This window comes from Sceloporus occidentalis, unplaced genomic scaffold (genome assembly GCF_023333645.1).
Source record: "Sceloporus occidentalis isolate IW3139 unplaced genomic scaffold, rSceOcc1.0.p SCAF_1, whole genome shotgun sequence".
Taxonomy (NCBI): domain Eukaryota; kingdom Metazoa; phylum Chordata; class Lepidosauria; order Squamata; family Phrynosomatidae; genus Sceloporus; species Sceloporus occidentalis.
The window spans coordinates 233,571,876-233,860,233 of NW_028316981.1; the positions used below are offsets into that span (position 1 = coordinate 233,571,876).

The 288,358-nt window shown below is 40.1% G+C and overlaps 1 protein-coding gene across 2 annotated transcripts; it reads left to right on the forward strand.

Moving 5' to 3' along the window:
* The first annotated feature begins 19,085 nt into the window (after positions 1 to 19,085).
* On the forward strand, positions 19,086 to 201,578 carry GLIS3 (GLIS family zinc finger 3). Of its 2 annotated transcripts, none has more exons than XM_089511795.1 (10): positions 19,086 to 19,470; positions 67,449 to 67,656; positions 69,314 to 70,427; positions 134,204 to 134,365; positions 139,037 to 139,147; positions 160,271 to 160,412; positions 174,349 to 174,517; positions 181,617 to 181,801; positions 197,749 to 197,931; positions 200,896 to 201,578. In XM_089511795.1, the coding sequence occupies exons 1-10, from the start codon at positions 19,086 to 19,088 to the stop codon at positions 201,027 to 201,029; spliced, it is 2,793 nt and encodes a 930-aa protein (XP_089367921.1). In that variant the 3' UTR covers positions 201,030 to 201,578. The 2 variants fall into 2 exon arrangements, with proteins under 2 accessions (XP_089367921.1, XP_089367931.1); XM_089511805.1 differs by having other exon boundaries at positions 181,656 to 181,801.
* The last annotated feature ends 86,780 nt before the right edge of the window (positions 201,579 to 288,358 follow it).

Consider the following 288,358-nt stretch of genomic DNA (forward strand, 5'->3'; position numbering starts at 1 on the left):
CCTTGCTCTAATAATAGTGGACCTGACCTCAGTACTAGTCCTTGTACTTTTTATTGCAACCAACTTAGAGATTGTTTTTAGAAGGCTACAGGGCCTGTTGACGAAGGCTTTTTAGCATGGTTTGTCTAAAATTGGTGGTAGTGGTTGGTAACAGGTAGAATCTGTGTACAGTTATTTCATTTGAAAGGTTTTCCTGCTTTTTATCCTGTAGTTCAAGTACTAGCATGCTAATATGGTCTGAGTGGTTTTTTGTTTTGCATTATCAGTGTAAAGTGTGCAAAATGAATAATAGAAGAATGACTTATGTATGAATCAGACCTGCCCCTTTTCCATAGAAAAGACCCTCAATGTCCTATTTCAGAGTGGTTATGATATTTTTCAACAGAAGTCACTCTAGGAACAGTGCTCTTTCAAAAAGAGAGATATGCACAGGACAAATAATCTAGCCTCCACCCGTCCTCTTGATTGGGAGATCAGATGACATGGTGCCCAATCCCTGAGTATGGTGCGAACAGACCAGAACATCTGGGTTGTTCAGTGACAACCTGGAATATACCCATCTTTCCATGAATTTTAAAAAGTCCCCAGTTGCTCCAGATCTTCCCAGAAGATCCCAAGTCCTCCATTATGATACTGAGTGGCTGCTCACATAGGTGTGGCTGTTGCCACCATGGGTTGCTTGACTCTAAGGTCGGAACAAGACACCCGGCCATGTAACCAGTGCTGGATACCTTGTTCTGACCTCAGAAGTGAGTAGCTCTCTGCAGCAGCAGTCGTGCAATGCAGCAGAGGAGGATGTCCATGTGAACAGCCATTTGGTGTCAAAATAGAAGTCAGAATAAAGTTACAGGAGGAAGTCAGGGCAAGGATACCCAGCCAGTGCAGACCGGACCTTAATCATAGATCTTCTAGAGGTTATCAGACAGGGGAAAAAGGCAGGAGTAAAAGGCATACTCCTGGCAAAGTCATGCAATCGTGCTGAAGATTTTCAGACACATCCCTCTTATCTGGGACATAACCCATGAAGATCCAGGAATGCTCCAGCAATAAACAATTCACAGGGAAGTTCCTGGTGGCTTAGTGGTTAAATGCTGTGTTGCAGCCACTCAGTCACAAACCATATGGTTATGAGTTCAATACCAGCCAGGGGCTCAGGGTTGACTCAGCCTTGCATCCTTCTGTAGATCACTAAAATGAGTACCCAGCTTGTTGGGGGCAATTAGTTTACACATTATAAACTGCTTAGGGAGTTTTTAAGTGCACTGAAAAGCAGTATAGAAATGTACTTGCTATTGCTATTACTTTTCCTCCTCTAGACAGAGTGCTACAGTCTAATTTTCACTATACATGCAGACAGTGGAGATAACAGACGGGGTAATGGCAGGAGAAGGACAGGAGTGAAGTGCGATGCTCCCATTTTTGCGTGAAGATTACCAGACGACATCATGATTATCTTGTGATTATCCTGTCACTGAAGAGGAATTGTTCTGTCATTTACCTCCATTTCTTCATAACAGGATAAATTACTGAAGTGACGGGACAATTCCTCTTCATTGATGGAATAATAACAGGATAAGCGCCATGTGCCTATAATCTTTGTGTGATCACACAGTAAGGATGGGAGCATGGCACTTTGCTCCATCCTTCTCCTGTCATTACCCCCCCCCCCCCATTCTGATAATCTCTATAGTCAACAGACATCTGGAATTAGGAGGCTGAGCCTCCAGGCTGTTGTGGTTTCTGTGCTGATCTAACATTAGAGATATAAAAACCAGTCACTTGAGGGTAGGGATTACTGGAATATGGATAGTGGCTTTGTGCTGCATGCAGCTGAAGGTTGTGCCTCAAACCCATTAGGATGCTACCTTAACCAGGTTAAACTGGGGCCAGCCCAACCATTAGGAATGAAGTGGCCACTTCAGGCAGTAACTGTTGTTGTCATTAAACAACCACAAGTTGCTAGTTACTTTGTTATTGCTGCATTTTTACAGCTAGAGATGGGGAGAAGTGCTTGTGTGATTTTAACTTTCATGGGTTGGGGATGCCATTTGTTGTTCTGGCAGCCAAATGCTTTGACACAACCCTGGTTCAAAATGTTTGTCTACATAGCTCAGTACACTAGCCCCTCCCAATTCATGGGGGATCTGTTCCGGACCCCCCTGTAAAAATGGTGACTCGCAAATATTCGAGTCCCATTGAAAATAATGGCCTGTGCACCTGAAGCACGCATGTGGGACTGTGCTGGGGTGCACACTGCCATTTTATCCCTCCCTGCTTGTCCCTCCCGCGAAGAGCGGGACCACTGACTCCAAGTCCATGAAAAGGGAGGGACAAGTGTATTGTCTTTTTCTGACTGGCAGGAGGTTTTTTTTAAAGTCTCAGGCAGAGGGAGGACTTTCTCTTTACCACTACCTATTCCTATTTTAACTGGAAATGACAGCAGTTGAGACTGAGGCCTTCTATGTGCCATGTCTGTGTTCTACCCTGAGGCATTACGAGTTTACCATGGCTAATGCTGGCAACTTGTAGGAATGAGGGTGAAATTAATTCAGTCTGCACTTTATGCAAACGTACCTACTTCAAATTTTTTGAACTAATATGCAAACAGAAATGAAGTTGTCCTTTGGTATTTGACCTTCCCTGAATTAAATATACAGCCAGTTCTCCTTATCCATGGATTTTTTATCCATGAATTCAAGCATCCATGGGTTGAAATATTAAAATAAAGTATACATTCCAAAGAGTAAACCTTGATTTTCCATTTTCTATAATGGATATAATTTTTAATGCCATTGCATTTAATGGAGCTTGAACATCCACAGATTTTGTTATCCACAGGGGGTCCTGAAACCAAACCCCAGTGGATAACAAGGACCTACTCTACTCAGCTTGCCCTACTGTCGCCACATGATCTATAACCACAATAACTGAGAAACTGTAGGCTGCTATTTTTAAAATCTGTAGTCTCCAGATCTGTTTGTGCAACTACTAGTGTACAATTATTAACATTATTAGTCATATTGATTATTAATAGAAATGGCAATTTTAGATGAGGTCAAGTTTCTGTTTTAGTAACTATTCTGATATATAAATGCAAATTTGCTTTCTCATTAATATCGTTCTCCCATGGTAGAAAATTAAAAATGAATGAGCAATAGAAGGCCACTCCTGGCTGAAAGAATCTATGAACTTAAATAGGAAATCTAGTTATCTTGATTCAGTCATGATTTATATACAAGTAGGCCCTGCAGCCAAATGTTGCACATAGAGACTGCTTCTGTTCAGGATTCTAGGATACTCCATTCCAGTCCCGCACAGTGTATTTTTTTGTTTCTCTGTGGCTACTTAGCTCAGTAATCATTGAACTGTTTTGAATTCCCCCCCTTAATCAAGGATTATTCTTCCTTAAGATAATTTTGGATGGTATTTGTGCAAACCTTGGGCTCACCCCAGCTCTGACGATACCTCCTCTTTATGCATGGATGGTGCTGTTTTGGCTACACAAGGACTAACTCTTGCTTCTGAACTTATTATTATTATTATTATTATTATTATTATTATTAATAACCTTTATTTATAAAGCGCTGTAAATTTACACAGCGCTGTACATACAATCTTTTTAATTGGACGGTTCCCTGCCCTCAGGCTTACAATCTTCTGAAATAGATGGAAAGATGTTCTTTCAGCCTTAATTCTTAATTGTCTTAAGTTGTGCCTTAGTCTCAGAAACCATTTCTCCCCAGTTTAGTATTTAGAGCTGATTTGTACAGCGGAGAAAATTTCAGTAGAAATGAATAAATCATTGCTCAATGAAGTTTGATTCAGTCAATCTGATTTTATTTGTTTATTATTCAGTTAAAACCAAGGTTTTGTCCTACTCTGAATGGTAATTTAACCCAATAAAGGGAGGAAAGTTCTATTACAGTATAACCAAATATTGGTTAACAACAACAACAACAACAAATTGCTGTTACATAGTGACTCTCTTTATCTTGTATATCTTCAAGCTTTTCATAGAAATTGCACAGAATGTAACTCTTGCACAGGGACGTAGCCAAGGGAGGGGTTCTTGGGGTCCGGACCCCCCCCCCTTCCATTAGAAAAATGAATGGTGTGTGCTGCTGTGCACTCAAGCCCCATTATAATGGTGGCACTTAGTCTGGACCCCCCCCTTCCCAAAATTCTAGCTACATCCCTGTCTTGCATACCCTTTTGGCCCAATTACAATTTAAAAAATAATATTTATGTACCATGCATACATGTATTTCTTTATATCTGCCAACTGAGGATACATTTCATGCATCTATTGAACTAGCTTTTAGTCTACAAAAGCATAAGCCAAAATATATCCATTATGTTTTAAGATTCCAAACCACTTTCTTTTTGCTGTTAAGTCTTGCATGCTTTTAACTCTGAAATGTGTACTACAGTTGCTGACACATAAAGCCTTCTGAATAAGGATTACTGTGTATCAGGATCTGAGTCAGTTATGTAGCCTGAATCTTTACACGAGTCATTATACTGAGTCAGAGGGGAAAGTATTTGAAGAGAAATTAATTTTATATGTGAGTAAAGGTGGTGAGAATGGAATTTTTGCATACAAACTAAGGTAGACTTAGCGTCATGAAGTACTGCTGTCTGTAAGTGTATAACAACATGATGAGTATCCAAGTAATTGATAAGAAGGAGGAGAAGTAAAGTTGAAGATATCACTTGGCTGCTTTTCTGGCTTAGGCCTTATTGCTTGCTTAAAGAAAAAGAAGAAAAGATACCAATGCTGAGGATTCAGGGAGTTAGGACCCTATTGCATAGGGTTAAAAGAGTGGCTTACCTTTCCCAAATTCAGTGCTAATTCAGAAAGCAGCTGGGTCCTATCACACATAAATGGCTGCCGAATTACCATCCGGGAATTAGCACTGAATTCGGGAAAGGTAAGCCACTCTTTTAACCCCATGCGATAGGGTCCTTAATTGAGTCTGAAAGGTCCTTGCCTGATACCAATAGGTCCAGTATGCATAGCTGTTATGACTTGGCATGAATTTGAATACACCAAAGTATTTTATACAGCAGAGCCAGCGTGGTGTAGTGGTTTGAGTGTTGGACTATGGAGACCAGGGTTCAATTATCTGCTCATCCATGAAACCCACTGGGAGACCTTGGGCACGTCACATGCTCTCAGCTTCAAGGGAAGGCAATGACAAACCTCCTTTGAAAAAATCTTATTAAGAAAACCCCGTGAAAGGTTTGCGATAGGGTTGCCATAAGTCAGAAATGATTTGAAAGCACACAACAACAAATAACACACTTTATACAACAGAGTACATGGCTTTTAGATATGGTTGATGTTCTCCATCATATGCATGCACATGCAGAGAGATAATTGCAGTAGTTTATAGTAACACATTATAGAGCTCATAAGAGCACAATGAACTTCCTTTGCTTCATTTTGCTGACATATGCCTATATGTACATTACTTGAAATAACATATGGCACAATGGTTTGAGAGTTGGACTATGACTCTGTAGACCAGGGCTCAATTCTCATCTCAGCCATGAAACCCACTGGGTGACCTTGGGTAAGTTATATCCTCCCAGAGGAAGGCAAAAACACAACAACAGCAGCAACAACAAATAACTGTGCCAGTGTTATTGGGTACACTTCTTTCCTGCCGGCTTGCTAAAATGTTAAAATAAATGAATATAGAAAAAAACACATGGAGGGAATGCCTCTCTATCCCACCTTTCTGGTTGTAAAATATGAATAACTTATATTCCAAGGCTTGAAATAGTCACTTGCCATGGACACTAGCGTACATAAGAAAGAAACCTTGTTGAACATACAATCTGACTCTATAAATTTAGAGTTACTTAATCTTCACCTGGTGCATTCAAACTGTTGGATAGGACAATTTTATTCTCTCTTATGGATATGTTTGTAGATGAATATTGCTAAAAAATACTAGTTAGATATAAGAGTGTGTGACTTTAACAACAAGATGTGTTCTGTTAGCATATTTTTTGTATAACCCCCCCCCCCCCCCACTTTGGTGTTCAATCTTTAGTCAGAGGTTTAGATTGTAGTATTATTCAAAAAGATAGCTGTGTTATTATGTTTTGGTGTCAAAAGGCATGAAGAATCAAGTAGCACTTTCATCTTCTGAAGATGTGGATTGGTATCTGTGAAAACAGCCACCCTGTTGTTAGAATAAAGTAGTTAAGACTCAAAGGTGCTGCTTGATTTCTTTATTCTCTTTTAGTCTTTAAGAGTGAAAACTGATTGCTTTGATATGCTCTCTTGATATATTGCATATTAACCATCTTTCAATATATAAATGTTCATAATTATGCTGATGTACTGAAATTTAGCAAATAAGGAAGCCTACTGAAGTCAATGAAAATATTGGGACTAATCCTAAATCTTGCTGTGGTAGTTATAAGTAATTGGAAGTAATGCCTTGCATGCGTTTAAAATCACATATCATGTTTCTATATTATTTTGGAAGAGCATAAAAATAATGCCACAACTGCATAATCAATAAAAATGTTTTGAATAGGAGTGCCAGTAAATAATTTTGTATACTGGACAGTTTTTAAACGTTAATATGTAATTAACCAACAAGTAGAGCCAATGTGGCATAGTGCCTTGAGTGTTAGACTGCATCTCTGGGACCAGGGTTCAATTCCTACTCAGCCATGAAACCCACTGTGTGACTTTGGGCAAGTCATATGTTCTCAGCCTCAGGGGAAGGCAATTGCAAAGCTATTCTGATAAAATCTTGCCAAGAAAACTCCATCATAGGTTCACCTTAAGGTTGTCATAAGTTGGAAACAACTTGAAGGCACACAACAAGAATTACATTTTACCATCAGAATTGAGACATACAGACTAGTACATGACTGAGCCCACATCCCTCCAAATAAAGGAAGTTGCACTCCATTTCTAAATATTCTGCATTCCATACATATTGCAATGTGACATTAGTCAGTATGGTGCTGCTGTAGTGAATTTATTGTAGGTCTTTGCATAAGATAATGGCTTAGTTAGAAGTCAGAATTTTAAAGAAATAATTCAGTTACATATTTAAAATAATTTTGCTGCTACTCATTACAGTATTTAAAAAACAATTTTGGTTTACTTTTTCCTTTTGTTACTGAAAAGAACTTTTGCATGGATAGGAAAATGACATCAAATATGAAAAATTCAGCTCAGAATGTCTCTAAAAATGTCCAAGGATGCAGAAACAGTTAGGAAAGTGACTCAAAAATTTTCCTTGTTACACTAGAGACGCTATAAGCGAACAACTCATTCCCACTCACTATAGGCCTGAAACAGATAGGCCAAAAGCACTGACTTCTGGCCATTCTGGGGCATGGTGTTCAGATGATATACACCCCTGGATCGGCACAAACCCAGCCACAGAAGTGTGGGGGGAAAACCCAATGCACATTGCTGGCCATCTGTTGTGGACCATGGTGTCTGGTCGCTATGGTCCCACGTCGCTCAGGATGTGTGGCAGTTGAAATGGCCTGCCTGCTTGAGACCAATGTTAAAGGTTACTTTATTATGCCATTGTTACCATGACCCCATCCAACCCACCAGAATATGATGAATGTACCATACCACACCTGCAGAAATATGACGACTGAATTATTTTGTATTGCTGAAGCCTACCCCCCCACCCACTAGAATCTGTTCTACGTGAGCATCCTTTTAAACAATGAAAATGAAAAGAGTCTTTCTTTTGATAGGCTTCTGAAGTTTGGGAAGGTAGACTGCATTTCTCTATCAGCGCAGTTTCCTAGATTTTGGACTGTCAGTTGTCATGTGAAGGAACTATCCTAATTATAACTCTAATTAAATTTGAAACTTCTGCTTGAATCTAAGGGGAAATCTAACCAGATGAGGATATAAATAGAAACTCTCAAATTTATACTTGCAAAGAGAGGCTGCAGTCCAACATCATGTGAGCACAAGTGTAAACGAGATACATTGTGCAATTCCCATACAGAAGAGCAACACTGTGCAACATATGTAACTGACTGGGTGTCATTGTACGGTGCATAATGCACACCTGCAGTATGCACTGTGCTACAACAACAGTATACAACTGCAATTTACAATGCTCAGAGCATATCCACAATATCCAATGGTGCTGTATGTCAACCCCACTTCCATCACTGTCAGCAATGATGTATGTTATGCTATGGCAAATAAATCTCCCTGCATGCATAGTGCAATTTATGCATGCATATTTCACTAACAGAATGCCAGCCAAAATCTGTTCCATTTTTAGCCTAAATCTAATACAGTTGTAGTGGTTTGAGTAACTCTGAAGGGCAGTGTTTGATTCGCTGCTTGCCCATGGAAACCGACTGGGTGACCTTGGGCAAGTCATATGCTTTCAGCCTCAAGGGAAGGTAATGGCATACCTCCTCTGAACAAATCTTGCCATGGCAGGGGGTTGGACTGGATGGCCCTTGGGGTCTTGTCCAACTCTACAATTCTATGATTCTATGAAATCCAGGTTGCAGATCCTCCCCTGTTGAGATATACTGGGAAATCAAACTCACTATAATCTGCCCCCATACCTGCATAAAATGTAGTGCTGAATCTATTCATTTGTATTGAATTCTGTTCTATCTGATCCGATTGGTGTATGGGTGCCTGACTACAGCAGGCTGCTTCCAGAATACCTTACTTAGCGTGCATGAATAGCAAAACAGTGAGAAAAGAGGAGGACAGGTAACATGCCTTACCAGCTACCCCCAGCATGTTAAAAAGTGATAGATCTAAAAGTCTGGCCACCAAAATGGAAATTCTAAGTGAAATGGAGGCTGGTGAAATAAAAAATCACTTCTGGATGCATTTTGGAGGAAAGCCTTCAAGCAGACCCTAAAATTTATTTAATCAAGACTCATTTTACTTGATTTCTTCACTTATGCATATTGTTAGTTCTGAATAAAAAGTTTTTTGAAGCATGTTCCACTGATCCTTCCTGTGCTATAAGAATATATACTTATTTTCCCATGTTAAAGAAGTAAAGCCCCGAGACACATATGCCTCATTTACTGAGCTATACCTGTAATGATAATGATAATAACTGCTTAATAAGATCAGACATGATGAAGATGGATGATAGGGTACTTTTGCTTTATTCTAAATTGCCTACATGGTAAAATTCAGTGATGCAGCATAGCTGCCTGTGTTGCTTCTGCACTGCACTTAATGGTAGTAACAGGGAGAGAGGTTCAGTACACTGCTTCATAATGCAATAATTCAGGTGCTCAGCCATTGTATGGATTTCTAATATCCCAATCTCAAGAAGAGTGCACAGCAGCCTAATTTTTGCCATTCCAATCTAGAACTTCATAGAACCAATCAGCAGCTGATACAAATCTGTTTAAATTGGCCTAATTTGATTTGGAATTAAGATGAATCCAGTAAACAGCCCTAGTGATCACTATACAGCTTTAATAAAGCAGTCAAGACGGATCTCTTCCGTCAGGCCTTTCCAGATTAACCATCCCGGCCCAGGCTCCCTGATTCCCTCATTCCTCCCGTGGCCCCATCTTAGTGATGGTTGAGGATCAACAGAGGGATATCAGGGGTTTTAGTTTTTAATTGTTGTTTTTATGCTTTGATATTGTGTTTTTAATATATTATACTGTTTAATACTGTCTTAAGGGGGGGAGGGATAAAGTGTTTTTAATTGTTATATTTTATATTTTACTGTTGTCAACCGCCCGGATTGGTTTGCCATAGGGCAGTATACAAATAATAATAATAATAATAATAATAATAATAATAATAATAATAATTATACAACTAATTAGAATGTTATATAGCTTGCATTTCATCTGGTTGTATAATTAAAATATTATAAATCCTATAAACAAGGACCTTTGTATCCACAGAGTGGTAGTATAATATAGTGTTAGATAAAGAAAATTACTTGGATCCTTGATCAATCAAACTGTTTTCTTTTACAGGAAACTGCACATTTGGAAGAACTCTTCAGACATCAGGAGTTCTTGATTTTCACAACTGCTTGTAAGATTTCACTTGATAATGATCTATGAGGTATATATTTTTCATTTTTTTATTTTATAATTTCTGAAACCTCCACATAGATTCAAGACATTTGTATATGTGCCATATGCAAAGTGAGACTCTGGAGCATTCTGGAGTGGACTTTATTTCTAGTAAATGTGTTTATATTTGCAGCCTTAGTTTCCCAGTGTATTGTGTATATATATGGCTGAGCTTGGAAGTAACTGGTTGAATTCAACTAGTTGTATGCTGATTACTGTAGTCATCCTTCCCTCCAGTGAGGCTTAATAAATTAAACTGGTTCATGGCACTCACTGCTGGAACTTGGAGCAACTAGTTAGCTTTAACTAATTATGTGATAACTTGTCCCATCTCCCACAACAATGTGCTACAAGTTATGTCTCCTGGAGCACGTATTGTTCCTGTGGTACCATGTATAAAAAGGTTTACCTAATTATTCATGACTGAGGAGGGTGGTTGTTGGAGAGCTCTGGGATTATTAGAAACTGGAGATGCTATAATATGAATTTGGAGCTTCTGGTCTTTATATTCACAACATGTACATTGATCTTTACAGATGATGCTTCTTGATTTTAAGTGAGTGAGGTGGTAGAGAAATCAGTTATTCCTAATTTTAAAATTCTCCACTCTTCATTTACAACTGATCTGTATAGTCCTTTACTGCTGCACTTCATTATCAGCGTTCCCCACTGGAATGGACACATCACTTCTTATTTATTTTTTCCAAACCAGACAAGCATTTCATGGTATCTGACAGATGATTAAACATGATATACATTGGTAGGAGGAGGTAGGATGGGGATGAAACTAAGAAATACAGAGCAGTAAGAGTGTTTAATAGAACAAGTTGTTAGATACTATGCTTAAAGAACGTGTGTCTCAACCTGTCAGTTTCAACATGCATTTGCTCTACAAACCTTACCATCCCTATCATCAATCAAATTACAGGATTTCTAATCCAAAACATCTGGAAAGTGGCAGACAGGGAAGACAATGTAAAATCTACAAAAGGAGCATTTTTAAAGGAGCCGATAATATAATGTGCAACAAGGGGACAAACATGACCATCAAACATGCCATTCTATGTAAATCACTTTGTTACAAAAAACAAAAGCCTCTAATGGTTTAATTACCAACTACTAATGATTGAATTAAATAACAATAACACATTACTCACAAATGTATTATAGCATTTGCTTTGTACTCCTATCAATCTCACCAGATATAAGAAATGTTCTGAGATGCAAACATATACACCCACATCACATATACTTGGGGGATTGTAAATGTGCCTCAGGGGAAGGGTCATAGTAAAATGAAATGTAGAAAGTACAAACAATGACATATGAGCACTGGCAGTACAAAACAGTTATTGGTGAAAATCTGTGTTCAGTCCTTAAATGTTATTTATAGTCTTCCTTTTTAATGCCCTCCTAAATTTCATTCCCAAGTAAAACTCTTGTATTTCATATTTCTCTTTACATTTACATATGGCTATTACATTTTAAACTGTGCAGACTAATTATGTTTATGTAATTAATTTAATGTATCATTTGGCCTTAACATGAACATTGCAAAGGACTGAAAACAAGGCAATACTGTTTTTCTCTGCTGAATACAAGAGTTTGTCTCTTCAATATGATTTATTAAAATATTAATTTTACTTAGATCGTGTATAGTTTTATTCCAACATTATTTGTTGTTGCCACGATTTGATTTTTGCAATGTGACGTGATAGATCCACTACAAAGTATGCCTGTGCCAATCCCACTGAAATGAGTGAAAACCATGCAACTGATCCTATGCTACTGCCAGTTTCTTGGTAGGGTGTGTTCTAGACAAAGAACTAGGTAGGGAAAGCCATCCTAACTGAATGTGGTGAGTACAGCATACCACACTGAAGTAATGATAGTGTGAGCCTAACAACACAGTCTTGATTCTAAAGTTCCATAGGCTGTAAGGTATTGGCATTAGCCACAAGTTAGCAGACATACTTATCTGGAAGTATATTTGGTCAACAGAGTGATATGCTGGCACAACCACTCTGCTGGCTAATCTGCTATCAGATGAATTTAAAAGTGGGTAGAGGACATGCGAAAGAAGGGAGACTTAAATTATGATAGATGCTAATTTCTTCCAGCCCAGGGAAGTAGCTGCAATGCTGGCTCAAAGGTAGGCCAAGGTAAGGGTAATTTTAAGTGATTCCCAACATCCCTAAACTGTGTTGGGTTTTAGATTCAGCACAGCTGACCTAGTGTTGGCTCAGATGGTCCTGACTATGTTTTGCCAGATGGGAGTATGTTCTGAGATTAGAATCCTATGCTCCTATGGGTAAGTACAGTATTCAATAAAGCAATAACATCAGAGGAGAGATGAAGTCTTAGAGCCTGCACCTTCCCTCTAGGTTTTCACAGTAAATTGCTCTGTGAAGTCAGAGTTCTGGCATGTTTGATGGGCAAAAAGATGTTGATCTGCTGGATCCAGAGCCCTCTCAGACACTCACCCACCACTGAAGGAAATTTAGAGCAGCTCTGAGGCTGATTATTCATTTGTTTCTTTTAAAGACCAGGCAGACAAGGGTGGGGATGGGATGAGAAAAGGATTTTGTTATGTCCACCTGCTAGCAACAGCCTGGTAGTAGTGCTTTGGCTAGATTGGAGGTTCCAGTATTGGAGCCCCCCTTTCACTTAGGATTGTTACCTAAGTAAGAAAAACATTGTGTACATTTTCATTAATATCATGATGTCCCATTCTTTCTCTGGGATACTTCCCTTGACATTCATAGGGTTTTATCCCATGAAGAGCATGGCAAATCTATCCATCTATCCTATTTCTTAGATTATATGCCATGGGCAGGTTTACTTGTATCAATTTTATTGTTTGTATGTACAGCACTGTGCAAATCTACAGCGCTATATAAATAAATCATCATCATCATCATCATCATCCACCAGTAGTGACTGGTGAAGTTTTTGATGGACATCACTGACAGTTACTGTTACCTCCCTCTCTCCCAATCTCCTTCCCAATATTTCTTTTGTAAGCCTCTTAAGAACTGTATTGCTATTTACTGAATTTTGCATCTTAAGGAAAACAAACAAATATAGAGAAGGTGGAATCATCAAACAAATATTGACATAGATCAATGTTAGCACATTGTTTCTGAACAAAGGTTAATGGGTGTGCAACATATATGCTCCTTTTTATTAAGCTTGAATTTTGCTAATGTATTTTAAAGTTACAGACAAAAATTATTTTGATTGGCTATTGATTTATAATGCTGTATGGCACACAGATTTGCCAAGAGCATGAAGTCTCTTTGTTTTCTTGTTCTTTTTTCTTGAGAGCTAGTCACCTGTGTTAGGGCAAGGTACATTCTGCCTTACTAAAACAAGCCCTGGGAACCTAAGAACATTCAGCCCCATCTGTCCCTTGGTGAATTGCAAAATGTGATTTATGTTGCAGCCAGCCATGAAAATAAATGATTTTGCTTTTAATCAATAAATGTTTCTACAATCTACAATTTGAACAATGAAAACGAACAATTTAGCATTTATCTTTTTGAGTTAAGTAAATTGACCTGGGGCTTGTGCATTCCCAGAGTTGTCAGTAGGAATATTGCTATTGTTTTGAACACAGCCAGCACTAGGTCATTCATTATGGTCCTCATTCCAGAAATGGAAGGTGTTTCCACCATTTTAAAGATCACCCATTTCTCCCTATATCACAGTCTAATCCCCTGGTCTTCTGTTACACACATTTAGGGGGCCTGAAGCACTGCTGTGAGGAGGTGTCATGGGAGGAAAAGTCTATTTCTGACAGCCAAATTCCACTGCCCTAAACTCGTACCCAGCTCAGATGATAAAAATGGATATAGCATGGGTGTATCAAGAGACAGAAATAGAAAGAATGTGAATGTGTAGTTTTATGCATATGCTTTCTTGTTTATATATATGCCTTTGACAATATTGTACAGAAGACAGGCTTCATAATCCATTTAGGTATATACATCAAGGATAGACAACGTGTGGTCTGGATAGATCCCTCAAGGCCATTTCAAAGCCTCTGTCATATTGTCCTGTCACTGCTGCTGCCTAAACCACAAAACGTGGCCATAAAATCATGGCACCACAACTGCCCTTTCCCAAATAACACCACTGATTATTGTCTATCCCCATACCATGCCACAACTCCACAAATGACAAAGGCTTATTTTCAGAATTCTTTGAGTCCCTCTAGTTCAAGGTCTAAAAAAGCTCTAAGGTGTGGGAGAATGTTCTGGCTCCCTTCTGCATGCACCATTGATTCACAAACCTTGGTTCCCCGGATGTTTTAGATTTCAACTTCCAGAAGCCCCAGCCAACTTGGTTTATAGCTAGGAATTCTGGTAGCTGAAGTCCAAAACATCTGGAGAACCTGTCTTTGGGAGGCACTGTTCTGCACCATAAATCCTTCACTGTTGCTGCCAATTTTGATGGCAACTATGGCAGTAGTGGTCACAGTGCTGCTAAGGTGAACTTTCAACTGCTTGCCCATCTCTGATATACTTGTAGGATCCTCACTCAGCTCAGTATTTCAAAAACAATTACTTTTTTGTCATGGCAATAGGAACCTTGAAAACAGGAAAAATACTCTTTTGGGTATTGGTCCAGGTTTGCTGTTCTGGAACGAAGTACAATCCTTCAAAACCAAATATTTCTTGTATAATAAATTATATCTAGTGACATTGTATGCATTATTCTCCAGTTAGTCTTGAAATGAACAATTCTCATTGACGTTGGTAGTGAACATGCTGACCTTACTTGCATTGCTTTTTGAAAGTTTTTTTAATAAGAACTATATTGGCAGCATGTCTAGTGAAAATTCCACTCAAATGAATGAGCATTCTCCATAAGCAGAGTACACTTTCCCCTTGTTTCAATAAGGTTTATAACACAGAGGACTGTTTCTGGTAGTTTCAGTTTGTATCAAGGCATTTTTAAAGGAAGAGCTGTTCGTCCAGGCAGAAACCAAGTAGAGACAAATGAACATGTCCAATTTAATCAATGGACCAAGGGGGGGAAAAGGATTAGAAGCCACACTAACTAATGCCAAGATGGTAATGTTTATAAATGTATTTGGAGGTCTGTATTTTTAAAAACTATATTATTATTATTATTATTATTATTATTATTATTATTTAAAAACACTTTGGCTGCATTTACACTGCAGAATTAATATAGTTTGACACCACATTAATTGCCATGGCTCAATGCTGTGGAATTATGGGATTTGTAGTTTTGTATTTTGTATTATGGGATTTGTAGTTCGACTTGTATGCAATAGTTCAACTTGTATATTATAAGAAAAGCATGCTTGGACACAGAAGAGGGAGGAGTGAAAATAGGAGGAAGGAATATCAGCAATCTAAGATATGCAGATGACACCATACTTCTAGCAGAAAACCTCACAGACTGGGAACAACTACTAAAGAAGATCAAAGAAGAAAGGGCAAAGGCAGGCTTAATGCTGAACATAAAGAAAACCAAAATAGTGATCACCAAGGATCTTGACATGTTCAACCTAGATATTGAAGAAATAGAAGTAGTATAAGAATTCTTATACCTGGGATCAAACACTGATAAAAATAGGTACTGCAGTCAGGAAATCAGAAGAAGATTAAGAACGAGGACGGGTGCCATGAAAGAACTAGAAAAGTTTCTAATATGCAAAGATATACAATTGAGCACAAAAGTTAGACTCATACAAGCCATTGTATTCCCTATTACTATGTATGGATGTGAGAGCTGGACAGTTGAGAAAGAAGATAAGAAAAAAATCCATTCATTTGAGATGTGATGCTAGAGAAGAGTGCTGAGGATCCCAAGGACAGCCAAAAGGACAAACAAATGGGTCCTGGAGCAGATCAAGCCAGAAACCTCCCTGGAAGCCAAGATGACCAAACTAAGGCTGTTGTACTTTGGACACATCATGAGAAGGAATGACTCATTGGAAAAGACAATAATGCTGGGAAAGGTGGAGGGAAGTAGGAAGAGAGGAAGGCCACATGCCAGATGGATGGACTCTATTAAGGAGGTCACTGGTATGAGTATATGGGACCTAAGCAGGGCAGTGGAGGACAGAGGATCTTGGAGATATCACATCCATAGGATCGCCATGAGTCAACCTCGACTTGAGGGCAGTTAACAACAACAACAAAAGACATTTAGCCTTCTCTATCAGAGAACTCTGCTGCCACAACAAACTGCAAATCCCGGGATTCCATAGGATGGAGCTGTGGCTAATTGCATTAATTCTGCAGTGTGGCAGCAGCTTCCTACTTGACTCTGAATGCTGTGTAACAAAGAGGCTTCCACTCATGAACCATTTGAATGAGAAAAATGGATACCCAGTACCAATTACTTTAAAAATGCCTTGGTTTGTGTTTATGTCTTTTTGCTTCTGTGGATCAGTCTTGAAAATTCGAGTCTTCAATGTCTATGATGTTCTAGTAACTATATTTGTGGCAGGCAAGAAGACTTTAACACCAAGGAAATTTTCTTTTAAGTCAGCTGTTGACATATGTTTTTAGATTTTATTTTTAATTTATTAATAATATTCATATCCTGCCCTATATCCAAAGATCTGGGGGCAGTTTACAATAAAATCAGTTTAAAACAATACATACTAACAATAACCTTAACATACAAAAATATATTAAATCATTTATCAATTCAAGCCAGACAGCATAAAATCAATGAAAACAACAGGAAACAATTCCAACCAGAGTACACATGCACATTGGATAAAATCAATTAGGCTCTGAAAGCTTTAATTAATGCCTCCCCCCATGTTTTGATTTACACTAAAAAAACACCAGCATTGGTGCTAATCGGATCTCCAAGGGGAGAGTATTCCATAACTGGGGTGCCACCACAGAGAAGACCATCTCTCATGTGCTTTTATTGCCCTACTGGTCAGACACAGAGGAGGGCCTCAGTTCTTGGATAGACACATTTTGGGAGAGGCACTCCTTTGAGTATTGAGTGCCCAAGGTGTTGTGCAAAGCCACGCTAGCGCTGTTCCTGCTGGGACCATGGCAACTGCACATGCCTGGTCCCAATCTGGGCCTGCCACCATGGTTCTGAGCTGGGCTGCTGGCTTCTATCTGCTCCTCCTTGGCCTGGTTCTTTTTCATTGGCGCGGCCTTGGCATAGCTTCAGGCCACTTTCTGGGCATGCATCATGTAAACGGCATGCCCCCAACACAGCCTGAAGCTGCATCATTTTGTCCAGGCCTTACAAAACTGAGACCTCTCCCCGCTGATTTCAGAAACTCTTACTCTTGATCAATTCAGAGTAGTAGAGTTTTGAGTTTTGTTGGTGCACAATGCCAGATTAAACATGCAAAAGGAAGTAGTGGAAGCAGGAAGAAAAAGGCCATGAAGATAGTGACTGTAACAAACCAAATGCTTGGAGCCAGTAGAACTTGTCTATTTTCCTTCACCACTACTGTATAGCTTTGCGAAAATATGCAGCCACTTATATGTACTATCAATCGGGATCTAACCTGAGCCTCACAGTTTTCCAGTGCAATTGGTCTAACGTCGTGGAGGAGCTATCAAAGTGTAACTGATGGTCAACCTCTGTGTTATGCAATGTAAAGAATTATTCACAATGAAGACTGGCTAGTGGTTTCTTTATTTTTTGTGCAAATGTCTCCACATATTCCTTGGAAATCACTTTAATTATAATCCAAAACATGTTCATTGAAAACTGCTCTAGTTATACATTGTACTATCTGCACTAATTCATTCATTTTTCTTTCATTCATACAAAAGATACCTCGTCTTTTAAAGATCCCCTCCCTACTCATGAGAATTGTCTCCTTGTTGCAGGGAAGATAGAAGCACTGGATGGATTGTTCTTGCTCTCTTTCCAGGTGTATGTCTGTATTCATGTGTAAGGGGGAAAGAAACTAGTTTTGCACAGAGACTTCTTATGCAAATTGTTGAGAGCTCGACAGGAGAGAAAAAGTGCTTGTCGTTTTGGTCTTGTGTAGAGATTTTGAGACAAAGTGTCTGGTTGACAATGAGAATTATGGTGCACATTCTTTACATACACATTATAGATCCACATCGCTTGCCCTGTTTATTTATTCCATGACTTTCCCCTGGTGCACACACATTGCTCATTCTTCTGAGACTACACGGAATACCCTTGTGAGCAGAGATTTGGGGACAAACCCTTGTATACTGAGTGCGGTAATCTTTTGTTGAGATACTGCTTTTTGGTCTATGCTAATTGTGAAATTAACACACATGAATGTTTAAATGATGGATACACAAAACCTTTTATTTTAAGATAGTTTGGTCATGTTTTCTTAAATTTCCACTCTTACCAGAAGGTAGAAGTATGTTGTTCTGATCATTCTTTTATTGTGCTCCTAGCCCTCAAAATATAAACTGCCACTGATTTCATACTTGGCCAGTGTCCCAGTGCTGCTTAACTGCTGTGCATGTTTTCTGTTCCCTTCTTTAAATTAGCACAAGGCAGAAATAAAAGAACGGGAGAGGGATGTTCTGCTCAGTGAGAGCTTCCCAACGGCGATTCAGTTTTCTCTCTGAGCTGGCTTCTTTCACTTGCTCAGTGTTCATTCCATTTCATGGCTGGTTAACTAGCACAAAGGTAGCTGACCTCACTGTTAACTTCTGCTTTTGAAAGGGGCATGATTTCCCTGCATTATAGTTCTCAGGAATCATTTATCCTTCTCCCCAGAGCTCTTTCTCTGTAATTGCTTCTACTTTGATGTCCGCACAATCAATATTTCTTCCCCATGCATTTAGACACAAAGCATATGCTCTGACCTCTTGTATTTTATATTAGTGCAAGTTATTTTATTTTTTATTACATTCTCTCCTCCCCCTTCCTTATAACAGGCTCAATGCAATATGGATAACTCACTGAACATGGACTGATGTCTTCACCATCTGGGTCTTTGTACTGCATATCTTTAAGAGGGCAGCTTTTTCACAATGAATGTAAGGTCATGCGATATGAGCCACCGGACAACAAGTACTCCTCACAGGCCTGGGATGGTAAATGGACTGCAGATCCCACCTATCCGAGTTCATGTAGGAACTTCTTGTTCATCAACTAATGCTAGTACCCCAAGCCCAGCTATTGGGAACCTGTCTACCAGCCTCCATTTAAAAACATCTCTTGGAGGAGGCATTGCCCCATCAAGCAACATTGTTGATTCCAATATTCATTTCCCAGCTTTAAGCCCCAGGAGACAAACAGTTACTAGTGGGAAGCCTTCATTCCAAGTCCCACAACCTCCGGGATTGACAGCACCACAGTTTTTGAAGCCAAAGCAGCAAGAATTTGGAAATAGTTTCACTACCAACACAGTTAAAGGTAGGGTTAATTTTTCTAATCATGCTTCATTTTATTTTCTTACACACTCAGTAGTGTAATTACCAGGAAATTCTATGTTGTTTCTGTCCTTTTATACTATGGGGATGCTTCCAAGGATATAAATGTTTCCTACCTTCCCCTGCATATTTCATGTTCCATGTTCAAAAGGATTCTCATTGTATCCCTCTTCAAGCACTGCCTTTTTCCTGGGGATCTCTGTTTGTCACCACCAGTATTCCCATTTTTGTTCTCTTTCACCATTGCTGACCATCATTTCTTTCCAGGGGTGGTCTTACTGATTGGATGAATGGGCCATTGTCCACCTAACTACCAACATCCCTCCTAGCCAGAGGAATACAAAATCTAGACCTTGCAGAAGTTGGTCAGCAAACTAGTTTTAGTGTGGTTCTGACTCTGGATGCCCCACCTTCTGACCCACTATCCCTAGTGGGCATTAGCTGTCGTTCTTTCTCTTCTTCACTTCTCTAGGCGTGGGTTTCAGAGAACTATAGAGTTGTCAGGACTCTTGCTAGCTTTCTAGTCTGACTCACTGCTTAATTTGGGAAACCAGATGATTGTCTACCTTCAGCAAAGAGAGTCCATCTATCCTCAATTGTGTTGTTCTATTTTCAAAAGTTCTTACTATTAAGAACTAAGCTTCTCATAGCAGGCAATTAAAATTCACCCCCTTGTATACTGAAACTCATTAGAGCTAGTTCAGTTCTTTAGGGCAGCAGGAAACACATATTTGCCATTTTCTCTGTTTCAGCTCTCTAGGTGTTTGATTGGAGCCAGTGTATTGTAGTGGTTTGAATGTTGGACTCTGGAGACCAGTGTTCGAATCCCTGCTCAGTCATGGAAACCCTCTGGGTGACCTTGGTCAAGTTACTCTCTCTCAGCCTCAGAGGAAGTCAAAGGCAAATCCCCTCTGAACAATTCATGCCAAAAAATCCCTGTGATAGGTTTGTGTTTGGGTAACCATAAGTTAGAAACAGATTGAAGTTACACAACAACAATAAGGTGTGTGAGTTTTATTATCTCTGTGTCATACTGGGCTGAAGAAACTGTTGCACTACTCATACAACAGTTGGAGTCATGTCTTGCAGAAAGTCTGCCTTTGCCTGTAACAATGAATCACAATTTAGTTAATGTCCATTAACAGAGAGGAGTCTGCACACACAATGTTGAGCTCACAGACTCATATTCCCCTGTCTCCTTTTCACATGAGTGGGAGGACAAATACGCCAGAATTCCATTCTGCTTTAGCAATTTCTTGACTCATCACATGTAAATAGGGATACATTTTTTGCTTATTTCATATGTGAAAAAGACAAAGATTATGAGAGTATATGTGTATATATATATATATATATATATATATATATATATATATATATATTTAAAAAATAATTTTTGCATTTTGGAACTTTTTTGCAAAATTTTTCTTTGCACAATAAATTTTGGCCACAATCTTATGGAAGTTATGTCTTTGTAAGTAGACTTAGGTACATGAGAATTAGAACTGGGTAGTTTCATAGGATTTTATCAGACTGGCAAAAAAGACAGGAGCATGGCGACATGCTCCCATCGACATTGCGCAACAACGCAAAGATTATCACATGACATCATGTGACGTCACAATTATCCTGCAATTATCCTGTGAATAAAGAAGCATTTAGTCTTGTAATGATCTTCACATTATTGAGTGATATTGACAGGAGCATATCACTATGCTCCCCCCCCCTTTTTGGCCATTCTAATAAAGTTCATAATGTAGGGGGGCATACTAGGGGATGTGGGGAGTAGAGGCTACACCAGGCTGCACCTTGAGGGGGTGTGTGAAATGGCTGCTCCCCAAACAACTGCCTTTTGGCAGAAATGGGCTGTGGTGTCTGCATGCATCCCTTTAAAATGCTGAAGAGATTGTGTGAGTGGGATGAGGCTCAGTGGGAGAAGAAAGGAGAGGACCCATTTTTTTAAAATAGTTTTTTTCAAAAAAATATTATTTTTTAATTTTCTTTTAAAACATCACATCTTACCAAATTTTCATTTTAACTACATGAAACTATGTAATGTAAATACATTTAGGTTGTGTAATTTCAAGGTATAATTTTAATTTTGCTTGTTGTTTTGTGTCATAATTATTATCATTACATTATGTGATATACGGGAATTACAATTTATGAGTAACAGTACAAAAACATTATCTTTTTGGTGTGCTCTGGAGGAGGTAACTTGAGGGATGTGTGACACCATGAGTTACTGCACCGGGTGATACCAACCCTAGTGATGCCACTGGTATCCAGTAGAAATATGCTGTTATGTTACTATGTAGTAGAGGTGGCATAGTGACCATGGCACAATAGGACTGATGTACATCAGGACCGATGCACATTGGTTACTAATGCACATTGGCACCATTGTGCATTGGGCACCAGTGCACATCAGGCACTCTTGCTATTATCCTGGTACACATTTGGAATTTATAACACAATTTCTTTGCGCCTCTGATACTTAGTTGTATGTGTGTAAGTGCCTTTCAATCACCTGTTGAATTATGTTGACCCCATGAATTTCATAGAGTTTTCTTAGGCAAGGAATCCTCCGAGGTGATTTTGCCATTTCTTTACTGTGAAATATAGCCCTACAGGAGCTGGTACTCATTGGTGGTCTCCAATTCAAGTACTAACCAGAACTGACCCTGCTTAGCTTGCAAGTTCAGATGGGATATGGTGTCTTTAGGATATCTAGGCCTGGTTGCTACTTAGGCTCTGTACAAATGGGCAGGAAGGGACGGCGAGACATTGCCCCTTTCTGCCTCGGATCAGTGCTGTGGCAAACGCATGCCACGGCACTGATCCGGCTTCCACAGAGCACAAAAAGGAGCCAGTTTTTCCGGCTCCTTTTTGTGCCTGCGAAGTGGCGCCATAGCTGCTACTGGGCGGCTTGATTATGCCCCTTTGGCACAGCGCTGTTCGGGCGCTGCGCCAAAGGGACATCATCATGGCACCCGTCATCTGAATGGGCACACCAAAATGGCACCTGGGCAGCGCAGGGAGGGCTGTGAGCATGGGGATGCTCAGTCCTTACACTGCCTGCAGCACGGTAGGATTCTAGACATCATGTTTTGCACAAAACATATCATTTGTGTGCAAAAATGTATTTGTGCTCTTGAAAGTCATTTTTCTTGATATGAAAAAGACCGTGAAGGGTGGCTGGCATAGGCATCAGTTGTGTTTAAGGCATGTTTTCTTTGAAAAAGCAACCTCATTAAAATTACTGAAGACAGGAACACATACATTCTTTCAACAGATGCGTCTCAACAGCTTGGCAAGTACTGCTTCTCCTTTTTTGCAGTGATGACATACAATAAAAGTGATGTCTGCAAGCTATTTTAAGGGAATATAGTTAATAGTTGAATTGGAGGTCATTTGGGATCTTTTAAAATTAATTACTGCTATGTCAGTAAGGGTGTATGTGGAAAGAATCAGAAAGGGTTTCTGTCATCCAGTACGAGACAACATGTCTTTTGGATAACGCAATTGTACAAATTATATTTTTCAAATGTAAGTCTTGTTGGCTTTGGAATAACAGGGATGGAAGCTAGTTTCTAGCTGAGTTAGTAGATGTGTTTTAGTTTGGATTATGCCATCCAAATGTTCAATGCCACAGAAAAGTTAGAAAAGAAGTATTTGATGAAGCAGTACTTGCCTTCAGTCCCAATGACAACAATGTTTTGTTATATATGCTTCCTGGTAATTTAGAACAGATGGTGTGTTACTGGGTCTCCCCCCCTTTTCACTCTAGATGAGAAAGGCAAGTCTCAACAGGAACAATTTTATGGCTCATACCTAAATTGCTACCGATCTAGGTGGGATGCCGCTGCCAGGATGCATCCCAGGTTGAAGCCTCACTCAACCAACATTTTTTCCAAGTCAGCAAGTTTCCGACTTCAAAAATTGGCTAGCTAAGCGAGGCTTTGACCCAGGATGCATCCTGGCAGCGACATCCCACCTAGATCGGTGGGGATTTAGGTATGATAACATCAAGGGGCACCCCAGATCCAGAATTGAAGCCAAAAGAGGTAAACCAGTTTATATGCCCAAGTGATAAGCTCTGCTGTTTGCACCACCATCAGGATGATGTGCCTGCATGTATATCCTTTGCACACTTCCCCTGGTGTTTTTGTATATTTTCCGATTTTAGCTCAGTTTGTCTATGGATGGAGTGGAAGCCAGAGGGAAGAAAAAATCTCATCTTTACTATTCTATTCCCTTATCAGCTACCATTCCCAGCAGGAAATGAAGGCTTGTCTCTGGTGGCTGGAGCACCAACCTCCTTGTAGGAACAAAGACAAGCCTCCAGCAACAGCTTCCTGCATGGAGTTAAATAATTAACACAGAGAGATAGCCAGATCTGAAACGAGAGTTGAGCTTCTCAGAGAAGGGTTGTGAATTGCCAGCAAAAGATGGTGGATTGCAACGTTCTATGATGCTGAATAGGAAAAGCCATTGACTGGATGGAAAGGGGAGAGCAGAGGAGGAAAAGCCCTTGGCAGGATTGAAAACATGCTATAGGTTGTGGCTGGCCCATAGGACAGTAGTTCCCCATTCTTGTATTGCATGGGAATCCAAATGTCAGCAAACAATGCAAAAGGTGCTAGTTTAAAAAAGAATAAATTCTGCAAATTAATAGCTGACTTGTTACAGTGTATTGCATGGGAATTATTTATCGGGAAAATGAAATAAATCTTTCTATGAAGCAAAGATGCAGAACACTGAATGCTAATTCTTCTTGAGTTGCTCGTTGATCTCACATCTCTAACCTTGCCTAATTCTGTAGATCAGAAATAATAGTGTGTGCATCATAGGGGATATTATTGTATCTCCCTTCCAGTAAAGCTGAGAATAGAAATTAAATTTTGCTAAAGTGAATGCTATTCTGTATTTTGGAAGGGTTAGAAGACTCAAATGGTTAACTAATAAAAAAGCATTGCCATTATCTCTGTAATCAGGATATATGGTGGCTGCTTTTATATGTTGCTGCAACTCATTATCTGTAATACATTGATGACTTACCTGTTTTGCTTCCACATGACCCATTGCCAGAATGCTGGTTTGTGAAAAGCCCAGTTTATCTAATTTCCCAGTCTTGTTCCATCTAGAAAGAAACCCATTGGATAATAGCAAAAGAGCTAATCCTACTGGAGTAAAAAGCATTCTAAGCCAAAAAATTAAACTTAAGTACCCATGCCTGATGTTTTTCTAAAACTAGAACTTTTGGTCACTTTTGGATTTATTCATTTATTTACTTTTTGTGTTTGTGAGCATGCGTGTATTTCTGGAGCTGGTGTGGCTTCTCTAGAGCTTGCCTACTCCCTACTTTAAAGAAATAGTACCAGTGTCTTTTTTTCTGTTGTGATGTTAAACTTGTCTGGATTAGAACGCTAATGTTGAAGATAGGTGGGCTTCAACCATTGTCCTAAGGGATCTTTATTTCATAATTTAAATTACAGGCGCAGAAGCCACTATCCAGATTGGAATGATGGTGTGAGAACATTATGGAAGGTCTTGAACATATATTTGAAGAATAGCATGAATGATTATTTTCTTTCTGGTCTTAGTTTTTGGGTCCAACTCACAATTACTATAATGCATTAACTGTTTAGGGGAATCCATGCAAGTTTTTTCCATCTGCCACTTAATTTACACCAGTTTAGCTCCCCCTACCCTCGGCCAGTTGATCACCTACAGAGGAAAATTTTCCTTTTTTGTTTCTGAGATCCCTCTTTAGCTCCAGCTACTATGAGCAGAAACACAGTTTTGTTTGTGGAAATTTTTGTGGCACAGAAACACACTGAGATGAAGGGTAAGGGGAGGAAATATGGGTTTGTGTGCATGCTTAAATCTATGTTTAAGGGAAGAGGTGGTCCATTCATGTATGTGTGGTCCTTGCCTCTCCCCCCATGGCAGCTGAGGCAGAATGCATCCCTTAGGATTCAAAAGTTTATGCAGTTCTGGTTTAACAGCTTTCTATTTTCTATCTCATATGGAATGCTACTAAGTTGTAACTGTAATGATTCCAACAACTGATTTTATGGAAACAGAGTGGGGTTGCTCTTGTTTCTTGACCTCAAGTCAGTTTCAACTTCTAGTTGAGTTTGTGAATGAGAAACCTCAGAGAGCCCTGGTCATCAACTGTCCTGCTCAGTTTGTGCAAACAAAGGGCAGCCATGGCTTCCCTTCTTGAAGCAATCCACCTGTAATGCAGTCTCCCTCTTTTCTTAATGTCTTCAACTTTATCAAAGGATATGTAACATAAGATGAAAATAATAGTACAGTGCGCCTGCGTCATATGCGACTTCCAGTATATGCTGTAAGCTGCACTGGAAAAAAGCCTCCCGTGCCCCGGAAGGAGTAATGGAGCACACGTCGCGCTGCGCACCTCATGGCATGCCGTGGGCACGAGCCCCATTGATTCTTATGGGGCTTGAGCTTATGCATTTTTTCTTTTACACAGGGCTGTGTGTGTCTGGAATGGATCCCCCGCGTAAGAGAAAGTCCCACTGTAATAATAACAATAATCCGATAACAATAGTGCATAAGGGAAAGGAAAGGTGTGTAGAATTCTCATGCCACTATCTAACGTTTATCTTTCTTCATCTTACCAAAGCTGTTCATAACAAAAATGACAGATGGAATGAATAGTCTCAGTTATTTGCTCCCAAGTCGAAAAATGGTTTACTGAACACTCTTCAGGGAGAATAACAGACCAACAAAAATTCAACATCCCAAAGTGTTGCTCAGGAATTATTCTGTGGAGAAAAACACTCCCCCCCCCCCAACAGAAACCTTTGTTTTCTGCAAAGAAAATGAGTTTGCTGCCCAGAAATCACTGTTTCTTGTGAAGAAAACATAGAGGGCTTTGCTCAAGAAAATTACATGTTTTTCTCTGCAGAATAATTCTTTGTGAAGCACTTGGAGATGTTTGAATACAAGGAGAACACTGGATAAATATTTGTTTTCTCTTCAGTGGGGAGAAAGCTAATTTAATTACTTCTCCTTACATGTAAGGATGAAATAGTCAAGGATTTACATCTTTAACACAAATGTGTGTGTGTGTGTGTGTGTGTGTGTGTGTGTGTTTTACAGTAGAAAAAGTATATATATCTGTTAAAACTATTTAGTTGTGTGAGCACAATCACCATCTGGTCAGCTAGGATAACTCTTGGATAATTGTCAAGAGAGCCTTTAATGTGCATAATAGTGGCATAGATCTCTGTACAGGGTTATGTGCAAAAATGTTAATCAGTAAGCAGCTTCAGCCACACTTGAAATCTCTCTTTTACATAGTTATTATTTTACTCTTTAGGGACATTGTTTTTTCATCTGTCACTTGGCATGGTCTGAAAAAGAGGTTCATCAGTATGCTATGAGACTCCTTGCACAAAAAGCTGGATTCCATCTTCATTTGTTTTTATTCTCACTTGCTGCCTTTAATCAGTTTCCAGTGGCTCAGTAGGCCTGACCATAGACAATGTTTTACACTGAAGTGATTACAAAATAAATGCGTAGATTTGTATCCAACACACAGAACACCTTCTTTTCAGTTCCATGCATTCCAGCAACTTTGAAATGGTTAAACAAAACTCAAGAAACAAAACAAGACTGAAATCACAAGGGGATCACAAATGGAGACTTAGAGCAATTGGCTGAAGGATTCACTTGAAGCCAATAGAAATAGGTCTGGATGAATTCCTCCAGCATTTGTACCTCTTTGCCAAAAGAACAGAATTTAGCACATAATAGTCCCTGGGCTAAATTCCTAGTGTGTGTGTGTGTGTGTGTGTGTGTATTATAAACTTTCTAAAACTACACACAGAAGAGTGTGCTTGGGATTTATTTCCTTAGATTTTCAATTATATTGAAGTGTTTCATGTTATTGTTGTAAGACATTCATTTGGCATAGGTTACTTTAGAGAACTTTTTAAAAGAGCACATTCAGTACATTTCATATGTAACTGCTGAGCTATTGTCAGCCTAAATCCTGCAGAGGACATTCAGTGTTTCACATACCATCCTAGCAAATCCCCCAGGAGTCAACCTGAAAAGTAGTGGTTTCAAAAATGAACTCTTGCCTTTTTCATGCTTAATGGAAACCCAGACAGCTAAAGGACCTACATAGCCAAAAGGTCCTAAGGCATTTGCAGATGTCTCTGAGAAGTACTAGACTTTGTGCCAAAATAGATCTATTTTTATATTAAAAATTATGAAATGCCTTGGAGACTATTTGCTAGCACAGTGCCAACACATAATCACTTTTTGTTAAAACTTATCATGGATCAGAGCAAACTGCAAAAAACCCTCCAAAACAAAATATCCAAACCCAGCCATAACTGGAGAAATGTTGCTAAAAGCTATCTGAAATTATGATATGTTTTTAGAAACCTTTTGTCCTAAACTATGAGAAGATATAGCACTCCATTTTCAAATGAACTGCTTTCATTTTAAATAGGTATTGCAAAAAGAGAAATCTATATGAACACAACAGATTTCTGTGAATAAATTGATTCCTTTGTATTATATTCATATGTCTCAAAGCAATACAACTGGCTTCATGCAGCACTGTTGGTTGTGCTATCTGTGATCTGATTGAAGAATGAACAAAAATACACAGTGAGTGAAAAAGAAAAGAAAAATTAAGGAAGAATCAAATTGTGAAACCATGTGAAATTAATCTATTGTGTGACGTGGAAGTAGTCACAGCTTCTTGTTTCTTCAGAAAAGTTAGCATGCATGCGAAGTAGACAACAGTCTGGAAATAACTAGTTAAAATAACTAGTTCCTTATACCTTATAGTAATAGATATGGTGGAGAGGGCAACTGTAGGAGGCTAGGGGGCTGCATTAGCATCTTAGGAGACCTTGGGGGGCTGCACCTTCACTACACACTCCACTGAAACATACACTAATTTTTTGGTTCCAAATGTTCCACAGTTCTCTATAAGGGCTATGCGTGCATTATTGCCATGTTTTCAGGCCCTTCTGAGCCATTTTAGGTCAGGAGAGGCCTTTAAAAAAAAAAAAAAAAATAGAAAATGACCAGATGTCATTTCTGGTTTACTCCTGGTTTTAAGAAGGTCTTTCCTGGGCCTAAGATGTCCCCAGTGGGCAAAATGTGGCATAGATGTTTCCCCTAGTGTGACATAGTGGTTTGGGTGTTGGTCTGTGACTCTGGAGACCAGGGTTTGATTCCTGCCTCAGCCATAAAACCCACTGGTTAACCTTGGGCAAGACACATGCTTTCAGCTTCAGGGGAAGGCAATGGCAAACCTTCTCTGAACAAATCTTGCCAAGAAAACCCCATGATAGGGTTGTCTTATGGTTGCCATAAGTTGGAAATGACTTGAAGGCAACCAACACACAAACACCTCGTAGAGGGCATTAGGGGACTTTTTATTTTATTTTTACATTCTTTTGACCCCACGAGCCCAAAAAGGGCTCATTGGACTCACTCCTTGAGTAATGCATAACTAAGGGTAACTTGATGATGAATAATGTCATGTTTCTTTTCCTGGAACTATTACATTTAGTAATATATAGTTACAGGAATATGGATTCACTAAATGGTGGAAAAGAAATATCACATTGTTCAAGTGCTAGTTTATGTTGTGCTCATGCTGCTCATGCTGTTGACTCATGCTTTGTTGTGAGTATTGAGGTTATGACAAGGCAGTTAAGGAGACAGTGTGTTTTGTATTACATGCCAGTATTTGCTGCATTCAGATGTTTTATTTGTTATTGTGTGACTTAAAGTTGTTTACTGGTTTATGGCATCCCTATCATGGGGTTTTTCTTGGCAAGTTTCTTTAGAGGAGGTTTGCCATTGCCATCGCTTGAGGCTGGGAGAATGTGATTTACTCAAGGTCACCTAGTGGGCAATCCAAACCCTGGTCTCCAGAGTTATAGTCCAGTGCTCAAATCACTACACCATGCTGGCTCTCAAATACAGTGGACTCTTGTTATACGCTGGGGTTTGGTTCCAAGATCCCCCGTGGATAACAAAATCTGTGGCTGCTCAAGTCCTATTAAATATAATGACATGGCACAATGGTGTCCTTTATAAAAAATAGAAAATCAAGGTTTGATAATTGAAATTTATACTTTTTTTGAACATTTTCAAACCGTGGATGCTTGAATCCGTGTATAAAAAAATCAGTGTATAAGAAGGGCCGACTGTAGTTTATAACAGCAACTAATTAATCTCTCAGGACTTGGAACTATAATTGCAACTAATTACATTTTAAGAGTAAATTCCCAAGCTCAGAAAGAGATGGAGTGTTTTATCAAGGCTTGCATATCTTTAAATACTTTCCATTTGAATGGACTGTAGCTAAAGCTGTGCTCCATACCATCCCTGGTTATAATTAAGCAAGCATCTTTAGCCTCTAAAATTTAATATAGAAAATAATTTGAAAGCAGAAAATTAGAACAATTCAGCTATGGCCTCCTTCTTTTTGGTATGTATTGGACTTTTCCTCTTCTATTTTCTTATCTTTATTGGTTTTCAAGAACCCCGTTGGGTCTTCTTATCCTCTTGTCCCAATTTTATCACCTTCTATCATTTCCCTTGTACACTACAACATTAATATAGAACAGGTAATAATCAACTGAGGTCTTTGTAGGGCAGTAACTGAACAGGACACTAGAACTATACACTTTTGAAATGAGCAAACTCTGAGCATTTCACATGCCAGGGCTGACTGTCTCCAGGTCTAAAGACAGCATATCTTACAACATTTCTCAGATGGAAATGGGGACATATATGACCAAGCAACATCAGAGTGGGGTCAAGATGACAAAATATATTAATAAGGAAGAAGAGACAGGCCAGGAGAGGCTGTTGGAGTTTGCTTTTCCCTTAGTCCTTCAGGAAGAGCAAGATTCTGCCTCTTCTCCCTGTGATTACTTGTGTGTTTCGAACTCATTGTGCGGCAACTGAAGTAAGGCCCTGTCTATGTGCCCCCCTCTCTGGCCTTCACTCCATCTACTTGGTGATGAGTCTGGACGAGCAGATTCATTTAGTTCATTTATTCGATTCAGAGCTGGTTCTTTCCTCCAACAGGAGGAAATTATTAGGAAACTCAAGAAGAAGAATTGGCCCTGGGTGCTTAAGAAGGATTGTCTGCATGGCCTGTGTACCCCCCCCCCCAGCCTTGCATTATCAAGTTCAGACAACGCAGGCCAAAACCCCAGGGGCAGATGGGCCAAAACCCCCAGGGTGGATGCTGCCAGATCTTGGATAAGCAGCCATTACCTCAGGTCACTTTGACCCCTGATTTGCCATGGAGTTTCCTGGAAACTTCATGGCAAACCCCAGTTGTTTACATGCCCTCCCCCCATGCTTCTTACCTTGCTGTGCCATCTCTGGTCTGATGTAGAAACGGAGCCTGTCCATGTGGCAGTGGGGGGCTTCTCAGTACCAGTGGCAGTGATGGTGTGGCAACGTAAGGAGAATGTGCTGGGAGCAGGTCCTGGGTTCATGCAGGAATGTGTGCAGCCTGAGTGAGCACCTGTTCTATTCTGGCCCATCTGTTCAGTCCCAGAAAAATATGAAAGCTGTTAGATACGAAAGATGCAAATTAAAGATTAGATGGTGCACTGGGTAAAAACAGTTAATTGGATCCCAACTGTGAGAATTACCTGGTGGTTTTAGGGGATGGAATCACTCAATGCAAATTCCCTCTTCAAGTGAGGGAAAATCTTACTGGAATGTAAATAATTTTGTAACAGCAGAAAAGGCCAGAGAAAGCTTTGTCCCTCATTTTCAGACATTAACAGTGTGAAATTTATTGTATCAGCAACCTGCTACAAATTGCCCTTTTAAAATATCCTTTTACCCCTTTCAACATAATTGTTCTGTTATCACAGCTCTAAGGACAAGTTCCTAAGGATAATTGAACAGTTGATGCACAGTGTAATTGATCCAGGGTATATTTATTGAAGTTTCTGTTTGAACATGTGTTAGCAAATCTATGGTTGCCTTGAAAGTCACAGATAATCAAATCTCTCATTAAACAGTATCTTCAGAACAAAATGTGCTTCAAGAATAACCAATTTAGCATTGGTGTCTTAATTAATCAGAAAAAAAGTACAATGTAGAGAGCTCTGGTGTAATTTTTTGTGTGAACCTTGTCTGTTCTTGGCAACTCCAAAGAATTCTAGGCAGTTATTTATTTAAAGTGCAGAGCATGAAGAATAGCTGACTTTCTTCCAAAGACAGAGGGAAAAGAGTATTTTAAAACTGTTGTCATTTATTATAAACTATCTGGTGTGTGACTGGATGGGAGGGAGGTAAGAGTCACATTATCATAAGCCATCACACAGTTGCCTTTTTTGTTTGATTGTTTTTTGAGGGGAAAGTTATTATTTTACAATGTATGAACTGCTGTTTGGTGAGGTTCTTCCACCACCCAGGTTCCTTTGACAGTCTTCCCTGTTCAAGTGCCCTCTAGATATTTTAGAATACAACTACTTGCAGCTCATTCCACCATGAACAGTGGTCAGGGATGATGACCTGGAGGACACTGGCTTGAATAGCCAGTTTTATGCTGTGCAAGCAAAGATATTGGCTTGAATCCTGTTGGTTGTTCCTTTTTTGCTCATTGTATAATGGATGTATTCACTTCATGGTTGCCAGAGCAGAGTTCCACAAAGGTAGCCATTTCACAAGGACTTAAATCCCATTGTTAGTCCCAACTAGTATAGAGCCATTGAATCAGTTGGCCTTACCTGTATTGACTCAGCATTCAACAATTGATTGAATGGGTCTATTCTAGTTGGGCCTAACTAATAGTACTGTATTCAGTGGAACTGCAGAGACAGTCACTGTGCATAAACAGGAACATTGGCAGATACATGGTTGTACAGTTCAGCAGAAAAGTAGTACAGTATAGCATAACCGCCATGTAGCCATGTGAATGTATATTTAAAACTATAGAAGCATGATGTAAGACAGGGACTGAGAAAGTTTGGCCTGCAGTCTGGATGCAGCCCACAGTTGCCTACTTCTGTGGTCCCTGAAATCTCCTGCCAGTCTCTCAAAACCTCATGAACTCACCCCCTCCAATTTTTAATGTAATTTTCATCTGATTTTTGTCCAAAACTTGTTCCTAAAACCCCACAATATGCATACAAACAGTTTAAAAAAAGTCCCCCAACTCCCTCTAAAGCATCCTAGAATCTCCACTGTCCTCAAATAACTCTTTCTCTTCCAAAATGGCTACAGGTAGTGATGCCATGTTCTTTAGTTGCCATTTGGGAGGAGAAAAAGAGGGAAACGGGTATTTTGGGGAAGGTGCTGTCCATGGGGATAGAGGCTTTGGGGTGGCCCTCATGTACTTGCCTACTCCTAATGTAGTATCCCTGCTGATAATTTTTGCAGTTGTTTAGAATAAGGCTGAATACATATCTCGAGTAATTCCTAGACCCCCCCTCCCATTCTAGGGATTACTCCAGTTATGTGTTCAGCCTTATTCTAAACAACAGCAAAAAAGTTGTGAGTGTTTGGATCTTCAGATATTGAGTTATGACTCTCATCGTTCCACACCATTGGCTATGCTGGCTAGTGGCAATGGGAGATGCAGTCCAAAAGTACATGTAAAAGTGTATCTTCCACATCCTCCTGCCCTTGGCATCAGATGAATTTCACTGAGAATAGCAATCAATATTCTATAGAATGAAGTGCCACAAAGGTTCTGCTTGACCAGGTTAGATGACGAAAAGAAGGGAGTGTCGAGGCTTGTTGGTTTGAAGAATTTTTGACATCAGTCATTTCGCTTCACTTTCTTACGATCATTAGAAAATCCAAACTGTGTTCTATCTACACTGTACAGGGACATAGCCAAGGGGGGGGGGTTCTTGGGGTCCGGACCCCCCCCTTCCGTTAGATAAAATGAATGGTGTGTGCTGCCGTGCTGCCGCACCCAAGCACCATTATAATGGTGGCACTTAGTCTGCCCCCCCTTCCAAAAATCCTGGCTACGTCCCTGCACTGTAGATATCCCAGTCCTACCATTCTTTGCCTCTCTGACATGTAAAAAGGAGTCATTAAAAGTATTTATGCCAATAAAAGACCAAATACTTTGTACTGTATATTATGGTGTGCCTTCAAACCATTTCTTACATATGGTGACTCAAAGACAAACATATAATGTGGTTTTCTTGGCAAGATTTGTTCAGAGGGGCTTTGTCTTTGCCTTCCTCTGAGGCTGAGAGAGTATGACTTGTCCACAGTCACCTGAAGTAGTAACGAATTAAAGAGCTTATGTAGTCGGGTGGAGGGGGCAAGTTAGGCACAGGGGAAGCTGGATTGGATGATGCGCCTGAGAGGGGAGGGTCAGAAAGTGGAGGCAAGTGGGGAAAACATGGTACTGAACAGCAGGGAGGGGATGGAGTGGAGGATCCTGGGAAAAGAGAGGAACAGGAGGTGGGGCTGAAGAGAAAAGGGATAAGAGGGGAGGGCCAGGTGTGGTCAAGGGAGGGGCGTGGGATGGTGAGGTTGAAGTGAAGCAGCCGGAGAAAGGGCAAGATGAGGAGAGCTAGTGCTGGGGCGGGAGGGCTGGACTGCTGTCCTACAATGAGATTGTGGATGTCCATGGGATGTCCACACCCTCAACTGGGCAATCTGGAAGGGGCCTGGTGGGACATGCAAGAAAAGAGGTGGGAGCATGGGCCTGAACCTTCCATTGTGGAGAATACTGATGTGGAGCTGAAGGATAAGTGCTTGCCCTCCTCCTGGGACTTGAATACTGAGACGCAGCATTAATGCAAAGGTTTTGGAGGGGCAGAATTAGTTAATGGTGAATTAACTGAACTGTTGAGTTGAAGTGTTTCCAGATGTGTTTAGTTTATTATAAAGAGTTGTGTTTGTGGAGCAGAAACTTGCTGTTTGACTCCATTTGTTAAAGCTGCATGGAGCCGATAAGAAGAACCAAGCCACCCATGCCAGGAGATGTGGGGGCGGCCATAGTTTATAATAATGAATGGGAGAAAGTGAAGAGAGAAATAGATTAAGAAGGCTCGGGCAAGAAGTGAGCAGGCACCGTGCTTTCCTTGATCTGTTACTGCAATGTTATGTGTACCTTTAGACAATAGTATTTATGAATGTATATTCATGGTGAGAGCCATGTCAGGTAGTGGTTTAAAATTGGGCTATGACTCTGAAGACCAGTGTTTGATTCCCTGCTTGGCCAAAGAAGCCCACTGGATGACCTTGGGTGAGTCACACAGTTTCAACCCCAGGAAACCCTGCAATAGGTTTGGCTTAGAGTTGCCATCAGTAAGAAACCACTGGAAGGCACACAACAACAACAATTATTTTCAGTACAAATCTGACATACAGGTATTCTGGAAATATTTGTGCAATTCTGCTACATTTCTAGTTTTCCTTATGGAAATTTTCTCCTTTTTGACACACAGTTAATATGTAGGTTAAAGTGTGGAAGTTAAAGTCTGGCAGATCTTGCTATCAGTCAACTCTGAAATTCTAGGCGATCACATTAACCCTTCAGGACACCTTGGAGCGCCACACCCTTCACTGCACCTGCTCCACAAAAAAGAAATGTCAAAATTTCAGCTCCTTCAATGCCCTCTAGCTGAAATGGGGGGATTCATACCATGTTTTGGGGCATTCTTAGCCCCCTAGAGGGAATTTTGGGTCATTTAGAGGTTGTTTTTAATTTAAAAAAATTGAAAACTGTTATTATTATTATTATTATTATTATTTCCCACACTTTTTCCAAAACTGAGACTCAAAACAGTACAAATAAAAACATATAAAATGTTACATCAAAACAGAATTAAATTATTACAATATTAAAACAGATTGTATAAAAATAAAATATAGTTAAAAAGAGAAAGGTGTTTAAAATACTTAAAAAAATACAACATCCATCCCATTTTTAAAAACCTTCTGCTTTAAAAGGCTGTCTGAAGAGGAAGATCTTTGCTGCCGGCAGAAGTCTAACAAGGAAGGGGCCATTCTGGCCTCCCTGGGAAGAGAGTTTTGGAGTCTAGGGGCAGTCTTGCTTGAGATGGTGGTGGGATGGAGAGAAAGGCCTCTCTTGAGGATCTCACAGCCTGGGCTGGCTCATACAGCAAGATACGGTCTGCTAAATAGCCTGGACCTGAGCCATGTAGGGCTATATAGGTCGTAACCAGCCCTTTGAATTGTGCCTGAAAACAAACTGGCAGCCCTTGGAGCTGTGTCGGTAGGGACGTTGTGTGATCTCTATAACCTGCCCCTGTTAACAGCCTGGCTGCAGCTCATTGGAATGGCTCAAGTTTCCAAACACTCTACAAAGACAGCCCCAAGTAGAGTGCATTACAGTAGTCCAAATGGGATGTAACCAAGGCATGTACTATCATGGCCATATCTGATGTCTCAAGGAATGGGTGCAGTTTGCGCACAAGTTTTAAATATGCAAAAGTACTCCTGGTCACTGCAGAGACCTGGGCCTCCAGGTTCAAAGATGAGTCCAAGAGTACCCCCAAACTGTGCACCTACGTCTTCAGGGGGAGTGAACCCCATCTAACACAGGCTGAATCCCTATTCCCTAATCTGCCTTCCATTTGACTAGGAGCACCTCTGTCTTGTCTGGATTGAGTTTCAATTTGTTTGACCTCATCCAGTCCATTACTGATGATAGACACTGGTTTAGGACCAGGACAGCCTCCTTGGATTGAGGTGGAAAGGAGTAGTAGAGTTGAGTGTTATCTGCCCCCCAAAACTCTGCATGATCTCTCCGAGCGGTTTCATGTATATGTTGAATAGCATAGGGGACAGCACAGAACCCTGAGGGACCCCAAAGGCCCATGGCAGGGGGTCAAGCAGGAGTCTGGGTTCACCCCTTCAGGAAGGAATGGAGCCACGGTAAAATAGTGCCTCCAAGTCCCATCCCAGAGAGGGGGCCCAGAAGGATACCGTGGTTGATGGTATCAAAAGCTTCTGAGAGGTCCAGCAGAACTAACAGGGACACACTCTGTCCAATTCACTGCATAGGTCATCCATTAAGGTGACCAAGGCTGTCTCTGTTCCATAGTCAGGCCTGAAACCAGATTGAAATGGAACCAGATAATCTGTTTTGTCCAGAAACCCCTGGTTTGATCTTTGGAAAAAGGAAGAACTTTATATGCTGAAGCTCATGGGTGGGAAAGCTTTGACCTTACAGATGTTTTTGTCCATGAGGTCCATCCAGTTTCACCAAGAATAAGGGATATTGGGAGTTAGTGAGCTGTGGACATTAAAATGTGAAAGTTAAAATATGGGTTCTATGGCAGTCAGCCAGTGAATCCCCTCTGAGTTTGATTCCATTCTGACCTCATCCCTCCACAAAAGGTTCAGAACCCGGGATAGCTCCTTTAAACTCTTGAATGAAAGCCAGAGTGAATTCATCATTTCTATGATATGGGACCCATCACTGAAGTAACAGGCCAGGCTTGTGGTTTTGTGTGCTCAGGTATGACTAGTTGCTAATCCTACAATAGAGAAGCTACTGAACATTAGAAAAAGAAGAACTTTATATGCTGAAGTTCATGGATGGGTAAGCTTTGACCTTCCAGATGTTTTTGCCTGTCAGGCCCACCCAGTTTGGCCAAGAATATGGACTATTGAGATAATGGGAGTTGTAATCCAAAGCAATGGGGAGAACCACAGCTTCCTTACCTCTATTGTAGCTACTAAGCCACTGTCACATGAAGAGTCATAATCCCCAACAGTAATTTCCAGGAGCTCTGATAGTGAAATGATTATTCTTTATACTGTAATTTTGAAAATATGGTCTCAAACATAGCCATATAGTGAATGGCTCTTTACTGGTACAATGAATACACATCATGAGTGTTTGATTCTACACTCATTCAGAAAGGACATCTACTCTACATTTAGAAATGTTTTAAAATGTCAGTGAAATACTCATTGACTAAACATACTAAGAAGCAGGCAGAGGCTTGATTCTTACAAAACAATTTCGTAGAATAGTGACTGCATATTTTATCTTGGCTTCTACATGGGCTAGAGATGTACCTTTTAAAAATAAGAGCTGGGAATCCAGTCCAGCTAATGGTATTAACTTTGTACTCTAGAAGACTTTAAACAGAAGCCATCTCTTGGGGATGCTTTGATTGTGATTTCCTGCATGGCAGGGGGTTGGACTGGATGGCCTTTGTGGTCTGTTCCAACTCTATGATTCTATGATTTCTAAGAATATTGTGTGGCATGCCTGGTATCTGTGTAAAACCCAACCAATCAAGCAGTATGGCATACACATTATTTTGAACAAGGTTAATGGTGAAATACTGTAGCAAACCAAATTTAAGTCAAATATAAGCAACTCACTTCATATAAAATTAATCTAATTGTACATGATGAAGCATGGACACACATGCTTTTTGAATTCTTTCATTGTGGACCAAATTACTAGTTCATGAAAGGTCAGAATGCTTCAGATGGTTTCCACTGAAACCATTAAGGCAAAGCTTCAGAAATAGAATTGCTAAAAATTCCTCAAATGGGTTTTATTTCAAAAGGTTATCTATGATTAAAGCAACCATTTTTTCCTCTTTTTCCTTTTAGGCCATGTGGCATAGCCAGATTGCCAAATATGGAAATGTCATATTTAGGGAATGCATGGGGGGGGGGGGAGCAGTCCAACATTTCTTTTATGTTCATGCACCTCAGGATGAGTTCACAATATTTAGTCTATGGGCATTTCTAGACAATGTGGTTTTCAACTGTGCAGGGAGTGTGTGGTAGTTTTTAATTTTCTTGGCACATTCCAGACAACATTGCCCCAGTATGCATCTGAGATTTGATTTCCATGACTCCAAATCTTCTGCACTCAGTTAATAAATCACAGTCTTTCTTCTTTTCTCCAGTAATGACACCTATTGTGTTGACTAATTCTGTGTGAATTATGATTATGTGCATACATGATACTTATACAGCACTTAATTAATTTATTTTTAGAAATATCTCTGCTGCCCTTCAGTATAGATAGTTCAAAGGCTGTTTAGAAAATAATAAAAAGTTTAGACATTATCTTCTTCCTAGCTCTTCAGCAACCCTATTTATGACTAATACTGCAGATAGAAGAGCTAATGTAGTGTAGTGGTCTGAATGTTGGAAGACCAGAGTTCAAATCCCTGCTCAGCCATGGAAACCCATTGTAGGACCTTGGGCAAGCCATACCCTCACTGCCACTCCATTGCCCCCGCTACCATGGTTGGTGGGGAAAACCATTTTATTCAGGCAGAATCATATTTTTAAAAAATCATAGTTTATAGAAAATACTTTTTTAACTGAGTAAGTGATATAATTTTAATTTTTCTTGTTGATAAGTTTTAAAATGTTCTATTTTTTTCAAATCGTTTTCTGTCTTAATATTATTGGTTTTATTTAATTGCAATTTATATTGAGTTGCATTCTTGGGAGAAAAGAAAGATATAAACTGAATAAAAACAGTAAGGTTTTTCCATGTAAGCTTTTCTGACTACTATACATATTTCTCTGTGATTTCTGTAATGGTAAGCCTACCCTGACATCTTACTGCCATGAATATTATTCATTGGTATGTATTAGGCAGCCATATGGCAAAGTTGTTCAGATTTCTCAGTCCCTGTGGAAATGAGTCATGTGTGTAGATCACAATTAGAAAGCAGATATTTGACATCATTTGCATAACATCTGCAAGAATATTGAACTTGGCATGAATATTGAATGGATGTGTTGTACAACTGTTCAGAACAGGAACTGATTTGGTAACTTCTATGTGTGTCCTAACTAGGATGTTACAACATGGGATGTTACAATACATAGAACATCTGATGTGGTGGGGAAATTGTTGTTATTGCTGCTCATCATCATCATCATCATCATCATTGCTGGGATTTCAGTTTCCATTCTGTAATGACGAATACTGAAATGCTTATGAGTTGGCTTTGTATAGTGCATTAGTATATGGCCAGAATAGAGATTTGCTTTATGTGCATGACACGGCCATGGCGAATATATGAGTCTCTCCACAGACAAGTTTGATTTTAGAAGTTTCTCTAGTTACATTTTGGACTGTCTAGTTAATAAAATTCATCAGTCACTCATGTTTCTTATTTTAGTAAACGAATAAAGAAATTATCAGTTGTTTTCACCAAAAGCATTGGTATTGCTGAAGGTGAAAATCAGTCCTTAAAATAGTAAATTTCCCAAACATCAGTTACAACTTTGGAATGTTCTCTTAATGAATTACATATTTTATGAGTGCTGCCGTATATGAATATTCTCCTAAGGGATCTTTTAAAATCCCCTCTACTCCAGCAACCTCCTATGCCAATTCCCATGCTGGTCTGGAGGGCCATTCAGTGCACTGGAACAGATTTTCAAGGGTGCAAGGAGCTGAAGAAGAAAAGGCATTAACTAAATTCAGTTTCCTCTTTCCTTTTATGTTAACATCCTGTGGTCAGAACTCTGTGTGTAGATATTTGAATCTAACTCACTGATTCTTCTTAGCATCTTTATACTTTAGTTACAGTAAGCATTTTATTCTTCATAGGAAATTGGCATCAATTTAAAGAAAATCTGTTAACTGTATGAGTTTTAGTTGATTAATCAATGCATTTATTAAATCGGCAGACATGTAACAATGATAGTTTGAGGCAAAATATTTATATGAAGCTTCACACATGTTAGAATAGAAGAGATACTCTATACCAGTGGTTCCCAAATTGTGCCCTTTAAGAGATTTTGGACTTCAGCTCCCAGAAGCCTCAGCCATGTTGGCCAATATTGTGGAATTCTGGGAGCTGAAGTCCAAACTCCCTGCTGTATACTCTCGTCAAGAAAAGTTATGTAGCTGTTGGGCATGTTGTTGCATCTGGTTTGAGGGAGGCCATTGCTGCTGGGCATGCCCACTACTTCAGTGCACCACTTGAGCCCCCTGCCAAGTCTGTGATCATGCGAGGGGCTTACCCAATGGCTGGGCCTTTATTCTTTGGACCACTTTGGACCCTTAGACTATCCCACTGCTCTTTGGGCCACCTCCCCCCAGCTTCAGATTATCTACTGTAAAGCTATGCATTGATTAGAGAAGTGTGCCACTTAGTGGTTGAAGGTGAATACTGAATACTTCAAACACATGGATACATATTAATTAATGATCTTTCAGCCTCTGAGGGAGAGAGAAGGCTGGCCCAGTAACATCAAGGGCTGGCCTGAAGAAAGAGGCTCCTCCCTCCCTAACTGTCATCTTTCGGCCTCTGAGGGAGAGAGAAGGCTGGCCCAGTGCCATCGGGCTAGCCTGAAGAAAGAGGCTCCTCCCTCCCTAACTGTCATCTTTTGGCCTCTGAGGGAGAGAGAAGGCTGGCCCAGTACCATCAAGGGCTAGCCTGAAGAAAGAGGCTCCTCCCTCCCTAACTGTCATCTTTCGGCCTCTGAGGGAGAGAGAAGGCTGGCCCAGTGCCATCGGGCTAGCCTGAAGAAAGAGGCTCCTCCCTCCCTAACTGTCATCTTTTGGCCTCTGAGGGAGAGAGAAGGCTGGCCCAGTACCATCAAGGGCTAGCCTGAAGAAAGAGGCTCCTCCCTCCCTAACTGTCATCTTTCGGCCTCTGAGGGAGAGAGAAGGCTGGCCCAGTGCCATCGGGCTAGCCTGAAGAAAGAGGCTCCTCCCTCCCTAACTGTCATCTTTTGGCCTCTGAGGGAGAGAGAAGGCTGGCCCAGTACCATCAGGGGCTAGCCTGAAGAAAGAGGCTCCTCCCTCCCTAACTGTCATCTTTTGGCCTCTGAGGGAGAGAGAAGGCTGGCCCAGTACCATCAAGGGCTAGCCTGAAGAAAGAGGCTCCTCCCTCCCTAACTGTCATCTTTCGGCCTCTGAGGGAGAGAGAAGGCTGGCCCAGTTCCATCAGGGGCTAGCCTGAAGAAAGAGGCTCCTCCCTCCCTAACTGTCATCTTTCGGCCTCTGAGGGAGAGAGAAGGCTGGCCCAGTAACATCAAGGGCTGGCCTGAAGAAAGAGGCTCCTCCCTCCCTAACTGTCATCTTTTGGCCTCTGAGGGAGAGAGAAGGCTGGCCCAGTACCATCAAGGGCTAGCCTGAAGAAAGAGGCTCCTCCCTCCCTAACTGTCATCTTTCGGCCTCTGAGGGAGAGAGAAGGCTGGCCCAGTTCCATCAGGGGCTAGCCTGAAGAAAGAGGCTCCTCCCTCCCTAACTGTCATCTTTCGGCCTCTGAGGGAGAGAGAAGGCTGGCCCAGTAACATCAAGGGCTGGCCTGAAGAAAGAGGCTCCTCCCTCCCTAACTGTCATCTTTCGGCCTCTGAGGGGGAGAGAAGGCTGGCCCAGTACCATCAAGGGCTAGCCTGAAGAAAGAGGCTCCTCCCTCCCTAACTGTCATCTTTCGGCCTCTGAGGAAGAGAGAAGGCTGGCCCAGTTCCATCAAGGGCTGGCCTGAAGAAAGAGGCTCCTCCCTCCCTAACTGTCATCTTTCGGCCTCTGAGGGAGAGAGAAGGCTGGCCCAGTTCCATCAGGGGCTAGCCTGAAGAAAGAGGCTTCTCCCTCCCTAACTGTCATCTTTCGGCCTCTGAGGGAGAGAGAAGGCTGGCCCAGTAACATCAGGGGCTAGCCTGAAGAAAGAGGCTCCTCCCTCCCTAACTGTCATCTTTCGGCCTCTGAGGGAGAGAGAAGGCTGGCCCAGTTCCATCAAGGGCTGGCCTGAAGAAAGAGGCTCCTCCCTCCCTAACTGTCATCTTTCGGCCTCTGAGGGAGAGAGAAGGCTGGCCCAGTAACATCAAGGGCTGGCCTGAAGAAAGAGGCTCCTCCCTCCCTAACTGTCATCTTTCGGCCTCTGAGGGAGAGAGAAGGCTGGCCCAGTTCCATCAGGGGCTAGCCTGAAGAAAGAGGCTCCTCCCTCCCTAACTGTCATCTTTCGGCCTCTGAGGGGGAGAGAAGGCTGGCCCAGTTCCATCAGGGGCTGGCCTGAAGAAAGAGGCTCCTCCCTCCCTAACTGTCACCTTTCGGCCTCTGAGGGAGAGAGAAGGCTGGCCCAGTACCATCAGGGGCTAGCCTGAAGAAAGAGGCCCCTCCCTCCCTGTCATCTTTCGGCTTCTGAGGGAGAGAGAAGGCTGGCCCAGTTCCATCAGGGGCTAGCCTGAAGAAAGAGGCTCCTCCCTCCCTAACTGTCATCTTTCGGCCTCTGAGGGAGAGAGAAGGCTGGCCCAGTTCCATCAGGGGCTAGCCTGAAGAAAGAGGCTCCTCCCTCCCTAACTGTCATCTTTCGGCCTCTGAGGGAGAGAGTAGGCTGGCCCAGTTCCATCAGGGGCTGGCCTGAAGAAAGAGGCTCCTCCCTCCCTAACTGTCATCTTTCGGTCTCTGAGGGAGAGAGTAGACTGGCCCAGTTCCATCAGGGGCTAGCCTGAAGAAGAAGAGCCCTCCCTCCGGTCCATCTGCCTTGGTCCAGGCCTCAGAGGGAGAGAAGAATGCTGGACCTGATTCCCTCCTCCCTCACCATTCCCTTCTCCTTTTGTGTCGTGTCTTTTAGATTGTAAGCCTGTGGGCAGGGAACTGTCTGTTATCCCCTCTATTGTAAACCGCTCGGATTCCCAGTGATTGGGCGGTATATAAATAAAACCTATTATTATTATTAAATAATAGAGTCACCTTGGTACGCATGTCAAATCTTGATATCTAGATTTTATGGCCTTCAGACTCTTGTTTTGACAGGCATTCATCCCTTTTTATTATACATAGTATATACATGTGATAAGCATGTATACAGAAGTGCAGTGGTTAAATGCTGGTACTGCAGCCACTCACTCACAAGCCACAAGGTTGTGAGTTCAATTCCAGCCAGGGTCTCCAGGGCTGACTCAGTCTGACATCCTTCCAAGGTTGCTAAAATGAGTACCCAGATTGCTGGGGGCAGTTAGCTTACATTTTGTAAACTGCTTAGGGAGAGCTTAAGTGCGCTGATAAGCGATATAGAAATGTATTGCTATTGCTATTGCTAAGGTGATTCATTCAGAGGCCATGCGTTTTCTAAGAAGGCATTTGCCTTCTGTAGTTGTTCTGAGTACTAGAATATAAAAGCCCTATATTCTAAAAAACAGTTGCCCAACACTAGATTAGGCCTGCAGCTCAGAGATTTATTTTACATTCTGAACTATGTCAACTCAGTGCTCAATTGGATATCATTTGTACAATTGGCAACTAGATGCATGAGTCCCAAAAAATAAATCATAGGCATGAACATCCCCCAATGTGGGCCAGGATGATGGTAGGGAAGACTGGGGGCTTTAATCCTTTGCCCCACATTATCTTTCTAATCTAGACTGGGAGCCCACACCTTTTTATACAGTAGAGAAAAAACTCTTTTGGAAAAAATGGAAGTTTTCCTACCAGTGAATAATCCCCAGTTCAGACTGGAACTACAGAGTGTTAAAGTCTGTCATTGTTCATGTCATGCTTCTGATCTAGATAAGGGTTCCTATACACCTTTTTCTAGCAAGGCTGAAGGCTGAGCCAAGAAATGAAGTAGTATTTAGTACAGGCTTTGAGATAATTCAAAATGGCCTTAATTCTAGCTCTTGTTCTCTCTGGCTTAATGATAAGGAGAACATGAAGGAATGAGCTGTCCTCTGTGTGTGTGTGTGTGTGTGTGTGTTTATGTGCTCTTCAAGTACAAATTTCTAGGGATTATCAGACATGCTGTAGAGCTAATGAAACAACAGTGTTAAAATAAAAATGCTGATAGGGTGTATGTAACAACAATGAGGGTTTTTAATATTTGGGACATGTTGTCTCTAGATTTCTCCAGTTTCCCCCCCTGAAATGTCAGGGGCCTAGTTTGAAAAGGCGTGTGCAGGACTTTGTGTTTTTTTATAATTTAATAACATTTAGGCTTTTAAGGAGCTAAAAAAGAAACTAGGCACTTTACTTTGTTTATTGATTTTCTGTAAAGTGGTACATCTAAGAAGTGTCAGTATCTCCCATAGGATTAAGTGCAAAGAAAGTTCTGTGTTAAATTGTTATGGATTACTCACAAACTCTTTCTTATGTCTCTCAGCCTTCCAACAGATCTTCGCCTGAAATGCACACTCAAGTGCAGGATGTGTTTAGATCAGTGCAGTGGCATTTCTAGAGTTGGTGTCACCTGGTGCAGTAACACTGTGTCACCCCCCGCATTGACCTCCTCCCATACCACACCATACAGAATCCTTAGTAATTTTTTGTACTAATGCTACTCATAAATTGTCATATCACTGAATGTAAGAGCAATAGTTGTGACACAAACAACTAGCAAAATTAAAATTATACTGTTAAATTACAATATCATGCGTACAGCCTAAATGTATTTAGTTTCATGTGGTTAAAGTGAATAATTGGTAAGATGAGATTTTTAAAAATAATTTTTAAAAATTATGTGTGTGTTCTTTTTAAATTTTTATAATTTAAAATTTAAAAAATAATTTTAATTAAAATAAATTAAAGTTAAAAAAATAATTAAAATTTAAAACCTCCTTCCACTAAGTCTTGCCACACACACACCAGCTCTTCTTCTGAGCTCCAACATTTTAAAGAGAGGCAAGCAAACACCATAGCCCATCTCTGTCCAAAGGCAAACATTTGGGGAGCTCTTCAGTTTGTGTTATATCTACCTTTACTGCTGTATAGGAGATAAAATAAGCTGAAAGCCTCATATGAAATGTGTTTAGAAAATTTGGATAGACTCAGAATTCCTGTGCAAACATAAAACCATGGCCAGTGTTTTGAGGCATGGGCCATGGTAACTCCAAGCTCTTCCCTGAGCAGTTGCCCAGAATTTTGTATCTGCAGTTGTGTGAATAATTGATTTGTGAAACTGCAAGTGTCACACTACTTTCTTGTTAGGGTAGAGGGGGGCTTCACTACCTCCATTGCTGAGACTTGTTATACTGGTTGATCAGGTTCTAAAATTATGCATGTAGTTATACAATTATTCTTCATGAGCTCAGCAGTCAGTAGCACCTAATGGCTACCATGTCAGGGGCATAATGATTTTACTGTGGGTTTCAGTCTCAAAACATATTCTGTTGATTGCATAACTTCTTAAATTTCACACTAAAACCCATTGTGTTTTCACCAGCCCACTAAATATGCACCAACCCACTGACATGGAAGTCACCTGCCATCACTACCGGAAACACAAAGTACATTGTTACATTGCAGGCTGATAAATTTAACAGAACAAATTTTGAGGACCTTGTACTGGGCTATGCATGTTGTTTGCTTAAGCAGAACCTTAGGGCTCAGGAACCTAAAAACAGCAGTGATGATCTAGTATGTTAAGTCTGCTCAATTCTAGGCATCGCATGTGGAAAAACACTTTCTTTTTATTCAGAAAAAGATGCTTAGTCCTTTAACCCTAGAACAACATTTGCATAATGTTTAAGGCTGGAACTGTTATAGAAATTCCATCTTTGATAGTTCCTGGTATGCATGCTTGAAATGTATATATCAGTTAACAAGATTATCACTTCAAGAAACAATTGTATTTTTCCTGTAAAGTTTTTTGAAGGCAATGAAATGTATTGATATTTAATGAAGCATGAAGCTTTTAAATGAACCATGAAAGCAATAGCTAAACTAATTAACAGAACATAAAGGCTTTCAGAATAAATATGTTATATGTGGGCTGTATACTTATTATTTCTGCCTGATTAAATTGACATCCAGGATAAAATTCTCATGTAAGCTTTTCAAAAAGACAATGTTAAATCTCTCTCCCCCTTAATGTTGGGATAGAAGAGAAAATCTCCATTTATAATTCCTGCAAGCTTGGATGGCATATTTAACTCAAGCACATCAGGTTTTAATTTAAGATCCTTTCATAATGCATTTGATTTGGGAAGCAAACCATGACAGGGGTTTTCATGTCACTTCAAATTATTTGCATTTCTATTTACATGGGGCATTCAAGTTGGTTCCTATGGTTCTTTTGATGTTACAGCTTGCAACCTCCCTCTTTCTGTTAGTTACATTTAGTGGGCCATTTTATTTTGCTTGTGAATATTTGCTTTTAAAGGACTGTGGTGCTCAACTAGACCACAGTCTCTGTATTGGATTTTAATGTTTGGATATTTTAATTCTTTGCTTACTCAAGTGTATTTTAGTGGTGAGACTCAGAGTTTATGTAGTTTGCCTGCTGTTGACCAAGTGGTCAAGCCAGACCCAAGATATTTTGCTGCCTGAGGTAAAGCAGAAGTTACTACATTCAGAAAGAAAGGAAGAGGCTGTTGAATCTTAAATTACTATATACAGTTTTTAAACTGTGATTAGTGTCAGGGATGATGGGAGTTGTTGCTCTTCACCTCTGGCTCAAACTCACCACCTTGTTATGCACCGGCGCTGACCAGTTTTGGTCAGTGGTTAAAGCTTTGCTCTAAAGCAGTAGAGTTACAGAGAATAGGCTGAAGACCCTGACAAACTCTCCAAGCCTTTTCACTCTTGCTTCCACAGAAGTCTTTACACTTCTCCAGGATCCAGCTGGCTCTTGTATCTTCACTCCAGACACCAGACAACTCAGTAGTCTTATATAAAAGATCTACTTTATTCTACTATATACAGCTCCAAAACTATCCAACACAACTCCTCACTACTACTACGCACACAATACATTGGGATTCATAGCCATTATTATAGTCCTTGGATAATACCACCCACTCTTGCCAGTTTCCACCCAGTGGGCGTGTACAACCATTCTCATTGGTTCTCTTGTTTCAACCCACAATTAATGATTTCATCATCTCAGCCTTGACCACTTAACAATTCTCAGGTGTGTTCAATTATCCACTTTACATTTCTGTCCTTGGCATTTAGGACTTGTTAATTCCATTACCTTTAACACCTGTGTGGCTTCTAATTGCTTCTGCTGAGTCACCCTGACTCTCACATACAAGTTTTATTTCATTCACTGTATATCCCATGTTGCTTTTTCCTTAACAATTAGATCTGGAAAAAAGGGGGCTTTGGTGATAGTTACCACACAATGTCACCTCTGACCCATAGCCGCTGCATCCCCCAGCCATGGCTAGGGCATCCCTTTTCATTGATGGGCGAAACCTGTCAGTGAGCTCTCAGTAGTGCAAGTGCCCCAGTGTGAAATGTTGCTGCTGGGGCAGTTGTGTTATTGGCAGTCATGTGGTGTCCATCTCCCCTCTTCTCCCTCTCCCCTTTCCCAAGCAGCCTGATTACTTTCTTTTTTCCTTTCTATTTCTTCTCTTTAAAAAACAATCAAACAAACAATCAAATTAACTCTCAGTAGCAGAGCTCCAGAATTGTGCAAAAATAATTGTAAATCTAATTTAAAAAAACATACAATGCATGCTGTGTAGAGCATAGGGCAGAGAGGCAGGATTTAGGGGGAGTCAAGAAGAGAACACTGTGGTGGCAGTTGCATGCTTGTGAAAAGATGCAGTGATTTGGTGAATACAAACAGGTATAATTCCATTTTCACTGATAAGGTGATTGCGATGAGAACAGGACTTGTGTGGTAAAGCCCTTATTTCGCACACTAGTCTTGTCCTCTACAGCATAAGGGAGCAGGCTAGCATTTGAGGTATAGGACAGACTGCATGGCAGGTACAGCTCTGTTCTCTAAAACCTTGCCACTGCCTTGTACCTCCCAGCACCTGATGCCTGTGGCTGCTGCCCCATTCAGCCTGATGGTAAGATCAAGCCTCCAAGGATGCCATTGCTTGTTCAAGTTACCATTCATTGCCTGGACCTGTTAGTGACAGAAAGTAACTGCTATGAATATTTATATGATGATGAGGCAATGTAAGATCTTATCCATTGTGTGAAAGTGTTGGTTATTTACCCTGTTCTTCTATAATGGATCAGCAGTTATTAGAGCTGCATCCACACTGTACAAATAATCCAGTCTGACACCACTTTAACTGCTGTGGCTCAGAGCTATAGAATTCTGAGAACTGCCATTTTATGAAACATTTAGCCTTCTTTGTCAGAGAGCTCTGGTGCTACAACAAACTACAATTCCCAGGATTCCATAGCATTGAGCCATGGCAATTAAAGGCATGTCAAACTGCATTATTTCTACAATGCGGATGCAGTCAGAGAGAGACTGAGAAAGCAAGCCTGTTATGGAACAAGGCCAGGATCCATATAAAGCTTCTGGCTTGAACTACTATATCCATCTATCTCACCCAAAGCTGAGAAGAGTTACCTTTTAAACTACCTCTTCCACAATCCCCCAATTGTAATTTAGGTGTTGCACATCTACGTGCTACTCTGCATACTTGAGTGCACTACTGCATCCACAGTGGTCTCACATGCACAACATTGCTGTCAGCAGTGCACATTGTAAAAAAAACAACCTCTGCCATGCATAGTGTAACATACGTCTTTGTAGGTCACTACTTGGAGACTGGCCCATAATTGAACCACAGATTTTTAATATTTATATTCTCCCAGCATAATGTACCCACTCCTCCTTATCTTAGCTAATTTAAAGCCCTTTAACTCTAAATGTCTTACTCTTACAAACTTTAATGTGTGTTGCATGGAATACACTTCCCCCCAATCCTCAACATATTTTCTAGCATATCTCAGCAACATTTTAAAGGCTAGAAATGTTCTTTTGCAAAAGCAAATGAATGCTGGGATTCTAAGGATGCAAAACACTGACCGGATACATTATGAAGCTGAATAATTGTATAGAATGCAAACACACAACTCACTATAAATTACTGTCTGGACTAAAGCTACTTTTGTTATCTATGGTGCTTTAGTACATTGGAAACTTGGTTGAGCCAGAAATGATTTTTTTTTATTTTTTGCAATGTGGAAATTTTCTTATGACCCACTGGAATGCTGGCACCCATAATTACTTCATTTTAGTATTGTAAGATTAATGACAAAATGGAGGAATTTCATGTGATATGTGAAGAATGCATACCTTATCTTAAGAAGAGCAGAGATGTGCAATTTAAGGTAGATGATATTTCTAGGGAGGTATTGTGGGAGGTGAAATCTTATAACAGGCCAACATGTTCTTTTTGTAGAATATTTATCAGTAATTCATCATTTAGGTTGTTGGTCAAAACTACTAAATAACTTCCCCTCACTTTTAAATAAGTTAGAACATTTACTAAAAATACACACATTCTTGAAACAAGATTTCCCATGCCTTGGCTTTGGTTTGTTTTTGCTTGTTTTCTAATTTGTTTAAAGCTTGGTTGTTTTTGAGTGTCTGTGCCACCCCCTAAGGATTTGAACATACACTATTTTCCTATAAAAATTTCCTCTCCTCCAGTCTCCATTATAATATTGAATTTATATAATTATTAGATGCAAATTTTTAAGTCTATGGCACTGATCCTAGGGGCGAAGTAGATAGGGCTTTGATCACCCCAGGACTGCCATGGAACCGTGGCAACTAGATGCTATGGCCCTGAGGATGCCCATTCCTGTGGTCCCAAACAGGCCACAAAAAGGAGCAGTAAGAAACTGCTCCTTTTGATTCCAGTTTTGGGCTGTGCTTGGCAGTCCCGGCGCACCCTCTGCACAGCCTCAGAGGTATAACAGGCCTCCAGATCAGGCTGATGGTGGGCCTTTTGGGCTATTTGTTTGAGACCTGAGTCACTTTGTTTCTTCTTTTAGTATTAAGCAAAGTCTGCCCTGGTTATTACTTGCTTGGGAGACTGTCAATGAATACTAGGTGTTATAGGCTGTATGTCAGAGGACAGGACTGGCAAAACCACCTATGAGTATTCTTTGCCTAAGAAAACCCTGTAAAATTAACTGTTAAATAGACCCCTCCAGGTTCTCTCTCTTTCTCTGTGTACCTTCAAACGCTTGTTGACTTATGGTGCCCCCTTCGATTTCATAGGGTTTAAAGGCCCCTGGATAATCAGACATTACCCAGCTCTTTCCTCTCTCTATCCACTTATTGCCACATAGCCAACATGCCTTTTCCTTCTCACTGCAGGAATGGAAGTTCCAATCTTGAAAAGTAGCCAAAGTGAAAACATCCACATTAACTGTACAGGGCTTGGAGACCGTATTTCCCCCTCCAAGGTTGAAGACTCAAGAGTCATCCATATCCCTGTGCTTGGGGGAGAGGGCTATCCATTTTATCACTAACAGGACATGTGAGCCCCTTGGAGCTCTACAATCATCTGGAGAGGCCCTTCCTCTGCCCCACTGCTCTCCTTGGCTCATTTAGTGGAAACAAGGGAGAGGGCACAGGAAACTCCCAGGATTTGGAACTCTCTCCCCAGAGAGGCCAGGATGGCCCTGTTGCCTCAGAGGCTCCAGCAAATAACCACACAACAACATATTGGAAGAAAGGCCACAACTTTATTAGCAAGCAATTGGTAAGGGTTGGCACAAAGCATGAGGTCAGGATCTGCGGAATCGAACAACCCGATGTTGTCTGATTCAAAACCTGGCACCCACCAGGCGCATGGGATGACCTAGGGGCTAAGGAACACAACCTTGACCGCAAACCATGTCATGCGTTCACATATTCACTAAGCCCCTAGTCACCGGGAGGCGCTCCCACGTATGGCCCCCGCAATGGCCATAAGCCTGCCCTATTCGCCCCCGGGTACCTTGTGACTCCCAAACCAGAGCTCCCTATCCCTGGTATCACACCGTGCAGATCCTGGCCTATGCTGCCGCCCAAAGTTGTGACAGAAAAAGGAAAACCCACGAGAAAGCGGTGGGTGGGTGGGGAAGATTCCCGGTCTTCCTCCCTTCCTATCTTGGCTCTGCACCGTGCAGAGCCAAGCGCCAACTGAGGGACAGGGCCGACAACGCGGCCTGAAATAGGCCTAAGCCCCGCCCCTCCAACGTGTGGCTACGGAGCTCCTCCTCCAAGGCAACCCGGCCAATGGGTTGCCCTGGAGGACCGGGAGCTCCAACCACAGAGCCCGGCTCCCAGAGCGTCGCGGGGAGGAAGGACTGCCCCTTCCGCCCCGCGCACCAATAGGGAGCCGGGGCAGGCCCCAGAGCACTCTGGGGCCTGTAGTTCTTTGCCGCCGCGTCGGCAAATCGGCTTGCCCGGCGATACGGGCAGCCGTCTTTTGCCTCAGAGGCTCCAGCAAATAACCACACAACAACATATTGGAAGAAAGGCCACAACTTTATTAGCAAGCAATTGGTAAGGGTTGGCACAAAGCATGAGGTCAGGATCTGCGGAATCGAACAACCCGATGTTGTCTGATTCAAAACCTGGCACCCACCAGGCGCATGGGATGACCTAGGGGCTAAGGAACACAACCTTGACCGCAAACCATGTCATGCGTTCACATATTCACTAAGCCCCTAGTCACCGGGAGGCGCTCCCACGTATGGCCCCCGCAATGGCCATAAGCCTGCCCTATTCGCCCCCGGGTACCTTGTGACTCCCAAACCAGAGCTCCCTATCCCTGGTATCACACCGTGCAGATCCTGGCCTATGCTGCCGCCACAAAAGGCCTGCGAGCAGGCCTACCGCCAACCCTGCCAAGAGCGATGCTAACATTCATTGCATAGGTCCAAGTGCAGAAGAACAACCAGCATAGGCCAATTCTTCCCAACGAGAGGCAACGTGCTGTGAAGGCAATCCTGCAGGCAGCAGCAAATCGACAACAGCAACAAATGGGGGGGGGGGGGGGGCCTGGCTGTCCCCAGGTGAGAGCCCAGAACAACAACGGACAAAACAAACAGTGTAATCAAATAGCATATTATTGCAGTAAATAGACATGAACACAAATGAACAACCCCAGGCCAAACCTAACAAATTGGAAAAGCCTGAGCAGCCTAGAAATAATTGAACCACAAAGCAAATGAACCATACTGCCAGACCCAGACCGAAGGTTGCACTTGGACCATAAAGGTAAAGTAACACCATGTTACATGAGCAAATGCCATAGGCACCACAGCCCCCCGGCACATCGCTCTTGGACCCAACCACCAGCTCTCCCCCACAAGAGCCCTCAAAGAAGACCACCGGATGTAGAACAGATTCATAACTGATGCAATAACAACAGGAAAAAAGGGGGGGGATAGACAATGGATGTCAAATAAAACATATAGAACACCTGGCAACCTTGGCCGAAGCCTAAGCTCCAACCATCCCATAGCCCCTTATTTTTCTTAGACAGGAGCACCATGGTCACTAGAACCTTGGCCTGTAAATGAAAGAACATCATCTAATTGACCAAAAATATTAGGAGCAAATATATAGTGTAAAACCAACAAAAGCACAAACCACACCTGTGATTCTCGAGCCAGACACAGCAGCAATGCAGAATTATGAAATAACAAAGAAAATATAAAGCATGATGAATGGCAGGTATCAAGGTGGAAAGGAACTCAGCACATAGCCATAACAACAAACCCCCAAAAGGCTATAAAAGGCAACATAGAAACACCCCTTCTGGACAAACTGAGAGCTGTGAAAGAAATTACCGATAAAACATAACACATAATAGACCATATTCCTAATTCCTTGAATCAAATTTTTGCATGGCTCAAACTACCATAACCAATTGAACAAGGGGGGGGGGGGGGGACGAACCTGTTACTGAGGAACTCAGCCCAAATAGGCTGCTAGAAAGAATGAAACAGCTCCAAATGGACAAAATTTTTTATGAAACTGACCCATAACACCCCTCAAGCCAAATAGAAAACCAAAGGAAGAAGTGAAGAGGAGGAAAAAACAAAATAGGCCAGACACACAGCTGGGCTAGAAATTAACAAAATCTGGGACTAGAGCCTGAATCTGGAAGGGAAACTGAAGCCCAGCTGAGGCAGCTAAAGGTTGGGGAATGCTACAAGCCCCAGGTGAAGGAGCACCAGGAATCAGACCAAAGCCAATATAGTTTTATAAAAGCAGGGAAAATTGGTTAATTACGGCCCCAAGGAACCAGCAACTAGGCCCCCGTCACCAGCACGCTTGCCAATGGTGGCAGGAGCAGTGCGCCCTCCACGAAAAGTCTGATTTGTTTGAGCCGGACGAAAACAGGAAGATCTAGGATGAGCCCCTCTACAGCCAGTGCAACTATGTTCAAAATTACATTGGATACGAGCACAATGACCAGAATTAAAGTCCCAACATGGTAAGAATTTAGAGTCCTTCTTGACAAGTCCCTTCTGTTGTTCCTTGAGGGCAGCAGGTGTGCCAACCTCCAACAACCAAATTTCGTGATGGAGCAAATCCCAACGCTCCCTGGAATTCTGGGATGCATGTTGCCGAAAGGCCGCATCGTAAGCGATGGCAGCTGCATCTCCCGATAAGTCCCTTGCCCGCAAAACATTTAAACAATGGCTGTCCAAATGCCAAGCACGTTCAGGGAAGGCCATAGAAACCACAGCCTTAAAGATGGCAAAACCTTCCAACCAATTGGAAAAAGTGGGCTCAACCGGAACCACCTGTGGCTCACGCTTGCTCTTCTTAGCTGAAGTGACAGCAACCGCATCACTTCCTTTAGGCTGCAGCAGGGTAAAAACATCAACGTAGCAACCCCTTAAGATGTTTTTGCGCACCTTCTTGGATAGATGAGCACCAGGTGGACGCTCACCTGGCGAACAAACAGGAAAATCCGCCGCAAGCGGATCCATCCACACACCTTGAAGGCCCGGGCGCCAAGCCCTTTTCTTGATGGCCCACGTAGGCAGACCTGGAACCAAGGCATGTTCCACCCAAAAACCATCCCTCCCAACAGGCACCCCACGAAGATCTCGACCTCCTGCGGCAGGCTGAAGAACTCCCTCGCGGCGCGCTCTGCGACGTCTCCTCTTGGCCTTGCGTTTTCTTTTCTTCTCCTTTCGACGCTCAGCCGATGAAGTCGACGACGAACTCGAGCCCGACGAGCTGGAGGAACTTAACCCCCACCGATTTCGATGACGAGATGCAGGAGCTGCAGAACTGGAGCCTTGACCACCAGAAGATGTCGAAACTGGAACCGACGATCTGGGGAGTTGTCGATCGGACGCTCGAGGCTCGGGTGCAGCAGATGCTGAAGGACCGGGTTGACCAGATGTAGTAGCTTTCTGGATGAGTTTTGCAATGGATCCGAACAGATCAGCCAAAGAGTCCTCAGTCAGCCCAAAGGCCCCAGCTGGCAATGGCAAGGTACTATCAGACTGACCAGCAGCAAGCGAAAGCCCTTCGTCTATCTCACTGCCAGAACTGGGAGAGATGTCTCTAGGACCTGGAATCTCACTGGGAGCAACCGAAAGTCTGAGCTGCTGTGCAGCTCCAGAGCTCTGGCCCCCACTCTTGTTGGACTTCTTGGGAGGCATGATAAAAGGCAAACTAATGGACAAATATACCAGGTTCATGAAAAGGAGCCCACAATAAAACCTCACATGAGGCTAATAGATGTGACTTGCATACTGGAGGCTTCCCGCCAAAACAAAATGGCGTCTTCCTGCCAAAACAAAATGGCGGGCGCACCAAATTTTCCCGCTCAGGGAAACAGGATGGCGGGCGCACCCCAAAGGCCTCCTAAAAAGGAGGCAAAATGGCTGCCGCGCCCTCTGGCAAGGCCCTAAACAGGGCCGCATGGACCCCCGCGGGTCCGTTGGCTGTGGAGCCGCGGACCGGGGCAGAAAAGCCCCAGTAGAACGGGGATGGGGGGAAGACAACTGCCCCCCACCACACCGCCCCACTTACCCCGGCCCTGGCTGGCTCCAAAGGAAGGGAGGCCAGGCCTGGGAGGAAGATTCCCGGTCTTCCTCCCTTCCTATCTTGGCTCTGCACCGTGCAGAGCCAAGCGCCAACTGAGGGACAGGGCCGACAACGCGGCCTGAAATAGGCCTAAGCCCCGCCCCTCCAACGTGTGGCTACGGAGCTCCTCCTCCAAGGCAACCCGGCCAATGGGTTGCCCTGGAGGACCGGGAGCTCCAACCACAGAGCCCGGCTCCCAGAGCGTCGCGGGGAGGAAGGACTGCCCCTTCCGCCCCGCGCACCAATAGGGAGCCGGGGCAGGCCCCAGAGCACTCTGGGGCCTGTAGTTCTTTGCCGCCGCGTCGGCAAATCGGCTTGCCCGGCGATACGGGCAGCCGTCTTTTGTCCTTGCACTCTTTCCAGCAGCAAGTCCAGCATCAGGATATTAGAAACTGATTAGGATTGGATTTTAATTCTGTGCAGTGATGATTTCAAGGTTTGTATATGGCCTTTTAATGGATTTTTAATGTGTTTAATGTTTAGTGTTTTAACTTTATAAATTGTTTAACTTAAATAAGTTTTTAAAACAACTCTTATATTTATACTTTTATTAATGTAGTTTTCATCTGCATTGTTTTTAAATATATTATTAGGCACCTTGAGTCCCTTTATTGGGAGAAAGGCAGGATATAAATGAATTCAACAGTGATGGTGATGATGATGTTCCTAAGATCACAGGACTGCAGACTTGCTTTTGTTTTGCTTGTGTTTTTTAAAGTCCAATGTATACTTTGTATTAGTTTATAAAGAGGAAGATATCCTTTCAATCTGAATACATATATAACTTGCTTGATTAATTACGTTCTATTCTTAAAAGGTTAGAACTAGAGAAATAAAATCAGTGTTAAAAAAGAGAAAAGCACAACATTCCCACTGCTCATGTTAAATATTAGCTAGTAAGTATAGTTAGCCAATAACTTCTTCCTTATACAAAATAAGACTTAAAACACAAAACAATTTTTGAGGAAACAGGTTCCATTTACTTGCTGAGGCAAGTAAAATGCAGAAAAGGAAATAGATATTCAAGCATATGATGAAGTAAAGTCTGCTTTGAGTTCTAATGTGCAGAGTTTCTTTTTTCCTCCTCTCCAGTTTTTACCTAGATATTTTATTAGGCATTCCTGTTTCAGTCCTTAGAAACCTCAATGTTTTCATTTGCCCATACTCAGCAACTAAATAGTATTTCCATAGAAGGAGGTGATCTCATTGCTGTCTGCTTTAAACCAGCCAAGTTAATTACCTGCGGAGTATTGTTTGCGCTGGTCAGTGCTGGATAATTTCTTACCCTAGTTCCACTTGAAGAGAGACATTGTTCTTTGTACTGCTTTGTCAGTTTCTCGCAGACATTGCTGAGAGCGTATGCTTGATTACCTCATGGCACTGAGTTGCAAGCAGACCATGGAAATTAATACTGGATAATTTACTATGGATGCTTTGGAAAGCAAAATGCAAGGGAAGCCACAGTTGCAAGAGATGATGCACTAAGGAGCATACCATTTCCCATAACAAAAAGTAAATTAATAATATAAGCTCCTTCCTTTCCAAGATCAAACGGGTGATCAAACTCTGTGCCCAATATATGAGTGACCAGAGGAAGTGAATCACAGATTTATATCCCTTAGGAATCTTTATTGGTCATCATAAAAAGTTAATCTGGTTTTAGCTACTGTTTTTGTCTCCTGCTCCTCTTGTTATTAAGTGGGACTCAAAGCTCCTGCCATGAGCCTCTCAGGTTCTGAGAATTGTACTGTAACTGTACCGGTATTTAAAGCTACCAGGCCAGAATTGTCCCAGGTCTTGAGATTTCTGGATGAGAACCTGAATGCTAGGTCCTGTCTGTACTGGGCAGGATAGTCTGTGGGCGGCCTGGAGTATCCTGCCCCTGGAGCTGCTTCAACTTCCCCCTGTTACCTCAGGCCCTCCATTCCAATGCTGAATGGGTCCATCTCTGCTGCCTAGCATAGCAGCAGTGGCAAGTCGCTTACTCCTAAGGTCAGAACAAGATACCCAGCCTCGATCACATGGCTGGGTGCCCCATTCTGATGTCAGTGATTTGCCACCACCACGGTCGCACCAGGTGGCACAATGGGACATTTTAAATAGCCTCCCAGAAGCAGAATAGAAGAATGCAGCCAGAGAGAAACAGAGAAAACAAACATGTCAAGGAAGAAGGCCAGGCTTCATATGAAGCTTTTGGCTTGGACCATTGTGCTCCCCCTAAGTCATGCAAAGCTGAGAAGAGATACTTTTTGTACTACCTCTTCCACAGTCCCCCAGTTGTAATTTAGTAATTTAAAACAGCATTTATAATCCATGCCCAAATCTATCCCAACCTTTCCACTTGATGAGTGACATACTTTATGAGAGTCTTCCTTCACAGGATGCACGAAGGAATGTTTAACATCTTGAGGTTTTGCTCAAAAAGGCAGTTTTAATATTTTTTTTCAAACAAAACCTTAGTGTGAGATATAAAAAGCCATTGAGGGGGAATATATTCGCTGTATAAAACAAATTTTGTAAGCTGCAGCAGTAAAGAAAATACAAATCTCTTTAGAAGCCACATTCTTTGAAGATCGTTGTGGAATTCAGTTGCGTGTCAGAGATGATGGAGGCTTAGATATTAACTAACCAAAGAGTAGAAACAACAAAATAGGCAGGCTGAGGAATGAGGAACTGGGTAGATTAAAACATTTCCGTAAAGTATTTTGCTGTTTGCATTTGTTAATTATTAATGCTTAATTCTTGATGAATACAGTTTTGATTTATGTATAGGGTATCAGTTTGAAATAAAATCCTTATCTTATTTGCAGTGACTCCATTTTGTAGTTTCAGACAGTACCTTCTTGTCAATGTCTTAAGAGTGGCACCTGAACAGCTCTGATATGGTTGAGATAACATAATATTATATAGCAAATTATTTGAAGATCTGTTTGAGGAAAGATTAAAAATGTGATCCATTATTTGAAAAAAGATCAACAAGAAAGATCTTAGCCAACTTAGATTGCAGTCCTGGTAATAAGTATCTGGAAGCTAGTCCCATTAATTTTATGCTGAATACATATATAGAAACACTAAATGAATCCCCAAGATGCCTGCAAAGTTGTATGAGAAAATAATATTTAATTTGACATGCACATTTTGTGTGTTGATGACATCTACATCGCTATTTCCACATCTAGAATAAATCTAATTATAGCACAGAAATCCTAGATTCCACTAAGGTGATGTAATAATTTCAAAATGTTATGTCCCACCTTGGAAAAGCTGCTTTATAAAATTTCTACCATCCTCCAGCCAGCATGACCTCATCTTCTCTAAGCTTGTTTATGACAGGGCAACAAGGCTGAAAGGAAGTGTCACAACCTTGCAATTTACAAGGCTACATCTCTAAAATGTACTTCTACTCCTTTTGCTGCTTGTCTGAGTTGAATGGGTACTTTGCTGGTCCCGGACTCTAGTTCGGCCTATTCAACTAGCTGGACCCTGGTTCAGTTTGGAACAGCTGTGGTGTGTTTGTGGTAAAACACAGAGGGGATTTGTCTCCTCCATAGCAGTGGCTCAGCTATTCACTATTTACCACTCACAACACCTCATGAATACAGCTCTGAAACAGCTCTGTGCCACAATCTGCTCCTGGTCTTGTTTTTGCATAGACAGCAGGGCTTTTCTGTTTTCTGATTCCAATTACGGCGTGCCCACTCCATATGTGAGCACGCTATATGCAGCTTCCGGTTAATGCGGAAGCCACACTGCAATACTCTCAATGGTGCATGTGACCGCTGCATGCATGCACCATGCCGCCGCGTGCACGAGCCCATTCACTATAATGGGGCTTGAGCATAGATGGAATTCACCTTACGTGGGGTGCGTGTGTTTCGGAACAGATCCCCCTCGTAAGGCAAGGTTCCACTGTATGTAATTTATCTGATTTATGTATTAGTTGTCAGGTGATGCCCTTGTGTGCAGCTACCTCTTTAGTTGTCTGAAAAATGTGTTTTCAATAGACAAATAGATTGTTTCATAAAATTCAGTCAGTCACTCTTCGGTTTCATTTTTTGATCCTAGGCCATTTTTGCCTACAATCTTTGATTCTGCTCTACTTTTAGATACTCTAATAATTTCTTCCCAAGTGTTGTGAAAGTGCGGGGTACATTGTGTAGGGAGAGGCGTTTCTTCAAGTAACTCGGGCCCAAGCCATGTACGGCTTTGAAGGTAATAACCAACAGTTTATACTGCACCCGGAAGCTGATCAGCAGCCAGTGAAGAGATTTCAACACAGGTGTTATGTGGTCTGATCTAGATGTTCCAGTGACCAGTCTGGCTGCCGCATTTTCAACCACTTGAAGCTTCCAAACATGGTACAGAGGTAGCCCCATGTAGAGCGCATTACAGAAATCTAGACGAGACATTACCAGTGCATGTACCACTGTTTCAAAATCTTTTTGTCCAGGTGGGGGCACAGTTGGCGTATCAACATTAGGTTCCCCTGATCCATCCTTCTCACATTCCATGTTCCTATAATATGTACTGTGTAGCTTTGGACTTTCATCTCCTTTCTTGAGTATGTCAATAGCTGAACATCCTTTTGACCTTAGTCCAGTTGTGTCATTAGTACAGTGCTACTTGTACTTGTCCTCTGCTTGTCTCCAGTAGCTTGTTGAGTGCCTACTGACCTAGGAGTCTCATCTTCAGAGACTATCCCTTCTTTCAGTTTTGATGGTGTTATCATAAGGTCTTCAAGGTAGAAGGCTTCAGGATTGCCTTACCATTGTCTTGTTATGTGCAATACTAACAAGTGTTAGCTATGATGCCACTGCTTTGTCTTCAAGAGATCTTTCACCACTGCTGCTGTCCAGCAGCTATTTGGTATATTTAGGCCCTTTACAGAAAGGCCTGAAAGTCCGGCCTGAGGGCAGAGTCAGGGTGTCGCATTCAGGTGACACATGACCTGACTCCACCCTAGGATGCCATGATGCCACACGCCGCAGCACATGGTGTGCAGCGACATGGCACATCTCTGGTACTGCATCCAGATGACACAGCACCAAAGGAGCACCATATAGCTGTGCTGCGGCAGCTATGCCACTCTTTTGAGTGTGCAGAAAGGAGCCACTTTTTGCGGCTCCTTTTTGCACCCTCGAAAGGCTGGATCAGGGCCATGCCGTGAGATTGCTGCGGCTCCAGTCTGGCTAGGAATTCATGGCAGACTGTAGAGCTCCTTAGTCTGTTTCCTCAGCATAAGCATGTCTGACATGGGAGAACCTACCAGCAGGTGTTGGGCCCATAAATGCAAGTTTATATTACATAGGGGTCAGAACAGGTTAGCAAAAGGAGAGACAATCTGAGTCACTCCAAATATTTAACTTTATTATTACTACCACTCTGTCTAAACATGCTTGATTATGTAGTGCTAAGTGTTTTTACACTTTTGCCACACAAACTTTCAGTATCCTGCCAGCCCTCCAATGACAAGACTCCAGCTGGTGTGTTGTTCTGATAAGGAAGCCGTTGCCAGGGTGAGGCACTATCCCTGCCCTTTACCCTTCATTGTCACAAAGACCAGTGATTGGAAGTAATTGTTAACTACTTATACATAACTATTCACTCATAATTAATTCCTTTCCTCCCAGTACCAGAGATATAACTACATCATAGTACAAGTAAAGCTGAATGAGGAATAACTATTCTCTTTGCAATGTAATTATCACTTTTTAGTTATACCCACATTTCAGGCAGCAGAAACTGAGGGAACAGTAGAAGCCACTTAACTATTCCTCCTGTGATCCCTGGCCTTTTTCCTGGCCTGTACTTCCTAAATTAGCCTGCTACCCTCAGTTGCAGTAGGGGATCTTATCCCATTTCCAGTGCTGAGGTAAGGTACAACTGCCAGTCCAGTCAGTTTCTGTACATGGGACCAGTGAGGAGGGGACACCATTTTGTAATTAGGATAAAAAATGACCTTGGATGGCTTTGTGGCCCGTTACAAACAGGCATAAAGTACGGACTGGGTCCGTATTAGGATTGGAAAGGGGCGTCACTTCCGGATGCCCCTAACCCTAATACGGACCGAGTCCGTACAAAATGGCGGTGACCATTCCACACGGGGGGCGCCATGTTTACGTAGCAGACGTGCTGCATCTGCACGTCGCACGCGCATATGATGCTGTGAGTGTGCCATTGGTGCCTCGCGGCATCATATCCATGCCGCAAAGAGAAGCGCCTTTTTGGCGCTTCTTATTTGCAGTGCGGAGGAGCCTCGCAGTTTGGACGCTGGGGCTCCTCCGCGCTGCAAATGAAGGCGGCGGCAGACTGCCCCTTTTGGGCGGTCTGTAATGCGCCTATGATTTACGTTCCCCCAGAGTGCATCTACACTGTAGAAATAATGCAGTTAGACACCACTTTAACTGCCATGACTTCTACAGAACGCTGGGATTTGTAGTTTTCTTAGGCACCAGCAGTCTTTGGCAGAGAAGGCTAGAGGCCTTGTAAAACTACAAATCCCAGGTTTTCATAGGGAGCTACAGCACTTAAAGTGGTGTCAAACTGCATTATTGCTACGGTGTAGATGCATCTCCAGACAGCCTTCATCCATTTACCATACTGGTTGCGGTTGAGAAGTGTTGTAGCCCAAACCCTCTAATGGGCACCAGCCTGGGAAAGCATAACAGTACATTATTCCAATATTAGCCTTGACCATTGATGTACTGCTGGGGTTATTGGACTGCAGCTCCCACCATTCCTCATTCCTAATTCCTTGCAGTCCAACAACATCTGGAGGGCATCATGATTCTCACTCCTGATGTAGTATGACTTTACCCTAGTTTTAAATCTGATACAGTATACTGTGGACCCTCGGTATCCACGGATTTGCTTTCCATGGATTTCAGCATCTGTGGATTAAAATGAAGAAAGATTTTTTTAAAATGCCTGAGATTAAGGCAGCCAGACTGAGAAGCAGTCTCATGGCAGGAAGGGAGGCTGGGGCAGGAAGGCCCAGTCATTATGAACACATTCTTTCTGCTTCTTCTGCAGTTTGGCTTGGAACAACTGGCGTGCTCCCAGGAAGCAGGAAGAATCCAGGCATAGTGTTCCTGCAGCATTGCAAACCAAAGCCCCAGTGCCCAGGATAGATTTAAAAGAGACATGCAGCATTGCAAACCAAGCTGCAGCTCCTGAGACATGCAGCATTTCAAACCAAGGCCCCACTTCCTGGGATAGGTTCAAATCAGACACCACAAACCAAAGCCCCCCTTCCTGGGATAGGTTCACTTTTCTCTCTTATAATCATTCCAGGATAGGTTCAAATCAGCCAAGTGGGACAGGGAGGCAAGCAGGAACACCATGCCTACATTCTTCCTGCTTCCTGGGAGCACACCAGCTGCCCCTTCTGAGCCAAACTGCAGCAGAAGCAAAAAGAATGTGTGCTTGGTGCCCAGAGCTCCCTGACCAAGCCTGAGACTGCTTCTCTGCCTGGCTGCCTAACCTCATTTAAAATTGAATTTTAAAGAGTGACTTGACCATCCACAGTTTTTGGTGTCCCTTGATACGGTTGCATTCCATATAGCCATTTAAGTTTAAAAGGCTCTTAACTCATGTATGACCCTGTATATTCATAACATTGAAATTCTAGCACTAAATTGATCTATAATGTTAGGTTCTTGCCTCTTACATAGTTGTGTTTGTAAAATATGTGTAAGATAACGTGAGACTGGTGTTTTTTAAATGGATGAAACAATTGTATAGAAGCGGATTAGTTCTCAAATGGTTCCACTTCTACAAATACATAGTTCTTCTTTAATTCTTTCTGAATATATGACTGTTTATATATTACGTATTTTAAATACCCTGGGCTGGAGGGGTTGCTAGATTGCGTATGAAAAGTGAAGGTATTATGTGTCTGTATTAAAGGTTCCCTGACTGCTAATATGTCTGACATTTTGGCATTTAACTCCTGATGAGCTCATGTTTAATCAGGTACAAGCTGTCTAATTACATGGTTTCAAATGTTCTGTTTGAACAGTTAGACAGTGTGATGTTGTCACCACCCTGAAAAGAAACCTGATAACCTCACTGTCATTTGCTAAATGTTTGAAATTCAGGTTAAATGAATGTTGCTTTTATTTAACAGTGATAGATAACATGTAAGTGGCACTGTTTTGTTATGCAGGAAACAGGAAAGCCTCTATGTGTATTTGCCAAGATTCTGAGATATTTCACCAGACAAAGTGACTGTTCTTTTCAAGGCTATTTGCTTTTTGTTTTAAAACTCCCAACAAGTTTTGATAGCTAAACTATACGTTTCTTTCTTTTAAAAAGCCTTGGAGTCTTATTTTAAAGTTTTCAAAACTGAGATACAATATCCAACAGGAATGTGCTTCTGTTGACAGTAAATGTCCTTTGTTAATTTGTTTCATCATCTGACTGATGAATGATTTAATTGGTTTGGAGCATGCCTTTTGGGGGGTTCTAAAATGTAAAGGCTTTATTATTTAGCTTTAATAGTGCAGCTTGCTTAAAAATACACAGCCACCTTCTGATTTTCCTGGCATATTTCAGTTTTGAGCTACTGGGGCCTGTGTACATGGGCCTTAAAGGCTGGCTTGGGGGCAGAGTTGAGGGTAGCGTCTACACGACGCACACCCTGGAACCATCCCAAGCGTGGCGTGATGCTGTGCACCGCACTGCATGGGACATAGCATCACAGTGCTCCTCTGGCACTGCGTCAGTACGACGCAGTGCCAAAGGAGCGCCGTAAAGCTGCGGCGCCATGGTTATCGCACCCTTTCTGCAGCTCCTTTTCGCACCCTGGAAAGGCCAGATTGGGTCTGCGGTGTGCGGTTGCCACGGTCCCAATCTGGCTGTAAAAAGAGTGGTTGGAGGCCGCCCCTTTGGGGCTGTCTCTACAGCCCCTGGGTATACTTTCTGTCTTGCATTGTTCTAGGTACAAGAGAGATGGTTAAAGGGGGAAAACGTTTCTTTATTATCTCACTTTTCTCTCTTATAATCATTCAGATTCTCTCATGTTTTTACAACCAGTTTGTTGCACAGTTTATGCATTATGTTTGTTGAGAAACAATAACAATATATAGGCTTTATTCCCACTATGATTTAAAGTGAATTGCTGATCAGGTTATATGACCATCGTTCCCATTTGAAACCAGTTCCCATGCCACTGTGATCGGTTTCAATCGCGATGAAGCAATTGAGGCAAACGCAAAAAACCTGCTCTTTCCCGACACTAGTTCTTTGGTGATTATTTTGAAAAGAATTGATTCTGAAGTGTGTTTAACAAGTGGGAACGACGTATCTGAATCGCATCACTCTGGAGGAGAGGGACTAATGGCAGAGGAGTATTTATCATCCCTCCTCAGGTTTTGGTAGATCCTCCATTCCCCCCCCCCCCCCCCAGCGCTGCCTTTGTGCTTCTCATGTGACCTATGGGTGTATGATTTTTTCTAAAAAAAATAAAACTGATAGAAGATTTGATTCATCGCTTTACGCAGACTTGAGTGTACGTGCTCAAGCCGCAGGGAGCGTGCGGGGTGGCGTGTCCCATTCAAATGAATGGGGCACACGCCCGTGGTGCCCCGTGCGCTCCTGCGCATACGTGTAATTAGCCTTACGCGGGGGGGTCTGGAACGGATCCCCGCATAAGGCAAGGACCCACTGTACTTAAAATCAGTGAGGCAAGTAGTTGTAAAAATAATGGATCGAATAGTCTATCCATTATATATATAGTTCCCAAGTCGGGCTGCGCGGATTGCTACTTACATCACTGATGACTGACATGCATTTTAAAGCAGCACAAACTTGTGGGGATGGCAATCATGCCAAAAATGAAGCAATTACAAGGGGACAATTAAAAGATCCACTTTCATAGTGGGAGCAATGGACCTTTTGGAATCAATTTACCAACATGGAGTGAAGGCCAATCGCAAATTGGTTTAAATGTAAGTTGAAATGAGCCCATACTACAGTTTTTTGTGGGTTTTCCGGGCTATGTGGCCATGTTCTAGAAGAGTTTATTCCTGACATTTCGCCAGCATCTGTGGCTGGCATCTTCAGAGAATTTCTGAAGATGGCAGCCATAGATGCTGGCGAAACATCAGGAATAAACACTTCTAGAACATGGCCACATAGTCTAAAAAACCCACAAAAATCTATGGATGCCGGCCATGAAAGCCTTCGACTTCACAGCCCATACTACCCTTCTGATTTGTTAGTTCCCTATTACCTATTCAGTATACAGTAAAAGAGAAGATAAATATTAAGATTGGCCTCATTAATAAGGATTAAAGGCACCATGGCATTCAAAGTGAAAACAGCAGCATAAAAACTACCATTGTAAATCAGCAAAAAATCTCCACTTGTACTAAGGTTGACTGTGTGCTGCAAAAATAATGCAGTTTGACACTGATTTAAACTGCTGTGGCTACATGCTGTGGAATCCTGGGATTTGATATTGTTGTGGCACTGGCACTTTCTGACAGAGAAGACTAAATATCTCACAAAGCTACAGATCCCAGAATACCACAGCATTGAGCCATGGCAGTTAAAGCTGTGTCAAACTGCATTAATTCTGCAGTACAGATTTAGCCTAAGGGTCTAAAGGAAATTATCTTGATGAATTTCTTCAAGGAGGCGATTCCATCAAAGAGGCAGTGAGAACTACATCGGAAACTAGGGCAGGGCTCTGGTGGATCATTTTAGCTGTCAAAGTGGGTTTTAAGAGAAGGGGGTGCTTCCTCTGACTTCTGATACTGGTTCTCAGTCTCTGATTCTGGACTCTCAGAAGCCTCAGACACCATGAGACATAATGGTCAGGTACCCTGGGAGACGAAACATCGTAAGGGCCAAAGACTGAGAATCACTGCCCCAAAATATTCTGGGTTATGTCCAGATGTTTCCTGCAGTAGAAAAGTATGGTGGCTACACACATGTGCCTTGATATTGTTCAGACACGGTAGTACTGGGGGAGTATTTTCATGGATGATGTTTATATTTAGTATTGTGTTATCAAATTAGTTTTCCATAAATGCACAATCTCTACAAAGACTAATTTTAATGGTCCATTGGTGTCACCATAGTATTTCAGAATTGTTGTCCACTAAGAGGGGTTTTAAAGTATTTGCCTAGAATCTTTACCTGTCAGAAAATTATAAAGTATTAAACCAGTTTACTAGGGAAATAATTGCTATTCTCTAGTTTTGTACTGCATTACATTTTGCACTTTGATAAATTATTTCCCACAAATTACTGCAATAAAACTACACTGATAGACTGTAATGCTTTTAGTGTGAGTACAGAGGATGGGATACCTTTTGCTTTGTAATTTAACATTAAACACCCGTATTGAAATTGTAATGGTCTGTTTTTCTTATGATCAAAAACATCAAGTCTTCCATGCTTGTGTGTGTTTGTCATGCATATATGCAAGCTTTATAGCATGACTTGTGTGTTTCATCCATGATATCTGAAATTACTGTTTTGTCCACTGTTGAATTTCTTGTTGAATTCATGAATTTCCTGTAGTTTATGGGCAAATATGACATTAAAAGAGCATATAGCAATTGTTTCTATAACTGCAAAATATCTGTTTAAAATATATAGAACTTACATTGTTCTCAGAACCATAAACTGGAGGGGGACATTTTTAGTCTTTATATTGTTACTCATATTGTAAATATTCATTTCATTAATTTTTAAGTTACATGAATGTTAAACTCATGAACTCTGTATAAATAAATCATTTAAAATTTCAGTATTTGGATTTGTAACTCCAAGCCTTTCTCAAAAGCAAATCCTTTTAGGTAGAATGAAAGTAGAAATGAGATCTGCAAAACTGATCAAAAAGTATTATTTAATTAATGTATTGTTAAAGTATTGAACTTGCTAAATCAAATAGGTATTCCAATTCATTCTGCATTGTTCTCCATTTTAAAATCAACCTCTTCGCTTTCTATTTTTGATTCACAGTTCCTTTCACATGTTTTCTCTTTTTCTCTCATTCTCTCCCTCTCCCTCTCTCTCAGAGTACAGTAACTATAATGAAACAAGGTGTAAATAACTTCAAAGTTTTTTCTCAACGTACCAAGAAATGGTGTGGGTTAACTAGTTCATAAACTGTCCCGAGAACTTTGATAAAGTAATAAATAATTCTGTGAAACTATGTGCACATATGAAAAACATGACTGAAAGATTTAACAGATTCCTCTGTTTTTAGGGGCTGTTGCCTGTGGTCCTCGGTGCAAGTCCATTGGAAAAAGCAGCTGCAAGAACTTAATAGTCACCAGCAGTCCAATGATGGTTCAGAGACTGGGACCGCTGTCTCCTGATGTGCAACAGGTCTCTTCAGCATGCAACCAAATCAGTCCTAGCTTACAGAGAGCTATGAATGCTGCAAACCTAAATATACCTCCATCTGATACAAGGTCTTGAATTACATTTCTTCTGTTTAGTTTGCATGCTAGAGCAGACTTTTGCATCATTCACTTTAGAAAGAAGTGGGAATCCATCAGGGATTGGAGAACCATGTTTGGATCTTCTGGATCTTTGGCAGGCCACACTGGACATGCCTGGTGGTGACAGGAAATGATATTTTGGGCACACAAAAGTCATTTTCAATCACATTTAGATTCTTTTTCTTTCTGCTTTTGGGTAGGGGAGAAACAAAATCACGTTCATAAGCAAAATGGCCTTCTGGAGGTTTGTTTTTTGCTGGAAAAGAGTGTGTGTGTATATATATTTAAATTCAGAGTTTGATACAGGGCTGGAAGGGACAAAAGTCCTTGGGACCTTCAGGGGCTACTATTTGCTCTTAAGCTGTGTGATTTCTACCCTTTTAAAATGGTCCATCATCCTATAGGTAGTTTAGAGTAGAAACCATAGTTCAGAACTCAACGAAAATCCAAATACTGTCATTGAGACATCTTTCTTAGTTCCATAGGGATGTGGTGGCTTAGTGGTTAAGGCGTCTGTTCTGACGATCAAAAGATTGGAAAGTTGGCACTTTGAGGCCGGAGTGCTGCACGATGGGGTGAGCTCCTGTCACTCGTCCCAGCTTCTCTCAACCTAGCAGTTCAAAAGCATGTAAAAATGCAAGTAGATAAATAGGTACCACTTCAGTGGGAAGTTAACAGCGTTCAGTGCAGTCATCCTGGCCACATGATGACTGGAGTTGTCTTCAGACAATGCTGGCTCTTTGGCTTAGTAATGGAGATGGGCACCGCACCCTACAGTTGGTTATGACGAGACATTCATGTCAAGGGGAAACCTTTACCTTTGTAGGACATGCATGATTTATAAATGCTGATATTCAACATGTCTCCTTTAAGATTACTCCAGTATGCAGGAGTTATTAATGGTAATAACATTACAGTTGGCCCTTCTTATACACGGATTTTTTATACACGGATTCAAGCATACACAGTTTGAAAATGTTCCAAAAAAGTATAAATTTACCTTGATTTTCCATTTTTATAAGGGACACCATTTTGCTATGTCATTATATGTAGTGGGACTTGAGCATACACGGATTTTGTTATACACGGGGGATCTTGGAACCAAACCCCAGCGTATAACAAGGGCCCACTGTAATATGTTATGAAAACTTTTAAGTGAACGTTGATATACATTGACTATCTTATTAATGGATTGTGTCTTATAGTGAGTGGGTAGCTATCCAGATTGAAAACAAGCTTCCTGGTTTCTTATAATTATCCATTGCTGCTTCAGATGCCTGCCCCACATTCTTGCCTTTTTCTGTGGGTTTTGTAATTGCCAGAAGAGGCTCAAGGTGTATATACTGGGAGCTGCAGTGAAATTAAAGGGCAGTTTTCCTTCTGTGGGTGTTCTTACACTAGTGGAGTGCTGGATTCCACCCAATAATATTTGCGTCCATGTATATAATAACTCAGCGCATAAAATTTAAATATTAAAAGCCAAATGCTAACATTTAGAAAGTAGATTTTAATTATCAAGTGTTGGTGGCCGAGATCTGAGTGTGTCAGTAAGCCAGATGCTTAATATACTTACCAAGAGCTAGACTTTAAGGTGCTAAAACTGCATTCTTGCTTGTCTTTACTGCAGATCCCTGATGTCACGGGAATCTTTGGCATCCACAACCTTAAGCCTTTCAGAAAGCCAATCAATACAAAGTGTCAAACAAGAGTGGTTTCATGGTTACAGGATTTTCCCTTCCCTTCCTTCCAACCCAGGCTCCCAAAACAGCAGTGAGTTGGGTGATGTAACAAGCATCACATCCGGGATGTCCACGTCCAACAACATTTCTAGCTCATTACCAGCTTACTTGTTTGGTGTGGAGAACAATCACTCACCTTATTCTAGCCCTCACCATTCTTCAGTGAGGTCTCATTCAGCCAAAAAGAGGGCCCTCTCCCTGTCCCCTTTGTCTGATGGCATTGGGATTGACTTCAATACAATTATCCGTACATCTCCTACTTCTCTTGTTGCTTATATAAACAGTTCAAGGACCTCTCCATCAACCCTCTCCCCTCAACCTGAGGTCTATGGGCATTTCTTGGGAATAAGAGGAAGTTGTATTCCCCAGACGTGTTCTGTTCCAAATCCTCAAAAAAGACTTCTAGTGGCTAATGGCAGTGTCAACCTCCCAGGGTACAGTGAAAATGGAAGTACTGAATTCCAGCGCATGCAACAGTTGGAACAAAACATCTTGCAGCCAGCAGTCACAAACAACATGGTGGTTCAACAAGGTATGTCTCTTCTAGACAGCCAGTCTGTGAGTATATTAAAGAGTGGACATATTGATGGTTTTTCTGGAAATACCAATGACATGTCCTCTGCTTCTCCATTGGTTACTCCTGTTCTTCCTCTGCCACATGGTCCACCACCTCCATACCATGCACATCAGCATGATCTCATAAACAATTCCCACCAGCTTTCCTTGCCACCATCCATCCAAGGTTCTCTCTTAGATGAGGATGGTGAACTGGATGATTTTAATGGGAAACACTGTTGTCGCTGGATAGACTGCAGTGCTACCTATGATCAGCAAGAGGAACTTGTACGGCATATAGAGAAAATTCATATAGACCAGAGGAAAGGAGAAGATTTCACTTGTTTCTGGGCTGGGTGCATTCGAAGATACAAGCCATTTAATGCTCGTTACAAACTTCTGATTCACATGAGAGTGCATTCGGGAGAGAAGCCAAACAAATGCACGGTAAGTGTGACTGTTATTCTATACAAAAGATCAAGGGAAGTAACATATAACACTGTGCTAACCTTTTGTTTGGGGAGGGAGGATGGAAAATTTGTATATATTAATAAATGAAAATGAGCAAATTAATGGTCTTTCCATATGTGCGGAAGGGTATGTAATAACTGTACTTACTTCAGGAAAGTTAGAATAAAAGATTTCATCTGCTGCTTATCTTAGTTGCTTTGGCTCAGTCCCCAAATCACACAGTAAATGCAGTGTTTTTGCTTTTGTTTTTGTTTGAAATGTTCCTGTTTTACTTATATTTAATACAAGGCCCCGAGGCTACAATCTCTAAATATGTTACTCCACAAATATTAACTAATCTTGCCCAGGAAAAGGTATTAGGTTACACTAGACAGAAACATGTGTTGTGAGCCAGCACTTCTTTAGAGTTGCTGTTAGAAACCAAGTGGAAGCTTTGTTAACTATGGTCCAAAACACACTGCAGAAGTAATCCAGTTTGAGATTGCTTTAACTGCCAGGGCTCAGTGCTAGGGAATTCTGGGGACTGTAATTTTGTGAGACATTGAGCCTTCTCTGAAGAAAGCTCTGGGGCCACAATAAACTATAATTCCCAGGATTCCCTAGCACTGAGCCAGGGCAGTTAAAGTGATCTCAAACTGGATTATTTCTGCAGTGTGTTTTGGACCTTACTCTATACCCCACTTCCCCCTTTGTGGTCCAAAAAATCTAGAGGACAAAGGTTTGGGAACCACTGCTCCAGAGCATCACTGCTGCAACTCCTTCTCGTCTCTCCCCTCTTGCCACAGTTCACTTGTACAGATTGATGTATCTGGCCTCAACTGTATTGTGTCAGTTCCACTGTAGTTATTTCACCTGCCTACCAGGGGTTCCCCCTACGGATCTGGGTTATACTTCACTCCAGCTATGCATTTCATGTTCTGCTAGCATAGTGTAACTTCTGCCAGTTTCCATCCTGGCAGAACTCAAGTACAGGATTGCTCTTTCATTTACTTTGGGGTGTGGAGGGAGAAGAGCATGTCACAGCCTACTGATGAAGTGTGTTTGCTATGCTGTGTTTAAAAAACAGAAGATAACCCTAAGGAAGAGAAACCCTTCTGTATGCACATAAATACATAAATACTGTAGCTGGCAAACCTTCAACAAAAAGTGAAACATAAGGCAGCACACACAAAGCGTATCTATTAAATGAAGGGAAAGTATTTAAAATACTTAAAGGCTTTTGTGTATTAGCAGAGATTAAGTTTTAAATGAACACTTCTGGTTCATGGCCCTTATATATATAATGCCATGCTTCTCAGCCAGGGTCTTTAAGCTCTGAATCAATGACCCAGACAGCTGAAATAAAGCAATGAAATATGCTAATATATAATTGCAGGCATGTTGATTTACATTTAGCAGTAGCTTGTACATTGGCTCCAATCCAGCTGACGTTGTTTCTCAGCTCTGTTGAAAGGAAGGGTTACGTTAGTCAAGGTTAACGTGATCCATTGAGTTCAGCAGAACAAAAGCCCTCTTCAGGTATTCAAAATAATTCATGTGGAAGGAGGGTAGCGTCATGGCAGTAATTTCTGCTCCCAACCTGCACACTTCCATGAGAATATTTATAGGGAACCTGGCTATGTGCATGTTGGTGTGCTGGATGTACAAAACACATGGATGGGAGACATGGTTGTTGTTTTTTGCAGGTGCCCTAAACATCTGGGGAGGGGAGCAAACTGTCCTACCACCTGAAATGGGAAGTAAAGTGCTGCCCTCGTTGTGCTGTTGCTACTCCTGACACCAAAGATTTAAAAGATTTTTGTGTTGAATGGTGTTGTTCAGAAGAAACATACCTTCCATCTGCCCCAATTTGACAAGGACAACCTTGATTAATCCACTTTCATATTTTTCAGCTGCTTTTAAAATGCCGCAGTTGCTATCCCTCCTCCCACCATCCCTGTTTATCCTCAGCTTACTTCAGTTGCTGCAAACTGAGTTCAAAGTTCAAAATTAATTCACACTTAGATAACTCAGCACAGGGGCAAGGAGAAGAGGGAGCAGAATCTTGACCTTTTCAGTAGATTACTACTACTACTACTACTTAAAAGGTAAAAGGTAAAGGTTTCCCCTTGACATGAATGTCTAGTCATACTACTATTGCTTTTATTTACTTACATCCCATCTTTCTCCCAATATAGGGACTCAAGATGGTGAACAGCAAGTTTAAAACAATACAATGTAAAAACAATACAAAAGCATTAACAATGTATAAATATAAAATTTAAGAAACAGTTAAACAATTTTAAAAGTTAAAATAATTATGCAATAAAAGTTAAAGTGTATTAAAAAGTCTATACAAACCTTAAAATCTGACTTAGGCAAGAGCAAACTGTAGCACCCTCTCCTACTATATATATCCTTCCTCACTAATAAATTTTGCCATCTTGATCACATTCTGATGTTGCTTGGCCAAATGTGTCCCAGGTTTTATTTTTGAAATGTTGGAGAATATGCGACAAATAGCAAGTGTGATTCTTCATATAGCCAGCTACTTCCTAAAAGTTTGGCTCTGAGATATCTTCAGACCTTGTATGCAGAGTAATGTAAAAAATTGCCTAATGCGTATACTACAGAGTAGATTATTTTTCAGACCAATCTGTCTACAGTGCCTAATTCTGAGTACATCTCAGAGGCAGCCATTTAGAGATAGCTTGGTTTAGAAAGTTTTGTAGAGGAGGAGCAGTTCTATCTCACAAGGAGGGCACTAAATTTGGTGTTGGGTCACTAAGGCAGGATACAGGCTGCGCAAAAAGGGTGGTCTCCCGCTGCCCTGGTTTGCTCCATGAGGGAGCCGCAGCAGACAAACTGCGCTGCTCCATCGCGGAACAAAAAGAACCCACAAAAAGCGGGTTCTTCTTGTGGTGACTTTGTGACACCACAAGGCGCCAATGGCGCACTTGCGGCATCACAAAGGTGCCGGGCGTGCAGGTGCTATGCGTCCATTGCATCAAAATGGCGGCGCCCGTGTGTACAGGGCGCCGCCATTTTGACGCTCCCGTCACGTGCTAGGGGTGAGGCCAGTATGGGCGCTACATCCTCGGCCAACCCCTAGCAGTGACGGGGCGGTGCAAAGGCCCATTTAAGTCGGGCCAAGACAGCCATCTCATTACACATAATTGGAAGGCCAATCCTACTATTGTGTAGAGAACCTCTAAAAGTACATGTGGAAATTTTATTTAGGTAAGTGTTTCCCAATCAGGTGCCTTCCGGATATTTTAGATATCTCCTGCCATCAGCCCCAGCTACTATGGCCATCAGTCTGGAGTGCTATGACATGTCTTAAGCTACTGCAGTGAGAAGGCTGCTTCAGATGTTCTTCTAAAAAATGTTTGTAGGTGGAGAGAAGGAACTTGATTTCTCCTTTTGCCTCCTCTATTCATTATCCCTAGTTCTGGATGGTTGAAAAGGGCTTATGGCACAACCTACTTTAGCTGAATTAGTATCATAACCTGGACTCTAACTGGTCTAGATTAAGGAAAGAGGAATGGTATCTATTATATGGAAAGAAATTTTAATTATTTTTCATTAATCTGCCTTATTCTACATAATGCTTCATGCATAATGTTGACTTTCATTTTTAACAAAATGGAATGCTTATGTCAGTTCCTAGGAAATCAGAAAAGAAGCATTGTGATCATTTGTTTACTTCAGGAGGAACCTTTGTATATGAAAACACTTTAGGAATTACTTCTTATTTAGAAGTTCTTGTTGATACACAAAGGCAATTTTTCTTCAAAGAATTGACTATTTTTGACATAGAGGAAATGCTAAGGGTGCAATATATAATTTGCCAAGGCAGCATCTTTGGGCTAAAACAGATGTTACTTTAGCCATGTAGTTAGTAAACGTAGGGGTTTGACTGTTTGCTGTTTTTAAAAAAGTTAATAGGCAGTAAGGGTGCTGCAAGTTCCACTGATGTGGTGCTTCATTATTAGCCCCCCCCCCCCCCCCATCATGTCAGGAAGAATTGACTCTCCTCTCTTTGCCTCCTTACTCCTTTCTGCAGCACCAGTGAAAATGGTAACATGAATGAGTGGAAACACATTGTACATAAATTATAGTAAACATCATTGCTGACCACAAGAACTAAAGTTAGATCTACTTGGGCCCTTAAAAAGTACCCAGATGAAAAAAAAATCAAGCTATTTTTAGGCTTCTGTACCTGTGTAATTAAGCTACAGCTTAAATAGCCGAAACAGTCACTATTTAATTATTTGTGTCTAACTGATATGTGCTATAGAAGTCCTTGTATCTGTGTAGTATCTGGATGGATAGACAGATAGATAGATTTAATGAACCTTGTGTAAAATTTTGTACTGAGGCTGCCAGAGTTCTAAAGATTTCCCACTTCCTAATACTTGGCGAGCTGCTCCCGCAAACTTGAGATACCCGTGGAAGAAAACTTCAGTGAAGTGTGATTAGCTTTAAACAGGGAAACCACAAATTTTGTAATAGAACTAGAAGCATCTTTCTATTCTAGCTGTACTTCTGACTGAATTTGATCAATAAGTTTTGAAATAAATTGCTTTCTGGATATATTTTGATATCAGTGCCTTCAGCACTGTCCATGGTAGAAAGAAACCATAATGTAATTAAACTAAAAGCAGAGCTTGGATGCAATTAATTAAAAATTAATTTGTTGCCCTTAATTTGGTAGACTTAACAGCAATTTCTGGATAATAATTGATTGTTATAATGACACCAGTATTAATGGGATGAGCAAGGATTAACATTTTATGTTGTTTGTATCTGTTACTTATGAAGAGTTGTTTTCCTTGTGTGTGGCTTGTCCTTTTTTTAAAAAAGTGATTTTAATAGCCTTTTCCAAAAACAAACAAACAAACAAACAAAAACCCTGGAACTGACCAGCAGGCTACTTTCTGTTACTAAAAGAGGCTGATCGGGGTAGAGAATGAGGCTGAAGTAGTTTTTAAATGGCCAGTGACATGATTTCAGATTGCAATTTACCATTTTCATGTTGAAAATGTTTTCACAAAAACTCACAGTTAAAATACAACACTATAAAATCATTAAAATAACTCATAAGAGTTCATATACAGATTATAAAGTCATGATTTAAAGTTGACTGGATATGCCTGCCAGAAGAGATAATGCCTTTAGTGCTGTTTTAAACACACTCAGCATTTTCAGCTGTCGTATTTCTTCTGGCAGGTCATTCCACAGTTTGGGGGCAACAGATGAAAAAGTCATCAGGGAAACTGTTGCCCGTCTAGTCCTGGCTGGTTGGAGTAAACACTTCCCAAAGGACCTACATGTGAGAACTGACATATAATATCCCCCCTCTGTTTGGGGATATGGAACCACTGCCTCATGCCCAATGAGTTTTTCGGTTCTTATTACAGTGCGCCCATGTCATACGCGGGTGCGGCTTACACGGCTTCCAGCATACGCTCGAAGCCATGCAAGAAGAAGCAGCGCTGTGCGCTGGAAACAGTGATGGCACATGGGCTACCATGGGCACAAGTCCCATTGGCTTTAATGGGGCTTGAGCATACGCAGAATTTCCCTTAAGGAGGGGGGGGGGGTCCGGAACAAATCCTCTGCATAAGGGAAGGGACCACTGTACTTCGTAATAAGTGAGAGGAGATAAGGGGGCATTTAAACTGTAAATACCATGCATGGAACTGAGCTGAGGTTTGTGGACTGGGGACCTGATGCATGGAACTGAGCAGTGCTTTGAAGCTGTGGGTTCTTCTGATCTGGGAGTGGGGCTAAGATGCAGTCAGAGAGGTATTAACACTTTTCCTCACATCTTCCAAACAAACAAACGAACAAACAAACAAAAAATCACATAAGCTATACACCTCGGTACTTCACAGATGAAAACTGGAACGCAGGGGGACAGACAACATCAGCATGTGATCAGGCTAGGAGAAATTGCAGCGGTTTGCTTTTGCCTGAGTCCACAGGGAAGGACAAAATTTGGCCTGCTTCTCTTCCCTATCACATCTTGAGGTGACATTAAATTACTTTTTTGCTTTGAATTAAGTTTGCAGCAATTGATGTAAGCAGAGGACAAAGTGGGAAGAGGAGAGAAAGACTGGAACATTTTAAAACCAGTTGAAAAGTGGGATGATAGAAGATTCCTGCTCTTCTTTTTTCTGTTATGGAAAGGAACAGTAGTAGAGGGCAGAGAACAACTGAGGTTGTGATTTTGAGCAGGAGGGGATCATAGGGCAAAGAGCTGAATTCATTCCTCACAACTGCTTTTTTTAAAGAAATGGATGTGGCCATATACCTAAACATGCTATGTTCTATCTAGACGTTGCTAATGTAATGTGCAGTTTGGACTTTAGCTCTTGTCACATTTCTGTTGGTAGTTTTCCTCAACCTCCATCCCCTTCTTTTATTCTGGATCTTACATTTTGTTTCTGAGCCAGTGGTTTTAATTAACTCACCTAACTTAGAATGATGCAACTTTTGGGGAGTGGAGGGGGTTATTTTGTATCCATCCTTTCCTCCTTTTTTTCAAAGCCACATTTCTCTATGGCCTTTCCACCAATAATTCAATCCAGTAGAAGAAAGATACTGTTTTTATCTAATCTGCCTCTCATTATGTGGGACCAGGATGATCTTATATTTTCCTAGTTACATTTAAGACCTCATTAAGAACTTGCAACTATGCAAACAAGCCAATCTGAACCAACAATGAATATCATTGCTTCTAATTAGGATTCATGACATAATGGAAAAACAAAGCTTACTTTTGTTTGGAGGATGGCTGGCTTGCCTGCTTCCTGCAATGCATGATTTCCTTACACACACCCCACTCCCCAGCAAAGACTGCCCCGTGATTTTGAGTAAATGGTGTGACAAAGTTCTAGTCTTGTGACAAGCTCTCATTCAGTAACAGCCATACATGTTGAAACTTGTTTTATACAAATGTTTGATTGCATCCTGAGACTGCAACCTGAGCTGTTTGTGTATTTATGGAGTTCCATAACTCTTTTGAAAAGCTAATTTACATTTAACAAAAAGGCTAGGGTTATTTGCTCTGGGTGTAATTCAGCTAGGCTGTTTTGTTGAGCAGCAACCTCCTTTTTGATGATGCATTCAGAGGAATTTCACTGAAAAGGATATAGCTGCCTGCCTGCCTGCTTGCTCGCTCCCTCCCTCGCTCCTTCCCTCCCTCCCTCCTTCCTTCCCTCCCTCCCTCCCTCCTTCCTTCCTTCCTTCCTTCCTGTGAACTTGCCATTTGTAGATTCGACCATCTGCAGACAGCAAGGCCGCGTTGTCCCCAATGGCAGCATGTGCATGTGGCTGCGCTGCCATTAGGGACAACCCCCATTGTCCCCAGTAGTAGCACGTGCACATGGCTGCACTTCCATTAGGGATGAGTCTTGTTGTCTCTAATGAGGTACAGCCGCATGCGTGTGCTGCTACTGGGCACAATGGGGGCTGTCCCTAATAGTGGCCCGCCCATGTGCACTCGCTGCAATTCAAGTTCCATTGTTCCTAATGGCAGCACAGCGCAATGCATGTCCCCATTGGAACTAAAGCAGCCATGAATTTTGGTATTTGGAGGGGCGGGCGGAATGGATTCCCCCATGGATACTGAAGGCCAACTGTGTCACTGAATGTAATGGCAGTAGCTATGACATAACAAATAGCAAAATTAAAATTGTATGTTTATATTACAATATTATACACACAGCCTAAATATATGTGTAAAATGTGATGCTTTTAAAGAAAATGTAAAAATAATGTACTTTTTTTTAAATTTAAAATTTAATTTTTTTAAAAAATCCGAGGCTTCTCCTTTTTTCACCAACTGAGCCTCACCTCACTCACACCATCTCTAGTGTTTTAAAGGGATGCAGGCAAACACCATACCCCGTATCATCCAAAAGGCAAATGTTTGAGGAGCAGTGATATCACCCCCTGTTAGGGTGTCTCCTGGTGAGGCTCACATGCCTGCACCACTCTATTTATGCTTCTGAATGTAAGGGGACTTTTAACACTTTGCTCCCTGCTGTGGTCCCAGTCCAGTTTGGGCTCTATGTACTTCTGCTTTTTATTGCCAAAAAGTCTTCCATTTCTATTAAGAGGTTACTTTTTAAGCAATACAATTGCAAGGGCCCAGAACCTGTAAGGGGACCATAGAAGAGAACAAAGGATTAAAGCTCCCTACAACTGCTACATGTTGTAGTTTGAGTCTAGTCCACCTGGGCTTACACTAGCTACACCTAGCCACAACTGTGACACTGTTGTCTCAATAATAACTCCTCTCCAAACCTACTTTATGGGAATCAGCTGTATGAGGAGAAGAAAATCCATTTTGCTGGCAATTAAAATGTGGCTGAAACATTTTCTGTCAGGTATAGGAGAGAGAGGTTAGGCCAGGAAAAGTTACTTATTTAAGTACACTTTAACTAAATATCTGATACAGAATGCAGGTCATATTTTAAAATATAAAAACGTTGAGGCTGGAATTGTGTAATCTGTTGCAGCCAAAGCAACAGGATTTTGTGGCACCTAAAAGACTAATACAACATATATGCTTTTGTGGGCTTCAACCCTACTCTGTGAAATGCTTCTGACATTCAGTTTTGCAGCTGATGACGGACTTAAAGCCCTCATTCCTAGTTTCAGTTAAGAAGACCTGATCCAGGTTTGAGGGGATCCTGGGCAAAGTGTCCTACTTACCTCAGCTCCATAAGCCTGTATTGCTGGATAGCCAGAACTGTCATTGTCTCCCCACAGATAGTGGTTCTTCCAAGCCTTCCCACCAGTCAGATCCAAACACCTCAGTGTGGAATCCCACACATAATGAAAATAGAAGGGCCTCTTTTGTAGTTGGGGGAGGCAAGAGACAGTTTTGTTCCTGTTATGTGAGAAATTCTACATGGTGATGTTTGCCTCCTCTGGTTGGTGAGAAGATTTAGAAATATACAGGACTTTGGCCACTGGTGAAGACAGCCTTTTTGCAATGTGACTGGCCTTTCTTCTAAGGCTAACTTGTTTACAGCCATGGCCATTCATCTTCTACCAGTGAAAAGATTCATTCCCACATCTGTTGGATCGTCACATCTATTGTGCCTTTAGTAGTTCCTGAGTGGTTGGGAATGGTGGAAGTGCCAGTAGCTGGTCAGCAGTGGAAGAGAAGCAATGGAAGAGAAGCAGACATATTATTTTGTCCTGGATATTTTTGTCCATGATAGTCTGAAGGAAGGAAGGAAGGGAGGGAGAGAGGGAGCGAGGGAGACAGACAGACAGACAGACAGACAGACAGACAATTTTATTGAAGCAACTGTCTACTGCTGCTCCTCCTTGTGCCAAATAACTCTCAAGCTTTTCCCTCTAATATTTGGTTTCACTGAACAGTAGGTAAATAGAGATCTCTTCAGCTATAAGAATAGCCAAATCAATCCTTTTATTTTAACAGTGATTAATTACTTTTTAAAATTGCATGGCAGCTTTTGTTGAGCAAACAGTTTAGGCTAGCTGTCAAAAAGAAGCTATTGTGACTGTCCAAATCTAGTTGAGCATGGAACAAAGCATGCCAGTGCTTTAAAATAGAAGAATTTGCTAATTGTTATAACTTTAGCCATTCTCTTCCATACAAGCACTAAGTGCCAGTGACTGAAAGCAGGCGTGTGTCAAAGGGAACTATAGAAGCAGTACATGAGTACACAGGTGGCACACAAGGCTATATCTGACTGTGAATTTGAGGCCATTGCTTTCTCCACCATCAACAGTTAACTATATCATTCTGACTTCAGAATACAGTAAGACCACAATAGTACATAACAATAATCCAAAATTCCATATAATCTTAAGGTTAGCTTTCATGGCATGGTCATGTCCATGTGTGCTCATCATACATGCCACCCGATTGCTTGAACTTGGTTGCCTCTACTAATGGAAATGGCTAAAGTAGCTGGAAATAATCTGGAAGCAAAACTTTAGCATTTAATCTAATTATGATCTGAATTTTAGCATTATCTTCTGTCACAGGCTTTAAGACCTCAATGACTACAATATTTCACTATGTATTTCACTATGTATGTACAATATTCTACATTACTTTAGGTGATTTGCTGACAAGAGGAGCCAGTCAGGAAGAATCAGTGGTGGCTGGTGGGTTAAATGTCAGTAGGATGGTGAATCAGTTCTAGATTCTAGTCTGAGCTTTAAATAGAGTAGTCATACAGAACTTGTTTTGTTTTTAAAAAAATTAAGGTTCAGCACCTTGGATAGTTCCTTTAAAATTAAAACTGGTGTGACTATTTACCATCACTAGGAGCAACTGGGCAGCATGTACAAGGGTGTTTTTTATTGAACAATAAGCTGGGATGCTCCACAATACCATCCAAAACAAATCAGAATTGGAAAGCAATTGATTGTTTAAGGAAATGACAGGAGTCCCAGTTTAGACATAATTTAAGCCATATTGTTCAGTATAAATAGCAAGCAGCTCTCCAGGACCTCAAGTAAAACTTGACCATCACCTGCTAACTGATCCTATTAATTAGATATTGCATCTCCCATTTTTCTTTCTCACTGGAACTGTTTGAAATTGTGCCTTCAGTATCTCCCTTTTGAGAAAGTCCCATCTGTCCTGAACTCCCTTCTCTTTTAGTATTGCTGACCATGGAATCACCCCCAGTATTTTTTTTTTAAGTTTACTAAAATCGGCTTTCCTAAAGTCTAGAATGCGTGTCTGACTCTGCCTGGCTTCTCCTTTCCACTGTATAACAAACTCCAGGAGAACATGGTCACTTCCACCTAAGGATCCTACCACTTGCACTCCATTAACTAGGTCATCCCTGTTGGTTAGGATCAGATCCAAAATAGCTGACCCCCTTGTTGTCTCTTCCACCTTTTGGACAAAGAAATTGTCTCCAAGGCAAGTGAGGAATTTACTAGACCTTGAGGATTTGGCTGAGTTTGACTTCCAGCAAATATCACGATAGTTAAAGTCACCCATCACTACTACATCTCTCTTTTCTGAATGTGTGGTCATCTGTTCTAGAAAGGCATCATCCAATTCCTCCATCTGACTTGGGATCTGTAGTAGACTCCCACAATAACATCCTTGTTGTTTCCCTCCCCTTTAATTTTTATCCAGATGCTCTCCACCTGGCTTCCAATATTGATGTCCTGGATCTCTTCACTGGTGTAAAAGTCCCTGACATATAAGGCTATTCCTCCTCCTTTCCTGTTTGGCCTGTTTCTCTTGAAAAGGTTATACCCCTCTATTTCTACATTCCAATCATGAGACTCGTCCCACCAGGTTTCAGTGAGGCCTATTATATCATATTTGCTTTGTTGTACTAGGAGTTGAAGTTCATCTTGCTTATTCCCCATGCTCTGTGCATTAGTGTAGAGACATTAAGACCATGTGTTCCCTTTACTTGCTGCCTGTGCAAGTTCTTTTGCCTCCCACTTTTGGGTCCTTGTACTGTTTGCCTTGTTCCCTCTGTATCAGTTTGACTATTTTCTCCAGCCCTTTTGCCTTCCAAAATACTGTCTCCCTTCCCCACATTGCCAACTGGCATGAGATGCCACCCATCCCTTGCCAGAAGTCCCTCCTCATGGAACCACAACCCATGGTCCAAGAATCCAAACCGTTCTTGGCGGAACCATCTACGGAGCCAGTTATTCACCTCTGCTATTTTCTTCTCCCTTACTGGACCATGCCCTTTGACTGGGAGAAGAGATGAGATGACAACCTGTGCATCCATCTCTTTCAACTTCTTACCCAAAGCCTCATAATCCCTTATGATATTCTGAAGGCTGTGTATCATTGGTTCCCACATGAACCAAAAGAAAGGGGTAATGGTCAGTAGGCTTGACAAGTCTTGTCAGCCTCTCCGTCACATCACGGATCTTTGCCCCAGGGAAACAGCACACCTCCCAAGACATCTTGTCAGGCCCACAAACCACTGGTTCAGTGCCTCTCAGCAAAGAGTCCCCCACAACCACTACATGCCTCTTCTGAGGCTTAGAAGCAGCTGTTCCCTTTGGTGGAGCTCTCTAGGTCCCCTACTCTGTCCCTGAAGTCTGTCCCTGTTGCTGTTCCTCATCATGGTTGATAGTAGAGAGAGATTGAAATCTATTCTGTATCTGCAAGCTCACAGAATGTTCCTTGGTTTCCCTACTTCTGTGTGTGATACTCCTCCAACTATCTACTTCTGTTGTATGTGAAGTGACCTCCTCCCGCCCAGCAACTTCCTCTGTGTGTTTCCCATCCAAGACTGTCTGGTCCGTTCTGGTCAGGAAAACCTCTTGCTCCCTATGATGCTGAAGTGTAGATACCTGGGCCTCCAGCTGCTGTACTTTCTCTTCTAAGAGGGCTACCAACTTGCACTTAGTGCAGGTGAAGTTCCCCACATCTCTAGGCAAGAATACAAACATCCCACAAGTGTTGCAGGTGACTGCAGCAGGGCCATCAGTGTCCATACGGAGATGTTTTAAGGAGACACTGAAACAAGATTATGGGCTTCCCCTGTTAAACTTGGCCTTTGTTCCCAAGCTCTGTCACTGAGTTCAAGTCACTGGGCCAATAGCTTCTTCCAGAGGCAAGTCTCTGACTCACTTCCTCTGAGGAAAAGACCCCACAAGCCCCTTAAGGAAAAAAGGGAAAAGAAAAATGAAAAATTTAAAAGAGCCCCCCTCCAACAGTGTTTTCAGGTCAGCTTCTCCTCTAGTCTCCAAAACCTTCTAGAATTAAAATTCGTGCACCATTAGGCACACGCCTCTGCCAGCCTTCTGTAGAATTTAGGGTTCAGACTCCTCCCAGCAGTGACTCCCAGAATGCAGTAGCTCAAAGTCTAAGGTTAGATCTCACCAAAAGCACACGGAGAAGAAAACCAGCCTTTTCCTCCTTGGAGGAAATGAACTAGGATCCCTCTGCCAGCCTTCTGTAAAATTTAGGGTTCAGACTCCTCCCAGCAGTGACTCCCAGAATGCAATAACTCAAAGTCTAAGGTTACATCTCACTAAAAGCACATGGAGAAGAAAACCAGCCTTTTCCTCCTTGAAGTTCAGGAGCACTAGTATGCATCAAAGCCTTCCCACACCAAATGTGCAAGAAACTACTGTATCACTCTTTTGGTGAAAAGGATCAGTTCTCATAATATTTCCTTTTATCCATTTGCTTGCACTAAGTGTGTGGAATACAACTCTCAAAATTCCTTTGGAAATGGGTCTCAGGGCCAGTGGCTAAATCATTTGAAGATCAACAGTTCCTCAGTGCTGTTACATTGACATGTATCTCCTGTCCCCTGTTTTCTAATCTCCTAGATTAGGGGTGGAAAAAGTGTAGTCCCTGGGCTATTCTAATGGTTCCCAGAACTCAAAAGTTTTTGCTTCCCAATGTCCACAAACACCCTATAGGACTTTAGGGGCCATTTTGACATTCCCCTCCCATGGCGATTTTTGGGCCTAGGAAAGTCCTTTTTTAAAAAAACCCTAATAGTAATCTAGGAGTTGACTTCCAGTTCACTTCCAGTTATAAAAACAGATAATTTCTGATTCTGGAATGGCCTGGGGAATAACAGAGAGCATTGTAAGCAAAATATTGATCGTGTGTGTGCAGGTGTGTGAGTGTGACTGTGAGCATGTTTTTCTAATGCTTCCAAAAATTACTAAACATGTCTGGCCATGGATGATAAAGAAATAAAAGAAATATGTGTATTCACTATTGGGATTTATGATGATTCTATCACACCCTCAAATCTCTTTAAATGTATTGACCCATAACCTGTATCACCTGTTTAGGAGATCATTGCATTGACTAATAATCCGACTGCTCCCCAATGGGATATAGTCAGGTTGCAGGTTGCTGGCAGGTATTATCACTTGTAATTTGCTGCCGATTCTGCTGAGTGTTTGCAACCTGGCTGCATCCCAGGTCCCAGGCATGCCTTGGAGGCCACTTTTCCGAAACGGCAAGCTCCAATCTTGGAAAAAATGGTCTCTAAAGTGCACCTGGGATACAGGATGCAGCTAGGTTACAACCGCCCAGCAGAATCAACAGAAAATTATGAGTGATAATACCCACCAGCAACCTACAACCTGACTATCCCTTTGGAGAGCAGTCAGATTATTAGTCAATGGGATAATCACCTTAGTTACGCTGTGTAACTAAGTAATGTCTCCTGGACTGATCTGCCAAGCCTACTTCAACAGCCAGCAGCAGCACTGGACAATGAAGGTCTATTCTGCTGATGATTGGGGCACAACAAGATGATGTTTCCAGCCTTTTTCTACCAGCAAGTGAGGCTGTGACAATCAGAAGTAGTACTCCTGAAGCAATTCCCCATCGTAGCCTTACTTGCTGGTGGAAAAGAGATAGAGATATCATGCTGCACCCTGATCACTGGCAGAGCAGACCTCCATCACTCAGTGCAATTGTTGGCTAGTTAGTTAGGTTTGAGTAACATTGACAACTGTGGCAATAGTGCCACAATTGTGAATATGTAATGTCAGTGAATACAAAACAGTTATGGATCTGAAACTGGATTACGAACTTGTAACTGCAAAACAGGATACCAGACATCATCTGTTTCTTTTTTTTTGTCTCTAACTGCAACAGCAGTTAACCTGTATCTGCAGTACAGAATGACAGCCATTGTCTTTTTTCAACAACAAAGAAAGAAAGAAAGAATTAAAGGTAGGTAGGTAGGTAGAAAGATAGGTTAGGCATTCTGTTTAGATAAGCTGCATTGATCTGTATGAGGAGAACAACAGTAGCTGAGAGTAGAGTGCATTAAATTTTTCTGCTTCTGTTTTGGATTGTCAGTATGTCTGATTGTCTTCCGTGACATGCTTTCAAGGCTATCAAACAATGAAGACACATATATTTCATAGTCCAAAGCAAGCTATTAAGTTATTTCTGCTACATAGCAGGAGACAGTATGTCAAGTCTGAGCAAGATACAAATACCAAACAGAACAAGGTCTGTGTGTGTGCATGCACACAAATGTAAGTGTCTCCATAATTTCTGTGTCTTATCATATGTCTTTGTGTGTGTTAGAAGAGTGAATTTGGTGGGGATTATCTGAACCAAGGGTGGACTTTGTTCCTCCAGATGGTTGTTGTTGTTAACAGTCCTCGAGTTGACCCTGACTCATGGCAATCCTATGGATGAGACATCTCCAAGACTCCCTGTTCACTGCTTTGCTTAGGTCCTGCAAACTCAGGCCTGTGACTTCCTTAATTGAGCCCGTCCATCTGGTATGCAGTCTTCCTCTCTTTTAACTACCTCCTACCTTTCCTAGCATTATTGTATTTTCTAATGAGTCATGCCTTGCCATGATGTGGCCAAAGTATGACAGCCTCAGTTTCATCATCTTGGCTTCCAGGGAGGGTTCTGGCTTGGTCTGTTCTAGGACCCATTTATATGTCTTTTCAGCCATCTATGGTATCATCAACACTCTTCGCCAATACTACAACTCAAATGACTTGATATTCTTTCTGTCAGCTTTCTTTATTGTCAAGTTTTCATATCTGTTTGTGGTCATGACGAGTACAATGGCTTGGACGATTCTAACCCTACTGCTCAGTTGCATATCTTTACACTTTAGGATCTTGTCTAGTTCTTTAAAAGCTGCCCTTCCCATTTCTAGTCTTCTTCTGATTTTTTTTACTGTAGTCTCTGTTCCAGTAAATAATTGATCCAAGGTATGGGAAATCTTTGATTTTTCCCCCCTCATTACCTAGACTCAATTTATGTAGATCTCCCATGGTCATTATTTTTGTTTTCTTTATCTTCAACAGTAAGCCTGCCTTTGAACGCTCTTCCTTAATTTTTCCTACTAATTGTTCTGAGTCTAGTATGGTGTCGTCTGCATATTTTACATTGTTGATTATCCTTCCTCCTATTGTCCCTTCTCCTCCTTTTGAGTATAAACCTGCTCTTGTATGAGATTTTCTGTGTACAAGTTGAACAAATAGGGAGATAAAATCAAGCCTTGTCTTACCCCTTTGTCAATTGGGAAACATTCTGTTTCTCCATACTCTATTCTAACAGAGCCTCTTGTCCTAAGTACATATTTCTCCTCAGGATTATCAAATGTAATGGAACTCACATTTCTTTAAGAGCATTTCATAGCTTTTTATGACCTGTGCAGTCAAAGGCTTTGCTACAATCTATAAAGCAGATGCTGATTTTATTCTAAAATTCTTTGGTACATTCCACTAACAATTGTATGTCTGCAGGTTGGTCTATAGTATGCCTTCTTTCACTGAACCCTGCTGCTCTTCTAGGATTTCTTTCTTCATATATGATTTTGATTCTGTGCTGCAGAATTTTGACCATGATTTTACTTAAGTGGGAAATTAATGCTATGGTCCTATTGGTGCTGCAGGTTTTTTTGTGTCTTCTTTTTGGTGGATGGGGATATACAGCGGGCACATTATATGCCGCTTCTTCTGGCGCCACACGCCGGAAGAAACAATGGCGCACACACCCATGGCGTACACTGCCGCCATGCACCGCCATGAGCACATGTCCCATTATTTGTAATGGGGCTCGAGCATACGCATTTTTGTTTTATGTGGGGGGGGGAACAGATCCCCGCATAAAATAAGGGCACACTGTATATTGATTGTTTCCAGTCTGTTAGCCATTGTTTTGTTTTCCATGTACGGAGCCCTGGTGGCTCAGTCGTTAAATGTGTGTACTGCAACCACTCACTCACAAACCACAAAGTTGTGATTTCAATACTGGCCAGGGGCTCCGGGTCGACTCGGCCTGGCATCCTTGTGTAGGTTGCTAAAACGAATACCCAGGTTTTTGGGAGCAATTAGCTTACATTTTGTAAACTGCTTAGTACATTGGTAAGTGGTATAGAAATGTACTTGCTATTGCTGCTATATTTTAATTAACAGTAGAATTGATTCTGTCTGTGTGGACTTTAGCAGTTCAACTGGGATATCAACTGAAATTTCATCCCTCCTACCCAAAACCAGCATACCAAACCTCAAAAATAAAATGTGAAAATGATGTAGAATTTTTAAGTTTGTAAGTGAGTGCATCCCTGAGCAGAATTCCACTCAGAATACCTATGGCCTTTGGTCCTAGCAGATTCTTCTCATCCTGACATTGGGCCTCTACTCCAGAAGTCCCTCACTATATGTTATAGCAACATATCAATAGATTTAATACAACTTTAAATTTTTGTAGTGAATGAGAATCATGTGATGGTCAAAGGAATCAAAGGCAGAAGCCTAATTTGTGTATGTAGGTAGGGAGAATTGCATACGTTTGCACTGTCATATAGAATTACCTGTCTGCACATCTATCTCTGTGATGCACCTGGTTGTGAGCTATGAGAACAATTAACTTAAATACTGTAATTCCTTACCCATATTGGCTTTTCCTATTCTCTGAAGGATTTATCTATCTGTAAATATCTGTCTTTCTGTCATCTGTCTGTCTGTCTATCCATAATCTATTTATCATTTATTCCAGAGCTTGGAAAGACTACCTTCTGGGGCTACAATTCTATTGACATGTACAATCAGCCCTTTATATTGATGGGCTAGCTACCTACAGTTTGGAGAGTACATGACTAGCCCTGTCCCATATAAATCAATGGAAATTATCACACTCAGACGGGATAGGGACAGGGCTGCTGTTCCATCCTTATTCTGTCCATGGGGGGGGGGGGAATCGTGCGAAAGCCTTTCATATCGTAGTGCTGATCGTGTCATTATCCTGTCATTGAAGTGGCATTGCATTAATGTGAACTCCCATTAATGTAAAATGCTGGGGCAGTGCCACTTCAGTGATGAGAGAATGACAAAATCAGCATGACATCATTTGAAAGGCTTTTGTGCGATCACTGTCACTCATGCTTTGGATGAGACAAATGTCCAGATAAGCGTGATGTCATATGAAAATCTTTCTCATGGGAAGGACGGGACAGAGACAAGACAATAACATCCCGTTCCCCATGTGATAATCTCCAATGGCAGTGCGTGCATGCAGCCATCCATAGACCTGTATGTACTTAAGATCCCGCAATATTCCATATCTGCGGGTAGGGACCGACACAAAAACCCTATGAATACAGAGGGTTGACTATATAATTACACTACTACTGGCATGGTAACAGGGATAAATTGGATACAGATGCTGCAGCAACAGGGCTGAATGGTAAAAGCTTCTTGTCTCAGGTTTCTTTGATGATGGAGAGCTCTAACATGGCTTACAGAAGTGCCTAGTGGACAATTACACTGGAGCAAGGTATAATGTAAATCCAGCCTAGGATTATAATTTGTAGAATCCCTCAAACAGCAAGAGATGTTGTTCTTTTCTTTTCTTTCTAAATTAAGTCACTGTTTACAAATAACAACAACACAGCCAGCATTATGAAGCATCTTAATTTTGTTCATAGAAACATAAGATTGAAAAGATTAGATAAAAAGTGTTATTAGTATTTATTCATTATCTGCCCCTTGCCAACAGTGTTGTTTATTTGTTGTTTGTTGTGTGCCTTCATGTTGCTTCAGACTTCTGGCATCCCTAAGGGGGTATTACAGGGGTTTCTTGGCAAGATTGGTTCAACAGGGATTTGAACCAGTGGGCTTCCTGGTCTCCAGAGTCATAGTCCAACACTCAAGCCACTACGCCATGCTGGATCTTTTGATAACCATGGCCTGAAACAGATGGGCCAAAGGTAGCAGCTTCTGGCCGCTTCAGGGGCATGATGTGCAGATGATGCATGGCCCTGATGTGGCTGAAAGCCTGATAAGGAATGGCAAAAAGCCACTTCTTGCTGGCTGCCTGTTCAGGACCGTGGCATCTGGTTGCTGTGATCCCAGGTCAGTCAGGGACTGCTTGTGGCTGGAACACCAGAGGCTGCTCTAAGCCACTCGTCTGTTTCACCCTCATCTTCTTAGTTCTTCATTTCTAAATAAAATATTGCTGAGATCAAACCTATCTGGAAATTGTATTCTTGGACTGGGAAACCCTACCACTAAATCCCAGATGTGTGATGCTGAAAACACTGTTGTCCATTTTATTGGTTCATGTCAACCTTCATAATCCAGGGAGAATTACAATGTTCCTGGAGTCCTATTAAGATCTGGCCAATACTAAATGTCAATTGATATGATTCTGAAATCAAGGGAATGGCTATTTTGAAAACAGAAACTAAAACCAGTAGGAGTCCACAGCATAGGTGCAAGTACAGGGACAGTCACCCTTGTACCTATAACGCCGACAAAAAATAACATCAGCAAACAAAACTGGGGGAAAGTGAGTTCATACACTTTCACATCCTTCCCATGGCAAGCATCAAGCACTTGAGTAAATATTAGATAATATAAGGCAAATACAGAAATTATTTGGTGTAAATCATAATTTTGCAGGATTTGCTATTTCATTTGGAAACAATGGCCAAATGCAGTTACTTGGGAGTGTTTTAATTCCTGGGAAGTGTAACAGCACAATTGTTTTATGTGTCAGTGTATCTGAAAGTGGTAGTGTAACTAGAATAAAAGGATGCTATTAAGTTCAATGGCTGTTTATATTGTCCAACAACACAGTATTATAAGCAGCCCTTGAACCTGCAAATATGTCCACTGTTGTTCAGAAATCAGACAAGACTTAACATGAAATTGATCTACTGGCCACGTTAATTTGCTGTTCATGTCAACAGAGCCAATTACTCTGAAATACTAGTGGACATACTTTCAAATGTATACAATTATGACACTTCAAGCATCAGAGGAAATAGGCTATTGCAATAACATAGCCCTGTTTGCTTCTGTGATCTAATGGACTAGAAGAACATCTAAAGCCCACCTACCCCCAAAAAACTCATACCCCCCCTCTCTGTCTGAGAATGTACCATTTAGAATGGAGGGGGTGGCTGCAAATTTGAGTTCTTCTTGATATACAAAACTGAACACTAGTGGGACAGTGTGACTTCTATACTAATCTCTTTCCTTCTGACATGCTTATTTTCCAAAGGACAATTTGAGAATGGACATTTAATCATGTGTCTTGCCCTCCACCCTATGTCTAAATACCCAGAAGGCACCAGATCCTGTTGTGATCTTGGAACCTATTGTTAATGCTTATATGGGTGACCACCAACAAATACCAGGTGCTTGTAGGCTATATTTCAGAAGAAGGAATGGGCAAAACCACCTTTGAGTATTCACTGCCTAAGAAAACACTATGAAATCCATGGGGTCACCATAAGCTGAGAGATGTCTTAAAGGTATATGTACTCATACACATGTACACACACACACATACTGAACAGGATCTTAGACTAACCATGCAGAATAATGTTTCTAAGGATGATAAAAGTTGATAAAATTCTAGTGCTGTTTTTCTTGACCCAGATACCTCATAGTTTTACAAACGAGCTTTTTTTTTCTGCTTTGGTCAGTCTTTTCTTCCCCTTCTTGTTTTGAAGTCATTGAAATCCTGAATTAGGTATTCAATCATAGGATTTATTAAAAGGGCCTGAACAGACAGGCCAAAATAAAGCTGCTTCAGGTCACTTTGGAGGTATGCTGTTTAAATGACACATGCATCTTATGAAGCCAGAAGTTGCACCAAAGCTGGACTTCAGTCATTAGGACTGGAGCATGGATTTGGTGTGGCTTCCGGCCTCTTCGGCCGCATGCATCATTTAAATAGCATACCTCCAAAGTGACTCGAAGCAGCTTTATTTTCACCTGTCTGTTCTGGCCCTAAAGTCATTTATAATTTTTATCCTTCAGTTTTGTTACCCAGTAAAACCATTTAGAAGCATATTTCATTGAACATTCCAAGACAAAGCTGTTTCCTACAATATAATACTTGATATAGTAATATTCTGGGGTATACACAGTTTTAGGGCAGTCAGTGAAAGAGTTTAAAATAAAATTAATAGTGTAGCATTAAAAACAACCTTTAGTTTAAAAACCCCCTATGGTATTGTTGCAGAAGGGCTTTCTTTACTGACATTCCTTTCTCTAAATAGCTTACTTGCCTTGCTTCCTTATTTCCTTGAGAGTGTTTGAATATCCTTAGTTATAAATAAAACTTCACACAAACACACACACACACACACACACACACACACACACACATATCATACAACTGCTTGTTGGGAAGTGTAAGTAGTAGATCTCTCTAGCAGACAACCAAATTGGCAAGGCAGAAGCTGAACAATAACTGGACCCAGAGCTACCCAGAACACACATGGTGAAGCAGAGAACCTAAATAAACTTAGCCTTTGTACAGCACATAGAAGTAGCTTTACTTACAAATTACTTTTTTCATAATCAAATGCATGATCTTATGAGGGAGAAGAAGAAAATGACTACAGGCTAGAGTCATGCAGGAAGATGGCATGGTGAAAGCAAACAAACAGAAAGTTACCAAAGTATATGCTGTGTCTAAACATCTGTAAAGCAAAGTTCAAACCAGCAATCAGTAAGTATAGGCATACAAAGATTGCAAATAATACTACTTTCCTGAAAGAATATTGTCCATTTGGTCTGTAGTGTCTAACCTGGTGATTAAAAGCAATTATTATAGTTAATTAGCAACACTGATTCCAGTTTTTCACTTCAGTAGAAGTAGCATAGGATGTGGCACATGGGGTGGAGGCTGTAGAAAGCATCAAGAGAAATGACAGGTTCTGCCTGGCTCAGGCATACTGACCACTTTGGATCTAACCCTTTGGTCAGCCTATCATATAACAGTAAGCCAGATTGTAGTTTGTAGAATTCTGGCTTCTTCCTGTGTCCAGACCCATATTCATGACTTGTTGACCAGCTGCAAACTACAAGTATGAATTATGACAATTCATAGTTATGAATTCAAATGACACAAAAAGGGATTCCAGCGAAACATTAGGAAAACCTTTATTTTTTTACTGTAACAACAGTTTGACAGCAGAATAAATTTTCTCTGAGGCTGACGAACTCTCCAGCCTTGGAAGTCTTTAAACTGAGGTTAGATGGACATGTTACAAGAGTGCTTTAGATGTCTATTCCAGAATAACGGGATTGAACAAGATGGCCCTTGAGGTCTCTTCCAACTCAAAGCTTGTATAATTATATGATTATATGAACTCTGAATTGTTTTAACAATGGATTATTGCTACATCTGAATGTAGACATAGATCAGTGTCTTCACTTGTTCCTTCCTTATGCTCCAAGGCACCCACCTTGAAACAGTTGACAAAAGGGCTAGAGGAAAACAATCTAGAAATAATAAAAGCAGTTTGTGGTTTGTTTGGTTCTCTGCAGAACAATGCATGTCTATTAGTAATGTGAAGAAAACTCATTAATTATCCATTCTTATCAAGACAGCCCATCAAGAATTTGCTGATCCTACATGAGATTTCTCATATCCAGCATGAGAAAATGAGCAACCACTATTATTATTATTATTATTATTATTATTAATTTATTTCTATAGCGCTGTGAATGTACACAACACTGTACATACAAATAATCAAATCAATAAAATGATCAAATCTCCCGTTTTCAGTATTTTGTGCAAATTATCTCTGCACAAAACTAATGTTTCAGTGTAAAACTAAGTAAATAAACAAACATGCAATGACTTGTCTGATTGACCAAAAAGATGCAAAGTGCTTCCTTTTAAAAAAAAACCTATGAAACAAGTACTGTAGTTTTGCTCCTTTGTGCAATCTGCACAAAAAAGATCCTCATCAAGTTGTAAAACCTGGCTGACACCACCAAAAAACAAAATTGCCATCTTTCAGGTAAAGGAAATAATTTTGATCCATTTCATTCTCACATGTAAGTACTGTATGAGATAGGGAGAAAATGGCACCCCAATATCTAAAGCAACAAAGGCAACTGAACTGTGATTTTTTTAAGTTAAAAAAATTTAGAACTATGATTGACATTGAAGTGTGAATACAGCCTTTGCTTTTTTGTCAATAAGCCTTCTTGATCCCACACAATGGGAACGCCATTCTAAAGGATGCCAAGGTGATCTCGCCTTCTTGTCATTTTGCCAATGGGCAAAAACCTTTTAGGTGGACTTTAAGTAATTGACTAACCTCTGAAGAAGAGACTTTTATCTGATGCATTCTGTACTTTTTATTGAAGTGTTCTAGGATTGCTTTTAATGCAGTTGTATTTTAATATACTGTATTAACATTTTGCATTTTTATTTATGTCCATTTCCCCCATCTTTTTTCCTGCACTGCTTTGAGTTTTAGGAGTTTCTGGAAAAAGACAGTATATCAATCCATCCATCCATCAATAAGATAAAATCAGTAGCTTTTGTAAAATAGTAAATTCTGTGGTTTTTAGGAGTCATTGTGAACCACTTTGTTGCAAAAATTATTTGGTGAAAAACCAAACAGGACTTTGAAAGAACAGTATTGTGGAATAAGTATTGCAGCACCATAATCACAAACTTGAATGCAATATGCATTACAAGTTTATAATATTTTTGTAATATATGTATGCAGAAACACACACACATACTGTACACATTTTCCCCAAATCAAGAAAATGCCATTCTTATCAATCAAATATTAGTAAGCCTTCAAAATAATTGTTGCAATCACACAGTTCAGTTTATAGCAAGACAGAGGAAGAGTTTTTCAAAATGGGTTTACCTACATAATCCCTTTTTAATATGATTCCTTATACAGTTGGTAAGGCTACAGTGATATTCAGCTTTAATCTTTCAGGCATTTTTTCCCCTTCATCTAAGCAAGTGACTGACTTAATCAGGGCCCAAGATAATTGGTGAGAGCCTTTTGTGTCAGTCTTAGATGCAATCATTATAATCTCTATGATAAAAATTTTCCAATTTAGTTAACTGTTTATTCAGTTGTAAAATGATAGTGACTCATGTAATTAGAGGTTTCCATGTGTGTCAACAGAAAGAATCTTTATTGCTTGATAACGAGTTGTGCAACTCTTTCTGAAGGGCTTCAAAAGAGACAGTCATTTAAGGGATAACATTTTTGGAATATCAAAACTGAAAAATGACTGGTTGTTATTCACCTTAGAAAGAATGCCCTTGATTAATTCCTTAATGAATTATTCTTTTATCTTGGTGTTTTATTGAGTCTCCTTTTCAAAATTGCAAATCTTGGAGCATTTCCAATTGATGGTATTGATTCATAAAAAGTATATCAAGTGATGTTTACATGAGCAATTTACAATTTAACTTGGGGGGAAAATGCAGTGTGTTGGCTATGAAATAACATGCAGAGATCTGCACATGTCCTTTGTCTACATCACCAAAATAGTAGAACAGAAGTATTCTGTGTGATCTCTAGCGCTCTCTGGGGGCTTGATTCATCATGTAAACTGAATGGCATAGGCATGCTGTGAAGGTGGCATTGGAATAGCAGAGTCTGTCTTTGAAACATTAGACGTTTTGCTTATATTTATAATGTTTGAGATCATTGGTCTAAGCTATCTCAGTATTGACAATATACTGACTTTTCAGTATATTGAGGACTTGCCCGCCCAGTCTGGAGATCCCAGGATGGATTATGGAAACTTCTGCCTGCAAAGCCTTCCCAGTACCACTGAACTATGCCTAACCATCTGTGTGTATTTATTTCCCTGCGTGAAATGCCCTGAAATGCCCATTTAATGGATAACATTTCATTGATAGAATATGAAGAATATGATGACTGTGTAGAAACAAATTTTTCTGACTCAAGCAGTTGTGTATGGGGCTGCACTCCCACTGAAGGATCACATTTGCAGCTTTGGGCTGGTGTTGTGTCCAACATTGCTCCTAGATGACAAGATGACTACTGTGGTCAGAGGTGCTTTTGTCCTGCTTCATCTGGTGTTCGTCTTGTGTCCCTGCTTTCAGTGAGAAGAAGGATATGGCCCTGACCATGTTTAATCTCTCCATTTAGACTGCTGTAGAGCACTCTGTGTGGGGCTGTGGGGAGTGTTCAGAAATCAATGCTGGTGAAAAATTATGCAGCTAGATTGCTTTTGGGTGTGTGTATTATGTAAAATATGTTACACTGGTTTTAAGTTTGTTTTCAGGCACAGTTTAAGGTGCTGGTCTCTAAGGTCCCCCAGGGCCAGGGGTCATTTTCTCCCAAATGCTCCTCGTACTTTTAGGGGACATGGGTGAATTTTCATAATATTTTTGCCCTCTGGCCCAATTTAGACACAGAACACACCTTTTTAAAAGATGTGAAATAAATAGCCTGGGAGGCTAATGTGCCCCCCTTAGACTTTCACAGTTGCCCCCCCTTGCCCTAAGTGGTTTGGGAGCTAGGATATTTGAAAATGCCAACTCCTCCCATATGATCAGGCCCATATAGCGTGACCTTCTTTGTAATCCCTGTTATGCATTCCATTGCAAAGAGAGGCCAGGATGGTGGGAACATGGAAAAGAGCTGATTCCCTCCCTCCCACATTTTGTAATTTCCTCTCTAGGAAGATTATATTGGCCTCATCTTTGATCAGTTATGTGTGGGTAGTGAATATGTCTTTTTTCCATTTGGCTTTTAATGTTGGTTTTTTAAAAAAATAAAGAGTTGATTCTGCTCTCTGATATTTTAATGTTAGCTCTGCTGTCAGTCTCATCTGTTGTTTTGAATCTGTTTTAATGTTCTTCTGCAGAGCTGCCTTGGGGGCTCTGTTTGGGTTGAAAGGCAGGTTATAAATATTTTAATAAATAAAATAAAATAACATCTGGCAGTGACACTGCTATAACTATTTTTCTGAGGTTTAGAAACAATGACTACTGGAATGAGGAATATCCATGAGAGATATTGTCAGCATCATGAAGTAATAAATATTATTTATGTATTAGAAGCATAGTTGGGCTGGTGGTTGTATCTGTGTTATATATTAAGTGCATTATATCTTGCGGTATGATTGAAAATTAATATAATTAATTCTTTAAAAAGTTGCCACAAAACTTTTGATATCAGAAAACTTTTTGATATCTTATATTCTTGCATACAATAACAAAATAAATGAAGATTTGCATCCCTGTGAAGGAGCTGGCTGAGTTACAACCTCATGGCTTAGCCAGCTCTTGAAACAATTTGTTGTTATGTGTCTTTAAGTCATTTTTGACTTATTGAATCCCTGAGACATCCCTATAATGGGGTTTTCTTGGCAAGATTTGTTCAAAAGGAGTTTGCCTTTGCCTTCTTCTGAAGCCCATAGAATATGACTTGGCCATGGTTACCCTGTGGGTTTCCATGGATGAGCAAGGATTGAAACCCTGGCCACCAGAGTTTAAGTCTAATGCTCAAACCACTACATTATGCTGGTTCCATGAAATGTTAGCTGAGTATAACTGGCTACATTCCCTTCTTGCCTTCCAATGGTGAAACTCTCTGGCAAAAGTCCAAAGTGGAACAATTCACCAGGAGGGTTTCACAACACAATAGTCAAAACCAAAAGGGGAGAAAATAACAAAGTATCTAAACACTATGTATTACTAAGTACAATGTACTGCTAATAATGATACTATAAAGACTTCCTATATCAAATTATATTTGTATTATATTTACACTAGCACCTTGTGATGGACATTAAAGATATCTGCTAACCGTATTTGTTGTTGTTAACTGCCCTTGAGTCTGTTCCGACTCATGGCATCCCTCTGGACGAGACATCTCCAAGAATCCCTATCCTCCACTGCCTTGCCCAGATGCTGCAAGCCCTTGCCCCCAACCCCTTGATTGAGTCTATCTATCTGGTTTGTGGTCTTCCTCTCTTTCATCTACATGCTATCTTTCCTAGCATTATTGTTTTTCTAGTGATCTGTGCCTTCTCATTATGTGGCCAAAGTATGATAGTCTCAAGTTGATCATCTTTGCTTCATGGAGAGCCCTGGTCTGATCTGTTCAAGAACGCATTTGTTTGTTTTCTTGGCTATCCTAAGTACTCTTCTCTAGTTCCACATTTCAAGTGAGTTTATTTTCTTTCTGTCTGCTTCCTTCACTGTCCAGCTCTCACATCCGTACATGGTAATTGGGAACACAAGGGCCTGGATGATTCTGATTTTAGTGTTCAACTGTACAGTATCTTTGCTCATCAGTATCTTTTCTAGTTCTTTCATGCCTGCCCTTCTTATTCTTAGTCGTCTTCTTATTTCTTGACTGCAGACTCCATTCTGGTCAATGTTTGATCCTAGATATGGGAATTCTTTATTTCAATTTCCTCGTTGTCTAGATTGAATTTGTGTATTTCTTCTGTGGTCATTATTTTTGTTTTCTTTTTACTAACCATATACAAGTAAAAATAAATAAATAAATAAATAAATAAATAAATAAATAAATAAATAAATAGATTTTTATTTATATCTCCTGCTTCTCCCTTCGGATCGAAGCGGGATTACAACAGTAAAAACATCATAAAATACATAAAAAATACACCAATCAAAAATAAAAAAGGGGAAGAGTTGTTACAGTATTGCTCACAGTCATAAGAATTGAGTCATCATATTCATATGTTCAAAATCAGATTAGAGGAGATCCGTTGGATAGTCCCTCTGGAAGAGATCCGTCTTCAATGCCCTCTTGAAGGCTTCCAAAGAAGGTATAAAACGGATCTCTTCTGGTAGGTTGTTCCAAAGTCTAGGGGCCATCGCAGAAAACGTTTTACAAGAGGTGGTTTTCAATCTGGTTTTGGGGTGTTCTAATATTTTTGTGCTAGATGTCCTGAGAGTGCGGGGCGGATTATGTAGGGAGAGGCGTTCCCTTAAGTAATTTGGACCCAGGCCATGTAGGGCTTTATAGGCAATAACCAACACTTTGTATTGCGCCCGGAAGCTAATCGGCAGCCAATGTAGAGATTTCAACACTGGTGTAATATGCTCTGATCTCGGTGTCCTGGTGATCAGTCTGGCTATAAATACAATTACCCATGCAAAGTCCAATAATTCATGCAAAGTCCAGTATATATTCCAGCTCTTCAAGCAATGCTGTGGAAAACATCTAACAGTAGTTAGAAGTAGAGAGAATCATCTTCTTAAATTGGTACATAAAGTTCTGTCGAGTCTTCATCATGATGTTGTTACTTCCATGATGAATTGTTAGTCAGTGACAGTCAGTAAGTATTTCAGATAGGAAAAGGTAGAAAGATAGCAAAGATGGCTATCTCTGGAGTTGTAGAGCCGTTTCAACATCAGGGTCTTCTTCAGTTGATACACTCAACCATCTCAGCTCCAGAAGTCAAAGTTTTAAAGTACAGTTTCCAACTTGCTTCCCCATTTTTCTAAATGCATAAAATTAACATTATTAAATCCAATTTATCTGTATATAAAGGAAACAATTATATTTACCTTTTCTGATGTAACAAGCTTATCTCTCTCTTGAGACATGCCTTTTTACATTTAGCAAAATCAGTTTGTGCTGTTTATTGTATCTGTAGGTGATATTATACATTCTCTTACTAATGGTAGGTTGACTCTTTCATGTTACAACTTCTCTTAAAGATACGTACAGATAAACTTACATCCATACGAAATCTCCCAAACACAGAAACCCTAGGATCAGGCTCAATCTCAGTGTCATTAATCTACAAACACATAATTCATTCTTAATACAATACAGTGATAAAAACACTCAACACAGTAAAGTAATAATACAGTATTCGGAGTAACAACTTAATTTTACAATTGTCTTGCGTTCAGTGTTAACTATAGAACAAACTAGTATTTACTAAATATCTCCAGAATGTTTAGGGTTTATGTTAATATCCACATAGTATGTTGTGGGTCAGAGACTATACTTCCTCTGTAAGAAAACTGATAAATCTAGACATTCGCTTAGGCCATGGGGTTTACTTGATACTAGTTTATGTATCCCAAAAGCTTCCCTTTCTAAAAGTTTGTTCTGTAAAGATTCTCTGTTAAAGGGATGGGACTTAATTGATTCTATAGCAAAAAACATAAGGGAGAATGGCCATACGGAGAAAAATGTTCTAATAAAGGGATGTCTAGATGTCCACTTCTGATTTTACTCTTATGCTTGATAGTTCTCACATTTCTAGGAGTCTGTCCTACATAAATCTTTGGGCATGGGCATAGAATAATGTACAGTGGTACCCCGGGATACGAATGCGCCGCCTTACGAAATTTCCGGGTTACGAAAAAAATCCATTCAATTAAATAGTTCCGGGTTACGAAGGTTATTCCGGGTTACGAAGAAAATTTTTGGTGCTTTTCGGCGCGATTTCGCACGAAATCGCGGCTTTCGCTATTAGCGCCTATGGGCTTTTCGGCTAGCGAAAGTTTCCGGGTTACGAAAGCGGCGGCGGAACGAATTAATTTCGTAACCCGGGGTACCACTATATATAACATTCTTAGAATTACAGTTAGTAAATGATCTTAAATGATAATGCTCCTTTGATATTGGGCGTATAAACATTCTAATGTCCAGAGACTGTCTACAACATAAACAGTGTCCACATTTGTGGTGACCTGTGGTAAGAAAACACTCTTGTTTTTGTGAATAAAAAACCAGTGTGTGCTAATTAATCTTTAATATTGATAGTCCTGCATGATCCTATGATGGGCAATTTAGAACAACCTGGAATGTTTTGAACCATATGACAGTGTTTGAAAAAAATTCTTTTGATATGATAGGAAACATGATTAAAGGCCAGAGAGCCTATAATTCTGTCAAATGATGTCTTTTCTGAAGGTATGAATAATGAGGTTCTATACCTACATGATGCCCTTTTCTAGCTTCCTTGATAATATCCCGTGGAAAAGCCTTATCACTCAGTTCCTGTTGATATTGGTCTGCCCCACTTCATAATGACTATCCTTGGTAGAATTCCTTTTTAACCTTAAAAACTGTGAATAAGGCAAGTTCTTTTTTAATTGGTAAGGATGGCAACTAGAAAAATGCAACATAGAGTTACGATCTGTGGATTTATGAAAATTACAAACACCAATCCTAGAATTTTGAATATAAACCACTACATCCAAAAATGAAATCTGCTGTGAATCAAAATGACATGTACATTTGATATGCGAATTGATAGTATTAATCCATGTAAAAAAACTGGTTAACCTTAGAGGTTTCTGAAAAAAGAATAAAAATATCATCAATGTATCTGCCATAGAACTCAAAATATTCAATGAGTGCATTCACCTCTAGATTATTGATGTATGTGGACTCCAAAAGAGACATATACAGATTGGCTATACTGGGTGTCGGTGGGCTGCCCATCGCGACTCCTTTAATTTGCAATATTGAATCTAAAATAATTCTTTTCCAAAATGTCTTATAGAATTCTTTTCTAAAATGTCTAATAGAAAATGCGAGGGAGGTTTCTGAACAGAACGGGATTGCAAATAATATTCAATTACCTCTCTAGCCTCAGAATGAGGTATAGATGTGTATAGAGAATTAACATCTAAAGTAATCAAACAAGTTGATGAACCTACCCTTCCGTTTTCTATGTTCTGAATAAAGTGGCATGTGTCTTTAATGTATGATGGTGCCTTCACCACTAAAGGAGCTAAAAAAAGAGTCCAGATACTGTGACAGAGGTTCTCGGAGGGATCTCGACCCTGAAATAATAGGTCTAACAGGTGGAGGAAAACCTGTCTTGTTAATTTTAGGTAGAACATAAAAAAATAAGAATACGAGGATTCCCTTGTATTAAGAAAAGTGCTGTTGAGGAATCTATATAACCCAAAGTTTTGGCTTCCTGTACCATGACATTTATGATAAATTTAATGGAATTAGTGGGATCATATTTTAGGGCTTTATAACTAGTATTGTCATTAAATTGATGTTCCATTTCCTGTAGATAATGCTGTCTATCAAGATTAATTATAGCAAAATGTTGGGAAATGAAAATAACTGTACAATTGGAGGAGTGGTATAAAGAGGTATGGAAATTAGCAGTTGATGATAAATTGACATGCAGATTAAAAGTAAAAAAGGGATTATGGAAAAGAAGTGACTTTGTTGGAATTTGGAAACAATTCATTGAAAAATTATTGAGAAAAGAAGATTACCTCCACGAGAGGAACAGAGATTTTGGATGGAATATAAGGGTGAAAATGGCTCTGGGGAAGGGGAGCACTGAGGTGGGATATAAAAGATATTCAGATAAGTTGTAATAGAATGTAGAAAATATATATATATGGAATTATATATTGTATAAAATTCATTGTATGAAGTTTAGTTTCAATAAAAACTATTTTAAAAAAGATAATGCTGTCTAAAAGAACTATGGCTCCCCCTTTGTCTGCTGGTTTTATTATAATCTCTTGTCTTGAGGATAAAGACTGTAAAGTGCTAAATTTTTTATGGCTCAGATTGTACCAAGGTCGTTTTAATGATTTTTCTAACTTTTCAATATCTCTTAATACTACCTCTTCAAAGGTGGAAATACTGTGATTCTGAACCACACGATTAAGCTTAGAAGGGTGCCTGACTTTCTTTCTTCCACGTCTTTGCTGTTTTCTACCAGTAATATAATATCATCTGCATATATTCAATTGTTGATGTGTCTTCCAACAATTTTCATGTCTTCTTCTTTTGCATCCAACCATGTTCAGCATACAGGTTAAACAGATAGGTTGATAAAATGCAACCTTGTCGATTGGAAATTGTTAGTTATTGCTTTAAAAAAATCTTTTAAAACACATTTTAAAGGCAACATGACATTTTTCAAATGTTTCATGCCTTTCTATGATCAATGCAAATATATATATTTCTTTCTCAAAAGCAACAGAGGCTGAAGAAAAAGTAACAAACAGTGCCAGAAGTAGTGTGCTACTTGTTCATGATTGTAGTTAGTGATGGTAACGCTATTGTTATGTCAAATATTCTTAATAAGTAATGGAACAAATTCCTTTCAAAAAGTAACTTTCTAATCTTTACCTAAAGAATAGATTTCCATACACATTTGCATTTGCCTGAAGTTTAATTGTATGTGAGTAATGAAGCATAGTTTATTATCAGAGTTAATTCTGTCACATATCAAAACATTGTAGCCCAATGATGAGATCATGACCATCTCTAAAGTGCATTTAGGTAGTGTTTGTCTGCCAGCTGGTAATGAGTTTATGGTGGCTTTGAACAACTCTAGTCTTCAAAAGACCTAAAATAAAGGAATAATAATGGTGTTTTAAAAGTTGTCTTGTTTAATAAATAATGGAAGTTTTTACAGCATGCACAAGAGTAATGCTGCTTTTGAGAAAAAAATATAAAGATGATTTTCAACAGGATGTAGTACTAAGCATGTTGCTTGGAGTATGGCACAATAATCTACTAAACACAGGAGTTCATATCCTCTCCCAACACAGGTACAGTAGTTTTTAAAAACTGATCCCTGTGGGAAGGCTAGTGTGGCTGAATGTGTGTAATTCATTTATTTTGGCACAGTGAACTTTGAATGAAGAAGAAAGATTTAAACTGAATGAATTATTAATCCAAACAGGAGATTAACATAACAGTGCCTTGAATCCCCCCTTTATTGCCAGGAATAACATGATATGGTAAAATGTGAGCTATCAATGGAAGAAATGTTTAAAAAGATCTGTGGCTCTTGTAACAAGGAAAATATTTTTTTCTAGCATAAATATATGTGGTTAAGAACCCACATCATCACCTGTGTATAAAAACTTTAGAGAGCAATGGTGTACATCCTACATGTGCAAAATAAAATATATAAAGTTTTTACACATATTCCCTCAGAGAATGCAGGAGTCTTCTTCTTTGGAGGTCTTTAAACAGAGGCTGGATGACCATCTGTCAGGGGTGTTTCGATTGTGAATTCCTGCATGGCAGGGGGTTGGACTGGATGGCCCTTGTGGTCTCTTCTAACTCTATGATTCTAAAAAATCTGTAATCATTTTTACATTTGACAATAGAGGCTAATACACAATGCGGTAAAAGGATCTAATCCACTAGTTCTCAAACTTTTGTCCTCCAGGTATTTTGAACTTCAGCTCTCAGAAGTTTCAGCCAGCTTGGCCAATAGTCAGGAATTCTGCTGGCTGAAGACCAAAACATCTGGAGAATCGAAGTTGGAAATCACTAATGAAAGTATATGCCACAAATACACCATGTTAATCTTTCAGGTGATTTTTGTGTTTGCTCAACATACTAGGATGTTTGCCTATTTGAAATACATGTTTAAATTTTGCATACCTTGTTTATTCAAAAATCTGTCCACTGTGCCACAAAATCTAGACCTGCAAACAATCTCAGCACAGGAATGGATTGAATAATAGTGATCATTCTCTTTTACTCCTGTCTCTTTCCAGTGGACATCAAATACATTTTTGTCTGGGGAGCTTGGAGGAGGTGTGGGGTGATATAGGTAGGGAGTTCCAGCTCACACAGTTCACACTTAGAGTTGTACTCCAGTCATACATTTTCTCACATTGCATAGCTGAAAACTCAGCGACTGTGTAGCCACTGTGTAGCCACTGCTTTTTATATGCCAGATCTTTTCTTCCCTTATTTTATTTTCTAGAAATGTCTGGAGAGAGTGAATATTCATGTTTTATTGTGAAATCATCATTAGATCTTTGTTGGCTGTCCCTCTAAGGAAATAACTTATCAAATATGGCCTTCTTTTACAGATTATTTAAACATTTCAGTGGCACAATACTGAGTACAAGACCATATTCAATATTACTATTTTCTCAGAACATATTTACTTATATTGTAACTCCAGCATTAACACTAGAATTCTGGGTATATAATTCTTACTGCAAATCAGTCTTGAATTCCTCTATCATTATTCATGATCCTGCCCTGTTTGATTGTAAACCTATATAAATGTAGTTCCTAAACAAGCAGAGCTACAAATACTTTTGCAGCAACTACTCATCCTCAGGAGAACCAGAATAAAAATCTTAGTAGTACTCAGAACTTGGAAGTAATGTGTTACAGGTAACAATTACCCATAATATATTACTTTTGGGGACAATGAGAACGTAATGCACAAGAGTTCTTTTATAAATAGCATCTGGAAACATGGGTGGGTTACACACCGCCATTTAGTACGTAATGAATACGTACTAGGGTTAGGAAGGGGCGGTGCTTCCGCACCCCCCTAACCCTAGTACGTATTCTGTACGTACAATATGGCGGCGGCCGTTCCACATGGCCGCCGCCATATTTATGTATCAGACGCTGTGCGTCTGCACATGTCGCGGCGTCTAGGACGTCGCGAGTCCGCCCCTGGTGCCTCGTGACGTCATAGAGGCGCCGCTTAAAGAAGCTCCATTTTGGAGCTTCTTTTTCGTTCCGTGCGGGAGCCGCGCGGTTTTTAGGACAAGGATGGACAGGTTGGGGGGAGAGCTGGCAATACTGTATTGGAGGCTGCACAAACTGCCAGAAATACCCCTCCCCTTGAAAAACTAAATTAGAAATGGCTGGAAATCCACCTGTGGTTTTGAAAAATGCCAGAGAAGGGATTTGGATGTTAAAGAGTGTGGAGAAATGTTGTTGTGTGCCTTCAAAAGGTTTCAGACTTATGGCAACCCTAAGATGAACCTATCACAGGGTTTTCTTGGCAAGTTTCTTCAGATGGTTTCTTCCTCATCCTCTGAGGCTGAGAGAGTGTGTCTTTCCCAAGGTCACTCAGTGGGTTTCTATGGCTGAGTGCGGATTAGAACCCTGCTCTCTGGAGTCATAGGCCTGTTACAGACAGCCAAAATAAAGCTGCTTCGAGTCACAGTGGAGGTATGGTGTTTCAATGATGCATGCATCCTAAGAGTCCAGAAATCGCACCAAAGCCACGCTCCAGCCCTAAGGACTGGAGCATGGCTTTGGTGTGGCTTCTGGACTCTTGCATCATTGAAACACCATACCTCCACTGTGACTCGAAGCAGCTTTATTTTGGCTGTCTGTATAGTCTAACACTCAAACCCCACTACACAATGGAATTTAGCAAAATCCTTGAGGATGAAAATCAATTCTAAGTGATATGGCACACCTAATTACTCCACCCTATTTCATCATTCACTTATCTGCACTAGATTTTTTTATCTGCTCATTTTTCTTTCAAATATCTAGACTTCAGTAGTTGAACCACAGCCCATAGGATAATCTAAAAGGGGTTGAGAGCAGCCCCCAGAATACTAATCTTCCTGTAAGACTCTCATTCAACATGGATTGTATTGGTCTGGTCCTACTAATAGTAGGACAAGGGGTTGTGAAACTAGCCTAGGAAAGGGGCAAATAAGCAAAGGTGACTACTGCACATCAGAGCATAAAACTCAGCTAATGGACAACTTCAGCCAAAGAAAGAAGAAAAAGCATTTACATTTCTACCTCATGTTCTGAGATATGTCTAAAGGAGAGGAGGTAATGCATTAATAAACACAACAGGGCTGTACAGGAAGAAAGGTAGGATATAAATAAAATACATATACAAAATTTTTGTTGTACTTAGAATTTTGTACTTAGTATTTTGTATGGGTAATTGATGGTTTTCACTTTAGCCAGATGGTGTTATTGTAAAATATTTTATTGTAAAATATAATTTTAGTGTCACGTTCAAATGGCAGTTCCATTTGTTGGGATATATAGTACTTTGGTACCTTGTGAGTTTTTCCCTTTTGGCATTTGTTTGTGAAACCTTCCTGTTGTAGTTATTTGACGCTGTGGATGAGACATCTTGAAGACCCCCTGTCCTCAGTCTCTCCGCTCACGTCCTGCAGGGCCAAGGCCTTGTCTTCTTTGACCAAGTTAACCATCTGGCATGTGGTCTTCCTGCCCCCCACCTTTCCTAGCATCATTGTCTTTTCTAATTATTCATTTCTTTCCTCATGATGTGACCAAAGTACAACTTGGTCAAAGCCAGCTTGGCATTGGAAATTATTAGGAGAGGAGCTGGGTGCCATTTGATGTTCCTAGTGGCCACAACTGTGGCCGCCATATTAGATTTACCAAAAATACAACGTCACGGAAGTTATGTCATTCTGTGGCACTGTGGGCAAAAATACAGCTGCACATCACTTTGTTTTGTTTTTTACCCACAATGCCACAGAATGACAGAACTGCCTCCAGGACATTCAGTTTCAGTAAAACTAACGTGGCAGTTGGAGCTGGGACCTGAAGCAGAGTCCCCAGCATGTGTCAGCTACAGCAACAATTCTCACCAGGTGTCATCATCATCCACATTGCCACATGTGTGGTTATGCCAAGCCAGGAATATATAACCACATTGCAGGGAGGTTGCTTCAAACCCTTGATATGAAATAAAGTCTGAAATCAACATTAAATACAGATGAATGCCTGTATTGGTGGAATGAACTATAAAACAAAAACATTTCAACAGTACTAAGGTTTTGGTCATAAGTGTTTACCATTATGTGTCTGCAGGCAAATGTTTTTACCAGACTCACGTACAATCAGAGGTACTGTATGTTTGCTGATGGAAAGGCCTATCATAATACTTTGTGTATGAAAAATACAATGGCTTATCAACGTATGAGTGTATTTACAGAGGTAAATTAAAAAGGTTAGTTCTTTATTTTCAAGTCTGAAATTCTAGAGCTAGTTATTCTCAACCACTTGTGGCTATAAGGAGAGGTATTGCTCCTCAGAGGCAACAAATGTAGTGGGACTAGCCCAGCAAATTTCCTCCTGTTGCTTGTTTTTGGCAATACTTGATGACATCTGTAGTAAACACTCTCACAATTTATTTTTATTGGGTGAATTTCAGTTCTGGACTGTATTCTTAGAGAAGTGCCTTCTGCTGTCTACTTTGTCCACAACCTGCACAGTTTTATAGTCTGCTTCAGTGCTTGTCAGTCTACCTGATGTGGTGGAACAACAATATTTTTCTTGCCATTGTGCCAGGGACTGGCACTACATTTGTGCCCATTGGGTACAGTTGTTACTTTTTTTCTTGGAAACTTGCTAGAGACTGGCAACCAATAGCTCAGGAACCACCATTGGGCCAAATGATCATCACTTTCAATAGCACTGTGTTATGTCCTTTCTTACTTGCCCCTTTTTGTGATAAAAGACCTGTTCTGTGGAGCCAGAAAGGATCCAACCGCTGTTATGATTTTGTAAAATATTGTAATTTTATTGTACATTTGATTCTGTTAGCTGGATTAAGTTTGCATTGCGAGAAAGGCCATAGAAGAAACTGAAAGACTAAATAGCTGGGCTACCAGTTAGCCAGTGGTAGCCATGAACCTTCCGTGGTAGCCGTGAACCGTGTTAAAGGTACTGTCCAAGCTGCTGAATATATATTGTGGCTAAATCCAGAGTGGATTCATCACCACCCTGATATGGAAACCATCACTGTACTTAATGATCTGCCACTCAAACACTCACAAAGTGGATGAATTTGTTGACACATTCTTTCTGATTTATTAGGACTATACAGTATTCTCTTATTCAATCAAAGTGATTTCTATTAACTGTTGTGAACCTTTCCTCCCTATCTTCCACTCAAGTAACAGCACAATTTGTATCATCACACTATACATTCAGAAAGGTTTGCCAAATAAATAGAAGCTTTTCTAAACTGAATCACTTGACTCAGTATTTGATGTCAGTGAACAAAATACCTCTGTCTCATATAGTAACTACACTTCACTTTTATTTTGAATTGTCCTCGACCCATTTTTCCAATAACAGCTTGTGCTCTGACAAAGAAACACTCTACTGTGTTCTGGCCATGGAAGTTTCTTTGGTCTCCGTCATGCTCCCAGTAATGTTGTTTGGCACTTACTGAATTGATTCTGACCTTCCCTTTTTCTTTTGTTAAGCAAAATGCTAAAATATTTCGAAATATTTCAATATTCATTTAGAGAGTATTGACGTTGCCTATTCTTGAACCTTCCCCTAATGTTCTTGACCAATGAAGTCTTCAAAATGCATCATAGAACTGAAAGGTGGTAGTAATTTAAGTGTCTAAGAAGATAAAACTGCCTCACTAAATTCCATCCTCTTCATCCCACTTTCCACCCCTTCACTCAAACTTGAAATACTGAAAATAAGGGGCTTGCCACTTGCATTCAGTTACAATGTATGCAGCTTTAAAAGTATACACCTTTACATACTTTATTGGTATTTATAAAAACCCTTTGAGATCATTCTTTTAAACTTTTAGCAATTTCATTTGAAATTCCACCTGAACTTTCTAGCCTTTCCATTAGTGGAATAAGAGCTTTTCAGAAAGGTGTGACTAGTGCTGCTTGACTTTTAGAGAGTTGCTAATTCAGTCCATACCATCATAAATGTCATTTTTCACCAAGTACACTGACAAGAGCTAGAAAATTTCAAGCATAACAGTGTTTTCTTGAACAGGAAAGGCAGCAAAAATCAGTTGTTACAGATTTTTATAAAAAAAATAATGGATACAGAATAGTCTAGCTGTCTCATTAAAATAGATATAAACGATGTTTTAAAATTACTTTGAGACCATTTATGTTGAACAGCAAGCATCTAGAAGTCAATACATAGTATTCAGAAAACATAAATCTCATAATATTTTAAAGTCTTAATGCATACTCCATCTTTTCCTACAAAGCAAGTAGCAACATTTTTCAGCATTAATCTTACTGGTACTGGTGGTCCTGAGAGAGAGACTAGTGTCTACATGGAAATATAATTTTACTGGAGACTATAGTACAAGGTACTGAACCCCATTAGCAATGTTTGGAAGGGGATGACTTCATTTCTGAAATGTTCAGAACCTCTTCACTTTTTGTTTGGCCATTTTGCATGATAAAACATAGCAAGCTTCTAGGCTGAATTTTACTATTAGTTCCAACTAGAGTAAACCCACTGAATGAATAAGATTTGTATTAAATATTGACTCACTATCTCACAATTGATTTAAGTGGTCTCTTGTTCCAGGACAATTCCAGCCTCTGTCTAATATCCTTCTGTGTCATAGAAGGAGGAACATTTTAGTACAGGTGTATGTAGACAGACATTCTATCTATGTTTCACCTGTGAATTGAAGAACTGACAAAGAAAAAGGTGAGTTTGGAATTAAATGATACTCAGAAAATACAGGTAATTTTACATTGCTAGGTAGGTATGCCTTTGTCCAGTCTTTTAACTTGGTTCTTTGAGCATCTTGTGCTAAGATTCACTCTTGATTTTTTTAAAAAAATAATGTTCCACAATAGTGAGCCCTCTGCTATATTATAATGGACACACATTTCTTCTACAATACGATACCAGCATCCACAGGACTGATAACTGCAGTTTCACTTAACTGTTGTATCTGGAAAAAAGGACACTTTGGGCATCTAGAGGTCATCCAGCAAGAATCTGTTGTCAACTTCTGCCATATAGCATTGCTTGTTAACTGTGGTTTCACTTATCCACCATAACCATGGGTACATATTCCTCAAACACAGGGAGGTCATACTGTGCTTTAGATATGAGATAATTTATTGGTCCACCAATTCAACAGTTACTTTGCTATAACTGGCCCGATTCAGATGTAGTGATGAAAAATTTGTGAGACTTTGATTCAAGTGTTCCTCCATTCCTCTTATCAACCAATTTGAACACAAGGAGGAAGTAAGAAACTTGCTTTTGATACCAATTAATCTGTTTAGTGTTACTTAAATAGATGGAAGAAATCATCTTCATAAATTATGAACTGATGTTGGGTTGTTTCCAGTAGTCATAGTTAAGATAAACAAGGTTGTCCTTAATTCTTACCTGTAATTAGTTTAAAATCACAGGAGTCCAAATTCCTTCTGCTGACTCTGCCAGAGGTGGAACTAGGAGGAGAGAGTATGTGAATCCAAATCTCTGTGGCTTATTGCTATATTGATTTATTATGACATACTGATCTGGTATTAAAAACAGGAGGCCATTGTCTCTCCTCCTAATTGCCCTGTTACTTTGTTTAAACTGTGATTTCAGTACAATTCTGGTCTCGGCTTGTTCACATTAACCATAGTTTAAACAAACCATAGTTTACTGGGTTTCAATAACATGATGAGCTGTATTTTACTTAAATTAAGAAGCAAAAGCTTCCATTCTCTCCTCAGAAGGCAAAATTTGGAAAGGTTACTTTTTAGACTGTAGCTCCCAAAATCTCCTAGTTGGCACAGCTACTATTCATGCTGACAGGAGGGTTCTTCAGGTTGTAGCCCACAAAGTAATTTCTCCAAGCTCTGCTCTGAAGAATGAATGGGAAGGAGAGGTGTGGGGAGCATACAAAGCTGAGGTTCACTGTGGCTTATTGTGAAAATCCCTGGTTTCCAGTCACATCTGAACCAGGCCACACATTCCACATCTCAAGCTAACGTATCTTCTAATATATTTTAGAATAATATATAGCCAGACTTAGAATAATTAATTAGAACAGACATTTCAGTTATCTCCCACCAGCTGTATGTAAGTGGTTACTGAAGGTAACATTCAGAAGTGACTGAACTCTTTCTTGTCCCCTGTGAGCATAAGAATCAGGAACACAGCAAGATACTTAAGAAATGTGGGGCGTGCTATGTTTTAATTGCTGTAGCAGAATAATTAGTTAAATATGAGACAAGTCTTCAAAAGTACTTTTATTATACACTTAAATGTAAATAGCCCAAATAGAACATTTTAAATGTGCCAATCATATAACCACAGGGCTGTCATGCTGCTCTGTGCATCACGGATTAGTGCTTATTATGTTTACATTTTGGCTTGGCAGCTTGGCAGTCATGATCCGAATAGAAAAGCATCATTTCAATTGCAGATACATCTTAATTATGGGGCTGATTTTTTCCCTCTAAATTATTTCCCACATGCCTTCTGCAACAAGAGAGGCAGCAAAACATATTGCTTGTTTAGAGAACATACTGTTTTTGAGCAACATGGCTGAGAATGTAATTGAAATGAAATGGCTAGGAATGTAATGGATGTTTAGTAAGTTTCATCCTCAATTGACTGAAGCTTGCTTTATACAAAACATTTGGGGGACTTTATTCACACCTGACTTAATTTTTTTCTCATCTCAGCCTAATTTAGGATCTACACAAGATCCTAAAGTGCAAAGGTATAATATTGAACACTAAGGTTAGGATCATCCAAGCAATCGTATTCCCCATCATCATATATGAGATCTGGACAGTGAAGAAGGCTGAAAGAAGCAGAATCAAATCATTGGGGATGTGGTGCTGGAGAAGAGTGCTGAGGATACTATGGAGGGTCAAAAAGCCAAACAGATGGGTCCTGGATCACATCAGGCCTGAACTCTCACTGGAAGCCATGATGACCAAATTGAGACTGTCATACTTTGGCCACATCATGAGGAGGAGTGATTCATTAGAAAACGCAATAATGCTAGGAAAGGTAAAAGGTAGAAAGAGAGGAAGACAGTATGCCAGATGGCTAGACTCATGAACCCGAGCCTGCAGGATCTGAGCAGAGGTTGAGAATAGGGGGTCTTGGAGATGTCATATCCACAGGGTCACCATGAGTTGAGGTCAACTTGAAGATAATTAACAACACCCGAAGTGGGTAAAATGGCTATCTCTATTCTTTCTGTCATCACATTCCATGGCCCTTAATAGTAGGATCGGCTCAATTTTTAATTGCATTGCATTACACTGTTGCAGTTATCCAGATCCTATACCTTGAGTATGTGCTCAGTGAAGATTTTCTCATAGTGTTTAAGTCATAGTGCTTCTCATGTGATGTTTTCTGTGTAGCTTAAATAAATGTCAAGTAACATAATGGAGCTTCCTAAGAAATTCTAACCTTTATCTAGATTTTTGCAGTTTTGGAAATGTTACATTTTCAGAGAACAGCTGAGCTCAATTCCTTCCCCCCCCCCCCCCCACACACACACAGTTTTTAATAATTTTATGAGGCATTATTTAAAACTAAGTGGTTTCAGTGGAAGGGCTTCCATTATTGCAATGTATAGATTTTCAGTAATAAATCTGTGTTACTCATTTACACACTCACTTTTTTTAAAATGGTTGATGTATGTTAATTCTGCATATTCATTCTTAAGTAAACCATATGGGGCAATTAGGTTGTTCTGTGTCAACATTTTTGTTGTTGTTGTGTATCTTCAAGTCATTTCTGGCATGGCAACCATGGAGTTTTTCTTTGGCAAGATGTGTTCAGAGGAGGTTTGCCATTGCCTTCCTCTGATGCTGAGACCATATGACTTGACCATGGTCACACAGTGGGTTTCATGACTGAGCTGGGAATCAAGCTGGGAATTAAACTCTGGTCTCCAAATTGCATATTATTCAGTGTTATTTGAATATTATAAGTGAATCTTGCAGGCCATTTGGAAATCAATGATAACCATATGAACATATAAGATGGTCCTATTACTCCAGTTGTGTCTAAAGAGAGAGGGAGAAATGAGTCTGGATTTCAAAAAAGTTTAGGCTAAGACCTGGAACTTCTTTTCTACATGCTAAAGCTTGTTGCACACAGCCTGAGTTCTTGCATTCACACAGCTTCACAAAAATACTTTCTTTTCTTTCACTCACAGGCTTCTGGTTCCTTTTGCTCATCGTCTCTGGAATACTGCTACAGCTATCACACTTTTAAAATATCTAAACAAAAAAACAAGACTCAAGAAATAACATGATGACCCAACTTTTAAAGAGCGCCATTTGGCTTTGATTCCTTTTAAAAGAAAGCTGACTGGGCTATGAATGTCTAATTATTCTAAAGGCACCAGATTCCATCTGATATTGGAAACTAAGCCGGTTCAGCACTGGTTAGTACTTGCATTGGAGCTGCCAATGAATACCAGGCTCTGTAGGCTATATTTCAGAGGAAGGCACTGGCAAAACTACAATATTCCTTGCCAAAGAAAACCTAGGAAATTGACAGGGTCTCCTGTAATCTATGGGTGACTTGAAGGCACATGCGCACGCACATGCGCGCACGCACACACACACACACACACACTTTCCTTACTTAAGGGGATACATAGGGGCTGTGAAAGTGTCCCAGTTCCCACGTGATCAATTGGGGTCTGTTACTCTATCAGTGGGGAAGCAGCTGAGTGATGCTCCCATCCCCCTCACATGAACAATCTCTGGAATAAGGGGGAATTGGGACAGGGACTCTGATTCTGCCTTTTGCTGTAGAGATTGCTCATGGGAGAGGGTAGGAACATCAATCTGATGCTTCCCAATTGACAGGGAAACAAATCCTAATTCCTTGCAGTGGCTGCTGCCTGGCAAGTAGGGATTGGGAGGGGTCAGGCTGGGAGTCACTACATACATAGGGATTACATATTCAGCCAACATTATTATGATTGTATCCAATTGTGGTCATCTGCCACAAAACAGACACTGTTGACACAACAAATCTCACTTCCTTTCTACAGCCACCCCCTGTGCTCTGGATAGTAAATGAGGGACATATAAGAGGATGCATGGGTGAAGAGAGGAAGGGAGAGTTCACTTGTGTGAGCAGAAATCCTTGGGCACTACATTGGCTAGGATCCTATAGTATTTGTCTTGGTGGGCACATTATATTTTCTAACTGTATAGTCTTTACTTGTATGATTATTTTAATAGAGAGAAAATCCAACTTTAAGTTTACATTGGCCTGTTACAGACAGCCAAAATAAAGCTGCTTCGAGTCACAGTGGAGGTATGGCGTTTCAATGATGCATGCATCCTTAGAGTCCAGAAGTCGCACCAAAGCCATGCTCCAGCCCTAAGGACTGTAGCGTGGCTTTGGTGTGGCTTCTGGACTCTTAGGACGCATGCATCATTGAAACACCATACCTCCACTGTGACTCGAAGCAGCTTTATTTTGGCTGTCTGTAACAGGCCATTGACTTTAAATGTATTCTGTTTGAAGCCTTGTAGTAATGTTTGTCTGTCACTGAAGAAGGAATAATTTAACATTCCAATTCAGTTATTGCTTTGGAAAATTGGGCTTTGGGTTTGCCAAGATGTTTGGCAGCAGGTCTTCTTGAAGGGGAGGCAGGCAAGAAAGCTCCCCTCATCAGAGATTAAAGGCAGAATGATATCCTTAGGAGAGAATATAATTCTTGGGATGCCATGCGGCACAGTTTCTGGTTTTTACTTCCCTGTATTCCATCTTTTTTCCTGGTTTTTTTTTCTTCAGTTTTTTTTTAGCCAATACGCCATCAAAAGGGATTACATCAGAGGTGAACCATGAGCTCATCAAACTCTTTGAAACCAATTTTGGCAGACCAAGCTCAAGCTTTGCTTTTTAACATTTAGTTCCATTTACTGTATTTCTTCTCACTATTGGACCTCAAAAAGTAGATTCCACCAGAAATTCAGTTTTAAAGTCTTTTAGGGTTCTTTTATTCTCTCATGCTCTGGGAGAAAAAAACTAAGAAAGATTACTACATCGTTTTTTGATCCATGTAAGTGAACTGATACTGCTCCTTCATCTCCTGAGGTCAAAAGGCCGATGCACACCATACAATCAGAACATCTATGGAGCTCTGATCAGTCATTTACAACCTTCTGATGCAAGGGACTGCTTAGTTCGATACTTGTGCAGCTGTCAGAGGCAATGAGGGTCAGCAGTTGTGGTGACAAATTAGTTTTGACAAGCTTAATGACCTCTGGGAAGAAAAGTCTGTAGTCTTGATAGCCAGTGCAGAATAATTGGTTAGCTCCGCCAAACAGGGAATGTGTTTAAAAATCCCAAATTCTTTTTTGCAGAAGAGGCTCACCGTTCAGTGGTGACAGAGAAGGAGGGGGGTTGCCACAGCTACTTTAGATGTAAAAAGTATCAACAAGCTTTATTTCAAGCCATTCAACTTTATTTAGCGGGACATCGAGAAGAACAATCAGAGCTTTCAAAGAATGTCCCATGGTATCAAGTTAAGCAAGCAGTAATGAGCAAGCTGGCTCTGAGAAGCATTTATAACTAGGATAATTATTATAGTTTGAAAATTGCCAGGTATTTGAGCATATTCACTAGCATGTGAGGGGATCTGATGTTGGTATTCAATATGGTTTTACTTTGGTTTTTAAAACTAACACCACATAATAACATAATTGTAAATTTATATGTACATGAAAAGGTAGCAAGACCCAATGTGGTAATAGTGGTTTGAGCGTTGGATTAGGACTCTGGAAGCCTAGATTCTGAATATCCCCTCAGTTTTGGAAACCTGCTGGGCTACCTGGGGCAGGTGACACTCTCAGCCTTAGAAGAAGGCATTGGTAAACTACCTGTAAACAAACCCCTGCAACCTTAGGGTCACCCTAAGTCGCAAATGACTTGATGGTACACAGCAATGAGATGATAGAAATGGGTATATGTTTATGCTGCTCCATTAATTCAGTATTAATATAGTTACAAATAAGGTGAGAATCTGTGTGTCATCACTTTCTAGAGCAGACCGGGAGTATCATCATGGCCTCATCACCTCAGCTGCACAAATGGAAGATGTTTCATCAGCAGAATAACAGCCAGTGGGTGCTCCAGATGCTCCAATGTTGCTTCCAATACTAAAAAAAGTTACTTTTTTAGTTCAGTGAATAAGTTGATGCAAGACAAAACCCTCACCTCTACCCCAATGAGCTAACCAACCAACAAATCATTTTTAAAAAATTACTTGAAGGATGCATATTTCTATTCTGTGAAAAATTCTAGTATTTTTTTTTTTGGTTCATGTACTCTCTCCATAAAATGCAGAGCTTAATTCTATGCCAAACAGGCAAGGCCTAACTGGAAAAAAGATGAGGGAGCTAAGAAGCAAAGAACAGAAAACATTTACTGAGCTAGGAAGTGCATACTGAATATTGCATAAGATTTGCATATGGATTACTTGTGGGGAGAAAAATAGAAACATTCTCAGCCTGTTTGTTACTCCAATGGAGTCCCACTGATTCAAATACAAGTCCTTTTTGTTGTTTTCTTTTTGTTCCAACTGTTCTTTTTGGCAGTCTTTTTCTTTGACCACTAATTGAATATTCTGGTTTTGTACTTCACCCTTGGTCCAAAAAAAAAAAAAAGTAAGGGGGGGGGGAAGAAAGTTGCAGCCCATGGGGAAAAAAGAGATTGTTTAGATTTTAAATATTAGGCTATATTTATTCAGATCATTTTCATTCAGTTGTAGGGAAGGGATAACTGAATGAAGGTGAGGGTATATTTGTTAGAAAATGCAGAATGTTTACCAGATTGGATTATTACATAAACGCATGTAGCTGTAAGATGCTAATATACTTGAATCAAATAATAGCATCATGTAGAGACAGCCACCTGTTCACTGACAGAATTCCTGCTCAGAAAGAATTACCATGATTTTTCAAAGGGCTATAACAACAAACATTGATAAGAGGAGCACAACGTATCCTATACATGGCAACTTATTCCGCTTAGTTTTTTGTTGTGCAAAACAAATAAAGGCCATAGTTCAAACAGCAGCCTGTGTGCCATATGCAGCCAGCCAGGAATATGATCTCCCCCAGGATCTTTGGAATCCCATAACTGCCACCCCTCATTTCTGAAAAAGCTTTTAGCTCTGCAGTGAAGAATCATGCCCCCTGGAAGCCTCTGTTGTAAATTTATTTCACTATGTAAATCATTTGTCTTTTGGACGCACCTTATTTTAAGCCATGTTGTTAGCTGCCTTGGATCCCATGTTGGGAGAAAGGCAGACTGTAATGAAAATAGAGTAAAATAAAATAATTTACATCAATAGTCAATGAAGGAAAAGTAGCAAATTCTAAAAAATGTATCTTGTGCTCACAATGTGAAACCTGTAGGCATGAGTCTTATTGACTGCGCCCAATTACAGTAAACCCATTGACTCAGTAGTAAGGTGGCCCAGCAGTTAGATACTGTATATACTCATGTATAAATCTAGAAATTTTAGTCAAAAAATTGATCCCAAAAACCCAACTTATCCATGGGTCAATGTAAGTACTGTACATTAACACACACACACATATATATGGAGCCACCCCCTTTCTCTGAATAGTGTGGTAAAATGCGAGAGCTTGATCCATCCTGCAAGCACCAAAAAGAAGCATGGATCCCCTCTACTCTTTGATCCACGCAGCCTTTAGGATGAGCACAAATAGTTATGCCTGACAGAATTTTATAAGATCTTTGGCATGATTTTCCTTTGCATCTTCCTTTACATCCTTTGTTACATGCCCCTAAGTTTTACCCTTGACTTATCCACAGGTCATATCAAAATCCATAATTCTGGCCCCAAAACCTGCCCTTGACTTAAACATGAGGCCGACTTATAGTTGAGTATATGCGGTAAATCCCATTAAGTCAGTGGTGGTCTTTAGTTAAGACAAACAGTAGGATTCAGTCTGTGGAGACTATGGCCACAACTCTATTTTACTCTGTCCTGCTTTGTTTTTAATAACAAAATTATAGGAGAGAAGCTTTCACCAGATGAGGCAGGAAACTGCCCAGATGCAAATGCTTTTGTTGAATATAATATGATGGCAAGTCATATGTGCAGCTTTGCCCACTTTACCTCTAGTCACACCAAGTGTTGGAATGCAGGAGATTTCAACTGAGATTATGTAGATATTGGCAAGGACACCCCCCACTCTTTCCTTTTACAAGTAGACCCCCCCCCCAGCACTAACTTTGTAGTGGCAAAGGTACAGCCTCTTGCCTTTGGTGTGATACTATGCTTCTGTATGGACCAGAAACCTTTTTGATGGTGCTATGCGGATCTATGGTCCAAAACACACTGCAGAAATAAACCAGTTTGAGGCCACTTTAACTGCCCAGGCTCAATGCTAGGGAACTTTGGAAACTGTAGTTTGTGAGACATTTAACCTTCTCTGTCAGAGAGCTTTGGTACCACAATAAGTGACAATTTCCAGGATTCCCTAGCACTGAGCCAGGGCAGTTAAAGTGGCCTCAAACTGGATTATTTCTGGTTTGTGGCCTTCTCCCAATAGACATCTAACTCTTTAAAGAGACACACATGGCTGGTTCCATCTACATGATTGCTTGATGTGCATAGTGCATAGCATTCTCAGGCTATGCTGTCTGGTCATCCTTGCAATATTGTGGCCATATGTGAGGGTGTCATGCCTCCAGAGCATCTTTGATGCTCTTGAGACATATATTTAGTTAAGATTATATTAGCTTTTTTAGGTATTAGTTTAAGAGGGGAAATACAGATCTATAGCTTTAAGAAAGACAAGGATTGTGGGAAATCCCAGGGTCTTATGCTGTCTCCCTCTAGTTAGTTTCAGTGTGTAGTAAGATTTCAGCCAAGTCAGACCTGGAGAGAGTATTTTCCTTTGACAAAAAGATAAGTCCACAAAGGAAAAAAGATAAGTCCACAGAAGAAGAAAGATAGTCCTCAGAAGAAGAAAGATAGAATCCACCAAGAAGAGAGCAAGGTATTTAGGAAGGACTATTGAGAAAGAAGAAATCAGTTTTGTGTTTTTTGTGTTATAACCAGTAAAGCTTTTGGAAACTTAAGAAATTTGTGGACAAGTCTTTTGTTCTGGCTGTGATCCCGAGAGCCAGAGGCCTTACTACACCCAAAGTCCATAGCATCGCTCTTGGGACAAAACAGAGGGCGTATACAATTTCTGTTTGCTTCGTTATGGGACATGACAGTTGTAGACCAAAACTGTTGTTTTGATTACTTAATGTTCAATACCTCCGTATAGAGCAATTGTATTCATGCTCTTTTTGTATGCTTCCCTGATGCATCTGGGTGTCAGCTATTTGCATCAGAACACTGTGCTACATTCCCTATAGTCAGATTCATCCTGAACATAATATTATTGTCAAGTCACTTTCTCCCACACTCACACTTTTTAAAAAGGAATGCTCAGAATCTATCCCTTCTTGTTTGCAATGAACAAGACTTGTGATTTTCATTTCCAGAGCCTGGAATTTTACTTTGTAAAATAAATTAATGCCTGTTATTTGTTGCTGTTACTCATTGTAATGATGAAAAGGTAATTTGCAGCACTGCTTGTTACTTTACCATTCGTTTCCATTACTTTTTTTGAGAGGGAAGACATTCTTAAGATTGCCCGTCGAAACACTTCTAACATAGCCCTGAAAAGTTACTTATGAACATTACTAGAAACGATTATTTGCTATGCCAATAAAAGAAGCTCCACTCTTACTTATGTTTCTTTTGAAATGTGGCTTAATTTCATTCTCATTCCCTGAAAAACTGATTATCTGAAAGTAATTATGATGGACCAATTTGGCAGTCTCTATGCCATCGACATGAATTAGACATTAGAAATGAGATACCCAAAAACTTGTTGCAGAACAGTTCAACCATTCTAGAAATTCTGCCTCAAACATTCAAACAGCAGTAATTCAACAAAACAAAACCCTGAAAGGAAGATTGGAAAGAGAAATATCTGAATTAGAATGTATCCACAAACTCCAGTCATTTGGCAGTGGTTTGAACAGGGACAATGATTTCTTGGTGCACTACATATATTAAAACACTAGTTGACATCCCTCTTACAGAGCAGGATTCTCATGCCTGCTTTATTGGAATATTTTACTGGTCTTGTAACCATATCGGTGTATTAGACCAAGAACTAATTCCACTATTCATAAAGCTGATGAGATAATCTGTGAACCAAAATTCATTTCACTGAATCATAGAATCAGAGTTGGAAGAAACCAGCAGGACCATCCAGTCCACCACTTCCACTGTTGTACTTCAACACCCAAACCACTACACCACATTGGCTCTCACATGTCATTAAGGAGAGAGTTTGAAATGAAAAGTCATCAGTTCTGTACAGTAATAGGATTGGTAAGCATTAGAAAAGAAGATGTAGTATCTGTGATGAGGATGTGTAGCTCTCCAAGGGTCAAATAGGTTGGCTTTATTTATTATGTCTGATAAGGGGCAGTGTTGTTGCCTGGGTTTCTTTGGGCAGGGAGATTTATCCAGAGAGTCATTAAGCACTTCACTGGTGTCACTCCCCAGTTATAATTTCCCTTAGTGTAGCTTCTTTTAAGGTTTGTAGGAACTCCTTCATAAAGCATAGCTGATTAAAATTTTGGGAAGAGAAAATAGCTAGGATAAATGATTTATCTAGTAAGAGCCCTTGTATGACATATATCTAACCTTTGAGTCTCTGATTATTTTCTTAAATCTGAAAGGACAGATATTGCTAATCAATTTTGCTACTCCTCTGAATTTGTTGGGGTCCTCTGCGACATACTGGGAATTGAAGAGTGATTTGGGAAATATAAATGCTTCACCTCAACTGTGGTCTCTTGTAAAAAAGAAAATACTGGGTTTCAAATTTTTCAAGTAGGGAGTGATTCCTTTACTCTTGGGAAGTGAACCAAGACCCTTCACATTAAGTGAGAACAATTTAACCATGTCCATGATGTCTGAGGGGTCATTATGGGAGAGAATATGTTTGTGGGAGGTCTTATTTGGTAAGGCATGATTCAGAGTAATGCTATACCATCCATTTTTGTCTTATCATAAGGAAGGGGAGAACTTCACTGTTAAACTGAGTTTTGAGTTCATTCGCTCGAGAGCAAGAGCCCAATCCTTTTGTAAATCTTGGACCAGGTTTCCACTCAGTTGTTCAAGGAGATCAGCAAATGGTAGATCAGTCCATTTTTGTTGCCCTGGTTTCCTCCCTTTGCTAACTTTGTTGAAGCCTCACAACATTCTTGCCTCCTCTGGCAGTTGTTAATCTTTCTGATAAGTTTTGGCCACTTTTGAAGGATGAAATGGTCGATCTGTAATATTGCATGAAACCTTGCATTCAATATCTTTTAGTTATGTGGCTATAATGTCATTCCAAGCTGGAGAAATAATAAAAGTCACCAGAGCTATGTGCCGAGCTGCTCTAATGCATGTCCACCATATTGAGTGGACAGCCACACCCACTGAAGGATCAAATACTTGACTGGGCAGGAACTATTTATCTATTCTAAATTATCTGCAAATCTTTTGCTGGACTGCTTCCCTGCTTTGACTTCTAGCTTTAGCCTTCTTTCTCTTGCTTTCATTTTCTTTGTGCATGTCTCCAGAGCAGAAAGGATATAAGATAAGCTAGAATGTTATTGAGCTGATAATGCCTTCCCTGATTTGGCAGAAAGAAGGCAATGACAGGTCAGACTTGCTGACAGATTAATTGCCAACATAACGAGACACTAGACCCAATTGGACCATCTGTCTCAGGAGAAAAAAGAGGAGTTAATGAATGCAGATGATATAGGTTAGTTCCATAAATCTAACCTCCACCCTACCCATTGATCCACCTGACAACTTCCTCGCTTAACCAGCAAGCTTGTCTCTAAACTCTGTAGCCTCTAAAGGGACACCTCAATAAGTGTGTCTGTGGGGACCTTCTCCCCACTCAAAGCTCAGCAACATTGCCTTTTTGGACTACAACTTCCAAAAAACTCTGGCCAGTATGGCCAGTGGTAATGCTGTCTGAGGGATCTGGTGAAATGTAGTCCAAATAAATAAATAAATAAATAAATAAATAAATAAATAAATAAATAAATCATGTTTCCAAGCTTTGTCATCACTTATTCCTCAGTATGACAAATAAAATTTCAGTTGTGACTATAACCATAACATGCACAAACAAAACAAAGTGAACAGTTTCAAGGAGCCTTCTCCGTGATAGACTAGAGATGGACCAGAATGAATCAGGCTTCTGTTTACCCAGCAGTTCCTTCAGAATAGGCTGCCTAAACCTGGCATCCTTTCACACTAGACAGTTACAGCACTGTGATTCCATTTAACTGCCATGGCAACATTCTATGGAGTCCTGGGATTTATAGTTTGGTATGGCAATAGAGTTGCTACCTGGCTGAGAATTGAAAATACCCCTACCTAAGCTGCAGATCCCAGTATTCCATAGGATGGAACCATGGCAATTAAAATGGAAACATAGTGATATAATTCTGAAGGGTTCCCTGTTTGAATGGTGCATCCAGAAGCCTTTATACAAGCAGCACTTGGCTGCCTTCCCTGGACCCCTTCCCTCATGTAAAATATAATGGCATTACATGGCCTGTTGTTGAAATGTCTATTTTTATTGGGACTATGCTTCAACCCAAAGGGGGCAAAATATTTGGAAAATTTAACAATCTCCAAATATCAGTTGGCATCCAGCAAAGGCCGGTTCAGTGTAATTCCTTCAGCTATGCTAGAGGGACGTTTCCATCGAATTGAATACAAGGATAGAATTTGTCCATGTGGAGAGTGCCGACCAGAATCCATATCTCACATTTTTCTTTACTGTATATTTTACAAGGATGATAGACTACGATTAATTACCCCTTTATTAAATAGACATCAAGGCAGAACTTCTGAATGGTACCCGAAGTTTTTATTGGCAGATGAGGACAAAGTTTATTTTCTCTGCTATAAAAGTTCGTAAAGTCATGTGTTATAAAGGCGAGTAGTGATGTCCTCTCCCGACTCAAACACTTATGGAAAATTGGGGTGGGTTGGACTATGAAGTGGCAAGTCTGTTAACAAAACCCCTGTTATAATGTATTTTACATGTTCGTTTATATGCTGTATATGTACTACTCTTGCTGTTATTTAATTTGTTGCTGTTGTTGTTTTGCTTTTCTACTGCCTATGGTTTGTTAATCGAAATAAAGGCATTCATTCATTCATTTTTATTGTTTTTTAAAAGAAAATATAAAATATGCTATATTTATTTATTTAAAGACAGAATATGTCAAGATGAGAGAATATCAAAACTAAAATGTCGTTAACTGTAAAAACACAGGAGTGCACTTTGGTGGTGGTTTAGTGAGACTTTTGAGCTAATCTTGAATTTTGGGTCAGTGTCTGACTAGACATCTTTTCAGAAGGATTCAGAAATCCTTCTGTCTGTTCACATGACAATTTTCTGTCTTAATCATTTAAAAGCTGAAGTCAAAGAGCATAAATTACTCAACAACCAATTATGATGTATCCAGTGCCTCATTTTAATGAGAACTCTTCAAGCTGTAATTAAAATCAGTGTTAGTTTATCTAAACACATTGAAGACATAAGAACAGAACAATTTATTTTAAGAGCACTCTCTTTCCTTAAGCAAATAATTCCCTTGGTCATAACATCTATGTTCATGAAGATTCTTGGAAGTATTTTCAGCATTTTAAAGAATAAATGATTTGCTGTTGAAATGTCAAAAGGTACATTCTTTTATTTGCCTGGTTTTTGTCCTCAGCTATAATCATTCTGTCTTTAACCGAAATTCCCCCTTATCCTGTGGATGTTTACAGTAAGTCCACTGACTGCTACAGTAGGTTCAGTAAGTATGCTGAATCTGTTAAGTCCCACAGGATTCAGTGGGATGTAATCTCAACCACTAAACTCTCCAAATGAAAAGCCTACCAGAGAATTATCTGTAAGCTGTAACAGTTCAATATATTACAAAAGTGGTTTTTAATATACAGAATCTGTGACAGCATGTCTTACATTAATGTAGAAGCTGGGGATCAAATGTTCAAGCCATTAAGTTTCTTCTTCCACAGCTAATCCCCATTCCAGAGGGGTCATCTGGACTAGACTGTAGCATGGGGGGAGATATTAAACCTCATCCTCCTAATAGTCCCACTCTAAACTGGGTCTTCTATGGCTGATTTTACTAAAAGGAAAATGAGATTTGCGCCTCTAAATACAGGCTCTGGGGTAATGTGCATTTTTGAGTTAAGTTTCCTAAGTAAGGCCACAGTGGTGGTTTAAATCCGATTGTTAACCCCAACCAGAGTAGATAACTGAATCAATTTGGTAAGCCAACATTTAGGACTTCATCACATCAGATTGCTGAGACAGCACAATTGTGTTAGTGTGTGAAGCACAAACATACCAGTTTGGGGACAGTCATTTCTTCAAAAACGCCATGGTGCTGCTAAAGGTAAATGTAAAGGTTTTCCCTTGACAAGCTTGTCTAGTCATGACCGACTGTAAGGGGTTGTGCTCATTTCCGTTGCTAAGCCTAGGGAGCCAGCGTTGTCAAAGATGACTCTATGATCATGTGGCCAGCATGACTTCACAGAACTCTGTTACCTTCCCATCGAAGTGGTAGCTATTTATCTACGAGCACTTTTACATGCTTTTGAACTGCTAGGTTGGCAGAAGCTGGGACTAGTGACGGGAGCTCACTTTTATCAGATGGCGCCTGTGATTTGAACTGCCCTGGGCTCATAGTAATGAAGTGCTGTGACATTTTGATCAGCAAATCAACTATGCCATCTTATCACTTTCCTATGATTTTTCTGTTACCTCTGGCTTAAACTATTCTTGTGGCAATCTTCTTTTGTGAAGATCAGATAACCCCCATCATGTAAATATTTGGTCAGCAGCTGCTTTTGCACATAGAGGTGTGCAGGTATTCTGCAACTACAGACCATCATGCAGTGGGGTCTCATGGATTCCATCTCAGTGTAGTGAAGAATCTACATCAGGTTGTAGCCTGAACTTTAGAGGACCTATCTAAGGGGGTGAACCTATTTTGGGGATATAGTTTGGCACCTTGGATTTACCTGGAACAAATTCACCACCCTATGACATGGAAGCCATGAGATACCACTGTCACCATGGCAACAGAGAAAATATGTGCCATTTGAAACCTACAAATGTGGAAACCATAGGAGAGAGGGAACTCTTAAATGGAGAAATGACATAGTATGTGGTAGGATGAAACACTTCTTCTGTGTGCTGTTTCTCTTCTCAGAATTGTCCACTTCCAAAATGCTGTTTTTCATTTTTAAAAAATCTTCAGTTTAATTTTACAGTTTATATTAATATCTGACAAGATGCATCTTTTGTAGTATAGATCTGTTCCTTAACTGGTACTCAGTTATTATTTTATGGTTGGCTACTACCATTTCTTGACTCAGATTATTTATTTATAATTTATTTTCAATTTATTTATTGGGAGTATGTATTATTCCAATATATTCTAGTCATGTAAGCCACCTTGATTGCTGCAGCAGAAAGGTGGGGTATAAGAATCAAGTTTATTATTTATCATTATGTATGATTACTACATAGCAAAGTTAACAGTGAACCAGATAAACAATTTAAAATAAATCCCTAAACAACGAAATGGAGGGAATGGACTCCAATAAGTATATAGTCAACAAATATAGGATTACTCTGGTCTTGGGCTGCATCTACACTGACAATTAACGCAGTTTGACACCACTTTAACTGCCATGGTTGAATACTATGGTATTCCGTGATCTATAGTTTTGTGAGATATTTAGCTTTCTCTATCCAAGCACTCTGGTGCCATAACAAACTACCAATCCCAGAATTCTATAGAATGGAGTCATGACCGTTAAAGCAGGGTGATACTGCATTAATTCCTTAGTGTGGCAGTAGCCTTGGACTCACTAAGGAGGCTCCCTCCCTGTTGTCATTTCATCAGCAAGTGAAAACTGCTATTCTGACAAGCTTGTAGGAATTGACTGCAAAGGGGCTTTTAATGGTGTGCTGGCTTTTAATATGATAGGCTTCTAATGGTTTGTTGATTTTTATCATCTTCTTTTAATGGTTATTTAAATGGTTTTAAGTCTATTGAGTGTTTCACAGTATTTTAAAATAACTTTTGTATAATTTTCACTGATCTTTTTAGTTTTAATGTATATTTATTTTAATCTTTTACAAGCTGCCATGAGTTCCACTAGGGATGATATAAAGGTATTCAGTAGTAGTTGTGCTTGTAGTGGAAATCCACCTGTCTCTTGCTAGTTTGTCTGGAATTTCAGAGGCAGTTTTTGGTAGTGCAACTGATGGCTGGAATCTCTGGCAGGGCAGAATCTGCTTCTGCTCTCCTTCCCAGACTTTTCTCAGCCTCCTCAAGATTTTGTGCTTGTTTGCCTTTTCTTTCTTCCATGGACTCCTTCCTTTTTTCTCTCCATACCCTCGTCTCACGGCCTTTCTCTCTCCCAGAACAAGTGTTCCTTCTGATGTTCATAAGGACAATATAATTAAACATAACATAACATAACATAATATAATATATAATGTATAAGCCCAGTGGATTCTAGGCTGCACTGTATAACATTACACAGGCTTATTGAGACATGCTTACTGAGAAGTAAACCGAGTGCTTGAAAAAAAAAAATAGTTTTGAGCTACAATTTATAATGCTGGAGGGTCGTTCTGAGAATTGTAGTCCAAAGAAGTTACTTTTCTAAGTTCTGAGTGAGCCCCAGTGACTTCAATGGGACATATCCCCAGGTAACTGCACATAGGAGGTCCAGTCTCAAGAGCTTGTTCTATACTGACTCTGTTAGGAATAATCCCCTTTGAACTCGTGTGGCTTCACATTGAAAAAGTAATTAGATACAGTATATAGATACAGTATATGTTATTCACAGCTCATGAGATTAACTACAACATGAAAGGGCTCTCCGGTAAAATCAAAGTGTAATCTGTAGAGAGAGTCATAAGGAGGATCAGGGTAGTTGTGACAAATGTGTCAGTGTTAAAAATAAGCAACACAGGTTTAGAAATATATTGGGGAAACAAAAGGAGAAAAGAGAAGGTCAGATGGAGAAGGAAAAAAATACAATTTACTTTCCAACAAAGGGATGCACTACTAAAATAATATCCTTTTTTTGTTTTTGCTTTGTTTTTCTTCTAATCGCTTTCATTCCACATGTTTTTCAAATTATTACCAGCTGACATATTCAAAAGTAATTTCTCTTCCAAGAAGCTTGTCATAATATTTACATTCTTCACAATAACAACAGCAAAGTCAGGCAGGACAGAAACGGGGAGGTTTACTAAACTTGCAGCCCAAACTTAACTTTCTTATTTAGAAAGAATTCCCATAAAGTCTTGGTGTGTGTGTGTCCCCATGTACACACACACATGCGCTCACGCACACACATGCATGCATGGGCAATTTGTACATATGAATGCAGCCACATGAAGTGTAAATATTGTTTGTGTTTTGCAGTCCTATGCAAATAAGTAAGCTGTGTGATTGTCAGTGACACCTTCTCCTGGAGAACTGTGTGCATGAGTGCATCCTTGAATTGGATAGGTTTTCAGTGGAAGTAATGTATAGTCAAAATTCTTTGCAATTGCTGAGAGACTAATCTCCTGATAAATTTGCTTAGAATTACCATCCTAATGAACACAAAACAAGATCCCTTCCTATGATGACTATCCATCAGACTAGATACATTTAACACACAGCTAGAAGAGGTGCTCCAAGTTGTTAAAGACATCTGTTTGTCCTAGTACGTGATTGCACTCAACTGAATATCTTTTATGCAGTGTGTTTTGTTTGGAAAATAAACACAGGATTAATATGCAAGTCTAATTGCTGAAGCATTTATCTTGGAGGAAGCCTTGTTGCACGAGGGAAACATATCAACCATAGGCAAAAACATTTCCCTTAATGTCTGGTTTGATTGTAGGTTTGTCAAGTTTACTCTTTGTAGAGGAGTAACCTTTACAATTAAAAGCATTCCTTAATCAGTTTATGCTTTTTTCCTTTAGGGATTGCATTGTGATCATGGTAGGCTGTTATTCATATATTTAAATATTAAGTATCTCTGATGTGCTACATTGGAAATAATGGCCTTGATTCTAGGCTTGCAGTGGTGTAGTTATATGGAAGGACGAGAAGAAGAGTGGTGGCAGGGGAAAGGATAAAAAGGCAGAATCAATGATCTCTGAAACATGTTCAACAACAGAGCCAGGCAACCAGGCATGTTCCCTCCCTAAGCATGTGCAGAGAGAGTCAAACTCTTCACATGATAGACCAAAGGGCAATTTGTTATTAAAGTATTGTGACCAAGTTTTCCCTATTGGAAAAACAGTTAAAAGAGCTGCAGGAGAGCTTTGATCCATTCCCATTTTCAGTATTTGACCTCCAAAGCCACATGTAGTCTAGACCTTGAATTTTTATTGCTCTAACCAGAATTATTAACTTTGGTATTATTGTTTGAACTGCTTATTATTATCTCTCTGTCTTTCAAGTTGTTTTGATGTTAAGAATGATTGCAAATAATTTAATTCTATTTGAATTGTTTTTTGCTATACTGTTTTGCTCTGCTTATGACGATCTCATGAATTTCATAGGGTTTTCTTAGGCAAGGAATAAGGTGGGTTTGCCAGTCCCTTCTTCTGAAATATGGGAAGCAAAAATAGGGCTAGAGAACAGCAAGCTTTTGATATGATATCTGCCACTCTATTTTATTTTGAGAACCAATAACCCACTGTTTGCCAACATGTCTTGTTTTTTTTTGTTGTTGTTGTTGTTTATGGCTGCCCAAATCATCCACCACTCTTGAATCTGAGGATGGCTCACAGGGACGTAGCCAGGATTTTAGGAAAGGGGGGGGGGGTCCAGACTAAGTGCCACCATTATAATGGGGCTTGGGCGCGGCAGCGCAGCAGCGCATGCCATTCATTTTTCTAATCGAAGGGGGGGGGTCTGGACCCCACGGACCCCCTCCTTGGCTACATCCCTGTGGCTCAAGAGTGTGAAGTGGCAGCTGCCTTACCTTTGCATTAATAATAATAATAATAATAATAATAAGTTTATTTGTATTTTCCTGCTTCTCCCAACGGATCGAAGCGGGATTGCAACCAAAAATCTCTGTACAGGCAATCATGTCTAAAATACATATCATAAAAACATCACAAAGTATAAAAATTTCAATTACAGTAATCGCAGGGCAGTTATGCTGTTATGACCGGAAGTAGGGTTTCCTAAAGTTCTTTATAGAAGGTCAGGTGGGTATGCCCGCTGGAAGAGATCCGTCTTTAGTGCCTTCTTAAAGGTATCTAAGGTCGTGATGAGATGGATCTCCTCCGGTAGATTGTTCCATAACCTGGGGGCCATAGCTGTATATGCTCTTTTGGAAGTAACTGTTAGTCTGACCTTTGGGTAGTCTAACAGATTTTTCCCGGTTGTACTGAGGGTGCGGAGCGGATTGTGTAGGGAGAGGCATTCCCTCAAGTAACTTGGGCCCAAGCCATGTAGGGCTTTAAAGGTAACAACCAACACTTTGTATTGCGCCCGGAAGCTAAGTGGCAGCCAGTGTAAGGATTTTAGGACAGGTGTTATAAGATCTGACCTGAAAGTTCCAGGGCTCAATCTGGCTGCTGCATTTTGAATTAATTGAAGCTTCCGAACCTGGTATAAAGGTAGCCCCATGTAGAGCACATTACAGAAGTCTAAGTGGGAGATTACCAGTGCGTGTACCACCGTTTCAAGGTCCTTTCAGTCCAGGTAGGGACGCAGCTGGCGTATCAGCTTAAGCTGGTACCAAGCCCTCCTGGCCATCGCATCCACTTGAGATGATAACTGTAGAGATGGGTCCAGGAGTACTCCCAAGCTGCATACTTTGTCCTTAGGGGTAAGTGTGACCCCATCCAGGACTGTGTGACAAATCTCTGTCCCTGGACTTGGGGTGCCTACCACGAGTACCTCCGTTTTTGCTGGATTCAGCCTGAGTTTGTTTTCCCTCATCCAGCCTGTTACTGACCCCAGGCAGGCATCCAGAGGAGAGATGCCATCCTTAGTCACTGTATCAGTCGAAGACATAGAGAGATAGATCTGGGTGTCATCAGCGTACTGATAACACCGTGCTCCATGACTCCAGATGATCTGTCCCAGTGGCTTCATGTAAATGTTAAATAGCATGGGGGGACAAAATGGCACCTTGAGGGACACCAGATGTCAGCTCTCTTTTAGAGGAGCAGCTGTCTCCCAGCATCACCATCTGGAATCTGCCTGTGAGGTAGGAACAGAACCACTGGAGCGCAGTGCCCCTGATACCTAACTCAGGCATTCCAGAAGGATACCATGGTCAATGGTATCGAAGGCCGCTGAGATGTCCAAGAGCACCAACAGGGTCACACTACCCTTGTTGATGCCCAGACGGAGATCATCGACTAGGCGACCATGGCTGTCTCAACTCCATGTGAAGCCAGTTTGAAATGGGTTCAGATAATCAATTTCGTCCAAGACCACTTGGAGTTGGAAGGCGACTGCCCTCTCGATCACCTTGCCCAAGAATGGTAAAAGGGAGACCGATCTGTAATTGATTCTAAACTGGGGATCTAGGGAGGGCTTTTTCAATATTGGTTTCACTATAGCTTGTTTTAGTGAAGATGGAAATATCCCATCCCGAAAGGATGCATTTATTATGAGTTGTAATGACATTTTCATTGCATCACCTCTCTGAACAGTCAGCCAGGATGGGCATGGATCGAGAGGGCAAGTCGTCTTCCTTACACTTCCAAGGAGCTTGTCCACGTCATCGGTATTTACAAACTCAAAATGATCCAGTTTAATTCCATCACAGAGTCACTGGATATCTCTCTTATTGGTTCTGTTGTAATGCCGGCGTCAAGATCAGTCCTTAACTGACAGATTTTATCTGCAAAGAAGTCATTGAAAGCGTCACAGCAGGCCTTAGTTAGTTCTAGTAAAGGGTTCAGGGTGGGAGGCAATGCTTGACTTTCTGGGGTTTCCCTCCTGATGAACCAGTTTCTGTTCTTGGTCAGATCTTCTTTATGTTCTGCCTTTTGCATGTATGTGACAAACAAACACTGCTTTTCAGACTTTTCTGCTTATCAGGTTATCTTGGAGGTTATGTTCACAAAATTTCTGTTTTGTGTCTGTTGCATTTCAGAAGGTTACTGACTGTGTGAAAGAATGGGTCAGTCGGTCAGTCAGAGAGTCTTAGAGAGATTAGAAAGAAGCAGCTCAAGTTTTACAGCATGTATAACTTTCCTACACAACATTGCTTTTGGACATATTTGCATACAAAATATAGTGGGCCCTTGGTATCTGCTGGGATTCAGTGCCAAGAGCCATGTGATTACCAAAATCTATGGATGTTCAAGTCCCATTATATGCAGTGACATAGCAAAATTGTGTCCCTTATACAGTATAAAAGACAAAATTAAGGTTTGCTTTTTTGAATACACACACACACACACACATTTTTAATCCGTGGATGCTAGAATCCATAGATAAAAAAATCTGTGGATACAGAGGGCTGACTGTAGATTGTGCTGTCTGCTAATCCTGTGCACATCCAACACCCAAGGCTACTCTGAGGACCAAGTTGTACATGATATGCTTAGTCATGCATTTCTTTGTTTCCACCAGGGAGATTGCTGGATTTTTAAATAACATTTTCCCCTCTAGCAGTTTGTCTGCTTTTTAAAAAGCCCCCTATTTGCTCCCCCCTGCTAAGGAATAAGTGTGGATATCTACATATTTCCCCTGCTGTGGAAAGCATTTTTAACAGAAAAACAGCTGGGGGGGGGGGAAGGACTCAAGAAACACCCCCTCACAAAGGAGTTCTTTGGCTGCAGATTTCAGCCATTGCAGCTGCATTTTGTAAAGCGGGGGGGGGGGGGGGGGGTGTTTAAAAACTTATGCACAAAGGAACTTCACTGGATATTTCCATAAGTGACAGCAAACCATCTATAGCATAGGTTTTATTTGTTTATATAAAATTGTATATGAAATAGTAACTGAAATTGAAAGGTCTTGCTTATCAACAAGGGAAATATGGATTATGTTAAATTTATTATGCACATTTGTATAGATTCTATACACACATGCTTTCATACAGCACGTATGCTCATAAGTAGCATCAGAAGCTTTTTATGTTATGTCCCCTTTACTCATGAATACCACCACAATGTTTTATCTTTTTTACCCTCTAATTTTAATTATTGTTGTATATACCCTTTATAAAGAAAAAAAACAGACCTACATGTAAATATATTCACACCCCATTTCATTTTTATTGACAAGAACACTAGTATAAAATATTTTAAATGTATGGTCCAGGAAATTGTTTTTATGAGTAAGTTTATAGCTTCAGTACAAATGTCACTGCACAAAGAGAAGCACAGTAACTAGGAAAGCATTACAGACTCCATTTCTTTTTTTTTATTATTATTAAATCTACAAAATTTTAACACTTCCAGAAAGTCTTGATGATTCAGGCATACTTCTGTGAGTGTTACAAGGCTTTAAAATAGCAAAAGTTTGGCATGTATTAAAATGACTAATTGTGGTAAAGGTGTTACATCCTCTTCAAACCTATGCTTAACAATTTAGAAATTATGAACATTTCCATTTGGAAATGTGACTGCATTCAATTTGAGTTCTTGTTCCTTCACCTAATCATAGCTCATGTGGGAATAAGCTAACTAAGCCTGAAATCCTATTAGCAAATAAAACCATGCATGTTACAATACAGTTTAGGAAAACATTCTTCTAACAAACATTCTTCTGCCATTGTGGTCTGAATGCTTAATTCTGAAGGTACTTTAATGTTCTTTTTACAATAAATCCTGAAGAGTGCTGCTGCTTCTATGACAATGACAATGACATTTTGCTGCTATTATTATTATTATTATTATTATTATTATTATTGCTGCTGCTGCTACTACTACTATTGCTACTACTGTTACTGCACATCATTGTGTATAGTGCTTTACAGAGAGTAAGAGGCTCAGTTGGGTTACAATCTTAAATTCAGCTCACAATGGGGTTGGAGAAGTGTTGGATGGGTTAAATAGGAATTATATATGGAATATCAGGTATTTACAAGTTGACAGCACCTAGTGACTGCAATGGCTGGCTGGGGAGGGCAAGAGTTGTAAACAACATCTGGAAGGTTGGAGAAGGCTGACATATATGGTCATTTCTTAAGTTGTCTTAATGTGTGACCACTCTAGGTCTTGATCCAGAACCTTTTGAGGCACTGTAGAATAAAAAAAATATGGTAATGATTTTAAGGTTTTAAAATAATAATATGGCCAGGTTTCCATTTTGCTTTCCCCAGCCCCCAGTACATATATTGGCCCACCACTGGGGTTTGATTGCAGGATACCAAAATCCATGGATGTTCAAGTTCCATTAAATGCAGTGGGGTGGTAAAATTGTGTCTCATATATAAAATCAAGATTTGCTTTTTGGAACTCTGTGTAGGGTGTTTGTGTGGAATATTTTCAAGTTGTGGATAGTTCAGTCAGTGGATGCAGAATCTATGGATGCAGAAGGCCAATTGTATGTACATGGGCCTGAGTTCCCCCTGAACCTAATTGTTTTTACTTTTGAGTCAGTATATACAGGAGGACTGAACTGTTATTGAACTTTTTCCAATTATATCACACTAGCCCTGTACATAGACATACCCTTCAACTTTTCATAGATGAAAATCAGGACATGTCTGGCCAAGCACCATCAGAGTGTGGTCAAGATAGTAAAAGATTAATGAGGAAGGATACACAAGCTAGAAGAAGCTGCACCAGTTTGCTTTTGTCTGAGCCTACTGGGAAGGGCAAGATTCTTCCCCTCTTCTCCTCTCCCTCCTACTGAGTTAGTAGAGTGCAAACTACATTGGTCTTTTGAACTAAGTGTGCAGCTGTTGAAATATGCTGAGGACAAAGAAGGAAAGTAGATGGAGGAGAGAGAGACTGGAACATTTTAAAAGCAGGTAATAAAGTGGGACAATAGAGGATTGATCCAGACTGTCCCTATCGAATTGTGACAGTTGCTGTGCATAGAGCTGTATGTGTGTCTACTCTATTTAGGAAACTATGTGGATATGACAATATCTAGAATCAACAATCAAGTTGTTTTCCCTTGCACTGCAGCTGTAATCTCCCAGTTTACTGGGGATTCTGGGCATTTTAGGCCAAAAATAATGCTCCAAAATAATCTCAACTGCCAAGACTGAGAACAAGAAACCTGGCCCTATTTTCTCCCACATAATAAATCTGCACATGCCTACAGGTTTTCTTTAAAACAATCTGTATGCAAGGTAGAAAAGAAAATGTGTCCCTACCACCACCAGTTCCTTTATCTTAGAAATGTTGTTTTGTTTCACAGTTTGAAGGCTGCAAGAAGGCCTTTTCTAGACTAGAAAATCTCAAGATTCACTTAAGGAGCCACACTGGAGAAAAACCTTATCTTTGTCAGCATCCAGGCTGTCAAAAAGCATTCAGTAATTCCAGCGATCGAGCCAAGCACCAGAGGACGCACCTGGACACTGTAAGGGTCCTCATTTTCATTGTTCATTTTCAAGTTCTGTTTTGTTATCCTGCTTTGATTTTGCTACGTATTTTGGAATTTGGCTTTAAAATGTACAAGCTTTAAAGGGTGGTAAACGCCAGGAAGAATTTGGAGTGGAATAAACAATGGAAAGCTCTGTAAGTAGAGTTGCCAGGTAATTACCTCTGACCAACAGAGATGACTGCAGTTGAGGAGGCCTCTCCCTTTCCTTCTGTAACAGTTTCAAAAGAGGCAGAGTGAATGAAGCAGGGTGTATAGCACAGGGTAACCTATTCAGAATAGCCTGACCACAATAATTCATGTCCAGGTAGCTTCTGGATTAGACTACTGCAAGGCGTCTACATGGGGTTGTCACTGAAGCTGCAGCTAGTGTAACTCATAGCAGTTACATTGCTGATGGGAAGAATTTATCTATGTTGGCTGGTAGCTTCCATGTCAGGGGTACTGTGAATTTACTCTGGGTTTATTTCAGACTTTAAGTCTCTAAATAGGTTCATCACCTTGCAAAGCTCTTTGAAAACTGAGACTAAACTGTGGAGCAGATTCACTACACCCCTGGTATCTGCTGCCTGGCACCACATCTTACAGAAACCATATGACACCAGGAATTGCACTAGCTGCTAATACTATTCTGCTATGAATTCAAGGTCCTGGTGATGATATTTTAAGCCCTAACAGGTCTGTGACCTTGATACCTGAAGCAGTATCTCCCCCTAGATAAAGTATGTCTATCTGAGGACTGAGATCTGCTGAGCTCTGTCTCCCACCAGTGTGGGAATACATGGGAGAGGGCCTTCTGTCCTGTATTAATTCTGGAGTGTAGATGCAACCACTGTTTCATTTTTCCCCTTGCCATTTAAAATTCATTAAATTGTTCTGAAGTGTTTTGAATTCATTCTGTTCTTTGCCACAAGGAGGTCTTATGATATGGGACAGAACATAAATGTTTAAATAAATAAAGTAGAATAGCTTCTCTCAAAGGTCCTCCCATGTTCCTTCATCCACAGTGCACTGCTATCGTGTGCACGCTGCCCTATGGCAGGCCCATCCTTCTAAACAAGCTCCCCCTCATGAGAGGGATTCCAGTTGCCCACATCTCCCTCCCTCAGTCCCTTGGCTGCTTGAAACAGAAGTGAGGTAATTCGTGTGGCCTGGGAAAGATATAGGTTGACTCATCAGTGGGGGAAAGGAGAAGATAAAAAAAAATTAAAAAAGAAAAACATGGCCGAAGGAGAGGACCCATTTCTACAGAATTTACAAACTTATATGTCTGACTTATAAGTCTAGATGCAGATGTAGAAATTAGTATTATAATTTTTAGAAATGCAGTGTGTCTCATTATGGTTGGGAGCACTGCTCAGCACTGAGACCTGGTGCTGCACTGCTCATTCCTCTGACCAGGTGCTACCAACAGACAATCTCTGTATCCCTGCTTTCCCTTCTTAATTATTCTTTTCCTTAAAATTGGGCTGGAACTAGACTGTCCTTCACATGGAAGGTTACTTAAACTTTTCTCTGTAAAATTAGATACATAAACACCCTAATAAGAGATCTGTTACACTGCATCAGATGAAATCAAGAAGCCCTTTGCTTTAGGACAAGGATTGGCTGCCCAAAAGATCAAGGGGCTCTCCGCCCCATTTCTCACTCATTCCAGACTCTTACAGATTGCACCTGCCCCTTCTAGAGAAACAGGACATGATTGGAAGGGCACTTCTAATTTCTTAAAAGTTGCTCCCTCCTCACAAAGTCCCCAAGGTGTGAGGCGTGTTTTAGGCCAGAACTATTTCCCCAGGTGGGTTCCAGAGATATGATCCTTTGTTTTAGGGTCTTTTTTAAAAAAATGATGTCACCACATGAGAGAAGCCACACAGATGCACAATATCATCCCTTGGTTTAGAAAAACGGGCCTATGGAGGTATTACTCAGTGCAGAACAGAGGTGCTGGGTGGAAAAGGCTCCACTGGCTACACAGATGTACACAGAGATGCTGTGATGCATACTCTGAACATGAAGGTTAAGCCTCATTGCTTTAGACTTTTGAATGAGTTGCAGTTACACTATAGATAGGCAAATATGCCCTCTGATACTGGGATCGAAAAGAGTACATTTCTGTCTCTCAATATTAGGACAAAAATTTAAGATAGCATGCACAACTTTTAGTAAAACATAAATGAAAACCCTTGAAGGTCTGGTTGGGACTTCAAACAGTTATTCTAGTATTTGTGCAGGTATGCACCAGTGGTCTAACAATATAATGTAAACACCGACCTTTCTAGCCCTGTCTAGATAGCATGCAAAAGGATATGCAAATTAATTACCATATATACTGATCCATAAGTCGACTTCATGTATAAGTCGAGGTAAGGTTTTAGAGTCAAAATTATGGATTCTGATCTGACTGTAGATATGCCAAGGCTACAACTTAGGTGCACGTAACAAAGGATGTAAAAGACAAAGCAAAGTAGAATGACTTAACAAAATTCTAGCAGGCATAACTGTTATGCTCATCCTAAAGAAAACAGTTAAAATACAATACTTACATTGACCCATGGATAAGACGACCCAGGTTCAATTTTTTCACTACAGTTTCTAGACTTATACATGAGTATATACAGTAAATATACTATAGTATGTACACACACACAGTGGTTTATGTGAAAACCTGTATCTCCTTTTTCTTTCCTACAAAAAAAAACATTCAGAGCAGCCAACAAGACATCAAAATAAGCAAGAATTAAAACATGCAGGCAGCCATTGTTAAAGCAACTCCATGTACAGTGGGTCTTCCCCTTACACAGGGATCCATTCCGGATCCCTCCACATAAGGGGAATTCCACATGTACTGGAGCCCCATTAGAAGTAATGGGACTCGGACCCATGGCACACAGCGGCATGGCAGCATGTGCAAACCACAAGGGTGCATCCCATTACTTCTTCCAGGGTGCGCGACGGGCTTTTCCAGCATACGCTGAAAGCCGTGTATGCCATGCCCACGTAAAACCCAGGCACAGTGTATATGAAAGCAAATCAAAATGAAAAGCACATAATTTACTTTGTATATAGCAGTTGTTGCCCATGATAGAAGCATGATAAATGGAGAAATTCTAAGATTATATAAAAAGCTCAAAGTACTGACCAAATTGCAAACAAATAACTGATTAACATGTTTTTTCCCAACTAAGTCTGATTTTTTTTAAAAGGGGGCACAAGAACAATAGTGCATGCTTGTAACTGGTTAGTAGTTGGTTGGTAATATTTTAATAAGTAATATCTGAACAACCCTTAATAATTTTGAAGCTTTAACATGTGAGCTTTGCTTTCTGCTTTTATTTCTTCTCTGTCATATAACACCTAACTTCTTCCCTTCATTCTCTCTTTCCGAAGCAGATTTCTTCTATATCTCTGTGTCTGGGACTTTCCTAGAGCTTCTTTACATGAACCAATAAAGAAATGTAATTTCTGACTAAGCCAAAGGTTTCTGTGAGGGTTAAATAACTGTAAGTACAAGTAGATATGAGAATTTATTTGATCAGTATGTAAAATTCAGTCCCTCTTGCTTCTGTCTATACTTTTTACCAAGGATATATATATCCCACCTGGCCCTTGGTTGGTATGATATTTTCCCTTATCTCAGGCTTCATTATAGCCCTATTCAAATATTTTACCCAAGCATGCCTCCAACATATGAATAGGGCTACACTGAGTAGCCATGACCTCAATGTATTTACTAACTAGCTCCATACTCAGGCATCTACATATGTAATGTGGGAATCTGCAACAAAAGAGCCTTGGTGTGTATCTGGAATCCCAAGTGATACCCACCAATCCACATGGAAGCCTTTTGCACATACAGCTATATACATTTGAAAGCTCTGTCTCTGAAATACTTGTGCTATATGTGCAGATACCACAGGTGGAGTTATGCAGCCCATTCACACTGCACAGTTATAGAGCTATTAGTCTGCTTTAACTGCCATGGTTCTATCCAGTGCGACACTGGGTTTTTTTCATTTGATTAGGCACTAGAACTCCTTGGCTGAGAATACCCCCTCCCTAAACTGCAAATCCCAGGATTCTATAGGACAGAACTATGGCAGTTAAAGTGAAATAATATTGCTGTAAATGTGTAGTGTGAAAGGGCCATTGGCATGCGCAGTGTCCAAGATATAGCTATTTTCATGGCCTTGCTCACATATTGGGAGAATGCATGAGAAAAAAAATTGAGCTCATTTCTCAACATGTTGTGATGCATCTGTCTCTCACAGTTATAAATATGTTTGAGCATCTCATGATGTTACTGCCATTATATCCAAGAGCTAATGATTAAACAGAATTGGGGTGGTAATAATAATAATAATAATAATAATAATAATGTATTTTATGTATATCTTCTTCTGTAAGACAGGGTATAAAATATAGCAACATGGAACTCCATGCTTAAAGAATTAAAAATGTTCTCATTTTTCCCTTTGCCCTTCTGCTTTACTTCTTCTTTCTTAGCTCTTCTGTAAATTACATTCTGTTTGTGGTATTAGGCACTATAGTCATTGTACTGCAATTTGTATCAACCTCAAAAGCTTTAGAGCACTATCATTTTTAAAAAAAGAACTATCTTGTAACTTAGCAATTTTCCTTTTGTTTGTTTAGAAACCTTATGCTTGCCAGATTCCTGGATGTACCAAACGATACACAGATCCAAGTTCTTTAAGAAAGCATGTAAAAGCCCATTCCTCCAAAGATCAGCAAGCCAGGAAAAAGGTAAATTTTTACAGATCACTACTGTAAAAAGAGTCTGAAAGGGGAAAATCAGAAAGTTATCATAAGGCCTAAATGAGGTAGGACCATTTTGAAGAAAAAAGACATAGAAATGTTAAGTTCATAGTGATTTCAAGTTAGGTTAAACACATACAAAAGATTTTGAACCACATTCCAAAACATCTTGAGATGTTCTGCCGATTAAAAAAAAAACATTCAGAACACCAGAAAAAAAACAAAACCCAAGTGTGATGTATTATTGGTGAGTTTGTTTGTACGTCGTAACCTTTTGTCATTCAGTTTCAATCGCTGCATGTTTTTCTAAGAATCTATATTGTACAAAGTTGGTTTAATATCTTGTTTAAGTTAGAATCCTGAGCTACTATGCCAGAGTCCATCTTGTGTTGAACAGTTAAATAAACTACTGAGCTTAAATTGCCTCTTCAGCTGTCTGCAAATGCCATGCATTGCAATCTGTGTTCTACTGTATCCTGCTGGAGTCAATAAAATGCCCCCTTTATTTCAAATAAAATTTATTTCCAAATGGGTGATAATAACAAAACCTACATCTTTGTGGATTTTTTCCTTCCCTTCCATTACTATAAAGCAGTGTGTCACAATTTATAAATAATAATTTATTATTGCTTTACGGTATATGGTTTGGCTTTTATGTATTATGTTTTTCATGCTCTATTGTTCATTCTTGATTGTTCTGTAACCTCCAGCCTAGAAAATGAAATAAATGTAACAGCCACTTTTCTTCCTTAGTTATGCATAATAACTGGATTTAGCTCCATTGTTCCTTTACCTTTGTATCCTTTTAATTTATCACTTTGAATTGGAAATACATTTGGTGAACAAAGGGGGATAAAAAGATTTTTGGGTATAGATCAAAAGAGTTCAAAAATATGCTCTTAGGTCATAACGTATAACATTTATGAGCTGTATTCCACTTATGATATCTTTGAGAACTTTATATGACTAACACACTTCATACTTTGGTATTTTAAATATTTCCTGGCATAATAATAAAAGTGTAAGAAACAATAAACCTTTAAAGTCAGAATTAAGGTTATTTATGACTTTAATTAAAAATGAAAATTGGCTTAATGTCAAAAAATCTTTACAAAAATGTGAATTCATCAAAAACAACCATAAAAATTCCAAGGTGATAAAAGCACAGTGAAGTAATAGCTCCAACCCTAGGGAACCGTTCAGTTGAATAGCTTGAGACTCTTCACTGTTACACCCTGTTAGTCATGGATTTGTTTAATATGTCCTGCTTGACTGCTTTCTAATCCTCTTTTTAAAGCTCCCCTTTGCTAACTAAATAATGTTATTTTGTTATTTTGCTATCACTTGCCATTCAAAATGCCATGCTCATATTGACCATGCGTGTGTGCGTGTGTGAGTGTATGCCATTAGATGTGTCATAAGCCCCGTGTTCATACTTTGAGAAATCTTGACTACAGTGATAGAGTGTCTATTAATTCCAGTACAGCTGGATTTCAGTAATTGTGTCAGCATGTGGTTACACTGATATTGCCAGTATCCTAATGAATCATTATAGCATTTTGCTTTTCCTTCTGGGAATTCAGTCAAGACTAGGCTTTGGTAGTAATTTAGAGTGAGCTCCACATTCTATACATACTTACTACTTGTATTATGAATGCATACCACAGCCAGAGAGAGTGTTAAAAACTAGCAACGTTTTGCCTTGGAGGGCAGTGATTTAACACTCTCTTTTCCATTTAGATATGTGTCAGAAGAGCATTTCCAAGCACTGTAAAATTGCTTACACCGATCTGCATGTTCAGAAACCACACTTATAGCTCTGAAATAGCTGCTGTATTTATTTTAATTCAAAGGGTTCCCTAGTGGATGGCTCTCTTCTGAACCATGATGCTAAACGTCATATTACATTAAATATGTAGCAGCACACTCGGGATTCTTTTTAACTCTTAAATAAGCATACGTAACTGGGGCTACTGTGCACAAATATAGGTGATTTGAATCTTTCCACAGCCAACTAGCTTCAATTCATAATACACTTGCCACATCACTTGATTGAGATTTCCTGCATGGCAGGGGGTTGGACTGGATGGCACTTGTGGTCTCTTCCAACTCTACGATACTATGATTCTATGATCAGGGTTTTAAATAAGAGAAAAGCTTTAAGTGATGCCAGTTCCCTTTCTCTCTTTGGCCTTTGTGAGTGGGAGAGTTTTTGTTGTTGTTACCCACCTTTGAGTCGATCTTGACCCATGGCAACACTGTAGATGAGACAGTGCTCCCTATGCTTCACTGCTCTGCTCAGGTCCTGCAAATTCATACCCATGACCTCCTTAATAGAGTCCATCCATCTAGCATGTGGCCTTCCTCTCTTTCTGCTTCCCTCCACCTTTCCTAGGATTATTGTTTTTTCCAGTGAGTCGTGCCTCCTCATGTTGTGGCCAAAGTACAACAGCCTCAATCTAGTCATCTTAGCTTCCAGAGAGATTTCTGGTTTGATCTGCTCTTGTTTGACTTCTTGGCTCTCCATGGTAACCTCAGCACTCTTCTCCAGCACCACATCTCAAATGAATTAATTCTCTTCCTATCCGTTTTCTTAACTCACATCCATGCATGGCAATAGGGAATACAATGGCTTGTATGATTCTAACTTTCGTGCTCAGTTGTATGTCTTTACATGTTAGGATATTTTCTAGTTCTCTCATAGCTGCTCTCCCCATTCTTAGTCTCCCTATGATTTCTTGACTGCAGTCCCCACTCTGATCAGTCTTTGATCTCAGGTATGAAAATTCTTTTACTATTTCTATTTCCTCATTGTATAGGTTGGGTAAATTTTCTATGGTCGTTATTTTTGTTTTCTTATGTTAAACAATAAGCCTGCCTTTGCACTTTCCTCCTTGATTTTCCTGAGTAGTTGTTCCAAGTCTGTGATGTTTTCGGCTTGTAGTATCCACCCACAATGGTCTCAGTCCAGAAAGTGGTATCACACACTTACTCAAAAATAGAATAGACCAAAACTGCATGCTATAACACAAAAGCTTCAGTCCTGTTGGGTAATCCCATGGGATAAATTCTTGATTGGTGAATGAACATCTAGGTAAATCCAACTGATTTAATAGTTCTACTCTAGTTGGGACTAACCAGAGATTTAGGCCAGAGTGTAGAAGCTGAATGAAGCAAGGCAAATTAACAATGCCTTCTTTGGCCTTATTCCAGTTCTTCAGTGAATAGGAGCTTGCCCTGAAACTGTGGCATCTCGAGAGGAAAGTTGATTGAAGAAACATAGAGGAATGGCATTATCTTTTGCATGTCAGAAAAAATAAGTATCACAATTGTGCTGTTAAGAGTCAACAACAGTGAAATGAGAGGGTTACTGGCATGTATGGGACCACACTTGTGCTAAATTGTGATTATTATTTTTAAAAAATATGCCTGAGCATTCCACTGCCTTTGATTATAAATCTTTACTGAATTAGAATTGATGTACTGACTCCGTTGACCTAGCATTGATTCAGACATGGACCAGATAATGAGCACTCCTATTACTTATAGTCAAGATCAAACCTGATGGCAAATATAGAAGGATATTGGTGGGACTTGCCAGAAAATGTAGGGCAGCATGCTACCTGTTCAGCATTCCAAACATTTCTTTTCATTCCTACTTTCCCTCAGTTTTCCATACATGCACCCCAGTAGTTGACAGGGACATCCAGGAGTTTGAAAATGAGTGGGCCAAAGCCATTATTTGAGTGGAAGATTACTGGGCAGGGAAGTGTTAACCACTCAGGAATATTGCAAGATATTGGAGTGATGGGGAGTAAAAGCATGCAGTATCCAGAGAGAGATTACTAGATCTAAGTGAGTGAAAAAAAGATACCATGGAAGATATGTAGTCTTAAGTCTTGACTGCTTCCCATGTTATAGAGGGAAACCACAGTAACTCTGTGATTCCTCACAGTGGCGTCACTAGGACTGGCATCACTTGGTGCACTAACTCATGGTATCACCTTCCCCCCATAGACCTCCTCCTATACCACACCATACAGAATCCTTAGTAATGTTTTTTTGCACTAATGGTTAAAGTGGACATTTGGTAAGATGTATTATTTTTAAAGAATATTTTTTTAAAAAATAAAAACATTTAAAAAAATAAAAACTAAAACTTTAATTTAAAAATAACTTAGGGCTTCTCCTTTCTCTTCCCTCTGAGCCTCATCCCACTCACACAATCTCTTCAGTGCTTTAAAGGGATGCAGGAAAACATCACAACCCATTTCTGCCAAAAAGCAGATGTTTGAGAGCAGTGGTGTCACCCCCCTTAATCTGCAAGCCCCAGTAAGCAGGATGGCTCCTTTATGCCATAGCTTACTCCTAAGTCCCATGATGGCTTGTGGCTGCCACATCAGCAAGACAGTGAGTCTGGTCTGGGTTTTAGTCAGAACCCAAGGTGCTGAATCCCATCCCTGAAATAGGATCAGAATCTTGGACATAACCTTTAAAGTTTCAACTAAAACCCAGACTGGTTCATCACCCCACTGACATGGAAGACAACTACTCCCATCCTAGTTGGCTGGTATGGCTTGTCACCAAAAATGCTGCTTAGAGCAGGGTTGTTGTTTTTGTTTGTTTGTTTGTTTGTTTTTGCAGTTTTAAAGTACAGGGAAAGGTGGATGTATACTTTAAAATACAGACCACAGTTCCAGATCATGGTTTTGATGACAAACCATGTAGTTATTAAAACTAGCTAAAAGAAAAGAAAAGAAAATGGTAGTGATTATACAATGTAATTCCTTCCTTCTGACTTCCCATTTGACAGATCCGCAGCTGACTGACTGCTAAGAGCTGCAGCTTACATCACCATCACTGATCTCTTATCAAAAAGTAGCCATGTTACTCTACTGTATGTGTATGTTTTAATCATCAGTTTGCCATTATCTAAAGCCTGACATTTTAAACTGCTCAGAGCAGAACCTATATTGCTTGTGTCCCCTCCTCCTGCATACTATTGTTGGACTAGCCTTGCAATATGTGGAGGAACAGTGGTATTTTATTTTTATTTTTATTTGCTCCCAGGAGAGGAACGTCTTGCAGAAAGCACCAGCTGAGTAGTTTCTGGTGGTGGTGATTTCAGTGACACTAGTGAGAGGAACAAAAGGAAGGCTGCTCTTATTTTCCCATTGGGATTTTATCAGAAGTAGCAGCAAAGTGCTTTTTATAAAAAGAGAAAATACTTATTTTTCCCTACTTGGAGAGGCAGTTGACTATAAGAAAGACATCTAAACTGGAGCTGAGCAGCAGATTGTGTTGTGTTGTGTGTAAAAAGGAAGTAAGCTGGAATGGGAGAGTTTCTTCTTTTTATCCTTCTTACTAAATGGTAAATGCCATTGTGGTGTAATGGTTTGAGTCTGGGGACTTGGTCTTTGGAGACCAAGGTTCGAATCTCTGATCACCATGGAAACCAACTGGGTGACCTCACCTTCAGGGAAGGCCATGGCAAACCTCCTCTGAACAAATCTTGCCAAGAAAACCCCATGTTAGGCTTATTTTATGGTCTCCAGTGCTCTCCCCATTTTTTTCTTTTATGCTGGGTGTGCTAGAAAGGGATATGATTTTGCTATTGTGCATGCATTTTTGAGAAAGAGAACACTGATATGCAGCTAAAGGCAAGAGAGTGATGCTGAATTATTCTTTTTTTAAACATGGTTTTCCTTTGTCCTTTGAGTTAGACAGCTGAGATACTGTTTTGCTCCATGGAGATGCTGTAGTACTTTGGATGTAGGAGCCTTTCATGGGAGCATCAAGCCCACCCTGGAAGCCAGGAGATCATGTACCAGGTGACACCCTAAACGGGGGGGGGGGGGGGGGAGTAACACCACTGCTCTCAAACATCTGCCTCGAAACCACTACATTTCCCCCCTGTTCCTATAAAGTATAGTTCTTTCCTGTGTTATTAAATGTTCTGGTTGGGCTTAAGCCAACTTGGAATCCAGTCCTCATACCTGTCATCATCATCATCATCATCATCATCATCATCATCATCATGTTTATTTATATACCGCTTTTCCAAATTAGATCAAAGCAGTGTACAACAGAAAGTACAATACAAAGTAAAAACAAACAAACAAACATAACAGGCCTCTCTCCCCCTCAAGATGGTGGTCGGAAGAGGGCTCTTAGTCTTTCAGGCCAGGCCTCTCTCTCCCCAAGATGGCGGTTGGAAGGAGGGCTTGTTCTGTGGCCCTAAACAGATACAAGAAAAACAGTGAAAATTGTCACTGTAGTACATTTGCACTAAGCAAAAATGAAAAGAAAACCTCCTTGCATTCATTATGTTTGTTCTGAAAAGGGGATATTTATTTTAATTTAATTAATGCTACCCCAGTAAAGTTTACGTTATATTACTACAGTAAACACCTGCCTAGAATGCAGATGGAAACTGTCCATCTGTGTCTTCACTTCTTTCCTTCTTGGCCTTGTTCTTGTTTTAGCTTGATGGATTTGGAAAATGCCAGTTCTCATCTTACCCACCTACTGTAAGAAATTGAAGAAGATTAGAAAGAAAGACACACGTACAGGAAGGCTGTAGATGAAAGAAATATTTCTCTATAAATGTGAAGTAAAAGCCAGACCTACTCCCCATCAGCAAAAGGCCACTGTAAGAATCTGAATCTCACAGAATATTTGATAATCCTTAAGAAACAACAACCAAGAAGAATAATTCTCATGAGAATATTTAGGAGAAACAGTACAATAATGCTAATGGCAATGTGAAGTCAAAGGCTTTCGTGGCCAGCATCCATAGTTTTTTGTGGGTTTTTCAGGCTGTGAGGCCATGTTCTAGAAGAGTTTATGCCTGAAGTTTCACCAGCATCTGTGGCTGGTATCTTCAGAGAATGCTGGCATGGAAGAGAGTGGGGATCATTAATTAAATAGACACCCTGAGGCCTTACCCTTCAACAACAGAACAATACACTTATTAACATCTAAATTGCTTCCTCTCAACCAACAGTATCCCATTCTCTTCCATGCCAGCATTCTCTGAAGATGCCAGCCATAGCTGCTGGTGAAATGCCAGGAATAAACTCTTCTAGAACACGGCCTCATAGCCCAAAACCCCCACAAAAAACTATAGTGATGATGGCAGTTCTCAGTATCTGTGTCTTCACTGGGTTGCCATCACTGTGCTGCTGTTCCACTTCTCTTTGCCCACTACTTCTTCAAATTTTGGTCTATTTCTCAGGATGTACTCTCTGTAAGGCAAAAGAGAAATCATAAAATCCTGGGAGAAAATTGGAAAGATAGGTCAGTTACATTCACAGTATATTCAAAACAGCAAACATTTTCTACTTTTTATGTGAAAAGTGAAACTTGCCAAGGGTAAGAACATCATTCTAAACAAAGCTTATTTTAACATGCTGTTCCACATTGGCTGAAAGGGCTTATGTCTAGTTCCAAGAACATATGCCCAGCACACATAGCTGCATAGCAAAGGCTCAGAGATGTAATGCCTTAGTTGTGTAAAATTGTTTGAACAATTGTCATAACATTTTAAAGTGTTTTCAACTAAACGCTATCTTAATGCTTGTACTGATTTGCTTTGTAAACTAATCTGTTTAAGATACTTACTCATCTCAAATTATTGAGTAGGGTTTAAGGTTTTAAGGTCTAAGCAGTTTTGTGGAATAAACTTTAAATGATTAAATATAGTATGCATGTATATAACCTTTTAGGAAAACTTTCTGTCATTATCATTGTAATGCTCAGTGTGGTTTGTAACCATGGTAATGTTACAAAATAATTTTTAAAAGAATTAAAAAAAATAACTTTACCTTCCAATATACTTTTGAGACAGAAGAGCCAGTGTTACCAGTACTTAAGCATACAATGTACAGTATTTCCTATGCATTGATTAGGGGAGTCAGCCACCTAATGACTGAAGATTGGTACCAAAGGCTTGAAACACATGGATACATTAAAATCAATACATTAAAAAATCAACCCTCTGGTGTACATTTAATAGCATTCCAAATTTTGGGTGTCTTTGTTTCATCATCAAACTAGGACAGATTGGTTGGAATCCTATTGGTAATCCTAACTAGAGTACACTCAATGAGTTGTTGAACAATAAGTCAAAATTTATCTCATAAATCCCGTTGCTTCCACAGGTCTACACAAGTTGGGAATAAGAACAGAATTCAAGCCTTTTACTTTGATTACTGTAGATTGATATAATGAAGAAATGAAGAGAGACAGAACAGGATAAATTAAATTTCAGCATTGTATATTTATTAGACACTGTGGCAGTGGTTTGGCACTGCAGAGTGCACTTTTTTAACATAAATCTCAAAATGTTTTTTTCCCCCCCATGGTACCATTTCTTCATATTCCAAAAGGGATCTTTCAACATTTGGTAGTCATTTTTAGATGTCCTTTTTCCAAATTACATTTGACATGCCATTGTTAAAATTGCAAAAATAGAAAAGAAAGAAGACAACAGAGGTAATCTGTTTTCTTACTTGGCACACACTTGAATTTTAAATACATTTCCACTCATTTGTTTTCTATGGAGCCCAATTGAAATATTTCATTAATGCAAGAAGAATTGCATTTGGAGGCTAAGGGTCACTGAGCTGTGCCCATGGCAACTAAGAACCTATTCTTCGTAAAAATGCTGTAAAGAGTAAGTGTTTTAATCCTCAACTTTAATCCCTTTACTTCCTGTTCTCAAAATGAAATATAAATCAGACACTGTGGAGCACAGTGATTTTTCTTAAAAGGGATGTTGGTGCAAAGGGATTAGGGATGTGCAGAAGTGTTTAAGGAATTTAATCACACTATTTGTGGTGAAATGATGGAGACGATCACCCAATTCTTCTGATTGTAGTGAATTAAAAACAACAAAACAAACCTTGAAAGTGATTAGGGTGGCTTTTGTCGGTGTTGTCACATCATTTCTTTCACTTGTTGTGGTTGAAAGCTGTTGAATTTGTGCACCATTTTTGTTCAATATAATGCTTACCCTTAATAGGTTATTTACTGAAATACAGGAAACAGGTGCAGTTAAATAACCTATAATTATCCACTTCCTTACTCCTCTTTGGTATTGTTGTAGCTATTAAGAAGATCATTGATGTACTGCTATATTGTATTTATAGAGAATGATCCATTCTTGAGTGACATTCAGGGAACAGAGTGTGTAGAATTCAGAGCTCAAGCAACTTACTTTGGAGGAAATGCTGATACATCCAGTTGCCAATAAGAGCATTTATGTGATTCCTCAAATGGCTCAACCAAGATGGCTAGTGGTCAGGGAAAGAACCATAGAATCATTAAGTTGGAAGGGGCATCATGGGCCATCAAATCCAACTTGCTGCTGAATGCAGGATCTCCAACTAAGTATCACAAGCCCAACCTCTTTATGCTAGGTGGAACATAGATTTAAGCCTTAGGTATAGCTTAAAACCTCTGAGGGTGCCAAGTTGACTAAGTGAAATAGTCATGGTTCCTCTACCTAATCTCTTTGTAGAAACATTGAAGTTTTTTTGTTTGCCTTATTCTTGTCAATCTGTGCCTAGCTGGACTTCCTTAGAGTTTACCATAAAGTAGCTATGAAATTATCTTAGCTACCAAGGTTCCAAACAAAACTGTCGTCTAATAAACAGATCAGTGTCAACATTTAGCTTAAGAAACTCATACATTTTGGACTTTTAGAAAATTTATATGAAAGGAAAAAAACATTCATCTTTATAATTCTTTTAAAATTGTTTTATTAAGTAAAACAATTAGTGTATGCAAGTTATTTTCCTTGTTGAATTCATCATATTACATAAAGTATTTCAATCTAGGCCCATTACCTTTCATTATATAGGCTAGGCACATTCTTTTTGTAAAAAGCATATCTCTTATTTGTAAAACAAATGTTGCTTGTATTTCAGTGGTATGGAACATCAATTTATACGCTTTTTGCAGTGCATGAACATAATATAGCTCACATTGCATCAGTTGAGGACATTTTCACAACTCCTGCAGAACGCTTACATACACTTCAGTATTTGGTAGCATTTCCATTGACCCCAGAAGTTAAACCATGGACCTCACAAGATTAGACTAAGAAGGGCTGACCCCCACCCACCCCCCACTCCCCAAAATTATCTGGCAGATTAGACCACCAAGATTCCTGGTAGCTGAACACTATCCCTCCCACCCTAAGAAATTATTCATCAGAAGCTTAATAAATGATCAACCACATGCATAAATTTTTATCAAGACAGATGCTGTAGTTGAGCCAACCCAGGAATACCAAAGGTTGCATGCAATCTTATGCACACTTATGTGTGAATAAGCTGTACTGAACACATGGAAGTGATGTCTTAGTACATATTATGCTTGTAGAAGTTTGTATTTTGGGATACTGAATGAGAGAAGTAGTTTTTCCTTTTCCTTTCCCTGATTTTGTACACCTCAGGCTTGGGAAATATACACTCATCCCTTCATATTTGCAGCTTTGATATTTGTGGCTTTGATAATTCATGGATTTGATTAATATGTTCTCTCTAGGAATATCTAGGTCCTCCAGTGCAACTCTATGGTCAACTTTAACTATAAAAGTTGCACTGAAAGACCTAGAGATTCCTAGAGAGAATACTCTACTAGGCATTTGTAGCTCCTCCAGCTCACTTTTATGATCAGTCTCTGTCGGACGCTGACCACAGAGTTGCACTGGAGGACCTAGAGATTCCTAGAGAGGTGTTCTCTCAGGTAAAAACATGGTGTTTTTTTATTTGCAGTTTTTCTATATTCACGGGGGTCTTGTGCCTCTAACCCTAGCGAATATGGAGGGACAAATGTACATGTTTTCACATTTGTTTTTGAACCTAATATGTGGATGAGCCTGTATCTTCTAACATACCTCCACAGAGTTTGATTTCGAACTAGGGTGGTAGGGGCACAGATTTAGTGGCGTACCTTATAGGCACCTTTTTATTCATTTAATAGGGCCTTACATGTTATTATTATTTTGTTCTGCTTGGTATATTAATTGTACTTTTAAAATTTATTCAATTATGTAATTTATTATTCTGCCATTGCTGTCATGATAGTCGGATTATTCCCTGCTTCATTTGATAATGATTATTATTGTAATGCAGTGCATTCTGCATTTTTATTATTTAGTTTTAAACAATACATGCAAGTAGGCAAAATTATTATTGACTTGCTTCCCAAAATTGTGCCTCCCCAGCTGAAAATTAGTTCCTTGTTCCTTTTTAAGTATACAGTATTGCATTAATACAGTCACTTTCTTCTTATCTCTTGTTTGGGTTTGGCTAGCTATGCTGAGAAGGAGAATTCAGACCTATACATTTAATATTTCCTTGTCTTTCTTTGTACATAAAGTAGCTTTTAGAATTCTGATTTCTAATACACAGTATGAAATGGCAAATTATTTGCAAATTAGAACAGATTTCCTATTGCATATGCTAGGGAAGGTTGAGCCTTCTCTGGCATGCCATAGCCATGCTGAGTGAATAGCATTTGATTGTGGCCAGTGGTAGTAATGAAAATGGAGACTGCAGTAAACAAATCAGAAGAAAACTAGGACTTGAGAAGGCAGCAGTGAAGGAACTAGACCAGATCTTCAAGTGTAAAGACATATCATTGAATGTCAAAGTTAGGTTTGTCCATGCCATGGTATTTCTCCTTTTTATGTATGGTTGTAAAAGCTGAATAAAGAAAGCTGATAGGAAGAAAATCAACTAGTTTGCAATGTGGTGCTGGAGGAGAGTTCTGCAGATACCCTGGTCTGCCAAAAAGACCAATAAATGGGTCCAAGAGCAAATTATGGCTGAACTCTCCCTAGCAGCTAAGATGACTAAACTGAGGCTGTTGTATTTTGGCCATATCATGAGAAGACATAACTCACTAGAAAAGACAACAAGGTAGAAGACAGTAGGAAAACAGGAAGACCACTTTATAAATGAATAAACTCAAATAACACGTCCTCCCCCCCACCACTTCTTATGATGACTAGTCCATATGATGCAGAGACCAATCCCAGATTCTGATGAGAACTGTCCTGATGACATATTCAGTTCAGCACCGAATCTGCAATATGCTACTCTTAAACCAAATTTTAAAAACTCACATTTTGCTCTGAATCTTGCCAGAATATCTGGAGCTCTCCAGAGCAATGTTGGGTGGCTGAAATCTCCCTTTATGAGCCTACTGGAGCATTAGGGTCATCTGGAGAGAACCTTTTTTCTGTCCCACCATCCTCTCAGACTCATTATGTACTCATTATGTGGGAACAAGGGAGAGGGCCTTCTTGGTGACTGCTCCCAGGCTTTGGAGCACCCTCCCTAGAGAGGCCAGGATGGCCACATCCCTACTGTCCTTTTGCCAGCAGATAAAAACATTTTTGTGCCATCAGGATTTTTAAACTTATTGGGCTTTAAATTGCTGGTCAAGTCAGTTGTCAAGATTTGTATATCATATTTAATACATGTTAATATTTTTAATACATAATTGTTTTGTAAAATACTTTCTATGAATATAATAGTTTGTACAAATTAAAGTGAAAAGACAAACTACAATTACATTAAAAAAATAAACAAGCACTTAGTTATCTATACTTCAGTTTTTTAAACTTTGTAATACTTTCATATTGTTTAAAAAGTACTATTTTAAATTTGTTGTTAGCCACCTTGAGTCCCTATATTAGGAAAAGTAAATAAGTAAATAAAATAAATAAAAATAATAATAGTAATACAATGAAATCTGCTGCCCACCACTTCTGCTGTTGATGTGAGTTGCTAGAATGAAGTGTGGTCCATGTTACTGACACTGGGCACCTCGTTTTTTTACCGCAGAGGGAACAACCTGCACTGGTGGTGGATAACACAGGAGGACACACTCTGGAATGGCAAGGTTATGGGGAGACTTTGGGGCAGCTTTGGTGACAGAATACTCAGGGCTGCTCCTGAAATATTCTGGCTTATGCAGGCACGGCCAAGAAAAGGAGGCAAATTCAGGTATCAGTTCTTTAAAGTTACAAGCGGTTCTTTTAATGAGCTAGAATAGGAATTATCTAGGAAGAAGAGAAACCAAATGGGAATTTTGTAAATATAGGACAATACAAAATGGTCTTCCAGAGACCGGTTAAGATTTGGTTGAAAGGGACTGTGGAAGTTTTGAAGTCTCTCATGACCAAACTGCAAAGCATCAGCACATGCTCATTTGATCACCCTGAGGGTTCTGGATGGAATGGTGAGAATCTAGAATAACTCTTTCCACCACACTAGTTTGTTATTCATTGCTGCATGCCTTCAAGTCATGGGGTTTGCTTGGCAATAGTTGTTCAAAGAAGGTTTGCCATTGCCTTCTCCTGAGACTTCAAGCACGTGACTTGCCCGAGATCACCCAGTGGGTTTCATGACTGAATGGGGAATTGGACCCTGGTCTCCAGAGTCGTAGTTCAACACTCAAACCACTACATCACACTGGTAGTTTACTTCAGTGAGAAAACAATTCCTAGTTCCTTTATGAACTCTGGGGACCTTACACTTACTGATGGATGGTTGGGTGGTGCCCTTCACTAGTATATCTCTATGTGGGTGGATGTAATGAGGTCCCTTTTTCTGTTGTTCTCTTTTATCTGTGCATCTGTTATAAGTGGAGTGGCTTCACAACAAGCTGCTTTGGAATGGCTCCTAATTCCTCAATTGCTTTTACCTGTCATGTCACACTTTGGCACAGGATCTGCAATGAGTTGTTTATCTTATGTTATAGCCAGGGAAATGGCCATCTAGCTGGTTATCCACTTGCGATGGCATAACACACCCTCTGTGGCTCCAGAATGCTTATCTGGCTTCATAAATGCCAGTCTTCAGTTGGATTCTTAAATGTTACAATAATGCGAAATATGAGTCCAGGTGTTGACAGCACTATGATTCCCTCTCAAATGTTTTTTTTTTTTAAACTTAATTGTGTGGGTGAACAAATATCAAGCTATTTTCCTCCTGACTGAATTTATTCAGAAGAATATTTAAGTAGAGTCTGATTTCCACTGAATCATAAAAACTACCAGGGTCTCCATGAAGCAAACATGAGTCTGATAAACAACAGTGATAAGGGAAATTCAGAATAAAAGGTCTTTTGATTGTCTTGGGAAGTATGTCATGCTTCACACCAATCTAAAGCTTGCTCTTGCACTTAAATATAATGCATCTGAAAACTGAGGAATTTAAGGTCCTTGTTCCTTTCTAATTACTTCCACTTGATTTGCTAAATCTTGGGTGATTATCCAATCATATCTAAAATGAGAAAATGATGGGAGTTGAATTTCCGTCTCTTGTTCTGGGAACTTACAAACATTAGAAGAGCTGTCAAGAACAAAAATGGTATAATCACTATAGATGCTGCCTTGTTTTCTAATATACTTAGGCAAGCAAGACATTTCTCCAGGGAATTACTCAGGTTTCTAGATACAGAGTTTATCATGTTAGATGGGCAAGTTGATCGCCTTACCTGAAAGACTAACATGAAAAAAGAACAAATAGAAGTATTGTGTTTAGATCATGGGAAATATTAGTACCATTCTATTCTGCTTTTGGTCAGGCCTCACATGGAATACTGTGTCCAGTTCTGGGCACCACAATTCAAAAGTGATATTGACAAGCTGGAGCATGTCCAGAGGAGGACCACCAAAATGGTCAAGGGTCTGGAAATCAAAGAGAGACTTGGAGAGCTGGGTATGTTTAGCCTGGAGAAGAGATGGTTAAGAGGTGGTATCATAGCCCTGTTGAAGTATTTGAGGGGGTGTCATATTGAGGAGGGAGCAGAGTCTGCTGTTCCAGAGACTAGGACATGGAGCTATGCATGCAAACTACAGGATAAGAGATTCAGCTAAAGATTAGAAAGATCTTCATGATAGTGAGAGCTGTTTGACAGAGAAATACGCTGCCAGGGAGTATGGCGGAGGTTCCTTCTTTGGAGGTTTTTAAACAGAGGCTAGATGGTTGTCTGTTGGGAATGCTTTGATTGTGTTTTCCTGCATGGCACATTGGGGTTGGGCTTGATGGCCCTTGAGGTTTCTTCCAACTCTATGATTCTGATTCTAGTAGCATCACTAGGTTTGGCGTCACCTGGTCCAACAACTGATGGTGCCACCCCTCCATTGACCCATACACATACAGAATACTTAGTAATGTTTTTAGTACTAATGTTACTCATAAATCATAATTCCCATATATCACTGAATGCAATGGTAATAGTTGTGACATAAACAACTAGCAAAATTAAAACAATACCTTTAAATTACAATACCATATGCACAGCTGAATATATCTACATGTACATAGTTTCATGTGGTTAAAGTGAAAATTTGGTAAGATGTGATGTCCTTAGAAAATTAAAAAAATATAATTAAAAATAATTTAAAATTTATTTTTTAAAAAACTGGGGTTTCTTCTTTCTCCTCCCAGTGAGCCTTGTCCCACTCACATTATCTCTTCAGCATTTTAAATGGAAGCAGACAAAAACTACAGCCCATTTCTGTCCAAAGGCAGATGTTTGCGGAGCAGTGGCCACACACCCCCTTAGGGTGTCACCTGGCGAGGACTGCACCACTTAGTGATGCCCCCGTAAAAGAAACTCATATCAGAAAAGAAGAGTTTGCAGAAACTAAGGCCTTTACCACATAAGGCTAAAAATCAAAAATTTAACAGGATAAAGTATCTTTAGCCAGTACTTATCACATGTAATCATAGAATTATAGAATCGTAGAGTTGGAAGAGACCACAAGGCCGTCCAGCATTACCTCAGATAATGTTTAAACAGCCTTAAATCTCACTCTAGCATTTCCTCAGTATCATTTTACACATTGACTTTCTTAGCATTGTTTTAAGTAGGTATTGTGTTCACACCTAAGATCTACTGATGAGCTGCTTAGCAGATCTGTATCACATTGCACAAGACTTATGACCTGAATCACAAATTGCATTTCTGTATCTCATTACACCCTGACCCCACTCCTGCCATAATCTTGCAACTCCAGTTTGTTTATGGCTGTAGTTTCAACTCCGTTAGTGCATCTGAAGAAGTGGATTGATATCCATGAAGGATCATGCTAAAAATGAATCAGTTAGTCTTAAAAGAGATGTATCCACTTATCCTTCTAGCCATCTAAAATGGTTGTTGTTGTTAGGTCCGTTAAATCTGGGATTCACCTAGCTGCACCATTCATGAAGCATGCGTGTGTATTTTTCCATACTTGTCCATAAAAACCTTCCACTATGAAACCCATAGAAATTCTTACCGCTTGTATATATTTTGCAATTATTTCATTTTTTTGTTTACATGTTAGAATTTCAAAGGGTTCAGACCACTCTTCTTGTGATTTTATTTTCTTCTGTCCCTTCTTCCTTTCAAGCTCTGAATCCAATTACAGATATTTGTGATGCCTATAAAGAGATCACCTTCACACTGTAATTCTCATGTCTTTTTAAAATCTTTTTTTAAACAGATAAATTGCTGGTGAGCCAAGTTGTAAAGGGATCTTCACACGCAAATACAGGGTAAAAAATATGGCCTTGAAATTTTCATTGGAAAGGTTACTCTTTCTTGAATGATGTCTCATGGCAATTAGCGCCAACTGCAGTACTTGTACTAAGAAAATGGATATGGAGACTGTAGATAGTATCTTTGACCTCACAAATACACATACATGATAGTAAGAATAGCTGGTAAGTAATGGTAAGAGCAGAGTTCATGGTTACAGTATTAGAAAATGGAGGAGGAAGAAGTGTGAGAAAGAAATGAGAAAAGCTGTTGGTGCATTGTATTTTTCCTTTTTCTACTTTTGAGCAGAATTCACGGGCTTTCAGATAAATCTCTCTGGATTTCTTTCCTTCAGTCTTGCACATTTTATTGAAAGGCAAGCTCTTTGAACAACTGGCTGTTTTGGATTGGGCTGTATTTTAAAAGCAGTATTTTAAATGTGATATTTTTTTAAAGTTTAAAAGTATTTCTGTGCTTTGCTCTTTGGTATTGTTGCTTGGAGGTGAAGGTTAGGTTTGGGTATAGTGTTATCTTTTAAGCATTCTGTTCTCTGTGCATATATTTTTAATATTGTCAGATGTTATTTGGACATACTTTGTTTCACAGGCCAGCAGCTTAAAGTTTTCCATATTTCCCCAATTATATTGAGTAAAGGGAAATTTACTAGAATGGTGTGGTGGTTTGAGTGTTGAACTAGAACATTGAGGGGCCAGGGTTCAAATCCCTGCTCGGCCATGGAAACCCATAAGTTACCTTGAGCAAGTCACATTCATTCTGAGAAAGACAAGGGCAAACCCTTGCTGAACAAAATATGCCAAGAAATCCCTGTGATAGATTTGCCTTAGGGTTGCTGTAAGTCAGAAATGATCTGAAAGCACACAATAACAACAACAACTATAACGGTAACTATTTTTACAGCTTCAGAACTATAAACAATTCCTTTTTAAATGGGGATATAATTCAGCCATAGCCACGTTAAGATGGAATATCAGTATGCAAAGGGATCTTGTAACACCTTTGAGTGACTGGCATAAACAGCCAACATGGTGCTAGAGTGGGGGCATGGTGACCGCACAACTCTGCCCCCACACTGCCCCCACAACGCATCTTTGGCAAAGCATTTATACATAGTGCGCCAAAGAAGCAGCAAAAGACCCCACCACAGCAGCTAGGGCGCCCTTTCCGTGGTGCAAAAAGGAGCTGTTTTTTGGCCATGGAAGTGGCTTCTTTTTGGCCATGGAAAGGCCAGATTGGGGGTGTGGTGTGCGGTTGACACGGCCCTGATCTAGTGAGGAAAGAGGCAGCATGGCACCCCTAACTGAGCAAAAGGTGTTGTGGCATAAGCTTTTGTAGACTTGGTCTACTTCCTCAGATCTGACCAAGGTCCAGAACATACTGCAGAAATAATTCAGTTTGCGACCATTTTAATTGCCCTTCCTCAGTGCTAAGGAATCCTGGGAATTGTAGTTTATTGTGGTATCAGAGTTCTCTGAGCTCTGACAGAGAAGTCTAAATATCTCACAAAGTTATGGTTCCCAAATTCCCTGGCATTGAGCCAGGGCAGTTAAAGTGGCCTCAAACTGGATTATTTCCACAGTGTGTTTTGGGCTCGAATGTACAAAAGCTTATGTTACTTCTTCTGCCCAGTTAGTCACAAAGGTGCTACAGCTTCAGAACTATAAATAATTTGCTTTGCTTTACTTTGCTTACTTTTGAAATGTAGTCTTCCAAATCCTGATTATCATGCTTTGTCTTTAACATCTGTTGTTTCTTCTTCTTCTTGCCAAGGCACAAGGAACTCTGCATGTGGTAGCTCTTGAGGTGGCATTTCACATAGCAGCAATTTGTGCCTCAAACATCATGTTCTAATTTAACCCTGCTAGCACACCCTCATTGTTGTACGGAAGAAAACTTGAGCCAGCATCTCACTGAAAGATTCATGGAGGATAAGTCTATCACTGGTTGCTAACTAAGATGGCTATATACTGGCTGCACTATTCAAAGCAGGATGTCTAACACCTTGTTAGGCAACACGTATGGCAGGGTGCTATTGCATTCCTGTCTTGGTTGGGTGTTCCCATAGATTAGGCATTATGTGAACAGAATTATGGACAAGTCTTTTTGCTTGATCTAGTATGCCTCCCCCCCCTCTCTCTTTAGCTCACTGTTCAGACTTTTGCTTGTTCTGTTCTAACACTGCCTCTCATTGCTTGCATTTCACAAGATCTGAAAAACATGTATCTGGATGCAGGGGGATAGGTTTTTATAAGTATCTTCAAGCATGAGTTAAATCTATTGCCAATATCATGCACCTTGGTACATCAGGGTTGCAATCCATCCAGGCTCTTCTGAATGTCTGGTTCTATATCATTTCTTGTTTCCATTCTCATGATCAGACTTTGATTGCCTATTAATTAGCCTTCATTATTAGAACTGAAAGGAGTGTTTGAATAACATGATCACATGGTTCATAATAAACATCTACATGTCATGTATACTGATGAAATGAACTGGTAAATGTTATAAATAAATGAAATGATTGTTCAATTTACATTGGGGTTATATAATGTTACATAAGTTATGGTTTCATCAAAAGGTGACTTTCAGTATACCTTTGCTATCTCTTCATACCCATACAGTACTTCCAGCTGTTTGTTCAACAGTGGTGGTAGTGCATTCTCAAAAGAAACAGCCAAAGGGAGTATTTAAAAAATCCTATAGGTTGCAGTGATATTCTGTATGCACCTCAAATACTTCACAACACAAGTGCACAATCTGTGTAATTCTAAGCATATATGGCAAAATATGCAAGCCATATAAATGAAGGAACATCACTGGTATAGGGTGGGAAAGGAATGTTATTCTGTATTTTCATTTACAGGTAATTCCCACATTCTAATTCAGAACTAAAATGTCAAAAACAAATGGAATAATTTGTTTACTGAGTAACACTTAGTCCAGGATCTCCTTTGGGATAAATCAAGTGTGGGCCACTGTGTGGGCAAGTCTGGACAATTGCTCCACTCCAAATGTTGAACTGCAGCTCCTATCAGTCCTAGCCAGTGTTTCCCCACTATGGTATAGACCAGAAGTTCCCAACCTTTGTGACTCATGGAGCCCTTATTTCTGTGGTGGAGCCCCTAATAGCCTACCCTATGTTCATACATGTTAATGGTGTTTAGAAGTATATATAAGAATATATTCTTATTCTTTAATTTCATTCAATTTTTATTTCTTTCATTTTCCTGGAGTGGCCATAGAGCACCTGGGAAGTGAATATGGAGCCCTAAGGGCTCCTCAGAGCACTGGTTGGGAACCCCTGGTATAGACGAAGCCATAACATTACTGCTACAATACACTTATATTGTATTGGAGTTTCACCACTAGTGTATTCAAAATTTCCAGGGCAGCCATTCTTAACACTGGAACAGACTATGCTTAGTCTGCCCTGAAACTACTAAGTTAGTTGTATAGCACTTCAGATTTTTTTTTTTTTTTACTGAAGTATTAGGAAACAGTGTCATTGGGTGTATGGGCTGGGTGTATGGGCTGGGTGTATGGGCTGACACCACTGCTCCCCAAATGTCTGATTTTTGGCAGAAATTGGCTGTGGCATTTACCCACGTTCCTTTAAAACTCTGAAACTCAACAGAAGAGAGGGCAAGACATATGGGGCAAGGCTCAGTGGGCAGAGAAAAAAGAAGCCTCACGTTTGTTTGTTTTTTTAAATTACTCTTAAATTTTTCTTTTAAAAATCAGATGTTACCAAATTTTCACTTTAACCACATGAAACTTTGTAAATGTAAATACATTTAGACTGTGCATATGAAATTGTAATTTGAAGGTATAGTTGTAATTTTGCTAGTTGTTTATGTCACAACTATTGTCATTACATCCAGTGATGTATGGGAATCATGATTTATGAGTAATATTAGTACAAAAACATTGCTAAGGATTCTGTGTCGTATGTGAGGAGGTGATACCATGAGTTATTGCACTGGGTGGCACGAACACTAGTGATGACAGTATTAGGAAAGATGCTATGTGGAACATAGCAGCTAAGAGACTGAGCCATGAACTGGAAAGTTCCCTGTTCATGATATCATCTCAACCAAGATCTCATGAGGTGGTTGAGGGAAGCCACTGAAATCTTGATACAAGTCTGACCAAACTGACAAATGTAATCAAGGTATGATTTTTTTATTGTAGCTTTATTATATGGTTTATTGAGATTTAGCACATTAAGTTCTTTCAATACTTTGAAATGTTCACATGCAATTATTTTTACATCCCAATCACTGATATTTAAAAAAATAAAATTCTAGGACTAAATCTAATTGCAGGTTCCAACTAGAGCAGACCCATTAAATCAACAGAAATTGCATATATGGTTGTTTTACATATTCCCATTGATTGTGGATGTACTCTAGTTGGTCCTAGCAAGTGGATTCAGCCTTAGATATTTAAATAGAATATTTTCCCTGCCCCTTGCAGTTTTCTGTTCTCTTCTGCCAACCTCTCATCTTCATATTGGTTGTTTTATCTGTGTTTGTCTTTCAGTTGCGTTCCAATACAGACCTTGACCAAGACATTCTCAATGACTGTCTCACGATCCATCCTCTTCAACCGTCCACATCTCCACATGATGCTGCTGACAGCAGTATGAGGCGATCACCAGGGCTGATGCATGACATTTACACAGGTAGGGTAGGAATTTGTTCTCAAAAAAAAGCCCAAGATGGATGAATAGAGAAAGAAAGAGATTTTAAATGCAGAAGGAGATGTCTTAACTCAGCATAATATTCCTTCACTGTACAACCTTATGTGATCTATTCAGAAATAAGTCCCATTGAGATTAGTGTGGTGACAGTTGTGTTGAGTGAATAGAAAGACTGTAGTATAAATTTGATTTATTTCATATATTAATCACATTATATAATTTATTTATCAATAATAATAATAATAATAATAATAATAATTTATATCCTGCCTCTCCCTACAGATCGATAAATATTAAAATATTTATACCCCATCTTATATCAAGGATCTCAGGGCGACTTAGAAGAAACATTAAAACAAGTTACACAATTTAAAACAATATAATAATTAAATTAACTAAAATATATTAAACTTCAGTAACAAGTTAAAAACAGACTTTAAAGATTTTAAAGGTTTTTGAAATGATATACACCAAATTTGGGATGAGTTAATGAGGCTCAAAGGCTCTGATGAACAGCCAAGTTTTAACTCAGGCCCCTGTGAGTGGTTGTTTCTGATACAACAGGCAGAAATCCTTAATTCACTGAGAGATGACAGAAATAGCACTCTTCCCACAATTCCTCTTGCACTGGAAATGCCTATGAGGGGAATGGGAATGTTAGTCAGCTGCTCTCCAAAGCAACTGGGAGGCTGTGTCTGTGGTGTATCCATCACCCCAAAGGGCCTTATCTTGGTTGATGGGGCTAGTTTTAAGGAGGTGGATTTGGGTCATTTCAGAAAATTGGGAAAGAATTCCAACCTATGCAACAACCAATAAAGTGATTTACAGTCACGTAAATTGGACTTACATAAATCGCTAACAGGATGCCAGTATTTTTGTTTATTGCACATGGAGTGGTTTGTCTGAAAGCACCTCTTGTCAGAGTAGATACAAGTAACTACATTTCACTGGATAATATGTGGTGCCCCGCAATACATTTATTCATTGTTATGGTTATCAAGCTCTTGACATGTTTATTTGCCTCTTTTCTTGAGACTCATTCTGTACCCATTAACCAAGGTATAGGTCAGGGATAAATACATCATTTCATAATAATTGCACTTCATAATATCATTTAAACAGAATTCTCCAAAGACTTTTAATCTAAGTTGCATATACATATATATTGAATAAATATATTAAACAAAAATAAGCAAGGAATGAGGAGCTCTTAGAGAAATCATATAACTTACCTGGGCAGGGAATCAAAATTAAATTGAGTAGTTTTCTAAGGTTATTGTTTGGATAACACTGAAGCTGCATATCCATAACAGATTATAATAAAAGCATATAAACAACAATCTGAAATATGTGGCACTTTTTTATTTTTGATATAAAGTCAAAAATTATGCTGGAAAGAAAAGCCATAGAATGTGATATTTTTGTTTCTTAATGAAAGGGGTCAGTTTGGTTTGGAACTGAGTGCTCAGGGAATCATCCAAGATGTTATTGACAAAGAGTTTCTTCTACATGTTTTTTTAAAGCAGCAAACAGTTGCTATCTTTTTAAAATAAAGGGAAAGAAATACCTGAAAACAATATAGGCAGAACTTGAAGACACTCAACAACAACAAAACATGGTTACTGAATCAATGCAGTGGGACTTATTGTACTATTATTTGCTGTCAAGTTGACTATGGTCCAAAACACACTATAGAAATAATCCAGTTTGAGACTACTTTAACTGGCCTGACTCAATGCTAGTGAATTCTAGGAACTGTAGTTTTATGAGACATTTAGCCTTCACTGTCAGAGATCTCTGGTGCCACAATAAACTACAGTTCTCAGGATTCCCTAGCAGTCTCAAAATGGATTATTTCTGCAGTGTGTTTTGGACCACTGACTTATAGTGACCCTATGCTTTTATCATTTCATCTGTTTATAACATTCTAAAGTTCTTTTCACCAATACAAATGCCATGCTTTGTCTAAGAAAAATAGTTTATACAGCAGATGTTTATTGTGAACCATGTGATCGTGTTATTCAAACACTCCTGATCATGTGCATGGGAAGAGGGAAGGATATGGAACCCATAAGTCACCATAAGTCAGAAATGACTTGAAGGCACACAACAACAATCCCTAGAACTCTCCTCCAGAACCACATTTCAAATGAACTGAAATGCTCTACAAGTAGTTTTTTTTAAAAAAGAGAGAGAAGAAGCAAGTTTTCCAGGGATCAAAGCTTCAGAGTATTTAAGGAGCTAACTATACAACTTTGAGGACATTATTCTCTGTCTGGAAAGCCACCTTCTCTTCCCTTGGCTGGAAAGAAAAGAAACTAGATCCAAAGAACAACCCGGACAGGGAAAATTTGCATCCAATACCTGGCACAAAAGCAGCTTGGGTCTATGCAAATTATGAGCCCAGGAGTGAAAACTGCACCTGGTCAGATTAACTCTTTTAAAGGCAAAGGAACCCTGTTCTTCTTTCCAATTTGTCACACATTCTCACCACATGTGATAGTAAAGAGAATTTCATATCAAGCAAGGGATTAACAGATTTGGTGCATATTAAATGTGCTTCTCCTTTCCCTACAGATGTCAGAAATTAGATTAGATGGCTAATATCATATGAGAGATACACCATGCATCCAGGAAAGTTCATAACAATGAGCACATTGGTTTACAAGAATGTTGTTTTTGCAATTATCAAGGACTGATAAGACATTTCTCATTTAATTCTAGTTATTCAGTTTTTCTGTAATTTCCACAGACCATTGCAATTATTTCCAGGGCTAAGCATAGAAAGAGGAAAGTACCACCAACAAAATCCCTTACATGCTGATAACCTACATTGCAATAATGGTGAGCCTGCTGGGAAACAATATACAACATGTCAGAGAGGTTTGGGGAAAAGGTGAAGTTCACTGTGTAGACCCTTCAGTATTCCCAGGAGGTCACAGCTGTTCTGTTGGATGGCTGAAATCATTTACGTTTGCCTTCAGATATTTCTAGTGATTGGCAGCTGGAACAATTGATTAAGTGAAGCAGATGAACATATTGGAAACTCTTATTGCTTTTGTGATTAAGAGGCAGTAAAATCCCCAAAGCAATAAAAGTGTGGGATCTGGATTAAAATCATTCTTTCTAAAACTGAAGGTCATTACGTTAGATCCCTGCCACTCAAAAGGGTGGCTCTTATCTAATTTGGAAGATTGGAGCGCATTTCTGTTTTGAGGTCTTGTCTTGTCATGTAACAAGGAAATGGAGAGGAGCTGTCACTGTTTACAGCCGTTTATGCCAATCTAGTTTAAAGCTTGCACCACAAGTCAGGTTGATTCAAATAGGATGTCTGCTTTAGATACACACAGGCATAGATATGGGAGAGTGAGATTTTTTTCCCCCTGTCAGTTGACCAGTGGTGAAGTATGGTGTTTAAAAAGCCTGGCACCCAACATGACAGATGCTATAGACACCCTAAAGGAGAATATCAAAATATAGGCACATTATGTTGACCCCTCCCTGTCTCTCACACACTTTTCATTGCAACAGAGAACAGCTTGGGAAAAGTCACAGACCATACTGACTGAGAGTTGTCATCCAAAAAACTAATTCACCCAAGCTCTGCAGCAGAGGTAACTTTCCACAATATACTGTTAATGGGAAAATATGTTCCCCTTCAGCTACTTGTCAAATTTGCAGTGTCACAGCAAGGAAAGCCCAGGTGAGGCAGTGGACATTGCCTCATCATCCCTGCTGATTAAAAAATTCCAGCATGTTGACCATGCAAGCTCTGGCTAGACTACAACATTGTAGTTGAATAGGGGAAAAGAAGTAAAAATAAAATTGGGGGGGAAATAATGTGTTGGAATTATGCAGCAGGCAAATGATATAATAGGGGCATGGAGATGTATCCCCTCCCAAGACTAGCAACACATGCATCTTTGAACAAAGAGATTGTACAAATACGTACTAGATTATTTAGTCATGTGAATAACCTTCCATTGGTTTTTCCTTCTTTCCAAAAGGCTATTTTCGCTGTCAAGGTCTGTCTTCTGGTTAAATAATTTTTAGCTACTTAGGTTAACTTGTAACTTGCTAATGGTGTAATCCTGTATATATCTACTCAGGAACAAGTCTCTTTGAGTTCTATGAAACTTACATTGAAGGAAAAGACTGCAAGATTGCAGCCTGAACATAACTAAGGCTGCAGTCTCCTACTCCTTTACCTTGGAGTAAATCATTTGGACTTACAAAGTAACTACAAGCAGACTTTCCCTGTGAATATTGCCAGAACATTAATGTAGGTATGTTTTGGGAGCACTGACTAAAGTGTTAGATAAATTACAATACAAACAAAACCTATCACATGTTCTTAGACTCAAGGTCCATTTTACTACTACTGCTGACTGCTGCAAATACAACTATTTCTCCTCCTCCTTTTTGAGCAAATACCAGCTTCTCCAGCATATTGAGGTGGACAGTTTTTATCAAGAGTGTAGCATGGGCAAAAATGTCAGTGTCAATGTCACTCCCTCTGGTCCTTATCCATCATAAGAGAACACATGGGTGCTATTTTTAAAAACTCACACACTGAGAATGTGCAGACCTGTCTATTGTGTCAACCAAATGGAATTTGAAGACCTGAAATTAACCCTCTATTTGACACTAATTTATATCAGATCTCAGTTTGGCTCCCAAGATGTTCACTGCTCATTTGGCCAGTGGCAGACCTATGCCTTATGACTGGTTATTGAAATAGCAACCCTGCAACCCTTTTCCATTTGGATTATTCGGTAGGCAAGCAAAAGAGGTCTTTTTCTTTTGATTTGAAAAAAGATTGACAGAGGACTAATTTAAGAATAATATATCTGTGGAAATGAATTACAACATTATTGGTAGTTTGCAAGTGGAAAGGTGGCAATTCCACATTTGGAAAAAAATTATTTAAATTACAGTGTACTTGCAGTACTAAGTGGGGAAAATGGGTTTTTCTTCAAGCTTCAATTTGGCAACAGTTTAAGAATTCAAGCTCTCATCCCTTAATTGTAACATTGTCCACAACTTATGCACAATTTCTTTTTATAAGCTTTTGGAGTGTGAAAGGTTTGTGCACAGCAGTGGTTCTGATGGACAGTACTTGTGTTGGTAAGCATCTTTGTGATAATGTACTGAACAATGACAGCATAATATTTCATATATACAGCACTTCAATTTATAGTGATTCTCTGGGTTTAAATACACAAAAACATCTCAGAGGTCAGACAAAAATGAACAGTAAGCAATTATTTTTCCATATGTCTTTATTTCCCTTTTTTTTAAAAAAAAGAAAAAATTGCACATCACTATTGTCCTCATATATACACAAGAAGCAGGAAAGGAGTTGCTTTATTGAAAGTTTGTGTTGTGAAAAGATGTAACCTAAATCCAAATGTTAGATCCGACCACAGTAGACTGATTGAATCAATTGCTGAATGGTAAATTAACCCTAATGACATCAGATCTGGCTACCATAAAACATGCCTTAGTTACGTCCTGACTGGATTACTGTAATGTGCTCTATGTGTGGTTGCCTTTAAAGAGTGTTCAGAAAGAGTGTGTGCTCCCTGTAGCCAGCCCCAGTCAGCAATCTGACTGCAGCTCTTTGGACCAGCTATCTCTTTTGTGGCAACAGCTCCACTGGCTGCTGGTCCCTCTCCAGGCACAATTCAAAGTGCTGCTTTTGACTTACAATTCCCTATACAGCTCTGGTTCAGATTATTAGAAGGACCACATTCCCCAAGATCCACCAGGAACTGAGCAGATTATGCCATCTTTCTATATCTGGGACATTCTTTTGCTTTTTTCAATCTGCTTCAAACCTGTGCAAACACTTTGAAACGCATGCTGGGGAAAAAAGCAGGACAGATCAATTAAATAAATATTATAGATAAATCAATAGTTTCTCTGATCCCCCATATTCTCCAATAGCCACAGAGAGTGGGTGGAGTCACTGCAGCAAAATTGGGTCCAGGGAAGGAAGGGCTTTAGTTAAGGTGAAAGGTGGAAAAGACTGCCAACCTCCACAACAAGCCAAAAAAGACAAGAATAGGTGTAAATTGTACTTCTCTTTGCACATGTCATAATCAGGATGCCAGCCAAGGATAGAAGTGAAAGAGGAGGCAAGACTATGTCCTCTCTTTGGATGCTGATTGAAACTGGGTAAGCAATGCTTGAACAGGGCTTGAGTTTCACGGTTTGCTGAAGACAGGATCTCTTGAGCTCCAGTCCAGTACTTGAACTACTACACTACAGTTGCTTTTTTATTTAATCAAACATGAACTGGATTCAGGATGAGCAGCAAGGTTCATACCTTTGTGGCTGACTTGGTTACTTCAGGACATTAAAGGGCCAACAAGACTGCAAATAGTTCAGACCTCTGAGGCCTATATTTACTGGGCAAAAGACCCGTGTTCCCCCCAGCCTCACATCATCCTGTATGGAGAAAGCAGGCTGACAGCCCTGGACCAGGATCGGCCAACCTGGATACTGAGCCGGTGGTCTTGAACTGATCCCAGGCCAAAGGGGCCTTAGCATGGGGCAAAAATCTGGTTGTTTGCAGTGGGGTTTTCTTGAAAATTCTGACACACCATAAAGCCCTGTGTACCCCCTTGCTTTCTTTCACCATTGCCTCTTCTCTGAAGGCCCCTGTGACATTGGATTGGAGCTCTTGGCCATGTAAATGTAGCCAGGCACCCTGTTCCCTCCCTTACAGGCCATGATGGGGGCCTTCAGAAAAGATATAATGGTGATCGCAGATATAGGGCCCACAGCAGCAGTGGGGCCATGGTACAGCAGTGTGCATGCATGTAAACATCAACCTACTGCTGTGCCGACCTGCAGACTAACCCAGGTCAGAATCAGAGACAGGATACCACTGGATTGGCCCATCTGCTCAGGCCCTAGGTGAATGGGCAACAACTTGTCAAATAAGGTTTATTGCAGAGTGACAGGGAAATAGATGCATAATTTAATGCTAATATTCTTGCATACACTGATACAATTGGCAGTGACTGACCATAAAGAAGGTTTTGGGATTGTGGTGAATATTTCAATGAAAACGGTAAAGCAGTAGTACAGATGGCAAATTTCATGCTGGAGATTATGACTAAAGGGATGGAAAAGGAAAAGAATGCCTTTTCATAACTCAGTATTCATGTCAGGTAGTTTTTGATTACTTCTTCAACACGGTGTTCACACACACACAACTGAAAGTCAAGCTTTAAAGAGGACATTGTACAGTGATGGAAAAAATGCAGAAAAGGACAAGTAAAATGCTGAAGGAGTTGGAGCATCTGCTCTACAAGGAAACCCTAAAGTGTTTGGAAAATTTCCAATAGGAAAAAGACTTTTGAGGATCTAATAAGTGGTTTATAACATCAATCTAGTTTGGAAGGAGTGGAATTAGATTTTGGGAGGGAGGGTTACCCATTTCCCACTCCCATATTAGTAGAACTTGGGACAAAACTAGAACTTGGGACTCTTTGTCAAAACCAGTAGCTGATGCATAAGGGGGGAATGACAAAGGCTGTGAAATGACACAAGGGCTTTAAGCCTTGGGTTCACTATAGTTCTGAAGAGAGCTGAATCCCCATGTGCATGCATGTTGCAGTTGTAGAAAAGATCCCATTCATTTCAGTTGATCGTTCCTCATTGCAAAAGGGGAAGTGTGGGCCAATCCAATTCCAGTAAGGCCCATTTTGTAGTCAGAAATTGATGCTGCCTTCCCCACAGAATGGATTTGGTCCTGCTCAAGGAAATGAGCTCATAAGAAAAGAAAAGACAACAAAAAAGCAAATATGTCACATCTAGTTTGGCACTTAATGTAACCTGATAATTTTCAGTAGATTTAGGACAGGTAAAAGAAAGTGCTTGTCATAATTTAACCAAGGACAGGTTTATTGGTCTATCATTCTCTCTCTTTTTGACATTCAAACATGAATGCTATCAGTTATGAGGCCAAAATATCACCATGTTTCACAAAAAGAAATTACCAGTATGCTGAGAGCTCTGGTTTTCAAAGGAGTACAAATAATCTGTATTTTAAAGCCTGTAAGGGGAAAAGAAGGTACCCCAAAAATGCCCCACATGTGGAATGAGCATGGGAAGAGGAAAGGAATTAAATAGTTTTGAGGACAGTACAGTTGGTTGACTGAAAGGAATGAAATAGTTTTGAGCTCAGCCCAGTTGGTTGACTGTAGGTCCTGGATTTTTTAAACAAAACAAAATAAATATTAGATGTGGTTGCTAAGTGGAACTTCATGTTTAAATACCATTTATTGGGACACAAACTAGAGATAAATGCTGTTTTAGGGCCTCAGAAACATCTGGCTGCCTGATGTAGTAAAGAGGATGGCAACCAAATCAGTTTTTGCCCAGCCAAGTCCACCCCCCACCCCCCGATGCATTGACAGTATGCCTAGCCTCATGTCCATTGGCCATAGTGGCTGGGGATGACAGGGTGGTAATCTGACATGTCTAGACAACAACAACATGTGGAGGGCTCTTTCTGTGTTCACTTCAGCAGCTGAAGGATTCAGGGTTCAGTTCTACTGCCTAGTGAAATTAGCACAAGAATGCACACAAAGCATATTCCTTCCATATGAATGGTAGTTTTGGTGATCAGTTCATGTGTTCTTATGATTAAAATAGCAATGAAATACAATACGTATAACCTATCTGGCACATGTTATTGAAAAAAACCAAAATGCACCTTAATTCCTTCCACTTTTTACCAGACACATTCCAACAACAAAGAAATGTTCCCACATTTGCAAAGGGACTTGAAAAAGAACAAGTTTCTTTTAATGCTGCCAGTATGTTCATTAACACTGTTTCCCATGATCCTTGAAACCACTCCTCCTTTTTATAGGGTTTTGCTAAGTATTTTATAGCAGTTGTTATTAGACTTTGCCCCAGATTAACATGTCCTGTTCTTTTAACAGTCCCACTAAGGAAAGTGTTAGTGATAAAAAGTAAAGTATAACTTATTATCTTACAGTGCTTTGTAATATCACTTTCCAGTAACTCTTTGTGCTATGACAATCATCATATATATGTCAGACCGCATTACCAGTAATTATCTCAAGTGTTGCTTACATGCTCACCTTCTTTCTCGGAATCATCCCCCACTTCTGTCTGCATATCTTCTATTTCACTAGTTCTCAACCTTCCATCCTCTAGCTGTTTTGGACTTCAACTCCAAGAAGTCCCAGTCAGCATGTGAAATGGGCATGGATTCTGGGAGTTGAAATCCAAAATATCTGGAACACGTACTTGAGCCCATGGACACATATGTTAAGTCCGGTCATTTTCTGACACATTTGAATTTCAATGCTTCTCTCATTTTATTCTCTAAGTTTTGGGCATGTTTCTCCAAAATTATTTTATAGAGCTTCAGCAGTATCACATTATTATTTTTTAGATTTAAGCAATACTGTACTTCCAATGGTCCCTGTGGACTTATGTTATAGCTTGGGAAGGCAGGTCAGCAGCTTCCCCTACTCTGAAATTTTATGGTCAAAATCCTAAGACCAGGGGATGGGTCTTTGTAAGACCCCATGTGGTGGAGCCTTAAACTGTGTGAGAGAGAGGGAGACTGTGAATGAATTTGGTTTTGGACGACCTCTAAACAGGTTTTATGTAAAACATGTACATGGCTAGAAGGCTTAGTCTAATACTAATTTAAGTAGCCCAAATAGCAGTACTGTACTTCAGATATGCAATAGGGATAACAAGATATTAAAGGATTGCTTCTTTTATGCTTGAGGTGTGATGCTTCCTGTTTATATGTGTATTTGGGTTTTAATTTGATTTTTATTAGGTTTTGTAAAAGTGATTTTATTGATAATGTTTATATAACTGTTATGTTTCCTTTATGTTGGGGTGTAGTGCTTCCTGTATACATGTGCATTTGGGTTTTAATTTGTTTTTATTAGTTCTTGTAAGAGTGCTTTTATTGATAATGTTTTTATAACTTTGAGATGTCTTGGTCAAAGACAATAAATAAATAAATAACAAATTACAAATTGCAGTAGGAATATAAACAATACTCACACCTATCTTGCAAGATGCAAAAGGAGGTCTCAATAGAAGAAGACACTTGTAAAGAAAAAGGGCAACTGCTTTTTTTATTTTTTGCATTTCAAGTGTTTTTGCAAAAAAAATTAAATCCACCACCCCCCTTTTTAAAAATTCAAAATACAATTTTTGCACCAAAACTTTGTTTTTCAATGAAAAGAGACATATTTTGTGCCAAAACACATTTGTGTCTTTTTACACAAAACATTGGTAATTTTATGCTCAAAGAGTCCTGAAATGCAAACAGTCATTGAAATACATGCAGAAAGCCTGTATTCTTGCTTGATGATTTTTTAAAAAAAAATGTCTTGTTCTTTTTTGCAAGAATGAAATAAGTGATGATTAAAAGCTCTAATATAATCAATCATCCCTTACATGTTGGCTGGAATCCTGTTGGGGAGTAACAAATGTGTAACCTGGAGCTATGCATTTGTAGCTGGGTGGTATTCATAATCCCTACATACTGTGTTTTCAGAGGATACATATGGGATATGTAAATCCCCCAATGCCCACTTATCACTCCAGGCAGCAGCTGCTGTGATCAATTGGGGAGGGGGGGTTCCAGTCTCCTATTGCTTGGGAAGCAGCTGACCAATGTTTCCACCCCCTTCCATGACTGATCTCTGGTGCAAAGGGGAATTGCAACAGGGGAGTTACTCCGGGTTAAATCTCTGTTGGTCACACACATCCCAAATGCACCCAATTAAGTTGGGGTGGGGGTTACCAAAAGCTCACTTAATCTGGGATAATCAGTACTTGTTTTTCCCCTAGTTTTTACAAAATAATAATAATAGTAATAATAATAGTAATAATATGATTTATTTATATCTTCCTACAGATCGAGGTGGGATTACAACATAAGTAAAAGTACAAAAACACAATAAAAAGTTACAATTAAGCCCTGTCCCTCCTCCCACCATTAAAAATAATAAAAATTCAACAGTTAAAATAGTTACATCAATAACATAATCTAAAGTAATCAAAATGGAATGGACCGTTAAAAGTGGAAGGGGCTTTCCTCCTTTGGAAGGTCAGTCTGGGAGGTTCCTCCAGAAGAGATCCATCTTGACAGTCTTCTTGAAAGCGTCTAGGGTGGTAATAAGACAAATCTCCTCCGGCAGGTCATTCCACAGTTTCGGGGCAGCAGAAGAAAAAGTCCTCTGAGAAGTTGCAGCTAATTTGGTCTTCTATGGCTGGAGTAGATTCTTCCCAGAGGATCTGAATGTGCAGGGTGGATTATATAGGGAGATGTGTTCCTGCAAGTAACCTGGACCCAAGCCATGTAGGGCTTTAAAGGTGATAAGCAACAACTTGTACTGCGCCCGAAAGCCAGTGAAGGGTTTTTAGAACAGGTGTTATATGGTCAAACCTGGATTTGCCAGTGACCAGTCTGACTGCCATGTTTTTAATTAATTGAGGCTTCCGAACTTGGCACGAGGGTAGCCTTATGTAGAGTGCGTTGCAGAAATCAAGATGAGAGGTTACCAGTGCATGTACCACTGCTTCTAGGTAGGGTCCAGGTAGGGTCGCAGCTGACGTATCTACTGAAGTTGATAACAACTGCACCTGGACATCACATCTATCTGGTATGACAACTGAAGGGACGAGTCCAGAAGTGCTACTAAGCTGCACACAGTCCTTTAGGGGAAATGTGACCCCGTCCAGGACTGGTTGGCAAATCTCCGACCCCGGCTTTAGGGTTCCTATAGCAATTACCTCTGTTTTTCCAAGATTCAATTTGAGTCTGTTTTTCCTCATCCAGTCCATTACCAACCCAAGATAGTTATTCAGAGAAGAGATGCCTTCGTTAGTCACTGCAGCAGTCTGAGACATGGAGAAACATATTTGGGTGTCATCAGCTATCAGCATACTGATAGCACTCCATCCCATGTCTCTGGATGATCTCGCCCAGTGGCTTCATATAAATGTTGAATAGCATGGGAGACAGGATGGCGCCCTGATCCACATCATCGGTAGTTTGTATAACTGATGTGAATAGACCTGAATAGATCCTGCATAAAACACTGCATAGCCAAAAGGGGGTTCTGAATGCATTCACACTGACAACTACATGTTTATTCAACTGCTTGCATGTCTGAGCAACTGAACTTGCAGAGAAACACATCAATGTGGTTCCATAGGGTGAATAACAAACCCAGAATATGTGAGTGAGATGATTCTTATCGTTGCGCTAAAAAAAATGACGTCTGAATGACTCCAGGGACCCCATGTCTGCTTGTCACAATGGAGATCGCTCATGGGAGAGATCGAGAATATTGATCAGATGCTTTCTAAGTGAAAGAAGAGTAGACCCTCATTGATCACATTAGCTGCTGCCTGGGAAGAAAGGACTGGGCAGTTGGGCAGAATTCCCTACCTATCTCTGTAACTACAATAGGTATATATTCCTAAATGCCTAAGAGGGTTCTGCCCAATGTCACCTGAAAATAGCTAAGTATGATTTATAAACTGCCTAGATTAATGGGTACTGAATGTATTCATTTATGCTCTTAATTAATGTGACTGAACAGTTTATTGGCCCAGAAACATCTGAATCCCAGCTGTGCATGAATAAGCTTTATTTTTACTGTTCCACTACATACGTGGAATGACGAATGCAACAGTCTGGCCATCATCTTCCCTACAGCAGTGTCTTAAGGTCATTGTAATTATTAATCTTCATTAGATATGTTTTATATGAAATAACTTTGAGAATTACTCCCCCTTTTTAAAAACAAAAAATATTCTTCCAGAAAGTGCAGCAAGCACGAACACATACAGACTGCTTATGTGTTCATACTTCTAAACTTCATACAACTTCTTCCCAAATGCACCCACAGATACATAATTTAAACAAGATGCTTTAGGGCTTACTGCTTGCCAAAGGTTTCACTTTAGAGACATTGTAATGGGCCCTATTGAATCATGAAACTCACTGGGTGATGCTGGGCCAAATACTCGCTCTCAGACACATCAACTTGATATGACGGTTGTGAGGATTAAGAGGAGCCATTTATGTCGCTTTGAACTTGGAGGAATGGTGGGATGGAAATGAACTAATGAAATCAATAACATTTCTGAAAGTGGCTCATCCCCACAAAAGCCTTTTTGAAAAGCCATTGGAATAAATACATACTTGTAGTAAGGCTTCCATTTTTAAAAAAACAACAACAGTTATTGCAGCTATCACATGGGTACAAACTCTCAGAGAAGCCAGAGAAAAGGAGCAAATGTGAAGGCGAGGAAAGCAGGGTATTAATATTTGTAGGTTCAGTCATATGTATTTAGGGCTGAGGAATCACAAGAAGTCAGATATGGTAGCTATCTGACTTGGAAGGCAGTCATGACTTGATTTATTGTGATATGTCTGACAATTTTTTCCCCCATCAAGGACAGATGCTGATCTATAAGAAGCCTTCTATTCATCTGTCAGGGCTGGCTCATTTATTAGGTGCCAGCCATTTTCTCTCTTTTCCTTCAAGCAATAAGCAGCAGCATGTGCTCATGGCTCTTGGAGGATGAGCTAGTCTCTCTCACTCCTGGCCAGGAGAAACTACAAACAATGAAGAATGTGTTCTGTTTCTGCTACTTGTAGTATGAAACAACCTCATCAGTCCCAATTGTCACCATTTTTCAAGCAAAGTTCAAAACTTGTCCTCAAAGATTCATTGGCGTTTTTTTTAAGGATGTCACAGTTTTTTGAACACTGTTGTACCTTTAAGGCTGTTATATCTGATTCATATTCCTGAAAATGTAAACCTCGCCTGCATGAGAAGTCTACAAAAATCACAATACATGAGCACTTTTGCTTTTATTGCAGCTGCATTGTTCACAAGTACTCACTCAAGTCGAAGTGCAATGGCTGCAGGCGCTGGAACCCCATCACTCTCTGTGAGCCACACTTCACCAGGACACAATATGCATGGCAGCCCACACAACCCACCAACCCAAGGGCTCCCTCTCACCACAGGGGACTCTGGAAATGAGAGGTAAGGTTGCAAAAACTCAAAAAGTCTTTGTGTTCTCTCTCAGCTCATCAGATTGGATCAGGTTGTCATCTCAGGATTTCAAAAGCAAGGGGAAGAGAGAGATTTGGTGTGCAAAATCAGCAAAAACATTTTCTTACCATATGTGTGAGATGTAGATGTTTTAAAAGAATAACCATCTAGTATGCTCTACCAAACTCTGATGACCTGGAATAGGAATTGGGGAGGCCATTGTTTGAAATAAGAGGAATGAGTTAAAACTGACAAAGTTATGATAATCTGTGGACATATTGACCAGAATCCTGTTTGTGACATACACAGGTCTAAGTTACAATATGCATGCAGAGTGACTTTTTGGAATACATGGAATGAACATATCCAGGGACCCTTTCACACTACACAATTATAGGATTATGATTCTACTTCAGCTGTCATGATTTCACCCTATGGAATCCTGAGGTTTGTAGCTTATAATTGAGTTGAGAATTCTAGATGCCCTTCTCTAAACTGCAAGACCCTGGATTCTATAGGACAGAAGCATGGCAATAAAGTAGAATCATAGTACTATAATTCTGTAGTATGAATGGGACCTTACTCACGAAATTTTCTCTTGCAAAACTGTTGCCCACACACAATAATGCCTCTATGGTAGAGTGTCAGTGCACACTGTGCAGAGTCTTCATACATTGCACAGGGTGGAATAAAATGACAGCTATGTGCACCCTCTATTTCTCACATGGTGGTATTCCCTATAGGGCTTGCATAATGCTAGCATTGGCGCAGTACAGACCGCCCAAAAATGGCTGTCTGCTGGCACCCATTTTAACTCTGGAGGGATGCCGCATCCGCTAGACCATGCAACATCCCTGCGAAGTTTTAAAAACCCAGTTTTTCCTAGTTCTTTTTCCAGCGTCCTGGTTGTGTCGCAAGTGTGCCAATGACGCACTCGTGACATAACGGACATGCCACAACGTGAGGATGCTATGCATCTGTTACCTAGAGATGGCGGCGGCCATGTGGACGGGACACCACCATTACTGCATCGCTCACAAGTAGTAGGGCTCAGGACCGTGCGGATGGTGTGCAGTCCCGAGCCCTACTATTGCCACCAGGATGTCACGTCCTTGCGGTGTGTACCAGGCCCTAGTTAAACACCATTGATGGAGATTTATGACACGCTGAGACCATGTAGGACTTCAGCCACCAACTGCCAGTCTGGTCTTCTGGCTCCAATGAAATGTCTCATATGTGCTTCATGGTATATTTACTGTCACCAATAATAATCAGCCCTCCATATCTATGGATTCACTCATCCATGGTTTGAAAATATTTAAATATATATATAAGTTCCAAAAAGCAAAGCCTGATTTTGCATATTTATATAAGGGAAATGATTTTACTATGCAATTGTATTTAATGGGACTTGAACAGTCACAGATTTTGGTTTCCATGTGGGGTCTTGGAACCAAATCTCAGTGAATAACAAGGGTCCACTGCCATTCATATAATTATATTCAGAATGTGTTTGTTAATTGTATATTGGACATTTTTAGCTTTTCCATTTTTCCCCTTAATTGTCAGACGTTAGATGATACTCTAGGGCATGTGAAGCAGTCCCTCCCCAAATATTTCCTTGTACTCCATTCACTGTTCCAGCAATATATTCATTTGCAGTCTATTAGGGTCCTATGAAACACAAAATAAGCCATTCATATCCATATTTTTGTCACTTTTTTGTCTTTCTCTGGAGATAAGACTACAATTCAAATGAAAGTGAAAAATACACATTTTTGATCATTTATTGCAGTGGCCTTAAACAAGTAAGAACTTTAGCAGAAAAGTGGGCTCTGTATAGTATGACACACTAAAAGGTTTTGCTTTGGCATTGTTAAGCCACTCTTGTTACTTGCATCATAAATATGCAGTCTGCAGTATAAGATTGATAACTATTGTGTTCAAAAAGATGCAGTATTTTCTTTTAAAATATGTTATTGATATGAACAATTATATCACAGTCTTTTGGTGCTTACACACTACATACCTTCCAACTTGCAGACTAAATACCTGTCCTCCCACTTCTTCAGCTGCTATTAAAATGTCCCAGTGTCTCTCTCCTCCTGCTTTCCTCCATTGTCCTCTGCTTACATCAGTTGCTGCAAACTGTGTTCAGAGTACAAAAGCCATTTGCACTCCATTAATGTTGATGGGTATGCACTACTTTGGATGCCTAAAACCAGGTATGCCCAACATATGGCCTGGGGGTTGCATGCAGCCCATCAAAGGCTTTTGGGTGGCCCACGAGGATGTGAAACAACTTCAAGGCTCCTCTGCCACTCAGCCCTCATCTAAGGAGAGGGCCAGGAGGAGGAGGAGAGGTAAACACTTGCCCTGCAAGGTTGCACAAGTTTATCCTATTTTAAATTTGACCTCTACCTACTGCCAAGTTGTGCAGGTCTGCCTAAAACCAATAAAATCAGTGAAATTATGAATCACCACTATGATTAAAAACAGACAAGCACAGGCACATCAGATTATAAATAACAAGGGGACTGATTGTTACATGCAGTCAAGAGCTATTTATTGCTGATTAGAAGATGATCACCTATCTTTGCTTATTTCCAGAAAGTTAAGACATCATGATAAGGTAGAACATGATTTTCCCTAATTCAGCATTCATGTCTGTTTATTACCTATATCCATATGTAAATGCAACGATTTGGAGTCTAAGAGTTACAGCACTTTATGTACATTCTGTTTTGGGTTTCTTCTTATTTCCATTCTTGCTTCCCAGAATCTTCTTCCCAGTTTCTACTTTTATTTTGCAGTTATGCTCCTAGCCTCCAGGCTGTCATGTTCTTTGCCAGATTCTTGTCTCGAGCACCTACCTGCATACCTTTTAGGTTCTGTATTTGCTGCTTACTCTTTGGTTCATGCCCTCTAACTTCAAGTTACTGTTGCTGCTATGAGGACTTTCCCCATCCCTCTGAATCCATCTTCCCTCTTCACATTGGTGTAGCTATTTATTTATTTACTGCATATTAATGCTGCCTTGTCTGCCAACATGCCCAAGATGATCTATAATTCAGAATGTGAAAAGAAATGAAAGGTGAAAAAGCAAAACTTGGGACATTATTTTAAAAACCTAATGTGTTAGTGTTAGCGTTAATTTTTAAAAGGTGATGCATTACTCATATTTATATGAGTGTCACATTCCTAATGTGTTATTCATGTGTTACTCATTAATAATTATTTTAAATTCAAACAAATGTTAAAAATAGTGGGGGGGGATGCCCTTTGGATGGCCAAGAATCACAGAATAACAGATCCACTATTTGGAAATGACAACTAAAGTTACCTGTCACAGCCTAAGCTCCCTATTCTGGAGAAAAACATGCCATCAATAATGAATACGAGAGAATGTGATTAGTCATTCAGAGATTATTATAGCTTCCCTACATAAGACCTGAAATGCCCTTTAGAAAATAAACCAGATGTGACCCTTTAAAAAAAGTGTCAGTTGGGGTGACATGTTGAGGTCTGGGGGAAAGCCAAAAATCACTCCCAGCACTGCAGAAATTGCCCACCCCTAATCTAGAATCTGAACTGCCATGTTACATTATTCATCTTTTGAGGTTTCTTTTAAACTAGTAGGCATATTATATTATATAGCTATATAACCTAACACCCTCTTTTGCATTTACATTATACAATAGGATCCAGCTGTGGTTTTTTGTTTTGTTTTACTTTGCTCTCTCAGTAAAACATAATCATCACACTGGCTCCTCTTCTCTCCCTCATAATGACCCATCAAGATACCAAAGTTGTGTAGCATATTTGTGTTGCAGCAATTCTCTAGTAGGTGACACAACCATGCCCACTGTGAGATTAAACTATTTATTTATACATTCTTTAGTTATTGTGGTTATTGTTTAAAAAATCCTTTCCAGGTTATAAGCCTGTGATCAGAGCCATTTTTATTTTTAAGATTTTAAGGTGTTTTGTTTTTTAAGAGAATGCTCAGTTGTAGTGAAATGCATAGTCTCCAATTTTTGCAAATCAGTAGTTCCAGTTAATCCTCTGCTGTCCCACTTCTTCAGCTGCTTTTTAAATGTCGCAGTTTCTCTCTCCTCCTCCCATTTTCTCTCTTTTTTCCTGGCTTACTTCCATTGCTGCAACTAAGTTCAATGTCAGTTAAATCAGAGGGAAGGAATGGGAGGAAGGAGCAGAATCTTGATCTTCTCTGTAGACTCAGGCAAAATCAGACTGTGGCAGCCTCTTCTAACTTGTGTGTGTTTTCCCATTAGTAACTTTGCCATCTTGACCATACTCTGTGATGTTGCTTGACCACATGTGTCCTGGTTTTCATCTGTGAAATGTTGGAGGGTATGGAAATGCTACTAAAACACATGCTTTAAAAGCTGGAGCAAGAGTTTGTAAAGTCAACAAATGGAAGGTGCAGCTGGTAGAAGAAAATACCCAGCAGTAGTGTGGCAAGGGGAGAGGAGCTGGGAGAAGGAGGAAGGAAAAGATAAATAAGTTTGTTTTTGCTGCATCCACACTGCAGAAATAATTCAGTTTGATACCGCTTTAACTGCCATGGCTTAATGCTATGGAATTCTGGGAATTATAGTATATTGTAGCATGAGAGCTCTCTAACAGAGAAAACTAAATGTCTCACAAAATTACATTTCCTAGAATTTCATAGTACTGAGCCATGGCAGTTACGGTGGTGTCAAACTGGATTATTTCTGCAGTGTGAATGCAACCTTAATTATCAGGTTATGGTAAGGTGGCAGGACATCATTGTGTTTCACTTTCAGGTTGTGTTCAACTTCTTTGGCTTCATTGTACTATAATGCTGTGTTGCAATTAGGTCATTTGTGTTTATGTTTTCATTATTTTATAAAAGAAACTTCATTGATCAGATGTCACCAGACAGCTTAGGCTATAACAATAAATTTAGAAGAGTGTCCCCTTTTTCATTTGGAAAATGTTGGTGGGAATCCTATTTGATTCTGTCTTCAGAATTATTATATGAGGCCTTTAATTAGGTTTACACACACAGAGAGGGAGAGGCTCCATTGCTTATAACCACAATAGGCAGTAAAGAAGTGAATAATATATGTATTTATGAGTTGATCTTCTTAAGCTTTGAAGTCAGAACTCTCCTTTAAAAAGAAAAGAAAAGAAAAGAAAAGAAAAATTAATAATCTGGTATGTGATTACTTGTGAACACTGCATGGTATGGTCACAATTTCTAGTACCAGTTTCCTGGTAGTTACAAGCTGGTATTGATTGTTGCACATGCAAATTTTAATTTGCTGTTTCCCCAGTAACACACTGTGATTTATTTGGGGACAAATCTGGACTGAAGCAAGGCCAACTTTCTCTTTTGTGAGATGAGAAAGCAATATAAGTAGAATACTATAGTTACCAACTTGAGCAAGCCAGGAATTCATGAGGAGATTCATAAATCATTACAAAGAGCACTAAAGTCTACTAAAAAGACCTGCCTGGCTATACAAAATAATATATTATCATCTGGAAGCTTTGCTTAGATGTTAAATCCCATTTGAAATCTTCAAAATTGTGCTTTTATGTAAAGATTTTCCAGAGGATTTGCCCCCCCCCCCCCCCATTTGTTGGCTGACAGTTAAAGCTATTTTTCATTGATTGGATTTTGAGAGGTGAAATTTGTGCAAGAGCCCTCTACACACATACGCACACAATGTTAACTCCAGAATTCTCTACATAAGAAAGGCAGCCATCTGTGCATTATTCTGATCCTTGAAAGTGAATCAATAATCTTTTCTTGTGAATCAAAAAAGAAGAAAAAAGCAGGGGGAGAAGTAATAAAAAACAATCCCAAACCTTTTTTAATCTCTTCAAAGATCTACAGTCTTGTCTTATGCAAGTTACAGCTTCTGCTTTTGGAATTTTGGGGAATGCAAGTTGTAATTACAAAACATTTCCTTTTTTTTTTCTTCCAGAAAACACATGGGCCTTTTGAGTATCTCTCTCAGTATCCTACATGGCTTAATCTATATCATGTTAAGATATATATCTGATATCTAAGAGTGGGAGGAGGGGGTTCAGGTAAAACCCAGCTCTGTTCTTGTTGCCAGCTTCGCTTTACCACTCCACCAGTGAAGCAGCAGCCATGTTAGGAGGGGACACCTGTGCCTGAAACCTCATGATTGGAAGGTGAGGGTGGACAGGTACCTTCTTCTCTTGATGGAGTTTTACAGTACCACATCCTGCTCCATGATCTGCTGAAGATTAAAGTTACAGGAGCACCATCTTATATTCAACCTGGTAATTGTAACCTCACACTGGATGGTAATATTAAGGTGAAGCCAACTCCTAGAGTAGAGGAGTGCACCTGGAGCTGGTGCTTGGGTCTCGGAATCTTCCCTCATTTCCAAACTTGAGAGATTATAAAGGCATAGGCAGATTAGGGGGTCAGCAACATATGGCCATAACAGTGGTCATTCAGGATTCATTGAGAGATAAAGATGTAGGCAGATTAACACAAGATGAATCCCATCTGGGGAGAAAGGTGGGATATCAATTCAATCAAAAAATAAATGAATAAGTAATACATGTATAGGGTCAAAAATTATTTGACCATTCCACATGGAGTTTAACTTCACGATGAACCCTAATAAGCCTGAGATAGCAAATGAGAGGACCAAATGGGATGGAAAAGTAAAACTGTCCCTCTGGTAATACATGATGACCTTTGCTACCTGTTCCACTCTCTCCCATTATTTCCCCATAGAACAAAGATCCTGCAGCAAATTAAATGTAGAGGAGATGGTGGCTCTCTAACTGTTACCACTGCATACAACAGCTGGCGTCATTTCTTCAGCATCTGATTTGGAATTTAATAGCATCTTTGTACAATACAAATTTTTCTAGTTTCATTTCCATTGTTTTACTATACCGTATTTACTAACTACCTGCACTTTGTTTGTTTTTTTGCCATTTTATACTCTGTGGCATTGGGAGGGTGGGGGGAATATTGAGCATTACATACAATCAAATATGACCCTGGTCTGACCATTTATAATTGAGTATTATTGTTTCCTTAATTTCTCAGATTTTCAGCATCTGCTCCTTTTTCTTCTCATCATATAAGCCCCAGGAGAATTTCTGTTCCCTCTCCTTTGGTGCAGAAAAGGGTACCACAGTGTTCCAACAGTCAGCAGCTTGCCGTAACCCATTTGAAGTCATATGAGCCATCAACACATCCCTCTCTTCAGCCAAACAGCATCCACGTCCAAGGTAAGTTAGTGAATTATCCTAGCCTTATTCAATGGACATTTTCACATGGGGACGGGATCGCTCCCCTGTCCTTATCCTGTCCGTGAAGAGTGATAGTGGAAATCACTTTCACATGAAAGTGGGCTGAAAAGCGCTTTCAACCATCATGGTAATAACAGGTTCTTCTGTTATTACAAAAGTCTGGAAATAATAGTAGAAAACTCTTTCATCTGATGGCTGAAAGCACTTTTCAGCCTGCTTTCATGTGAAAGTGATTTGCACTATCACTTTCACTTGTGCTTCCTGGGCAGCAGAATGATGGTTTCAGCATGCTTGAGAGTGAAAGTGATTTGTGTGATCACTTTCACTGGCACATCCCTGCTGAGTCAATGTCATGTCATGTGTGAAAGTCCTTCCTGCAATTGAGGAGGAAGGATGGGGCAGGGAAGGGACAATGACGCCCCATCCCTCATGTGATAATCTCCTGTATCTCTGCTGAAGAGACAACTGTGCCTAAAATAACTACTTCCAGATCTTTATGAAAAAGTTGCAAGCACAGGATGAGGTTTTCAAAGGAGCAGTTGTGTACTCCTGCGTGTCCAAAATTCATTTTTTCTGTCTTTATCAATTTTAAAACAGTCTTAAATCATTGAATAGGCTTTAATTTTTAAGATTTCATGTGGGCCCATGTTTGTCTTAGGTTGTGTATATCCACTGTTCTTGATAAATATGAAGAGGAATAAAATTGGACATGGTGGGGATATAAAATCTTGGTCTTCTTTTTCATTTTTTACAATCATGTTTCTACAGCACATGGATATCAAAATAGGATTCAGCATATGCAAACAAATATCTAAAGTCATTCATTGGTGGTTTTGGACACCAAGAAACAAGTACATTAATACTTTATTCCCTACCTGGGAAATATGAGCAAAATAAATAATGCAAAATAAAGAAATATATTTACATTTTCTTGCTTTTCATAATGTATACAGAACCACATATTTGGGTTACCTTGGTGCAGTTATAGTAGTAGTACAGTTGGCACCCCACATTTGCAGCTTTGCTTTTGCGGATCTGATTATTCACAGATTTGATTAATATGTACCCTTTAGGAATTTCTAGGTCTTCCAGCATGATTCTGCAAGGAATGTCTGCCAGATGTTGCACTGGAGGACATCAAGATTCTTAGATAGGTGTTGCGACAGGTTAAAAAACTGGTAGTTTTTGTGTTTTTTTCCACTTTCAGAGGAGTACTGTGCCCCTTACTTCAGTGGATATGGAGGGACCACTGTAGTAGTAAGCCTTCCTCCGCCTCCTCCTTCTTCTCCTCCTCTGCCACCACCACCACATACTATGGATAGCATCAGCTGTAGTTCATGCATTGTCCAGCTAACATTTTATCAGCATTTAGCACAGAATACTATAGCCAGGGTTGGGCAAGTATTTGACCTATTTACCAGGAGGTATATTGAAGTGGAGTCAAGTCTAGTCATTCAACATCATGTTGGCAATGTGACTGTTAATATTTCCATACTAGCAGCATTATTACTCATCCAGTGTAATTGACATGCAGAATTTTACATTTTGAGTTGCACTAGGGATATAAAGAATGCTTGCAAACTTTCTCATCCTTTTCAAGAAAGTATATCTCAACACATCCAGATATCTTGTTGAGAAAATAGCCAAGATTTTGGTATTTTGAGGCCTTTTTTCAAAAAATTCATTTATGAAAAAAAAATTCCTTCCTTATCCATGGACTTGCCATCTGCAGATTTAACCAATGACAAAACCACATTGTCCCCAATGGCGGAAAACCATGTGGCTAGCTAGGCTCATGACTTAACAACGGTTGCATTTTTGGGCTGCAACTTTCAGAAACCAGCACACCCATATTGGCTGGGGGATTCTGAGAGTTTTAGTCCAAAAAACCAACACTTTCAAACTCTGTAGGTTCCCTTTGAACATATAGTTCCTCGTGTGGTAGAAACATCTGCACAAGTATCTGCTTCCAAGCTTATGTAATTCTTCTGAACTGTAGTGCTAGTGTTTAATAACAAGTTTATACTCTCTCTCTATACACACACACACACACACATATATATGGGGGGGCTTACACATATCACATAGCTTTTTGCAAACATTTTCAAAAGCTGAAACACTCTTGCCTACTTCAGTCTGTTTTGGTTCTATATAGTTGTAGTTGTATTGGACGCACAGAGTCTTAAAGTAAAGCCTCTTTCTGAAACCTTTTCCCTTAAAGAAATGACATCAAACTGGACTTTGGGAAAGAAATACATCTGAAAACTAATTGATGGACTGCCATTTGTACAGATAGAATATTTTTGCAGTTAACACCCAAACAACCTGTAGAACAGCTGGGGATAAATGTTTTTAAATGTAAGTTGGTGGTGTGCATTCAAGTTGTTTCTGACTTGTGGTGACCCTAAGGACCCTATCATGGGGGTTTCTTGGCAAGATTTGGTCAGAGGAGGTTTTACTTGTTGCTTTTTAAACTCCCAGCTCATGGCAGACCGTACAGTCAACAAAACTGAGGTCTCCAAGCCCATTTAGACTCACATGTACCCAGCTCACCCTATCCTGAGGCCAGTCCCGTGCAGGCACGTTCAGAACATGTTGTCCTTCTCTTTCTTTCATTAAAAAAGGAGTATGCACTCAATTACTTTAAAAAAAAAGAGTATAGTTTGATATGTGAGTCTCTTGGGAACAGTAAAATGTTTCCATACATTCAGTTTGTCTAGTTTGTATAGGTTAATCAGTTAATTCTTCTTCTAATTCCCGGGGGCAAGATTAGAATAATTTCCATCAATGAAACAAGGAAGGGGGCACTTCCCATTCTCCTTTACCCCCCCCCCCTCAGTAAACACAGGAATCTGCCATAGAGAGCTGGGAAACTCTGGAACACGTTTTTGGAGCAGTTCCATCATATTACCAGACATCCACTGGTGCAATATTTGATTTAAGCTGAATTATTTGCCACTACTGTGTGTGTCCCAGTGTGAGATGCTGGCAAGTATATATACTTTCAACCACTTACAGCAAGAGATGCAAAGCACCACACGTCTAACCTCTTCACTAGGCCAACATCTTTGCTCTGTGAATCACTTTTTCTCATTCAATTCCCCTACTTCAGCAAATGGAAAGCAATAATGCTGGTTTTTGTTGTATTTTGTTGAAAAGTATTTGTTAAGTTTCTTGGTAGCTTCAGGAAAAAAAAGGTGGGGGATGCCATGTTATCCTGGGTCATGTTATTACAGTTCACTTGAAGAATCTCATGGAACAACTACATCAGCCTAGTTTATTTGGTATATATGTTAGCAGGGAAAACTCCGTTAGCCTTTGTCTTCTACAATTCATATGCTGCCATCACATGATTTAGAGGGCTGTAGCTCTTGCCACTGAACTTTCAGCTCATTCTGCTACCAAACAATAGTGACATTTTTCTGTTTCAATCCGTAGTCTTAAACTTGTCAGCTAGGCTTAAATTGGCTATACCAAAAAGAAAGTTTCACTGCCAAAAAGAAAAAAGACTTTTGAACAAAATAGGTTGTAAGTGGTTTTCCCTTGTTGAAAACACAGAAGATCTTAAAAGCTCAATGAAATCAGTGGGTGTTGCAATTGAAGTGATGTTGCAGTCAAATACAAGTCTAATAACCTTTCATATCAGCTACAGTGTACTCCACTTCATAACATACTTTTTCAGTGCTTGACAGCTAGTTACACAGAGAGGGAAAGAATGACTAATTCTTAAGTAATTGCTCTGGGTTTAAAATCAAGAAAACTGAAGGCACTGCATTGCTGTTACTTGCTGTTATTTCACCAGCAACCCAACAGCTAGAGAAAACTCATCATCGCTGTGCAAAGTCTATTATGCCTTCTACAGGTCCAGGCAGTACTGAGAGTAATGGGAATTTGGGCATAGTTTTAAGGAAGGCTTTGAGTGAGCTGCTGCTGCTTCAGTTGCTACCACAATGCAGAATTAAAGTATTTTGATACTGTCATGTCTCCATCTTATAGAATCCTAGGATTTGTTGTTAGTTGTGGCACCAGAGCTCTCTGACAGAGAAGGCCAAAAATTCACAAAACTACAAATCCCAGGATTCCATAGGATGGAGCCATGACATATAAAGTTGTGTCAAACTGCATTAATTCTACAGTATGGCCACAGCCTCTATTAGCTCCCCACTTAAATATACAAAAGCATCCCTTTGTTGCCTTACATGGGGGGGGGGGGGGTCCAGAACGGATCCCCCGCATAGGGGAACTGTATGAAGATTATTGCACCGGGGTTAAAACGTTCCCCGGTGCATTCTAACGGGGGCATGCGGGGGAGCGCACGGAGCGTGATGGGAATGCGGTGGGGCCCAGAACGTCAGTTTACTGCACACCAGAACGCCGCCTTTGCTGCCGGGCGTTCCCATCGCGTTCCCATTGAATTCCAGGGGATGCCATCTCTAGGGACACTTTGAAACAGTCCTCAGAAATGGTGCCCTCTGGAACTCAATGGGAACGTGATGGGAACGCCCGGCGGCAAAGGCAGCGTTCCGGTGTGCAGTAAACCAGCGTTCTGGGCCCCATCGCATTTCCATCATGCTCCGTGCGCACCCCCATTAAACGCACTGGGGAACGTTTTAACCCCAGTGCGATAATCTTCTATATCTAAGGGCACATCCAGACTGATTATAAAGACCAGAAAGTCCCAGATGTTGTTCCTCTTCTTTCCCATTTATTATGGCAACCCATGCACATTTTATTTATCCCAGAATATTTCCTGCCAGCTCCCAATAAAATCAGAGACTTCCTATACCAGCTCCCCAGGTCAGTTTATTTTAACCTGGTTTAAAATGGGAAAGAACAGTAATTAATATCTGGGACATTTCAGTCAGTCTGAATGTTAAGATGAGTTTGCATGACCTGAGCAGGGCTGTTAACAATAGGATTTCTTGGAGATCTCTCAGCCATAGGAGTTTATCACATGGGAAGAAACTGGAAGTTTAAAATGGTCGGAACCCGTTATTAACTCATATTTGCGCAAATGGTTTTCACATCACATGCAAAGTGCTGTTATCCTGTGCAGAATCTGAGATCAATCTGTGCTTGTGCGCAAATGCACAAATGGTTTTAATAGAGTGATACCAAATGTTCCTCCATCCCAATAATGATAAAAACATCCTGAAAAAGCAATCAAATATGCAAATGATTTTCACACGTAGACCGTGACAAATCTCTCTCTCTCTCTCTCTCTCTCTCTGTGTGTGTGTGTGTGTATGTGTGTGTGTGTGTGTGTGTGTGTATCCCTGCCTTCCCTCAGCAGCTGTTTCTTTAAGGCTATGGGGGCTGAAGCTGTAGACAGACAGACATCAGGAAAGAGCAAGGGGGAACTCAGCCTTTGCTCTGTCTCGTTTGCTCTGTCCATGCCTTTGCCTCAGTAGCTGTTTCTTTAAGAGCTCTGGCACAGAGTGAAGGCTGAAGTGATCCCCAAACTGTCCCCTTTAAGGGATTTTGGACTTCAGCTCCCAGAAGCCTCAGCCATATTAGCCAATAGGCTGGGATTCTGGGAGCTGAAGTCCAAAATTCCTGAAAGGGGACAGTTTGGGGATCCCTGTGGCTGAAGCAGGAGGCACAGAAAAAGAGAGAGAGAGAGACAGAGAGAGAGAGAGAGAGATGAACATGCCGGGACTCAGACAAACATTATTTTACTTATTCTGCAGCACTGGAAGTAAATTCACCCCAAAGAACCTTGGGAAATCTGGCAATAAGCACAAAAACAGGGAGAATCCCATGAATAAACCGCAAGTAGTTTTCACACTACAGCAATTGTGCAAAAAAAAAAAAAAAAAGTGAACTTGTGAATGAAATGGGCATGAATTTCCGATATTTTCCTGAAAATGCTTATTTCCTGGTTCATGTCACTTTCTTGTCAGATTCTAAGCAGTTTGTGTTCAACGTCGTCTGAAAACCATTTGTGCAGTTGTGCCTAATATGCTAGATAATTGCGAGTTCTGACCCTTTTAAGTTTCCAATCTTCCCCATGTGATAAACTCCCTAGGGAAACCAACTTGACACGAAATAACAACAAAAATATCTAAGGTGTCTGATTAGTACATGTATATCTCATGTACTGTATAAGATAAAACGAATTCACACCACTAGTTACAAAAGGGGGGGGATCACTTTATTCCCCCAAATCTTAAAAAACTCCAGGGATGACATCTTATAGATGCTGTCACCTTGGAGATATCTGGTGTCTTTGTATTATATGTTCATTAACAAGTACACAAACAGACGATACTGGAAAAAATCAATATTTTAAAATAAATAATATAACCAATGCATTGCATTCTTAAAGGGGAACATTTGCAGCCAAACCCAAAATAATCCTAAGCACCATCATCTTCCACACATTGTCCACCAAAGTGAAATTGCCAAACTTCCTCTGGCTGAGGGATTCTGGGTACTGGGTACCCCCCCCCCCAAAAAAGGTAACTTTTCCAGGCTGAGTCTGCCCTAAAAGTGAAGGAAATATCACCTGTTTTCCCAGCCACTTGCAAATAATTAGCTTCAACCAAGGACGGAGAACTATTCCTTTAACAAACAAGGGATAGCATTTCTGTTGCACAGTTTATGAATTTATTGAATTGTTAATGCAGCGTAGTTGCCACTTTTAATCAGTTGTGAAACTTCTTTTCTTGTGATATAAAATAAAAAAACTAGTTGCTGAGATTGACATTAGAATGAGTTTCTCGTTTAGTGGTTGTGAGTGTGTTCTATGTAAATGTGTATAAGAAGTCTGAAGACAAAGGTTAATAGCCTCTTTTCTTTAAATATCTTTTACTAGATTAAAAGCATACGATAATGGTAGAAGTGTTTTCATTTGCCTTAAAGACTTTTATTACATGATACCCTATTTCTTCAGTCTAAAGTTATACCATCATTTTGATATGCACACACTTTCCTTCAGCTGGAATACTAAACAGCCTTGCTGGTGAGTAAGTGGCATTGAAAACAGAAGGACTTATTTCTAGAAAAACATGTAGAGGATTGCACTATTAGAGCCCTAACTTGAAAAACAAAACAGTTTGTGGGAGTTATTTACTTTACTTTGTAGGCCATTTGTTGTTGCTTTTAAATATAAAGTTAGAGTTCAAGAGATAATGGCTAATGTCTCTGATAAGTGCAGCCTTTATCATATTATTGTGTTTGACAAATAAGTACCATCCTCACATCTTTTGTTAGAAAAATAGTTCCATATGTTGGAAAGAAGTTAAGGCAGAACTTTTTAGATGCCCTGTATTTGAAAGGCACCTAAAATGTCAAGGCAGGAACATCTACAGACATTTCAAAGAGACTCATGGTTAAATCACATGTTGCCTATACTTTGATATTTGATTAACCATAAAACTTTTCTGTTTTGAATCAAACTCCCAAATGCCAGGAAATTCCCACATCCTTAAAAATTCATGCAATTTAGGCAATATGGAATGGTATCTTGTCTTCTAGTTAATTCCGTCTTCCACAACTACCTTGGAGCTAGTTGGCTGACAATAGCAAAGTAGTGTAATTAAATCTGGTTTTTTGTTTGTCCATTGGAATAGACCCAATGAATCTATATAGCTACCATTCATTCTTGGCACTTAGTATAATCCAGAGTATAATGACAGAGTAAGAAAGTACCTTAAAAGTAATCTGGTTAAGGCCCTGGAAATAAGAAGTTACAAATAACAAGTTACTTGTATTTAATTTATTTTCCATTAACTCCCACAAGAAGGTTTCTCTTTAGTTACATGAGCAAAAGGACAGGGTGGATTCTGACACCGCCCAAGTGCCAGCACAGCACCACACATGGTGGTAGCATGGTATTCTGCATCATCATGCACCCCAGATTTAGAATGGCATTGTGGCAATAAATATCTGTTTTATGCAAAGCTTGATAAACCTACCTCTGAGCATGTACAAGGTAGAATTTCCTCCAAAATGAGTCACTAGAACAGTAGCACACTTGCTTCTAACATCCTATGGATGATATTGCTGCTTGCACGAATAAAAGTGGTTGAAATGCACCTCAGAACCACATTCAAGGGACACTGTTATAAGTGAAAAAGGCTACTAAACATCCAGTTGGCCATCTTTCTCCAGGGGTCCTGCAGCAACAATGCCTACACATCCTGTCTCCATCCTCATATGCTAGGTATAGCCCTATAGAAGTGTAGTGTCTAGACTATTCTGCTTTGGTCAGGCCTCACCTGGAATACTGTGTCTAGTTCTGGGCACCACAATTCAAGAAGGATGTTGACAAGCTGGAGAGTGTCCAGAGGAGGGCAACCAAAATGGTGACAGGTCTGGAAACCATGCCCTATAAGGAGCAACTTAGGAAGCTGGGTATGTTTAGCCTGGAAAAGAGAAGGTTAAGAGGTGATGTGATAGCCCTATTTGTTATTTGAAGGGATTTTATACTGAAGATGGAACAAGTTTGCTTTCTGCAGCTCCAGAGAATAGGACCCAAAGCAATGGATGCAAGCTACAGGAAAAGAGATTTCACCTCAACATTAGGAGGAACTTCTTGGCAGTAAGAGCTGTTCAACAGTGGAAAGCAATCCCTTGGAGTGTGGTGGAGTCTCCTTCTTTGGGAGTTTTTAAACAGAGGCAGGATGGCCATCTTTTGGAAGTGTTTTGATTGTATATTCCTGCATGGAAGGGGGTTGGACTTGATTGCCCTTGTGGTCTCTTCCAATTCTATGATTCTATAATTCTATGATTCTAAAGTTACATCTGTCCAATTTCTGCAATTTCCAATTTCTTCTGCACTTGGACCAGGAATTTCCACCTATCTTTGGAGCTTTGTTTTTAACAGTGAGTGACAGGCTGAAACTTAGTAGGCAGAGTTCCCCTGGGGCCTGCATCCATTTGGACTTCTGTCTTTCATGTGTTGTGATCCAACATATTTGGAGAGTACCATATGTTTTATACCAAGAACTTGCAATGCTGTACAATCAATAATTAGAAGAAAAGAAGGCTTTCCTCAGTCATTGTGATTTAAGCCCCTCTTTGGGATCTGCAGTGGAGCAGCTGAAAAGATGCTGCAGCTCTTGTAATGAGCCAACTTCCTCTATTCCAGAAGGCAAGAGAACAGAGCAATATTTGCAAAAGTCCAGGAAGCTCATCTGTTCTGTTTGCGTTCTGTTCAGCAGTAGCAAAGGCCCAGCATTTCCCAGCTGGCATGGTCTGTTATTAGACAGCGTCTGCTAAGATTAAATCGTAATTTTATACAGGCTGCATTCTGTTAGAACCCAGTTAGATCTTGCCTGTGGGGAGGGGGTTTGTTATCCTAAATCCAGTTACTAGTTCCAGCTAGAGTAGATCTGTGGAACTGGTTGCTTCATGGTAAATCAATATGCTCAAATTCCATTGATTCAGTGGATCTACTCCATTACTACCACCAAGACCCCTGTACTGCATTTTATTGCCAGTACTGCATTTTACTGTGTGAGTTCAAGCATGCATGGCTCCAGGATGACTCAGGCCCGGTACACGCCACCTGCAAAAGGCAGGCTGGAGCCGCCTCTCTTTGCTGCACAGCGTTACCGCAGCAACAAAATGGCTACGCAGCAAAAAAAGGAGCACGTAAAAGCAGCTCCTGTTTGCTGCGCAGCTGCAATGCAACAAAGCGCCGTAAAACAGCGCAGCAAGTTCACAGCTGCACAGCTCCATTTTGACGCGGCACAGCTGCAACGTCACTGGTGAGTGCAATGTGTGGGTGGGGCCACACAATCATGGCAGCCCTCACATGTACTAGGGTTAGGGAGCATGCGGTTGGTGCGTGCTCCTTAACCCTAGTATCGCCAGGAGCATGGCGCATTTGGACGGTCTGTACCACACCTCAGCCTCCCAGCCTTTGGTAGGTTGGCAAAATGAGTATCCAGCTTATCGGGGGCAGTTGGCTTACACATTGTAAATCACTTAGAAAGTACTTAGCACTATAAAGTGGTAAAGAAATGTAAGTGCTACAGTATTTCTATTCTAATTAGGACTAGTAGTTGGATCTATCTATCTACACAAACACACACATACACAAGGACAGAGTTTATTGATTGGAATACTGTATGTATGCATTCCAGTACAGGGATAGAAAAAGACGGCATTTGAAAGAGGGTGTTTCAAACATTGCTTTGTCAATATGCAGAGTCTCCAAGGAATGAAGGAGAGTGCAAATTCGCCCAAGGAATTTCATACTGGTATATGTGGAGTTTATGTTTATTGGTCCCATTTACAACAACAAAAATGTGTTTCTGCCATCCACTAGTGTATATTATCTGGTATCATTTGGAGCTTTTGGCTACGCATTCTCCAAATTTTCCTTAAGATTATTTGTGCATGTTTGTCATATTAACCACAGTCACCAGTGTCTACATACATTCTGTAGTTAGCTCCCATTAACTTCCCTTTCTCCCTCTTTGTTCTTTGTTTGTGGATGTGAAAGAGGAGACAATACTTTTATACTTTGTTTTGTATCTGCAAATCATTGATCTTTGGCTACAGCACTTGAAAACACACTTGAAAAAAGAAAAGCAGCATTTTTTCCACACATCTGTTTGAATAGATGCTTGTATTGACTCTCTGTGCCCTACAGTACTTGTGACACCCTGTGTTTTACAATTCTTATGTTTGCAGCTGGGGTTTGCCTTGTAAAGTGGATGAGTAATTAATGGTATCAAATAAATCTAAACAGGAATGGGTGGTGATTATTTAAAAGTGGGGAGGGAGATTGGGAACATCTGGCTTACCAGTAATGATGCTGGTTCATTAAATCAGGGAAATACAATAACGCAAAACATTAGCTGTCTTGGGCTGGATGCATCAAACCATCTGGGAGCCAGTGCCACAGTCTCAACATTCGCTACACATGTTTAGAATGCTAGCATTGTCTGAAAAGCACTTTTAAATGGGACTTGGCAAGGAGGAAATTTTGTAGATAACTTTCAACTGAAAGACTGGAGAGATATTGCCTGCACATATGATGCATATGTACAAACCGACTCATAAAAGAGAGGAAGAGCAATTGCATTGACCAGAGATGGGTCTGCTCCAGGGCTCTCTAGGAACTTTTTGCTCCCACTAGGCCCTGAAGGGCCAAACTGCACTGCCATGGCCACCATTCTGAGATATGAGAAGTGATGTTTCATTACTCCTGGTTACTTTTGGGAGTGGGGTGGATTTCACTCTTTCAGGGAGGCACCTCCTGAAACAGTACTTTGACTTATTTAAATATTCTCTCTGGCTATATTTGCAACTTCACTGAGTTTCTTCTCAAAGGTAGCTGTGAGAAAGTCTTTATTAAAAAGACAATTTACAAAGGCTATCTGACAGCCAACATGATGTCCTAAGTAGTCTGAGCATTGAATTGTGACTGTGGAGATGAGGTTTTGAATCTCTGCTCAGCAATGGAAACCCACTGAGCAACCTTAGGCAGTTCACACTCTGCTTCACAAGAAGGAAAAGGCAAATCACCTCTGAACAAATCTTGTCAAGAAAATCCCATGATAGGGTTGCTGGAAGGTTGCTATAAGCTGAAAACAACTTGAAGACACAGAACAACATTTGGAATTCAGGACTTATTCTGTACAAATCCTGCACATGTTTTTTTTTACACAGAAAATAGCATTATTTTGCAGGAAGTAGTATTTCCTGCATGGAAAATAATATTTCAACAGAGAAATATTAATTACTGCACAGAAAATAATGCTTTCTTAACCATTTATGAATTGTATGCAGAACAAATTCCTGATTACAGCTTTTTACTGCACGGGAATCACTATTTCTGCATTAACATTTATTTCCTATGCAGAAAGTGCTGTTTCTCGAGCAGAACATGTTATTTTCTATGCAAACCAACTGTGTGCAAATTTTGTGCAAAATAAGTCCCAAACTCTGAAGATTTTCATCTGTCCAGGATTCTTCTCATGAGAGTTTCTTGACACTTGAAAAACATTTTTCTATTATTATTTTTTTTACTATTTTCAAATATTCATTCCATCCCTAGCTTATTGCCATTTCCAGATTCCAGCTTGAAATATACTTATATAATATAAAGTTGGTTGGTTTTCATATCCATTTGTCCTGCCTATTACCAGTCTCCACTCCTGTAGATATGCATGGCCAAGCAGCACACAGCATGGGTTTTGTTGCTCCTGTAGCAGCCAGTATTTGCAAATAGGATACAGTTTTTCTTTTACCATCTCATTATAAAAGGTGCCTGTCAAATGTTTGTTGCATTTAGTAACCATTAGAATGGCCAAATAGTTCCTCAGAAATCATATAAAATGGCATAGGACATCATCTTAAAAGTACAGAGTGGGGGAACCTCTGGTCCAGGGAGGCCATTGTATTCCACAGAGGGATAGAATCTGGCCCTCAGAAACACTGAGTTCTCTACAACAGGGGTAGGCAGCAGTGACCCTTCAGACTGTATCTCCCATAATATCTAACCATTAACTATACAGGCAAGCGTTGTAGGCAAAACACATCTGGAGGGCCCATCCTTACTCTACATTAACTGTCGCAGCCCATTTGTATGCCACACAGTAGCTTCTTGCTGAAATGTTAGCATCTGCTTGCTGTTATAGCGACATTATGGTGTGCTCAGGCAATGATCCCGATCAGCACACTCCCATCAAAAACATGAGTCCAGACAGTGGTGTCATTAGGGGGTTTGGAGTTACGGATTGCACCAGGTGACAACCTAAGGGGGGGGGGCACCACTGCTTCTCAAACATCTGCCTTTGGGCAGAAACAGACAGTGGCATTCACCTGTATCCCATTAAAATGCAGAACAGATGGGGTGAGAGGGTTGAGGCTCAGTGGGAAAAGAAAGGAGATGCCCCAAGTTTAAAAAACAATTCAAATTAATTCTGTAAGAAAAAAAATTAAAATTATATTTAAATTTTTTAATAACATCACATTTTACCATATTGTCTCTTTAAGCACATGAAACTATGCATATGTAAATACATTTAGGCTGTGCGTATGATATTGTAATTTAAAAGTATAATTTTAATTGTGCTAGTTGTTTATTTCAACAACTGTTACCATTCACTGATATATGGGAATTACGATTTATGAGTAACATTATTACAAAAAACATCAGTAGGGATTCTGTATGGTGTGGTATGGGAGGAGGTCAATGGGGGGATAATACTATGAGTTGCCGCACTGAGTGACTAGTGACACCACTGGGTCCAGGACATTGTTTTGGCTTAGTAGGTGTTGACTCCCTATTTCCCTGGGCAAGAGGCTTTGATTATGCATTTCTCTCTCCCTCCAACCTCCTCATCCCCACTTTTGCTTAGAAGAGAAAGCTCTTTAAAATGGGCACATCTTGCAGACTTTCCTGCTTGTCCCTGTCAAATTCGATCCTCCAAATCGGGCTACTCCCATGTAATAGGGAAATACTTGTATATCTGATAGCATAGTACCTCTAATATAGCCTCTCGGTTCTTTTATTTGCAGCAAAATGCAGTGCACTGCAGAATGACTACGTACACTCATTGTAGGAATTGTGTTAACCTGGGGGCAAGTTGCTAGACAACTCTGTTTATTGTAGACATGCTTTCTCCTTCTCCTTCTTCATGGCTGGATGGGGATGGAGTTTAGGGTTCTTTCCCTAAATCAGCTGGGTTGCAAATTATGTTGGCCTTTTACAGCAGATTCTCCTTCCCCTCCCACCCCTCCATGCTGACATTTAAGAAGAAAAGTAGCTGTAGTAAAACAATAGAATACGACAACTTTCCAAAACAGTTTTTTGCTCATTACTCTCAATGGTGCTTTGTGCTTACTTGAAAAGCATTCTTAAAAATAACTGCAATCCCAACCAGGAGTGGCCACTCTGTGTGAGTTTACAGCTGAGTCACACAGCAGTTACCAGAAACAGCTATTTCCAACTCTGGTACTTGAAGCCAGCTGGCAAAGCTTGGGAAAAGCCAGGCTGAAAATGTTCTTTTACATTGCTCCACACTCATTCTCGGCTTATGGCTTTTTGCAATACCCTCTTCTGAATCCCAAATACTCTTGGGTAATACTGATTGACACAGGATTGCCAAATGTGACTGGGCACAGAAAGAAGTCCAAAAACAAAAAGAGGCATGAAGTAAGCACTCTCCTTGTTTCCAAGAAATAAAAGTGTGTGTGTGTGTGTGTGTGTGTGTGTGTGTGTGTAATTATCACTTTCTGGCAACCATTCTTGAAATGCTATTTTTTTTCTGCTTCACATACATTCAGATTTATAAATAATGGTTGGTATTCAGTATTGCAGCTATGGATTTATAATCTAGAGTTACTGATCTGTAACTGCTTTCTGTTCAGTAAAACTATGTAAATGCCATCCAACCCAACAGCTGGATCAGATGCAGGACACCCATTCAATTTTGAGTTGGGGCACAAGAAAGATGACAGTTCCAGCCCTCCTTCCACCAGTGAGTGAGGCTGTGACAATCAGAAGCAGTATCCTTTCACAATCCCTTGTCACAGCCTCACTCACTGTTAGGATGTGGGTAGAAGGATGTGGGTGCACTTGACCAGAAGCTGAATGGATCTCCTTCACCCAAACTGGATGCTGACTCTTAAGGTGGGCTGGGAGACCTTGTGCAGGAGACTCAGTTATGCAAATGTAAACAAGTAGCTGGTGTAGAATATCAGCTATCAAAAGTGTAGTTAGCATCCTCTTAGGTAGTCACTTCATGGTAAACTGACTTACAATTATGTAAAGTTGAATTGTTCTGTTGTGCAGTATTTGTATTCTTAGGAAGGGAGCAGAGATGTAGCTATGTCTTTGGGCTCATTATGCCAGCAGCGCCACCCTAGCACCATGGGTCCCATCACCCAACAGGGCCTCCCATTACATAATGGGACAGCATGCAGAATATCAGCTGCCTATGTTGGTTCTTTCTGTCAGCATTGTTTTCTGAACTGTTCCTTTAAAAGAAAGCAGTAAGAGACTATTCTTGGTGTCACCAACAGTGATTCTTCGGGTGATTATTTTTTGGGTAGAAAATCCAAGATAGTGATAATGATACATGATTACTTCATTTCACAAAACAGTGCTGGAATTTAGAAAATTCAAGGGATTCTAGTTTTCAGTGTAATTACCCAGGGCTAGGCATTCAAAGATATAGCCATGTTAGTCTGTAGAATCAGTCTGTAGAGAGATCTTGTAGCACCTTTGAGACTAACTCCCGTCAGCATCCTTCATCTCTGTGTGAATTTGTGCCCATTTTTGTTCCTATGGGTGCCATTAAGTGTCTCCTTATGCACTTAATCAAAGGCGGGTTACACACCGCCATTTAGTACGTATTCTATACGTACTAGGGTTAGGAAGGAGCGGTGCTTCCGCACCCCCCTAACCCTAGTACGTATAGAATACGTACAAGATGGTGGCGCCCTGTTCATACGGGCGCCGCCATCTTTACGTATCAGACGCTGTGCGTCTGGACGTCGCAAGTCCGCCCCAGGCGCCTCGTGACATCATAGAGGCGCCGCAAAAAGAAGCTCCAAAATGGAGCTTCTTTTTTGCTCCGCGCGGGAGCTGCGCGGTGTGGCTGCTGCGGCTCCCTCATGGAGCAAATGGCGCCAGCGAGAGACAGCCGCAAAGCGGTGGTCTATAACCCACGAGTAATCAAGGAAAAGATGAACTTTCTGAAGGTTAAAGAAGGTGAGGTTTGTGAATATTACTTTTTTTTAAGGGAGGATTCTCATGAAAATGTCAGGACAGTTAATTGCTATGGCGGCATCTGAGTTTAGATTTAGCAAAGCTTTAAAATAGATGAGAACAGATTGCTGAAACTTTACTGTGGGGAAAAAGCAAAGTCAAACAATTTTATAATGAAACTCATGTGAATGCAGGACACCTGCCAATCAGGCACATAGTTGATATCTTTCTGTTTTCTCTCCCTTTTTAGGTGTTTATGGCCAAGTGCAAACTTTCTGTTCCCCACATTATACTGACAATCAAAGAAGTATACAGCATGTAGGAACTTGTAATATGGTCCCTCCCTTTGAAGATTGTCTTGTACCTACATCTGTGGGGCAGGCAGGTCTTGATGTTTTCCACAGAGCATTTTCTGCACATTCTGGTATTACAGGTAATTGTCTGTTGTGATCCTATTATTTAAAGAATTATTCCATGGTGAATATTTTTAGACTAGTGGTTATATGTGTATCTTCTGGAATGCATTTTATATGCATCCAAGGTGCAGTGGGTCCCCCCCCCCCCAACAGTTGAGACTGAAATTGTAATGCATGCACATGCGTACCCCCCCCACACACACACACACATAATACATAGCAACATCATGAATTATGTAAGAGACCAGAAGTAGGCCGGTTCAGGGTCTTGGGGCCAATCCAATCTGTTGGATCCTGCAGTGGACCATATCCCCATATTAGCTAAATTCAGATGTGGGAAAAACTGACTTCTTCTCCCACCATTGCATTTCTACACTAAAACAAGGCATGGTGGGAAGATATACCTTGTTTCAAAGGATAATCATGCTTTCTATAGGCTTCTGGGTTACCGATTGCATTTCTTCTCTTGAACAAGTTATGTGGGCATTGCGTGTCTTGTTTTAGAAGAAAATCAGGCTCTGAGAAGCCTCTGGGAAGCATGATTCTCTTCTAAAATGGTGCTTATGTATCTCTTCCTGGGTTCTATGGGGCCAACTATAACCGAATATTGCAAACCCAAAAGCACTTTAAATAGAAATATATGTACTGTCAGCCCTCTGTATATTGGATTCATGGATTCAACCAACCATAATTTGAAAAAATACACACTCCCCCCCCCCCCCCCCCGAAAAAGCAAACCTTGATTTAGCCATTTTATATAAGAGACACTATTTTACTACCCCGCTGTGTATAATGGGACTTAGGCATCCACGGATTTTGGCATCCATGGGGGTTCTGGAACAAAACCACAGCACATCATAAGGTTTTACTGTATTTGGCAACAATACAATAAAATATATATCAAATTTGACACATATGCATTGTTTCCAAAGTTCAATGCATTCAGTGATTTGTCAGTGTGGAATTTGATTGCAGGACTCTTCTGCTTGTGCTGTTCAGTGGTATTGCAACATTTGGATACAGCCTTAAAATCCTATATTAAAGAAGAAACATGGGATGCAAATCCATAATAGAAATTCTACTACCCCTTTGTCTCTTCCTAAACACACAGTTAAAAATCCTGCTACCTTATTCAATGTAAAAAGCACCTACTCCTTGTCCCTGGCAACTACGGCTCTTCTCTTCTGCTCTCCCTCTTTTTCTGAACTCACCCAGCAAGTACAGCCCCTTCCTTAGGGTTTCTCCACCTTCTGGGCCAAACCAGTAACTCATAGGGATTATACTCATATGATTTGTTTTAATGCATAAGTACAATTTGTTTTGTTGCTGCAGTGAGGTACCAAAATGGGTGGTGGTTCCAAACAGGGATGTAGCCAAGGGGGTGGGGGTTCTTGGGGTCCGGACCCCCCCTTCCATTAGAAAAATGAATGGTGTGTGCTGCTGCGCCACCGCACCCAAGCCCCATTATAATGGTGGCACTTAGTCTGGACCCCCCCCCCTTCCTAAAATCCTAGCTATGTCCCTGTTCCAAAGGTCATAAACATGGTCAGGTGTTAAAAAGAAGAGAAAAGAAACAGAAGAGACAGAAAACTTCAAATATTTTTTATTTGGTGGGAGGGGGGAGACCCCAGCCACACTACACAATTATAGCACAATGATTTCACTTTCAAATGCCCTGGCTATATCCTGTGTAATCCTGGGATCGGTAGTGCAGGGGGGATATTTTGAATTCTCTGCCAGAGAACTCCTGTAATGCCCTCATTAGGATCCATAGGATACATCCATGGCAGTTAAAGTGGAATCATAATGTTATAATTGTCTGGAGTGAAAGAGCACAGAGAGTCTTATGATGTGTAAAAGGTTTTATTCTTCAAAATAACCCATGCTTTTTCGGCTAGGAAATATTTGTGTGGCCTTCTTCAGGGTAAAACAGTTTGAGAACTGTAAGGGTTTTTTTTTAAGGATATCCAGAGTATTTCAGTTGCCACACATAAGCTTTGGTGACATGTTTTTGAAACATTCACAGGTAGATTTTCAATTGTTTTCCACTAAAGAAGGCCATGCAAATGGATTCCACCAGAAATGTGCTGGGCTATTATGAGAATAAAATTGTTTACACAACCCATGTAGGGCAGGGAGTACCTGCTGTCTGAAGATGCTTGTGTTGCCCACTCATGCATTAGACCACATTGGTTCCCCCCAAACTATTTTTGCAGCCGTAGACCCCTCCTGATTCCCCACATTGTCCCTTTTCTTCCCCTGCCCCCAAAAAGAATGGTATACAGTATGTCTAGAAAACATGCAGGAACAGCAATTTATTTTTAAAATAATCTACAATCAAGCCTGAACTTTCCCTAGAAGACAAAATAATTAAACTGAGACCATCATATTTTGGACATATGAAACTGCATTAGAAAAGACAAATGATGCTTGGTAAAGTAGACAACAGTAGTAAAAGAAGAAGGCTGTATCACAGGTAAATTGGTTCAGTAAAGGAAAGCCACAGTCCTGAGTTTACAGGACCTGAGCAGGGCTACTGATGATAAAGTGTCTTGAAGGTTTTTCATTCATAGTGTCACCATAAACTGAAGCCAACCTAATGGCAGTTAGATTTTTGTGGGTTTTTCGGGTTATGTGGCCATGTTCTAGAAGAGTTAGGAAGAAACTATTCTAGAACATGGCCACATAGCCCGAGAAACCCACAAAAAACTATGGATGACGGCCATGAAAGCCTTAGACTTCACTAATGGCAATTAACAACACCTCTCAGTGTTTAAAAAAATTTTTTTTTCAAAACCTGAAGTGTATTTTCAGCTATTATTAGGTCTTTTGTAGATTATTTTAGTGGGGGCAATAGGTGGAGTCCATGGTCTTTACATCCCTTGGGGGGTCCCAGGGCAGAAAATTGGCCCCTGGATCTGCCATAGTTCCCCACCACTGCTTTAACTGATATCCTCAGTGTCTTCATATTTTTCCTTCAGTGTATGATCTTCTATCTGGCTCCACAGGTATCTTCGGGGATCCACACAATGGGGCTGAGGACACCAATTTTCTTCAGATAAATGCTGTCGATCGCTGCCCTAGTCAACTTTCTTCTGTTTATACTGAAGGCTGAGGAAACACAAATGACAGGCATCTAGTTCCCATGAGAACCACTGTATTATAGATCATCTTTCATTGGTCAGGAAAACAAGTGCTAAAGGTATGGCTCCAAAAAAATAGGAGGAAAAAACTCACCATCACCAGAAAGACTCAGTTTCATAGTTGCAGCTAATATCCCAGGATGGGGTAAAATGCTGGTTAAAAGGTACGCATTTACCAAAGTGTGACAATCGCTTCTTCGATTCAGCCTTTTTTGTGACAAAACCACTTCCCAAAGGGAATGAATAAGAAAACTACTGCTTGATACCTTTTAAAATGAATTGTTGGCATTATCAAAATGGTATTCTAAAAATCTGTTTCAAGTACTCTGTGAAAATTAACCACAACTACAAAACTTCAGTAAAAGGAGAGTTCCATGCATAATGAGCCTGTTTTATGGTGCTTTGGAATCTAAGTACACAAACTCACAGGTAAAAGGGCAAAAAGGGGAAATCATGTGTTTTTCAGACATGTTATGGCACCAGCTGATAGTGGTAATATCACTGTTCCAGCTTCTTTTCAAAAATCTAGGTACTGTTGGTTCTGGATTTGTTAATATTCTTTTTAACAACACTGTATTAGCTGCATTAGCTTTAAGAAATGTGCTTGTTTGTGATTTCCTAGCAGCACTTCATTGCAGAGAATTCATTCTACTGGGGACTGAATAATGCTTTATAATTTAATTAATATTTATATTCCATACGTAGATTTTTTTTTAAGCACACACATTCCAAGTAGGCATTCCCCATCAATATTTGGAAATATTTCAACCCACGTCTAACAAACATCACCGAAGCTTGACACTCATGTCTTGCTAAACAATTCAACAAGTAGTTAGGGTCAATCTGTACAAAATGGGGTTCTAATCATTTTGTTACAATTGTACACATTTTGTTGACAACATTAGATTCTGTAGTCCTTGATTATTCAGACACATCCTAAGAAGACATGACTCACTAGAAAAGGCAATAATTCTAGGAAAGGTGGAAGGTAGATTCAATCAAGAAGGCCATGGCCTGAGCCTGCAGAACTTGAGCAGAGAAGTGGAGGTATCTCACTCATAGGGTCACTGAGTCGAGGTCAACGTGAGAGCAGTTAACAAACGAAAGTCCTTGAGTGATTCTAATAGATAGTTTAAAAATAGCAGATAATTAAATCCAGGAGGAGAGCCAGCATCATGTAGTGGACTGAGCATTGGACAGGGACTCTGGAGACCAGGATTCTAATTCCTGCTCAGCCATGGAATTCTTGGGCCAGGCACACTCTCAACCTTAGAGGGAGGTCAAGGCAAACCCCTTCTGGACAAATCTTGCCAAGAAAACCCAGTGCTAGGGTAATCATAAGTCAGAAGCAAATTGAAGGCACATGGCAACAAGAAGAAGATCCGGGAGAGAACTGTTGTTGGGCAAGTCCCAACTGATACCTGTTTAATTTTGCTTGAATTTTTGCTATGCTTTATAGCTCATTAGCAACCATAATTTCAGCTATTATTTTTGAAGAAGTAGGAGGTATCACTTCTCCATAATACCTAAAAATATAGGGTAATTTTTACACAAGGTGGTATGTGTTTCATATGTAAAAATTGTTCATAGGCAAAACAACAGGAAATGGAAAATTAGGATTACCTTTTCTTCCATTAACATTTCTCCTATGTTCCATATTTCAAAAAGAAACATTGAGTACATTCCAGGTAAACTTACAAGCGTCTAATTACCACTGAAATCAATACGAGTTAATTACATTTAAGTATTTCTACTTTTGCAAATTACACCAATTAGGACAGGATGACTTTTAGCCATCTTCTAACACAATGTGTTGTGATTATCATATATGTAGTGCATACAGTGAAAATGTCCACTCACTTCTATATCATCACATGGCATTAAGAACACATTAGCATATCATTACCCAGAGTAACGGGCAACTAAAATGATGAAAGATGTGCCTTGTCATAGGTTTCCACAGTTTTATTTAGCTATTATTAATTTAGCTTACAGTAGTCCTATATATATTGAAGCTCCACAGATGTCCTAGTTAAATGTCTAGAACTTCAGCTTTATGTCTGTCTCCTTCAACAAAGAGTTCAGAGCAGATGACATAAAGTCCCCACATGGTCTCCTACTAGTAATCTCCTGGCATAGTTTCAGTAACAGAAACTTGCCTAGTTTCAGTAACAGAATTTTACCTATTATTCTGAAGATATTGTAAGAGTTTTGCTAAATCACAATTTACTGAAGGAATTCATTCTTACTTGCTTTGGGGAATGAATAGATTTCAGTTTTAGCTTATTTCAGCTGGTTTTGTTGAAAAGAGCATGTTACATTAATGATTTCCACCATTGTGGATGGTCTGGGAAGAGGGGGTGTCACCTCATTTTATAGTGGTGGGATGTGTCCCTCCCCATTGGACAACAGGCAGCCAGAATTAATTATTTGAATATTTTATTACATAGGGAATTGTTTTATTACAAAAATGGTGCTTACACCTCTGATTGCTAGATAATATTATCTATTTTTAAAGAGATGCGATATAAATGAAAGATGTAGTTGGTAATCAGTAAACACAGGGGCTTGAATACTGCTGGTTATCCTAACTAGAGTAGACACATTAAATGAGTTAGTGCGCTGACATGTGCATAAATCCCCTTGATCTACTCGAGTAGGGATTAACAATAGAACCCAGGCCATTGATTTCTAGCTTGTGTTGTTCACATTTCTCAAAACTGTCCTTTCAAATACGATAGGGGAATGCTGCAACTCAGTCCTTTTGCACATTCATATTCTCCTCACTTATTTTCTTTAAAAAAAATCTATTAAGGAGTAAAAAAAACCTATGCATACCAGTAGTGTCACTAGGGTTGGTGCCCACCCCCCAATTGATCAATCACATACCTAACCATGCAGAACCCTTAGTAATTTCTTTTGTACTCATGTTACTCATATTATAATTCCCATATATCAGTAAATGTAATGTAATCCTGATGACATAAACAACTTGCAAAATTAAAATTATACCTTTAAATTACAATATCATATGCAGAAACTAAATGTTTTTACATATATATAGTTTCATGTGGTTAAAGTGAAGATTTGGTAAAAGAAATTTTTAAAAGAATAACATTGTTTTTAAAAACTTAAAAATATATATAATTTTTAATGTTTTAAAAATATTTTAATTAAAAACTTTTTCTGAAAAAGGCTTTGCTTTCTCCTCCCACTAAGCCTCACCCCACTCGCACCATCTTTTCAGCATTTTAAATGGACACAGGAGAGTGCCACAGTCCATTTCTGCAAAGAGCAGATGTTTGAGGGGAAGTGGTGTCACCCCCCATAGGATGACACTTGGTGCCATTGGCACCCCTGTGCTCCCTTAGTGACGCCACTGATACACACTTGTTGGCGTATACTACCTTCTACACAGTGATTAAACACTATAGATTAGTGGTTCTCAATCTTTTTACTCCTGAGAACCCCTTTACATACAGGCAGACATCACGCCACACCCATCCAATTGACATAGTATATCAATAAAAATATTTTATTTATCGTGCATATTTTTTGTCCACACATGCATGTATATTCATAATTTAACACTTTGTGACGAAATTACATCGTTCAAATTAGAGAAAAATATTTAAATAAATTCAATACCTAACTTGACACATATATAAATTTGACACATACTGATTGGCACACAGCTACACTCACAGGCACCAGTGCTCAGAGATATGTACACACTCAGTCATGCTCTTTCATTTTTCTTTCACTCACTCACATACTCATTTACTCGGTCACACACAGTCCCACAGAAACATTCATTCTCTTTTGTGTATATGCAAGTATGTAAAACAGAAATGTGACTGTAGCTGAGGAGGAGGAATCAGGGCCTCCAAGTCTCACACACACCCCTTATGCAACTCTTTGCGCCCCTTCCCAAGGGTCCTGCCTCACAGTTTCAGAAACACTGCTGTAGATACATCACTGGAGGTCAAGAAGAGAATCACTACATATTTGTGTTATTGTAATATTTTCTCTGTAACCTTCAAGAGTTTTGCAATAAAGGGTTTTTGGGGGAAATGGGGGGTTGCTAAACAATAATCAACTTTTGTCTCCCAGGTTGAATGGACTAGCCGCATGCTTGTCTCATCATTTGTTACCCTCAGATAAAGTATTTATTTCTGTCCTAGGAAGGAATCTACATTGAAATTCTCACATTTACATAAATCTATTATTGTGTTTTACTAGTGTCACTTGTAGAAGTGTTGTGAGGTTAGTACTGTTGTATCAAACCACTATCATTAGGATTTTTCTTTAAATAACCAAACCAACTAATTGGGGTTTTGCCCATATTTAGACTGTGCCATTTCATAACAGCATTTTTAATTTGTAAAAACCCAGCACTTTTTATGTGTGTTTTTTAAAACAAACAAACAGATAAATCAAAGAAATGAGTTTTAACATTAACTGAGTGTTGTGTTCATTCTGTATACAAAATAGAGCATCTTGTGTAAAGTTGCTCATGATAAGCACTTTGGCGAGAGAGGAGGGTGTGTGGAAATGTGTTTTTATATATATAAACCTTACATTTTCTTGTACATATTTATATATGCTTTTTATATAGATTTGAATTCCTTATATCATATTGTATATCTTGCTGATTTTGTTATAGTTGGCATTTTCTGTTCTGTACTGTATACTTTTGAGAAAAAGAATTTGAGTGCCTTTTTTCTATTAATATGTATAGTTTTGTGATTGGTTACAATTACATTTCTTATAATCATAAATTATTTTTGTCTTGTTTCCATGAAGTCCTTTTTTTAATATGAAAGGTGAAATGAAGGGTTCATTTGCATGATAAAGAAAATAAAGTGAATACTGGAATCTGTTACATATAAGCCTGACTAGAAAGCCTTATTTCAAAATCTGGTTGAAAAACTAAGTTTCACTGGCCATTAAACTTCATTGTAAGGAGCTACAGTAGTTAAACTTGCTAATATAATTAGAAACACACAGGGAAAAGGTGAGAAGGAAATCTGAGGCTTGTTTGGAAAAGTGTCTTTATTTGGGGCAGTATTTTATACTGTGTTTAATTATACATATGAGACTCAAAAGGCATTCGGGGGTGGAGGGAAAATTTCCCTTTTAAGTGACCTACACGTTGGAAAAATATGTACATTAAGCACAATAGTATATGTAATTTTTGATCAAGCTCTTGCATCAACCAGACATAACTACAGTGACAGAACAGATCTGTTATCATAGCTCTCTGTGATGATGTCAGTTCTGCAAAAACCTACCTTTTCAGGCAAGTGGAATCCCAACCAAAGGGTTTCTGAAGCATTCCAGATTATGGCACTGAGAAGTGCATTGCCAATGCATATTGGTGTTCAATGAACAATGAGACCAATGCACAATAGGATCAATGTCCATCAGTCCCGATTTGCATCGCATTGATCCTGATGTGCATCAGGCACCAATGTACTAGGCATTCTTGCTGTTATGCATCTTGGCAGTTCAGTAAAGGGATTTCTTTCTGCCTCTGCTACATAGCTAGGTATGTCTAAATTTACATGATGAACAGGTCATATAGGATTCCAGAGATAATTTCCCTGCACCTCACTCTGCAGAGCCACAAACCCCTTCAGTTGAGGTGCTGCTTGGCTGTGCTGTTTGGGGGGTGGGGGTCACATTCAGTAACTAACCCCTATAAACACAAATCTCAAAAGTTACAAGACTGTAAGTTTCACTTACCATCTTTTAACTACTGAACAGGATGCTAGCCATTGTCTTTAGCTTTTATTAGCATTCCTTTTTCTTATACTTGGTAAGCAAATGCCTGCTAAAGGCTTCTCAATGTCTGGAGGTTTTATTTTTTCTTACATACAATTGTCATCTTCTCAAGCAATGATTGCCTCTCAAAGTGGTTTGTATCAATAAAAAAGGCAGGTGCTGCTTGAGGCTTTCTAATCTAAATAGAGAATAAAACGCATGGGGACAAATGCAGAGGAGGGAGATCAGCCAGAACAAAGCTGTGAGTTGTAAACAGGCAGAGGCTGGGAAAGCATTCAGCTTTTGTTTTGTTTTGGTTTTTTAGACTATGACTCCTAGTATCCTCCTTCAGCACATTAGCAGGGGTGTTCTCAGAGTTGTTTTCCAAAAAAAAATGTAACTTTCTCAAGCTCTGTAAGCAGGCCCCTCTGTCCAGCTGGAGACCGATAAAACTGAGTTTTCCTTTGCCAATATTTTTACATTGATGGCTCTTGCTCCTTTGGCCAATGGAGGCAGCTAGACCTCCATGGCACTTTCCCCTTGCTTTTTCAGGCCCAGGCAGCAGCCAGTTGGCAGAACTGTGTGTTTTTACAGGCTGGGAAAGGAAAGAAGAAAGCTCCCAGTAGCTGCTCCTTTTCTAGCTGATGGGTTGAACCAGGGGTACAGTTTGATCTCACTTTGACTTCCATTGCTCCATTCAGTGGAATCCTGGGATTTGTAGCTTTTATGATATACTTCAAATTCTCTTCAGAAGAGCTTTAATGTTGCAGTTCAAGGAATGCACTAGAGCATTCTAAGTGTCTCATGAGACTAGAAATCCCAAGATTCCATTGGATGGAGCAGTGGCAGTTAAAGTGATATCAGACTGTTATAACTGTGTAGTGTTGGTAAACCATGGGTTCATCTCTCCACTTGCCATGATGTTCTTCCTAGGCAAGGGTGTATGTATGTGTGTGCACCCCCACAATGGTCCTAGATCTTCTACCAGAAGAAGCCTCAATGTCTTTTCTTTCCACAGTCTATCTCCATGATATAAGTTCCATATGATACAGTATTTCTCTTTTTAACACACTCAGAGTACTAAGCTCTCTGTTGTGAGATAAATCAATGTTGAATATATTTGTGCACATAGATATATAATTGGCCCTCCATATCCAAGGATTCCATGTCCACGGATCCAACTATCTATGACTTGAAAATAGTTAAAAATGTATATAAACTCCCAATAGCAAACCTTGATTTTTGCCATTTTATATCAGTGACTCAGTTTTACCATGCCATTGTATTTAATGGGACTTGTGTACCCACGAATTTTGGTATCCACAAGGGTCCTGAAATCAAACACCAGTGGATACTAAGGGCCCATTGTATACACACACACAGAGAGAGAACTTTCAGCCTATCAACCATGGTGAACTGATTTGGTTCTGATATCAGTCCCTGTGTTCTGGCAGTCCCCATGGCTCTTCCTTGATGAAAATTGTATTTTGACAGTCACTTCTGCTAAATTCACATTTGAAGAATAGCTAATACAGCTGAAGAGTATTTTCATGCAGATAACACTAATTACAAGAATGTCCATGACACTCCGAAGCAAGCCACACTGAATTCGATGGGAATTGCTCCTTGAGAAGTGCAGTAAACTAAACAGCAGAAAGAAAGACGCTAATCTGTCCTAATTTCCCGACATGCTAGTTTTCTACAGTACAAAACACACTGTAGAAAACATCCAGTTTGAGACTGCTTTTACTGCCCTGGCTCAATGCTAGGGAATTCTGGGAACTGTAGTTTTGTGACACATTTAGCCTTCTTTGTCAGAGAGCTCTGGTGCCAGAATAAACTATAGTTCTGGATTCCCTAGAACTGAGCAAGTGCAGTTAAAGAGGTTTCAAACTGGATTATTTCTACAGTGTGTTTTGGACCTATCGCTAGAGTATTTTCATATGATTCTTAAAGCATTCAAACAATGGAGCAACCTGATTCCCACCACACTGATTAACACACACACACACACACACCGCTTCAAATTGTGTTAATCATATAAAGGTCAGGTCACTTACACAGACTGAACACACATGAAAGCACCAGCTCACACAAGCAGTGCCTCAAGCTCTTTCTGCTCCAGGCAAGATCATAGCACTGGTCCTCTGTATTGTTAAGGTTATCACAAGGGAGCCACCTCTTGTGTGAACAAGCTCCCAGAGTGTTTATAATGTGTAAAAGACAAATGTAGTGTAGATGAATGGAAGGAATGTGGCTCCTTAACAAAGAAAGTAAGGACAAATCCTCACCTTCCTTCCTTCATCATCCATATATTTGTAGCCCAATCTCAAATGTTCTCTTGGCAACATGCAGAGTACAGGGAATTAAAATAATAAATAAATAAATAAATAAATAAATAAATAAATAAATAAATAAATAAATAAATAGCTCAAGGACCTTATAAAATAAGTAGTTGGATCAAAGCAAAGATTAAAATCACATCCATCAACTTTGCAGAGAGCTGTGAGAGGAACTCAGTACTGATGCAACTATATCAAAACCAAATATTGTCCCAGATGAAGCTGATGTCCAATTTCTGATTGATTTTCGCAAGGTCAGGAATAATGTTCTCCCTGCCCCTGTCTCATACCCACATTCTAGCCCCTGTTGCACACACCTGTTCTCAGTTTATCTCCTCCCTGTCGCCTCCGTTCAACCCAAATGTTCTTATTTTAAAGTCAGATATGAAAATCATTCTACCACATCTTCCCATGCCATTTATGGATTTACCGCCAAAGTAAATTTACCAGGTCGTCAGCATCATTAATGATTCACAAAGGAGATGGGCTAGTTTATTGAATTGTAACAAAGAACTCCTTTTCTGTGTTCCTTGTTTAAAGTCCCAGCATACCTTTGAAGTAACTAGCAAATTCCTGCCTCATGCATGATTGCAACTGGGGGAAGGGGAAGCTGATTTCACTGCAAGTATATTCCAGGAAGCCAAAGAAACCTCTTAAATTTCCAGAACGTTCCTTCCATTTTTTAATTTAAAAAAAATTGGGAAAAGGGAGTAAAACACTAACCCCAAAAAATTAAATGTGATATGCTATTTGACTGATACAAAGAAAGAGGAGAAGGTGGGGAGGAAGCAAAACAGTACATTGAAAAATCAATAGAGCATTGGAAGCTTAGTGAATTGTAACGCATTGGAACAAATATTTTTGCTCATGTGAACAGCTTAAGACAGAGTTAGTGGCAAACCATTGCTTCTATGGAATTTATTTGCACGTCTCAGAACAGGGGTAGGCAACCTTTTTGAGCCGGAGGCCGGGTTGCTGTCCCTCAGACAACTGGGGGGCCAAAGCCGGGGGGTGGAGCTTCCACCCTCCGGGGGCGGAGCTGCACACGGGGGTGGAGCTTCCACCCTCTGGGGCGGAGCCGCATGCCAGGGCGGAGCTTCCACTATCCGGGGACGGAGCCACATCTCAGGGCGGAGGTTCCAACCTCCGGGGGCGGAGCCGCATAATAATAACAATATTTGCAAGAAGCTACTAGGCAATGCCATAACACAGGAAAAATGCATGCACACTGTCTCAACCCAGAAAAGAGCAAGCAAGTTCATGTGGGGGGATTTTGCAAAGAGAATACCAAAGGATAACAACAATAATAATAGCAATATTTGCAAGAATGGAAGCGACTAGGCAAGGCCACAAAACAGCAAAAAACGCATGCCACTGTCTCAAACCACTTTCTTTCTCTCCCTTCCTCCTTCCCTCTCACTCCCACCCTCTCTCTCTCTCTCCTCCCCTCCCTCCCACCCTCCCTCTCTCTCCTCTCCCTCCCACCCTCCCAGCCTTTCTCTCTATCTCTATCTCTCTCTCTCTCCTCCCCTCCCTCCCTCTCTTTCCTCTCCCTCCCACCCTCCCACCCTTTTCTCTCTCTCTCCTCCCCTCCCTCCCTCCCTCCCTCTCCTCTCCCTCCCACCCTCCCACCCTTTCTCTCTTTCTCTCTCCTCCCCTCCCTCCCTCTCTTTCCTCTCCCTCCCTCCCACCTTTTTTTCTCTCTCTCTCTCCTCCCCTCTCTCTCCTCTCCCTCCCACCCTCTCTCTCTCTCTCCTCACCTCCCTCCCTCCCTCCCTCTCTCTCTCTGCCTCCTCCTCCTTCCCCCCCACCCCTCCATTTATAGGAGGGAGGGCGGAGCCAGGAGGGAGGAGGGCGGAGCCAGGAGGGAGGTTGGTGGCGCCCATTGGAAGGCCCGCTGCGGCCGCCGGAGCCCCGATTCAGGGCTCCGGCTGCCGCAGCGGGCCTCCCAGAGGCCCAGTGCAGCTCCTGGAGCCCTGTTCCAGGGCTCCGGAGGCTGCAGCGGGCCTCCTAATGGGCGCCGCCATTTTGCCCTTCAAAATGGTGGCGAAGCCACGCGAGACTTTACTGCCATTTTGAAGGGCAAAATGGCAGCCGGAGCGGCCAAAATCGGCGGCGATTTCGGCGGCAGGAGGGACCGGGGGCCGGCGGAAAGGCGCCCGCAGGCCGCATCCAGCCCGCGGGCCGGAGGTTGCCGACCCCTGTCTCAGAAAATTGGGAGAACCACCCAATGGCCTGACTCTTAAAATCTTCAGAAGATTTGTGCCTTTGCCACACTGGAGAATTAATGCAGATTGACACGGCTTTAACTGCCATGGTTCCATACTATGGAATTATGGGATTTTTAGTTTGTTGTGGCACCAGAGCTCTCTGACAGAGAAGGCTAAATAGCCCACAAAACTACAAATCACAGAATTCCATAGCATTGAGCCATGACAGTTAAAAAGGTATCAAACTGCATTAATTCCGCAATGTAGATGCAACCTTGTTCTCAGCTGCCATTATTGTTGAGTGGCCACTATCTGTTCCTCTGTGGGACTGTGATACATTGTCAGTAAGGTCTGCATCCAAAGTCCACCCATCATGTATTTTAACAAAGGAGACGTAGGACAGAACCCTATTAGTACACTTATACTCACAGTTGCACTTTTTCCATGATTGCATGGTGAGGATTATGGAAGGCAGATCAAATCTATTAACTCTGAGCAACCTGATGCCTTACTTATGTCCTGGCTGCTAACACCTGTGGCCTTTTTCCTTCTGCTGCCACTATTTACACCATAGACTTACTCCAGCTTAAGGTACCAATTGCATTCCAGACATAATCAGGTGTCTTCTCTCTGGACAACTGTAGCAGAAATGTCATCAGTTTTCAATCCAATAGTTTGCTGTGAATAGGGATGCTCCAGTGTAAATATGGAGTTCATTTGTTTGCAAGAGGTCTCCTTTCACTTAAGGTCCACTCCCCAGATGTCTTCCCTTTGCCAGTCCCACATGACCCTCTCTATTTAAACATCTGGAGGAGCATTCTGCTTGTTCAGGGGTGTCACAGCAGGCTGGATCTGGGCCCTGCCATTATAGGCTCATGAGGTTTGACACAGAACATACACCTGATTTCCCACTGTCCCACACCGCCATCGCCACAAGGTAATCTTCATGGATGGAGGACTAAAGTGGCCCAAGAAGCCATATTTATTTATATGGGAATTTAAATCAGGTCTTTATCAGTACTTGTTGAATATAAAATTCATCAGGGCCAGTTTAGAACTCATCTAGGGTGTAGCTATGGGGAATGGGAATGTTGCCCCCAGTAAGGACATTGCCCCCAGTAAAAATTCTGTCCCCCCAAAAAATGAAAATGTCCTTCATTCCCATAATGTTTGCAATGCAGACAGCAATGCAAAGAAAATCATTCACACCTAGAGCTCTTACCGTTGTTGTTTTTGCATTCTCATAGTACCTTTACGTACTCTTTTTCTTCAGATGCCTAAACTGTGTTTCTAAATGCTTGGGTGAGGTTTTAAGTTAGTGCAACACTAGAAATTTGGGGAATGAAGGAAAATGTCATTGGGGGGTAGAATTCTTATTTGGTGAGGCAATGTCCTCATTTGCCATAGCTAGGAACTCATTCTCTTCCTATATTAGAGCTGCTACTCTCTTCTCCCTTCCCACAGGCGTTGTTCTCCTGTACCTTTACTAACCGCAGAAGGAAAATCCAGATGGTGGGGATTTTTTTCATCTCTGCCTCCATTTGATAAACTCAGACTGGTAGATTTTTGCCTAAGACCCAAAAGTAACCCAGGGAAGAAAAACATAGTGGGGAGAGTTAGATGAGTAAGCAAGAAAGGCATAAATATGTTACATGTTTATACTGGTTTTACTCTAGATATATTCTCATGGCTTCCTCCAACCAAAGATCCTTTGTTCCATGAGAGTCTGGGGGATCCGGTGGACCAGATTCCTTGCTTCCTAATTCTTTGCCAGGGATTATGAGTTTCCAGGATTCTACAGAGGAAGAAGGCTTATTTTTAGAATATTCAATGCAGCTATGCCTCTGCATAATAGGATGTGCTAAAGAAAACAGATGGAGAGGGGGGGACACAAGTACATTTCTCAAATATCTCCCCTCCGTTTTTATTTTCTGGGAAACTTCTTTCTCTACTGTCCCAAAGGTTTGGGGAAAATCCCAGGGTGTTAGCCTTACTCTAAATGCACTGACCTCAGTTCCACAGCCTTATTACCTCATCCACCAGGCATCTTACAAAGGCAGCATTATTGAATACTAAGTTCCAACCAATTATCTAGAATCTCATGTGGAGGGAGCAGGGCAAAAGGAACAACAAAGAACACCTGACCCAAGTGAAACGTTAATCATTCTCCCAGATGTCTTGGTAAAATAAGCTATCAGGAGCATGCCAGAGATGTTCAAGCCATGTTTCGTTTGTAGAAAGGGTATGGGGTTTGTTTTTCTGGGGAGTTGGCAATGCTCCCGCAGTTATTCCACCTATAAAAACCAGCAGACAAGGGCAAAAGTGCACCTTTTTTTAACAATTCTGTTGCAAATAAACCTGTAGGCTCCCTGTTGATCAGCTTTTGCTGAGGTGTCGCTTGGCTGGGTTTGCTTGTGGATTCCAAACATTAATGATGACAATTGTAGTGAGGAATTCCAAGTATGCCAGATTGGACCATGAGTCAAGTGAATTAGCTGCGGGACCAAGAGAAAGTGTCCATGGAGCATGGCAAAAAAAAGGGGGAGGAGGTACAATTACACACCTCCTCCAAAGGTCACATTCTTGATTTGAATCTCCTCTTACATTTTTGTAAAGATTTTAAAATACTAGGCATACCATGCTAACAGTAGACCTGGAATGCTGTTATAGAAACATGCTGCCACATTTAAAGTTGGCGTTGGCACTCTGTCATGCAGAACAGTGCTGTCCAGCAATGTGTAACCAATCTGCTCCTAAAAATAGCTATCTCTCCCTTCTTTCCTTCTTCCTGGTACAAGAGTGATTGGTGAATCTTGTGGAAGAGATGAAAATTTTGGTGGGAAGTTTTGACAGCTCCATGATTTAAGCAGAGCCAGCATGGCGTAATGGTTTGTCCTTTGGACTATGATTCTGGAGACCAGGGTTGAATTCCCAGCTCAGCCTAAGCCCCAAATAAATTAGCAGTCACATTATGATAGTGAAAGGTGAAGAATTTTATTTCAAAAGCAGCCCCTTTTAACAAATTCAGTGGACCCTTGTTATACACTGGGGTTTGGTTCCAAGATCCCCCGTGGATAACAAAATCCGTGGATGCTCAAGTCCCATTAAATATAATGACATAGCAAAATGGTGTACCTTATAAAAAAATGGGAAATCAAGGTTTGATATTTAGAATTTATACTTTTTTGAACATTTTCAAACCGTGGATGCTTGAATCCGTGTATTAAAAAAATCAGTGTATAAGAAGGGCCGACTGTACACACACACACATACACACACACACACACACACACACACACACTTCCCTTCACTCTCTAAATGGCAGTTCTGCCCAGTCAAAAATAGGTGATAATGTTAAGCTATTATAACCCACTTTTTTCCGATCTTTATGGAGAATGAAATTAGCAGCAATCTGCAATGTCTTTTTTAAAAAAAATAATAACCTGAAGGGGTTTGTTAGATGAATGCTGGGAGATGTAGTCCAATGATATCTGGAGGGATGCATGATTTCCACCATTGCCCCAAACTGTGGCTTCCTTAATAATACCAATTGCACCTTCAAGTTGCCTGTCATTTATGGTTGCCTGTCAGTTTATGGTGACCTCATAAAATTCATAGGGTTTTCTTGGCCAAGGAGTCCTGAGAGGTGGTTCATCATTGCATTCTTTTGACATATAGCCTACAGCACTTAGCCTTTGTTGGTGGTCTCCCATCCAAATGCTACCAGGTCTGATCCTGCTTAAGCTTCCTAACATCAAACAGGATCTGGTGCCTTCAGCATATTTAGACTGTAGCTTACTTAGTTCTTGTGTACATGTGGCACTGTCTGGCTAGACCCCTAAGATTTATCTGTTTATTGTAAGGAAGCTTGGGAAAACTAATCCCTTAAAACTTGACTCAGTTTCCCCAAAATGCATTACCTGACACTCTTTTCTTACTACAGGATTGTTTTGATTCTACCTGAGTTGAGAATAAAAGTTGTTGTTGGAAAGGAAAAACCAAATGATTATTTTTTTTAAATGTCCAACTCTTACCATTTTTGAGAAAACAGTGTAGGAAAGAAAAGATAATGCTGTGGGTTTAGCCTGCACAAATTATTCTGTATCAAGATAAATATACAACAATCAAGACAAATATACAACGACGACAAAAATTGCTGTCACTTGCAAAGAATGTTCTCGGTAGGCCAGGAGATTACAATACAACAATGGTTACCCGGGAGCTTGCTTCTCTAATCCATGAAAAAGAAATGAGGGTTTTAGCCATCCTCTTATCCCACAGGAAGCAGAAAAGAAGCAAAACAAGTTGAGCTTTTCAAATATATTTACTGCTGTTTTTGTTTTCAGCATGCCTTTTTCTAATGACATGAGTTTGTGAGCCTTGGGCTTTCTTCTGTGGTTAAGATGCCAACATTCAGTGGTGCACATCACATTGTTCTCTAAGTGGACAACGCCAGAAAGAATTCAAAATGCCTCCAAAAAAAACTTTCTTGGCTAAAAATAAAACACAGAGAGAGGGCCTTTAGTTTATGACAATAAACCTTTCCTAGGATAACTCTCTGGAAGAAGGGTTTATTTTAAATCTGTTTCCACCAAGAATGGCCCCAAAAGCCAGTACTAGCACATACCGTTGGATTTGGTTTGGATTTCTGTGTTTAAACAGAGCATCTCTCTGAAACGCCTTTGGCTCAACGGTTTTCCAAGCCTTTTCGATATACTATCACACTGCAAGATTTGGAGCACCTGAGGACCAAGGCAGGGGTCCCCAATGTTTTTAGGCTGCTGGCCACATTTGCAATTTGTTAAGTTGTTCTCCCTCTCTCTCTCAGACACACATTCACACAATTGTTGAGACAGGAAAACCAATAATTTCTCCTAAAACCTGAATATAAAATAGAGGTGGGATATAAGCCCCAAAAGACAAAACTTTGAAGGTTTCTTTCTTTCTCTCTCTCTCTCTCTCTCTCTCTCTCTCTCTCTCTCTCTCACACACACACACACACACACACACACACACACACAAACACACACACACACACACACAAACAACAGTGCACACAATTCCTTCCTTCCTTCCTTCCTTCCTTCCTTCCTTCCTTCCTTCCTTCCCATACACCCCTTCTCTGGTTTCCCCATAAATTCTCCCTTTCGCTTTTCCTCACACACAGCCCCATACATTCACAGACATGTAACCAAAGGTAAAGGCAGTCCCTTGACATGAATGTCTAGTCATAACCGACCGTAGGGGGTGGTGCTCATCTCTGTTTCTAAACCAAAGAGCCAGCATTGTCCAAGGAATGCTTTGGTGGTCATGTGGCCATCATGACTGCACCAAACCCTGTTACCTTCCCACTGAGAAGTGGTATCTATCTATCTGTTTGCATTTGCATGCTTTTGAACTGCTAGGTTGGCAGAAGCTGGGACTAGTGACAGCAACTCACCCCATCATGCAGCACTCAGGCCTCAAACTGCCAACCTTCTGATCTTCTGATCATCAGAACTGGCGTCTTAACTATGTAACTATGCACCCCATTATCCACCACACTAGCAAACACACATCCCTCCCTTCCCTGCAACACTTCAATTGCCCCACAGCAGTCTCCACAGCTATCATCATCATCACCCCCTATGGTCTTCTCCAACCATTTCCATCCCACCCTCTTCCCCACAGTCCCTCCCAAGAGCCCCTGTTACCCTATAGCCTTTTTGAACCCTCCCTACCCCACTCCATGATCACTCTGCAGCAGTGTTCCTCACTACTGGTAGCTCACCCTACAACCTCCTCCCAAAACTATAGAGCAATGGGGCTCTTTCTCTTTTATTCTGTTGCATTTTCAACAAACTTTAACAGGCAACCTAGATGACACACCCAAAACAACCTCTAAAAATATCTCTAGGCCGAGGTTGAACCTGGTACTATTCTGCTGAAAGGAAAGGAAGAAAGTGGATGACTACAAGCTGGATGCTTTGCTTCATAAAGTTTTTTATAAAAAATATCAAAATCAGGAGGGGAAGCCACCAAGAGAGGTTTCTATGGGTGCCAACTGGTTGTGCTTACTTGGAACCCCAGGGCTAGATGTACACTCCTATGCACAACACAGAAAAATAATCACATTTTAAAATATAGCATATCATCTTTGATTTATTTGCATATTGCAGTTCTAGTGATGAATACATTTAAAACCAAAAAGTACCTAAAAATAAACAAACAAGCAAACAAACATTGCAATACAAAGCAGTTCAGTTCCAATTTTGAAAGACAGCAAGCTATGGCCTGTCAATCTGAGCTGAATTTTGGTCATTTATTTATACCATTCTCCGAAAGGAAAGAGCACTTAATGGAAAAAGTGACAACTCTGACAAGCCTCTCGGGGGGAAAGAGTTTCGTCAGTCAATAAATGTTTTATCTATTCACTCTCTATAGGCTGTTGAATAAGGACAGCGAAAATAACATGTTTAGGGGAACACACACACACACACACACACACACACACACATAGGGGTGACACATGCACATGCACACAAATATTCTGATAAGACCAACAATGTTCCCTTTGCAACTTCTTGTGACATCTTTTCGCAGTATGAAGAGTTTGCTCAATGAATGGCCACATATGCCATATTTCTATTTCTCCTGTGAGATATTTGAGGCACCAGGTGTTTTGTCTTATTCTCTCTGACCAAAGGCCAGTCTCTTTGTCCACAACTCATCTGGGTTTCTCACTCTGAAGGAGCGCCAGCTTTGACTGTTCATCTTAAATATGGTTGATACCTGTGGTTCTGCTCATAAAAGCCCACCTTCTTGTTGCTCTTGTGAGCAGAAATAACTATTTTGCAATAGCTGTTAAATAGCTACAGATGACTTTGTGAAATTAGAAATCTTTTATTAGGTAATGGTTATTTTTGTCTGTTGTCAGGTAGGATGTGGACATCTGCCAGTTCCATTTTCTTTGTGTTTCCCAGCACTCTTGCTCTGTCCTACCTGGTTCCAAGACTTCTGCTTCCTCTCCTTCCCACATAAAAAATTATGTGCATTTCAGTATGCACATTTTCTAATCTACACGTTTTATACATCTTTCCCACTAAATTAAACATTTGTGTGCACTGTTCACATATACACACTGTACCTGTGCCTTCAAGTCATTTCTGACCTGTGGTGACCCTAAGACAAATCTATCACAGGGCTTTCTGGGCAAGATTTGTTCAGAGGGAGTTTACTTTTGCCTTCGTCTGAGGCTGAAACCCTTGTCTGGGGTCACCCACTGGATTTCCATGGCTGAGGGGGACTCAAATCCTGGTCTCTAAAGTCATAGTCCAATGGTCAAACCACTATACCACTCTGGCTCTCAAACTATATATATACATATGTGTGTCCATGTGTAAGCCAACAGCATTTGTTCCAAGACTGTTCTGAATGCCAGAAAGATTCAGGCCCGGTACATACCGCCAATAAGGACCGATACTAGGGTTAGGGACCGTGTGACAACCTCACAGTCCCTAACCCTAGTACAGACGAACGGCATAACAATGGTGGCGCCCTGTGTACACAGGCGGCGCTATTGTTACATAAGCGCCGTGTGGCATCCACATGTTGCCACATGGTGCTTACATAATGAGTGCGCCAGTGGCACACTAGGTATGTCACCCGTGTGGCTTAAAAAGAACCTGCTTTTCTTGGGTTCTTTTTCCTCCTCAGTGAAGCTGAGCGATTTGGCAGCTGCGGCTTCCCTCCAGAGGAAATACAGGCACTGGCAGGCCACCGTTTTACAGTGGTGTGTACTGCGCCTCAGTTAATTACCACAGATTCAGTATCCACGGATTCTTCATCCATGGATTGGGGTTGCCATTACCATCATGACCAGCTTGAGAGCTTCCTGGGATTCCTAGCTGAGTTGGTGCTTGAGGCAGGTTTCTCACCTTACATCTCATCCAGAGTAGGAACACTACAAAAAACTGGAGAGCATGTATTCACAGTAGAAGAGTAAAAAGAAACAAGGTCCCACGTGCTGTTAATGGTCCAAAAGGTTCATTATGTTAAAAAGCCCAGCTCTTCCAGAGTATCCATATTTGTGCTCTTATGAAACAAATCCTATAAATGGAGTGAGATGCTATCTGTTACCACCATTACATTACTAGTAAGAAAATAAAGATCACTGATAATCAAATGAATAATATGTTAGGATCAGTGATTAGTTAGTTTAGAGTTAAATCATATGCAAAGGGAGCACCTTGCAGCACCTTGTAGCATACTGATTTTCCAGACTAACACGGCTATGTCTTTCAATTCTAGAATAAAATCGTAAACATATTAAAAAGTGAATAAATTAATAATTAAGTTGAGATACCTCCCCTATCAAGATTTGCATAGAAACAAAACAGGGTCATCCTATGTCTTTCCATCTTTTTGCTCTGGCAACCGAGCCTATGGCATTGGTCATTAGATCATAACCCCAAACCTGCCACTACAAACACCCATAATGATAAATTAAACCTATTAATAAACCTGCTTACTGATGATATGTTTCTTTCATAGCCCAGAGAGGAAATGTCTGAGCTGCAAATAATCCCCACTCTATGACTACCAACTTTATACTGGCTTAAAGCTAATCATGCAAAAGCTTAATTCTCTGCCTGAATATCTTCTTAGAGGCATAAAGAAGAATCAGGGAAATACTGGGCATTGTTTTCCTTAACCAAATACTGAGGCATTTTGATCCTCCAAGAGCTATACCACTTTTGAAAGAGACACTACATTCATAATCTTGGGTTAAAAAATAAATCTAAAGGTGGGAAAAGTTTAAATGTTTATTATGTTTTTGTAGTAGAATTGCCACAGTCATAATGACAATTCTTCCTTGCTTCTTGTTTCTGTTTGAAATGTTGCTACTGAAACTCACATGCATTAAGTTTAACCAATGGCAGGGATATTTGTTTGTTTATTTGTTTAAAAACTGGGGGCTGGGATCATGGTTTCTGTAAGCCTCTTTATGCAAACATCAAGCAAAAGGGTAATCTTAGTGTCCAATATAAATTATCTGTCATATACATATACTATGCAAGATAATTAAGTTGATAATTTACATTTAAACCAATAGTATATATAATTAGGGTGGATGGGACACTGCTTCAAACTGATGGAGTGGCCAAAGACAATTTCAGGTATGTTCATTGCACCATTCATGCCATTATTGAAGGACCAGTAAAGCCTTTTTATAAAGAAATAATGTAAATCTGGATGTAGTGGACTCAGTTGTTTGCCAGATCATCTTTCCTCATATACTTCCTTTCACAGAAAGACATTTTATGAAAATGTCAGTATCATGAGTAGAGGAATATCATGTTAGAGATCTGTTTACCAGATGTAAGCCAACTATGAACCAAGCTCTTATTAATCCAATGCAATTGATATCTCTATTTTAACAGGTGGGCATAGCACCACATAATGTCTGGAATTCATTTAGGGACATGTGTACACGCAAGCCACAAAATGGTTGCAGGGCCAATGCTGCACAAGGAATGTACACTGCTGATAGCAGCATAAGAGGAGTTGTGCAGACACTACATTAATTTGTACCTTGCCTCTGCCAAGTTGCACATTATGCATTACATGTGGTGGTTGTGCATTCTATACTTTGCATTGTGGTTGTACATCTTGTGTTGTAAATGGTGCAGTGGTACCCATTTTTGACGAGTGTTATAATATGCTGCTATTCTGCAGTAAAATTGTCTGGTGCTGCCATTACATATGTCCACATACAGTTATTTATACTATACAGTGGGACCTTGTTATCTGCTGGGGTTTGGTTTCAGCATCCCCCGTGGATAATAAAATCTGTGGGTGCTCAAGTCCCATTAAATATAATAGCAGAGCAAAATGGTGTCAAGGTTTGCTATTTGGAATTTATACTTTTTTGGAATTTTTTTCAAGCCATAAATGCTTGAATCCATGGATAAAAAATCCATGGATAAGGAGGGACGATTGTACTAAGATAACCTTTTGGCCTACAACTTTGGAGACCAGAGTGTGAGTCCCTGTTCAGCCATGAAACCCACTGGTGACCTTTGGTAGGTCACATGCCCTCAGTCTCTGAGGAAGGCAATAGCAAATCTCCTCTGAACTAATGTTGCCAAGCAAACCCCATGTTCTTAGGGTCACCATAAATTGGGAATGCCCCGAAGGCACACAACAACAATAAAAAGGGGATATTGGATCAAAACCAATGTCTGACCTGGGAGCAAAACTTGCTGACGAGAAAGGGACTGAATTTGGTTAGTTAAATCTACCCCATCTCAGTGTAGAGAGACTGATCTTTAGAGTTATTCAGCATGGGCATTGCATGACAATGCTATGGAATCAAATTAATATATCCATTGTTCTCTCCCCACCCGGACTGTGGCAGCAATAGTAATAGTAATAGCAAATACATTTCTATACTGCTTATCAATGCACTTAAGCACTCCTTAAGCAGTTTACAATATATAAGCTAATTGCCCCCAACAAGCTGGGTACTTATTTTAGGAACATACAGAAGGATGCAAGGCTGAGGGGGCCTTGGAGTCCCTGGGTTTGAATTTACAACCTTGTGGCTGTGAATGGCTGCAGTACCAACATTTAACCACTGCACCACCAGGGCTCCCAGAAAATTCAGCCTCTTGATATATTTCCATTTTTTAAGCTATTCAGTTGTTGTTTTTTTAAAAAAATATAATAATAAACATCTGAATCATACAGCTTTGATAAGCTTATTGCTTTCAGAAAAATAGCTATGAAGTGGAAGTAAAGTGCGTAGGTTAGCATTGTCAGCGAATTTAACCGATCATGTGGAAATTTATTTGTGTGGGGGGGGAAAAGAAATGTTTTTGTCAGGTCCTGGCACTTATTTATTATACAGTTGGCCCTCCGTTTTCTCGGGGGATCTGTTCCGGAAGACACACGCCCCACGCAAATGGAGGCTCACACGTATTCAAGCCTCATAGGCTTGAATGGGGCGCACGCCATTGAACATAGTAGAGGTTGCCCCTCCACAGATATTTGAGGGCGCGGATCCAAGATCTGTGAATTAGGAGGGGCAAATGTATATGGAAACAAGAAATGCTCTTTCTTGCCTTCTCCAAAGAAGCACCTTCAGTTCTAGAGAATTCTTTCTGATGTTCCTCAGTACATTTATCATATACTGTCAGTAAGCAAATAGTTTATGCTATTTGAAGTTGATCCAAGCTTGTTTTTCACATGAATTGTATTTTTCTTACTATTTTTCTTATACAGTTTTATGGACAATTTATAAACTCTATGTACACACACACACAAAAGTAGGTTCTGCTGAATTAAATGGAATAGAATCCAAGTAAATCCATCAAAGTAAAGCTGACCAGAATAAAGCAAGCTTCTTAGATATGCTTCAAAGGCAGCAATAAGACACCCGTTCATATCTTCTGGGCAGGCAATTGTAAGGGGCCACCACCACTTTGTCCTTCTTAGTGGGCCAAATAATAGAGCTTCTGAGCCTATTCTCAAGACTCCTGCAGATTCATATGGGGGAATAAAAGAATAAAAACAGTGCTTTAAACTGAGGTAGGAAACAAACAGGCAGTTAGTATAGTTCAGAATTTGTGTAACATGATCCAGCCACTTTGTTCCTGTAATCATCCTGTCAGCCACAATCTATACTAGCTAAAGTTTCCAATCTAACTTTAAAAGCAAATTGAATTCCCCTGTTAGTTTGCCACATGATAGCTTCCCACTTTGCTCCACTGTATGATATCTCATTGGTTAGATTATGCTTCCCGTGACAGTACCTTTTGAACGGCAAAATTGGTACAGCAAGTAACTGGTGCTCTTGGCTGACTTCAATTATGGTTTCCATTAAAAATTAGTCTATTAGTAGAGCCATGTGGAGACAGCTAAACAAAAGTGGCTCCTATGCGACTTGGCTGACATACAAATTGGCCTTTAGTGTGATTAACTTCCTATTTTCAGAAAGATGGGGCTCAACTGATTTACCTAAGTAGGAGACAACAATACTTTTCTGGATGGGCTGCATGAACCAGTTCAACAGATCACCTCACCATTAGTGCTAATTGATTCGAGAGAAGCGTGTTAGAATCCAACTTGGGCATGATGGACTGCCAGAGACAAACTCTCCAGGCGAACTCATTAAGTTTCAACAACTGCCTCCAGATAACAGAATGTGATAAATATAGAGAGGTTCAAATGTCTGCTAGGGATTATTCTTCTATGAAGACAGCATTCTATGAACCATTATTTTCTAAAACAAGATGTATGTCTTCATCAGACAAGCAAAGAATTTACTTGTTTCCATTTTTGTTTATAGAGCTATATTAATTCTGTTGTTGCTGTTGCTGTTGTTTTCTTCATTTATATCCTGCCTTTCTCTCAAGAATGAGACTTGAGGAGGCCAACAACTTATTTAAAAATAATGCAGGTTAAAACTATACAAAAGCTTGAATAAAAGTAGAAGCATACATTTTTTTTACAAAAACAATTAAACAATGTCTAAAGTTAAAAACATTAAAATTAATTAAAAGTCTACATTTGTTTATGTTGTTAACCTCTCTTGGGTTGGTCTCATGGCAACATACAAACCTTTAAAAAAGCACCACATAGCATTAAAAGCCCATTGCACTGTGCATCTGCATTGTAGAAAGAGTGCAGTTTGGCACCAATTTAAGTGCTGTTGCTCCATCCTACAGAATCCTGGGATTTGTAGTTTTATGGGATCGTTCACCTTCTCTGCCAGGCTGCGCTGGTCCCTCACAAAACTACAAATCCCAAGGTTCTGTAGGATGCAGCCATGGCAGTTAAAGTGGTGTCAAAGTGCATTACTTCCACAGTGTAGATGTAACTGTAAGGCAGAATATAAGTAAATAAAGTAATAACACACTATGGCTGAACCAACTTCTGTAAGAATTTTTAATGCTGGGACACAAACCATGATGAAATAAGTGGAATTTTTGGGTACCTTGCAGATGTTTGTATGATAACAGAGCACAGACACATATGAGGAAGGGCTCTTGAGATCTGAATGTAACTTCATCCCTATATGCTCTTCTTCATATTCATCAGTTAACATTGCAATTACGCATATTAATGTTCTGTTATTTAATAACAAAAGTGATACCTGTCATAATAAGGACAACTTTCCTAGCAAAGTCTCAAAGGTTTTTATCAGTCTTAGAGCAAAGAAAATTACTGTATTATAAATATGCAAACTGTTGTGGAGTGAGGTTGGAAAGATAGTTGTATAGCCTCAACAGATTGGAAAAGAAAACTTGAATACTAAATCCTTGAGGAAGCTCTCAGATTCCTTAGTACAACTTCGATTCAACAGGTAGACAAAGAAAATCCAGACCTTCGATGACCCCTGGTGAATAAATTTAGCACTGCATTGAAATCCTTGCTTTGAAATAATACTAAAAAGGCAGTCTTGTAAATTCTCATAATCAAACAATAAAGAGAGATGTATTTTCCTTAAACAAAAATAATCTTCCGTGCCAAAGACAACAGCTTTTCTCTTTTTAAACTATTGACATGGCTTATGGAGAGGCTTGTTTCAGGAAACCTGAACATATCTTCAGATAATAACACTGTAACTTTAAATCCTGTAGAGTTGATTCGATGGGCTTGTTACAGAAGAAAATGGTTTACAGAACAAATACATCACATAACTGTCATTACTCTTGGAGCGAGGAAGCAAAATCTAGACAGCTGTAGTTACAAAGAGTATTCAAAGCAGATTCAGTTTTTTGTTCAGGATTAGGAATGCCTTCAGTGCTGTTATGTGTAATTGTTATTTAAATAAAATCTAAAGCTGTCGTCTTGAGTATTTGTCGTTTACACAAACCTGCTTCACAAAGACATTCTAGCTTTCATGGCATATTGTCAGTTGTTACGCTCAATATCTTGTGTAAACATTAATTTAAACACACACGCATACACACAGAGACGCACACATAAATCACCAATGTGAAATATACGAGGTGCTAGAAACAAATTGAAAGTAAGGGTGCATTCAGACAAAGCTTGTTCCATCACCTTCCATGATTCCTGGTTGTCCCATGCCAGCATCTTCCATTTCCACCCATCTCTGTTTTTTCATGGCATCTCTCTCTCTCTCTCTCTCTCTCTCTCTCTCTCTCTCTCTCTCTCTCTCTCTCTGCTTTCCACAAACACCCATTAAGGAGGCAAAGACAGAATGGTTGCACACTGCTTTTGATTTGTAATGCTATGAGCTGTCCATCTGAAAACACCCTAGAACATCATTATAAGCCACATCACATATAGCTGTATTCCAAAGAGTTACTTTTAATTTTGGCACAAAAGTGCTTTCCAATTCACTTATGCGCTCAGAGTTGTTGAATTTATACAAACATGCAGACCTCATATGCCCTGACACAATTGGTTTTAGAGAAGCTATTGTGATGCTTATAGATCCAGAGAGAGAGTTAACCCTAGGTCTGAAAGGAAAACATTCCTACATTCCTAGCTGGGTCATGCTCCCCACACATACCTTCATCCCTCCCTCCCAATACTGAATTACCCTTGTCCCTTGTAGTGTTACCAATGGTGACATCCACTTAAGTCCTGCCCAAATTAGGGATACATGGGTATCAAGGCCACTGATGACATCGCATAACTTTTTTTTATAACAAACAGATAAGAAAACAATGCAGTTACAGAGATAAAAGCATAGAAAGTGTTCCCACGTGCCTTAAGCTGAATACTGACACAACCTTATGTAACAGTGACCTCTAGGTGTACATAGGACATCTCAGTTCCAGCAGGTCTCTACAGTTCTCAAACTGGCATTCCTCCTTCTGAAACCAGGACAAAGAATGCCCCCAAAGGTGAACGTTATATGCCCTAACAGGAATGGCTTTATAGAGGTTATTATGATGCTTATAGGTCAAGAAGGAGTGTTATCCTTCCTTCCTTCCTTCCTTCCTTCCTTCCTTCCTTCCTTCCTTCCCTAGGTCTGAAGGAAGGAAAACATTTCTATTCTTGAGGGAAAGTGTGTGTATCAGCACCAAGGCTGGCATGATCTGGCATCAGCAACATATCTGTTTATAGTTATGCTATCATGCCTCTACCTTGCATCCAATGGCTCTCAAGGCTTCCACAAGGAATATATAAAGCTCAAGGAGAATTCAATAGGCCTTGAAGTATGTTAAGACATCTGAGTGTGACTTTATATTACAAAAAATAGTATATAACAGATAAGCCATATCTACAGTCCACAGGGGCATCACTAGGGGGTGCAGTGTGTGTTGGCTGCACCAGTTGACACCCTAAGTGGAGGATGACACCACTATTCTCCAAACTTCTTCCTTTTGGCAGAAATAGGCTGTGATATTCAAATGCATCCCTTTAAAATGCTGACAAGATGATGTGAGTAGAGTGGGACTCAGTGGGAAGAGAAAGAAGAGGCCCTCATGTGTGTGTGTGTGTAAACATTTTAATTTTTAAAAAAGAAATTACATTAATTTTTAAAAATTATTTTACAGTTTTCTTTAAAAAAAACCACATCTTACCAAATTTTTACTTTAACCGCATAAAACAATGTACATGTAAAAACATTCAGGATGTGCATATGATATTGTAACTTAAAAGTATAATTTTAATTTTGGTACTTGTTTATGTCACAACTATTGCTATCACATTCAGTGATGTACAGGAATTATGATTTCTGAGTAATATTAGTACAAAAAATATTACAGTGATTCTGTATGGTGTAGTATGGGAGGAGGTCCATGAGGGGGTGATACCATGAGTTACCGCACTGGGTGACACCAACCCTAGTGACACGAGTAACAGTCCTTGTCACTCTTCTGCAAACATAACCCATTACACTCATCTATTGCCACACAGCAACTACCAACAGACCACCTTACTGGCCACCACTGAAGGGTGAGAGAGAGAGAGAGAGAGAGAGAGGTGGTTTTGTCTGCACAGAAATCAGACTTTGACTATATGTAACGGTCACCTTGTTTCCTGTAGTATGTTTGGAAGAAACTCATCCCTGCAGTATACATGAGGAGAGTTATGTTAGAATGCTTCCATTTGATGTAAAACAAGGGCCCCTTCACACTGTACAATTATATCATTATGATTCCACTTTAATTGCCATGGCTACATTCTTGAGAATCATAGGGTTTCTAGTTTGGTGAGTCACTAGAACTCTCTGGCTGAGAATTCTAAATGCCCTCCATTGAAATCCCATTATTCCATGGGATGTTCCTATAGCAGTTAAAGTGGAATCATAGCACTTTAACTGCATCATGCAAAAGGATCCTAAGCAATGGACTTTTGAAACTGTTTCATAATGCATGCCACTCGTAACATTTCTGCAGTTTTATAAAATATGAATTCAGGGTAGTTTGACTCTTATTTAGATGAACTCCTTTTAAAAGTCATTACCCATCAGTAGTTCAAAGGTCCCAAACTATAACATCTGGAGATTTTCTTTTATAGTCCTGGAACAGACGGGCCTTTCGTAATGCCCTCGTCATGTGCTAGGGTTGCCTCAGGGCGGTGCGCCCACACACCCCTCAACCCTAGAAAGTGATGAGGGCGTAACAATGGCGGCCCTCTGTATACATGGGCAGCACCATTGTTACGTAAGCGGTGCACAGAGTCCGCATGGCGCCGCACGCCACTTATGTAACAAGTGCACCAGTGCCACTGCAGCTTGAGAAGAACCCACTTTTTGTAGGTTCTTTTTCCACCAGCAGGAAGCTGCGTGGTTTGGTGGCTGTGGCTTCTGTCCGGCGGAAAAACAGATTCAGCTATTAAGAGACAACATTTACAGCCTCACCAGTAAAATATATTGGATGCCCTAAAAGCTGACTTTCCCTCAAGTCTGAACTAATACTACTACTGCTTAATGTTTGAACAGCTTCACAAGTTCTTTGCATTCTTTACAGTGCTCAGTAGGTTGGACAGTATTGTTATCCTGCATGCTGCAGGTGGTGATATAGGGATGGTGAAGCTCAGGGAAAGTGGCTTGCTTAATACTACACACACCATAATCCAATGCAGTCAGCTCAGCAGTATTTCCCATTGGACTCAACTGGGGCTTATGAAGTGTCCATGCATGGCTGTTTCCATATTGTCAGAGAGTAGAGGGGCCAGCGAGGATCCATCCAGCTATTTTTCTGTGCCAGGATGTGTTGCAAGGGCATCATCAGCAAGGATCTCCCAAAGACCCCAGAGGTCCATGCAGATGCCTGCCACAGAGTGTCCACCTACAGAAGAATAGCTGGATCCATCTCCCCACCCTCTCCAGCAACATGGAAATGGTCATGTTGAAAGGGGTCTATGCTGCCTACAAGATAGGTCGGGAGGATAGCTTTGGGAGACACAGCCATGTCTTTTAGTGCAGGGTCCCAGTCTACAGCTTGGGACCTGGAAAGTGCTTCTCAATATCTATTTCACAAGTATCCTCTAGATTTTCCTATTAATTTTCCTTGTGACATGTTGCACCTGAAAAAACAAAGAAATCTAGTTTTAAAAAAGAATGCGAACTACTTTATTATTAAAGGAGATTTACAGAAACAACTGCTACTAATTTTCAGTGACGTAAACCTTCAGTAGTACTTGTCTCATTCATGATTTTGCAATGAAAAAGGCCAGAAAAATACATCTTTGCAGTTAACTGGCCTAATGCTTGCAGCAACATTGATCCATTAGAATAAAAAAAGAAAAACTAGGACCGGTAACAGGTTAATAATCCCTTTACTGATGACTGTAATGTTACAAATAGTTAGCAAACCTATAGGACTTTCAGGATGGATGTTACTACTAAACAAAAGTAGCAATGCTAGGCATTTTTCAAAGAAATGCAATGGCATATAAAACAAAATGTTCCCCATGGCTCATGAGATGGCATGTACAAGATGAGGGATTGTGACACCCCTCTCGATTTGTACCTGCCCTCCTCTTTATGACTTTGGGGACTTGGTGTTACTGCCAGGTAAGCACACATAGGATTACAAATTGAAGGCGTTCATGGCAGAGATAAGGTGCAAATCATGACCTTCCAGGTTTCTACTTCCTTCTCTTTGACACTCTTGCTTAGTTATTCAGAAAGAGTTCACAAGTTAATGTTCTTCTAACAAATAAGATGAAGTGCCAGCAAAAGGAACTTTTTCTTTTGAAAATACTTGTTTCCTTTATGAGATCTTCACACACACAGCAGCCCCATAAAAGATCAAGGGAAGGAATGAAAGATTAAGCAGCAGATGAGATAACAGACAAGATAATTACACAGCATTAAAGCCGTGGATTTATTTTTAAGCTCTTTTTAGAAAAGCCCCTGCTAACTTTTGTGAAACTAAAAAAAAATGTCCTCGGGAATGAACATAAATGTGGGAGAAAATGTGAATATCAAAATATAACTATGATTTCACCAGGTAGCAAGCAATGGGGTGAGAACACGCCAAATATGTACGAGAATTGAAGAAAGAAGAGTTTTAGACTCTTGGGCAGAGAAGGACTTAGTGTACATTCTTAGACATTCAAGATGGAGCTTGGAAACATTACTTCCAAGAACCTACCCAATTCCCAGAGGGATTTTAGGAGATTTACTGTAAAATAGTAATGTTTTCAAGCACTGATTCAGGGAAACTGTATGGATGTGTCATTGCACCAATAAAACTCAGTTCTGTGGGCAATTATGTGAAAAGGGTGGAGATGGTACAGTCTTCCAGATGTTCTTAGAATACAACTCCCATGCCACTTATTTCTGACAGGATGTTCTTCTCCCACTTTCGTACCTTACATTAGATCTCATCTCCTCCTCTGTTCTACTCAAAGTATTGACCAGTCCCTGGCAGAGGATGAGGGTGACATTGACCCAATAATACTATCTAGCTTGCCTCTCTTTCTGTCAAGCAGAAGTACTACATTTCAGTTGTTTATTCAGCATCTGGCCATCATGGGGAAAATGATGAGCTTCAGCCTATTATGCCAATATTCAGATGTGGCTGAAGCAAGGAAAATGTGATTTGTTAAACTGAAAGTGGTAAAGGGGAGCTGGGTGATTTGGTTAAGAAGGGTGGTACACAGAATTGTAATGATTTATGGACAAATTGTAAAAAAGTTCACAAAACTGTAGGGTAGGGTAAACAGAATATTGGTCTATCTGCAGACATTTTCCTGCTAACCCCCATGGTTAGTGGAATAAAATTCAATGAACCAGTTTTCTTTGTTTAAAACAGTAACATTTTATTCCCAGGGAGAGAGAGAGCAGTTCTTGACACAAAGTTTTTGTCCATTTTAATCCACACACTCATATCACGACACATTAAAAATAACAGATGGATTTCCCCGCAAAGGGCTGAAGAAAGGCTGTTTTCCTCAGGACTGAAAAGGAAAATTCCTGCTTTTATCTTCAATCGATGGTCAAGTGATAAGAGTAGAGGTTTCCACTAGAAGAAGAGTGAGTAGGGCTTGTAGTAGACCATAGGGCAGATGAGGAATCTTTGTAGATTGAATCCCACCCAAATATTCCCCATTCTTGCCCCATGGGAATGGGACTTTCAGAGACTTTTTTTTCTCATCTGGAGGGGATTTCATGTGAAATATAATGCTGGACAAAATGTTTAGCAGATACCATGGACTGAAAATCAGGGACTAAGAAAAATTCATTGGAGGGGCATAGTTGCCCTTGCGGAGCAATGCTTACATTTTGCTCCCTCCACAGGTCACCAGAGGCAGCTGGTATCACTCTACTTACTCCAGATCTGGGGATCGTGCAACCTTCCAGTAGTTCTAGGCTGGAGTTATGGTTCCCAGTAGCTCTAGCCAGCATATCCAAGGATGAAGAAGACTGGAAGTTGCATTCCAACAACCTCTGGAAGGCCACATGATTCTCACCCCTGGCCTAATGGAACAACCTCCTCTGAGAATGCACAACATCTAAAATGTTCATAGTGCTGCTGAAGGCTATTATACAGAGGAATAACTGGTAAAACAGATGGGAGGAGAAGGGTTAGTAATATATATAAACCTTTTGTTTTGGCATCCTTTCCCCCTTTCCAAAAATCCACAAATGTGCCTTGCTTTCCCTTCTGACTCAAGAGCACGCAGTTGTAATCGGAACATTTTGTATTGTTATCCTGCCTCTTCACTCTCCGCTTGTCCAGAACTGAACATTGACACGTTCATTTTGATATTGATCCACTACACCTTTTATGTATGACTGGAGCCTGTGGTGAAAGAGCCTGAAAATTTTGGGGCACGTGGAATCCTGGATACTTTTACCTATTAAGCTTCCTTTGCAGGAAAGAGTCATGCATATTGCAGAGATAAAAATAGCTACAACAAGGATGTATTGTATAAACCTTGGGAAAACCTGTAAAAACAGTAGAAAGAAATCAATTAGAGTCTCCATGGCAACAACTAACAATGTTGCATGCTAGAAGCCATGAAAAATAAAGCAAGGGAACTTGCAAAACAAAATAGGCATAGCATGATTGAGATAATATAGAACTTTAAAAGAAATGCAGTAGGGCCTTTCTCCAAGAATCTGGGCTTGCCATCCAGTTACAATGTAATGGACTGTGGAATGTCAAACAAGAAGTCATGGTGTTCATTTTCACCAATTGAATATGAAATCTCAGATATTGTTGATGAGGTTCAATTATATATAGGAAGCTAAACCAATCTTTCAGGAATAATAGATCTATAGGAGTCGTAACATGGTTCAAACAATAACCCCACTGTATTTCATATCTAGTGTTTCACCTCTTAAAAGAGATGAGAAGGAAAAGAAAAGTCTATCAAACAGTCATATGCCAAGCATGTGAGACTGAGTATAATAAAATCCCAGCAGTGTTAAAGTGGCATAGAGTTCTGTTTTAAATCCTCTATTCATTTGAAATTCATAAAGCCCATAAAGAGACGTGGATATTTCATTAAAAGGGAAGGGTTTCCCTCTATGAATCACCAGCTTGGTTTGCCAGTATATGAGGGATAGCAGGCGTCAGTGGCAATTTAAATGAAACAAAGTTCTCATTTGATATCATATAAGTGCAATAATGATATCAGAGAGGGGTGATCTTCCTCAAAATTAGAGGGAGATTTGCTAGCGGAAATGCAAGTTGGCTGTGTTCCAATCAACAAGTGAGAGTTTTTAATGCAGTGGCGCCTTTGTTAAAAGCGTATGTCAAAGACTATTGATTGATTAATCTCTGTTTAATTGTGCTGTTGTGTGCCTTCAAACTGTTTCCAGCTTATGGTGACCCTAAGGTGATAAAGAAGAGATCTGAGAATACCATGGACTGCTAAAACACCAATGGATGGGTCCCAGAGCAAATCAGGCCTGAACTCTCCCTAGAAGCAAAGATGACTAAGCTGTGATTGTTGTTTTTTGTGGGTTTTTCAGCTATGTGGCCGTGTTCTAGAAGAATTTATTCCTGATGTTTCACCAGCATTTGTAGCTGGCATCTTCTTTCTTAACTTTAAGGGTTTCTTCAAAGTTTAGTTACCAGTCCTGAAAAACACCAAAATTAAGACCCAGCAAAATGCAAATGAAAATCACTCAGGATCAGGGTTTTTATTAGCAGACAATGGATCACTAATTAAACAGACAGAAATCCTCCTTGCATATGCTGTCACCCAGAGACTTTGCCATTTAACAACAAACCAACACAGAGATTAACAAGTAAATCACTCCTCCCAACCCAGAGTCACACAGTACACACACACACACACACACACACACACACACACACACACACACCACTCACTTCCATGCCAGTATGCTTTGAAGATGCCAGCCACAGATGCCAGCAAAACATCAGGAATAAACTCTTCTAGATATGGCCACATAGCCCAAAAAACCTTACAAAAACTATGGATTCCAGCCGTGAAAGCCTTCAGCTTCACATGAGATTGTTGTATTTTGGCCATATGATGTGATGAAAGCACTGTAACGCTTGCTAAATTTGAAGAAAGGAGGAAGAGAGGAATACTGCATTCTAGATGGATAGACTCAATCAAAGAAGTCATGGCCATGTGTCTGGAGGAGCTGAGCATGGCAGTTGAGAATAGGGTGACTTAGAGGTCTCTCATTCATAGGGTTGCTGTGGGTCAAAGGTGACTCAAAGGTAGTTAACAAAACAGCAACATGAAACTATCACAGGGTTTTCTCAGGCAGATTTGTTCAGAGGATATTTGCCATTGCCTTTCTCTTGGGTTGAGAGAATGTGAGTTGCCCATGGCCAAATCAAGATTTGCACCCTGGTCTCCCACAGTCCTAGGCCAACACTCCAACCAATATATCACACTGACTCTCAAGTTGCTTAATAGAAATACAATAAAAATTGCTAATATTTGAAATGACAAATGGTGGGGGGACAGAAGTGCCATTCCACCCTACTGGTTTGTTTGTTTGTTTGTTTGTTTGTTGAACTTGTCAGGTGTCATATAGTATATTCTGATCCCCTAAAGCAGCCTGCTGTCCTTGGAGATGCTGGAAGATGCCATAGACCCCTGGCAGTCCAGTCGTTTTCTGTATCTGAAATAGAGAAATAGATCCATCTTTTCCTTTACCTCAGGCAACAAAAATGTTTGGGACCAGAGCTATGAGACAGTGAAGGACTATCAGTGGTGGACTGCAGGTTGACAGACAGGCAATGCAGGTGGAGAGAAATCTCTAAGGTCTGCTGCAAAATTTCCTAGGTGCTTAAATGGTTTCTGCACTGAGTGTAAGCAGTCAGAAAGAAACAACTCTTCTGCCAACACAGTCCCCCTGGGACATCATATTCACAGCAGCCTTAAGAGAAACAGAATAAACAGAGTGCAGAGAGGCAGTGTGGGTGATGAGGGTGAAAGCAAAAATTAGGATGTGGGACAAGGTATAGAAAGTCAAACGTAGCACAAGTCTTCTTGTGATTTTAGACTATGGAATCTCTCTCTTGAGATACATGCATGAAAGATTTGCATGTTTTTATCTACTAGGGCAGTGTTTATGCCACCCTCTGAGAGAACAAACGCAATGATATACCTTAATGGAACCCAAAGAGGATGGGATGGGAGGTGATCCAAGCTGCACTCCCACTATCAGAAAGAACAAAAAACAAGTCTAAATCCATTATACATTCTGCTTGAGGATATGGGACCTTATTTCTGTATACCAGGCTGTACATATCTTCTTGGACCCCAAAGCTCCCCTCCCCACATGTCCCCAGACTTCAATTTAAAAAAAAGTATCCATTTAATACACGTCTGGCATATGATGATATAGCCTTTCATGGTGGGGGCAGATATGGGAAAGAAATCCCATCCTTCTCCCTTGGCATTTGCCCATCCCTGCCCTATACGCAGGTACCTATTGTTCTTTGAGATTTGCTTGAACCAATCAGAAACAGTGAGAAACCAGAATACTCAGTATTGTGACATCTTTTATTTGATCAACTACAAGACACAAAATGAATTATGCTGGGAAATGTGGGAAAGAAAAGTGATCATGTTAGGATCACAGGTTTGTCTCTTGATTGAGATGTTTTCCTAAGGTGGTCTTGAGGCAAGGTGGATTCAGACAGAGACTAGCTGCTTTTCTGGCCATAAGGGAACTAGAAACAAAACTGGTACAGGAAATTCAATAAAATGTCGTTCCTCACTGGCAGCAACATAGTGAGTTCCTTTGAAATATGGTCTGTTTCTGTCCTGCATAAAGCTTTGAAAGATTTTATAAGTAGAGTATAACATTCAGAGCATTCTGAATGTTGGGGGGGGGGGCTGATTGAGTGGTGGGGCTACTTCAAAAGTGTATAATATATTGCTTAGAATGAAAATAATGTAATTAATTAATAAATTAATATAGAAGTGTCTCTTTCTTAGTTCATGAGACTGCATGAATGGATAGGATTATAGGTTGGGCAAACAAGAGGAGTTAGTGTTTCAGAGCTCCTTATGGTTTGTGGATACATATACAGGCATTTAAAAATATTTATATAACATTCTGAAGGATTTTTTTCATGATTTTTCTTTTGCCATGTTCCTATCAATTCTATTTTTTTAAAGTAATAAAAAGATGATTAATGAGCAGTGAAACAAGTTACTTTCAAAGCATTCTGATGAGTAACAGCAACCACTAGGAATAATGGGAACAAATTACTGTTTAAAAGTAACTTTCCAAGCTCTGGAAAAGACAAGGAGAAATTGCAAGAACATCACATGGGATATTTGAAAATCCAGCCTACTTTACCCATGATCCCCTAATGTGTGTGTGTCAGCAGTCAATGCACCAGTTCACATGCCCTGCAGATACAAACAGCCTCATCCTTGCTCCCCTCTTGTCTTTGTTCTTTTATGCCTTACCCAAAACTCATATATAAGGGGTCTATTCAAAATTTAGGACTCTCCTGCCGTTCTTGGAACATGTGGCTGGCAACCTCAGACTTGGGGAGGGGTGTGTGTGCCTGGGATTGGAATGCATTGTGCCAATGTCAGAGAAACAACAGAGCAGCACAGCATACAACCAGCACTCTAAAGATTATAGGTTACTAAAGAGCATTGCACTTTCAAACAGAAAGGGAAAGAGTGAAGGAGCACTTAAAGAGAGGGAGAGAGAAGGAGGAGGTGTAGGGATGAAAACTGCTAGAAACCTGAGGTAGCTGCTGATTTTACAGGGGTTGGTTTGCACATTGCTCTCATCATTATTTTCTTCTCCAGCAAAGCAACTTGAAGCCAAATAGATAGAAACAGGAAGTTACTGTATTGTACTGTATTCTAATTATGTTTGCTAAAAGTAGGGATGTGGGAGGAATTAATCAGATTTCAGGGCATACTTTCATAGCAATGCATTGGATTATGGGAAAGTTCTTGTGAAAAAATGTATATAATAGGCAAAATGTACACAAAAATCCAGAGCCCTCTGTTATGATGCTGGACTGCCACTGCTGCCAGTCACTTGCTCTGAGGTCAGAATGAGGCACCCAGCTTTGTGATCATCACTGGGCACCTCGTTTTGACCTCAAAGCAAAGTGACCCACAGTGGTGAGGGACACTCTGGGCAGCTCAGTGGGACATGCATGTGAACAGCCACCCAGTGTTGGACTGCCATGCACTTGTAATCCCTTGGCTCATTGGTATGGCTCAGGGGGTTGGGGAAAGCTAAAGAAAGGGCTGCATTTGCTAGTTGAGTTCAGAAAGAAAAGGATTGTTGGTGCTGGAGAAGAGCGGTGGTTGGTAGGGTTAAGACAGGCCCTTTTCACCTTAAGTAAGGTAATAATATTTTCAGTTATGTAGTTAGGAGGGACCAAAAGTGCAGGTTTTTTACAGTGTAACTTCTATATTACACTTGCCTCTATCATGAATTTTTGATTTAGGGCTTTAAAATTGCATCCAAATGTTTCAATACCACTGAGTATCACAGGCAGAAGAGTCCTGAAATCAAATCCTGCACTGACACCTCATTGGATTCATGGCACTTTGTGTCAAATTTAATACAGAATTTGTTATTACATATATAGCTATATCAGGACTTAAATTGTGATTGTGTTTGCCAAACTCAGTTATAGTTGGCCCTATAGAATACAGAAAGAATTACACATTCACTGCTTGTACTTAACATCCGGATCAGCCTGCTCAGGAACTGAAATCATGACACTGAGAGTGATGGGGTTTAGCTGCAGTCCTACACACACTTACTTGGAAGTAAATCCCAAGGGTTGTCTTATTATGATTATAGGTCTACCTCTAGTGCCAAGCATGGAAAAGTTACTGGTTTGGACTACCACTCCAAGACCCCCCAGCCAGCATGGCAACTGCATGGGGGGCAGGAATAAGTTTTGCAAGCTTTTGTCATGGCATGTAGGATGCTCTACATCTTAAATTAGCTAACTGTACTCCCCTTTCTCTTGTGTTAATAAAAGCAAACAGCTGTTGGTAATTTTATATGCTAAAATCTACCTCACCCTTTTTCCTGTTGCAGTGCTTCTGACTTAATGGTTGAGATCAAAATAATTAAATTCATAATCCTTATCTAGCTGAATCAGAAAGTACCATTTCTAGCACATTTTATGCAGGGTTCAGCCAATGTGCTATTATTGGAATCTGCAATTAAAATCTCTCTTATTCTTGCCACTGTAACCTGGGTAAACATTACTCCCCTCATCTAAACATCTGATTATCTGAAATAATCTTCAAGCTTTTTGGACAAAAAGAGGTTAGTTGAACTGAATGAAATGTTAAAACTTACTCTTAGGTTGTCTACGTGAACAGTAGCAAGACTTTAGCGTGTGAAATCTATTTCATTTTTCAATAGAATTCTGAAAGTTACCGACCAGAGTCAGGGGACTCAGTAAAAGGACTGAGAGGCAAGGATGCCTCGGAGCACATCCTTAATTATAGAATCATAGAATCATAGAGTTGGAAGAGGGCCATCTAGTCCAACCCCCTGCCATGCAGGAAATCCAAATCCAAATCAAAGCATCCCCGACAGATGGCCATCCAAACCTCAAAGGAAGAAAACTCCACCACACTCTGAGGGAGTTTGTTCTACTGTCGAACAGTCCTTACTGTCAGGAAGTTTCTCCTAATGTTGAGGTGGAATCTCTTTTCCTGGAGCTTGCATCCATTGTTCCGGGTCCTGTTCTCTGGAGCAGCAGAAAACAAGCTTGTTCCCTCCTCAATATGACATCCCTTCAAATATTTAAACATGGCTATCATACCACCTTTTAACCTTCTCTTCCCCAGGCTAAACATCCCCAGTTCCCTAAATTGTTCCTCATAGGACATGGTTTCCAGACCCTTCACCATTTTAGTCGCCCTACTTTGGACAGGCTCCAGTTTCTCAATGTCCTTTTTGAATTGTGGTGCCCAGAATTGGACACAGTATTCCAGGTGGGACCTGACCAAAGCAGAATATAGTGGTACTATTACTTCTCTTGATCTAGACACTATATTTTTATTGATGCAGCCTAAAATTGCATTGGCCTTGTTAGCTGCCACATCGCACTGTTGACTCATGTTCAACTTGGGGTCTACTTGGACTCCTAGATCCCTTTCACATTAGTCTCATTCAGCCAGGTGTCCCCCATCCTATATCTGTGCATTTCATTTTTCTGCCCTAAATGCAGTACCTTACATTTCTCTGTGTTGAATTTCATTTTGTTAGCTTTGGCCCAGCTTTCTAGTCTATTCAGGTCATTTTGAATCTTGATCCTGTCCTCTGGAGTATTAGCTGTTCCTCCTAATTTGGTGTCATCTGAAAATTTGATAAGTATTCCCCCAATTCTGACATCCAAGTCACTGATAAAGATGTTGAATAGCACTGGGCCCAGGACAGAGCCCTGTGGGACCCCACTGGTCACTTCTCTCCAGGCTGAAAAAGAGCCATTGCTGAGCACCCTTTGGGTTCGGCCGGACAACCAGTTATAAATCCACTTAACAGTTGCCTTGTCTAGCCCACATTTTACAAGCTTGTTTGGAAGAATGTCATGGGAAACCTTGTCAAAGGCCTTACTGAAATCAAGATATACTATATCCACAGCATTCCCGTCATCTACCAAGCTGGTAATTTTATCAAAGAAAGAGATAAGAGTTGTCTGGCATGACTTGTTTCTCTGAAACCCATGTTGACTTTTTGTGATTATGGCATTGCCTTCTAGATGTTCACAAACTCTCTGTTTAATGATCTGCTCCAGAATCTTTCCTGGTATAGATGTCAGACTAACTGGACAATAATTGTTGGGATCCTCTTTTTTCTCCTTTTTGAAGATGGGGACAACGTTTGCCCTCCTCCAGTCTGCTGGGACTTGTGTTCTTCAGGGGTTCTCAAAGATTATTGCCAATGGCTCTGATATTACATTGGCCAGTTCTTTTAATACCCTTGGATGTAGTTCATCTGGTCCTGGAGACTTAAATTCATTTAGATTAACAAGATGTTCCTGTACTATCTCTTTATTTATCCTGTACTGAAATTCCCCTATTCTGTCTTCTGCTCCATTATCCTCAGGTTGAGCACCCTTTTCCTTTTCTGAGAAGACTGAGGCAAAGAAGGTGTTGAGTAATTCTGCCTTTTCTCTATCTCCTGTTAGCATTTTGCCATCTTCTCCACGCAGTGGCCCTACCATTTCCTTTTTCTTCCTTTTGCTGCGGGCATATCCAAAAAAGCCCTTTTTATTGTTTTTAACCTCTCTAGCAAGTCTGAGTTCATTCTGCGCTTTAGCTTTTCTGACTTTACCCCTACACATGCCTGCTATTTCTTTGAATTCCTTTTCCATGATTTCCCCCTTTTCCCATTTCTTATACATGTTCCATTTAAAACTTAGCTCAGTTGAAAGTTCCTTTCTTGAGACACCTCCCATTTTTCTTTCTCACTGGAACCATTTGAAATTGTGCCTTCAATATCTCCCTTTTGAGAAAGTCCCATCTGCCCTGAACTCCTTTCTCTTTTAGTATTTCTGACCACGGGATCACCCTCAATACTTCTCTAAGTTTACTGATATCCGCGCTCCTAAAGTCTAGAATGCGTGTCTGACTCTGCCTGGCTTCTCCTCTCCATTGTATAACAAACTCCAGGAGAACATGGTCACTTCCACCTAATGATCCCACCACTTGCACCTCATTAACCAAGTCATCCTTGTTGGTTAGGATCAGATCTAAAATAGCTGAACCCCTTGTTGCCTCTTCCACCTTTTGGACCATGAAATTGTCTTCCAGGCAAGTGAGGAATTTGCTTTAGATTTCCTTTAGATTTCACTGTGCCTTCAACATAATGCTGGAAAACCTACAAGTCATTCTAGATTTTTGTTATATATATAAAAAAGTCTTTTTCTTTTAATTAACTAGTTTCTCTTCTCAAGGTGAACATTTACCCAGAACCAGCCGAAGCTCTACATAAGCATAACATAATTATTGAATGACTCCTCTATTTGTGTGTGTTACAAAATATGTAAAAGTCATCCTTATTGACAGGAATTTGGCTTTTTGAAAATGCCAAAATTTCCTTTGCGCGTCAGAATGATTTACATGCTTGGTTTTTAAACATCTGAAGTGATGGTACATTCGACCCTTCCTGCTGCCACATTCCTAAGCTTAAAAAGATCCACTATTACGCGCATAAGACACTCTTTTAAAAACATATCCCTAAGTCAACTGTGAAGAATAAATCAATGGATTCAGGGTTCAGTTTTTCTCCTAAAACTTTGTGAGCTTGTGCTGATGCCTTTAACATTAGGATTTATTTATTTATTTTGCCAAAACAAAATGTAATGTTTTATTTTATTTTATAGTTGCTTAGTGTTTCAGTTAAGTCTCACCAATGCTTTTTCCAAATGGATTAGTTCAACTGAAAACAACAGTGGAGATGAGTTGCCCATTTATTTCTTTTGAGTATCTTTCAGAGGAGGCAGACATGAAGAAATCACCAGGTGGATCTGGTCTTCCCCTCAGTAGGGCTAACATAAATTTCAGGGTCAGAACAAGTTTTCAGTTATAAGCACTCACTCATTCTTTCAAAAAGTGTTGGAAAAAAACACGAACATACAAAATTGCCATAAGACTTAATCACGCTTACTCATTGAAGTTCAAAGGGGCAAGTTAGCTGTGAATAATCTAAATCCCATTGATTTCAATGAACCTACTCCATGCCAAGAAATCAGAGGAAGACTAGGAATGGGAAGGGCAGCTATGAAAGAACAAGACAAGATCCTAAAGAGTAAAGACATATAAATGAATACTAAAGTTTGAATTGTCCAAGCCATCATATTCTCCATCACCATGTATGGGCGAGAAAGCTGGACAGTGAAGAAAGTGGATAAGAAGAATATACAGTGGAACCTCGCCATACGCTGTCTTGACATACGTGGACTTGAGCGTACGCGCTCAAGCCGCGGGGCGCGCGTGGGGCGGAAGGGGTGGCACGTCCCATTCAATTGAATGGGCGCGTGCGCCCGTTGCGCCCTGCGCACGCCCGCGCCACCACACACAAGCCCCATTGTTTCCAATGGGGCTCGAGCATAGGCGGAATTCGCCTTACACAGAGGGATCCGGAACGGATCCCCCGCGTAAGGCGAGGACGAACTGTAAATTCATTTGAGAAGAGTGGTGCTGGAGAAGAGTGCGGAAGATACTGTTGACAGCCAAAAAGACAAACAAATGGGTCCTTGAACAGGCTAAGCCTGAAATTTCCTTGGAAGCCAAGATGATCAAATTGAGGATGTTGCACTTTGGCCACTTCATGAGAAGGAGTGACACATTAGAAAAGACAATAATGATTAGGAAAGGGAAAGAGAAAGAGAAAAAAGGGAAGACTGCCCGTGTGATGGATTGACTCAATCAGAGAGGTTACGAGCATATTATTATTATTACATTTATTTTATTTTATTATATTTTAGAGTACCGTAGGTTTTACACAGTACTTTACAAAGCAAAATAATAAAAAAGACAGATAAAAGCCTGCCTATGGCATTGAATCTAACCAACAACAAGGTGATGTAAATATATAGTATATAGTGAACTCTTGTTATACGCTGTGGTTTGGTTCCCAGATCCCCTGTGGATAACAAAATCTGTGGATGCTCAAGTCCTATTAAATATAATGACATAGCAAAATGGTGTCCCTTATCAAAAATGGAAAATCAAAGTTTGATATTTGAAATTTATACTTTTTTTGAACATTTTCAAACTGTGGATGCTTGAATCCGTGTATGAAAAATCCATGTATATGAAAGGCCAACTGTACTAAAATTACACAATACGATAAAATAGTGCAAATTAATACAAATAGTTGATGATAAAATCATAAAATTATGATGTTAAGATGATGATTGACAGGCTTCCCTGAACAGAGTTGTCTTCCATTTGGATTTAATCTATAGAGGTGGCAGTCCGCAAGTTCATGGGAAGGCGATTCCAAAAGTATGGAATGGCAAAGGAGATTTGCAGGACCTAAGCAGAGCAGTGGAGGACAGGGGGTCTTGGAGATGTCTTATCCACAGAGTCGCCATGAGTTGGGGTTGACCTGAGGGCAGTTAACAACAAACAACAACAACTCCGTGATAGGTTTACCTTAGGGTTGCCATAAATGGAAGCTTCTTCAAGATGCACAATAGCAACAACTCTAAATATAATAAGCCTGAACCTAACCCATCATTTCACTATCTCACAAAAGGATGGAAGACAGAGGGCTCACTGTGACCAATGTACAATGCATAATTAAAGTAAAAAATGTATTTGCACAGATTTAAATGATGTGATTTTTTAAGAAGGTCAAAGACAAATGTTGCTAATGTGATCATCTTTTCAGGTTGCAATGGGTATTTTCCCATTTACTTAATCAAAAGATATGACAAACTGATTTGAGGTTTGAGATTCCCATGTGCTCTCTAGATCCTTGCTTGTCATGCTAACCTCAACCATCTAAGTTGGGTTGGAACACTTTTAACTTTGAAAGTACCGTCAGCCCTCTGTATTCATGGATTTTTATCCATGGATTCAAGCATCCATGGCTTGAAACTATTCAAACAATATAAATTCCAAAAACTAAACCTTGATTTTACCATTTTGTATAAGGGACACAATTTTACTACGCCACTGTATTTTCTGGGACTTGAGCATCTATACATTTTGGTGTCCACAGGGGCTCCTGGAACCAAACCTCAGAGGATAGTAAGGCCCCACTGTAGTGCTTCTGCTTAAGGGAAGGTATGTTTCATACATGTCCTGCACAGATGTGCAGGTTGATCCTTATTCAAGAAACCTTTTGAACTTAGTAAACAATCATCCAACCTCACACCTTCCCTTCAAAGATAAGGTTTTAAAATCCTGGTGACTTTTCAACTCCAGGTAGCTGTGAAGAAAACAGATTGCTTAGAACATTGCAGTCTGATTCCAGAATTAATTTCTGGATAGAGCAAGGGGGGAAAGAAAGGTGTTGTACTTTCATTATTCCTGACTTATTTCAAGATAAATGCCTTTATCAAAGGAAACTGGAAAGCATAATACAGTATTAATCTTGAAAAGCAGTTCTACATACCTTGAAAAAAACCTGTAACAAGTTCTACAACATAATAAATTGTATTGTCCCTAGTAAAATTCCATCAAACAGTGATACCTTTATTGGCCAACTGAAATGCACAATATACTTGTTGCAAGCATTTGAAGCTCCACTGGCTTCTTCATCAGGCAAGATGTTACCAAAAAAATTGTAGATGTTAGTAAGATGTCTGCATTTGGTTGTTTCTGTCCCTAGTTAAGATAGTATGACTAATACTGTATAAAAGAATGTTTAAAATGATAAAGGTTTTGAGTAATTATATGACCATCAATGGCTCTAGTCAGGATAGCTATAAGTCACCTACCATAGTTGCAACAGTGTGCATCTATACCTCAGTTGCTAGAGATTGGGAAATGGAAGGCACAGTTGCACTTAGGTGCTGCTGATGTGGAGACAAGTGACTGGGTGCTGTGCGAAGAGAATGCTACACTAGATGGGCCTTTGGTGATTCAATTGGGATCTTGTTAAGTTCTCTTCAATGCTGCATTTAATCTGAGTTGTTTCTAAATGTATTCACATTTATTAATGTGATCATTTTAAAACCATCTTGGGAGGGCTTACCTCTCATGACTAACTAAATAAATGTTCAAACAAACAAACTGTACCCATCAGAAGCTGCTAGTCTGAGCAGAGGAGTACTGGAAAAGAACTGTTTATCCCTTTATCTCCAGCCACCTTTTTTACTCAAGCCACTCTCCTTTCTGCTTTCCACATGTGGGCAAAAAGAAACAGTACTTGAAGGAAGAAAATCAGGACTGAGGGGATTCTGAAAGGGGAAATAGCTTGGTGACAAATGTTTAAGCAGCTTCACATGTCTTCTCTCAAACTACCACCCATGGCTGCTTTTCAGTTTAAAAAAGAAAAGAAGAAGACAAGATGTTATTACATTTACTGTTGTGTCAGGTCAGTTGTGTGTTCCCTCACAGTAGAATCAGTTATCAAGCTCTCCAGCAGATAAGGGAACAAGAAGCTATTTGAGTTTGGCCCACACATTTGTTGTCTAGAAATGTAAGAAAGGGGAAATATGAACTATTCTGGAAATAGAAAAGAAAATATGTTGTTGTTAGCTGCCATGAAGTTGAACTTGATCTTGTCTTGATGGGCTGTTCTGGTGGTGTCCTGTTCAGATGATCCACAGCTCAAACCCCGGTTCTGGTGCAAGCAGTCCAGATGACATCCAGCATTTTCAGCTCCAGAAATGGTGTATAACACATTTAACACAATTTTTTTTAAATTTACCTCTTATTCAGGATCTTCTAGGAAGATCTGAAGCCCTCCGTTCCCATGCCAAGGTGGCCTTCAGCGTGGAGATTCTGCTGAGCCTCCTGATACATTCACGACTATCGCCAGTTACTTGCTCTGGATTCAGAAGCAAGCGATGCATGGCATAGTGGACATGCTGAGTGTTGCAGTGGGATGCCCATACAGACAGCCACACTAGTGCAGGTGTGGAAGTCCAGGTAATGGGGGAAGTTGGATCAGCTCTGGGGCCAGGATACTTCAGGCTGCCCTCAGAGTACCCTGGCTAGTTCAGGCAAGACTCTTCTTGACTCATGATGATCCTATGAACAAGAGACCTCCAAGTCACCCTATAATCCAACAGTCCTGCTCAGGTCTTGCAGATTCAGGGCTGTGGCTTTCTTGATATTCTACCCACCTGTGATGGTATCTTTCTCTTTTCCTACTGGAAATACTACTGAAAAAGTATATCTTCAGATATATAACTTGAGAGCCTATTCAAATTATGTGCAAATCACAATTAGAGACCAGCACATATAAATGGAACATTTGGACATATTGATCACCAAAGGTTACTCACTGGCCCATCTGTGGTCAATAAGCATTAAAAAGTGTCCTAAGAAAAAAAGGCTAGCTGTTCTTTTTCAAATACCAGCTCTCAAGAGCAGCATATTACTACTTACTACTTATATTTTCTCAGACTTGATACTATAAATACTGAATCATTTCTAAATTACAAATGATGAGAAGTTAAAAGCTGAGGGTGAAATAAATTTTGTATAAGACAAATTCTGTACATAAAACCATGTGACAACAGATAGTGTGAGAAACTAATGTGTGTAAGAAACAGACCAATGTAAAATAGGCTGTGAATATATAGAGGCAGAAGAACATATAACCTGAAGACTGGCATTTAGCTGATCAGTTCTCTGGGGAAAATGGAGCTTATACTGAGAGGAAATCAGTGTCAAAGTAGTTAGAATGGTCAAAGCTTGGAAAAACCAATTACTAACTATGCTGCCTGGAAAAACCAGCCACTATCCAAGTACATTCCAAAAAAGTAACATGATCAGATGATGCATGCCCCAAAGTGTCTGGAAGCTACTCTGGTGCCGGATTTAAAAAACAAAGCAGAAAAATCTGGCTCCTGGTGGTGGCCAGCTTGGGACCGTGGCAGTGGCCCACTTTGGAAGCAGCTGTGTGGTCGCCATGGTCCTGGCCCAATTACAGCCCAATCTGACTGGCTGTCAGCTTCACCCTTTCACACTTTGACTATAATTTCCACTATAATTCTCATGGAATCCTATGGAATCTGGAAGTTAGACTTTTCAGCTGGAGAACTTTAGTGCCTCCATAAACTACAAGATTCCACAGGATGTTGCCATGACAGTTAGTGGAACCATAGTGTTATAACTATGCAGTGTGAAAGGACTTCAGAACTACTGGGGTTTACTAGTAGGTTCTGGTTAGGTTAGGGACTAAACCTAAATTGCTTAAAATTCTGATTAATGGAAGTGGTAACAGTTTAGGTTGTGGGTTCAATACCAGCTCTCATTGTCCCTAAATTCAAGGATTGAAACCGGTGGAAGTCAAGAGAGGAATACATAGAATATATCAAATTTCTCTTCTGCAAAGAATCAACACTTAACTGCATAATGAATTCTTTGAGGCATATTACTGGTTAAAAGGTCTATTGTTTTGCCTCTGGTCTTAGGCTGCATTTGCAATGCAGAATAATGCAGTTTGACTGTATACCAGATGGCTAGACTCAATCAGGAAGGTCACAGTCTGAACCTACAGGGTCTGAGCAGAGAAACTGAGAATAGGGGGTCATGGAGATATCTCATTCATGGGGTCGCCATGAGTTGAAGTCAACTCGAAGGCAGAAAACAACAAGAACTACTATGGCTCTGTGCTATGGAATACTGTTATTTGTAGTTTTATGAGTAATTTGTAGTTTTGTGAGTGAGTTAACCTTCTATGTCACAGCGCTCTGCTGCCACAACAAACTACAATTCCCAGGATTCCATAGGATGGGGCCATGCAATTAAAGTGGTGTCAAACTGCATAATTTCTGCAGTGCAGATGCAGTCTTACTCTTGCATCATTTTTGTGTTTGCAACAACCACAATGCATTCAGCCTATTCCAGGACTTTTTAAAAACAGTGTAGAGTTCTGTATGATCCTCTCTGGTGACCTGAGAGAATGCACTTGGGTTCCTATTCTTTGTAGATTTTTAAACAGAGGCTGGACAGTTATCAGTTGTCTCTCCAGTGTTTTAGCTATGAATTTTTGCATGACAGGGGATTCAGATTGATAGACCTTGAGTTTCCTTCCCACATTGTGATTCTATTTCTTCTTATCTACATTTTGAATAAACATTTATAATGTTTAGAGAGAAATGTAGGGATTGTAAAGGCCACAGGCCATGTTGGCTGGGGAATTATGGTAGCTGAAATCCTCAAAGAGGAAGTTCTCCAATTCTGAGCCATGGTGAAAATTGTGTGGCCCTCCAGATGGTGTTGGATTGCAACTCCCAGCACCCTTAGCTAGCATAGGCAATGGCAAAGAATGCTGGGAGATGTATTTCAGTAATATTTGAAGGGCTACACAATTCCCATTCATGTTAAACCTTAAGATGTCACTAAATTTGCAATGTGGGTCAATATATTTAAGAATGTTCTCCAAATAGATTTCATACAGCAACCATGCTTTTCCATGTATATTTCTCGGGGATATTTTAAATTTTAAGATCAGCCTCTTGATGGATTGAACACTTAACAGCCAATGTGCATTTGATGAACAGAAACTAATCGTTGCAAGCAATATATATTAATGCTTGCATGTTTGCTTTTAAACTCACAATGAAGATATCATTCAAAATGGATCCAACTAGTTTGGACTTCCACTGAGAACTTTTTCCAGAAGATGCTGAAATTTTGTACCTTTTCAAGATTTTCAGTCACACACATTACAGGCATCATATGCCATTGATTCTAATTGACAGACAATTGTGAAAACTACTTATTTGGGCAGTAACTAATTCTGCTAAGGCCCAATGTACTTTTTGGGCATTTCCAATTACAGTTTCCAGTTACAGTGACACGTATTTAGTTTGGGACTTCATTAGCAGCGTTTGCTTATATATGACAAATAAAAATCACATATATGCACATCTTTGCAGTTGCATTTTTTCCAGTAGCAGTAGCAGTAGCAAGTAAACCAAATCAACAGTCTCCAAGCAGCTTTTTTAAAAATCTTTTTTGTATCCTTGGCCTTTTTCCGTCTGCTGCCATCACTTACATTGGTATTGTTTATCCAACTTAGTGTACCAATATTCTGTCTCAAAAAGCCATGTGTGTGTTTTGTGTTGCTTTCTGAGATGGTCTTTAAACAAGTTATACTGCAACAAAATGTTGTGGTTTTGCTCCCCTCCCATTAAGAATCTTTCAGTTCCCTCCAACCAAAGTATCCCACTCTTCTTCCCCCTCCTCCATCTTTTTCTAATTTTCTTTTCTTTCCATCACTAGTAAGCCTGCTCACTCTTCATGGTTCTTTGGGGAGGGAGCCCATAGGATTTATGTGTATGTATGTACGCAAACTTTGGGATTTCCCCAACCAAGCAAGCTAATACTTTTAGTTTATTAGGGCTCCATTTCTATTAAAATCCTGCTTGCATGCACCATAAAAGCTTGCTATTAGAAAGAGTGATATTCTCCTATTTCAAAAACGTAAACACACAGACATAGCCTAAATTCTATTGGTAGTCCATACACATTCAGTCAGTGGGATTTACAGAAGTGTTGACTCACCATTCAACAGTGTGTTTAATAGTTCTGCTCTGGTTGAGACTAAATTTTGGTGTTCATTTCCTATGTTTGGGTGTTACTTTTTAATCAGACTATAGGACATCCTACTGAGGGTTGATGGCAAACGTTTTGGGGTGGTGAATCCAGCCCAAGTTTCAGTCTGAAATTTAGAATTGTTATCCAGTGTTAAACCTTTTTCCAAAAACAGGTTCCCTTCCTTGGATCACTACTTTAAAAAACTGGATTAAATCCCAGAGTGGATTCATAGGCCCACTGCCATGGCAAATCGTTGGTCTAATTCTTTCCCCCCTCTCTTTGGCTTTTCTGCTTTCATTCATAACCATATCTGTCAATCCTGAAATCAAGCTTTGCCCAAACCAGCATTTCTGAGAAAATATGATGTCTTTATGGAGTGAGAATTAGAGCAAACAGTCAAGGGTTGGGATGGCTGCCTTCTCACAAGGAGTGCTTCCTTGTTACCAGTTTCTGCCCTTGCGCCACCCGATTCCCAACTTTTCCTTTCCAATTCTCATGCCATTCCCTTACTGTAGGGGGAGTGTTGGTGTTTGCTGGCAAAATCAAAACATACAGATTAGTCCATAAGACTGGCCTGTTACAGACAGCCAAAATAAAGCTGCTTCAAGTCACTTTGGAGGTATGGTATTTCAATGATGCATGAGTCCTAACAGTCTGGAAGCTTCACCAAAGCTGCACTCCAGTCCTTAGGACTGGAGTGTGGCTTTGGTGCGGCCTTTGGATTCTTAGGACGCATGTATCATTGAAATACCATACCTCCAAAGTGACTCGAAGCAGCTTTATTTTGGCTGTCTGTAACAGGCCATAGTAAGGGAAAGAACTAGGTGCTTGTTGTTAGGCTCTGGACCTTCTCAAGACAAGGAAAGGATGCTGGGATCCTTGCACTAATCAGCAGGATATTTTCTTAGTTACCAGTCATGCATATGCAAGACCTTCTCTGTATAGCGAGATGTAGTTCAATGGTGTAGAGTGAGGTAATGAGAATGATTATTACTAAGCAATATAGATGTTGGCATCAATCAAGAGCAATCTGCTCAGCAACAGCAAAAAGGGCACAGATAAGAAGTCAGAAAAGTAGGGGGGGTTGCAGCTTATTTGTTTGGGTTACTCTCAATATCAGGAAAGGCCAAGGATAATAGTATATTTAATAAATGTGACACATTTGTCTGTTGATTTGGTCCACCCGAAGACTTCTAGAGGAGATTTCTTGGCATTTGTCAGAAATAAAAATTCTAGACATATTTTGTGACAAATTGCTGTGACACAAGCCCAGTCTTCAAGCTGTTGTTTTGCTGATCGGCATCTATAGCTGAAATGTTCAGACGCATTCTGCACAGTGGCATACAGTCTGTAAAGGACACACAGTCCTATGGTTGAGTGACAGGATTTTCCAAAAAGGAAAAAAAAGCCACTGAACTGGAGAACGCTCTCCTTCAAGGGTGTACAAAATGCAGCCCTGAAACTGCATGCCCCCCATTTGATTTTTCCACCCTCCAGTTACCCAGACCTTCCTTTCTCACACACAAAAGAGAGGCATTTCCAATCTTGGACACCTGCTGGAGTAGTTACTTTCCTTTTAAATGGATCTAGGGGGTCCCTGCACTGTTTAACATTTTTAAAATATCTAATGTTCTTTCAGACCTTGCAATGGACTTCTAGTCACTTCCAGCTTTTGTTTTCATTTTTTAGAATTTTTGGCAGCCCATGTCAAAATTGGGCAAACAGTTAGCCCATGAACACACAAGAGTTGCTCACTCCTGCTCTCTATGTGTGGGACGAGTCACCATTTTGAGAAGGGAAAATGGGCTGTGGAGTTATGAAGAAAGTGCACTGTCTAGTAGTGTTTCACAAGCATTTAGGAATTTGCACATTCTTATTTTAGATCACAGGTGGGCAACTACAAAGGGGTAGGGGCCATTCCTTTCCCCACATCCCTCCAGCAAGCCACACTGTCCCCTTTTGGCAGCTCAGAAGTGACATAATATCATTTCCAACCACCATTTGAACCAATTTTGGCTTTTCTGTCTCTAGGAGGGGTGGGAAGGTTTGAAGGGGTAGGGAAAGTAAGCTGCCACATTTATGACCAGTTTTAGGTTCTTTGGGCTGGTTTTTGGGTGAAAAATCACCCAGGAAGTAGCATCTTTTTTAAAAAAAAATTGTGAGGTCTGGGGGAGCTTTTGATTTCACACTTTGATGTCCCAGAAACTGCATGTGGTGTTAGGGATGATGGGAGTTGCAGCTCTTCTCCTGGCTTTCACTCTCACCCCCTGGTTAGCGGAAGAACAATCAGCTTGACCAGTAGCTCTGAGAATTGGCTGAAGATGTCTTCTAATCTTCTCTGGAATCTGCTGGTTTTGTTCTGCTCTCAAGACACCAGTCAACACAGTAGTCTTCTTTAAAGATCTACTTTTATTCTAATATATACACTATGCACAAAACAATTCACTACTCACAAAACCCACACTACTATACTCCTCAATACCCACAAAAAAGTATTGCCATACATTGTTGCTTATATAGACATTTGTCTCTCTGTTCATTATACAGTTGCCACCTCCTGGGCGTGTACATACATTATGATTGACATACAAAACTTGGCCCAATCTTTACCTCACATTGCATCATACATTACTGTCCACTCAATGACTTTCAGGTGATATCAATTTGCACCTTTTCACTTTGTCCTTGCCACATATGTCCTTGGCTTTTAGGACCTTCTAATTACATTATATGCAACACCTATGTGACATTTCAATTGCTTTTGCTGTGTTATGTTACTTTCAAATACATCCATATACATATTATATTTCTTGTGACTATATATCCCATGTGGCTTTTTCCTGACATGTGGCTCATGGACCAGACTTTTCCCACCCCTGATTTTGGTGAAGAACAAAACAGCATCCCTTCTGATTTCATGTAGAAGAGCCAACAGGACTGGCAGCTGAATCTCTCTTCAGTCTTGGGACTTATCGCACCACCTCTGGTGCCCAACTTACCTCTTCCGAATTGGGCTCAAATTCAGAAGTTACGCTGATTTTATCGCATGGACATTTTCCTTAAAACTGCTTCCCATTCCCTTCAGTGTTGAATTCGGGCCCTGTAAGTTGCTTCAGCGGCCATTTTTCCCCCATATCGGAAGCTTCGGAATTGGTGTTAGGACATCATCTTCCATTCATTAATGCCTGAACGCAGAAGGCTAGCTGTATGGAAACAGGCAGGCCTCTTAGCACATAACTTTTGCTCTCAACACCTTGCTTCCACCCTCCAGAATCAACTACCTGGAGCAAATGGCTTACTTGGTCAAATCATATGAACAGAGCCAGTCATATGAACAAGCCACTTGTGCGCTGAGCAATCTACCTCATTTCTATTTAATTCTTGTCTGCAATGAATCTTTAGGGATGCCTCCGCTGCCCAGCATCTAAAAAAATCCCTGATCTGCAATGAAACCCATTAGCAGTTGAAAGCACAGCTACATGACTGCAGCAACGTTCTCATGATCATTCGCTTCCTAGTGGATGGTGTTACCAAAGTTTTAACAAGGAAGCATGCTAGCAGCTGAGCAGACTGCACACCAGCGTCTGTTCACAAGAAAAAGGAATTCATTGTTGCCAGACACATGACTGAAAGATATGTGTGTAAATTAAGCCTCTCAAATACAAGCCACACACCATTTGCCTGGCAGATCATTAGCTCACAAAATGAATAGTGATCTGATTTTTTAAGAGAGAGAGAGAGAGAGAGAGAGAGAGAGAGAGAGAGAGAGAGAGATATGTTTTATTGAACAATTTCTAGATTGTACCTACAAACAACAATTAACTAGGGTTGGAATAATTTAGGAGGTGAGGACTGGGTAAAAAAATCCAAGCGGAAGATTCAGGTGAGCAGAAATGGCTTCAATTGATCAGAAGGAGATTTGTATAGACCAATGCTGTCTCCATTGCTTGGAAGAATTATTTTTTAAATTGACATCTCTCAGAACCCCTCAAAACTGCATATCCACTGAGATTTATGGCTGAGGACTTCTAGGTGGTGTGCTCCAAAAGAGGTAATTTTTCCAAGCTCTGAATATCTTTCATCCCAGAATGACTTTTGCATAGCTCATGTGGTTCCTTCCACCAGAAAGGTTTGTCTCCTTGGCTTGAGTGCCAAGGTGTGCATGTGTGTGGCTTCCCAGTGGGTTATATATCAGTTGTCCTCACCTCCACATTATGCCAACAATACAGCAATAACAGTGGGACAGAATGAATGTAACATTCAGTCAGTAGGACCTCTCTTCTCTCCATGGCTTGAACCTTGTTTAATAAGATTAGAATCCCTTGACTAGATAGCATATACATCTGCCAATGTGGCATGCTTCGGTTGCAGAGTTAGCCAGGCTCCTATCCCTATTGTTTCTGTGGGGGCAGAAGATGACATGGCAATCATCCTGAGTTATCCACTGATTTCAACAGGAACGTTTAAGACATGCCCCCTCCCTGTAAGCAAAAGGATTTGCCATTGCAGAGGTAGGGTTAAGTTCTGAAGGGGTGTAGGATTCCTTCCTGGCTCTAGTTCTTCCTTGCCACCATGCTCTGATGTCTTCTGCTATCCTAATGGTGCTCCCCTGGCATAACCTTTCTGCATCAGTAGCATCACTTCTGAACAAGTATATCACTATACAAGTGCTGTTTTTCAGAACATAATACTGTATTCTTTCAGAATGTTGCAGGGTGACCAGATGTCCTTACCACAAAGGAGGATAAAGCACCACAAAATATAGGACATTCAAGAAAAATGTAGGATATTACCAACTAAAAGCTTTTAAAAAAACCATATGAATATAAAATCATGTTTCTCAGTCATGCTCAAAATGGAGGACATTTTGGAATTCCTCCTGGACAGAAGACTGAAATGTAGGACATGTCTTGGAAAGAGGGGACCTCTGGTCACCCTGGTATGTGGGAATTTAGGCACAATCCCATCCTGTCCAGTGTGTGTTATTCTCAGGCTAAGATTGCTCTGTGAAACCATCAATAGAAGCAGCAGATTTTTCTGTCGTTGCTCCCAGGAATTAGCTCCTTCAATTGTGGAGGTGTCCATGAAAGATTTCTTCCTCCATGTACTTGTGTCCATGTGCTGTTCCATATGGAAGAATTTTCAGCATCTGAACTGGTCTCAGATCTGAATAATTCCAATGACTTTGATTTAAATTGACTGTAAGAGGGAATTATTGCTTTATATCTGCCTTTTCACATCTCAACAACTTGTTCTGCTTTACCTTTCCACTGTATCTGGGGATTATCATTTTTTAAACATGGAATAATAAACAAAATACAGTATAGTACATTTCTCATGTAAACTTTAGCCCAAACTAAGTTTTATTAAAATAGTAAACTTGCATACTCCTATTTTTATTCGAACATTATATTGCTATATAAACCAACAGCATCATCCAGAGCACCTGAGGCTCTGGATCTCTTCTGAGAACTTCTGGGTTGGCCAACTTCCTTGGTTTTATTTCCAATCAATATCCCCAGTTTAATCCCCTCCTTTATCAAAAACAGCAGCAGGTATGTATCGGCCAGCTATTTTGCCATGGACCTCATTAGTAAGGTGGAGCCACCCTTCTAAATAATTTCTGATTGGCAGCCTTGAACAGAACAAAAAACTGAAAAGTATGTATTCACAGTTAAAGGAAACAAGGTTCCCATGTGCTGTTGATGATCCACAAATTTTATTATCTTAAAAAGCCCAATGCATTTCAGCCTTGCCACAAATTGGCCTTCTTCAGGGCAGTCTTGATTGACTATCTTGACCACTAACATCAGAAATTGAGCTTATTTTGCCAAACTAAGGACCCAAACAGACAGGCCAAAATAAAGCTGCTTCAGGTCACTTTGAAGGTATGCTGTTTAAATGCTGTATGCGTCCTAAGAGGCTGGAAGCCATGCCAAAGCCACGCTCCAGTCCTGAGGACCGGAGTGCAGCTTTGGCACAGCTTTTGGCCTCTTAAGATGTGTGTGTCATTTAAACAACATACCTCCAAAGTAACACTTGAACTCTGTTGCTGCTGTCTCCTGGAAAATAATAGCTGTGTTTACTTGCAGCCATCTTTACTGGCTCCAAGACAGTAGAAACACACCACTCTGGCAGTATCTGAAGTTCATTGGAAATATATCAGGGCAGCAAGACAACATCTGGATATCAGAAGCAAAATTGGTGTATACAAGTACAAATCCTGACATTCCCTCTTAGACTTTGATTTGCCTGGAGGAGCTCTCAGTCTCCTCTCCAGCTTACGAGACAAAAATCTACATGAGCAAACATCTTTAAAAGAGACCTTTCTAACAGCAATAGGTAACCAATAAAGGAGAAGGTGGAGATATATACAGTAATATTAATAATCCCCAATCTAGCCCAACACACACACTCAGACCAAGAACCTTAATTTCCAGGTGGTAAAGGGACTATTTTAGAGTTACATTCATCTGATAGTGAGAAACTTCATTCTAGTCTCCAGAATTGACTTTTTAAATAGACACTGTACATTCATTTCTGAACATGAAGTACTGCAAGGAGGAGGAGACACAAATTTTAGCAGTGAGCAAAGGAAATTAAAAATGCAATATTCTTGGTTTTAATGTTCAGTGCTACACAATATAACATTTTTGTTCCTATTTAGGTTTAGAAATTGTCAATGAAAAAGCAGATGGGGAGAATTAATTGGAATACTTTCATTCAGAATTGTTGAAAAGCCAAGTTTAATCAAAATGGTTGTCTTAGTTTAAAAAAAAATCAATCTCAAAAATATAGTTGTGGAGGTGGAGAACTACAGTTCAATCAAACACACACACACCTGTGTGCACATGGGCCTGAGTATACAAAATTCAATTCCCTTCTTTCATTACAAGTCCATTTATTATCTTGGTTTGTATAGGAGCAATTTTAAAAGGCATCACCTAGCAAAACTGCTGCTGGCTGGGTTGGTAGGGGATAAAACTTTTTACTCTAAGGGTTCCAAAAATCTTTTCAACCCAGCAGTAGCTTCCTCAAATGGGGAAGTAAAGGGTAATAGATAATATTGTCACTGAAGACCTTCTTGCCCTAAGTACTATCTACAGTATCTTGTTGTTTATCCTTTACCAGTCACTTTTAAAGCTACATCCACTTTGTTTGTCCTACCAAAGTCTCCTCATCCTGGAGATAAGTAACTAGCCAGGGGTCACCGGGGTCTGACCTAGGCCTAGTGTTATTCAACATTTTATTAATGACTTGAATGGTGGAATAGGGGGCATGCTTATCAAATTTGCAAATGATACTAAATTAGGAAGAGTTGCTTATACCCCAGAGGGCAGGATCAAAATTCAAATGACCTTAATAGAGTGGAAAGCTGGGCCAAAACTAACAAAATGAATTTCAATAGGGAAAATGTAAGGTACTACACTTAGACAGAAAAGAATGAAAAGCACAGACATAGGATGGGGGTCACCTGGCTTGACAGTAATACATGTGAAAGCAATATATGAGTCTTAGGGGCTTGACAGACCACCTCAAAGGGGTGGCGTGACGCACCCCTTTCCTAGCCAGATCGGGGACCCAGAAACCGCACGCCGCGGCCCCAATCCGGTCTTTCCAGGGCACAAAAAGGAGCCGCAAAAAGCACCATGATGTCCTGGGGGTGGAGTCAGGGTGTGTGTCATCTGGACACAACACCTCAACTCCACCCCTAGGCTGGCCTTAATGGTCAGTCTGAAGAGGGCCTTAGTGGACCATCGGGTTAACTTAATGCAGCAGCTAAGAAAGCCAATGGAATTCTAGGCTGCATCAATAGGAATATAAATAGAGATCAAGGAAAGTAATAGTACCACTCTATGCTGCTTTGGTCAGACTTAATCTGGAATATTGTGCCCAATTCTGGGCATCATAGTTCACGAAAAATGTTGACAACTTGAAGCGTGTCCAGAGGAAGGTGGCCTAAATGGTGAAAGGTCTGGAAACTTTGCCCTGTGAGGAGTAGCTTATGGAGCTGGTCACATCCACATACTTAACCTGGAAAAGTGAATTTTAAGAGGTGACATGATAGTCATGTTTAAATATTTGAAGGGGTGGAGCAAGCTTGTTTTCTGGTGCTCCAGAAACTAGGACACGGAGCAATGGATTCAAGCTACAGGAAAAGCAATTCCACCTAAACATTAGGAAGAACTTGTTGACAGTAAGAGCTGTTCAACAGTAGACTATGCTGATTTGGAGGGTGGTGGAGTTTCCTTCTTCGGAGGTTTTCAAACAGAGGCTGGATGGCCATCTGTCAAGAGTGCTTTGATTATATATTCCTATATGGCAGGCGGTTGGACTGGATGGCCTTTGTGGTCTCTTCCAGTTCTATGAGGACATACATCTCAACCAATTTCAAAAGGGAGAGGATGGAGGCTGCAACACTGAAAATGGTGAGTGAGGAATATTGGTAGGTGCTAAACCTGAAAGTCTTTTGTAGCTCAGATTTTATTCTGATCTGGAGAAGAAACTGTGGGGTTCTAAGGCTTGCATCTTCTATGAAGTGAGCATATGAGAGCCTTTGTGCTTGCTTAGGCCTAGGAAATTTTGTGATAGTCTCAAGCATGCCATGTCCCAGTTGCCCTCAACATTTAGGTATTTATGAATATACTCACACACTAATGAATGGAGAAGAAACCTCTTTTTAAAGCTGTTTTTTCCAGTTATCCTGAATGTGTCATGTTCAAGAAAATATAGGCGTTTTTTAGGTTCTCTAGTGTGATTCTATGGTATGCTGATGGAGGAGGTTTACCATAGAGTCATACTGGAGGATGCAGAAATGCCTGGAGGTGTTCTCTCTAAAAATCGCTAATGCCTCCAATGTGAATCTATGGTAAGCTTACTTCAGACGTTTTTCATTTCAATAGGGTTCTCTATTATCCAAGGTTTCATGTTTCTATGGCAAGTCTGGGATTATATCCCTCATGGATACATGTGTCATATTGTAATGTTCTCCTCCCCTGCCCAATATAATAATGTAATAATAGTAATCTAGCCTTGAACATATTGTAGGGGTCTATGAAGCTCTGGTAGGAAACTGAAGAACCTGGGGAGAAGGTTATTTCATCACTCATCACTTCTTCATGTTGAAGAAAATGGACAAGAGATAGACAGAATGTTAGAAGTGGGCAACTGGGTTTGTAGATGGAAAAAATGTAGTTTCTTGGATTATATGCTATGGTCTCTGAAGAAGGAATTTAGACAAGAGGTGAGTTGTACCTGAGAGCAGTTGCTAGGAACATATTTATTAGGAGTTTAAAAAAATCTGATCAAGGGCACTTTAAGTTGATTTTTATAGAGGAAAGCATGGGAACAACAGATACTGGGTACAATAACCTCAATGATACACAAGGAATTGGGACAATAGTGCATGGATTCTCCACTGGACAGAAAAAACAAATAAAAATGAAGCAGCTACTGAGAATGGTCCATCATCTTAGATATATCTGCACTAATGCAAAGAGATAAACAAGATGAACTTGAACTCCTAATGCAGGAATGCAAATACAATTTAAATTGGAATCACTGAAACCTGGTGAGATGAGTGCCATAGTGGAATGTATTATCACACAAGTATAACCTATTCTAAAGAATAGACCAAAGAAGAAATGAGGGGTAGCACTGTCTGGCAAGAATGTGTATAACAGTCAGATTATCCATGAATGAATTATTCCATGAATTGAACTAGATGGAGATAATTTAATTAAAAATTAAAGAGAAGGGAAACAACACTGACATCATTATGAGGCTCTACCATAGACCTCTAAACTAGACTGAAGAATTTACTGTCTTTCTGGAACAGATGGCCAAACATTTTAAAAGTACCCTAATGTTTGTTGTTGTTAGAAGGGGGAAAGTTACTAGTCTAACTAAATCCATATATATATATATAGATTTATACATAATTCCATATATATATATATATATATATATATATGCTAAATTTTGTAATGTTATCAGAAATGTTTTCTTGGGCTTTATAGATAAAGAACTTAATAGTAAATATGGATTACTTTCATATATGCCAACAGCAGCAAGAATATTGTTTGTTCAAACTTGAAATGGACTGAAGAACAAACAATGGAAGAATGGATTGCCAAAATTGCTGAGTTGGTTCAGATGACCAAATTAATATGAGTTCTAAAGGATAAGTCAATTGAAGACTTTATGAAAGATTAGAAAACATTTTTGTACTTTTCAAGCCTTAAGAAATCTAACAATATAATAATGTGTGATTATAGTTATTAATAATTTCAGTAGGATTGTTTAGTTGGATTTGTAAGTGTTAAATATTTTTCTTTTTTTTCTTTTTTCTTTTTCTTATTGTTACACTCAGGATTGGGGGTGGGAGTCAGAGCTCTACTGTGTATTAGCTGTATAGCTTTTCTTTCTTTCTTTCTTTCTTTCTTTCTTTCTTTCTTTCTTTTTTTCTTTCTTATCTCTCTCTCTTTTCCTTTCTTTCCTTTCTTTTTCAATTTCTCTTTCTCTCCCCCCACCATTTTTTTCTTTCACTTTGATTGCATATTATTTTGATTGTAGACTAGATTGTGTTAAAATTAATTTTAAAAATTATCTCAGAAAAAGTATAAAATGTAGGTTAGATAATGCTACTGTTAGATGGATTTGCTATTGGATGACCAATTGAAATAGTGCTCACAAATGGTTTCTCTTCCTTCTGGATAAGAGTTAATGACTGGCATATCGCTGGATTCTTTCCTGACTTAGTGTTGTTCAACATCTTTGTAAATGATGGATTACAGAACAGAGAAAAAGATTATCATATTTGCATATGAATTCAAATTAGGGGAAATAGGTAATATCCCAGAAGAAAGTGTTAGAATCCAAATGATTCTAACAGTCTGGAGAACAGGGTGAAAATTAATAATGACTTGCAATAGGGATACACATAAGGTATACATCTGAGCAGGGAAAATGAAATGCTCAAATATAGAATAAAAGGCATTTGGCTTGACAACAGTACACATGAAAATAATCTAGGGGTATTAGTAGACCACAAGCTAAACATAAATCAACAGTATGATGTGATGGCCAAAAAAGCCAGTAAAATTCTAAACTGCACCAACAGGCCTATAGTCCAAATCAAGGGAAGTAATACAGCCACTGTGTTCTGATTTGGTGGAACTTTCACCTGAAATACTATGTCCTGTTGGCATCACAATTCAAGAAGGATATGGACAAGTTAGAAAGTTTCCACAGGAGGATAACACAGATGATGAAAGATGTGGAAAACAGGCCCTATGGAGAGCAGCTGGGTATATTTAGATAGGAGGGAAAAACACTGAGAGGTGGAGTCGAAGGCTTTCATGATTGGCATCCATAGTTCTTTGTGGGTTTTTTGGGCTATGTGGCCAAGTTCCAGAAGAATTTCCTGATGTTTCACCAGCATCTATGACTGGCATCTTCAGAGAAAGCTGGCATGGAAGTGAGTGGGATATATATACAGTGGACCCTTGTTATACGCTGGGGTTTGGTTCCAAGATCCCTCGTGTATAACAAAATCCATGTATGCTCAAGTCCCATTAAATATAACAATATAGCAAAATATTGTCCCTTATAAAAAATGGAAAATCAAGGTTTGATATTTGAAATTTATACTTTTTTTGAACATTTTCAAACTGTGTATGTTTTAATCCGTGTATAAAAAATCTGTGTATAAGAAGGGCTGATTGTATACTGTGTGACCCTGGGTAGGGCGGAGTGATTTCCATGTTAATCTGTGTATTGATCTGTTGTTAATGGCAGGGCCTCAGGGTGGGAGGATATGCAAAAGAGGATTAGTGTCTGTTTAATTAGTTTCGCTACCAGTCCTGAAAAACAGCAAACTCAGGACTCAGCAAATGCAAATGAGAAACCACCCAGGGTCAGAGGCTTTCCCAGAAGACAGTGATCACTAATTAAGCAGACACTAATCCTCTTTGCATATCCTCTCACCCCAAGGCCTTGCCATCAACAACAGAACAATACACAGATTAACATGGAAACCACTCCTCTCAACCCAGGATCACATAGTATATATATATATATACCCCACTCGCTTGCATGCCAGCATTCTCTGAAGATGCCAGCCACAGATGCTGGTGAAATGTCAGGAATAAATTCTTCTAGAACATGGCCACATATATATACCCAACTCTCTTCCATGCAAGCATTCCCTACAAAAACCTACAAAAAACTGAGAAGTGGTATGATAGCCATGTTTAAATATTATTATTATTATTATTATTATTATTATTATTATTATTATTTGGAGGAATGCCATGCTGAAAATGGAGCAAGCTTGTTTGCTGCTGCTCCAGAGACTAGGACATGGAATAATGGATTAAAACTACAGGAAAAAACATTCCACCTAAACATTAGGAAGATTTTTTTTTTTTACTTTCAGAGCTGTTGGACAGAAGAATAGACTGTTTCAAAGGGTGATGTACTTTCCTTCTTTGAAGATCTTTCAACAGAGTCTGGATGGTCATCTCTCAGGAGTACTTTTAGTTGTGCATTTCTGCATGGCAGTATTGGCAACCACTTCCAATGTTGTGAACATATGGTTTTTTCTCTCTAAATTAATCTCTCTCCTATTCAGGTATTGAGTTAAGAGCATAATCCTATGTTCACAGAAGCAAATTTCACTGGTTTCAATGAATCTTCCTCATAGATAAGCATGCATATATTTGTAGTTTAACTCAAATAAATTTCATGTAGTGTGTTCCCTTCTGATGGATTCAAATACTGTATACAGAAAACATCGTGGGTTTCACAACTCAATTATCTAGATGGTATTTCATGGTACCTGGATTTTTTAATTACTGGAACGTGATATTAGCTCTGGTCCACTAAAATCAATGACTAAACTTCTCATTGCTTGCTGAGAAGTGTTTTATAGCAGTATATTTTATTGGGATATGCAAGGCTCACAGCATGATACAATGGCAAAGCAATATGAATATGTAAAGAAAAGAAATCCTCCTTTTTTCATCATTTTAAACTCAATAAAAAAAATATTTCAGATCTAAGATGTCAGCAACACAAAAGGAGTTTTATTGTTGTTCAGGAAAAAGAGAGGCTTAAATAATGAGACCTTAGCACTGAAACACACGTACACTGACCCTGCCGGTCTGAAACAGAATGAATAATGGTTTCTAGGAGAAGTACAAAATACATTTATTTTCAGGATTGTCAACTATACAAAAGGAACATGGGGGAAACTTGACACTGTTCATATTCAAATATTAATTAATGTTAATGCATGTTAAGTTTAAAATGACCCTACGCCTGTTATGGAGGCAGAGCTAACAAGGAAAATGACTACAGAATGAAAAGAGTGGTCAGACTGCCTTATATAACTACAAAGGTGAAACTATTATATTAAAAAGTAGAGAGGCACATAGGAATGATTTTTAGATAGCTTGAGAAGGATTATGGTATTGATTAACATACTCCAAATTTTTGGCAAATACTTTATATGATAAATAATGTAAACATCTAAGCATAGATATCTTTTTTCGAGACGTTTCCAAAATTAATGTAGCAGTGTTAGCATTCATATATGACTAGAAGTATTCACAAGTTTCACCCTGTCCCTCTTGGAACAAAAGAATTAAACTAAATATGTTGTTGTGTGCATGTCATTTGTGACTTATGCTGACCCTAAGTCAAACCTATCACAGGGATGTCTTTACAAGATTTGTTCAGAGGGTGTTTGCCTTGGCCTTCCCCTGGGGCTGAGAGAATGGGACTTGCCCATGGTCAACCAGTAAGTCTCCATGGCTGAGCAAGGACTCAAACCCTGGTCTCCAGAGTCATAGTCCAATGCTCAAACTACTACATCACTCTGATTCTCAAACTATATGTGTGGGGGTAGTTTATATGCATGTGTATGTGCACACATGGGCAACCCAAAAGCACTTCTTCTAAGTTGGGCCTGTATTCCAGAAGGATATAGTTAATCACAGATTTAACCATACACAGCTTGAAAATATATATATTTTTAAAAATCCAAAAAGCAAACCTTGATTTTGCCATTTTATATGTGGGACACCATTTTACTATGCCATTGTACATAACTGAACTTGAGCATCCACAGATTTTGGTATCCACAGGGGCCCTGGAGCCAAACCCCAATGAATACCATGAGACAGTGAGAAAAATATGTGCCAATAGTGAACAAGCTTCATTGGGCTGCCTCTTGCCAACACAGCCATGTTGTGAGCATTAAGGTGGGAAGTAAGGGAGGAGGATAATCTGCTGCCAGCTGTATTCTCATAGCCATCTCATGGTGATATAGATGATGCAAAATGCCTCCACCTGGCTAGTAAAGTAAATTGCCTCTACCTGACCTTGGCATAGCTGGTGATATGACCCATGCCAACCATTCTGCTCTTAAGAATCCCACTAGTAGCACCACATCTGCAATTCTGCTCTTTCTAGATACTAGGGGTGAGGATTAGGGAAGGCCTGTAGGGACCAGTTTAGAGTGTTGGTCCTAGCTGTCTTGCCAGATTATACCATTTGGACATCAACAGAAGGAGGCAAGAACTTGCTGATAGCATAGGTATAATATCTAGAACACTGGGTGCTTTCTCTAAAGCAATGAGCTGTATTTGTTTAAGAAGGAAATAGGTTAGTGACTTCTTTTCCTCCAGAAATGCAAGAAATCTCAGCCACCAAGCTGACCTTGTAGGTCTTTGACATGTTACTCTCATGCACCCTGAGCCACTCTCATGTGCCACATTCCTATTATGGGTAGAGTGACACAGTAACCTGAGATCATTCACTAAACCAAGCCTGAAGCAGCCATTTGTAGGGAAGAAGAGATAGAAGGGACTTTCCTTTTACATCTTGATACACAGAGGAAACAATCACCTGAGGTTATCGAGGCTGAGGGGCCCTGGTGACAGATCCCCAGCCATTCCTCTTGAATCATTGTCCATCTCCTGAAGAACAGAATTGTGTGCTGGTCCTCCACTCTCTAAACTAGCTTGTTGCCTTCATGTGTAGTGGTGGACACTATCCCATTGTCAAAGGTTGAAACAAAATTCAGCAGCTAATAGCTTCCACACATGCAAAGCACAGCTCAGATCTAGGCAGCACATTCAAAGTGTAATACCTTTACATAACCTCTTGCCTCAGCAATGAAGATAGCAGATACTTGTGGACAAACAGGTAATCTCACTGGCTGAACGTTCCCTATTCCTGTTCTAGAGCTTGACATGAGTCTTGTGCAGAAATTATGTATAAAACTTTAAACTATGGGCTGAACCTCTTTATACATATTTAGTATGATGTGTGAGAGCTGCTTTCAGTTGCCACTGTTATATGACTTCCTAATTTTAGATCCAGTCAGTTTCTTTAGCTGTTCTCAAATTGAAACAAGCCCACAAGTGGCAGCAGGGCTCAAAAGCTGCTTTTCAGACCCGGAGGCAAACTCAGTTGATGAACCATTCCCTCTACAGCTGATAATGAATATGATATGGCAAGCACATTATAAATTGTTTAAATTTTGGTCAGCCTAAGGGCAGCTTAAACCTAATAAAATTTGAATCTATATAGGAGTGTGTCCGTATTTGTGTGCCTGTGTTTGTATAAAAATTAAAGTACTTAAAATTTTAAGGCACAGAGAATTAATATTTGTGTTGCTTTGTTTCTGAGAGCTTACAGATTTCCAGAGATGCAAATGCTGAGAGAAACACCCCAGTTTTCAGTGACAGATGGTTTAAATTGCAATTATATCTTGCGATAGTGGCTAAAAACAAGTGCAGTCCCATGGGACAGGTACTGTGTATATACAAATGAGTAACAGAGATATTTCCCAGAACACAGTCTTTGCACTGTAAATATAAGATGACAGGCAGGAAGCAGTTAGAGTTTGGTATGAAAAGAGATTAAACTACCCACATACCAGGAAACAACCCAGTTGTAGGAACACCTCTTTCTCCATTAAACATCACACTACCTAGACTTTCAAGACTTTCCAAAGTGTCCAGTGGCAATTATTAAGGATCAGATTCTGCCCTAAAAATCCATCCTTGTTTCCCCATTAAATATCATATTACCTAGACTTCCAAGACATTTCAAAGTGCTCATTGGCAATTATTAAGGATCAGACTCTTCCCTAATAATCCATCCCTGCTTAATAATAATAATAATAATAATAATAATAATAATAATAATAATAATAAAGTTTATTTCTATCCCGCTTTTCCAGTTTGATCAAAGTGGCGTACAAAATTCATATAAAATACATAATAATCAGTACAATCAATAAAACAATATATAAAAACAGCATATAAAAAACTAATACTCAGCCAGCTGAGTGAGGGAATCCAGAAACATGTCACAATCGATACCAAGATAGAGGGGAAAATAACCAAAGTCACATCTCATGGGGGGAAAGCTTGGGAAAAGAAGAAGGTTTTGAGATTCTTCTTAAAAAGGTCTAAAGACGTGGTGGAGCAGAGCTCATCAGGGAGATTGTTCCATATTCTTGGGGCTGAGATGGAAAAGGCCCGTTGCAAAGTCCTCACATATCACACAGTTGGGACCTCCAACAAATTTTTCCCTGCTGACCTGAGTGTGCGATGCGGATTATATGGGGAGAGGCGGTCTTCTAAGTACCCTGGGCCCAAGCCATTTAGGGCTTTGTAGGTGATTACCAACACCTTGTATTGAGCCCGGAAGCAAATAGGCAGCCAATGAAGGTCTTTTAAGATAGGTGATATATGGTTTGACCTGGAACCACCAGCGACCAATTTGCTGCCATATTTTGCACTAACTGAAGCTTCCGGGTTTGGTACAAGGGTTGCCCATGTAGAGCGCATTACAGAAATCCAATCGAGAGGTTACCAGAGCGTGTACTACAGTTTCAAGGTCCCCCTGGTCCAGGTAGGGTCACAGCTGGCGTATCGGGCAAAGCTGATAACAAGCGCCTCTGACCATCGCATCCACCTGAGATGTCAGTTGGAGCGACGAGTCCAGAAGCACTCCCAAGCTGCGAACTGAGTCTTTCAGGGGGAGTGTGACCCCATCCAGGACAGGTGGACAAATTCCACTATCCGGACCCGGGGAGCTTATCGCCAGTACTTCCGTTTTCTCTGGATTCAGGCTGAGTTTGTTTTCCCTCATCCAGCCCATTACCGACTCCAAGCAGGCATTTAGAGGAGAGATGCCATCCCTAGTCACTGCATCAGTCGGAGACATAGAGAAATATATTTGGGTGTCATCAGCGTACTGATAACACCGTGCCCCGTGTCTCCGGATGATCTCTCCCAGCGGTTTCATGTAAATGTTGAATAGCATGGGGGATAGAATAGCTCCTTGAGGGACACCAGATGTAAGTGCCCTCTTATCGGAGCAAACGTCCCCCAGCTGCACCATCTGGAATCTGCCCAAGAGGTAGGAACAGAACCACTGAAGCGCAGTGCCCCCGATACCTAACTCCCTCAGGCGATCCAGAAGGATAGCATGGTCTATGGTATCGAAAGCCGCTGAGATGTCCAAAAGCACTAACAGGGACATGCTACCCCTGTCCATGCCCAGACGGAGATCATCGTCTAAGGCAACCATGGCAGTCTCAACTCCATAGCCCGCCCGGAAGCCGGCTTGAAATGGGTCTAGAAAATCCGTTTCATCCAAGAGCCCCTGGAGCTGGAAGGCAACCGCTCTCTCGATCTCCTTCCCCCAAAAAGGCAGCAGCAACACAGGCAGATAGTTGTTATGAATCCGGGGGTCTAAGGAGGGTTTTTTCAGCAGAGGTTTCACAACTGCTAATTTCAATTTAGATGGAAACTGTCCCTCTGTTAAGGATGTATTAATTATGCTGTGCAACAAAGTTGTCACAGCAGACCCCCCCCCCCTGAGCTGCTAGCCATGAGGGCCAGGGATCTAGAGAGCACGTCGTCTTCCTAACACTTCCAAGGATCTTGTCCACTTCCTCGGTACTAACAAACTCAAAGTGATCCAGTTTAACAGAGTCCACGGAAGCTCTGGACACCTCTCTACTCGGTTCTGAATAAACACTAGCATCAAGACAGCCCTTATCCGAGAGATTTTATCCGTGAAGAAGTTGTTAAATTTGTCACAGCAGGCTTTTGATGGCTCTAAAATAGGGTTCAGGGAGAGGGGCAGATGTGTTAGTTCCCTCACTACCCTGAACAGCTGTGCCGGACGCGACTCCGCGGACGCAATATGTGCAGCGTAAAGCGAGTGTTTAGCTGCACTTATTGCCACTCCGTAGGCCTTCAGAAGAGACTCTAGGAGTGCCTTGTCGGCTAAGTGCTGATGTCTTTGCCAGTTGCGCTCTAGTCGTTGCACAGCCCGCTTCCTTTCCCTGAGATCTTCCGTATACCAGGGTTGTTTCTTGGAAGCAGGCCGGAAAGGACGCTTGGGAGCGATACTGTGTATAGCCCTGGAGAGATCAGTGTCCCAGATGTTAGACAGGGCATCAACAGAGTCGCCGTCAGTTCCAACCATATACCCCTCTAGGGCTTCTTGGAACCTTTTGGGTTCCATCAGCCTTCGAGGGTGGACCATTCTAATAGGTCCTCCACCCCCGGGGGGGGCTATAGGTAGAAGCCTTGAGCTGAACCTCAACCAGGAAATGGTCCGTCCATGACAGGGCGGAAATATTAACTACCTCTGCCCACAGAATATCCATGTCCGTACTGAAGACAACATCGAGGGTATTACCAGCGCAATGCGTAGGCCCCGAGACCAATTGCGACAGGCCCATGGCAGTCATGGTAGCCATGAACTCCCGGGCCGCACCTGTTGGAGCATGACTAGCCTCGAGAGGTATGTTGAGGTCCCCGAGGACAAGAAGCCTAGGGGACTCCAACACCAGCTCCAAGACCAGCTGTGTCAGCTCGGCCAGGGAGTCTGTTAGCGCACGAGGTGGCCGGTAGACCAACAGAATCCCTAGACTGTTTCTAGCCCTCAGGGTCAGGTAAATACACTCAATGAAGTCCATTTTCCGGACATGTTTCCTGGTTAAGGAAAAGGTGTTCTTATGGACCAAGGCCACACCGCCCCGCCCCCCTCCGCCCACCTAACCTGGTCTGGTCCTTGACTGAAAACCCGGATGGAAGGGCCTGTGCCCACACTACTTCGCTCTCATTGGCTTCATTTGAAATACCAGAAAAATACTAGCTAAAAAAAACCCCAAGGTCCCAAATGGGTGGCCTTATATTTGTAAGTCATACTTCAACTAATTCCATTCAGATCTGATCCCCACAACCATGTACACTGTTTATATATACAACGGTTCAATATTGTGCTCCATTCATAGAGGGATTGGATTATAATCCATGAAAGCTCATGCTAAAATAAACTGGTTATTCTTAAAGATGCCAGAATTATATTGGGGCTTGACAGACTGCCTCTAAGGCCCCTTTTAGCATCAGATAGGGGCCGTGGCAATTACATGCCACAGCCCTGATCTCACCTTTTTGTGCCCTGGAAAGTGTGCCATAGCACCTGGCGCGCTGCTTTTGCGCACTTTTTTGGCACACCGTCATGTAGATGCAGTATCAGAGGAGCTCTGTGAAGATGTGCGTCATGTGGTGTGGCACGTGGCATCACACTGGCCTGGGGGCGGAGTCAGGACATGTATCATGTGAATGCCACAGCCCCACTCCACCCCCAGGCCAGCCTTAATGGCCGGTCTGTACAACCCCATTGTTAGTAATTGTTGTGGTGGTGATGTTTAACACTCATTCAGGGAAGCAGGATATTTTGTTGTTATTATTGTTGTTGTGTGCCTTCAAGTTGTTTCCAACTTATGATGACCCTAAGGTGAACCTATCACTAGGTTTTTTGAGCCTGGGAGTGGATGACATGCTCAATGTCACTCAGTGGGTTTCTATAGCCGATCAGGGATTCAAACCTGGTCTCCAGAGTTATATTCCAATGCTCAAACCACCACTGGTTCCCAGGATATTTTAGGTCCTCAGAAGCATATATTATTATTGAAGTCACACATAACTAGACCAACAGGCCACACTTTTTATTACATCATCACCTGAAAAATTGTAAAAAGTAATGTCTCTTACAGTCATCTGGCCTGTAGATGGGTTGGATTTTTTTTAACAAACAAAACATGGCTTGGATGAAAGTTGTCCTCCCAAATCTATTGCACTTGTGTTGCTTACTATCCATCCATCAATTCATCTATCTATCTAGTTACTAAAAGCAAACTTTCACCTCAGGTGAACATGTTTTTTCTGGTATTTTTGTATTGTGGAAAACCCTTGATTCTATACCACAAGCTCTTCAGTGAACATGGGGTTTTGTACATTCCACAATATGTGGATTTCTCATTGGGGTTGGTAAATACTCCAGATTAAGGCAAGCAAAATGAAAGGATTGTTCTTGTTTGTGTTTAATATTCTTTTAAAAATCACAATCTCTGCTTTTCCTTCCTAAATTGTATTTGCAGATGCTCTTAAATTTTTGTATTTATCATTAAAATACTATTTTTGCTTTAAATGCACAAAATTGTATAGTTCTGCAGAGTCAATAATTATTAACACATATCCAGGCAATCAAGTAGTATTGAAAGACGCGGATACTGGTGATAGTGGAATGATTCCATATCATAGTCCTCAATCTACAACCTACAATAAATCCATCTAAGCAACTCCTCTAAAAGTCCTCCATTCCTTATCAGAGGGTTATGTTACCTGCAAGTAAATTCTACAGTGAATCACAGAGAAGATATTTAGATATATCCGGGAACCTAGCCCTAATCAAGATTTATCAACTGAGAGGAGCATGCAAACCTCATGCGTCAAATGATATCTAGATGACACTAGTTCTTTTACAAGTCTGCCACATGGAACAACACATCTTTCCTTCCATCATCCTGGCATATCTCTGTAGGGATAGCATGTCCACATCATGACCCAATGCTGTAACTGTAAGCCAAACTGATGTGCTATATTTCCAAATTTTATTGGGTACTTGACTGCAGCTTGGGCTGCAGTCATAGAATTCTACATAAGTACTAGGCTTTAATTCGGGCATACTATTCCCTTGCCAAAAGTTGGGGACTGTGGAAGTGTGGAAGGCATGCCAGAGTGAGGGAGAAGTTCACCCCCTGTCCTCATAAAGAGCTATTTATGAAAATAGATTATGACCTTAATTCTATAGTTCTTTAATAGGTGTGTGTGTGTACACATATGTACGTACATACACACATACATACAGATCCCTTGTAGGTAAACCAGGAGGAACAGAAAATGATCAGACCTTATTATCTTCCCACACACTGTTCAGGGTACAGCCAAACAACATGTTAAGATCAGTAATTTACCACAATATTGTGAAGGCATCATTTCTCTACATTCTTTGTGGAGGTGGCACATAGAAACATTTTCTCAATGTAGTGTCAGTTGTTTTCAACCAGAAACTTTGTTAAGCCTGATCCAGACACCTCTCTCTCTTTGCCATCATGCTAGCTTATTAGAATAAGGTACGTTCCACCTACTGGTTGCTGCACTCAAATTCTACCACTTATTCTTAATAGTGGTATATAAATTCTACTATTATGTAGTAGGATATATCATACAGGTTGAGTCCCCCTTATCTGGAATTCTAAAGTCCAAAATACTCCAAAAACCAAAACTTTTTTCATGGGACACCTTTGCTTTCTGATGGTTCAGTGTATATTAAAACCTTGTATAAACTTACTTTCAGGCTATATGTTTAAGGTATATTATTGTTGTTGTTAACTCCCCTTGAATAGTCCTCAGTGAATAATGACTCCATGGATGAGACCTTTCCAAGACTCCCTGTCCTCTGCTGATCTGCAGGCTCAGGCCTGTCGTCTCTCTGAGTCCAACCATCTGGTATTTAGTCTCCCTTTCCTTCTGTTGCCCTCTACCTTTCCTAGCATTATTGTCTTTTCTAATGATTCATGTGTTCTCATGTTGTGGCCAAAGTTTGACAGCCTCAGTTTAGTCGTCCTGGATTCCAGGAAGTGTCTGGTCTTGATCTGGACTAGAACCCATTTGTTTGTCTTCTTGGCCATCCATGGTAACCTCAGCACTGTTTTCCAGCACCACATCCAAATGAGGCCCTATACTTATCGGCCCAAAAGGCTGGCCTGTGGGCAGAGTGAGGGCTCAGCGTCCTGACAACTAATACTCTGACTCTGCCCCCAGGGCACCATGATGCCATACACCCCTCAAGATAGCGCGTGGCATCATGGTGCACCTCCAGCGCTGCATCCAGATGATGCAGCGCCAAAGAGGTGCTATACAGCGGAGCCGTCACAGCTATGACACCCTTTGGAGGGCGCAAAACGGAGTTGCTTTTTGTGGCTCCTTTTTGCACCCTCCATAGGCCAGATCGGGGCTGCGGTGTGAGGTTGCCATGGTCCCAATCCAGCCAGGAAAGGGGCAGTCTGTAGAGCCCCTGAGTTGATTTTTTTGCACCATAGCCGCCAGCGCGCAGCTTTTCTGTGCTCCTTTGGTGCAGCATCATGTAGACACAGCGCCAGAGGAGCACCATGATGCCATGCACCCATGTGGTGCAGTGTGTGGCACCACACTGGCCAGAGGACAAAGTCAGGGTGTGTGTCATGTGGACACCATGCCCTGACTCCACCCCCAGGCCTGCCTTGTGCCAGCTGTTGGGGGGGATGACCACCATCCATGGCTTCATTAATATACTATATATAGTATAAGCAAGGTCATCTATTAGAAGTTTGTAAAATTTTCCAGAAAAGCCATATGTACCTGGAGATTTAAGTGGTTTCAATTTGTTTCCATTTTTATCCTTTCAAATGTATTTTATTCTTGTAATATGTAGCTTGTTTTTATATTGTAATAATTAAATTCTATTTTAATGTACTATTTTTGTATGCTTTTAACTGTACTGTTTATTAATGTTGTGAGCCACCCTGAGTTCCAGTTTTGGAGGAAGAGCAGGATATAAATAAATATAATAATAAATATAATAACAGTCATCTTCTAATTTCTTGACTGCAGTCTCTGTTCTGATCTATGTTTGATCCAAGCTATGGGAACTCTTTGACTATTTTGATTTTCTTGTTATCTTGAATGAATTGTTGTAGAATCCTCCATGGTTATTATTTTTGTTTTCTTAATATTCAGCATTAAGCCTGCCTTGGCGCTTTTCTCCTTAAACTTCTTCAGTAGTTACTCCAGGTCTTCGTTGGTTTCTGCTAGTAGTATTGTATCATCTGTGTATCTTCAGTTATTAACGTTTCTTCCTCCAATCTTCACTTTTCCTTCCTCTGAGTCCAAGCCTGTACTGCATGCAATATTTTCTGCATAAAGGCTAAATAAATAGGATGATAGTATGCAGCCTTGCCAACCCCCTTTTTCCCATTGGGAACCATTCTGTTTCTCTGAATTTAATTCTGATGGCAGCCTCTTGTCCTGAGTACAGTTTGTGCATCAGGACAATCAGATGTAGTGTCTCTCCTATTTCTTTGAGAGCATTCCATAGCTTTTCATGAGCTATGCAGTCAAAAGCTTTGCTATAGTCAATGAAGCACATGCAAATTTTCTTTTGGAATTCTCTGGTACACCCAATACTCTTCTCTAGCACCACATCTCAAATGAGTTTGTTCTCTTTCTGTCATCTTAGACTGTGCAGACAGTCTAACTTCTCTGGGAAGAGAGTTCCAGAAGTTGGAAAAGGTAACTTTTTAGACTTCATTAGCTATGCTGGCTGGGGTGATTCCTAAAGCTATAGACCACAAAATTAAGTTTTCTAAGCTCTGAGCACCAACCACAGCCTGATAACATGGCTATGTTTTATGAACCACCTTTACAAAGATATGATTATTTATCTTCATTTTTAAAAACACAGAACAATGTTCACCAAATCAAAAGACCAAGACAATTTTCCTGCATCTCAGGGTACACAAGATCAATATTTCACTCAAGTCATACTGACTGGGGCCCAGGAGGTTGTAATCAAATATGATCTAATTATGTTCTCCTGTTCTAAAATGTTAATTGGAATCAAACTTGAAGGTGTTATCTTCTCTACCTCAGGCCAGGATCAAAACAATAAGCAGAAATGGCAGGTTGGTATTTCTTACGGGTGGTTTTGCATGCTAAGAATGTAAGGTGCTTTCATCTCAAGACTCGGGCACCTCAGGCTACCAGCAGGAATCCACAAACATTAAATATGGAACATGAAAAGAAAAACCTTGATGTTTGAGGAGTCCTGTGATGTTGGAAGCAGTTTCTTTAGGATGAGATACAAAATGGAATTTTGGATCACCTGTCATACTAACTGCTTTTCTAGACAGATTGCATATAGTCCAATACATAAGTATTGCTCATTTGTGTAATAAGAGCCACAGCAGGTCACAAGGTCTTGGGGCACTGGCTGTGGCCTCAAAAAATTGCTCTGCTTCTCTGGGTCCCCAGGTCAGGAGACAGATGTCAGTGTGAGCAGCACTAGAAGAGAGAAGAGTTTGGCTTTTTAAAAAAATGTGAGGTGGCTTTAATGCCTGGGGACTTTTCCCTATCCATTCACAGATGATGTTAGGGCTCACTGACTCAGGTTGCATCTACACTGTAGAATTAATGCAGTTTGACACTGCCTTAACTGCCATGGCTCAATGCTATGGAATTCTAGGATTTGTAATTCTGTGAGATATTTATACTTCTCTGTCAGAGAGCTCTGGTGCCACAACAAACTACAAACCCCAGGAGTTCAGATGATGAAGCCATGACAATTGAAGTGGTGTTAAACTGCTTTAATTTTGCAGTGTAGCAGTAGCTTCAGTGCAAAAGTGCTTGTATATATGCTGCACGCATGCAGCATCAGTAACCATAAAGCAAAAGAAAAAAGAAAAAAAAGGGGGGGTACATGCACTTGGTCTCCTCATTCCATTTGGAAGAAGATGTGGGAATGGAGTGCCAGAGTTGTGACTATGAAACTCTATTTTGGACAAGCCTTTGCAGAAACAGCAAAAGGGGAAATCCTGTGAAGACTTGATTAGTTTTCTATGGAAAAACTGTGAAGCATTGTGATTAGTCTTCTACAAGACCCAACAAGAGCACAGAGAAGGTCAAGTGGAGGACAAACCTTAGTGTGAATGGCAGAAATTGTTGCATTTTGCTGCCCTAAAATAGTTTATCAGTGATGGAGAACCCTTTAGAGACCAAGTGCCCAAACTGCAATCCAAAACCTACTTATTTATCACAAAGTGCCACACCCTCTAGATTTCTAGTGACAAACTCTAGTAAACTCTGTGTTGGGATGATGGTGCAGGTGTCCACAGAGAGGGCTCTGAGTGCCACCTCTGGCACATGTGCCATAGGTTCGCCACCACTGGTTTAGGTTATAGTTGCTTTTCTCCCCTGATTCTGGGTTATACCACAATTCTAGGCAGATTTAAATGGACTGCCCTCATGTCTGTTTCTACACTCAGCTGACTTGCCTGCTCCAAACCGCTGACATCACAGGGGCCCATCTCATGGGCCTGCCCCTCTGAAATCACAAATACCTTTCCCTGATCTCAGGTTTTGACTCTGAAATCTCAGTAAAAGGGGAATCTAAACCCAGGTAGTTTTCCTCAGGGATGAACTTTCTGCAAAGAGGAATTAAATCAGAACATAAACTACCCTTTCTCTCAACAAAACTGAGTGTACCTTTAAACACATTTACTAGGGAGCAACATGGGCTGTGGAAATTGTACAGTTTTTGTTTGCTTCATTGACCCCCCACCCCCACCCCGGCGCCAGCATCTTGCCAGCACTCCTGCCATCCTCAATAGCATTTTTCATTTCCTGGAAGACAGAAGCTCTGGCTGTCAGTTGTAAGTATGATGGGCTCCAAAGGACAAAAGGGATGGAGGAACAGAAAGTGTTAGCTTGTGACATGCTGCAAAGCTAGAGAGCCAGTGTGCTCTAGTGATTTGAGGATTGTACTCTGATTCTGGAGACCAGGGTTCGAATCTCCACTCAACCATGGAATGACTAAATTAGTAGCATCACTGGGTGTGTGTGTGTGTGGACCATACCAGGTGACATTCTAGAGGGGAGTGACATCCAAGCTGGCCTCTCCTTGCTGCAACTTCGTTTTCCTTGGGAGAACTGAGCTACGGCAAGGAGCCAGGCCAAGTGTATGCATGTCTCATAGTTGGTTCACCTTAGGGCTGCCAGAAGTAAAAAATGACTTGAAGGCACACAACAGCAATAACAATGGTGCAAACATGCATTCAGATAAAGAAGGCCAACCAGTGCAGAAAAGGAAGAGAGAGAGAAGATATGCAACTCATGACACAAGAAAAGGGGGAGCAAAGGAAAACAGATAAGAAGCAAAAGAGAACCACATGAAAGTCGAGACACACAAAGGAGTGCAGAGGGCACACAAGAACAGAAAAAACAGTGATTAGACAGAAATATCTCCAAAAAAAAGTTTAAAAGTAAGACCTAAGAGGGAAAGAAAGGGGAGAGACAAAAGGAAAAAGGCACAGGACACCAGAGAAGGACAACTGCATGTGGACGTAAGGAAAACAGAAGAATCAGTGGGAATGGAGAATAAGAGGAAGAAAACTCTAACCTTTAGTCTTTCTGTATTAAATGGACTTCTGAGAATTGTTCTTGTGGATCATTGTTGATAGGGGAAAGCTTGGGAGCAATGAGTTACAAGAAACATTGTTATTCATGACTAGTTTAAAGTAATGAAGATGTAACAAAATTATATTTAAAAAGCAATGAAATACAGTTGGCCCTCCGTTTTCACAGGGGATCCGTTCTGGACCCCCTCCTCCAGCAAAAACAAAAAACAAAAAACAGGCTTGTGCTTATTCAAGCACCATAGGCTTGAATGGAACACTCCCCCATGCATGCAAATAGTGGAGGACACCGTTCCTCATATATTCAAGGGCACGGATCTCAGATCCGCACGTTAGGAGGGACAACTGTAAATAAGAGGAAAGTTATTTTACTAATACAGCAAGTCACAGCTTCTAATTATTTTTAAAAATATTTTTAAAAACACTTTAAGGGACATTTTGAAAGAAACTTTTCAGAATGGCATTCTGTTATCAATCCTATGGTTTCCTCTTGAATAAATAAATAAAATAAGATAGTTGAAAACTAACAAGCAGTGTATCAACTAATGTTACAAGTTACCTTTGCTCATCATTGTAATGAATATCAGCAATGGGTTACTTTGAAAACACTGTTGTGAGTAATGGAAGAAATTACTTTTGAAAAATAACATTCCAAAGTATGGTGAGGGAATGTGGTGGACTGGGAGTATGGTATGGTGGGTCTGGCTTATCATTTCTATTTATTGATAAAAGTTTTTGTTTCTTCTATCTTTTTTCTCTCTGGCTGAATCTACATAAGGGTTGCACCCCAGCCCCATTGTGTAGTATCCCTGCCCCAGGTTTGACAACATTACTGCCACACAGATCCAAATGGAAATCAATTTGGAAGGCCACATAGGACCCCCATTGCATATCCACATCAGTGTTCCTACTGTGTGTATGTGTTCTCTGTATTAATTTATGTTCTTTCATATAACTAGAGCAGCTGTGGGGTTGGTTTGATTTGGTTTCTTTTCTTTTCTTCTTTTTTTTTTTGGATTTCCATTTCACAAGCACGTTATTTATGTATTTGCTTAGTCAAATAGACTTTGGACCAGAGCAGATGGCCCTTTAAAGCTGCCATCTGGGCAGCTTTGGAGTGTGGTGTTGATATGGTGCAAGTTCTGAAGCTGCCTGGAAGTCAGGCAGCGACCCAGACAGGGATAGCTTCAATATGCTCTGGAGGCATGGCATTTATATGCTGCACACAACCGGAGCAACTTGAAGCCGGCTTTTGACTTCAGAGGGGTCAGAAATGCTGGCTTTTTTTCCGCCTCAAAAAGGAGTGGATCTTTTCTGCTCCCTTTTGGGTTTGCATCAAGGCACATTGGGGCAGTGGGATGTGGTTGCCGCAGCTCTTATCCATCTTCGCTAAGGGCTTCCTCATGTCGCCCCTTGTTGCCAGTCTGTTCCCAGCCTTTGTCTATTTTATTTAATTGACAATTTTTAAACATATTTACAAAAACAATTTTGACATTAAACATTTGAAATTGTTATTACCTCCATCAAAATTGCCATTTACATCATACAAAGTATTGAAATATAATGTAAATTTGGATTTTAGTCTTTTTCTTATAACTGAAAAACTACATAACTGAACACATGGTCATAAAATTGACTTCTTCATAGAACTCTTCTGGAGAGATCTTAACTTGTACATTCATTCTATCCTCCAATCACTGTATCTACCATTTCCCCTTATTTGTCATATTATTGATTAATTAGTAAGTTACTACCAATAGATGGTATTGGTCTCCCATACCTTTTGTCTCCCATACATATTATCCTTTGTCTTCATTTCTTTCTTATTTCCCCCTTTATCTTACATTTCATGATAGATATTACCCATATAAATCATTCTTACACACACACACACACACACGATATTACCTTAATGTGTTATTACAAATTAATAAACAAATAAATAATAAAACATTAAATTTGCAGTTTCTTTACCTCTTATAATTTTAAATTAGCTATAGTTCACATGTAATTCGTCAACCTTTGAAGTCAGTAGATCAGGTTTCTGCTGTAGCCCCCTATTTACTTAGCCAACTTTCCCCTTTACCTCTTTCCATAATTTCCATTCTGACTCCCATTGATCCCTATCTTTATAATGTATTATGTATGTGAGTCTATCTAGTTCTTTCATATCTTCCATTTTTAACTAACCATTCCTCAATTGTAGGTGGATCACACTGTTTCTATTTTCTTGCAATTGTGATTGTCGCTGCGGTAACCAAGTATATCATCACTGTCCAATATTTCTTTTCATCTTCTACCTTTAACATCATTGTAATATTTAGTAGGTATAAATCTGGTGAGAATGCATATTGAATCTTTAATGTCTTTTGGATTATTATATGTACCTTAGCCCAAAATTTCTTCAATCTAGAACATCTCCACCACATATGAACTAGAGATCCGATTTCTTTTTGGCATTTCCAACACTTCATAGTGCCCGATTTAAAGTTGTTGTTTTTAATTTGACTGGAGTGTAATACCATTTGTTTGTCATTTTCTTTTAGATTTTGGGTGGCAATAAATTTGTTAGATTTCTTTCTTGCTTTCTCCCACTTCTCCAAGTCAATTTTGTATCCTAGGTCTCCAGCTCATTTCACCATTGAGTTTTTTATTTCTTCAGATTCCAGTTTCCTAGTTAGTAGTAATTTGTACATTTTAAAGATTTTGTCTTTGTTTTTAGATTTTATTATCTTATCTATTTCCTTTTCTTTATCTTCAAAGTCAGTTTTCTTTAGGTCCTCTTTAAATTTCCCTCTTAACTGCCAGTAATTTATCCACTGTATTTTCCAGTGATCCTTCTCTACCTCTTCCTTAGGTTTAATGTAGAGATTCCCTTCATTAGTTCTCATTATTAGGTCTTTATAGGTTTGCCAATTGTTGTTGCGCTCCCATCTCCCAAAAAAGGCTTCTGGGAGGAAATCCATAAAGGTAACTCCCAATAAAATTTGTTTTTTAACATGATCCAGGCCCTTGAGAGGGAAGGGGAACCCAGCGCTCTCCTCCTGTCTCCTGCCCAATTTCCAGTGAAGGCCAGCTGGAGGACGCTGAAGGAACTCGCCCCCCTTAGAGTTTGTTTTAATTATTTAATTGCAAAGAATGTTTATTGTTAGTTTTTCTTTTCACTAGTTTTGCTTTGTTAATTGCTATGTATTTTGCTTTGTTAATTGTTATCTTATTTTATTGTTATTGTTTAATATGCTGCTATGTTACATCTGTTTTTTATTTCATGTTTATTGTTACTGCTTTGTATTACCCCATCTGTTGTAAGCTGCCCAGAGTCCCAGTGATTGGGCGGCATATAAATTATTATTATTATTATTATTATTATTATTATTATTATTATTATAGCAACTTTGTTATGGCATGATTATTAAAGTGTTTATTTGCCTTGAGTTTGTCATACCATAAGTATGCGTGCCAGCCAAATCGAATATTGTGGCTTTCTAAATTTAAAAGCTTAGAATTTCTTAGATTTATCCAGTCTTGTAGCCACAAAGAACTAGCTGCAGTATAATAAGTTTTGAGAACTGGTAGGGCACATCCCCCTCTTTGTTTTGGATCAATAAGTGTCTCCCATTTTACTCTAGCTTTCTTTCCCTTCCATACAATGAAGGCTTTTTCTCTTATTTCGATTGGTAAATTGATAAACAGATTTTCCTGTTCCAGAGATCAGCCAGGGCTTTGACAGGATCATCTGCCAAGGCAACAGGAAACTCCTCAAGTGCCATCAGGAATACATCTGGATCCATAAGTCTCCTGGGACAGACCAGTTTAATCGACCCTCACTCCTGCAAGGGTTCTGAGTCCCACTTAGTCGAAACCGCATTGGATAGTGATCAGTCCATGCCAACAGTACTACAGAAAGTAGTTTTGTAGTTCCATGACAACAAAACTATAAAAAGCTACAAAAACTCCATACCCAGATCACCATCATTCCACCCAGAACAGAAAACCAGGTCCAGAGCATGTTCTGCAGCATGGGTGGCACCAGATATTACTTGGGACAGCCCCATGGTTTTCATGGCAGACATGATGTCCTGAGTTGCTCCTGACAGAGCAATCTCCACATGGATATTGAAGTCTCCCAGTACAACAAAGTGAGTGGGCTCCAACACTGCCACCAAGACCAACTCAACCAGCTCATGAAGGGAGACTGCTGAGCAGCATGGTAGGTGTTACACCAACAGAATCCCTATTCTGTCCCAACCACTCACCTTCAAAAACACACACACTTTACTATTTGTTTAACAATAGAGTTGAAAGACTGATATTCAGAATGAGATTAGAAAGTTATTTTGCATTACAAGCAAGAACTGCTAGGCAGGAAGTCAGTATTTGGATAAGTAATGTTATTTGTATATTTTATAGTTCACAATATACTTTTTGTCTTTTATTTTTGTGAAGTTATGTGTTATTGTAAGGTAATGTTGATAAGTGTTTTTGTTATGATTTGTGCTGACTTTCAATAAATATATTATTCATACACACACACACACACACACACACACACACACACTTTCACCCCAGCACACTGTAGGGCAGGGCACTTGGTGAGGAAGATGGAACCATTGCAACTCTTATCTCCTCCTTAGGACAAAATACAGTGAAGCTGCTGGAAAGCTGGCCACAGCAGAAGAAATAGCATTAAAACACAGACTACAACAACAACAGTGGGGATGCAATGCTAATGGGTATGCTTTTCATGCTATAAATGACTATCATTATATCTCTGCTCCATTGCACATAGGTATAGCTCTGTACAAGGTTAGTATGAAGACTTTTTTTCTCAATGTCTGCATAATTAACAGTCAGAGAGTCATTGGCAAGATACTTCTCATGGTTGTGCCCACTCTAACCACTGACAGAAATGATTTTGAGTTACTGAAATTTTAGCAAGATATTGTTATAAGAATAAACCGCAGTGAGGGACACCTTCTTGTGAAAGGCTATTGATCTACTGGAAGGATTAGAGGCAGGGACACTAAAAGTGGGTAGAGCCAGAGATGTGATGAGCACAAATGGGAGCTTTGCAAGAATGTGCCACTTCATCTTCCTAGACCAAAAATGGGCCTACAACTTCCTGGTAGCTTGATGCTGCTGCAAGTCACATCAAATTAGTTTGAGGGGTGCATATGACTCTAATGTGAGTATCCCTTCCATAACACAATACGTCCGAAAGCTTTCCAAAAACCATGATCTTGCCACTGAGATGAGTGGCTGAGGTAAAACACACACACTGTATATTTGAGAAAAGGCATTGATAAGAATCAGTGATAATTTACAGTGATCATCACATTGTGAAATATAGTGTACAAATCTCTCCACTTAACTGTCCATAGACAGCAAGAGAAGTCGCAATTATTTACACATGGTAACTTAACTGTGATTTGAATATAGCCACTAGGTAAGTCATATGTAATTGTAGCAAAACAGCTTGGTAAATGATCATCTGTATTCCTATTATGGCTAAGTGATCTCCGTCTTTTCATTTATATAACTCTGTTCTATGACTCAGACCAGTACCTGGACTTTCTGACAGTTCATTATCCTTCCTGCCTAGATTTCCATGTCCATACCTTTCAAAGGTTGCAACTACAAAATATTAATGATGCTAGTGGAGCAAAGCTGTTGTATATATATAAAAAAAGCCATTCCACTTTTCACTCTGTAATCATACTTTAATTATTAAGTATGAAGTGAAAATTTATTTGACATATGGTGAAAAGATAATAATACATTGAAATTAACCATTTCTCTAAGTAAACTAATATCACTGTAGTTTTCCAAAGGAATGAAGTCTATGGATTTAATCAAATGGGACAACATAAGATATTACTTTAAAATCTTTTGATTAAACTTTTTTTGCATTCATTTTATCACAGAATATTACAATATATGTCAGAGAAGATTCAAGAGAACCATGTTGATTTTTTTGATATTATTATATTAAATCATAAAGAAGGAACAGTAAGCTTGCTTTAGATCATGCAAAATAGAATTAATCTGAGGCAGCTGATGATTATTCAAGTCAAAGAAACAGATGAACATGAAAGAAAAGAAAAAATTCAAAGCAATGAATTTCCTGCTCCTATTTTAGCAGCTGCATTTTTTCCCTTCTAAGACTGAAAAAGTAGCTGTTGGTTCTGTTTGCTGAGACTCAGATAGGGTGCCCACCATCGTTTGGAACTAGGACAGCAGAAGAACTATCTTGGGGAAAAATATAGCATTATAAACAATAAGTCTGAAGCTTACTGCCACAGTGGTCAGACTGCTGATCATAAGCAGCGCATTGGCACCCACAGAACTGGAGTTTCCACCAAAAATCCTTTGCTTTTGCAAAGCAGAGGGTAATATAAGTGTGCCATGCTGTCCTAACCTTGTCCTTGATTTTGAGAATCCCCCTACAGCCACATGGCCAGAAGGAGGAGGTGCAAGCCTGCAAGTAATACCCCTATATACCATCTGATGTGAGAACAGAAACAGCAAAATGCAGGCCTATGACCAATATCTAATATATGACTAAGTTTTTTTCTCCTGTATGATTTTAACACCTTGCCTCATGAAGCCAGTAGAGCTTCGAAAGCTTGCAACATGTATATTGTGCATTTTGGTTGGTCAATAAAAGTATCACTGATTGGTGGATTTTTAATATTATTAGATGTGCTATATGGCCAACATGGCTACCCCTGGATATGTCCTAAGATAGTAAAGGAAAAGCTGAGAAAGTTACTTTAGAAAAGCATAATTTCCTAGTGCTGGAACTGGATGTGGATGATGGGAGTTGTAATCAACTACCCTTAGAGAGTATCAGTTTAGAGGAATGCTGCACTAAGGTTTTCTGTATCAATTTCTACATAACTATTTTCTGGGTATGTTTTTCTGTTCTCAGGTTTTAATTTTTTTCACTGAATACTAGGTTTTGGTGTCACAAAGAGTTACATGCTGATTCTTCTTCTTCTTTTTTGGCTTTCCTTTTTTTGTTCACAACCATGAATGACATGTTTAATAATTAACCCCACTTAAAATCTTTTATCAGGAACTACTATTTTATATTTTAAAAATCTTTATTATTTGCATTAGCACTACTTGTCTTGCATCAATCTTCTGTTCAAATTAGGGTTTGTTCTTTAAAGGTTATTTCTGCTGGGTGAAGAATGATATCACATTTTACTACAAAGTCTATAATTATGGTGTCACACATCTGCAACTACAAATAGGACATCCTGGCATTGCAAATCAAACACCTTTAGCTGAAACTTAGATGTTATCTTGTAATTTCAGTTCCCCAATCAGTGCCTTCAGTGGAAAGGCACTTGAGTGAGCCAAAGCCACTTTGGCTCATTATTTTTCTTGTTATGAATCAAAAGTCCAAAGTTCATAATTTGTCTAGCAGTGAAGGGCAATTGCTTTTTTTTTAAAGAAAAAAAATCATATCCACTTTTGTAGAAGTAGGAATTGCACACTACAAATTTGCAATCGAATAATAATGCTTGTGAGCATTAAAGGTTCTGTGGTGCCCACTTCACATCCCAATTAAGATGGAATGTGTGGGTTTTTCAACTGATTTTCATGAGAGACCTAAATGCCTGCATTGGCATGTCTCTTCTGGCAGCAGTGCCCACATAATGTCCCTGCAATTCTACATGTTCTGTGATAGTGGTGCCTAAATGTGACTGTGACGGTTGGGTTCCTGCTCTCCACCTAATCTCACAATTAAATGTGAAATATGCATTAGTGGTAATGTCTCCAAGCTCTGGAAATATGTACATTTTTATTTTTACAGCTGACTCCACTTCCAATAAAGTATAATCCCAATAATAAGACGGTTGCTCTTTGAAAGTTCTGGGCAAGCCTGACCTTCTTGTTTTTCATCTTCTGTTCCCACCAGATATTTCTGATACATCCTCTTTCGCCTATATTCCATATGGTTTAGATAATATACAGAGTGGAACAGAAGATACATTTAAAACTGAATCAAATATAGCTCACTTATTCACTGTGTAAAACAAATATTTACTTAGAAGAATGGATATTAAAACTTAGTTTTGTCCAGTGGCTGAAGAGTTGCTATGCCATTAAGATTTTATCCTAATGTTAAGAAAGCACCTATCACCCTGAGCTTGGCAACCACTGTAACCAATACTATTAGCTAATTTCCCTTTTTTCAAACTGCTACTTAGGGCCTGTTTGCCCTGGCCAAAAAGAAAAAAAAAGCAGTTTAATTATATTTTGAGCCTCAGCTGTTTATACGACATGAAGCCAAATCGGGGTGAAACTGGGATGAAGCTATGCTCTGGGTGAAAAACTGGAACAAAATAAAGCCCCTTTGCTCTGCTCTAACATGGAAAATGTGCATTATCACACTGGTGTATAGACATCATGATGCAAGTGCAGAAATGTGAGAAGGCCCAGGCAACTTACAGAACTGATCTGGAGCGTGCACCCTGGGCCCAGTGAGACACAACCACCAGTGCCATTGCTCGTCATATGGTGTTTTTCTTTTGTTGAGCATACAGGTGCATGAATGGCCATTGACCCAGCATCAAGCCATTGCACCAGCAAGCCATCACACACCTGAAGAGGAATTATGATAAACATGGCATGTCACCAAGAGTGCAATGGATGTAATAAAAACATACACAAACTGACCAGTCCAATAGGGGGTGATTGTGCTTTGCCAATGTGTCACTGCATGCATCAATGCACTGTACGGGCAATGTATCACTCGTGCGACTGGGTGGCTGGGTCACAAGGGGCGTCCAATGGAATGGCAGCCAGGTGTGAGAAAGGGGTTAATTGGCAGTCACAGGTAATATGCATGGGGAGGAGGCGAAATTCAATAATCAAGCAGCCTGGCTTGACACTACATAGTGCAGACAGCCTATGGGTGTTCAACCTGCCTTCAGAGTGGGCCATGTGGACACTGAGAGAACCCAGGAATGGCCTGGTTTTTCCTTTCTGTCTGCACAGCTCTTCAGTTGACAGATTTACTGTCTCTAGTTCTTCTGTGTTCTTTATAACTGCTTTTTTGAAACTAGCCCTTTAATTTATATAGTAGTCTTATTTTTTTCTAATCTGTCTCATTATCTATATTAGACATCAACTGGATCATTGTTTCCCAGTTCATCCAAAAGAGGGTCTGACTCTGATGTAATCCATCCTTGAATCTATTTTTAAACCACTACATGCTATTAGATTCTCCCATTTCCTTTCCCATACGGGGATTACACACTTCCAGCCATCTTAAAAAAAACTTTAAAGGAACTGTCTATGGTGTTGTACCTTGTCCCTAGAATAGGTGCAATGCCTTGAATAGCACTTTTAACATTTGTAATAAAATCCAAATTGGATTCACTGTCCCACTGACATGGAAGCTACCAGCAGGACCAGCATAGATAAAATACAGAATAAAGTTATCCACAGCAGTTCTGTGAAGACATCATAGTTTCTTGAGTCCAACTGCTTCCAGCAGAAGCATAACTTCTAGTCTCAAAGGACTGCTTTAGAAGTTTTCCTGGCAGTTCTGTTTCCATAGTTTTGATCTCTGCTCCCAGTTCCTCTTTCTGCCACTACTTGCTGCCACAATACTGTAGCCTCTGAACTTTCTCAACTCTTATAGTTTTCTGTCTTCTTCCCTTATCTTCTTGCCAACTCGTTTGTATGGTCCAAATGATAATTACAGTCTGATTAATCACTGACGGTGCTTGGCATTATTTTCCCTCCACTCAGAAATCTCCATCTGAACAAATTTATACTCTGACTGATCATTGGTTTAGCTTTATTTATGTATAAAATGTTGTTGTTGTTGTTGTTGTTGTTGTGTGTCTTCACATCTTTTCTGACTTATAGTGACCCTAAGGCTTATCATGGAGTTTTCTTGGCAAGATTTGTTCAGAGGAGGTTTGTCATTGCCCTCCCCTGAGAGCATGTAACTTGCCCAAAGACACCCAGTGGGTATTATGGTAGAACAGGGATTTGAACCCTGGTCTCCAGAGTCATAGTCCAACACTCAAAGCACTACTAGAATAATATCAAATATAGAATACTACCAGCAGATAAAACAGATCCAAAGTAAACCATGACATCACCCATCAGGCAAAAGCAAATGATGCCTCAGCAGTTCTCAACCTCTTTCAGTACTTCTGAGTAGAGACTGATCATATCCTATTTGGAAGCCAACAGATGGGGTTGGGAAGGCAGAAAGGTATTATTCCTTCTGTGGCGACTGTCCTGCAGCTTGCAAGGGAAGGAGGGATCACCTGAAGACCTCAGGCTATCCTCTCAGAACATGTAACTTGGCCAAGGAGGTAATGGTAATAAAATACTATCTAGGATAGGGGTGGGATTTATGTGACTCTCTAGATGTTGGCAAAGTCCTAGCATCCAGCAGCCCTAGCCAGCATAACCAGTGGTGAAAGTTACAGTTCCTCAACATCTGGAGGGCTACATGATTCTCATTTCTGTTCTAGGAGCTTAGAGAAAGCGAGGGAGGGAATGAGAAGCAAATCATATTTAAATTTAGTTTGCTTTTAGGGAAAACGATAACGATATTTTAAAAGCTGCAGTGTCTCCAGAAAATTGTCTTATATGAGTTGCTGTTTGGTTCACTGTACTCTCAGATACATCTAGGATTTTGCCTCTACAATTGGGGCTTGCCAAAATAACAATTGGGTATAAAATCGGGGGGGGGGGGGGGGAGAGAGCTGGAAAGTTGTTTTCTTTTTTTAAAAAACAGGACAACCCCTTTGAAAACTCTAGAATGATTTCGCAGTGAGGTGATCTGAATTGTTCATAACAGAGCAAATTAATAGTGCAAAGTCTCTGAAGAACACTTAGTGGAGCAGCAATCAGTTATAGGACTTTGTGGCTGCTTCGCTGACATAAAGCAATCCAAAGCCATTACAGCAGCATTGAGACCAATATTTTTCATGTAATTTGTCACAATTACTACTATTGTGCTGATACTGCTGCTGATTTGTTGACTATCTCTTTCACACAGCTTCCTGTGGTCTATCAAGGATTGTTAGTGCTTCCTTTCCTCATTTGAGGTAATAGAAGTCTTGTGTTCTGCCTTTTCTCTGTCATTTTCTCAGCCTTTTCTCCTTTTAGTTAAGTCTTCTCAGAACCACCTTGCATTACTTGTGACCCTAGGAATCATATAGCTGGGCTAGCACTGTCCCCATCATCCGTACACTGAATATAGGTATTAAAAGAAGGCCCTGCTGGCCTCACCAGTATATGGATGTGGGGAGCAAAGCTAACTCCATCATGCTATTTTAGGAATGGGGCCTGCCTCTTCTTAATGGCAATGTTGGTCCATTACACCTGCCCATGATACACAACTTCCTAATTTTGATAGGAACCCAATTGGGGCATTGTTGTTGTGGTTGCCTTCAAGTCATTTCCGATTTATGGTGACCCTAAGGCAAACCTATCATGGGGTTCTCTTGGCAAGATTTGTTCAGAGAAGGTTTTCCATTGCCTTGCCATGAAACTGAAATAATGCATCCCAGTGTAATTTCCAGTTATGCCAATGACTGTACTTTCTACACCCTTGTATAAAGAGGGATCTTATTATGCAAGTAGTTCCTCTTCACCCAGGACTGCAGCAAGCTGGTTTAACAAAAAGTTGGCATGCTGACACAACTCCAGTTCACCAAATATAGAACAGAAACCAAAACAGTCTGGAAGAGCATCCAGAATGTGATTTGGAAATGAGAACAAAGGAAGAGGAGAGAAAGAGAGATTGAAATACGGGGGAGAAACAGGACAGAGATGAAGGTCTTCGAAGAAGGCTGGTGAAATACCAGTGATCACTGAGAACTGAAGCAGAAAGTCCTTATTAGGAGACTGAGCACAGTGGTAGTTGTGAGATTGGTACACAACCTGATCTTGCTTGCAAAGGCTTGTAAAATAAGAGCTGGAAACCTGCACTTGAACTATGTATCAGATAGTCTAAAATTTGGTGCATTATGTTTTAATGTAAGACATTCTAGATGGCTACAAGCTTCTGTATTATATCTAGATCTTGGGAGTGCTTCTACAATCCCATAGCCAGCTAGCTAGTGGCCTTGTTGGCTGCGGTATTCTGTAAGTTTTGACCCAAAAAGCAAATTTTCCAAACTCTTTATTGTTATTTATCCTCTTAAAACACCTGTTGCACTTGGGCACATACCAGTGTGATTATTAGAACTCCTCAATACATTAGTGCATTTGTTCTTGACTCTGGAGTGTTTCCCTTAACATCTTGGTTGCATATTTAGCACAGTATTAAGCTATACAATTTTTGTCACAAAGAGCTAAATCCAGTTATACCATAACCCTGGGGTAGGTTAATTAACAATCTCAACTTTAGGGCACATTGAGGCTATAATTCTTTCCACACCAACTAAACAGCAAGCCCCGTTGTACATAGCAGATTTAAGTGCTTATCAGGCACTGCTATTATACCATTATAGCAGTGGATTAATCCTGGCTTTGCCTCATCTGTATCATACAACAACATGACTTTCCTGGTGTTCTTGTGTTGTAGAGTTATTGGGAATTCAATTCATTTTTTTTAACCATGCTGTTAATGCCTCTTTTTCATGCTGTAGTTCAGTAACCAGTTTGAACGTGAATGTCTTAATCCACTTCATTGTGATAGAATAGTGGATGAAGTGTGGGTGTGTTCTGGTTGTCCCTCTCTTAGGGATTCCCAAGGAAATCTCCAGCCTGGAAGCTTCAGGCTACTTCTGATGCCTGCTGGAGACTTCTCAAAAGAATAGCTATGTTTCATGGTCTGCTTTCTGTGCTCTACATTCTTAAAACTCTTTCTAGATTTATTGTAAATACACACACACACACACACACACACACACACACACACACACACACACGCTAACAACAATACATTTATAGAGTGCAATAATTGTGTGATCTGAGCCTGTTAACTCTTGGAAGTCACTATTCAGATGACTCACCTATATGGGGATGTTTTCGAAAGATCTCTCCTCCATTTGCCATGTGCCACCATGTTACACCACAGTGTTACATTTAAAAACAACATTATTTTAAAAGGCAATAGTGAAGTGAAATCATGCTGTGATGTCATGCTGTAATTGCATCATTACAGCTTTTTTATTAATTAAAGGGAATGCAATCTTGATGCAAGAGGTGGGGCTAATAGGGCAGTGCAAATGGCATTGTCAGTGTTGAAGAACTTCCTAACATGGCAC

Coding starts and splice junctions, on each gene's coding strand:
- GLIS3 (XM_089511795.1), top strand. CDS start 19,086: ATGAATGTAAGGTCATGCGATATGAGCCACCGGACAACAAGTACTCCT. Junction 70,428..134,203: donor AGAAGCCAAACAAATGCACG/GTAAGTGTGACT, acceptor TTTGTTTCACAG/TTTGAAGGCTGCAAGAAGGC. Junction 174,518..181,616: donor GGGGACTCTGGAAATGAGAG/GTAAGGTTGCAA, acceptor TTAATTTCTCAG/ATTTTCAGCATCTGCTCCTT.